The 288,358-nt window shown below is 25.3% G+C and overlaps 9 protein-coding genes across 15 annotated transcripts; 6 read left to right on the forward strand and 3 right to left on the reverse strand.

Annotated features, from left to right (window-relative positions):
- Positions 1 to 387: 387 nt before the first annotated feature.
- LOC145833822 (uncharacterized) lies at positions 388 to 11,812 on the forward strand. Of its 3 annotated transcripts, none has more exons than XM_082941013.1 (14): positions 388 to 517; positions 994 to 1,366; positions 1,994 to 2,099; positions 3,095 to 3,281; positions 3,673 to 3,805; positions 3,983 to 4,061; positions 4,252 to 4,547; positions 4,760 to 6,339; positions 9,031 to 9,264; positions 9,394 to 9,544; positions 9,716 to 9,968; positions 10,145 to 10,326; positions 10,527 to 10,838; positions 11,505 to 11,812. In XM_082941013.1, the coding sequence occupies exons 1-14, from the start codon at positions 485 to 487 to the stop codon at positions 11,585 to 11,587; spliced, it is 4,002 nt and encodes a 1,333-aa protein (XP_082797139.1). In that variant the 5' UTR covers positions 388 to 484; the 3' UTR covers positions 11,588 to 11,812. The 3 variants fall into 3 exon arrangements, with proteins under 3 accessions (XP_082797139.1, XP_082797141.1, XP_082797140.1); XM_082941015.1 differs by having other exon boundaries at positions 9,773 to 9,968; XM_082941014.1 differs by having other exon boundaries at positions 9,397 to 9,544.
- A 9,792-nt stretch (positions 11,813 to 21,604) lies between these two features.
- Positions 21,605 to 23,063, reverse strand: LOC145833903 (tRNA (cytosine(72)-C(5))-methyltransferase NSUN6-like). Its single transcript, XM_082941157.1, has one exon. The coding sequence runs from the start codon at positions 23,022 to 23,024 to the stop codon at positions 21,726 to 21,728; it is 1,299 nt and encodes a 432-aa protein (XP_082797283.1). The 5' UTR covers positions 23,025 to 23,063; the 3' UTR covers positions 21,605 to 21,725.
- A 23,525-nt stretch (positions 23,064 to 46,588) lies between these two features.
- Positions 46,589 to 62,831, forward strand: LOC145835005 (uncharacterized). Its single transcript, XM_082942535.1, has 4 exons — positions 46,589 to 46,807; positions 47,917 to 48,093; positions 57,595 to 57,730; positions 62,470 to 62,831. Exons 1-4 carry the CDS (start codon positions 46,705 to 46,707, stop codon positions 62,726 to 62,728), a joined length of 675 nt encoding a protein of 224 aa, XP_082798661.1. The 5' UTR covers positions 46,589 to 46,704; the 3' UTR covers positions 62,729 to 62,831.
- An 11,477-nt stretch (positions 62,832 to 74,308) lies between these two features.
- On the forward strand, positions 74,309 to 81,976 carry LOC145834777 (nicotinamide riboside kinase 1-like). Its single transcript, XM_082942291.1, has 6 exons — positions 74,309 to 74,386; positions 78,680 to 78,779; positions 79,296 to 79,344; positions 79,581 to 79,683; positions 80,778 to 80,849; positions 81,145 to 81,976. The coding sequence occupies exons 1-6, from the start codon at positions 74,340 to 74,342 to the stop codon at positions 81,323 to 81,325; spliced, it is 552 nt and encodes a 183-aa protein (XP_082798417.1). The 5' UTR covers positions 74,309 to 74,339; the 3' UTR covers positions 81,326 to 81,976.
- Positions 81,977 to 95,975: 13,999 nt separating this feature from the next.
- On the reverse strand, positions 95,976 to 124,934 carry LOC145834224 (1-phosphatidylinositol 4,5-bisphosphate phosphodiesterase gamma-1-like). Of its 2 annotated transcripts, none has more exons than XM_082941602.1 (33): positions 124,755 to 124,934; positions 120,860 to 120,914; positions 119,216 to 119,365; positions 119,036 to 119,129; positions 118,709 to 118,750; positions 118,402 to 118,431; positions 117,926 to 118,010; positions 117,219 to 117,340; positions 114,269 to 114,320; positions 113,874 to 113,975; positions 112,872 to 112,990; positions 112,644 to 112,729; positions 112,335 to 112,455; positions 109,636 to 109,721; positions 109,123 to 109,205; positions 108,881 to 108,935; positions 108,690 to 108,757; positions 108,382 to 108,474; positions 108,023 to 108,183; positions 106,566 to 106,778; positions 106,375 to 106,500; positions 106,100 to 106,277; positions 103,564 to 103,733; positions 103,230 to 103,335; positions 102,351 to 102,432; positions 101,939 to 102,090; positions 101,577 to 101,676; positions 100,475 to 100,599; positions 100,237 to 100,324; positions 99,692 to 99,834; positions 98,850 to 98,964; positions 96,644 to 96,808; positions 95,976 to 96,407 (listed from the first exon to the last, which is right to left on the reverse strand). In XM_082941602.1, the coding sequence occupies exons 1-33, from the start codon at positions 124,932 to 124,934 to the stop codon at positions 96,319 to 96,321; spliced, it is 3,636 nt and encodes a 1,211-aa protein (XP_082797728.1). In that variant the 3' UTR covers positions 95,976 to 96,318. The 2 variants fall into 2 exon arrangements, with proteins under 2 accessions (XP_082797728.1, XP_082797727.1); XM_082941601.1 differs by having other exon boundaries at positions 108,690 to 108,760.
- Positions 124,935 to 130,311: 5,377 nt separating this feature from the next.
- LOC145834636 (large ribosomal subunit protein bL28m-like) lies at positions 130,312 to 146,500 on the forward strand. 2 transcript variants are annotated; one of them, XM_082942116.1, is made up of 8 exons: positions 130,312 to 130,435; positions 133,937 to 134,062; positions 134,885 to 134,976; positions 136,147 to 136,286; positions 138,686 to 138,838; positions 143,438 to 143,569; positions 143,818 to 143,916; positions 146,239 to 146,500. In XM_082942116.1, the coding sequence occupies exons 1-8, from the start codon at positions 130,428 to 130,430 to the stop codon at positions 146,356 to 146,358; spliced, it is 870 nt and encodes a 289-aa protein (XP_082798242.1). In that variant the 5' UTR covers positions 130,312 to 130,427; the 3' UTR covers positions 146,359 to 146,500. The 2 variants fall into 2 exon arrangements, with proteins under 2 accessions (XP_082798242.1, XP_082798243.1); XM_082942117.1 differs by having other exon boundaries at positions 143,818 to 143,910.
- A 7,277-nt stretch (positions 146,501 to 153,777) lies between these two features.
- LOC145833433 (crystal protein-like) lies at positions 153,778 to 165,238 on the forward strand. The gene is made up of 11 exons (XM_082940610.1): positions 153,778 to 154,178; positions 154,288 to 154,393; positions 154,480 to 154,690; positions 154,847 to 154,977; positions 155,545 to 155,750; positions 158,520 to 158,778; positions 158,950 to 159,104; positions 159,338 to 159,499; positions 160,538 to 160,667; positions 160,852 to 161,041; positions 165,192 to 165,238. Exons 1-11 carry the CDS (start codon positions 153,778 to 153,780, stop codon positions 165,236 to 165,238), a joined length of 1,998 nt encoding a protein of 665 aa, XP_082796736.1.
- Positions 165,239 to 170,742: 5,504 nt separating this feature from the next.
- On the forward strand, positions 170,743 to 226,079 carry LOC145834266 (1-phosphatidylinositol 4,5-bisphosphate phosphodiesterase beta-3-like). Of its 3 annotated transcripts, none has more exons than XM_082941649.1 (35): positions 170,743 to 170,925; positions 172,378 to 172,452; positions 172,877 to 172,945; positions 175,279 to 175,314; positions 177,305 to 177,448; positions 177,513 to 177,592; positions 179,322 to 179,375; positions 179,442 to 179,517; positions 179,751 to 179,854; positions 181,383 to 181,549; positions 183,610 to 183,756; positions 189,720 to 189,951; positions 190,657 to 190,741; positions 191,305 to 191,392; positions 192,319 to 192,357; positions 195,926 to 195,988; positions 196,253 to 196,309; positions 197,206 to 197,343; positions 197,601 to 197,732; positions 199,267 to 199,426; positions 204,820 to 205,055; positions 210,977 to 211,128; positions 215,221 to 215,385; positions 216,311 to 216,417; positions 218,733 to 218,830; positions 219,357 to 219,499; positions 220,018 to 220,167; positions 222,001 to 222,064; positions 222,172 to 222,284; positions 222,590 to 222,674; positions 223,494 to 223,603; positions 223,734 to 223,810; positions 224,687 to 224,837; positions 225,181 to 225,267; positions 225,566 to 226,079. In XM_082941649.1, exons 1-35 carry the CDS (start codon positions 170,815 to 170,817, stop codon positions 225,725 to 225,727), a joined length of 3,957 nt encoding a protein of 1,318 aa, XP_082797775.1. In that variant the 5' UTR covers positions 170,743 to 170,814; the 3' UTR covers positions 225,728 to 226,079. The 3 variants fall into 3 exon arrangements, with proteins under 3 accessions (XP_082797775.1, XP_082797776.1, XP_082797777.1); XM_082941650.1 differs by having other exon boundaries at positions 197,230 to 197,343; XM_082941651.1 differs by lacking the exon at positions 175,279 to 175,314.
- A 36,500-nt stretch (positions 226,080 to 262,579) lies between these two features.
- On the reverse strand, positions 262,580 to 266,832 carry LOC145834408 (vacuolar protein sorting-associated protein 45-like). Its single transcript, XM_082941832.1, has 2 exons — positions 266,271 to 266,832; positions 262,580 to 263,860 (listed from the first exon to the last, which is right to left on the reverse strand). The coding sequence occupies exons 1-2, from the start codon at positions 266,804 to 266,806 to the stop codon at positions 262,741 to 262,743; spliced, it is 1,656 nt and encodes a 551-aa protein (XP_082797958.1). The 5' UTR covers positions 266,807 to 266,832; the 3' UTR covers positions 262,580 to 262,740.
- Positions 266,833 to 288,358: the final 21,526 nt, after the last annotated feature.

Here is a 288,358-nt window from a genome sequence, read left to right on the forward strand (position 1 = left end):
CAGCAGTTTAATTCCGTTTATTCTTTATGAACGAAATAGTTTTGAAATATTTTTGTTGTCTTTCACTTAAGTAACATAGATTTACTTGACGTCATTAAAAAAAAAACTGGTTTGTTTTTTTAAACTTAAATATATTACTGTGTTTTGTGCAATAGTTTTTTTTTAATAATATGTAGTTAGTTCATATTTTATTTATGTTTGATTTTATTGATGTTTAAGTTATTGGTATCATATCTTGACTTAGATTAGCTTGATTTAAATTTAGTATTTAACTTGAATAAATTCAAACTTGTTACATAACTTCGAATATAATAACTTTTTCTTATCTTTTTAACTAAGTTTTACCATCTGAAGAAAAATTTACAAGTTATTTTATAAATTTATTTCAGATCAAGTAATTTATTAGTTTCAACCTTCTACAGTTCTCCTTCGGCTTTTTCTTCTTTTTTGATAAAAACACTGCTTAACGATCCATTGCTTAATTATGAAACATAATACCTCAAAAAACAAAAAGCTGGTTTGTCTACCCTTTTTTTTTTAATAAATTAATATCATTAAAAATGTTATAAAAGTTTTGGGTATATTATGTTGTTATTATTTTGGTTGTATACAATTTTCAGTTTATGATAAAAGTACAGAAACTACTTATACTTCATTTTTTTACTTCTCAAAGTTTTCGAATTTAAACTTAATATTTTTTTCAACAAGTAAATTATTATTAAATAACATTGTAGTTTTAAAGTTCTTTATCGAAAATATTCGATAAATTAAAAACAGCTTAAGAGTAAGCATTTTTTCTATAATAACTGTAATAGCGACCGGTTAATAAGTGTTACGAAAAACTATCCAACATAACATATCCTTGCAATCGTTTTGTCATTAAGATTTTATAGCAATTTTATATTATATATAATTTTTTTTTTTAATTAACAATACAAAACAAGTAAAAAAAAAAGTTTTTTTTAAGATTTTGATCATATATTTTTCGTACAGGATTCGAAAAAAAATGTACGTCCGACTGAGAAAGAAAAATTTATAAAACCAGTTAGTGGAAAAATTGCAAAAGATCAGCCTGTAAGCGGTAAAATTACAAATAATCAGTCAATTAATGCGAAAAAAAACAAAAAAGAACTGATTAAAATAAAAAAAGAATCGGCTAAAATATCTTCATTAACAAAGAATCAGGTAGGAAAGGCTCCCTCCGACCAACAACCATCCGTTTCCGAAGTCGATGACATGACTAAAAATAAAGGACTGGCAAAGTACAGAGACGCCTGCACAGAAACTAAGTTCGAAGACTTGGGTCCAATTTCTCCTGGTAACCAAATAAACTTGTCTGGTGTCGTGTGGCATGAAAGCAAGGAACGTTAGTAAAGTTTCAAGTACTTAAACTATTTGAAATACAGCTTTAAATTTTTAGTAACTCTATAATAATGAGAATTATTTTTTTTAATGACAAACTGTTAAAGTATATCTTAGTATTAACAAAAGTAGTTTAAATAAATTTTGAATCCTTAAATTCGATAATTTTAAAATAAGTTTCAAGCAAGATATACTTTACGTGCTGATTTTTAATAATATACACGATACTAAGCTAAGTGTATGTAATTTCAATTATTAGTAAATGCAAACTATAATCAATAAACTTTCGTTTGAATTTATTTTTTGCTAAATTGATGTTTTTTACTTATTAGTATTTATTTAAAATTTTAAAAAAAAGTACTAATTTACGTTTTCATCGGACTACAACTCAGTCGCAATGTTAGCATTATTTCAGTTACAACTTAAGTGCATACTACTTCTACTGTTTCCAACAATTCTTTTCATTAACCAAGCGTACATGTTTTTTTTAATGTAACAGTAAATTTAAAATTTAATTTATGTTGATTTAATTTGAAGTTGATGAAACGCTCTATTAAAAGTAATTAATGTTCAATTATACTTATGTTTATAATATCTTATATTAGTTAGTCAAATAGTAGTTTTATTAAAGTTGGAATGCTTGTTGTGAATGTAACATGGAGAGGCAGAAACTACATCGGATGTTTAACAGATTCAAATAATGAATGCCAAAAAAACAGATCGGCTTCTGAAGCTAGGTGTGTTTTTTTGTGTAATAACCCAACTTATTGTTTTACAATTTTAGGAAAACTATGTTGTAAACAAAAATTTAATTTTGTGAATGGATTATTTTAATTACAGTTAAAATAGATTGCAACTTTTACAAATACAAAATGAACAAAGACATTTGGTTTAACTTAAAAAATACAACTACACTAAACAACTTTGAGCGGCGGTTGAAAGGTTAAAACGCTTGATAGATTAACCATATTAGTTTTCAGCACATTAAAAACTGCTTAAAAAAGAAGAGCGCGTATACGTGCTGGCTGTTGGCGAAAATTCAAACTTTTTCAAAAGCTAAATATGCGAGTGAAGAAGATTACGCGCAGTGTTTACACAGAGAAAAGGATAAAAATGACAAGAAAAAGAGGAGAGCAAGTTTCCTGACGGTAGATGAAATTATTTTGGGGTTGGATTGGCTCGCTCTTTTTGGGAGTAACGGCATCTTTAAATTTAGGGGGGGTGGCGGTCTACAGAAAAGGGGGTGTTTAACTATTTTTGGGGGGTAGCGGCAAGCGTGAGACAGAAATGGGTAGAAATAAATACACGCTCTTATTTCTTTTCTCTTTTTTCTCTACTCTCATTCTAAATTTTCTGACAAACTCGCTCTATTTGTCATATAACAGGAATAAATTGATTAATAAAGTCTTCGAAAACACCTTTGTTATCATAATAAACGCTTGATTTGTTTGTTATTGTCTACTTTAAAAGTTAAGTATAATTATCAAAAACAGACGATCTAAAGTTATACTTAAACTTTTTTACAAAATCATTAAAGTTATGCAAAATTAAAAATCTTAAAATAATGAATGTATTAAAATTTCTGAGATAATTTTAAACTTAAAATTAAAAGGAACAATAATAGTTTTGTTACCCTATCTAAACGAATAGCATTTAAAAGGTTTTTTTAAACCAACGACTATAATTTGTTTGCTTTTTCTTAAAGTCTGTTATACAAAAATTTCAATTGAAGGCAAATAGAAGCTCTCGAAACTGATGGAATGCGGTCGAAATTTGGAAGATCAAAACGTCACCGTAACTTTGGGACAAACAGTGAATCTACGGGAATATCATCAATTATAGGGGTAAGAGGAAAGGGGAGAACTGGTCGCTTAGATGATAAGGAAAAGTCAAGTCCTTCAAAGCGGAAACACAAACAAGTTTGTCAATTTAAAATTTGCAAAAGAATTACTATGCATATATTTAAATCTCTATTGAAGTTTATTTAAGTGATACTACTACATTTTCATATAATATCTTGTTATCGTTTTTATCTTTTTACAGATTTGTTATTATATTGTTTATTGTGCAATGTTGGACTTAAGCATCAAATTCTGAGCCACTTAAACAGGACACACTTTTTTTTATTAAATATTTGATTATATTTCAGTATTGTTAATTGTATTTGTTATAAAAAAGATAACATTTATTGCCTTTTAACAAAGCTTTCTAACACTATTAATTTTAAACAAGCTGACTAAATTATTGTTTATTTGTGTAACATTTAATATACTTTTTTTGACTATTTAATGTTGCGTTTTTACAAAACAGAACGTTGGGTCACCTTCAGGCGGAAGTAGTGAACAAATGGGAGAACAAAAATCAAAACGACTTAAACTTAATACTTCAAAGAATTTATCACCGGCAGCAAGCCGTCAAAATACTCCAACTAATGAGAGCGAAGGTTAATTGAAAATATTTTTACTTATTACTTTCACACTTTAACAAAAAAACTAATAGCTAATTGTTTTTTTAACTAATTATTCGATGTTAACATAAAGCGTATTCTTTAGAAATTCAACTATAAAAGAAAACAAAAACAAAAATTTAAATAATTACTTATGATAACTATTCTTTACAGAAAGTGAACTTGTAAGAGAAAGTATTCAGGACAAAGCTATTTTTGAATGCAATTTTAATGGATGCAGAAAAAAATATTTGTACGTTAAATAATTATTTGCTGTCTAATTTTAAAAAAAGTTAAAATAAAGTACTGCTTAAATTATTAAAGTATTTTTAATATAAAGATAACATTTCTAGATAATAAACTGTTTATGTTTATTTATTTCAGAAGATATTTTTGTCTGTTATGTCAGATAACAAAAAATAACTGAAAACTAATTTTGACAGTGATAAAAGAGGGTTGGATATCCATGAAAACTATCAGCATAGCAAAGAAATAACACAGAAAGCAATAAATAAATTAAAAAACTTGAAAAAAGTGGCAGAGGATGATTTCTATAAAGAGAGCACACAAAAAGATCTGAAAAATAAATCAACTAACTTAGTTAAAGATAGCAGTGATGAATCAAACCTGAAAGTAATTTCCAATAATCAACCAAAGATGCATGAAAAAATAAGCTCAGAAAACCAAGATATCTCGAAGACAAGTCTTCCAAGAAAGCATTTTTCAAAACAGATAACAGGTAAATTTGTTAAACTACGTAATAATTCTTTTTTAAATGAAGTTTAATAAGTAACACATATTTTTATGTATGTTTTTGTATGTTTTAAATTTTTATTGTAATAAAAACTAGTTTGTTTTCAGTTTTTATTTACACGAACTTTTTTTAAACTCTAAACACACAAAATATTTTTATTTACTATTATACTTAAACAACTATCATTATGTTTCTAGGACAACCGATTAAAAGCAAGCTCAAGCAGATGCAAGCAAATGCAGAACGAGAAAAAGCCGCCAAAGAGAAGGTAGATGAAAGCCAAGAAAATCAACAAAATGAAAGTGATCTAGCAGTAGCTCATCTGCTGCAGTCGGAGTGCAACACCCATAACGACTACCTAAATATTCTTGAAACTTCGACTATTCCTACTGTTCCGTTCACACGAAATTCTCCAAACCAAACAACTTCATCAGCCATAACCGCAACAGCAAAGGTCAAGTCTACAACAGAAAAGAACAGTTTAGTACAAAAAAGTAGTATGTATAATGAAAGCGAAGGCGTATTTCTGCAAGTAAATAAAGAAAAAAAAGATTCAAAAAAAGTGTCAAACCAACCATACTTAAATGAAACTAAAGTTACAACTAGCGAAAAAATACAAAGTTTTAACAATGACTTAAGCTCAAAAAATCAGTCAGAAAACAAAGCTGTTCAAAATGTAAAACCTTCTACTGAAAAAATTAAAAATGAATTAAAAAGTTTTAACTACAACCAAGAAGAAAGAAATCAAAACAGCGTAGCATCTATGATGAAATCGAGCTCATCAAATCGTAATTTAACAGTAACACAAACTCCAACAAACAAAAATCCAGTTGTCGTAGCTGGTACTTTTCATCCTTTTCCAGACCCAAAAAAACCAGAGATTGCTGTTTCTGCCCTGGCTCAAGACCGTTTACGCCAGCAACATTTTCAAAAACTATCTCCTTCTCGAATTATCAATCAAGTAGAACCGTTGCCAGGGCCACAGAAAGCAAGAGTGATACCAATGCAAAAAGGAATGCCCCATCCGAGTGCGACATCAAGCCAAGTGAAACTGAAAGTTGAATCATCCAGTGATAGCAACCAAAACAAGTTAGTTAAACTTGATACTTCGTCTGCTCAGGGTGAAAGCAAAGCTGAATCAGAAACCAATTTAGCTGCTCAGCAAGTTCAAAATAGTACACAAAGTGTTAAATTAGAAGAAACAAAGACTTTTTCAAATGAAGTTGAAGACAAGAGTGATTACAGAAAAAAATCAAAAGAGCGAACAAAAGTAGCATTAGAAGAAAAAAGCGTAACGCGAGAAGAACAAAAAACACTAGGTTTCAATGATGTTAATCAAGCTTCTACTTCAAACCAAACGCCAGTTAGTGACGCGATGACCGCTCAACCACAAACATTAAATCCAGACGGTCGTTACCCTCACCCAATATTTTACGGAGGATTCACTTACCCACCAGTTACTTGGGCTAACCATGAAATTTATAATCAAGCATACATTCATCAAGCACAGTTAATTGAATCAATGATAAATCAGCACCCAAACAGGGTGTTTGAAAGCAAAAACCCACCCGTCAGAAGTCAACAAGCTAAAGAAGAAAATGTAAAAAATTATGCCAACTCTCATCCTAACAAAACTCCACAGATTCAAACGACTTCAGCCAATGAAAATGCTCTCATTGTAAGAGAAAGATCAATGTCTAATCACAATTACCAAAGTTCCCCAAATTCAAAGAAAATTCAAATGCAAGATCAACAACGGCTTTCTCAAAAACCACAAGTATGTATTTATATGTTTAGTAAACTATCTTGTTTATAAATATCACAAGTATGTATTACTTTTTGTGATCCAGAAAAATATATGGCTAAGATTTTTCTAACTTTTATCATACTTTTTTGGTAGTTTTTCAGTTTAAACTACTTTAATTTAAACAAAAAAAACTAAACCAAGTATAAAGTAGTAGAAGAAAATTAAACAAAATCAAGTAAACTGTTATGTTAAAGAATAGAATAAACTAATTTACTCGTGATAGATAGAGTAAAATTCATTAGGAACAATATAAACTAATAATTCGTGTGTTGTTAATCTTTGATAAGTTGGTAAACATTTACTTTTGTTATATGTGTTTTTGAGTTTTATATCTTAGTATTGGTTTTCAAAACTTAAAAAACAAAAATATTTTTAACTCAGAACATCTGTTCTGTTTTACATTAGATAAAAAAAATTAAAATGTTAATTTATATTTGTTCACAAAAACTGCAAGCCAAGTTTAAAAGCAAAAACTTTATAAATAATAGGGTGGCAAAATGATTAGTTGGCTGTAAGACTTAAAACAAAGAAGGTGTTTTATTCATATATGTATATATGTAAGTCTAATTTATCGGTTGGGCAATGTATGACCCTTTTCGTACTTTTAGCTTGAAAAAAACTTTTGGAAAACAAACAAGCATAGACTTTTTATAACAAATATTCTTAAATGTACCTTTTTTTTTTCATCACAGCAAATTCTTATTAAATAACCACTTTTTAATGTTTTGCTTTTAAAGACTTTTTGACGTGACTTGCGAAAGAGTCTTATTAACAAACCTAGCCTGATGACTATAAAAGTTTCCCACCTTTACCTTAGTTATATAATCAAGCCTAATTTTCAAAAACTTAAAACTATATAATTCTTTATAAACATTTTAATTTAATGATAAAAACAGTTTTCAACAAAATAAAAAATCTCTGTTGTAGATTTAGCTACTTAAAATAAAAAAAATAGTTGTTCTTTGTATATAGCATAAAAAGCAAAAACTGTATTGAGTTTATTTTTATTAAAAACCTAACGTTGTGAAATTAAGTCTAAATTTGAATTTAATTGAAAAAAAAGTTTAATACTAGTACTACTTATAAAAAAACAAAATTTTCTAGTAAAAACTTTCCGTGAAAACAAATAACAAATATAAAAGTAATTAAAGGTAACTTTCAAATTAAACATACTCATTAACTTTTAAAAATTCTTTATCCTATACATATGATACTTACTAACCTAAAGTTAACTTAAATAATTTTTTTTTATACATTATAGAACTTTAACTAAACATGTAAACTAGTAAATAACAATAATCTAAAAAAATATTATTTTAACCACCTTTTATTTAACAACGATTATACTTTCTTTGTGCTCTTTGCTTTAAAGTTTTAAATATTTAAATATTTAATAAATCTGATCATAATATCTTGTTTTAACCATCATTACTTAAAAAAAAGTATTTTTCTAATTCAGCATAGTTATACATACGTTAATTAGAAAATGTACTAAAATTACATTTACATGTTTATGATTTTTAGTTTAATTATAAGTTTAAAATAAATTTTGATACTTTAAAACATAGTTTTCCAAACTGGGCCTTAATAGCAAGTCAGATTGCGATAAGCTGTAAAGGAGCTAAAGGGGACAGTAACTAGTAAAGGGGCGATAAGGGGGTACTTAGATACATTTCATGAGAAATTCGAAACCTACACTATATATTCTGGGGTTCGTAATGATTGGATGCGATATTTTTTTTAGTTTTCTAAAAAAGGGGTATTTAAAATAATGAGTTTGAGAAATCCTGCTTTTAATTAATTACTTTAATTTTATTATTAGAACAAACGCCAAAGTATAATAACTAACAATTTTAAATCAATAACAATGATAAACAAAAGCTTTTAAACATTTTTAGTTGTCCTCTCAAAATTTTAAAACTGATTCATGTTTAAAACTCAAAACAAGCTGTATCTTCATATTTCAAGTTACATCTAAAGCTAAATTATTTCTACAAATAGAAATAAAACAGTCTAAAACTATTTTCAAACTGAATTTAAAAATCGAGCCTAGTTTTAAGCTTTTCGATACTAAATTAGGTTTAGTTTTTCTTTAAATATAATCATACTAAAATTGTTTCTCTGAAGTATTACACGTTGAATAAAAATTAAAAAAGTATTGAAAATAGAATAGTTTTTCGATTTTGTTAGCCTTTTGATGAAATACTTAATTAAGCTAATAATTTTTTTTTTCTAAATTATATTCAAAGTTAGAAACAGTATTGAATAAGTGTAACCAATGAGCAGTTATGTAGAAAAAATTGTACGAATTATTCAAAATAACTTTATTTATTTTTTTACGAAAATATTTAAAATTACAATTAATTAAATACCATTTAGTTTACTTAATTCAGAATATTTAAATTAAATTAAATTTAATAACTGGGACACTAGTGCTTAAAAAAATTATAGGCTTAAAATATTAAGTATAAATTATTTATTTGTTTAACTATTTAACTGCTATTTATTTTTTTAAATTTACCATCTTGTTGCATCGCTATGTCATTTGCTGTGCACTTGGCATATTTAAAAATTTTTGAGCATAACACGCATAGCTGATTTTGGTGTTAGTGGATCTATTATGCTTGAAAGTAAACTTAATTTTTTTTTTGTATTTTTCAGTTATCTGAATTAGCTGATAGTCGAGCTCACAACCGAGGTCAGAAAGAAACTCGTACTTCAGAACAATTAATTAGTTCTACAGAAGTCGGGGCAAGTTATGGTCCTTCTTCTAATGAAGCTACAATAAGCCACAGATCTCCTAACATAAACTTTCTTCGGACAAGTTCACCACAAATCAAAACCCAACACAATGAAATAAACAAAGCACCTTTAAATCATCATTATGAACACAATGTGAGTATATGTAAAACATGTTTTGAGATTGTAAATATGTATAAACAACTAAAGCTTTACTTACAAAAGCAAGTTTTAAAAAATCTAGCTATGTGAAATTACTATTGATAAAACCAACATGAACTTCAGCAGAAAGCTCAACCTCATCCATCCTCATCGTCTGAAACTAACAGTAAGCATACATTAGGATCGCTTCCAGCTAATATTCCACATTCAATGATGGGTATTCCCCTTTTATTAGATCAAATAAGAATGCAGAAAATTTCTGGGATTCAGCAAGGTTTGTTGTTTACTTTATCTGATTAAGTTTGATGGTTGTAGTTTTTATTTTCTGAAAATTTAAGTGCAATGCAGTTTAAAGTTTTTAGGTGTTAGAACTTAAAAAAAATTTTCTAATGTTTTAAAAGTAAATTTTAAATAAGTTAAATTTTTACTACTACAATTTTTTTAGTGTACGGACAACAAGGTGTAACAGTGCCTCATATAAGTCAAACTCAAATTTCAACAGCAATGGCAGGTTCTCGTTGGCCTCCTTATTTATACCCAGCCGGATTAATGACCGCAGGTACACAGCTTTCACCTCACCACAGCAGATTTGTGCCTACCCCATCTCATCATTCAGAATCCCCGAAAGTTAACAACAATGGAAAAACCTCAGAGCCTTCTTCAGGTGTAACACTTAACAAGCAACCACCTATAAGCAGGTTAGAATTTGACAAATACGTTTATAAAATTAAGAATTTTTATTATGAAAATGTTTAATTACACAATAATGACTTGAATGGTCTAGGTGTAGGTTCTATAGTCGGCTATAGCCTAAAAAATTCTTTTTAATCCTCATTTTTTAATAAAAAATGTTTTATAAAAACATTTCTTACAGCCACAACAATCGCTACCAACTTCCATTACCCCAAAGTCAATTGAGTACACAGCTTAACGCTCATTTTACAGAACAAAAAAGATTAGAAAATAAATTTAGCAATATGAAACATCAACAACAGGGTATCAGAGGAAATGTGACTAGTAATAACAAACAAACCCCTCCAAGACTTAATACTGATGGTTTGCTTTTTATTTTTATAACAACTATTTTCTCTATTTTGCACATAATAAAAATAAATAGTTCAAAAGTCTGACGTTTTTGTGTGTTTTTTGAAAAAATATTTTTCTAATAATGCAAAAAAAAAATTATTACAGTATCTTATATTAACAACGTTTACTGTTTACTATTTATAACTTTTGTCTTTTGTTTTATTTTTCAGGTAAACCATACTCTAGTCAAATTGATACTTATAAACCAACTCACCTACAACAACCTCGTCTACTGAATTCTGTCCAACATAATCCGTCTCTCAGTAGGACTCCAAGTTTGTCATTGCAACGTAATCCACCAGACCCTCGTGTTACACCTAACTCCATTCAAAAAACTCCAAGCGATCAAACACACAGACTGCCACAGGAAATGCAAAGATTTATGTCACCTATTCCTTTCCAAAAAGGGATACCTATTTTTAATCAGAATCCTTTAGCAAGCTCTCTTCTTGCCGCCCAACAAGCTGCTTTTGCTTATCCTGGTTAGTTTTTTGTTAAACTTTTATAACTTCATTTGTTATCTTTATCGAATTTTCCAGGTTTTATTCGTATTAATACATTTTTTTGTTGTTTAAAAACTGTTTCAAAATGTGTACAAATAATAATTTAATACAAATAATCTTTAATAAATCCTAATTTAGTTTTGGTTGTTATCAACTTATTACTTTTATTTGAATGCTTTATACTGAATACTTATTCAATTCTTTTTTTCTTCTGTAATAAGAGATCCTTAATTTAATATGTAGAATTTACTTATATCAGTTTATACTTTGAAAAATTATTCATTATTGAGTTTTCAAATATGTATATAGTCTAAACCAGATGTCGTCAGCTTTTTATAAACGTTATAAATAACGAGTTATATTTACAAAAAATATTTTATGAGTCGCACTATTTGGTAAATTTTTTTTTTGACTATAATGATACAAGAAAAACTGTAATTGTATGTTAAAAAGAAAAATACTACTATACACTCAAAAGTTCATAGAAGCAAATTTATAAATGTCTACTATGTTTACGTCACTCCTATTAGTTTTGCTCATCAAGCTTGATCTTGCCCGCGGTCTGTAGCTTGCCGACACCTGGTCTAAAATTTTGTGCATTTTTATTAATAGAAATACTTTATTTGTAATACTAAAATTTTAAAGGACTTATTCGGCCAGGAATACAACCAACTCCACCATCTAGCTCAGCTGCAGGAGTTTTTAATCAGCAAAACCACAAAAGATAATTGTTTAAATTTTTGTTTTATAATCTGAATATTTTTGTTTTAATAAATCTTTATATGTAACTACCATAATTATACTTTTTTTAAACTGTAAATTGTAATAATTATAGCTCATTCAAACTTGTTTTATCATCGTTACTGTTATAATCAGATGTGTTTCATTGCTCTATGGTTTAAATAAAAGCTTATCTTGTTAACAATGTTTGTATAGTTTGTAATAAATGGGAACAATTTGTAACATTGTTTATAACTTTAAACTTGTTGTTTTACTTACAAGCTTGAGCTAAACTTGTTATAATTTACAAGTGAATATTCATTACATAAAATTCATTTAAGCAAAGATTTTTTTGCACGATTTAGGTAACCAAAAGAAAAACTTTCTATGCCGAATGAAAATAAGCTAATTGACTACTTTATGTCAAGTATATATAAAAAATAAAAAGTAACCTTGACCAGTATGTATATAAATATTTACTGTCGTTTATTATATAATTAAATAAATATGTATATAAAAAAGTGATGTTTGACAAGTTGACATGTAAAACAATAATTTTATTAATAACTACATAAAATTTTTAATTATACATTTTTTATTTTGTGCTTAACATTTTGAAAAACATAACGTTGTAAATAGAGAACATTATACATATAATAGAAGTATTAGAGATGCAGTTAAATTTAAGTTGTGAAGGTTTACAAAATATCTAAATCAACCAAACGCAAATACTAAGATTTTTATAATTGATATTTAGCTTTTTTTCCTGTAACTCTATAACTTATTTTTAGTTTGAAATATGTAAGATTTTATATATCTTATTTATTAGATTAATTTCAATTTTTCTCTTATGTTTTAATAGTCTCAGTCAGGCATAACATATTTTTTGCAACACCTGAGTTTTATCTTTTAGTCATTTTTTTTTTATTAATTTTTATTTTAAGTTTTAAAAGACTTATAACAAACTAGGTGTAGATAAAACAAAAAAAGTCTAGTTGTCTATAAACAAAAAAGGGCAAATTATAGAATGCAAAAAAATAAATGATAACACTTAGAGTGCACTAAGAGCTTATTATGTCATCTTTCCTATCAATAGTTTACCATATTGACATTTCAATTTTTCTTTTTAGCATCAAGTTTAATTTTTTAACAGCTTTTTTGTCAAAAGGTGTAAAATTAAAAAGCTGGACATCTTCAAAATTATAAATTTTAAATTGAATTTAAACTGATAAACATAGTAGAAAAAAACATTGAATTATTGTAGCACAATAAAATTGTTTGATATCAAAGGTGTAAAGCATTTATAATATTATAAACTAACGCCAAAAATGGTTATCTGCAAGAATTATATCCAGTAGCTATTGTTTTTTAGGTTTAGATGAAAATAATTATTTTACAAACATAAATGTTTTAAAAACTTTATAATTCTAAATTAACTAACGAATATAAAGTTATTTTTGTATTTTTTTTTTTTAATTATTACTTTATGCTGTCATATGCTATTAGCTAAGACAAATAAAGGACATAGAATATAGAAGATGTAGATATAAAACAACTGCAAGTGTAACAAAAAACTATAAGATAATTCAGTTATTAAGATAAGTAGTTTAAATATGCTATAAATATTTAATTATAAAGTTATAAAAAAATAATTTCGATTTGAGCCAAGAAGGTCTTGGTATTTTATACAGATTAAACATAGGTCGTTAAGGATTAAAAAACTAAACTTGGCCAGCACTTGACAACAGACTTTTTATACTTTAATTACATCATAAATTCTAGTTACTGTTACTTAAGTCAGAAAAACAAAAAGTTTAAAAATTAGAATCATACTACTGATAAAGGAAGAATAACTTTTTTTTAATTACAGTAACCTGCCAACTAGGTACGAACTTCCGGTATGGTACGCACTTTTAAGCCGAAAAACGCTGTGTACAAAATTAAATTTTTATTTTTTACTTGGTTTCAAATAAAAAAAAAATCGTTAAAGTACTTATTCAAAAGCATTATGTTCAAAAATTAGTTTTACTGTATTAAACTAAAATAATTTAAAACTAAAGGAACCAGAAAAACTGGTTATGAATTTACAAACCGTATATCAAATCCAGTATTTAAAGCAACCATGTTACAATTTATTTATTTTAAAAAATAACGAACATTGCAATTTAAATTTGCATACCCCATAATTATAAAATTTGAACAAAAATACTTAAAAAGTAATACAAAATTTAGATAAACGAAAATAATTAACAGTGAAATAATTGTTTACATACCCAATGATTGTATCTTAAATTTAAAAAGCGTATAAAAAAGCGATATTAACAAAATAAAAGAACATTGCAATTGACACTTACATAGTAAATGATTGAAGCATAATTCTAAAAATCGTATAAAAAACGGTTTTAATAAAATAAAGAACATTGCAATTGAGATTTATTTAAAACTAGATGCTTTAAAAAGAATATTTTTCTTAGTGTAGCTTGTCGTTTGGGTTTGGCCGACATTTTTTGTTGCATGTTTTAAATATTTTAGAAACCTAAACTAGCGTTTTAGAGTAAACACAATTAAATAAAAGCATTATCAATGTTTTCATAAATATTTATTCATTCGAAATTAGTAATTACACAATTATGTGTACATGTAAATTTAAACGTACAACAAAATACAGATAAAAATTTATAAGTTTGTGTCGAATATAAACTAAAAACATAAATAAATGCTTTCAAATATAAATACATAAATCAAATTATTACTAAAGACTTCTAGAAATATTTCAATAAATATGTTTTATTTTTATGATGGAAGTTTTTATTTTTTGGAATGTTGTTTTCATTTGTAAATTTTAGTGGTTTTATAATGTTTGTGTTGGGCTTAATGTAGTTAATAAAAGACCAAATTTTCCTAGGTACACATTGCCGGTTGGGTACGCAAATTTATGCTGTGTATAAAGTACTTACCTAGTTTCCAGGTTACTGTACTTTAATGATATAGTTTATTTTATACTGAGCTTAGTTGTATTCTAAAGAAAAATTGCCTCAACTTTTTAACTTACTGCTTTGGTAAAGTTTGAATATTTTAGTAAAACTTGTATAGAGTTGTTTTAAGAGAATACTTTTAAGCTTACATGTACATAAAAACTTAACCAATACACAACTCGTGGTCATTTTTTAAATTGCTATTATTTAGATAAAGTAAAGAGCTTACAACAAAAAAACTGCTTTCAATGTCTCAACGCTTTCAAATACATACATTGTTGGACATCGACGTGAAAATTTTATTATTTTCGCTTCGATAGTCCAAAAGTCGAGTTTAGAAATAATTTCATTTTATTAATAATTCTTAAAATGATAAAAACACTACTTTGGTCTTCAAAAACATCGTTTTGAACAAATAATAACAACCGCTAATTGACACATTTTTGCCATGTTTGCGATCAAGCCGGGTTTCATGCTTTAATCAGCATGTTACATCATGCAATCATGTCTTGACCAGGTGATGTTATGTAAGGAAGACGTATATAAACAGCCGAGCGAACGAGAAAGCAGAACATTTGGATTTCGAAGTCAACAAGAAGCATCACTACGCCAGTTTCCAGTTCGAAGCGTAAGCCGCCATCTTCGAAAAACTAATGATCATTTGAATAATGATATTTAAATATTCTTATTCAAGTATTTGTTTGTCTAAAATATCTACTTTGTACTTAATTTAATAACTTCCTACTTTTTTATATCTTGTTCTTTATACACTTTGTATACCTAGTTTAGCAACGTCGACGGGGCGTACAACTCGATTTGAGTTGTTAACGTGCCATACTCATAAGCTTACGCATACTGTACCAGACAAGAAGCAACAACTTCCAGTTTGGATCAATTTGAACATTAAACTCGACGCATAAGCCCACGAATTCGGTGGCATAAACTTATTACTTATATTTCTAATTTTCTTTATTTAAACATTTTATCTTTTTATCTCGCGCGCTCTACATCCGGTGTAAACGAGGAAGTATAAGTCTCTACTTTCGGAACCAGTAAACTGTACGAGCAATCATTTGTTACAGCCAACTAGAATTGTGAACTGCAAGAAGCCTTCTCAAGTAATAAACCTTTCTTATCGTGTCTTTGATTATATTGTATAATAAAACATATCGATATTTGTCAGTCTACATTTAAACTTACATTATAATTAAAATGAATAGGGTATTAGCTCTTAAACCCTTTTACTCTTGGTCGCAGACCGAGGTAGCAACTAGAGGTAAAGATGGCCCTGAAGCTACTACTAATCTGGCTCCTGTCGAAACTGCCGAACCTGTTACAGAGGCGGTTTCACATAAAGCTAGAGACCCCAGTAGCCCGGAGTACATCAACATCAGTTACAAATACCAATATTAAAAATCGTATTTTTACTTTTTTTACGCTTTCAAACTTAATTATATGAAATTAAAATCTGTTTAAATTAATATTAACAAAAGACTAAAAATGATACGGCTTTTTTTCACGTAAACTTAAACAAGTGTATACAGAAATTATTACAATTCGAACTAGCTTTTACATTTTTATAAACGGCAAAAACATGTTGAATTTGAGTATACATACAGTCTTTATTTAGGGTTTTTTCAAATATTATATAAATTATGGTCATCACTTCTTAAGTGATCTTTTTGATAATTATACAAATTAAAGTTTAATAGTATTAATAGAGATCTACTTGAATTTAAGCAAATTAACTCAAAACATGTAGACTGATATAAAATATAAAATAAATAAGTACAATAGTTTAATCAATACAATATACAAGCTTGTATGCCATTGTTTAAGTACCATTACTTTTAGAGTAGTTGATCAGTTTTCATTTGAGTTTGGTCTTTTGGTTTATGTTGTAACATACTTTAATATTATTTTAGATTTGTATCCATTTTACATAAAAAAAAGAAGAAAAACAATTAGTTTTGGTCACAATAAGTAGCTTTTCTTATTAGCCTTAAGTTATAATAACTATTTGAGACTTTTTTGTTTGGTACTATCTATGTTAGATATCTAAGAGTATAACTTTGAAGTTATAAATATATTTGGTGTTATAAACATCTAAGATTAAAACTTACTTCGTTTGTTGAAGGTCGTTAAGTAAAATGTTTGTTATTTACCACGCTGCTGGCTTAGTTTTTTTTTCAAGTTCGGCCCGCGGAAAAGTTTTTGTATTGAATAAAAGTTACCCGATCCTATCAATCAACATAGTATTAAAATGACAATATGTAGCATTTACAAAGAAATTATAGCTTAAGTTTGTTTAAGTACATAAGAGTTGATTAATTTAAAGTTGTTTTATATTTTAGGTTTGTAATTTAAAAGTTTGTGAGTAAAGAAAAATAATTTTCTCAGCACAACTGTCATAACAAGTGTTTAATATATAAAACTTTTTTATTTACTAGTCTGATAATCACAAGCTGAATTTTGAACAGTTCTTATCTCACTATTTGGACTAACCGTACAACGTTCTTTAAACAATAAAAAACTTGTTAAAGTCCTAATAGACCTTAGATAGAAAGTATGATAACACTTTTTATACTTATAAAATAAAAAAATAAAAAATGTGTTTAAGACCTGAAAGATGAATTGGACTTAATTTATTATTGTTGTTGTATCAATTATTACTGTTTAGAATGGCTATAAAAAATAGCCTAAGTTTCACAAATTTAGTTGGTCTGATATTTGCTTATACTTTGAGCTCGCTGTAGTTAGTGGAATTTGACCGCGGCAAATAGCAATCTTCTATATACAAAAAACTGAAAGAGAGTGAAAAGCAACACTAATAAACTAAAGTAGACAAAAAAAACTAAGAACTAAAATGAGTTCTACTTTGCTGCTTCACTATGTTTATACTTCTAAATATAAATAATTTGGGTAGGCATCAAAAATGCACTAAGGGACACTCTTGAACGAAGACACTTTTGCACGGCTTGAGACATTTTTTGTTTTCTTTTTTAGTTTTATAGTTTTACTTTCACTATTACTCCTAACCCATGGTCGTTTCTTTTTTTTTTTTTACTATTGTAACCTTTTTTAAACTACCACTGTTACCCTAACCCTTGGTCGGTACTTTTTATTTTTACTATCACTGTTACCCTAAACCCTTGGTCAGTAACTAATTCAACTATTTTTTTTACTTTGTGCAAAATTGTGACTCGTGCAAAACTGACCCGTCACAACATATTCTATTTTTAAGCTTGACCCGCACGGCAGGCTAAAAGTGAGCCTTTTACTATTAATAGAAATTACTTGAAGCAGCTTACCTATATTAGACGTTGATGTAAAATGTTATTTTCTTTACCTTAATCGTCCATGTGTCAAACACTACATTAAGCTTTTGTTTAAAAACTTTTTAATAAAAATTTGTAAGTTTCTGAAGCTTTTGATGTAACTTTGTTTTCCAATAAAAACAATAGTTTGCTAATTTATAATTTAAATTCTATTCGGAATTTTTGTGTGACAAAGACAAAACCACGGTTTTAAAACATTAAATAGTCGTGTGCAAAGCTGGCTGCGAAATTAAGCGATCTTTCAACGATCATATAGGAAAGACTGTTAAAAGCGCATTTACAAACAAGCAGATCAGTTGAGCTTAACTACAGCACAGAGCGAACCTTTTCGCACGAGCTAAGTCGTCATTTTCGAGTGACGATTCTCTCATTGTGAAGTAGTTGCAAAAGTTCATATGGGACTTGGAGACTTTTTTTGGGACTGCAAGGTAGCAGATATGAACGAAAGAAATAAAATCAATATTCATAGGATTTCTAAGATACTGCGTCTACTCAGTCGCAATCAACGTCCGTATTTAAACTTGTATGAATAAAGCACAAGCGTCGCGCACAATTTCGTGTTTTTAATTTGTTATTTAATAACTATGTTTGATATTTATTAAATAAATAAGATTATGTTGATATTCATATAGTTTAGAGATAGGCAACTTACGGCCCGCAGGATAAAAATGATCGGCCCCGGACCGTTTTTTAAACTTTAATGGAATCCAGCTTGAGAGAAGTGATAGGCCCGCAAACAGTCAGTATTACAAAATTTTTATCATACTTTTACAAAACAAAACTGTAAAAAATTAAATTAAAAAATATGCTAAACATGACTTTATAAATTAATGTGTACTAATAAATTCACCATTTTGTCCAAGTATTTTGTGTTGTTCTAACTTAGTTGGAATACCTTTTTGTCAAAAAACCCCAAGCAAGGTGTTTTTTTTAAGTATGTACGGTGTTTTACATACGTACCATTTTCAATTACAATGTCAATTCATTTTATAAACACTATTTTAAGACCTGACATGTCTCAATCTACATCTTAAACTGTCACACTCAAGAAAGCTTTGTGAATATAAAGGATTCAAAAAAGGGATCAACTGCATCCATAAAATTAGATTCCGGACGGATCCAAAACTTTTATTTAAATTAGAATCGGCCGTATCCGGATCCCGACTTAAAATTAGTATCCAGACGGATTCGGATCTAAAAAGTCATTATTCGGCTGTACTCGGATACTGGATCCGGTAGATCACTAATTCGAAATGCTCCGGCCCGCAAAAGACTTTTTTTTCGGATCCGGCCCGTTGATTGAAAAACGTTGCCCACCCCTTATATATTTTAAGAATAGGATAAAATTATATGCATATTTTTTTTATAAATACGGTTGGCAATACTTTAATTGTATACAAGATTAAGATAAATCTAAATGATTTTAGTATTTCATTATCATAAGCATATAAAAATTCCATTTTAGTAACTTTCTGAAACCATTTTAGTTTTTTTTGAACTTCACTTTTGTTCAACATTAAACTTAACAAAACAAGTGTTTTTAAACTGTATTATTAATTTATTTCATATATGTTAAAACTAATTCTAATATCTGAATTGTTTAAATAGATTATAACTTAAAAAAAGTAAATAACAATAATATAAGAAATTAAACATTATCCTGGACAAGACATTAAACGGTATCCGTGGTATATGACGCGTTAACCGAAAGACTTTTTCGTACACCAGGTACTTACACCAAACTTGTTGGCGCTTCTTTTTTTGTCGTCCAATAAATAATATATGTGGGTAGCTGTCTAAATTGCACGGGGACCAAATTGCACGAGTGCACAAAGATACTTATGCACGAGGGGATAAAATTACACGAGCAGACAATTTTGCACGGGTCAGTTTTTTTTAAATTTTATTATTTATTTTTACTATCACTGTTACCCCTAACCCTTGGTTGAGGGCTTTTTTTTAACTTAATTTTTATTTTTTTTACTTTCACTGTTTCCCCTAACCCTCGGTCAGTAACTTTTTTTTCTTTCTGTATTGTTAATTTTTAGTTTTTTATTTTTCTGTATTTTTTTTTTCTGCATTTTTTTATCTTTGTGCAAAAATCTAACTCGTGGAAAATTGACCCTTGGTGCAAAATCGTCTTCGTGCAATTTTGTGCCCTCATGCAAATTTGGCTTCGTGAAAATTTGTGCACTCGTGCAATTTAAACCCGTTCGTTAGTTGTTTAACTTAATAAACCAAATCTTTCACACGGAGCCCACCATAAGGGCTTTTTTAATAAAAAGGTTTATTTCAAGATGTAAAACTTGAAGGACTCGAGTTTTAATTAACACAGAATCAATTATATATATGAGAAAATCAACACACGATTATTTTTGGCATTTAATTTAAAGTTTATCCAAAAAAAAATATTTAGTATTAAAAACCCTCTATTCCTAGAATTCTAGTAATCCCGCTACAGAATTTAATTTTACACAATGATTAAGTAATTTTTTTTTTTTAATCTAAATCATAACAACTTACCCTTATACATACATATTTGTAGGTCAAATATAGCATAAGGATATAAAAAAACTATTACAAATTATTCATGAAATAAATGAAATTTAAAATAAAAAACTATTGACTTTTATTTTTAATTATTTTTAAAAATTGTTCTTTTTTAATTGTATGAAATCAAAAGTTAAGTATAAAATAATTCAAGGGGACTTATTTAGATATTTTTGTATTTGAAAAAAAAATGGACAGTGAGTAAACGAATACTTCGAAAAAATTACTAAAAAAAAAATTAACTTATATTTACTAAAAACTATCCAAATTTTACTGGGCTAACAAATTTGTTGTTTCCAATCCTAAAATTGTCCATTTAAATTGAAGAACATAAAAAATGTTCAAGTGGGTCTAATTGTTAGGATAACAATAGAAAAAAAAATGTTTTATTTCATTAAATGAAGTATTTCACAATAACTCTGAACTGCTGGAAATTGAATTATCTAGACAGGATTAGTATTGTTAAAACTTAAATTGTCGTGCACTCGAAAAAACATATCAAAAATGCTTTTTTTTATAATGGTACACTTAAAACAAAGTAGTTGTTTTGAAAAATTACTTCTTAGAAAAAAAATTTAAAAAAATGAATTTTATTCACTTTATTTACAGTTAGCTTATTAAATTTAGCTAAAAATGAGACTTGTCATAGTTATATTACAGGGTTGTCATATCACTCTTTAAGGCTAAAACGCCAGCCTGAGTGTCAAAACTAGCCTGAGTTATATCAAGAAAGCCTGATTTTGTGAGAATTTTTTTTTAATTGAGTCAAAAACTAAAAATATTGTAAACCAAGCATAAATGTCTAAAAGACCCAAATGATAACAAAATAAGTTAATAAAATAACTGCATTGAAAATAAAATTAAAAGACAAAAATAAAACATTAAAAGCCTCAGAGTTAGAAAAAAATATCAAAACTAGCCAAAATTAATCTAATGGTGTAATTTTGAGACAACCCTAATATAAGTTACGTGTAGTATTTTAAACAAACTAAAGTATCTAAACAAATAAATAAAAAGAAAACAGTTGACATAAAATACAATTTAATCATATCTTTTCTAAAAAATCATTAAAATTTATTGTAAAGTATACACTCTATAATTTAAAAACTTACCTAATTAAAACTATAAAAATCATATCTCATTTTGTTAACCTATTGGTCCCCATTAAATATTTTTTTAAACATAATAGTTAACTATTGTGGATTATGTTTTATAATAAAATTTACAAAAGTTTGGTTGGTTTAAATTTAAATTCAGTTTTAAGTACAGAATTAGATGAAATATCAATGTCTACTTTTAATAAATTTAGCAATAAAAAATGCATTAGTATCTACACAAGACTTTTCCAAAAGCATTTCATTACCGTTTGATTGGTTAATTGGTTTATAGTCTAGTTTGTTTTGTTTTATAGATGTACCCTCTACCATATGGAAATACTGCAACAACTCCAGTTGCTCACTTGATAATGTACATCCAGAGCTTCTTCCAAAGCTACCAACAAAAGGTTTTTGGGTAGCAAGTTGCATTTTAGGAAAAGTTTTAAGCAGCCAAGCAACCATATTTTCATTTTCATCCATAGTTGTAGTACAAGTACAGTAAACAAGAGTACCTTTATATTTTAATAAGCTAACAGCTGCTTTTAGTAAATTCCTTTGCAGAACTGGGTATGTCTTTACGTGGTCTGTTATCAATGTGTCAGAACATAGTCTTGGTCTCTGACCTAAAGCACTGCAAGGGGTGTCTAACAAAATTCTGTCATATTCATTCGGTATCCCTCTAGATTGGCAAACTTTAGGGCTTAGAGTTGCTGAATCTAAACTAATTATTTGAACATTTTCATTATAAGTACTTTTATATAGTTTTTCGAAATTTTTGTGAATTTTTTTCAATTTACTTTTAGAGCGGTCAATAGCTACTAATCTCCCTTTACCTTTCATCTGTGCAAACAAATGGGTTGATTTACCACCAGGTGCAGCACACATATCAAGCACAGTTTCATAAGGTTGAGCTCCAACAACTAAACCTGCTACAAGAGATGGAAGGTTCTGAAGGAAAATTTTGCTATTTAAAACATTGTTGAGTGAAGGATTGTGAAAGATTGGTTGTTTTAGTTCAACAGCTAAATTTGATACTAAATCATGCTTTTGCATAAAAATATCTTTCCTAGACATGTGGCAGTACCCATTACCTAAATATAATTTAATTCCTTCGTATGTTTTGCTACCTTTTAAACATTTCTTTGACAAATCAACATAAACTGAAACAGTATCACCTCGTTTAAGTGTAGTTGGAGCACACAAAACACCTTGATAATATATATCAGCACCTCTTATCACAGCCATGCCACACAAATAATCTACTATAATGTACTTTTCTAAAATATCTCTTTTAGGGTAAAATTTTGTCGGTACTACAAGACAATCACTAATTTTATTATGTTTTAAAACTTTTAAATGTTGTAGACTTCTTTCATCACACTGATTATTAATAAAACTTTGTAAAAGCAATTGAACTTCATCAATATTTTGAAATTGAGTGTTTACTCTTACACATGTGTAATTTGTTGGTAAAAATAATTTCATCTTCTAAACTGTAACAATTTTCCTTTTTCTTACAAACTGATTTCTAAATGAAAACTGTATATTGAATGTACATATAGTTTATTAATCGTACAATACAGTTTAAAAGTTCTACATTTACAGAAAGTATAATTGTAATAACTTAATTAGTAAAGCTAGGCATTAAAAAAAAAAAGCTACTACTTCAAAAGTAGCAAAATTAACAAAATTGTAGTAAAGCTTGTTTTTTTATTATTATTTTAAGTTGTACAAAAGCCGTTTTAAAATTTAAATAACAATGATAACTTATTGACATCTGTTTGTAAATTCAATGATGCATTTATTTTTTTGTATAAAAGTTTTTTTTTAAACACCATTTCAAACTTGATATAAATAAACAGAAACTATATATTTCTTTATAATGTTTTAATTTATTTAGATATAGCTTTTTGACAAAAACTATATACTAAGTTAAGAGATTATGAAATGTTTTATAGATATTATGACATATACAATTTAAGTTATAAAGGAAAAAATCAAAGTGTATCTAAATATAATTTAAATTACAAAATGCTATAAGGAATTATTTAATAATGTGGCTTTTCATCTGATGAAATTGAGTGTTTCTTTGATACTAATTAGCATATTCTTACTAAACTTTTGTTTACTTATTATCATAAAAAAAAAGTTGAATTTCTTCTCAATTTTATTTGTGTTTATTTACTCAAAAACAGAACCTACAATTAGATATTTAGTAATAAAGATTAGACCAGGGGTAGGCAAACACATTCAATTTTGTTTTAACTAATTCGATATGATTATGTCTTCAAAAATTTACTTCAAAATGTTAGTGTTATATTCAAAAGATAACATATCACTTAATTTTATTTTTTCAAAAAAATTAGTAAAAAATATTTCTGCAGGCACATAAAAATTGTTCTCTTTTTTGACCTGCTGATCCCTGGATTAGACTGAGAAAGTTTGAGAACAATTGCTAAAATTGAGTAGAATAAGATATATTTTTGATGAAAGAGTATTTTTTCACCTTATCAATTTGATTTTAATAAATGACATTTTAAACTCTCCAGATTTGTATTTTTACATAGTTGCCACTCTTTGAGTCCTTAGTTACCTCAAACTGTCCTGAATGATCCTGAGATTTTCAAAAATTTTAAAATGTCCTGAGTTATCTTGAGTGTGCCGCAACCCTGCTTTTTGTATCTTAAATATTAATTTGATTCAAAAATCAAATGTAATAAGCAGCTACTACTTTAGATCTTTAAAATGAGATCATATTATAAAAAAGCTCCATACCTCCAATGGCCTTGAAAATGAATAGTGAAAAAATACTTTATACAACTTTTTAAACTCTTACTTACAACTCAAGTTGTTTTTTATAAAGCATAAGCCAGAGGGTGGCCACTGGTTTTTGGCAAATTTTATCCAGGTAAAGTTTCTTCCAAGTTTTTCAGAATTTCTTCCAGGTTTTTGAAATTCCACATTTTATGGTTGTTAAGTGTTGAGATTTTAACCTTGTAAGTGTTTGCCAAATGTGTCACGAAGAGAATTTTTATCAATTAAAAAGAATAGTTTTACCTACTTTTATTTTCTGGATAGTTAGTATTAATTTTAAAGGGGGAGGTAGAATTACAGGTGATGAAAAATTGCTTGCTTGACCTTCAAAAAAAGTTTATTGTGTAGAGAAAGAGTAAGTCTGATGTTATTTTACCATAAAAAAAATAAAGTACACCTTTTATGACCACTTTTAATAGTAAACTAATCTTCACTTAATAAAGGGGCTTTTTGATAGATTTAAACTACTTGATACATTATAACTACTATTTAATTTTTGCTTGATTGTATTACAACCTTTACTACTATTTTGAATCTATTTCTTTTAAGTTCTTCTCATTCAACTGTTAAAAAGCTGTTATATTGGTATATTTTATAAATAGCCATACTGATATTAGAATACTTACTTTTAAAAAACTTGTATAGTTTATCATAGTCTAAATCCAAACTATAAACCATAATTAAATAAAAACATTAAACCTTAATGACTGATTCTTATTACAGCTACTTTTTATAAACTAGGCACAACTTATGACTTATAACTTAAATTATAAGTTATAAAGTTAAGATTTATTCTAGCTGCTATAAATACATTGGGCATAAAACATTGCATCAGACATTTTATTTTGCTCTTGTTCTTACTTCGACTTGTTTTTAGTTACTTCTTGATCTTAACTCTATTAAGGTGCATCAGTCAGAAATTAGTACTTGTTGACTGACTTTACATGACATACAAAACAATGGAAATGCAATTAAAAAAGTAGTTTTGTTAATCAAAATAATACTTTTAAAAATAATTTATCAGTTACTAATTACAGGGTTGCCACTCATTTTCTCAATTTTTTTTCCAGGTTTTCCAAATTTCTTCCAGGTTTTTAAAAGTACACATTTTTGAGTCTATTTTTAGTTTTAAGTTAATTTCTATTAAAGAAACTGTGTTAAATATAATAAAAGCATTGAAAAGATACTGTAAAGTTACTTTAATTGTGTTTTTTAATTAAAAAAATTGATGATGACAGAAAATCTTAATTACATGATAGATTTTTTGTGTCAATCAAAATTTTACAACTGAAAATGTTAAAGTTAATAAAAATTCCAAGTTTTTCTAGATTTTTGATCAAATGTCCAGGTTTTTCCAGGTAATTTTAGCCTCAATTGTCAAATTCCAGGTTTCCAGGTAAAGTGACAACCCTGTAACTAAAATTTTGTAGTATACTTCTTTTTACGTTTAAAAATTATAAAATTTACTACTTTTCTTAAACAAAATCATTAAAAAGTCCAGGTTTTTTCATTATTTTTGTACAAAGTTCCAGGTTATTTCACAGTTTTTGAACAAAATTACAGGTTTTTCATGGTTCAAAATTTTGGAAATTCCAGGTGTGTTTTGCCTAAATTGTCAAACTCTAGGTTTTTTCAGGTTTTGTGACCACCCAGGCTAATGTATTTTAGTTTTTAAAATAACAGTTCTTTTTATAAATAACTAGCACTTTGCAAAGGTGTTTTTAAATGTGATTAAAGTAGAACTTTCTGCAGTGAAGTTCTAGTTAATATTCCTTGGGTTCCTGTTGTTTAAACTTTATCTCAAATTAATATGATTTTTCTTGTTGAGAGAGAGTGATTCATTGTTTTCATCAAAAAAAAACAAATATATACCAGTAAAGTATTATAATTGCTTGAAAAAGTATCTTAGCAGACAGGTTATCATGTTTTACCATAATTGTATTAGTAATAGTATATATTTTATCATTTGTTTGAGACAGGAAAAAATCATTTGCTGAAATAGAAATAGATAAATTTATTTATAGTGAATCAAGAGATATTTTGTTTTTATTTTTTCAATTTGTTAGAAATAGTTTTCTAGTAGTGGCTGACAGAGTTTTAAGCTGGTCATAAACAATTTTCACATCCAGCAAAACCTCTCAAGCTGGTTCAAATGGTTGGATTAAGTGCCTTCAAGACTTATTTTCTTGGTACAAGTACCTGAGGAGATATCAAGTAATAGTGGACCAGAATTTTCGCCTAGTTCAACTAAGAAGTTTCTGATAACCTTGGATGTAACACATAGGTACAGCTTCTGAATGTTACTCACGAATAAAATGAATTAGCAAAGTAGCTATCAAACAGGCAAAAATACTGTAATTTTGATGTGTCAGGATGCTTGAACAGCAATAAGATTTTGATAGCAAAGATTCAGTTGGGGAATCCCCCTAAACTGACATCGATTGCCAAGTATCCCCATCTGAAATTATATATGAACGTCAGCTGAAAGATTGTTCGGTGTCGTGCGACTTGTTAGAGAAATCATGGAAACTAAAAAAAGATGCACTGTATACAGGATTCGTAAAATATACAGAAACGATAAGACAAGAGAGTTGCGAACTATGTATGTTGGCAGTAGGGGTCTACTGCAGAACCAGGGCGGCGCCGATCCGCGTAAATGGGACAAAACTAGAGTGGTGTGGTGACTGGTGATGATTATGCTACTTCATGATCAGTTTGTAGTGAGACTTGGTTACTCACAGAGATTGACTTTGAGAAACAAAATGTTTTTAAAACCATTTATCAGTTAAACTTAAAGTAAATAGAATAGTTTTTAGTGACTACGATTTTTTTACAGAGTTGATATTTTTATAACAGCCATTTAACTATCAATTTTACTAAATGTTATAATGTTTTCTTATTTGATATACGGGTGCATATAAAAATATATTATTAATATAATTGAAAATGGTTTTATAGTTAAAATATAAAAAGTAATAAGTTGTGGTATATGTAATAAAAAATGCATTGAAAAATTGTTACACTTCTTTACTTTCAAAGTAAAAAAGCATTAATAATGTTAAAAAATCCTTTCTCTAGAAATTTTTATTGTTGATTATCACCATAACTTAGTATTTTAATTTAGAATAACTTAATAATTTATTAAATACCTTATCCAAAACCATCATAAAAAATTTACACTCTCCCCGTTTATACCTATCTTTTAATATTTTTGAATTAATTTTTGAAATATTGCTAAAACAAAGATTTAGAATACATTAAACTTTTGTAATTTTTAAAGTTCTATATTAATAACAAAATAATCCGAAAACAAAAAAAAAGTCTGTATGTATTAGTTTTACCTACATACGCATTTATTTAAAGCATATACTACTTTTTAAATTGTGGCCCTTTACACCTTTTCAAGAGTTTGAGTTGTCCGAATTATTGTCCGAATTAGAATTTGTATCCGGAATTCGGATCTCTAATATCCTAATTACTTACAAAGATTGTTCAATATTTCAATAATAAAAAACTCAAAATACCAGTAACACATCAAAAATAGTTATATTTAAAATAATATATAATCCATGATTCAGTACGAAAAATGTAAAATAAATTTAACTAAGAAAACTAAGTAAACAGCTTTTACCTAGTAAAAACAATAAAACTTAAAAAAAAACGTTTAATTTTTCATTTAAATGTGTTTTATCAAGTTTACATAGAAATAATTTTGATGCGTCTGTCTACCTAATTACCTTTTTTTATATTCTGCAGTTTTAAATTATTAATAAATTAAAATTTTAACTACAGCACTTAATACTATATAGTTGTAATTTAAAATTTTAACGTGTCGAATGATTGTATTTCAAATATATTAAAAATAGTTAAAAACATTAGTAATATTTCCAACTTAATTACACAAGAAACTATTTATATTTTAAGGAAACTTGTTTTTATGTAAGCAATAAATTTTTGACTATAGTGTATCTATATTTTCGTAACCCTGATGTTTTATACGTCTTATTATTATCATTGTATTAATGTGTATTATTAATATACATTAGTCGTTTGTAAGTAAATTTAATACGTTTAAATTGTTGGTAATTCCTTATGTCTTTTATTGTTTTTTTTTTGATAACTTTTTTACTGTATAGTTTAAAAACCTTATCTCATCTTAGTTTTGTACTCTACTAATGGGAATAACTCGAAATAAATCTAGTTTATTGAATTGTTTCTTTTTTTTTTATTATACTGATGTTGAAACATAATTTTTTGTATAGATGGTACTAAAGGTTTAATTAGAAACATATTAAATTTATAGTTTGTTGTAAATTTATTATCTATATTTTAAAAATCAGCCAGTTGTCGAACAATCATTTACTATTTAGTATATCGTTTGTGTTACCGTCATTAATTACTTTTTATTAAAACATGGCTATTGTTTTTAATAACTATAACTAACCAAAATTGAATATAAAAAACACTTAAAGAGGTTTCTAGTTACGTTTAGCGCTATGAAAAAAATAGTAAAGTTTTTTAAAACAATTTTTGGAATTCTTCAAGTAAAAATTTAGATTATGAATAAAAAAATTTTGTTTTTATCTTTATTAGAAACAGGGTTGCCACTGGTTTTTAAGAAATTTCTTCCAGGTTTTTAAAAGTACACGTTTTTGGTTCTATTTTTAGTTTAAAGTTAATTTTAAGATTAAAAACTGTATTAAATAGTACAAGAACATTAAAAAGATACTGTAAAGCTACTTTAAATGTGTTTTTTAATAAAAAATTTTCTTGATGATGACAATATATTTTTATCTATATCAGGGGTCGGAAAACTGAAGCCCGCAGGCCAACTGCGGCCCGCGAGCACGTTTTTATTTTGAATAGAATGCGGCCCGCAAAAGAAGTATCTGCGGCCCGCGACCATGTAAATGTGGCCAGCCGAAAAAAAACTATTTTTAAATCGATTTTCTTTTCGGTAAATGATGTAGTTGATTATATTTTTTTTAAGTCTCTTGAAAACGTTTACAACCCATTAAAAATTTTACTGCTTAGGCTTAAAAATGTGAAAAGACAGATTGATTTTCTTGCAGGCATTTTTTCAGTTAAGATAATAACTCCTTCTTTTAACATCAACTTGTGAACTAAAAATAAGTTTTAAAAGTACTTGGACTCATTAAGTTATTTATAAAACAAATGTTAAATAAATTAATTAAATCCTAATGTTTTCTGTTTTGTACAAAATTAATCAACAGTAATGAACTAAAATTTGTTTTATTAACTTAGGTGTTTTGTGTAGCATGTAATTTATACCTAAATATTTATAATATATATTTTTTATGTATTATATTTAAATGTACACAAAAACATTTAAAACATCATAATAAAAAGACATAAGATAAAATTGTTTGTTTTTTTATTTTGAGTCGTTTTAATTTGTTTACATAAGTTTTCTGTGCACTTTAAATTAATTCTTATGCCAGTAAGGTGCTAATAAATAGGTGACCTTTCAGTTTTCTGCTAATTTTTTAAGTAGTAAATACCACAAAAATACACTTTGTAAAATTTTACATGATTTGAAGAAACTTTCATCTTGGCGGAATTCAATTTTCTAAAAACTCTAATGTCAAACCTTTAGGTTCCCATACAGTTTGCATTGGGTAGTTACACTTTTTTACATGTGGCCAATTGTCACAAAAACACATTGTGAACTATTTAAAACGATTCAGAGAAAGTTTTATGGTGGCACTTTTTGATATTTTGAAGAAAAAAATATTCAGTTGATTTTTTTTTAATTCTAAAAACTCCGACTAGGTCTTGATCATCAGGCTGACTCTTTAGCTTTAATGAGTAACAAAGAAAACTTATGATGTATGTATTTTTTATTTTACTGTTTCTGTTTTAACTTTATGTAAAACTTTAAGTCCTGAAGCTAATATAAATTAAAATAATATTTACATTCATTGTATACATATAAGTTTAAAAAACGCACACTGGTTTTAAAGGCAACTGTATTTAAGCCAGAAAACCTTATATAAGTACTTTGATAAACCCAGACTGTTTCAAGCTAGGTTTTAGTCACTAAGACTGATTATCCTTTGCCTTAAAAGAGTGTAAGCCTAGATCCTTTTAAGATGAATAGTAATTTAACCACATTATCTATATTTAAACTTCATTATATAGAACAACGCTGTACTTAAGAATGCCTTGCTTTGTAATAAAAGTATCATAAACTAATTTAATAAGATCAAGAATTTATAATAACACAGTGTTAATGGCCTGTTTTTGTGTTTGCATTTTTTTTTTTAAATATATTTTATATTTATTTCACATATGCTATGGTTACCACAGAGGAATAAAAAGATTTCACAAAATTAACCAGTAAAAAGGATCATAAAATTTAAAAAATAAGCTACTTGTTTCTATGGTTAAATCTAATATAATTTTTAGAAATTTTTTTATGTGTAATCATGCCATAAAATAAAAATAAAACACTTTTTAATTTTGAAAACTTTTATTAAGCATCATTGAGAAATACTAATTAAATTTTACATATAAAAATTGACGTTATTTGGAATTTTTTGCCTAGAATAATAAGCTAAGGCGTATTAACTTATCTTAAATTCTAATATTTAAAAACTATGTGCTTTCATAATTAAAAATAATATTATCTATTTCAAACAACTACTTTTAACTGTTAATACGTGCCGCGCATGGGTACTTGTCAAATTTGCACGAGCGTACAAAATTGCACGAGCGTACAAAATTGCACGAGTGCACAAAATTGCACAAAGATACTTTTGCACGAGGGTATAAAATTACACGAAGATAACATTGCACGTAAACACTTTTGCACGAGCTTACAGTTTTGCACAGAGACATTTTTCTATGGGTTTAATTAAAAAATATATAGTTTATAATTAATTTTTTATTAATTTAATTTTATTTTTCATATAAATTTTATTTTTATTGTTATTGTTATCCCTAACCCTTACCTTCGGCCAGTTTTTTTTATTACTTTATCTTTTAGTTCTTTTTTTGTGTTTTTATTTTTTATTTTTCTTATCTGTTTTTTTTTTACCTATCTTTTGCGCAAAAATGACCCTCCGTGCAAAATTTTAACTCGTGCAAAATTGACCCTTGGTGCAAAATTATCATCGTGCAATTTTGACCCATTCCCGCCGTGCATACACCTTAAGACTTGGCTAAAATATGGTAAACTATTCAACCAGGGTTTTCCTATACTTACCAACACTTATTTCCGTATGTCCACTTGATAGAAATTAAAAAATAATCTTACTGCTGCTAGTAGATCGCCCCTTAATCGCACTTTAACTAGTTATTTCCCACTGATAGCCAAAATATACCCAAAGAGCGATATTGCAAATTCTGGTTAAGACACAAAAGAAAATTTATATTGTTAATTATATTAAACTCTTTATCAGAAAAAATGAATACATAAATTCGCTAAAATTTTAAACTTTTTTTTTAAAGAAAACTTTAATGAATTATACAACTATTCAAATTTCTGAAAATAATTATGTCAAGAATATACTTAGTACTTACTACAATAAAAATTAACTTGTTAGATGGAAATTTTACTAATAGTCTAAGTATAACAAAAGTATAATAGTAAATAATACAGTCTAGATTAGATGAATGCAATTAGAAACTAATCAACATATTAAGTAACTTGATAATTCCTTATATATAAAAAAATAATAACTTAAAAACAATTGAAAGTAACATCCCTATTGCAAACTATCTGAACTCTATTTTAAGTAAAAAATCTCATAAAGCAAGATAGAATATTCCAAGATTGTCCTGATCTTGATTATATGCGTTTTAGCCCACAGTTAATACCCTGGTAAGCTTTACCCTCATAACACTTATATCCACGTCTATAACATAAAACAATTGAAACAATACAAAAGTAAGGTATTAAATTCTACTAAACTCATGACGAACACACTTATACCTTACAGTATCCTCATGCAGGGGCGTAGCGTGGGGAGGGACACTGGCGCATGCGTGCCACCCAAAAAAAGAAAAATGTAAAAAAAGAATGTAATATCTTTATTCTTTAAAGTTAATTTTTTCTGCTTAATTTGCCTTTTTTCAACTATGTTTATCTAGTACTCAAAAAGTTAAACGAAATTTTGAATACCAATTAGTGACAAGTTAGGAAAGTACATGCTATTACTCAATATACTGATTCGGTGCGTAATTGCAAATGCGCACCGATGTTGATGAAAAACTCCATAAGGAAAAATTTTATAAGTTCATTAACTTCATAAGAATTTAGACTCAAAAAGTACGCAATTAATATAGCGCACCGCTGTAGTATAATCTTATGGCAGATTATTTTTCTACAAAAAGTTTACAAAAATACGTCACGCTTAAAGAAAAATTAAACAATTTTACAATTTTTTTTTTATGCTACATCGTTAAGACTACTGCTAATTTTCTGAACTTTATTTTTGAAAACATACAAGATAAGCGTGTCGGCCTATAAAAACAAACTTTGTTTGTGATTTTTATTTTAAACAAATACAATCAAATGAATTAAATTTAAAAAGTATACTTTTAACTATTTTACAAAGTTGTAATAAACTGTAATAACAGTTATAAAGTTGGTCCGTTTAACTTCTGTATAACTTTATCAAAATTATGTGCAATGACGTGTTGTTATCACTGTTGTATTGTATATTAAAGAGATTGATATTTTTTTCGTAAATAAAACAGTTACTTTCGTTTTATTGAGTATATATAAATTTTTAAAGATATAGAGTTTACTATAAGTTATAAGAACTATTTTTATTTTGTAAGTTTACATTTTTGCAAGTATAAGTAATTCTAATGAAATTTATACTTTTATTTAATTGTTTAATTTTGTAATGTATAAATATTTTTTAAAACAGTTAACGAACTTATTTTACTTAATAAATTTATTTCAACTATATTACTTATAAAAAGTTTTTTGATAGCTAATTACAAAAGTTTTAATTTAGAGGATTTTTTGAGAAAAAAAAATTGCGCACCCCCTGACCACTATACCACGCTACGCCACTGTCCTCATGTAGTGTTATTTATTTTATTCTATCTTTTTTTATCTATTACGCAAAAATTATAATAGTCATTGTTTCATATCATTTACATATAGTAGTTAAATATAAAATTAATCATTCTAAAGTAGATATTCTTTATAAAAAGCTAAATTGTATGTTGCTAATTTTTTACATAAACTAAATACACAAGTTTAAGATAGTTGTTTAACAATTCAGGGAAAATTTATTTAGAAGTAATATTTTACCGTAAAACCCTTTGTAAACTATTAAGTTTTTTTTTTTCTACTATAAGAAAGACCAAATTTAAATAGTTTGGTTTAAAAACTACTAAATTATACTAAAAATTATGTTGTAATGCTGAAATTATTACTAGACAGCATAGTTGCCAGAATTTTTCTGCTATTTTTGCCCTCATTCAACTTGTATTGGAAAATTGACATATACAGATTTTTAACCGTTAAGTATCGCCCAAGAGCTAAGTTTGGCTTTTTTGAATTTCAGTAAATAAATTAGTCTACAACTAAAACACTATACTATAGTGCTATTCTTATTAACTTTCAGTTTACGGAAAATAACTTCTTTATACTAAAATACTAAAAGAATAATTCTTGCAAACTTAAAGTACAAATTCCGGTATCATTCTTTAGCTAATTTGAAAGTTGCTTGCAGTTTTTTGTTCATACTTAAAATTTTCAAATGCAGAAGTCTATCAGTTAGGTTCGTGTTTTTTGAGTTCGCACAGTCGCTTAAATTTGCAAAATTTGAGTTCGCACTGCTGTTTAAGTTTGGATTTTAAATTTAAAATATTTGCTTAGTATGTAACTTTTTCAATTTTAAGTTAAATGAATATGAGTTTAACATAAGCTTCAAAATATTATTTCTAATTGAGTAATTTTTTTCTAATGTATTTAAATAAATATATAAAAACTTTAGAAAAAAAACAAAACGTAAAACTTTTAAATGTACTTTAGGTTCTAATCAAGGAAATAAATTTAATTCAAAACTTAATTTTTATATTTCTGTAAACTCAGTCTCAAAATAACAGTAACAAACACTTTTATTTGAAAAAAAGTAAATTATATTGTTTTTATTAAGATTGTTTTTCAATTTTTACTAAAAGACGATTCTTTTAAAAATCTTTAAATGAAATTGTACTTAATGTTTAGACTATGATTTTTTTTTATAATTTACAGTAACTTCAAAATATGTAAACTTTTTGTAATAAATGTTGGTTTAAATTTTAACGATAACAATGGATAAAAGCATTTTTTATTATTAATAGATCAATTTATAAAATACAGTAATTAAGTATTGAACTCTAATATTTATATAGCTTTAGACTTTTACACTGAACACAAAGTGAAATTTAGTAAGTGTATTTAAAAAAAAGGTTATTTATCAGTTTTATAATAAATATTATAAAAAAAAACTCTTTAGTTTATTTAGTTTGCATATATTCCTACATCGAACATGATTTTTGGATAACCTTAGAAAAACAAATGATATCATTTCTAATAATTGGACGTGTACAAATTCGGTGCATTTACCTATAGGATACAGAAAACTTTTAAATGTAAAAAAATCATTAGTTTAAAGTTTAGTTTTTAAAGCTAATTTAAGTATTTTTTCCAATACTTGAAATATATTAAGTTATTTGTTGAATAAATTTGCGATAATTAGCTAAAAAGAATATATTAAAAACTAAAGCTTTATCATAGTCAACATATAAAAATTACAAACAATAAAAACAAATCAAAGCAATTGCCGAAATTATTTATTGAAGAAATTGTAAATAGTTCACTGTCTAAAATCCAGCAAAACTATTTACATAACTAAAAAACACCTTAAAAAACATCTTATAAACAGTAAAACTTATTTTACAATAACTTTACAATATAAAACACCTAGAAGAACTTATTTCAAATTTTATGCTGGTCTTTTAATCTTTTTGTTCATCATAATAATGAAAAACAAATGGATTAAAGCTATTAGAATTAAATTGCTTCTATTGGTACTTCTTAAAACTAAATTATAAAAATAATAGGTAATAATTTAAGCTTCATAATTAACTGTTTTATGTCATTATTTTAGGTATAAGCTTGAAAAATTAATAAGAAATAGGTCAAAAAACATCATATAATCTACTGTGAGATTAAAAAGACTAATCAAATAGATTTAAGATATTTTCTACACTATTTATTCTTAAAAGGTAGTTTTCACATAAAAAGTAGAGCTTACTTTTGTAATTTCAAAATTTCATTTCTATAAAAGCTTTTGTGATAAAATAATTATGAAAAACTTTAAATTTGGTATAAAGAAAATTAATAAAAAGATACAGCTTAAAGTGCATTTTAAGATCAAAAATACTGAATATCAAAATGTTCTATTAAAAACAAAACTTCCAAGGTACGAGGTAAAAATTTCACTTAGTTTTAAGCATCTGAACGAAAATATCGGTTTAATAAAAACACAAATTAAATTTAAAAATATTTTGAAATGTTACATAAGCTTGGTTAATACAACTAATTTGTTTAAGCATTTCTAAAAAAACTAGTAAATCAGTAAATCAACAAGACAAATAAGTTTTAACAAAACCAACAATTCATAAGTTGACACACTGAATAAAAAACTGTTTACTATTTCTAAAATTTTTAATAAAGTTAGTATACTAAATTAGTAAATTTTTACATTGAAGTAAAAATAGACTAAATGGCTAAAACTAAATAAACTCTTATTTAATAAAAATAATCAGAAAAAAAACATCAGTAATAATATTGTAGATTGTAAAGTTGGCTTAAAACATAAAGAAACTCTAAAGCAATTAAAACAAATTGCTTTAAACAGTAACTGTTTTTATTTTTAAGCCACGTAATTATTTATTTCTGATTGAAAAATAACACTAAAATGGAACAAAACTACACAAAGGAGGAATTTTCTAGTGAAACCATTAATTTTTAACATACATCACTTTAAAAAGTCAATTGCTACAGTATATAACTTTTAAAATGTTTGTTCTTTTAATAAACATGACTATAAATAATAACCAGAAATTTATGTTTTTGTTCAAAATTAAATAAATTTAAAAGATCTAATAAAACAAAAAATATTTTTTGAACACATTTTAATTAAAAAACAAGTAGTTTATATAATTACTAAAGTTGTTTTACAAAACAGTTAGTGATAAAACTATTAGTTCTATAACTTCAAAAAACACAAGAACAACACTTTGTGAACACATTTAACACAACTAAATTTACTTAAGTGCAAAATTTGTTACATAAAACTGTTAGTAATAAAATAATAAATATACACTGAACTAATTAAAAATTAAAAGAGTTATATATTTTTTTATTAATCTGAAAAAACATTTAGAACAAATTACTTTAAGTTGCCCTAGCAGTGAAGTATGTTATTTTTAATGTATAATAATTAAAATTGCAAACAATTAGGAAATTAAATAACAGGCATATAACAAACATTTATTTATTTATAGTTACAGAACATATACCTTTATATATATTTATTTAAAACTTTTCTTCTAGTTCAAATGTTTATCTAAATCATTTAATTTTTTATCATTGTAAATTTAAAATTTTTGAATATTTTAAAAATTATTGTGCTCTCAATTTTAAACAGTTATATTTCAAAATTTGTTTAATAAATTAAATAAACAGTAAATAAACAACATAAAATTTAGTTAAAAATCTACAAAGTAAGATCGAGCTATACATTGTTTGAAAATTCTTTAGAATCTATTAAACTTCAATTTAACTGATACAGTATTCATGAAGTAATACTTAAGTTAACCAAAAATAAAAATTACAGTTCTTTTGATCAGAAAGTTGTATTACATGACACAAAGCAAGAGCAAACTATAACAAAAATAAAGCACTTTGAGTATTTTTAATCTCTAATGTTTACTTAAACTTGGATTGGCATTCTAATAAAAATCTTTATACAAAAGTTTTAAAATTTGTTTATTTTTGAGTAAATTTATATCTAAGTTTAATTGATAATTTTATGTTTTTCTTCATTGCAAAAAAAAATAAATAATTCAAGGTTTTTTGCTTAAGAACATAAGAAAAGTTGTGTAAATTAGTTAAAACTTTTAAATATAACTACAAAAGCTTTGTTTTACATATGTTTGTATTTGAAACTTTTTATAGAGAAGTAGAATTTCAAAAACTTGTTTATCACTCAAAAATATTTTTTTAAATATTTGAAAATCCATTGTAGTTAAATATAATATTATTATACATTTTAAAACGAAGAGTTAGAAAAACAATATAGATATTATGAAGTGGAAAAATTGGAATCATACTTTTATTTAAGTTGAAAAAAAACTTTAGAAAGGTAAAAATCTTTTTTTTTAACTAACTTAAAGACCAAAGTATCTTTTTAATTAGGAAAGATGGCCTAAAAATAAATAAATAGATAAATTACAAACACTGATGAGTTATATAGAATAAATGAAATATTAAAACAAAAACTAACTTAAAGAGATGAGTGGTCCTGGGACAATAAAAATCCTACTTGTTTTACAACTTTGACAGGCACTATCAAATTGAAAAATTCTCTTGAAATCTTAACTAACTTTTTGCGGTTGGCTTTACTAAAATCAGTGCTTCAAGTGATATAAATTCCTGTTTAGTCAAAAAAAATTTCTAAAATAGGTTGAACTAGAACAAACACATTTAATACTAAACAAAAAATATAATTAAAAGTAGAAAGCTATAAAATTTATTCAAGTATAAAACATTAAAAATTGATTAATTTGTACAAATATTTCAATTAAAAAGTTAAACAAAAAATAAAAAAAAACTTTCATACAAATACACTTTATCAAACTTAATAGATTACTAGAAATAATTTTATATTTACTGATAATACTTTTATCATGTTTATAAAATGTTCGAATATAATTTAATTAGACTTAAATTGCTTTTATATGCAAAAAAATGTACGTGTAGTATATTATTCTTAATTATTTTTAATAATGAATTTTAAATTGAATTAAAAACTTAATAGTAAACATTCTTATTAAATGAAAACTGTGGACTTAAATACTTTGGAAGAAACAATATCTCAGTACAAAAAAAATATAAAAGTATTGAATATATAAATATCTCATTTGTGGCCTGTGAATAAAATTAAATTATGTAAGCTTAAATGTAGCAAATTTTTCCTTTTTAAAAAAAGAAAAATAAGTTGAAAAAACCTAAAATTTTTATCAAAATTAAGGCCAACATCAACTGCTAAAAAATACTTTAGAAGCTTTTATATAAAAACGTTTTTAGGTTTTTCGATTTCTTTAGTTTAGTGTTAAAAAATGTCAGAATTCTTTAAAAAATTGAAAAAAAAGTGTATATTTTCTCAATTTAAAACTTATAATCTTTTGAAAATTTCATTGATGATTTATGGTAATATACTTCAAAGTATTTTTAAAAGAGAATATTTCAACTGCTTGGTGCTGAAATATCTTCATTTTTTTATGTTTAAGCAAATGTGATAAAAATTATATGCACAATTTTACAAAATAAAACAATCATTAGGAAATTAACTAATATTAGGTTCATACAAGCAACATCCTGATGCCTATTTGCACTTTTTTTTTTGAAAAAATATCAAATAAAAAAAATTAAGTTAAAAATTTTAAGTTTTTAAATAACTTATTGTATTTTCCAATACTATTTCTACAAAGTTTAAGAAAAATGCTAAAAAAGTTTCTCTAAATTAGTCTTACAGAAATTTTTCTCTAACATTCTGCAAGAAAATTTTGTCAAAACTTTTAAGAATTTTGAGTAGTTTTCAAACTGTATAGGCAAAAACTAGTTGGATTTAAACTTACATAACTTCTTAAATACTTCAAGCAGAAAAACAAAAAAACCAATTTTAAAACAAAAAGAATCAAACTTTGTTAAACTATGTTTGAAACTTTGTAGAATTTTTTTTTTTAGCAAGATTATTTTATTATAACCAATGGCCGCTTTAACCCGTTTTCAGCTTACTGTGTTCCGGTAAAGTTTATACAAAATGATAATATTTTAGAAAACAAGCATGCATAATCTAGCCCATTTATGAAAAAATAATGAATAAAACCTGTTATTGAAGTTTTAATCATGAATATCTATGAAAACTACATGCTAATAGTAGAGTAGTATGAAAATTAATTTAGTTATTTTTAAAATCAAGAAATGCAAACAAATTTTAATATAAGTATCAAGGGCATAGGAGGGTTAACACTTTTTTCACATTTTGATCTTATTTTATTGAGTTTTTAAGCTACAAAATGGTTTTTACTGGTTTTAATAATGAAAAAAAAATTTGAGATATATCAGGTCAAAGTGGGAGGCAACAATAGATTCCTTTAAGGAGGGGCAAACTAAAACAGCAAAAAAAAAGACTACTTCACTAAAAATCTATATTCTCCTACGTTTTTTGAGATAAATACCTCAAACTTTCAGGATATGTTGTTTAAAGTACTACAAAACTTTGTCAGAAAGAATGTTTTAAAAACTAAAAAATAAAATTATAAAAAAATAAAAAAAAAACAAACAGCTTTTTTTTTGTTTTTTTGTCACAACTTATCTATTTTTATTTGTTTAAATTCTCTTCCGACACAATTTTTTAAAAATTGCAAGGAGCATATTCTGAAAGTTTGTGGCATTTATCTCGAAAAACGTAGAAGAACATAGATTTTTAGTGAAGTAGTCTTTTTTTGCTGTTTTACTTTGCCCCTCCCAAAAGGAACCTATTGTTGCTGTCCAATATGACCTGCTATATCTCAAAAAGTAATTTTAATTTTTTAAATTTGTAAAAAGCAACTTGGAGCTTAGTTAAAATTTAATATTATAAGACTAAATTGTAAAAATGGTGATCTACAATGGTGGTTTTTAATTGTTATTCAAAATTTTTGGTAGGATGATTAATTAAAACTAACTTTTTTCAAATGTTGGCTAGTATTAGCATGGTATTTAAGACTTAAATCTCTTCTTAAAATATATACACCATTACGTGGTATGAACTAGAAACATCAGGCATAATCCAGTCTATTAGTAAAATCATATTCTATATTTAATAGATAAGTCTTATTTATGTAAAGCAATAATCAACTACTTTACCTTTAAACTCAGGAACAGATTTCCATTTAGAAGTGTATTTTTGTTTATTCTTCCTAGTAGGTGCTTCAATTTTGACAGTCATCATTTTTAACCAGCTGTGACAAATATATGTTTTAGTGCTTTATATTAAATAGGCTGTTAAAAAGTTAACTATCATAAAATAACAAATAATATTTTTTTAGTATTTTGGATTAAATATATATTGGGAATCATAATTGTACATATGTTTTTAGTAATATTGTTACTTTTTTTAAACTAATCAATTTAAAGTTCTTGACTTAAGTGCCTATTTCAATATTTTGTTTTTAATTTTATTTTACTTCCATTTATTTGGTCAAACTTTTTTTTTTCAAATTTGTTAACAACAACTGAGGATCTCCTATATGCAAATATAGGAGTAAAACATTGTTTTGTTAGTAATAAGCTATTAAAATAAATATTATTATTTTTTCTTTACTTAATACTTAATAAAAATTCTTTAGTTAGATAGATGTTTTTCCTACTTTTTAAACAACTTACAAATGTATACTTTGCTTTTAACTATTCTAACTACTAAGTTAATGTAATTATAATTTAGCTGAGTTAATAATAATCAGAATTGCCACTCTTTGAGACAAAATAGTCAGTCTGTGTTACCTCAGACTAGTTAGAGTTTATAATTAAATAGAAACAAAACGTTTTTGTTATAAAATTTTTAATTAAAAATAATACTAATTAAGTTTAAACACAATAAGATACCTAAATAATTACAGAAGAATTAAAAAAATCAATATTTGTAAGAAATAAGAAATAATTAAGGCATAAAAACTGGTATGAGATACTTAAAGGATATCAGCACTAGCATGAGATTTCAAAAAAAGTTCATACTAGCCTAAGAGTGCCACACACAGTATGTATCTGAAACTTTTTTTTAACTGAATATATCTTAAAAGTTAATTGAAACTGTTTTTAGTTGTATAAAATATCTTAGTATAGACTTGATGGATGATACTATAAAAAAAAACTAATCTACTGATGTTAAATTTTTACATGATACAAACAAACTTTAAAACTGAAACATTAATTTTTAGCACAAACATTTTATCTGAAGTCCACCACAAAAATTAAAGTACATTTTCATTGACTATTTGAATGCTTTAAAAGCCATAACTTTACTTGTTTGCTCATATATTGTAGGATATGGGAAATGTGAGCTGAAAACTTTTTTGATGAAGCAAAGCCATCAAATTTTATAATGAATATTTTATTAAAACTGTTCTTCATGATTCTTTTTTATAACAATTAGATGATTAAGATCAATTATTTAACTATTATTTTGTTATACTTATTACACAAAACTTATTTTTAATTTTTTTAGGATTATTTTGCATAATACTTGATTAATTGTTTTTAGTGAATAAAAGACATTGTTTAGTTTTGATTTAAACACAGCTGTTTTTAGAAAAATTTGTACACTTCTAAACTTAAGCTATAAAATCATAACTTCTATAATTCTTGAAAAACATAATTTATCAAAACCAAAATTGAAACAAAAATATTTATCAAATAACAAAAGAACTTATTTTAGAAATCAAAGAAGAGCTAAAAAGAGTAAATAAAATGATAAATATTAAAAAGAAAACATTATATAACTGTTAAGTTCTAAAATAATAGGTAAAGTGTTTTTTACTAGTCTAAAGTCATTTAGATAATTCTTGAATAATTAATAAGTATACAGTTAAAATATTTAGTTGTTACAAAAGGAGAGTCTTCAAAGATATTTTTAATAAGAGTTAGCTTATAAAACTGGACTAATTTAATAACACAGGTTAACCAATTTCATCATTTCAATGGTTAATACATTTATGCACATTTGTAGGCTACTTTGTATATGGCTACTATACAAACAGTCCTAGACTTTATAATGCAAGACATAATTAAATTAAAATTTGCAGATAGATTGTTACAAGAAATCTTATTTACCAATTTTATTAAGACTCAATCTGTTGTTTTTTTTTTTGAGTAAAGAGTGACCAGCAAAAATGTGCAAAAATTAAGTCAAAGAGACATTTCTAAAAACTAAAAAAAAATGTTAAACCTTATTTTTGTTTTTGAAAAAAATGATAAACTTATGTTTGAATAAATAGTAATTTGAATATAGTAATGTTTTGGTTATAAACTATATTACTTGAATGAAATCATAAAATTTGAAATTTAAATAAGGCATTTGAAAATTCAATATACATTCAAACATATAAAATAGAATACAAAAATTTAAATAAAAAGAAAACTTTTTGATAAAAATCTTTAAGTATTCTAAGACTTTAATCACAATTTATTATTTTATTTCTAGGATATTTTAATTTTTTATGGTAGACAACCATCAGATTTACTCCACCCTCCTCTATTTTGCTTCTTAACATTAAATTGAACACTTTGTAAATTTAAAAATTTGTATTTTTAGTGTAATTAAGGATTTGGCAATGTTTCATAAACAACTTATTAAGCTTACTATTTTGCTGAAAGTCTTATTTCGTCTTATTTTCGTAAAACAATATAAAAAAGTTTAAATAAGTTTAAATTAACATTTAAATAAGTTATTTAATTTTCTATCTGAAAAAATGAAAAATATATATTACTAATTGAAATTTTAAAACATACTAAAAATTGGCTTTTTAATACTGATGATTTTTTTTATAAAAGTTATGAGCATGAGCATTTTTTAAATATTTCCAAATTTACTTTATTTGAAGAGCAGTGTTCCTTTAGAACCTTTTACAATGATTTAACTTGTCACAGTTTAAATTTATTATTTTAAACCTTACAACTTGTAGTTACAAGCATTGTTACTGCAGTTTATAAACTTTGATAAATTATTTTTCAAAATGTTTTGTATAACGAGATTCCCCTTTACGTTTACGTGACGCCCCTTAAGGCCGTTCTGCTACAAAAATAAAAATTTAGGTTAAAAGAGGTTTATGCTAAGCTAACAGCTATTGTGGAAAATAGCTCATTTTTTAACCAATTTTCCGCGTTTCAGCTACATTTGGCTTCTATGCTAGACAGTATCATTTTATATATTTTAATTAACTTAAAATTAACAGTATAACATTTCCATTATTAAGTAAAAAGTACAAACTACTTTATTTTATCAAAAAGATGAAGTCAACAACTAATTTGAATTCTATTATTTAAACGTTAGTATAGTTTTAAATATACAAAACTATACTACACAAAGCTACTTATTTTTAATTTACAGTTAGATCAAAAAGTTTACATTTTTAATTTATATTTTGTTTCTATATAAATGAACCAACATTGAACAAAAAAAAATTTTTTATTTTAAAGTTTAACTTGATTTTCTTATTAATGCAGCATTTTTTAAACTTAAAAATAAATAAAATTAAAAAAATATAACTTGCATAAGAATACTTTCATACTATTGGTGTTTTTTTAAAGAGTACAATAGAAATGCTAAAGGGCTTACTCTAAACCAGGGGCGTGTCCAGACTTTTTTTTAAAGGGGGTTCACAATTTTTTTTTTCTTAATTTCCTGTTTAAGTACGTATTTCTTAGGTATACACTACCAGTAAGTACGCAATATTTAGCCGAAAAACTCTGTGTTTAAAATATTTTTCTGCTTAGAAATAAAAAAAAACATTTAAGTAGTAATGGAAAAATATTATATATTTTATTTATTATACTGTATTAAATTTAGATAAATTAAAACTAAAAGAGCCGGAAAAAATTATATTTATAATAAAAACATTTTTTCAAGTACTTTAATCTATAAAAATTGAAATTTCACTAAAAAAATGGGTAATTATCTAGGATGATGTCGCACCAATATCAAGCTGAAGTTATATTAAATTCAATGTTGTGTTTTACCATATTTATAGGCTTTAAAAATATATTTTATAAATACATAAATAAAACTTATTTATCATAAACCAATAAAACTTATATATTTAACAGCTTATATTTTTTAAATGAAGCAAATGACACAATAACTTATATACATTATTATACTGTAAAATAAAATCATTTAACTTTTTTAGTTTATAACAAATGAATTTAATTCTAACTACGTATTTATATAGCTTGTTTAAAACGAAGAATAGTTTTAGATCAATCATATAAGGCTTGAAATTTTGATTTTAAGCCTAAAATTATGGTACAAAAAGATATTAAACACAATACAATTTCATCTTGATATTGGTGCGACATCATCCTAGGTAATTACCAAAAAATGTTTAGACTTTTACAAAAAAATTAAAATATCTCTAAATTATAATTAAATGTTTGCCTGATGGTGCAGGAATTCTAATAATGATTTTGTAATCTCTCTGAGTTAAAAATTCAATAAATCAAGAACCAAATTTGTGGCCAACAGATATACAAAAATAAAACAACTTAAATAAAAAAATATAATTTTTAAAGTACAAAAGCTTCACACAACATTATTATATACAACCAACTTGGTAAAATAAAATTCAAGTGAATATATTGAACATTTTTTAAGTAAAATTGTACTTACTAGTTCAAAAACAATACTGTATCAAAATATATTTATACTAAGTAACAAGTTATAGTGGGAACTAATAGCATCTTAGTAAAAAGTTTCCTAGAAAAAAAATGCTACTTTAAAACTTTTACCTATTATGACGTCACAATTAAAATATTATTTAAAATCTATTTCAGCTGGGCAAAAAGGAGCATTTTTTGTAAAGTAAACTTATTTATCTTTCAGTGTTATAAATTCAACATTCATTACATAAAGTTTATCAAATAACCAAAACAGAGTCAATAAACAACGTTTTTAATGATATTCTAAGAATCTTTTTTTCTTTTTTCTTTTCTTTTGTTTCATGGGGTTCACAAGAAACAGGAAACCAGTCAAAACACGCCCCTGCTCTTAACACAAAGTATTCATACTATATCTTTCAGAACTCATAACTACAAAACTTTACTTTTGTTTAGTTAATTTTGTAATAAATTTCAGTTTATTCTTTCGCAAGATGTTGTGAATACCCTTGATATAAAATAAGTCTGTGTTAAGAAAGGTTTGTGCGATTTGTAAAAGCCTTTTGTAATGCAATATATACCAATAAAACTGCGTTAAATATCAGGTAACTAGTTTATAACTAAGCACAAAATCTAGTAATTGGTTCGTATTTTACTACTAATTAAAAGGGATATAAGAAATAATTTAATTTCTTTTTTTATTTCACTAATATACTGGGAATTGAAACCAAAATAAACTTGTACTAAACGTTTAGGTTTTCCACACTTTAGTAAAATACTATTTTATTTTGTTTTTTCATAAAGAATTCCTGCATATTAACACCGCACATTATTCTAAAAAACAGCTAGTGAAAAATGTACACAATTTTTTTTTAATTGATCGTATAATTCATAAGTAAGATGCTGATTTTCGCACTAGTTAAAATTTTAAAAAGTGGTACAACCTACAAGTTAAATCGTTTTCATAAATTTTAGACAAGTATTTTACTCATTCTTTTATATATATTTTTTAATTTTTACGTGAGTAATTGTTCTCTTTGCGTGATTTTGAAATAACTTATTATAAAAAAATAAAACTGTCCTTGACTGAAAGCATTTTTTTTAATTACTCTTTAATATATTACAACATTTTTTAGGTTACAAAATTATTTAAAGATATACTACTACTTTTATAGTTTCTAACTAAAGCAAAAGCCATCATGTTAGTTATGAATCATAAGTGAACTAAAAGTAATAACTTTAAATTTTTTTTTTTACTTTTAATTTTTTTGTTAAATAATGCGCTGTCTTAATATGTATGAATTAGTAGTTAAATATAAGAGTGAAAACAATTTTATGTATAAATATTTAAAAGGTTATTTTTTATTTGACTAACAAAAGTATATATCTCAACAAAAAAGATGGCTTTTAACTAAGTAAATCTTTTGTTTTGTAATAAATGACGTTTGTTTCCTTTTGATGGTTTAGAGAATTGATGTTTTACTTAAATACACGTGATAAGTGAGTAAAACTAATTAGTTATATGTCATATTTTTACTGCGTAAACTAAGTTGTATATGTAATTAAAAAATACTTTAGTAACAAAACAGTTTAATGAATAAAGTTTAATTAAGTAATAACTGTTTTTGATAAGGTTTTACACAATAAGAAGAAAAATTCATACAATTTTAATTTATAAGTATGCCAAAATATAAACTAGTTTTAACTATTATTGGAACAGTATTTGGAATAGCAGCAATAGTTGTTGGAATTTTATTTGGAATCGGAGTGATTAGTTTTAGTGGTAATAAAATTTGTTATTTGTATTTTTTTCATGTTGAATTTATTTTTAATAAATATTAGTTTCATTTAATTAATTTCAATTAATTTTAAAATAAACCTAATTTGTTTATAAAACGATTAAAAAAAAAACTACTTAGCTTAAAATGTTAGTAAAATATACATATAAATAAGTTAAAACTTTAAGCAAAAAATTACTTTAAAATTAATTATCACTTGTAATTTCTATAAAAGAGTAAAATTAGTCTTATAAACGAACTTTCTTTGTAAAACTAAACGGTTATCTCTTAATATGCTGTATTCTGTAAACTAAGAATATAAGTTTATAAAATTAAAGATCCAAATATATTATTACACTTTATAAGAGTTGATTATCCAAATGTGACTAAAATATTAGCTATATCGTAAAAGATTGAACACTTAAATTAGTATTTTATAACCTAAATACTTTAAGGTCATTTTTTGGGTCCAATATAGTTTTACAATAGGTTTTATTTTCACTAATTAATGTTTGATATGTTTAGGTTATACCTATAACTTAGTATACATTAAAGTCCTTATAAAAATGCTACTTTTGATTTTTAAGCTAGATTCTTTTTTGGCAAGTGTCACGAAAACAACTCGTGCAAATATTTAGCTTGTTTAGCACAAAGGTGATCTTTGATTTTATGAAAAAAATCCTAATGTAAACTATATTGGACCCAAAAAAGTGACCTTGAAGTATTAAGGTGAAAATTATTCTACTTGTTACAACTATCACAAGAACAGATTTTGCAAAATTTAAGACAATTTATTAAAATTTTAGGGACGCACTTTTTGATTAGATGTAAATTTTTATCAATTTTTGTAATTTTTTTTTTGAATTATTTTTCTCAGAGAATCAAGTTGAAAACTCAAACGTCTCTATATAAATAATCAATTTTAGAAGAAATATTTCCTTGTTTTGTTAATCAATAATTAATTTGTAAACAAGTTAGTTTTCTGTTTTAAAAAATGCTTATGTGCCTGTGATTTCGTCTTTTATAAATTTTTCAAATACTGTTTTTACTTCTTCTTTCTTAATCATAAACTATAGTTCACAACTATTTATTAAAACTTTGTGTGATATAACAGTTACAGGTTGTACAGTACCATCTCTGGACGGAACAACATCAAATCCAGACTTTGGAAATATTGTTTTGAGCGGAGATCATGTAAATTTTTACTGCAAAGAAGGGTATTTTAATTTGAAGAGTAACACTACAAAATGCGTTGATGGAAGGCTCAATGTTTCCAAAATATCTTGCAAAAGTAAGCTATTTGATACATAATGTATTCTAAATTAATAATAAGCTAAAAAATTAAACATAAGTTACTCATTTAAAAAAGGTTTATTAATTAACTTCGTTTAGCTCTTCATCAGAATAAACTTGCTAAAAACTGATAATATTATAGTGTAAATTTAGTAGTAAACAGTAGTTTTGAAATACCTAGATACAAATTGTTTTGTAATAGAGCATAAAAGTCTTTTTAAAATGTTTCAATTAGAGTTTAATTATACTTGTGAATTTAAATTTGTTTTTAAAACAAAACTGTTAAAACAAAAATATTTAAGATAGTAGAAATTTTACCTGAAACAAACCTCAAACACAACACGTAGCGAAATGCTGTTAAAGGTGGATTTTACAACTAATGAAGTTTGCTTAGCCAGTCTTATTAAGTTTTCACCCATTTGAGAAAGGCGGAGGTAGACTGGGCAAGGATGTGGGCCGAAAGAGGGTAAGCAGTTCATTTTGGACTGAGTTACCTTAATTGTCTTCTTGATGACTGTTTCGGGGTAACTTAATGAGAGAAAAATTTTGTAAATGTTGTCAAGTTCTAGATCCGAACAGTCGGCCGTGCAAGTTTCAATAGCTCTGTTGCTTACATTGATATTCAATTTTTGCTTGGTGCGGCAAAACGAATTCCAGGAATTGTAAAGTGGACTAGTTTTTTTTTTTCTGTACACAGAAGTAGAAAAGGTGTTGTTGCTGTTTCTAGTAATGTTAATGTCTAAAAAGTGAATTCTGGCCCATATCCTTTCAGTCTACCTCCACCTTTCTTATTTGGTTGAAAACTCAATAACACTGTCTGTGTTGTGTACAACACCAACCGCCCGCTTAACGGAGTTGTGAAAGATGCCACACATATCCATGATTTAAATAATGTAGTATACATACTTAAATGTCATTGCGGAAATGACTACGTGGGTCGAACATCTCAATGTTTCCACGTCAGGCGAGAGCAGCATGCACGAAAAAGCTAAAAAGACCTGGCAATTAACTGACTTAACGCGTTATAACAATATCGATGACGGTTGCTTAAGCTAATTTTTAGAATTGACTTAGCTATCATTTAAACTCAGCCTAATTAAGTAGTAAGGTTGTTAGAGTGCTTAAATACTTATATATAGAAATCGAGTCTCAGAAACAAACGTGTATTTACAAATTAATAAAGTACGACAGACAAAATACAACAAATTGCACAAATAAACTACTTTAACTCCAAAGTCTATTTAAAAACAGTCGCCATCGTTACAAAGTGTAACGATAGGAAATCAACACTTTGCAAGCAATAGAAGCGTAATCGATTAAAGTCACTAAAATCTAAGCCGCCTTCGAGCGTGGCTATAGCTCTTTTAAGCTAAATAATGAGAGAAAAGAAAGAGAGAAAGCCACTTTCAACTGCTAAAACACTATCAATTGTTACACTGAGAACTACCTGGGTAGTATGTTCAAAATTCTATCTAGAGCGAGAAACACTTACCATCTCTCAGTTCTAGAATCTTTGTTTATTAGAATCGTAAGCCAAAAATTTGCAAACAAAGAGATTAATACAATTTGAAACTTTATAAATAGCGTGTTTTTAGTATTATTGTTGTCGTTTATGTTTGTATTTTTGTAATGTACTTTTTATTTAATTTTGTTTCAGGTAAAATTTCTATCTTAAATGTTTTTGTTTTAACAGTTTTGTTTTACAAACAAATTCAAATTCACAAGTATAATTCAACTCTAATTTATACATTTTAAACAGACTTTTATGCTTTATGACGTAACAACTTTTAGCTGGGTAGCTGTCTAAATTGCGCGAGCGGACAAAATTGCACGAGGGGACAAAATTGCACGAAGATAAAATTGCACTTAGACAAAATTTCACGAAGGTTCACTTTTGCATGAAGACATTTTTGCACGAGGGTATATTTTTGCACGAGCAGACAATTTTGCACGCAGACACTTTTGCACGAAGGGTCATTTTTGCACGAGTGACAATTTAGCACGTAGGGTCAATTTTGCACGGGTTTTGTTTCCTTCCCAGGGACGGGTCGAAATTGCGCGTAGATATTTTTGCACGAGGGGACAAAATTGCACGAGAATAATATTTTGCACTAAAAAATTTATATAATATTTAATAAAATAAAAAAACCAGAATTAAAAAAAATTATAACTAAATAAAAGAAAAATACGAAAAAAATATTAATATATTTAAATAAAATAAAAAAATCTGAATTGTAAAACTTATTAACTAAATAGTAAAAAAAGTTAAAAAAAAAAGATTAAGTAAAAAATTTTAAGTAAAAAGTAACAAATCAATTAAAAATTATAAAAAATTATAAATAAATATTAAGTAAAAAGTAACAAATCAAACAATGGTAAAAAATAAGATTAACTAAAAAAGATATATTATAATAAATAAATTAAATGTTAAATAGATTTAAATAAACAATAAAAAAGTCAGAATTTAAAAAATCAAATAACTAAATAATAATTAAATTTCAGAAAAATCAAAAAATAAATAAGATTGATAAAAATAAAAAACTGATAAATTGAATGATAAATACATTAAATAAAAGTCCAAAAAAAAATTAATAAAATTTATAAAAAAAGTCAAAATAAATGAAATAGATAATTAAATAAGTTTAAAAGAAGTAATAATAATTAAAATATTCAAAATGAACAAATTAAGTAATAAACAAAAATCAATCGAAAGAAAATTTTATAAATAAAATAAAAACTATATTATAAAATTTGATTCTAACCGTTATTGAAATATAATTACCAAAAAGAGTTTTGTTTAATTAATAATTTTTTTTGTTAAAAATAGAAACTAACTAATTGTAGCTGTTGTATTATTTTGTTTGCTACATTTTAGTCAAAAGCTTTTATCTCCTTTTTCTTTTAAAAAAGAAAGAAGAAAATTGCTTCTGACAGTGTTTTATCGCAAGTCTGGGTTAAATAAAGAGAAAAAATAGAGCAGGATAAATTTAAGAGCTAATTAGAGAAAAACGCGTGCAAACAGTGATGCAACTAAGATAAAGTTTAGACAAATAGAAAATAATGATATATAAATTATGCATTATTTGACATTATAATAAATTCTTTCAAACAGTATAAACAAGACTCAATATTTAGAACAAAATGTATTTTATGCTTCTTTCATCAGTTGTATACTAAGCAATAAAAATAAAGTTTTAAATCTAACTTATATAGTGGAAATGCAATCAACGTAATTAATAATAATAAAGCAAAGAGTAATTAACAACACATAAGTACTTTTAATTACAATGCAACTAAAAAATAATAAAACAGAGCAACAACTTATAAAACAGTTTAAGAAAACAACGAAACAGTATAATCAAAATCTTTATGTTTACACAACTTAGGTTTTCTTAATAAAATACAAATAGCCTCAAGTTTAATTAAATCCGAAATGTGAAAACAATTTTTAACAATTTTAAATCTTTTTATTACAAGCACAATCAAGGTTATTTACTAAGTGTTCAGAAATAGCAGATCTTTTTGAAGCATTTATTACTCTAATAGATTTAATTTTCTCATTACTCTTACAAAATTCATCAATACTTTTTGGAATATGTTCTTTTATTCTTATGCCAAATTGTCTTGAGGTCATCCCGACATAACTAGCTTCACAGAAGCAGTTAAACTGGTAAACTACCATACTTTGTTTAAGTTCTGCTATTGGATCTTTTCCTCCAGGTCTGAACATTGGTTTCGATATAAAAATAACAATCGGCTTGGCCGAATGATACGACCTACTTACTAATTTACAAATCTCTCTTTCTAACACTCCTGAGTTCTTATTGACATAAGGCAATACTAAAGGAATCAAGCATTTCTCCGGCCCTACTGGCTTTACTTTGTTCAAACTATTAAGATGTAAATTTATAGTTTTATTAACAAGTTCTTGTGGATAACCATTTTTATTTAATATCAATTTTATCTGTTTTATTTCATCATCAATTAATTCTCTTGAACAGATCTTATGTGCTCGATGGCAAAGCGTTCTTATTAAATTTGTTTTTTTCTTCATGCTACAGAAAGAATGGAAGTTTAAGTAGTTACCAGTGAAAGTTTTCTTTCTAAAAACGGTTGTCAAAAATTGATTCTTGTGTCGTTTCACCGAAACATCAAGAAAAGCTAATTCATCACTGTTTTCCTTTTCTGAAGTAAATTTTATTGAAGAATGTGTTTTGTTCAACACATTAAAAAGTTCATCTATCTCTTTCTCATCTTTTCCTAGTACAAAACAATCGTCGACATATCTATAATAAGTTACTTTGTATTTAGAGACCACCTTTCTTTCTATAAAGCCCATAAATATTTTTGACAAAGTTGGCCCTAACGGGGAGTCCATGGCTATTCCATCATGTTGGGAATACATTTGTGAATTAAATGTAAATTGTACACCACTAGTGGATAACTTTAAAAGTTCACGAAAATTGTTTTTGCTTATTCTGGGTGTCTCAAGTCTATACAAAGTGTCAACACAAATATCCAATACTTCATCTAGCGGTACATTTGTGAATAAGCTTTTGACATCTAAGGATGCCATGAAAGTGTTATTTATACTAATTTTTTTATTTGATCAGCAAAAGAAAATTCTTATTTATACTGTTTGAAAGAATTTATTTTAATGTCAAATAATGTTTAATTATCTAAAGAAGAATTATGACATGCATGTTGTTAAGCTCCGTAATAAGCTTATAATGACTCATTGCAAAATTACTAAGAAAAGTTTATGTATAGAAATGCTGAAGCAATGTAGCCTTAAGTTTGTATTACCTTAGTGGATCTTATTTAGAATAAGAAGTTCGAAATTAAAAATGTCTAGTAAAGTTGAAAAATTGTTTTTGAAATGTGAAATTGTGAAAATAGAGAAAATTGTGAAGTATTTAAACTCTGAAATTGAACTTATGACAAATAGCCTGAAAAATAAAATTAAATCTGAGGACTTTAAGAATTTTTTGGAATATATAAACTCTGTGACCACTAAAAACAAGAATAAGTTAAGCATACAAAACCAAAACAAACTACAAAAACTGATAGCTTTAAAATATGGAAAACTTGCCAAGTGTAGCGTATTTAATTTATCTAAATAAGAATTATCTAAAGAAGAAAGTTTTGCCTTGAGTTTAGGCCTTAATTTCTCCCTACCGACAGGACAACCTGACAAAGAATCAGTTTTCTTGGGTTTTGAAAAGTTCTACAAACAGCTTAGTAAACTGAAACCTCTATCAAATTTAGAAGAAATAGCAACGAAGGTTAACCTTACTGCATTAGCACATAATTATTGCAAGCTTAAGCCAGATAAAAGTGATTTATTAAATATATCTGAGATAAAAAATGTAATTAAAAACTTGAAAAAGGATGATTCTGTGATAATTTCTAAACCTGACAAAGGTAATGGTTGTGTAGTTTTGGATAAAACAGATTATATAAGTAAAATGCTTGAGATTATTGAGGACACAACCAAATTTACATTTCTCGGTCCAGCAAATAAGTTTGATAATATTAACAAAGTTGAGAATGAAATTGTTAAAATTCTTAAAAATCTACTTTTTACCAAAGAAATTAATGAAGACATCTATAATTCGATCAAATCTGTTGGTTCCATTACTCCAAGATTGTATGGCTTACCAAAGATACATAAGAAAGATGCTCCTTTAAGACCAATCCTATCCATGGTGAACTCTGCTCAACATAAGTTAGCAAGATTTCTTAATGACCAACTTTATCCGGTATTGGAACATTTCTCTTCTTATATGCTAAAAGACTCATTTTCTTTTGCTGATCAAATAAAAAAGATTAGTTCAAATAACACTTTCATGGCATCCTTTGATGTCAAAAGCTTATTCACAAATGTACCGCTAGATGAAGTATTGGATATTTGTGTTGACACTTTGTATAGACTTGAGACACCCAGAATAAGCAAAAACAATTTTCGTGAACTTTTAAAGTTATCCACTAGTGGTGTACAATTTACATTTAATTCACAAATGTATTCCCAACATGATGGAATAGCCATGGACTCCCCGTTACGGCCAACTTTGTCAAAAATATTTATGGGCTTTATAGAAAGAAAGGTGGTCTCTAAATACAAAGTAACTTATTATAGATATGTCGACGATTGTTTTGTACTAGGAAAAGATGAGAAAGAGATAGATGAACTTTTTAATGTGTTGAACAAAACACATTCTTCAATAAAATTTACTTCAGAAAAGGAAAACAGTGATGAATTAGCTTTTCTTGATGTTTCGGTGAAACGACACAAGAATCAATTTTTGACAACCGTTTTTAGAAAGAAAACTTTCACTGGTAACTACTTAAACTTCCATTCTTTCTGTAGCATGAAGAAAAAAACAAATTTAATAAGAACGCTTTGCCATCGAGCACATAAGATCTGTTCAAGAGAATTATTTGATGATGAAATAAAACAGATAAAATTGATATTAAATAAAAATGGTTATCCACAAGAACTTGTTAATAAAACTATAAATTTACATCTTAATAGTTTGAACAAAGTAAAGCCAGTAGGGCCGGAGAAATGCTTGATTCCTTTAGTATTGCCTTATGTCAATAAGAACTCAGGAGTGTTAGAAAGAGAGATTTGTAAATTAGTAAGTAGGACGTATCATTCGGCCAAGCCGATTGTTATTTTTATATCGAAACCAATGTTCAGACCTGGAGGAAAAGATCCAATAGCAGAACTTAAACAAAGTATGGTAGTTTACCAGTTTAACTGCTTCTGTGAAGCTAGTTATGTCGGGATGACCTCAAGACAATTTGGCATAAGAATAAAAGAACATATTCCAAAAAGTATTGATGAATTTTGTAAGAGTAATGAGAAAATTAAATCTATTAGAGTAATAAATGCTTCAAAAAGATCTGCTATTTCTGAACACTTAGTAAATAACCTTGATTGTGCTTGTAATAAAAAGATTTAAAATTGTTAAAAATTGTTTTCACATTTCGGATTTAATTAAACTTGAGGCTATTTGTATTTTATTAAGAAAACCTAAGTTGTGTAAACATAAAGATGTAATCGATATCTGCCCTGCGTTGTGATAATAGTTAATAAGTTTACAAAATAACTAGTTGTAAACACTGACAAGTTTAAATTTATTAAAGCACTATGACGTTTGCTTAACGACGAATTTTTAATACAAAATGCTATTCTTGTTGTAGCAACGGGCAGTTTATTGATGAACTCTGGTTGATCACATCTCATTGAATTGGAACTCTGAGTGGATTGCAGTTGAGTGTTTAAACTTTTGTAAATTTGTTGCTTTAAAAGAAGTACCAAATTATAGATTAAACTTTGTTGCTTATTAAAGAAATTATTGAATTATTCTTTAGCTTTATCAACTTTTTGTATAATTTTACTTGAGTTAATACGTATTTTTTAAATCACATTTGTTATTAAATATTGTTAATTAAACTGTGCTGTGTAATTTATAACCGGTTGTTTTTAATTTAAGCTACTATTTAAGTGATTACTATACCATTAGAATGATTAAGACTAAGAAGGGCTTAAGACAAAAAAATAAGTTAACGGGTCTTGCAGATACTGAGCCATCAGTATCTGCTGACTTCAATGGTATAGTAATCACTTAAATAGCCCTTCTTAGTCTTAATCATTCTAATGGTATAGTAATCACTTAAATAGTAGCTTAAATTAAAAACAACCGGTTATAAATTACACAGCACAGTTTAATTAACAATATTTAATAACAAATGTGATTTAAAAAATACGTATTAACTCAAGTAAAATTATACAAAAAGTTGATAAAGCTAAAGAATAATTCAATAATTTCTTTAATAAGCAACAAAGTTTAATCTATAATTTGGTACTTCTTTTAAAGCAACAAATTTACAAAAGTTTAAACACTCAACTGCAATCCACTCAGAGTTCCAATTCAATGAGATGTGATCAACCAGAGTTCATCAATAAACTGCCCGTTGCTACAACAAGAATAGCATTTTGTATTAAAAATTCGTCGTTAAGCAAACGTCATAGTGCTTTAATAAATTTAAACTTGTCAGTGTTTACAACTAGTTATTTTGTAAACTTATTAACTATTATCACAACGCAGGGCAGATATCGATTACAAAGATTTTGATTATACTGTTTCGTTGTTTTCTTAAACTGTTTTATAAGTTGTTGCTCTGTTTTATTATTTTTTAGTTGCATTGTAATTAGAAGTACTTATGTGTTGTTAATTACTCTTTGCTTTATTATTATTAATTACGTTGATTGCATTTCCACTATATAAGTTAGATTTAAAACTTTATTTTTATTGCTTAGTATACAACTGATGAAAGAAGCATAAAATATATTTTGTTCTAAATATTGAGTCTTGTTTATACTGTTTGAAATAATATAAATTATGTTTAAAAGTTTTATATAAAACAAAAAATAATAATTTTAAGTATAATTTATGGAAGTACACAGCCATAACAGAACTTTCTGTACAATGCACAATAAAAATTTCATCAGACAGAAATTCTCCTTTTTAAATTTCTTTAGTTGTCTCACTATTTTGCATGCTCGTTTTTTTCTGTGCAAAAGTATCTTCGTGCAATTCTCACTATTTAACACCTACCCATGTAAATGTTATTTATTTATTTTTTAGTTTAATTTTGTTTTAATTTAAGTTTACATCAATACATGTTTATTCTTTATGTTTTTATTAAAATAAAGTTCTTGTTTTATTGATATTAAAGACTTTTAAAATTTATATTAGTTTTAAATCACAATAATTTAGTTTCATTAAAAAAAAAAAGCTAAATAAATTTAACGAAAAAAAAATTAACATAAACCTAATTAAATAAAAATTAACTACGCTAATACATGCTTTTTTTTTAATATAAAGGTTCTAATATATTGTTTATTTAGTTATTTTAAGTTAGTATTTTTTTGTGCAAAATTGACCCTCCGTGCAAAACTGTCTGTCGTGCAAAATTGAGATTCCGTGCAAAATTGTAACTCGTGCAAAATTGAGCTTCCGTGCAAAATAGTCTTCGTGCAATTTTGTCGCCTCGTGCAATTTTGTGCCCGCGTGCAAACTAGTTTTCGTGCAAAAGTATCTTCGTGCAATTTTGTTCTCGTGCAATTTAGTCCTCACGTGCAAATTAGTAACCTCATGCAATTTTGTCTTCGCGCAATTTTGACCCGTTCCCTTTTAGCTAGGTATTTCAAAATTACTGTTTATATTAAATTTACACTATAATATTATCAGTTTTTAGCAAGTTTGATGGTGAGCTAAACGAAATTAATTAATAAACCTTTTTTAAATGAGTGACTTATGTTTAAATTTTTTAGTTAAAACCAGTACCAAAACCAAACTATTCAATAATAAACTAAAAGCAAACTTTTTTTTTAATACCTTATAAATACGAAAACCTATTGAACTTAAATCTAAAAACAAAAGGTATAAATAAAACTGTTTATTAAATGTATAAGAAACGTTTCTAGAGCCGTCATACTACAAATATCATGCATTAAATATTGGAACTAACAACTCTTATATAGCCGCACAAAACGTATGTGAAAAAACTTATCAGTTAGGAAGTCTCGCTAACCATGGTTACGAAACTAAAGAGCAGAGAAAGTAAGTTTTAATTATGAAATACTACTCAGTATTTAATTTTAAAAAGTGTACAGAAATATACTTTTTTTAAACATAAAGGTATGATCATACCAATTTCGATCATCAGACTACAAGCCTTCGGTAGACTGAGACCCGGGTTTTGATCTTATGATCAAACCTTTATGTTAACTTGAGCTTGTCCCACGGCATAAGAAAGTCTAGGCTTTGTGGAATTTTGCCGATGTTTTCTTTGAGAAATGTACTTATACACAAATTTTCATTCTAGTATAAGATGAACATGAAGTGAAAATGCATTGAGGCATTAATTGTTCCGTTTTCGAATTTAAAACATTTCGTTGCTAAAGAAAGCTTTTATTTTAACAAATAAGATGTTTACAAGTTGTATAACAGTTAAATTTGGAATCGGTTGTTATTAACGACCTATCTTCAGTTTTTGTTCTTAGTCATTGACAGGAAAGTTGAGGCCAGCTTTGGTTGCAGTAGCAGTTCTATCACAGCAAGAAAACAGTGGTAGTTGACATATTGTAGCAGTATTGCATGCTTCACTGCTTTCTTAATTATATAAGTGAAGAGATTGCAAAAAAAAAAAAAATTCTTAATGCTTAAATATGATAACTTTAAATAAACGTTGCTTTTGGTAGAATGGTGAGCCAAAGCCACCTGCTAACTCCTTTTAAGCTGGGTATTATTTAATCAACTATTATGTTTATGTATTCTTTATAGTGTGTTTTTACTTTGTATATACTAAATTGTGTAATAAATTGTAAAACTTAATTGGGCTCTTCACCTCCCATTAATTACTTGCACCATTAACAACTCATTTATTGAAGGTTCCCCTTACACCCCGGCCCAGTATGCATTTGGATGCTCTTTAAATTTAAGTGGCCGACTCCTTTTTGATGAAGTTGATGAAATTCATCAAATCACCAGACCATCTCCTTTTGAATGTGCGGTCTTTGTAAATTCCATGGCAGATATCAGCCGCAAGTTCAGAAAAACTAAAAATGATGCACCTTTTTATCAGCCAGGCCTTTTTAATTGTAGATTTATTTGGTTAAAAAAAAATAACAGAAAGAAATTAGATAAGTTGTATGAAGGACCATACAAAGTGGTAAGAAATAAATCAACAGAACATTCTTTGTACATAATAAAAAATTCCCAGGTTGTGAAAGTATCAATTAGAAATACTAAGGCTTATGTTGGTCCGTTAAATCTTACTGATGAATTGGAAGGTATTAATAGTTATAATTTAAGGCCACATGGGCCTGTTAATTATGTAGAGACCCATAGTTCAGAGGAGTAGGACATGTTCAATGGTATGGTGGATTATTTTGGGTTTGGACTGTAATAATTATTATTTTTTATTTAATATCCAATATTATTAATATTTCTTTTTGAGCTATTTTATCCTTATAATTGTTTTAAAAAATGTTAAACAAGTTATATGTAATTTGGGATAAAAAAAAATTCTGTGTTTTAAATGTGCTTTGTTTTTGAGTTGATTTGTTTATCTAAATATAAACTAACTTATATCAAGATAATAAGATTTTTTTTACTTTTATTTTATTTATTCTTACTTTTTTGTATCTAAGTTGAACTATTAAATACAATTATTGCTTGTTAAATTTATGACAATTTTTGAAACAAAATCTTAAATTTTGGCTTTAAGATTATTTTATTAACACACAAAAAAAAAAAAAACATATCAAAAATAAAGATTTATTTAACATTTTATTTTATAAAAAAACCAATTTTCTGTTTGCTTTTATTGTGTTGGGAAGTTTAAATAAATAATGAAATCTTGCTTGTGTAACTTACAGTAACCAAGCAAATTTAACAACAACTGTAAACATTGAAAAAATTTCCTAAAACACAACAAAAAATGAAAACTTTATTAATTGCTGTTCTATGGAATTTATTGATTTATGTTCAGAAGTTTGATATTTTACATGACCGTAGTGTTATGTGTAACTGTATTTGATTTTATGGGTTTTCTCGCCATGATTGTTATTTTTAGTTTATTTATTTTGTCGATAATCTTAGTATGACGTTATTTATACATATTTTGTTTTTTGTTACCTATGTATTCTTTTCTTTCCTTGAAGAGAGTGAGGAAGGAAAGCGGGATGTTACTGCACATCTTTACTAGCGTGTTTTTATATATTTTACTGTTTTGAGAACAATACTGAAAAAAAAAAAAGAGAGGAAAGGTAATGTAACGATACGTTATTTAATTACAATTTTATATTTTTTAATTGGAAACACTTTGTTGTTGGGAAAGCTAAAAACAACAACAAATGAGATGTTGACAAGTTATAGTACAAGAAATTTGAAATTGTTGCTATAACAATAGTTCAGTCAAGGAAAGGACTATTGTAAGCTTGGGGCATTGTTAGAGAGAGTAGTCTGAGTTCTGAGGAAAGAATTGGAGTGAAGTTTATTGTCTTCCAGTAGAATCACGTTTTCCTGTGTGCTAGTGACTAATTTTATTGACTTTTCTTATAAGCAAGATACTTAAATTGTTTTTAGACAAATTTAAGTATTTTCTTGAATTTTGTTAACATTGTATAAAATTTTATAACAGTTTATAAAATTTTATTGATTTTTTCATACCTGAGTTTTTTATTGTAATTTTTGTCTAATTTTAACTACTTTATTCATTTTAAGTTTTTTATATTTTGTTACAAATTGGTTTACTATTAAGTTTTTAGTATATAAATTTATCCCAACTGCTTTGTATTTTATATTATTAAATAATTTTTATTAAAGTAAATTTAAACTATGTCACGGGTCAGTCCAAATCCAGAGTGTCTTCCAGACACTAGGATTCAAACTCGGGCTAAGAGTGCTCGCATTCAGAGCCAAAGATCTCTTAGCCATGAGTCAACCATTGACTCTCCTACCCTCCTAAACAAACCCTTGGAAGTTGGCATGCCAACCTCCTCTGGTTTCACCGGCAATTTAAATTCTTTAAAAAAATTAAAACAGCCACAAATAAAAAAACAGTGTATATTTTTCAAATATAAAAAGTACATATGTAGGTTATATTAATATCTACAAGCCATTTTTTTTTCTTTACGCAAGACACTAAATGTTTTTTGAGATGTGGTTTAAACAAAGTAAAAAGTATAGTTATTTTCAGTAATTTTAAAATATTTTAAAAAATATTTTAGATTTAAAAAAAAAATTGCTTGTAGATATTAATAGGATCTACATATTTATTTTTTTTTCTTAATTTATATAACTTATTGAGATATAGTCTTTTAATTATTTTTTTAAGAATTTGAATTGTCATGTAACCGTTTAAGTGAATTGTAAAATGTTTTTACTTTTTATGAATTTTATATGGGCGTACTTTTTTTAACCTATTTATATAGCCTAATTAAAGCTTAAATAAAAATTATCATTAATGATCTGTTTGAATTTATCAAATGTTTGATTCACTGGTTTTGAGATACATGAGAACTAGGTAAAAAATGTTGTAAAATCTATGGAACAAAGTTAATTTACTTTATACACTTTGTTTTGTTTTTTTGCCTGTAAATGCTTAAGTTTGTTTTGTTGTTTTTAAGAAGCTTTTTTAAGTTCTGTGACTCAAAATTTCCACATACTGTTCCAATAGTGTCTACAATTCGTTAAAAAAATTACTTTACAGAAACTTCAGAAAATTCTATAAGTATTTTTTGATATTAACTTTGGTTTTCGTATAAATAGCTGAAATATTTTTATATAATCCTAAACTGCATTGCACATAAATCAATAGCAGTTTACACGACATACTACAACCCTTGCTTCAATCTTATTAGAACTCATCAGACAAACATAATCTTACTAAACGCTCTTATTTTTGTCTTATCTTTATATTCTTTAATTTTTATTAGCAGGTGTATAAATTTGTTGAAACTTTGACTTTGTTTAACTAAATTCTCTAAATAAATTCTTGGTTATAAAAATTGTATTTATAAAATTTATTGCACTACATTTGAGTTTAAATTTAGTATCATTAATTTTGAATAAGAAATAACTAACTACTTTTAATTTATTGTATACTTCTGTTTAATAATAAGTTTTTTTTTATAAAAATAGTTTAAATAGCAAAACTTTTGAAACAGTTTTAGTTTTACTAAATAACAGCGAAAGTCTACAGAGCTTAAGCCTAAACTTTAAAACTAAAACTTAGCATAGTTTTGATCATACCAATTCGATATCAGATCACAAGCCTTCGTTTTTATTAGGACACGTTATAAAAGTTTGCAGCCATCAATCTACAAAGGTTTACTAATATTAAAATACGAAGCTACCGTTTGCTGGTATTTATCTGTGACGTCAGCATTATCTTTTGCCGTGCAACATTTAATATTTTAATACATTGTCCACTAGGCAAGATAGCTGGTACTCTCGTATTGAATACGATCAATGAAATTATCGGCGAAAGTCTAAAGAGCATAAACCTTGACTTTCGTATGCCGTGAGAGCGCTCAAGTTAACATATTTTACTACCGAAAGCTTGTGGTCTGATGATAGAATTGGTATGATCAAACCTTATGTTAAGTTTTAGTTTTAAAATCGTTAATTTTTTTAACTTTTCTAGTTTACTTTTTTTTATATATTTTTGAAGTGTATACTTTTAGATGTTCTACTTAACATAAGCAATCGGTCTTTTTAACTTAAATAAAAATTAATTTTAATAAAATTAAGTACAATAGTAATTATTTTACTACCAGTTATTTTTTTTACAGATTAACCTTTCAGAATGTATCAACAGAAGTTGGAGTTTTTATGCTTGGTTATAAAAGAAATGATGACTTGTCATTTACTAGACCGGATGGATCACCTGTGACTGAAGATTTAGAAGGATGGTGGACCGACCATCCTTTGAAAAATGCAAATTTTGTTGGAGCATATCGAAACCCCCTGCATAAAGAGAGCAATACTTTGTTTTCCCAAAATGATTTTAAAAAAACTGAGTGGGTTGTTTGCGAGGAGCCAATTTTTTAACTAACTTACAGTTTAATTTTTGTTTTTAAAATAGATATTTTTCTAAGCTGCTTTTAAAAAACATTATTTAAAGTTATATTTAGTACAGGTTATTAGATTTTTATCGTAGAAATATAAAATAGAACTTTTTTTGTTGTTTTTAATTTGGTATTTTTTTACTTATAGGTTTAAAGTATTTAAGAAATATAGAAAAAAATCTATGTAATAACCTAGGACCTAGTGCACGAAAAAACCTTTCGGTTATCGAGTCGCACACTACGGGTACCTTTTAAAGTCTTGTCTAGGACATTAATAAAAAATTTAGTTTAAGCGCTTTTTGCTTAAAACCATATAAAACTGCATCATTTTTGTTATGAAAATAATATGAACTGAATTCTATTTCAAACCTAAGTTCAGTCAAAACAACTTACAAAAAACTTGATCGCAAAAGTTAACAAACTGTTATAAATTTTAAGTAAACTTTTTTTAAAATAAACCATATTCAATCGCTTTTTTATTACGCTTATCCAAGTTTTCCAGGGGTTGAACAGGAAACAGGAAATAAGTCAAAAAACGCCACTGATAAGAGAATATAAATTTTAAGAATCCCTTAACAAAATCAATGTATATTTAATAGTGATGTACCGGACTCACTATCCGGGTCCGGATCCGGCCGGACATTGCCATTTTTGTCTGATATCCGGATCCGGCCGGATCTTGATATATAAAAAAATCCGGATCCGGCCGGATATTGCCATTTTTGTCTGATATCCGGATCCGGCCGGATCTTGATATGAAAAAAAAATCCGGATCCGGTTCCGGCCGGACTCTAATTTGAAAAAAAAGTCCGGATCCGGGTCCGGCCGGATTCTAAATTAAAAATAAATTCCGGATCCGGGTCCGGCCGGATCCTAACAGAGATCCGGCCGATTCGGATCTAGTTAGTAAAAAAGAGCATACAGAAAAGTATTTTTTTAATAACAAACCCTGTGTAAATTAAAAAGAGGCATTTTCGTCAGAAAATACGTTCGAAAATTAAACACCTACCGTGATTGGCTCATTTTGTACACGTGACTAATCTACATTTGTTTACATTTAAACTATGAAACAAACATTTCAGAAATGCAACTCTTTACCTATGTTGTAAAAATGAAAACTATACTACCAAATTAACAACCTTATGGCTAGCTGTTCTACTGATTACTAGATTAAAGTAATTTTAGACTCAGGCTAGTTTATACTCAATCTAGCTAGTTTGTTTTTGACTTAAACAGTGTCAACCCTGCTAGTTTGAAAAATTTTGGGCGTTTTTGAAAATCTAAGGCTGCCTCAGGCTAGTTTAGTATTTTATAAAAACTCAGGCTAGTTCTTTTGAGATTTTCAATGAGTTTGAGATGATCCAGTTTTCAAAATTTTGTGATTTTCTAGTTAGTTTTGTTCAAGAACTTGATTTCAATTGATTTTAGATTGGTAAGGCTATAGGGGGGTCCACCTTGATTTTTACAAGTTAATCTTATTTGATAGATTTTAATCTTAGCTACCAGATACTTTTTACAGCTTAACAAAATTCAAAGTAGTTTTCGAGATACAAGGGGTCAAAGCCGGCCAGCTCAATAGCTTCCTTATAGAAGGTGCAAACTAAAAAGGCATATTATTAAACATATTATTAAAATCTATCTCCTCCTACAGTTTTTAAGCAATCTTATTCAAACTTTCACAGCTTACTCTTTACTAAATTTTAAATTATTTGAATGTAGGAAATTTTTTTATATTGAGAAAAAGTTCCCTTTTTCAAAAAAAGGTGTTCTTTTTTTTGAATTTTAGACCTTAAATTTGTAAAATTCAATTTTTTGAAATTCCAACACTCAAAAGCTTTTAAACTGTCTAAGGAATATTTTTTGAAAATTTGAGGTACCTAGCTTATAAAACCTAGGAGGAAATAGATTTTTAGTGAAATGGACATTTCCGCGTTTTTAGCTTGCGCCTTCCATTAGGTCGCTATGGAACTTCCGGCTTTGACCGCTTATATCTCGAAAACTACTTTGAATTTTGTAAAGCTATAAAAAGAATCTGGTATCTAAGATAGTATTTTATTAAATAAGATCAACTTGTAAAAAAAGTGTTTAACCCCCTTTAGCCTTAATTGTAAGCATTACTTAAAATGTTCAACTTGTGGCTAGCTGTTTTACTGATTATTAGCTTAAAGTAATTATTTTTTTGGTTTTCCAAAACCTCATTCTGACTCAGGAAAGCTTATAATCACTCAGGTTAGTTTTTTTTTGAATCAAAGAGTGGCAACCCAGATATTAGCTAAAATTAGGTGATATTCTGGTTGCCAAAAATCATGGAAAGTTTATAAGTTTAGCAAAAAAGGTATTTTAGTGTTTTTTATTGTTCTTTTAATTTGAATTTTTTTTTACCGTTCTTTCAATTTCAAGTTTTTCTTTTGTTCTTTCAATTTAAAAAAAATTTAAATATAAATATTGTTAAGAAAATTAGCAAACATAGCAGCTAATATTTTTAACTGTTAATATTAACTAGACTTTAATAACATATCATAAACTTTTTTATTATTTAATTGTTTTAGCAGCACATTAATATTTTTTAGTCAAAATTTTTTTAAACTATAATTTTTCAAAATTCAAAATTATATAGTTAGATATAACACATAAAAGATAAGCTTCACACAATTATACTTAGTTAGTAGATAGTTATATAAAATTGCATTATCGTACATAGTAGTTTTTATAATACTTACATTACAAATAACTTATAGTATTAAGAATCCGGTTCCGGATCAGGCCGGATTTTAAATTGAAAAAATATCCGGGTCCAGTTCGGGCCGGATCTTAATTTAAAAAAAAAATCCGAATTCGGGTCCGGTACATCACTAATATTTAAGTGTTTAACAAAAGCCCGTAAAAAATAAATTTATACACAGTACTTTATAAATGAGAAATCTTTATATATGGTTTTTAACTAGTTTTTTATCACTCATTTAAGGTATGGCTTGTTTTGTTTGGGCAGAACTTACATAAACAAATCTACTGAAGTTTAAGTACTCATAAATAATGCACTTAGTGCGTTTATTATTTAAAAATATAGTGAAAGTACAAATGGCTTAAAAATATTAAAGATTGAAAACTTGTTAAATAAGAGTTTGGTATTTTCATGTTTAAATTTTAAAATAGTTTTCTACTAGCAAATTTAAACTTTTACTCTAGAAGTACAATTAAAGTACAAAACCATTTAACAAGGGTCTAAATATTAATCTTTTTTTACCAAGATTTAATAAAAAAATTTCAATCACTAGCTTATTCAAGTAAGTTATAGATAGAGTTACTTATTAACTCAAAATCCAAAGGCATCTTAAAAGGTTCAAAGATGAAGTGGAGGGTAATTTATTAAACGATAAATTAATTAGATAAATTTTACATAAGATAAACTGGAAATATGATTTTATATGTATAACGAGTAGATTAAGAGCTACTTTATACTTGAGTCTAGATTGATTGCTAAATTTCTAAACTTTCAAAAGTGTAGATTAAAAAAAATTTTTCTTTAGCTCATAAAAAATTATAAAAGCATGTGGTGAACGACTCGATAACTAAAAGGGTTTTTCGTACTCCAGGTCCTTAGACCAAACTTTTTAAGCGCTTTTTTTATCGTTTTAAAAAATTTCTGGACAATAGCGCTCGACAAGATAAATTGGAGATAAATATTTATTAGATTATATAACAAACATATAGGTTTAGACGACCGTTTCGTATGTGAGATATAACGTCCCATATATTCTTCATTGTAAGACATTTTTTGATACAACCTTTCCAGACTTTTCAAAATGCACAAATTTTTAAACCAGTAACATTATCTAAAAACTATTTTTCGAACTTAACTTGCTGCACAAAAGACTTCTTTAGGTCATAATATTTGAAAATATTTCAAGTTCTAAACTTCTGTTAATCTTTATCAATAAACTTTAGCTTCACTAAAAAATATATGGGACTTTGTATCTCATATACAAAACTGTCGTCTAAATCTATTTTTTTGTTATACATTATAATAAATATATATATATATATTGATAGTTTTAAAAAAGTTCTGGTCGATAGCGCTCGACAAGTTAAGTTGGAGCTAAATATTTATTAGATTATATATTAAACAAATAGATTTAGACGACCGTAAAGTAGATTTAGATTGTAGAAATTGAAGCAAATGTTTTATTGTTTTTTAGATTATTGATATATGATTTTTATTTAACAAAAATTTAATTTGTGTTAATTGCTAATTGTTGTACATTTGTCATCAAAAGAAAACTTAAAATGATATGTTAAACTTACTTATAAAATGTAACATTAATAATGATTTGACTTATTTTTTACAAAGAAAGTAAAAGTATAATTCTTAGTGTTCTTTGGCCCGTTCACATTGTTATTTAACAGCTAAAACAATATTTTTAGAATAAGATATTTAAAGTTTGTAAAAACTGACAATAATAAATTTAAGAGTTATTTTAATACTAAGCATAGTTTTGAAACAATAAAAAATATTTTTAGAAATTAAAACAAATTTTTAGTAAAATTTAAGTTAAATAAAAAATTATATACAATATTTAAAAGTAGCAATAATGTCCAATTTAAAAGGATCCTGCTTTGATTATAAAGCCCGAAGTTTGTTAATTTTTTTTTTGAAAATTATTTGTTTTTTTCAAAGAACTAATTAAAATTATATATCTTTTATGAAAGAGTAAGATATAGAAATTTAAAATTAGGTTATATTAGATAATTATAAAAACTATTTTTTTCAAATAAACGAACACCATACATACGAATTTACTTTCTGCAAAAGTTCATATTTTTCAAACACTTAATATAGGGGTGGGAAACGTATGGCCCGCCGGCCGGATCCGCTAGCAGAGTGAAAATGACCGGCCCCTGACCGTTTTTTAAACTTTAATGGGATCCGGCCCGCAAATGAAAATGATCGGCCCGCGAGCGAAGTGACAGGCCCGCAAAGGGTCAATAATACAAATTTTTATAATTTTTTTTCTAATATTTTTACAAAATAAAACATTAAGATTTTGACTTTTAAAAATGTTAACAAAAGACTTGATAAATTAATTTATACTGATAAATACACAGTTTTGTTCAATATTTTGTGATGTCATAACTTAATTGGAACATCTTTTTGTCAAATTACAACAAGCAAAAGGGTTATTTTTAGGTTAATATTTTACATACGTACCTTTGTCAACTACAATGTTAATTTTACTCATAGACATTTTTTAAACATCTGACATGTCTCTATCTACATCTTAAGTTTTCAGACTTGAGAAAGTTTTGTGAATTTGAAGGATTATAAAAAGTGATTAAGTGTATCCATAAAATTAGATTCCGGTCGGGTCCGAAACTTTTATTTAAATTAGAATCCTACCGGATCCGGATCTCGACTTAAAATTAGTATCCAGTCGGATTCGGATCTAAAAAGTCATTATTTGTCTGAATCCGGATACCGGATCCGGTAAATCACTAGCTCGAAATGCTCCGGCCCACAAAAGACTAATTTTTTCCGTATCCGGCCTGTTGATTTAAAAACGTTGCCCACCCCTAACTTGATACAAACGAACGGAAAGTAAAGTAGAAGCGCAGTGGGTTTCAGGTTAGGTAAAATTCCCTTTTTATATTGTTTACAAAATTTTGATATTTATATCCATGTTTACAAACTTATATTCAAATTGTATCTTCACCAGGGCCTAAATTGAAGATGAAAATTTAATAATGTAGTTTATCAAACGATAAAAAAAACGCACAAATTTTTGGTCCTAAGACGTGTTATACGATACAAAAAACCTTTCAATTTTTAAGCCTTGCACGACGGATATCTTTTGTAAAATATAACAATTATTATATAACTGTAATTATTATAATAATTATTATTATAAATTATATAACAATATATAATTAATAATAAATAATATAAAAATTATAGAAATTATTATAATAAATAAAATATATAATAATTATTATATAACTGTAACTATTATACATTATAATAATATGCAAAATAAATTTAAAAAAATAAATTGATATATTAAACATTTAATTGCATTAATAGTTTTTAAAATATTGCATTTTAATGACTATAATAGAACGAAAATTAAATATCTCAGTTTAATTTATTTTATTAAAACTTTAGCGGCATGCAACATTAAAACGTAAAATTAAATTAAAATATTGCAATCTATATTATACAGTTTAAATTTAATTTGCTTATAATATAATATTAAAATATATAAAAGAAATATACAAATTAAAGTATCTTTAAAAAGATATATAATTTATATTTTTTTTTAATTATTAAAATTTTACCATTTTTATATATGCGAATTAAATTTATAGTTTTAGAGAAATTTATTAAAATTTTAGCTGCTTAATTCATTATTATATTAGATTAAATTAAAATATTTCACTTTATATTTAATTTACTTATAATACAATACTAATATATGTAAAAGAAATATACAAATTAAAGTAACTTTAAAATATATCTAATTGACTTCTTTTTTTAATTATTTTAATTTTACAGTTTTTTTATGATGCGATTTAAATTTATATTTTTAGAGAAATATATTAAAACTTTAGCTGCATAATACATACATTAAATATTTGATTAAATTGAATTATTTCAGTTCAAATTTAATTTACTTATATTATAATACTAATATATATAAAAAAATATACAAATTAAAGTATCTATAAAATGTATTTAATTGAATTTTTTTTTAAGTTTAAAAAAATTATACTACTTTTATGTAATGCGATTTAAATTTATAGTTTTAGAGAAATACATTAAAACTTCAGCTGCATAATACATTATATATTTGATTAAATTAAAATATTTCAGTTCAAATTTAATTTACTTACAATATAATATTAATATGTATAAAAGATAAATATTAATTTCAATTTTACCTAGGGTACACCTTAATGAACAACTTACCATAAAAATAACAAATCAAAAATTGAAACAACTTCCAATTAAAAACTCAGTACAACTTTTCTAATTTTATTAAGAAAACAAAGTTTTTCACGTTTGAACTCAATCAAACGAAATCATCAGTTAAAAAAGTTCTGTAGTTTTTTTAATATAAACATGCAAGAAGGCATTACGCTAAACTATTCATAAAAAATATAAACCGTCAACCTTTGGTACAATATACTTTTACAAAATATATTTTATTGAAGTATATTAAAGGGGATAACATATACAAAGTACAATTAATACTATCGAAAAAATAAAGCTTAAAATATGTTTTTTAAAATTAAGTTCATAAAAGTCTTCACATGTAAAAAGATTACTTGAATGAAACTTAAACAACATTATTTAATGTATGATTCAATCTGGTACATTTACGGTGAATATATATTTACGTATTATACAATTTATGTCACATAAATCTTTAACTTTAAGTACACTATGTTTTAACCAAACTATATTTTGTTCAAGTTCTTTAAACATGACCACATTTATAAAAACAGTTAATATTATCAAAATTTTTGTTGTTGATGTTTCAGATAATTTCAAATGTTTTTTAATTCGATCACTACTTATAAACTAAGTAAAACAAAAAGATTTCAAATTTTTTATAAAAATTTTATCTTTTAAAGTTTTATTTAAATTTCATGTTTTAAACCGAATTTATAATTATTAATTAAAATAAGGCATTATTGATTTTAAAAGTTGTTCACAAAAGGATAATAAATATAAACTAACTTATATTATTTGTATATTTAATAAAATATACTCATTTAAACTGCTTTATATAAACAGGGTTGCCACTCGTTTGAAAAAAAAATTTCCAGATTTTTCAAGTTTCTTCCAGGTTTTTAAAAGTACACATTGTTGGGTCTATTTTTAGCTTTAAGTCAATTTCTATATAAGAAACTGTGTTTAATAGTACAAAAATATTGAAAACATATTGTTAAGTTACTTTAAATGTGTTTTTTAATAAAATTTTTTTTTGATGACGACAAAAAATCATATTTATATGATAGATTTTTCGTGCCAAACCGAAATTTTGCTACTGAAATTATTAAAAATTCCAGGTTTTTCCAGGTTTTTTGATAAAAATTCCAGGTTTTTCTAAATTATTTTTGCCTAAATTGTCGAATTCTAGGTTTTTCCAGGTAAAGTGGCAACCCTGTATAAATATTTTTTAATTGCAATATATTATAAAACATATGCTAATATATCTAGTCAAAAAAATTAAAAAAATTGAATTAAATTTATATTTATTATAACAAGTCATTATTGATATTAAAAAATGTTTTCAAAATAACAATTTGACGTAAACTAATTTACGTTATTTGCTTATCAAATTTAAAATGTATGTTTAATATGCGTTGTATAATAATATTATATTGTTCTTTTCGTATTAACTTAAAGTGCAATATTGAGTTTTATTGCAATATGTTAATAGCAATACGATTATAAAACATTTGCAATTAAATATTTATTAGTTACATAAAATTGTATATTTATTTTGTATATAAATATTATGTTATTAGTATATTTTGTTTAAATTTTAACATTTTAGTATAATTAATTAGATAAAAAAAACTTAACTTTCGTTCTATTTAAAGTGACAGAATTGAAACATGTTGTAAAAATTACGGGCAATTTAATTTTTAATATAAGAACTTTAAATTGTATATTCTTTTACATGTATATGTAATATAAAATATATTATACTAATATGTAAACTTTAATTTTAAATTTATGATTGGTATATAAATAATTTGAATATGAATTTGAAAAATTGAATATCAATATCAAAATTTAATATGTAACTATAAATTCTCCTTTGAAAAAGTTTTGATATTTAAAAAGCGTTTTTCTCTTAAGATGGCCATAAGATAGGGGTGGGGAGAAGGCTAATTTCGGCTTAATATTGGTCAAAATCATTAATAATTCAGGAAATATTACCAATATTTTATATTTAATGTAACAAAATTGTTTAACAAAATTAATACGCTAAAATCTTAATTAATAGTGTACTTTCCACATGTGATGATGTGACAAAACAGAGTGCTTGTATTTAAAAAATATTTTACACAAAAAATAAGTTATGAACACAATGCAGCCTGAATTATCATGTAATAGTGTAACGGTAATCTAACTAAAAATTCCTTAGGATTAATTTATTTTTATACTTACAAAATATAAATTTTTATACACTTTAATTATGATTGAAAATATATCAAATATAATTTCAGCTTGATATTAGTTCAACATCATCCTAGGTAATTAATTACTAATATTATAGTTTATAATCAATATAATTAATTCTGGTTATGGTTAACTTTAGGTGAGCACCAATACAAAATTCAAAATATAATACATTCAATGTCTAATTTTGTAATAATTTTTGACTAAAATAATGATACTTTGTTTCAAACAATTTATATAAATACATAGAATGAAAACTAAAATAAAATATTATAGACTTAAATATTTGACCAATTTTATTTAACAATATCATAATCAATATAAATTATGTATTGATATAATCATTTTATATTGTAAAAAATAAGCAATTAAAAATTTAAGTTTATTACTTCATGATATATAAGTTTAATTTTATTCAAGTATTTCTAAAAGATTAGTTTATAGCCTAAAATTGTGACTAAATAAGACATCACATGTATTATACCTTCAGTTTGATATTGGTGTTCATCTAAAGTTAACCATAACCTTAACTCTTCCTATGTATTTATATAGCTTGTTTAAAACAAAGTACCTTTTAATATTAAACATCTAAGTCTAAAATTTTTAATTTTTAGCTTGAAATTATGGTAAAAAAAGATATTGATTATTATTGAATTTCAGTTTAATATTGGTGCAACATAGTACTAGGCTAGGTAAATACTGGAAAATTTCCTAAAAAATTGATCTGTAACAAAACACTTTGAAAATAGTTACTCTGACCTGCAACAGTGTTACAAAAGTTTCTGTGAAAATTATTATTGATGTGTGGTCTGATGGCATAGGGGCCGTAATGACAACTTTAAAACTCTCTGAGTTGAACTGGAAAATTGAAACCTAGTGGTTGACACATATACAATAAAAAAAATTGTAATATCTAATCTATTCAGAGAATTAAAGTGATTTTCAACTAATATCCAAAAAAATGTATATAACATTTGGTTATGCTCTTCAGGTCAGCACCAATATCAAAATGAAAATACAATCCATTTGATGTGATATTTATTAACCATAGTTTTAGGCTAAAAAAACAATTCTTTGTTTTAAACAAGCTATATAAATAAATAAAAAGAACTAGACTAATATATTATATACTAAAATATTCAATCAATTAAATTTTACAGTATCATAATCAATATGAATTATTGAATTGATATAAATTAATTGTAATAATTAATTATAATAAATTGTAAAATAAAAACAATTAAATACTTTAGTTAATTAGTTTATGATATATAGATTAATTTTATTCATATATTTACAAAAGATAAATTTTTATCCAAAAATTATGATTATATAAATAAGACATCAAGTGTATTATAATTTCAGCTTGATATTGATAGTCTACATAAATTCTTGTATTAAAATAATCATTTAATACTGTAAATTAAAAGCGATTAAACATTTAAGTTTTATTGGTTTAAGATGAATATGCTTAATTTTGTTTATTACTTTGCCTTAAATCATGCTTAAAAAACACATTGAATATAATAAAATTTCAGATTGATATTGGTGAAACATCATTCTTGGTAATTACCAAACTGCAAATTAAAACCTAGTGGTTGACACATATACAAAAAATTATTTAATTGTATCCTATTTCGAATTTGAAACAATTTTGTGTATGTAAGTGATAATTTAGAACACTTACATATGACTTATAGTAATATTACTATAATATTAGTAATAGTAAACATCACCATAACATATAAAAAATTAGTGAAAACTAAACACAATATTTAAAACTCTTGTGTATAGCTATTTGTTTCTTATTTCTGTTTTTTTGTTAATTTCTAATTATTTGAATTTTGAGCACCTTTCTCTAGCTTGCATTTTTTCAACTGAAAGCGCAGTGTATTACTGACTAAAACTAAAAACAGACTGCGGGTACCCTTTAGTTGCCCAAACGAACTTACTTTCTGCAAAAGTTCTTATTTTTCAAATACTTAATACATAAACGGTTTTTTCATGTGAGATTGCATGTAATTTCAAATACATTTGCTTTTGCACAGAAAATCTTTTTAAAGTATGTATTTTTACCATTAGAAATTTAATTTTTTATTCAATTAACATTAAATTTTATTCAGAACTATTTAAGTTAAAACTCATATTAAACAACTTAGAAAGATAGTTGTGTTTTTTACTATATTACTCATTTGAATGTGAATTATTAACTCTGTTTTGCATATGCTGCTTAATACAAACAAACTACATTAGAGTAATTATTTTGATGACATAATAAAAACATATTTTTTATATTATTTGTAACACCAAGGTTTAAGTCTGATGTTTTTTACCATTATAAAAATATTAAAACAAAATAAATGTTTACTCCATAGTAAATATGTTTTTAATAGTAATAATTTAAATGAAGTTGAGTATAAAAATGTCAAATTGGGTTATTGGAATAAGTGGGTAAGTTATTAGAATTAAAGTACTTTGTTGTAAGATATTAATTAAATATGCCAACACTTCTTCTTATTCATGGATATAAATTGTTTTTATTAATTGAATATGTAGTGTAAAGCCTCTATAGTAGTGTTAAATTTAATTAAAACAATTCTTTTTTTTTCTATTAAAGGTTTATGTAGCCTTTTTAGTAGGTGAATCTTTTTAAACAGTCTTAGGCTGAACTTTAAAAATCTGTCATAATAAAGCAGATTTTTGCATCTTTTTACTGTGATATTTGTTTTAATAAATTTTTTTATTACTTTCAACTTCTCATTCTTATATCTTAACTTAGCAAGCATTAGTTGTGGGTTGTTTAGGATAGTTGACACAACTAAATCATCACGACACAATGTCTTCTTTGATATTGTCATTTTCAATTTGAGATTATATTTGCTATCATTGGTATAACCAACATAACACTCAGGATAACTCATGAGAGTTTGGAAATTTTTAATTTCTCAGGATGACTCAGGACAACTCGGCTAGTTTGAAATATAAAAGAAATCAGATGACTCAGGCTAGTTTGTAAAAAAAAACTCAGAACAGTTTTGAGGTTTTTTGAAAATCTCAGTTGTGTTTTTTTTAGACCTCAAGTAGTATTTAGCTATTCCAGTTTCAATAACTTGATATTTTATAAACAATTTTGTACAAAAACTTGATTTATTGATTTTATAAAATATTTTAAATCACTTTTTTTTTATTGTGATTTAAAAAAGTATTAAATAAAGCTCAGGATAAGACTAGGACAGTTTAAAAACACTCAAGACAGTTTTATTTTGTAAGTATAATTTTGTGACTCAAAAAGTGGCAACCCACAGTCAAGGTTTTTTTTCCATCACTGTTAGCCAGGGTTGCCTCAAAATCAGAAAAAGTCATTTATAATGAGAAAAATGACAAAAGTCAGGAAAAAACGGGGGATTTGAAAAAATGTCAGTAAAAGTCAAACATTTTTTACTAAACAGCAAAGCTCTTAATAAGAAAGTTTATTAAAACTATAAACTCCATTTTGCTAATGTTTTTATCAAAAAAATTTTGCTTTTCCAATTGTTTTTTTTTAACTCTAATTGAATTTTTGGAATAAATGAATTCTTATATGGTCTTAACTGTGTATTTACTATATGTTAGAGATACATGTACTTTGCTTATAGAAATGTTTATTGCATATACATTGATCATACACAGATGGTTCAAATAAAGCAATGGAAGTTATATGACATTCTTCATTCCAACTAATTTTGACTTTATTAGGACTCACTAGCTAGCAGTTGCTATTTCCTGCTTTTCAAAATTAAAAGTATTTTTTGATTTATAATGATACAAAGTTTGAGAGTTTTTTAAGTTTCTTATTAAAATAACCAAATATTTTTTTTATTTAATTAGAAAAATTACTTTTCCTACAGTTTTTAAGCAACTATGTTCAAACTTTCTCTGTCTGATCTTAACTTGATACTTGATTGTGAGACTTTTGAAAAACTTCAACTGAATAAGTATATTTTTAAACTAGTATAAAAAAAATTTTTTTACATAATATATTTATTAAAAAATATTTAAGCACAATTTTTTTCCATACTATGACAAAAGTTTGAGATTAATTGCAAAGAAATGAAAGAGAAAATAGATATTTTGTGAATTATTATAAATAATTAGAAAGTGTGCGATTTCTTCATAAGTTTTTATTGTAAACTTTTCACTAAACTGACTAATGTTTTATTTGTAGTGGTATAAAAAGTACTTTTGATTATGAATTTTGGCTTTCAAATAAAGGTCAATCCTAACAGGGTTGCAACGGGTTAGGCAAAGTCAGTTTTTTGGAAAAAATATGAAAAATCAGGCTAAGTCAATCTTTTTTGGGTCATAATAACCAAAATTCATTTTTTTCAGGTGACAATAGCAAAAATTCAATTTTTTAGATAAAATTAGCAAAATGTCAGAAATTGTCAGTTCTAATTTAATACATTTCTTAATTTTCAAAGCCTTAACATGGTAAAAAAAAAAACCTTTAAAGTGAAACTTAAGTTGCAAAATATTCCTAGAAATTTACTTTCAAAATCATTAAGTTTGTAAGCCTTCAAATGGTATAATTAAATAAAAAAATCCCTTATAAAATAAAGACAGACTAAAATTGTAAAACTTTCCTTGAAACAAGTTGAACTATTACTCTGTTTGAATAAGTAGTTGTTGTTTGTAAACTCTTTAGCATTGATGATCTGTGGCAAGGAGACTTCCATAGTGATATATACACAAAAGTCTATTTTGCAAAGTTTTAGAATCAGACTGTTTTTGTTCAAGTAAGTTATTAAGATCCTCATAATTAAGCACTTAGTTTAGTCCTTTATATATCAAGTTTATATTTATGGTTTACCTCTTTATATACTTTTTTCAGAGTTATATAAATTTTAAGTATAAGTAAAAACTGATTATGTTATTTATTTTGTATTTTAAAGATATCATAGCAAGTAATATGAGAAAGTATTTTATAAAACAGATGTATGGATTACTTTATTATAATTATTATTACCTAAATGTTTATAAGTATAAGTCTCTTTCTATTGTTATAGAATGTGTCCTGCTTTAATTTCATAGCTAAATAGATGTTGAACGCTTTTGTTCTAACATGAGTCTGTTGAACAATAACATGCAATAAAAAACTATCATACCGTTAAAGACCACATGCAAAAGTTTCAGCCCAAACCATAATAGGAAAATTAAGTAAGGAGTCAAAAATATCTGTAATGTGTGCACGATAGCGCTATTATGCTTGGTTAAAAAAAAAAAGAAAACAAGAAATTTGAAAGGAAAACAAAGAAGTGAGGAGGAAGATATTAGAAAACAAGATCTACAAGATTTGAAGAAACAGAGCAAGAAAGCAAAATGCAAAATTGCTAGCTTAGACAAAAAGATTAATTTGATTTCTAAAATGAAAAAGGTATCTAAATAATTGAGTTTTTATCACGTTTTTCCACCAATGTTTACCTATATTTCTTGTTTCAAGCTTAATTTTCTTTGTAAGCTTTATGTATCTTACAGTTATTAGTTTACAGTTTACACTATTTAAATTAATTTTTAGGACATTTACAATCTAAACTGTTTCTTAGTTAGAGTTTTACTTTTTATGTATAATGTACATTAGTTGAAAATTTTTATATTTAAATAGTTAAAAAAAATCTTATGCTTGTTTCTTAATTATAGTTACTATTTCATTACATGTGTTGTTTTCTTTATTTTCGTTTGTTTTTGTATGGTTTATTTGAATATTTTATGTAAGATCATGGCTAATTGTTTTAGTATACATCATGACATATTTTCTTTTTAGTCTTAACGAAGTTATTTACAAATATTAAAATTTTAATACCATTTTTGTTTTGTAGGATCAATTATGACTTAGTTTGAGTATTTTAACTAAAAACTGTTTTGTGACACTTTAAGATTATTTGCAAAGAGGTAAACAGTGAGAAAAATGTAAACCTAATCCAGTGCAAGATTTTTTATAATTAAATTTATATTATTTATTTTTACAGGCTAATAACTTACTTATTACAGTTACCTTTTGCTGAAGTACACATTCTGAAAACAGCAGCTACTCAATAGAAAATTTATAGCTAAGAATTACTAGTCTAAATAAAAAAGAAACCTGACAGGAATTATTTAGTACCTTTTTTTAATTAAAAAATGTGTACTAAAATATGTGTGTACTTATCAAAATATGCGCACTCAGAATGTCTATTTAACTGGAAGTGGGTTTTCAAAAAGCGTACCTAATAGGAAGGTAAATGTCAGACTAAACAGGTTAAAATTTAAAAATTTAGGATACATTTAGAAAATTTTGAGTGGCAACCCTGTCTTGATTTTTGTAAAAAAAAATGTTAGCACGCCTATGGCCTTAATATGCTTTATTCATAATTTTAAACTATTTTTTTGAAAATAAATTTAGGACATATAACAATTTAAAGAAACAACAAGACTTTGCAATGGTTAAAAAAATTAAATTAAATGAACTAAATTTTAGAGAAAGGCCTGCAAGCTGCAGTTTTCTAACCCAGTAGTAGAGTTACAAATAACAAAAAAAAATTAATATTTTAGGTTTATAGCTGTTGTAGTTGTAACTGAAGTGTATAGATTTTTTTAACAAGAATGTATTGTCTAGACAATTTCAATAATAAAATTTTGTTTGAAAAGTAAGGTGTTCAAGTAATTTTACTTATAAATTATTAAAGGTGTATTTATTTAAACTGTACTGATAACTTATGTACTTTTTAGAGTAACATGTGGAGGAAAAACAACAGTAGCAAGAGTATTAAAATCAAAAATAGAAAAACAAAATTCAGTATTTCTTTATAGTCAAGATGATTACTACAAGGTGTGGTTGTTTTGAAATTAATAATTTAAAAAAGGATTTAGTGTTATACATTGCTTTATAGTCTATATTTTTTTGTTATGTAACTATAATTGAAGTTAAATTAAAATTAGTTCTTATTTGATAACTCTAAATATCGTAGTTTTTTATTTAATGAAATAATAGTTTTTGATTAAAAAAAAAATCCAGAAATATGTGTTAATTTATTTATTAACTCACAAAAAAAGAAGTATACACACTTATAAAAATTATTGACAGTAGGTTACAGTTTAAAGCTATTTTTGCAATAAAATTAGGAAACATTTTCTAACAACCCAATTAAAGAGTTTTATCTAGCTGGATAAAAAAAAGTAGCATACTAATATAGAAATCAATGAAAGCAAAATTTTAAATGATTATTAGTTCTCTTTTTTAAAATGAAAACTTTTAGATATTTTATGATTTATGAAATTAGTTTTTATCATTCATAAAAAAAACTAATAAGCTGATTTTATAACCAATGAAACAATAAAATTTTAGGATGAAAAAGAAATTAATATTGATAACAATGGTTTTGTCAAATGGGATTGTAAGTAATTTGAGTTTTATTTTTTCATTTATCTTTAGTGACATAGGTAAATTGCCCTAGTGTCTTGTTTTATAGCTTATTAGATAAATATGTTTTTTATTGTTAATTGTTAAAGGAATATTTGTAAACGAAATCTGCCTAAACAAATAAAAGCATTTAAATAATAGACTTTTTTTTTAAATTTTAAACTATTTATCTGCATTAAAAGGCTTCTAATCCAGTTATATGTTTAATAGGCGTACAAGCAGTTGATTTTAAAACACTTATAAAAGATGTAAACTGTGCACTCAAGAAGTACGAAGTTATTATTATTGAAGGTACACTTATATTTATGAACGAGTAAGTTTTTATTCAAAAAATGTGAGTGAAAGTTTATTTTTATTTTTAACTTAACCTAACGGTAGTTTTAATGAACAAAATAGTTCGATATATTTCTCTGATATATAAACAACTGTTGTTGTAAGCAAATACTTAATATAACTAAGAGCATTAGGCAGATTTCAAATATAAAAACTCAGCTCTGTGAAGTATATAAAGAATATAATAGCGTATATTAGAAAAAATATTAAAAAAAAGTTTACCATATTTACTACTTATACCTATTAGATTAGCATTCTGTAGATAATATTTACAAAAAAACTAATAAAAACTATATTTTTGCTAATGGTCAACCAGCAAACAAACATCTTTTATATATTTTTTTTTTCATATGTTTTTTTTTATTATTATTATTATCTTTGTACTAATATGTTTTTAATAATTCGCAAACAACTACCATTTAACAGTTTTCCTACAGGTCTTCTTTTAAACAACTAAAAACTATAGCCAACAATATTTCTACATTCAAAAAAAGCTAAAATATATTAGCATTTTTTCATTATTAAACTACATAAATTTACATGATGTGTTGTGTTTTACTAACCAAATTATCTTTATAAATTAGATTTAAACCTGATAATTCGTAATATATTTTTTTTAAATCCTAGGTTTAACCAAACGTAGATTGCTAAATTTAAAACGAACATAAACAGTTTTTGCGTTTATTTTTAATATAAATTGTTATGATTAGTCTTTAAACGATCGAGTATTATAATACCAACTTTTAAAACTTTATCATAGGTATATTTTTAAGTGTGTATTAGCTGTAAATTAAGAACTGTTAATCTAAAATATTAATAGTTTTTCATATGATCTTTAAGATTTTGCGTCCTTCTACGTCTTGGTTAAATTTTATCGATGTGTAATTCAATCACGAATTTTGAGAAATCATCAGCACATTTTGCTTTATTTCTCGGAGATTGAAATTAATTTTTTTTAATTTTGTAAAGTTTTGTAGTTATACAAAAATTCCCTAAGTGTTTTTGAATTAAAATAAAACCTTTAATTGTAACAAAGAATATAAGTTTTGATTTTATGAAACGAAATTTTCACAGAGACTTAAACCAGTTGTTCATGAAAAGATTTTTTCTCAACTTAGACTTTGAAGAAGCACAAAAAAGGCGAAAGTTATTTTTGAATTTATTTTAATAATTTAATTTAACTCATTAAACATTAGATACGACTTTAATAAAATGCTTATTTAAGTTTTTTTAAATAGTTTAACTATTTAGTTATAAGAATAAATTCTATTTTTACTCTTAGTTTAATTAATTCTTTAATTTGTAGAAATTGTTTGACTAATAACATCTTATGTTAAATTGTTATAATTTTTTTGTATGTTGCAAAAGTTATCTAACCTTATAAATTTTTGTTTTATAATGAAACTATTTTATTAAGTTTTCAAGTAACATTGTCCTGCAGAGAGAGAATATATGACCCGCCAGATATAGATGGTTTGTTCGAGAAGCATGTATGGCCTGAATATGTTAAATGTCATGAACATGTAAAAAAGCAAGCTAAATGCACATTCATTGATGCCTCGCTTGACAAAAAAAAAGTTATTAGCAGCATAGTCAATAGTCTTGAGTTTATTGAACAATAAAATATGACTTTTTTTTTAGCTATTCTTAAAATTTTTCGGTTACATAAATACACAAGCATAAGTAGTATTTTATAGTTGTGAATATTTGTTTGGACTTAAAAATAATTCATATTCTTTTACAAACGTATATGCATTTAACGAAATTAATACTGTTCTAATTTGGTTTTGCTATGATGACTTCTGCATGAATAATTTTTTTTTAATAATTTTAGAAATGTGTTTTAAATAACTCATTTAAATATTCTTTTATTATCTTTGATAATGTTGTAACATAGTATTTTTGTGTAAATTTTTTATCAAGTATAAATAATTTTTGATATTCAGTGTACTAATTAATCGGATCTTAAAGATTTGAATTTATTTATAATGTAAAAAGAATACAAGCTAATTTTAAGTATTATATTACTACTAATTTTCTAAAAAAAAAGTTTGAACAGTAATTTTCACGTATTATAAATTAACCCATTGGTATTGTTAAAGTACTTAATTTTACAAACAGACAAAAAGTATACGTCTAGCTAAAAGAAAAACAAGCTACACACATAAGACCTCAGTATAAATTTATTTGTATGTTTACTAGCTATTTTGCGATAAACTTGTATTTTCGTTTTTTGTATGATTTTAAAGGAAAATAAATAAAATATATTCTTATCAACTTCTTAAAGTTGAAAAAGAAGTACAATGTATCCTCGCAAATCCGGTTGCGGCCAGTTAAACTCAATATTTTCATTTTAAAACTTGACACCGATATAAATTAAGTTGTTTATGTTGTGATGTGTTCTCGTTATATAAGTTCTAAACCTTACATAAACTTGGTTTTGTGTATTATTATGTCTGTGATAACTGAGAGTTCGTTGAAAAAAAGAAAAATACTTTTAAACTGAAAATATGGAGTCCGTTTTTAAAATGCAGTGCAAAATTAAAAGACATATAGTTTTACAATAAATACGATGTTTTGTTTTATCCGGCCATAATTACGAAAAAAAGCTTTCTCAACATGGCCGAATCAGCGAGAAAACACTGTACAGATAGAGTTTTTTTACGTTAAATTTAAGAGTAAACTCTTGTTATTACAAAAAGAAATACAATATCAATTTTCGTAACTGTTTAAAACTATAAAAACGAATAAATTGCGAAAGACATCTGCACTATTAAACTAAAAATAAGCCTTCTTATTTTTCAAGTTCTGGTTGATATTTAAATACTTTTTTCTAGCTTAGAAGCATTAAATTACGTTTTTTTGTACAATTAATCAGCTTTATAAAATAGTCTTTTTGGTGGTGCAGAAATAAATACTTTTAAAACTAAGAAATATGAATCTAAATTATCAACTAATAAAGCTGCGAACCTATCGAGTATAATAGCTTAGATGTAAAAATTTAAATTTAGTGCAATTATTTACCAGATCCCTAATATTAGGATTCGGATATAGAAAAAGTTCTTGTTTTCAAATTAAGACCCGGTAAAAAGGCCAGATCCGGTAGATCGCTAATTAGATATCCTTATTTAATAATGACTGCTAGTGTTTAAAAAATAGTTTAAGTTAAACTGACGTTGATTATTGAACTTGTTGTTACGTAACCACCACTATTTTTTCTTTAGATAAGGGTTTGCTAACAAGATATATGATACCCTTGGTGGTCATATCAGAAATTTAGGGGGCTTAACTTTAAACATACACTAGATAACCTGGGGTTCATGATAAGAGCAAAAAAAAGGTCTCGGCGTAGTTATGGGTAGTTTAAAAATTTCAGGGGAAAAAGCTGTGAAAGGGAGGGTCCTAGTTTGAAAATTACATTAAATGATCTGGAGTTTATGATGATGGGAAAAAAGACGGTCTTGGGTGTATTTAAGGGTATTTTTTTGGGAAATCTTATGTACTATGTTAAACAAAGTATTAAAAGAAATTATGTTGAATACTTTTAATGGGTGCACGACTATATAAAAAAAAGTGTGTACCTCTCTTAAAAGCATCTTGAACTTTTTTTTTATGATTTTATAATTAAAACTGTTGTTAAACGAAATAAATATATTCAAATAAATTATGTTTTTAAAGCTGTAAACATAATGAAAGGGTAATAAAAGACCTAGAATCTTGAAAAAACCAGGAATTTAACAACTTACACGAAAAAACTTGGAAAAATATGGAATTTAAGAAATTTAAAAAAGCCGGTATTTTAAAATTATTTTTACATGTAAAGAAACCAAATTTTAATTGGATACAAAAAATTTATCATAAAGTTGAATACTTTTAGTTTATTGTTATTATATTTTCATAGAAAGCAAATTTATAGTAGCTTCACAGTATATTTTCAATGTTGTTATGCTATAGGAAACAGCTTTTTACACTTAAGGTTTTATTTTATACTAAAAATTAAAATGATGGAATGAAGGTAGTCTGCCTCTTTTGATTTTGAAAACTGAACAGTTTTTAAAAATTTGACTTAATAAAAATAAAAATTAGTTATGAACCATTAAAAGACCACTGTCGCTATCTTTTACAACTTTAAACTATGAGTTTGTATTGAAAGTATGGAAATTTTTATTGCAAAATTTATCAAATGCTTTTATATGAAAGTATAAAATATAAGTCGGTTTCCATGGAATACAGAAGTTTTAATCAACTTTTGTTTTAACAAATATTTTTTTTTTAATTTCGATACATCCGTATGGACTGTAGTTTTTTAGATGTCTACTAAATCTGAAACTTAATATACCTTTTCCTAAATTTTTCAAGCTATTGACCTTAATTTTAAAGTAAATGTTCCTTGAATTAAAAGAAAAATTCGTTTTGTAGCAATCAGAGAAAAATAATTTATGACAAAACAGAAAAAGTCTTTTTTTGACCTTTTTAATGTTTTTTAAAATAACTAAGATACGATTGTTTGTTAATAAGTTAAGAATATTATTATTCTATTGTTTAATGTGCCCTGTTTTTAATATGCTACTAATTTTTATTCTAAGAAACGGTAAAAAGCAACTTTTAGCTAAGTTAAGATCCTTTATAAATGAGATCAACATTAAAAAAAGTGTCCGATCTCCCTATACTTTTAACAAAGCCTGTTTTATTTTAGTCAGTAAGTTAAAAGCTATCTGATTAGTACTTGATGTTCAAATTATTACAAACATTTTAAAGCTCATTGTAAACTTAATTATGTAGTTGTAGGATATCTTTTTTACTGTTACAGGATTTTTTAGAAATTTGTTTCAGGTTTTCTGACATTCTTTGAGGTTTTTAAAAGTACTATTGTGTTTTTGATAATTTTAAGTACATACTTCAATTGTGTTAAAAAGTTGTATTGTATAGTATTTTTTAAATTCCTTGGTGCTACTATAAATAAGTTTTTGTAATAAATAAAATTCCGAGGAATATAAAAGTTTATAATTTTATATAATAGATATTTTAGTTATTCTAAAGTTTATTGTTTTACATTTTTATTTGGTTCAAAATTACAAGTGTTTTCCTAAATAAATCTATTTCCTATTTCTTATTCCTGGTTAAATAGCAATCCTGCTACTAAGGTTCTTTTTTCAACTATCAATGTATGAAAATAACACTGTTATTTTATCTTCCGAAGCTTTAATACATTTTTGAATTTTAAAAACTAGTTCAAAAACAAAACATTAATGTTTCTTTAAAATGCAACGTTAGTTTCAGTATAACAAACAGTGTATTTTAAGCTGACGTGAGTTAGAAATAGTTGGTTTAGTTTGCTCATTTCATATTAGAGACATCTAATTTAAAAAAAGGAAACAAGTTTATTTTCAAAGTAATAAAATATATTTGCGTAAGAATTAATTTTTCGGTAAACAACGAATATTTACTCTTATATGGCGCTAAATTGACTAGGAATTTTGTAAAAAACAGCGTTTGTTAAAAAATTTAACTTTTTATTTGTAAGTCCTGAAACCCAAATCTAAACGATTTTTTAGTTAAGTATCCTAGGAAAGGTATGGGGCCACAAGAAATGCGTGGCGCTAAGATTAACCCCTTGTACAAAAAAAAAGATTCTTGGCCGCCGATTTGCAGCAACTTCTTGGTTGGTAAAACACGTGTACTTTTTCTTCGACATCAAAAGAAGAAAGAGTATGTCCTAAGTTTTAGGTGGATTTAGAACGTCAGTTACAAAAGAAATGCAATAAGCATAACAACACTACATTTTAAGGAAGCTCGAAAAAGCAACTTTAGATATTTAATATAAGCACTGGAGAGTAGAAACAAATGAACGCGACAAATGGCGATCTACTATATACAGAAGACTGAAAGAAACCCAACAAATGAATGTAAAACTGAAACTTTTTTTTTTGAATCAATGTGTTCATTAATGTTTTCATTATTCTTTACACTATACATAATTACTGTATTCTATGCATTGTACGCACAGCCGATTTTATCTAAAAGCAGGCCTATTATTACATATATTAGGTTTTATTTCTATAGTGGTCACTTACATATAACTTAAAACTGCACTTCTAGTAGTTTGTTATAATAAAATATACTTTATAAAAATGTTAAGTGTTTGTCATTCAGTAACATCAAATACTGGTAAGCAAGCGCACTCAAAATTAATTAAAACTTAGTTTCCTCTAAACTAGGGCTGGGCAACGTACGGCCCGCGGGCCGGATCTGGCCCGCAGAGTGAAAATAATAATATATATAAATTTTTATAAAACTTTGTATCATATTTTTACAAAACAAAACTGTAAGAATTTGACTTTAGAAACATGCTAAAAAATGCCTTAATAATTTAATGTGTACTTATAAATATACCATTTTGTCCTTATATTTTGTGTTATTCTAACTTAGTTAGAATATCTTTTTGTCACATTACCTCAAGCAAAGTGTTTTTAAGTACGATACTTCATATACGTACCTTTGTCATTTACAATGTCAACTATATTTATAGTTATTATTTGAACATGTTACATGTCTCAATCTACATCTTAAGCTGTCAGACTTGAAAAATTTTTGTGAATTTGGAGGATTCAAAAAAGTGATAAACGGTATGAGGTATAAAAAATTAGATTCTGATCGGATCCAAAAACTTTCATTTAAACTAGAATCCGACAGGATCAGGATCTCGATTTAAAATTAGTATCTAGTCGGATTCGGATCTAAAAAGTCATTATCCGGCTAGATCCAGTAAATCACTAATTTGAGATGCTTCGGCCCGCAAACGACTAATTTTTTTCGGATCCGGCCCGTTGATTGAAAATGTTGCTCACTCCTACTCTAAATTCTTGTGCTTATAGCAGATGTTTATTAGTTGTTATTTATCGTTGTACATTTGTTGGAAAAATTTAAAAACGCTAAATTATATCACAAAATCTAGTTTTTTTAGTTCTTAATATATAGATTTTAAACTAATACAAAAAAAAAACTATTATCTGAAAAGTTTTATATATTAGTTTAAGTGCAACATCATTCAAATTGTTACCAATTGCATTTCGACATAAAAGTTAACTGTTAATACATATATGTCTACTTTTTGTATTTTATTATTATTAAATTACGAGCATTAAAAGTTGCTTGTATATCATTTTTCAACAAGTTTATTTTAACTAAAACTGTTCAGCTTTTTCATAAGTTAAACGTTTTAACTTTCAATAGATAGAATGCATTTTATTTTATTTTACAAGTTAAAAAAAACTGTTACGATGGATATTCAATTTAAAAATGATAACTTATCATACTATTTTTATTTTATCGTTTATTACAATCCTCTACTAACACGTTTATGCGTTCTGATAATACATTGTGTTAGTCAGTAATGTGTTTTACGCGGAATAACTTGTTCGAGTAGGTTTATTTGAACCTTAAAAATTTTGAGTTGTTTGCGCACGCGTGGCGTAATTAGCAACAGTCTCATAGAAGCTACTCGTTGATATAAAGACTTACGTTTCTTGTTACTGGAACACATAGTTTATACTAAGCTAAGAGTTAATCCTATTAGTAGTAGAGCTACTAAGTACGAGTTATTAAAATATTTTATTTAGACTAGAGCAGGGGTCGGCAAACTGCGGCCCGTGGACCAACTGCAGTCTGCAAAGGGTAAATCTGCGGCCCGCGAGCACGTTCCTTTTTGAATGGAGTGCGGCCCGCGAAAACATGTAAATGTGGCTCGCGGAGCAAAAATTTATTTTAAGTTAAATTTTTTCGTTAATTTGGTTACATTTGATAATTTTCGTTTTAAGTCCCTGTATACCATATTAATACAATTAAAGTAATTTACTACTTTAGCTTAAAAATGTAAAAAAGAAAAATTAGCGTTTCACAACGCTTTTTTTCAGTTATATAATAAATTTCTTCTTACAACTCCAAGTTATTATCTGTAAAAATGGTGCTTAGATTTATTAACTTAGTTATATAATACCTGTTAAGTAAATAAACTAAATTGAAATAATTTCCATTTTGTACAAAAGTATTGCACAGTAGTTAACTAAAATGTCATTTCTTTACAGTTCAAGTACTTTTTACATGTTTTTTATACCTAAGTTTATAAAACAGATTTATTATTACTAAATGTTACATTTGACTGAACAAAAAACATTTAAAATAGCATAGTAACAAGAAATAAAGTTTATCATAATTTGGTTTTGACATTTTGAGTTTTTAGAAGTTTTATTTGCACTCTAAACTAATTTCTCTGCACACCAATGTACAAAGATGCTCACATTTTAAACCATTTTTCATTTAATATTTAAGTTAGAATAAGTTTAGTTTATGCACAAGTTTCTAACATTATTGTTTATAAATTTAATATCTAAGTGTAAACAGACACATTTAAAACAATATTTATGACAAAAATAAAAATAGTTTTGGTTAGATTTTAATTTTTTAAACAACGTTTTTATGCGTTGCATACACAGTTGCAGTCACTAATATACACAGTTGCAGTTTTTTGGAACTACCAATTTAATACAAACTAGATTAAAGGATGGCAAATTTATCAAACTTGTACATTGTTAATCAAAATAGTTCAAATTTAAGCAATTAAACAACTAAACATTGCTACACACTCAGACTATGACTATTTGAAGACTTCAAGTCTCAGGCCAATTTATTCATTTTTACAGTTTTTGACTTGAATTGCTTTAAGTATACTAAAATATCAGGCTAGTTTTGGTAACTCAGGCTTTTTTCTCTAAAGAGTGGAAAATTAAACTAGTGGTGTATGTTTTGTTCAACTCAAAGTGTTGGTTTGAATTATACTAAATGATATATTTTAAGTCTTGCAGCTGATATAATTTGAAATATTATTTACAGTAACCTCTCACATCTTTACGCACTCGTGACGTTACGCACTCTCGTTTAGTTACGCATTTTAGAATTCAATAGATTTATGCAAATTTTATATTTTATTCGCGACCGGTTTCGGTGGCAAGAGATTGCGACCTTTTCAAGCAAAAATAAAATATGAAACTGCATATAACAATGTTAGTTAATTGTACTGTTGTTTAAAAACTTATTCATGCGTGAAGAATATAAACATTTTAGAATTTTTAGAATTATTTTAGAACATTTTAGAATTATAGTGCATTTTAGAATTCTAAAAAATTCAAAAAGTATTTTATTTTAAATATTGCACAAATTAGGTTTATTGTACATTTTTGTTTTAAAGTATGTTTTTAGATGCTAACTCACCTCTCTATATATTAAGACTTTGTAAACTTATGTTCCTTGACTTATTGATAAACATTTAGTTATATCTCAGTATATTAGAAATTTTGTTAAAAATAAGAGATTAAATTAAATTTCTAAAAGAATTATGACTGTGTTAAATAATGAAAGTATAATGAAAAAATGAGAGTTTAAAACACAAATAAATAATACAGCTTTCTTGATTTATATACGAATAAACATCGAAAAAAGAATTCTAATGAAACTTTTTAGCAAAAAGTAGCTGTGATACTTAATAAATATAGAGCTTACACTTAACACAAATCTCAACTGTTTTTTTTAAGTAAACATATCACTAATCATTATATATTACATAAATTTATATGTTTTTTTATAAATTTAAATCTATTTTTTTAATATATGCATAGTTTTATCTTTTGTTTTTTATATTTATAAATGAAGTAAACAAGTTGTAAAAATTGGAAAAGTTCTGAGTCTGCTTTTAGCTAGAAGCAATATCAAAAAACAGCCGTTATAGTAAGTATGTTTGGTACCTCTCGTATCTTTACGATCTCTCGTATCTTTACGCATTTTTTTCTGAGGACACAATGTACGTAAATAAGCGAGAGGTTACTGTATATAAATTGTATACATATAAGTGTTGAAAATCAGTGTTGCCAAAAAACTTGAATCACGGAAAAGTTTGGAATTGACAATTTACGGTTTATAACTAATATAAAATAATTTTTTTTGGTTCATTTGCAATTGGTTGCTTCATGTGAAAGCATGATAAGCCGTTTGTAGATTGACGACGGCAGGTTTTTCGGTTGTGACTGACTGATGAGTCCTAATAAGGACGAAACCGGTCTTGTGGTCTGACTTGTGGTCTGATGATCGAATTGGCATGATCAACCCTTTGTTAAACTTGAGCTAGTCTCACGGCAAACGAAAGTCCGGACTTCTGCTCTGCAGACTTTCGCCGATGTTTTTTGTTTATAAAAGTAAAAAAAAAAAAAATTGAAAGCATTGCTTAAATGTATGTGATGTTCTCCGAGCTACTTGCGTCTCCATCTTTATTTAAAACTGTTCCTGTATCAGGTTCGGCAGTCTCGACAGGAGCCAGATTCGCAGTAGCTTCGGGGAAATTTTGATTTTTGGTCGCAAACCGAGTGTGAGGTGTTTTAAGAGTCAAACACTTTTTCATAGTTATATACAGTTCAAGAGTCAACAATATTTTCAATCTTACTTTTAAGGACATTTTATTAATAATTTTAAACTAAATATAGACTAACAAGAACTTATATACTTTATTTGACAATAAATTTACACACATAACAAAATGGGGTTACAGTTATATACTTTAGAAGGCTTCTTGTAGTTCACAACTTCTAGTTGTGCTGTAAGAGATGGTTGCTCATACAATATTTTAATAAGGTGTTTAATATGAATTTAAATGTCTTTACAAAAAACAACACTGTAGAGCTTGAAAAAAATGATTATGTAAATGAATGGAGAAATAAAGCAGTTGAAGGCTGACCTTGGAATAGATTAGAAGGGTCTTTTTGACGAGATAAGGGAGCTGAAGGAGGAGCTCACACCTCAGAAGAAGAAAGTCATTGTTTTAAAAACGTCTGCTAGCTTTATTTGTGGTATTTTTGAAAAAGTTAAGAATGAAAATTAAAAAATGAAAAATCAAATAGAATTCTGAAAGCTGATAACATTAGATTATCGGAAACTGTTGCAAAAGTTGAAGAGGGTGGTGACTTGTATCAGAAAGTTAACCAGATGGACAATTTTTTAAGAAGGTCAAATGTTTAAATACATGCAGTACCTGTAGCAGACAATGAAAGTTTAGAAAGTTTAGTAATGAGCACTTTGAAAGTAGTTGACCCACGTATTCAAAAAAAAAAGGATATTGTTTCATTTAGAAGAATGAAACCAACTGGAACGGCTGAAAACAAGAAGAAGGTATTTATTCCTATTTTGGTTAAGTTTAGATCGTTTGAGCAGAAAGTTAAGATCACGAAAGAGAAAAAAAAGGCAAATGCGTCCAACTAATGGAGTCGTTAACTCCATAAGTAAAAATATTAAGAAGGTGCACATCAATGAGAATATGTCACTATTTAGCCGGGACCCATTACCATGGCTATCTTAAGCAAGCAAGAAACAAGCAAGGCTATCTTAGTTCGCTATGTAAAAGATTTAGAAAAGTATTCTAAATAATAACTTATAATTAACTTGCATGTTTTTATTTTAAATATATTTAGATGAGTGCGTATAATTCAGAATTAGATAGTTTAGTAAGTATTAATTTTGTATGTAGTGTATGTCAAAAATATTTTGATCCTTCAAAAACTGATTCTATTTGTTGTTATAGTTGTGAGATATAGTTACATTTAAATTTTTGTTGAATATATGAACATAAGTTTAATTTTTATGTTAATAATGAAGATCCTTTTTATTGTATAGACTGTGTAAATAACCAAGGATTAGTTAATGTTGGGATTGTGTAAATAACCAAGGAGTTGTTAATGTTGAGTTTAATTTTTATGTTAATAATGAAGATCCTTTTTATTGTATAGACTGTGTAAATAACCAAGGATTAGTTAATGTTGGGAGTGATGATTTCTGCAAATCTTGTTTTAAAAAATTTACTAATCTAGATAATTTTTTGTTTTGTCAAGAGTGCTTTAAATGGATACATCGTAAATGTTCTAAAGTATCAATTTAAAGGTTTGCAGAAATGAGCAAAAATGATTTGTGAAACCTGTGAACTAAAAATTCTGTAATTATTAAATGTAAATTATGTTGTAAAAAGTAAATAAATTTTTTAACCTGTTTTTTATGCTTCCAAAAATTTCATGTTGAGTAAGCTTCTGAAATAAAATTAAACTCAGCCGTTACAAACAAGGTGATTACAAGTTTTATTGTTCTTTATGTAAGGAGGCTGTTTTTCCCTTTCAGAATGTTAATAACTTTGATTATGATTGTTTTTATGAATCTGTTAAGCTTAGTATTTTTGAAATAAGCAATGAGAGTTACTTAGATTTGTATAGTATAAAATTTATCAAAAATTTTTTATTAGTATTGTTTTTATGAATATAAGAAGCTTGAATGCAAATACTTATAAAATTGAGGAATTTTTGAGTGTAGTTGAGTGGTTGCCTGATGTGATTTGTGTGTGTGCAAAACATGGCAAACTAATCTGAGACCTTTTGTAGGTAAGTTGTATGGATATGATTTTGTAAACAAATTGTCTTCAATCTGGTGGTATTGCATTTTTTGTTAGAGATTGTCACTCTTATGAGGTTTTAAAAGGGTATTTTTTAAACAGTGTGATGTAGATGATCTGTGGATTTCTTTTAAACTTAAAAATGGTAAGTATTTTATAGTCGGTAATGTTTATAGACACTCAAGCTCTGCTTTTGATACTTTTAAAGAAAATTTCCTTAATGTTTTAGACCTATTAAATCAAAAAAAAAAAAGTATATATTTCGTGGTGTAAAAATATAAACTTGTTTAATAGAGATCAGCGTACTTGTGACTATTTGGATTGTATTTCTAGTGCTGATGCTTTGCAATTTGCCTACTAGGAATTCTGCTGATTATTCCTCTAGTTCTTTGATTGATCATGTTTACTCTAGTTTTGATTGTGAAAAGCTAATAGTCAATCTTGTCGATTATGATATATCTGATCATATGCCTGTCATTTGTGAAACTAAATGTGATAAGTCCAAAAATGAGTATTGTGGTCTGAAGCTTTTTCAGGACTTTAGTAAGTTTCAAGTTGGAGCTTTTCTGAATGATTGGAGTGTGAAATTGAGAAAAAATAGTTTGTGTGCTGAAAATTGTGAAGATGTTAATAGATAATGGGATTAATTTGAGAGTATTTTTATTGGGACGGTATTCGATCATGTTCCAGTCAAAACTTTAAGTAAAAAGGAACAAACACTAAAACCTAAATCTCAGATAACAAAATGTATATTTATCTCAATTAACTTTTAAAACTTAATGTTTAAATTTGCCATTAGAGTTAAAACAAAAAAAAATTATGTTTCTTTTAAAAAATATTGGAATATTAAACAGAGTAATAGAATGTTTCAAGAGAATTTATTATAAAAAATAGTTAAAAAGAACAAAGAAAGTAATAAAAAATTTTGGATATTGTGAGATTTTTGATAGTGAGATTCAGAATTATATCAAAACTATGAATCCAAATAAAAGTATGCGTTCTGATGTCCCTAGTATTCTTTTTGTTAAGCTCGGTGCGAAAATAATTTCTCCGTATCTCTCTAAATTGTAGAATAAATGTGTCGAGTATGGTGTGTTTTATGAGTCACTTAAATTTGCTGCGGTTATCCCAGTTTATAAATCTGGTTAAAAAAATACATTTATAACTACCGACCTTTTTCTCTTTTACCACCATTTAAAAAAAAATTTGATTTTCTAGTGTGTGAGAGATTGAAAAAAATTCTTTTTGTTGAATGAGGTACTACATGAGAAACAACATGGGTTTAGAGAAAATGTTGTTTCAGTACGACTAAAATAACTGTGAATCATATTGTTGTTGAGTTAATTGAAGCTGGTGAGAAAAAGTTGATAAATTGCTCTATATTTTTGGATTTGGCTTAATCATTTAACACGTTTAATCATTTAATTTTAATGTCAATACTTAAATATTATAATAAAAAAGATTCAATGTTTAATTTACTAAATGACTATTTAAATAACAGAAGCCAATCAACTGTCATAAATAATGTTGTCTGAGCAGGAAATTGTGAATGTTGGAATACCACAAGGTTCTTGATTGGGTCCTTTGTTGTGTAAATTTATGATATCTTTTCTCTAATGATATAAATATAAAATTGTTTGCTGATGATGCCTGCTTAGGCTACCAACATAGTGATCCTAAGTATTTAATTGAAGTTATTAATAAGGAATTGGTTAAAGTTGATAAATGGTTGCGTGCTAATAAACTTATTATTAGTGGTTCAAAAACAAAAGTTTTGCTTTTCAATAATACTTCAAAAAATTGTGAATTTTCGTTAAGATCAGAAGTTTTCTTATTGAGCAGAGTGATAGTGTAAAATACTTCGGTGTGGTTTTGGATGATAAGCTGAACTGGAAGAAAAATTTGAGTTCTCTGAAATCAAAACTGTCTAAGAGTTGTTATGTTTTATCAAAATTGAGGTATTATTTGGACACAATTACACTTAAAATGGTATATTGTAGTTTGTTTTATCCGCACATCCAATACTGTATATCTGCTAGGGTTTGTGCTGCTGACTGTTACTAAATACTGATTGTATGCAACAAAGAGTAATGAGGTATGTTTGTCGTGTGCCTGCCTTGACCACAACAAACCCTCTCTTTAAAGAAACAGTGTGCTAAAATTAAATGATGTGTATAAATTGCAAAATTGTTAGTTGATGCGTAATATTATAACAGGGTTTGGTGTAGAACACAACAAATTTACACTTGCTCAGGGTTGCCACAGATCAAGCTGACAAAAATTTCCTGACTATTTACTAAAGTTGACCTGACTTTTTTAAATAAAAATCTTAATTTCTGACTTATTTTATTAAATAAAAAGTTACATAATGAAACACTTACAACTTATACTTAATACTTAATACAGGTCTAATACTATTATTTTCTAATTAAAAAAAACACTTTGGTTCTAAAATTCTGCATAATAGACTTTTGTTTATACATCACAGTTTTACTATGGAAGTGTCCTTGCCACAGGTCATCAATACCTAAAAGTAAACAAAAACTACTTGTTCAAGTTGGGTAGTTGTTCAATATGTTAAAAGAAAAACTTTGCAGTTTTATAAAGGATATTTTATTAATCTTTATAGATGAAGGCATTAAAAGTTAAGTAACTTTGTAAATCTCTAGGAGTTTTGCAGTTTTAGTCTGACTTTAAAATTTTTCAATTAATTTTTTACCAAAATAATAAATTATGTAAATTTTAACTGACAGAATCTGACGTTTTTCAAACTTTGTAAAATTTCCTGACATTTCTTTTTTTCAAAAATCCCAATTTTTTTAGTTTTTCCTGACCTTGTGGTAGAGTTTTTGTCTAGTATCCCTGAAACTTTTAAAAACTTAATAGGTTGTTTCAAATCTAATTGTAAAAACAATTGTTAAACAACTACAAGGAGTAGATCTGGAGTACTTCTGTTTGGTCATGCAATACATTTGTATACTTTAAATATTTACGTTAAAAATTAGGCATTGTTGCTATAACGCAACATACTAAAAAGTTTGTAAAACGTTCCTTTATTTACTAAATGATAAAAGTTAAAATTAAGTAAGAAAATTCTTTAGATTATTATTGACACAAAAATTGAATAACTTTGTTTAGATAAAGTTTATCTTCTTTTAATAAGTACATTATGAAAACATTATGTCTTTATAATATTCTGAAATTAGTTTTACCGATAAAATCCAAAGCTAAATTTATAAAAGTTTGTACATGTAATCATTTTTTTTTTAATTCTAACTTCGTATAATTACCCAAAGGTGGAAATCTTTGCATTTTATTAAACAATAAAACTCTGTTTACGTATAAAAAAAGTTTGTTTCCACTAAAATTACTTTTATTCTTCAATGTGAAAACTTTTTTGATGTGTTAAAGAAAAGTTTAAGTAGTAAAACGTCAAGATATTTATAAATTTTAGTCCGTGTTTGTTAGTAAAACTCTAATGCTTAATCATTTATAATAAACGTTTCTCAATAAACACGTGCAATCTGGCTAGATTTAAAAAAAATAGTTTGGACTGATTTTAAAGTAAAAATTACATTATTTGTTTCATACGACTTTAAATAGAACTACTGTTTTATAAATATATTTTATAAGTAAAAGTCACTTCATCATAACAAAGATCATATTTTAATTTAAATCAAGTAATATTATAAATCGATATATTAAATGTTTATTTAAGTTAATAATACTATACTTTGCAACTATCATTTAGTTTTAGTATGAATAAAACTGTTCTAAACTATTATTGAGTGTATTAGACAAAAATAAAAGCACCATAAGTCGCAACAGTCGTAGTAGATGATTTTTTACAAAAGATAAAAAGAAGATTAAATAACTGAAAAGGGAAAATGATTAGCAAAGTATTGTTTAACTTTATATAACTTTAAAAATACTTTTTTGAAAAGTTATAAATAAAATGTTTTAAAGTTTGATTTACTAAATTTTGATTTATATATTTAATGCATCTATATACTGAGCTTTTGTAAGTCTTATAAGTAATAAAATTGTCAAGCCAAACACTTTTAAACATAATTTTAAGCACAAAAATGATTATTTATGTTTTTTCAAATACAAAATAATAATAAATTAAGAAAAGATATTCTAGGAATTGCTGATGTCAATGTGCACCAACAAAGATGCAAGAGGAATTTTTTCTGAATATGAATTCAGAAGCGGAACTGATCTAATTCCTATAAATTTTATTTAGTGATTTAGTAAAAATTATTATACTTACGCTTTATATATTGAGTTAAATTGATAACTGAAATTGGTGTTACTATAAAATTTACTTAAGATAATAACAATGCTTAATAAATAATAAGACGAAAAACATTAATAGATAAAACCGCTAACTAATGAACGTTTAATCTAAATCTAAATTAAAAAAAACTTTGTAGTTCAAAGTAGACAACAAAATAATTAAAACCTGGTTTTAGAAACGTTACGGGAATGGTTGCAGCTGCGAGAAAATTAGCGTCTCCAAACATATCTTGGTCAAAAACTGTCATTCTTAGGAAGGAAGTGCCAACGCTGTTAACTTCTATTGTCCAATGACTGTCTGCGGCCCAGACTGGACACAAACCATTATCGTCTAAGGATAGTAGAAGTTTTATATCAAATTATTAAAGTTTACTAAATAATAGCGAATATCTAAGAAATAAATATAAAGTTTATTAAATTAAAATTTGAACAGCTTTTTTCCGGTGCATAACTATTTTAATTCTAACGAGTTTTATTAGTATAATAAATTTATTTTGCATAAGCACTTATTTAATTTTTAACATTTAATTATTACGTCATTTTATATCTTAAAACTTTAAACTTCAGTATGATTTTATTTCATTTTGTATACATTCCAATTCAGTAAGAAACTATTTCTGATGAACCTTACTACGAAAGTAATAAAATTAATTTAAAGAAAATGAAATGTATTCTGTTATATATCTTAAATAAATTATAAATAAAAAACATTTAACAAATGCATTTTTCAACTAACTTAAAAACCAAGTGTTAGGAAATATAAATTTATTGTTATTATTTAAACTAAAGTTTAAAAAACAATAATTTATTTCCTCGAGATCTAGAAGAATCTATTAGTAGTATAAATGACAAATGATATCTAGTGTATAAAACAGTGATTTAGCAATTTAAGTTGTTCAGTCAGTTTATGTGTTGTTGCTTAAGCTTATGTTTCATAAAGTGGGCACAGAAAAGACTGAATATATTTTTGAAAAGCATATTTCTTACCTATGTTTGTTTTTCAAAACTGCATCTTGACAACTAAAAAATCTTTGTACTTAGTGTAGTCATATATATATATATATAAATAAACCATAACTACAATAATTTAAACAACTTACTTAAACCATCTTTTTACCTTAAATCTACAAACATCATTTGAAAACTATTTTTATCTATAGAATTGTAAGATAAGTAATTTTTTCATTTTCAACATGTTAAATACTTTTCTTTCATTATTTCCTTTAAATGTTTAAAAAAAAAATATCAAAAATTAAATCAGGTCTAAGATGTCTGTTCAATTTTGAAATTTACCAAAATTTTATACATTGTTGCAAATCTTTGAAAAGATAATTATAAAATAATTGTAATTTTAGTTTCCAAGTAGAAGTTTAAAGTCAAAAACTAATTTGAATGTAAAATTAGTTCTTTAATGTAAGATTAGCTTAGTCTTATTTTAGTTATAACTTTAAAAAGTTGATCTTATTTTATAGAGCTTTTACTAAGCTTTCTTTGCATTTTACCGTTTTACAAAATTCAAATTAGTTTTTGAGATATTACCGGTAAAAGTCAGGCTGCATAATAGGTTCCCTATGGGGATATAAAAAAAAAACTGCAAAAATAGACTACTTTATTTAAAACCTATCTCCTCCTACATTTTTCAAGCAATCTTCTTTAAAATTTTACAGTTTGATTTTGATACAATAACAAAAAACATTACTTTGGACTTTAAAAACTTCAAGTAAAAATATTTTTTTTTATCAATTTTTAAAATTATTAAAATTCATAAGTAACGTTTTTTCTTACTATATAAGGAACATTTCCTGAAAATTTGAAGAAAATTGCTTGAAAAATGAAGGAGGAGATAGATTTTTAGTGATTTTTTAAATTTCTGAGAAAATTGACTACGGAAAACTTGAGGTCCATACGTTTGTATTGAAAAACTTTTACAAAAAATAAAATATCTCAAAATTTAAATGGTATTTTTGAATTCTATAAAAACTGGCTTATAGTTTGTACTTACAGCTTTAATATAAAAGCCCAACTTAATTTAAAAAAAAGTTTTGCCCCCCTTATGGCATTAAGTTAATCAGTTTCATCCAGCCGTTTTTTTGGTTATTTGAATTTTTCAAATTTTTTACAGTGCAGACTGTAGAGGGACACTGTGAATAAAATTAAACAATACTTTACAATTATTTACTTTTACAATATAGTAAAAAAACTAAACATTTATCTACTTTAAGAGCTATAATTAGCATTTATGCAAGTAAATAAACATGACACTTAAAATTAAATAATAATTTTCACAAAAAACAACATTTAAACTATAAATAGTGAATAAAGCTGCTGTTTTAAGTAAAATTCACAAACTTTTCCGTATATACAAAATAAACCTCTTTTTGAAGTTTTCTGTTTGAACTCGTCAAACTCACAACCACAAACTTCTACTTCAACCAAAGGGCAGGTGTAACCCCATCCCAACTTTGGTAGATGACGAGCCCCTAAAATCTGTTTGATATTTGCCCTTTATATTATATTTATACTCTAAAATGACTATTTTAATTTACATAATAACATTAAAATATTTCAAGACCCAAAAGATACTAATCTAAGGGGGGCACAACGTACACCCGCGGCTTTGATCCGGCCGACCAACAAAAAGCTCTGGCCTGCAACGTATTTTTTAACTACAACTAACTTAAAACATCTAGTGCAAAAAAAAATTAAAATATGCTCTGGTTTGGTTTGTAAGTATGGTTTTCAAGATCGGCGACCCGCTAATAATTAGTAGCAACTAAAAATAATTTTAAAATCTAATCCAGTTTGCAAAGATGCTATTGCCAATATACTTCTATTTCATGAATTTCGTCTATGAATAATTATTAGATGTCTCATTTGATTTAGAAAAGAAATAGTTAAAAGTAAGTTCTAAAAGCTAGTATTCTTAACTATAGCATTACAAAATAAGTATTTTAACAAAAAATTATAAATCCTTCTTTCTAAAGTTGTAGTTAACTATATAACAAGTACTACTAACATATTCGTAATAAAATGTTCAGCATCTATAACGTGAAAAAAAAGTTTTTTTTTTCAATTTATTGAACTGTAGCTTGAGTTTTTTATGTCTCTAAAATTAATTTACATGGTTTACGGAAAACTTAAAACACGACTTTCAATTCGAATTGTGACTTTAACCAAAATAAATTCACAATTAAAAATAAATGATAGCAAATACTTGTATTTTGATAAGTAATGAAGGACTGTTCAATTGTTTTTTGGTTGGGTAAAAACTGGAGTCTCTGAAATCAGCAGGTTTCAAAACGTAACCACATTTTCCGTTAGCTGAAAATTTCGCCTCATTCAACTGCATCGCCTTATCTGATGTTTTTTTTAAATTTCAACTTGTAACAAACTAACACTTTCGTATAACAAAAATTATATTCACAGTTTAAAAAATTTTACTTGAAAATAACTTGGTTCTGCTTTTGTTACTTTACTATAAAAACATTTTACAACTAGGAAAAAAATTGATTCGCAAAAAAAAAGTAAAAATTTTGAAAGTAAATATTTAATAAGTATAGTTACAATGATCAAATATATTCTTAAAGCTCAAAGTAAGTTTGAAAAAAAAATATTATATTTTATTCAACTATTTCACAAGATTATTAAAAGGTTTTTATATTGCTGAGATAAGCTAATTGTCTGAAAAAGCAAATGTACATATTTTTTACAGTTTTTAGAAATATTTTATTTTGATATTAAAGTAGAAGTCAAGCTTGCCTCCAGTTTGAAAATTTAGAGCAACCAACTGGCACCCGTTGTTCCAAAATGGGATTGGACTATAATTAGAAGACTTTTGCCTGGTTGCCTATAATTTTTTGCTATTAGTTTGTAAAAAAATAGTTTACTATATTTATTTATTTATTTAAATAGTTATTTAAGTACATTTAAGGAAAAAAAAAACGTTTAGATCTACTTTTTGAAATTAACTAAATTTATATAATATGTATTTTCTTACTTTCGGATAAATTCGTGAAAACTGACGAATATTATGTTCAAGCAAAATTCTTCCCTTCTCTCGATTTATTAACCTCTCAGCTTTAAGTTCAGAAAAAGAAGTCATTTCGTTACAGAGCCCATTCTCTATAAACCATATTCAAATTGACTTTTAATCGAAATCTTTGAATTGAGTTTTTATGTATAACTAATAGTAAAAGCTATACTTGATTCAGTTTTGTTAAACCTTGTTTGTTTCAATACTTTGTCAAAAAATAGCTTATCATACTAAAAGAGCTGCAAACTTACAAAATAAAATTCTAATTAGTGAATACAAATAATGTATATAATTACATATAAATAATATTTTTAAATAAAAGTTAAACTAATTTATGGAAGCTACATACATAGTTATAGAGCAAAAGTTTTGTTTTAGTGAAATGGATGTTTTAAATCTAGCTAACACAAAATGGCTTACAAAAAATAAGTAGATAAAAGCACATAGATAGTAGTTTGTAATTAGTTAAATAAGTAACAGATTTACTACTTAAACTTAATATTTTTAAAACTGTATATCTATTGTTTTCATATACTTAGTAGCTTTTAATCTTATTAAAGAAACATAAATAAAAGCCGAACCATCTCAAAAAATGTTTATGTTTATTGTTTATGGGTACACGACTATTCAAATTCAGACAATTCAAATTCACAAATTTTAATTCTTAAAAAAATTTGAAAGGGCCACAATTAAAAAAGTGATATACATCTGTCGAATATAAAAAATACATATGTAGTACCTATTAATATCTACAAGCCATTTTTTTCTTATTGCAAAATATTAAATATTCTTTGAGATATGGCTAAAATAAAGTAAAAAAAATAGTTATTTAAAAATAGCTTAAAAAATATTTAATATTTTGCAAAAAATAAATAGTGGCTTGTAAATTTTAATAAGATCTACATATATATTTTTATTTTTATTTATATTACTTTTTGAGAAATAGTCTTTTAAATTTTTATTTAAGAATTTGAATTGTCATGTAACCATTGTTTATACTGGTAAAATATTCATTATAATATACATTTTTATTTTTAGGTTAAAATATGTAATTAAAAATACAAACTTTTGTTTTCAACAAAAGGAACGGGTCTGAAGTAAACAACAAGATCTGAAAGTTCAACTGCAATTCTTTTTCTATGTTCAATATCTTTGCGTTTCTTTTTCTAGAAAATAAAATACAATAGTTATAATCAGTAATACTTGAGCTGCACATATGATATGAGTTTGTAATTTTTTTTTTTGCAAAAACTCAAGACTATCTAACAAGTTACCTGCTTATTTGTAATTTTTTAAAGTTTGAAGTATAACTACACGCTATCAAAAAAAAAAATTATTAACGCATTGCTTGTTATACTGTATAAGTAAATACTTTTGTAAAGGCAAGTTTTATATAAACTTGAACATAATGTTTACATAAATTAATACCTGGCTTTCGTATCGATCCTTGGAAATGTGAATGTGATTGATCCAATCAATCAGATCGTCTTTGTCGTCACATGCCAATGTTTGGTATGCAGGCGAAAAATTTGATTTAATTTTAAACACATTAGTGAACTGTGATGTTGCCTCCGCAAGTTCTAAAGTCGTTAAAAATATTTTATATTAAAATTTGGTTTGTATATTTTGAAGATTTTCTTAAGTTCTGTTTCATACTAACAAGAAAAATTAAATTGAAACTAAAATTAAGTTTCAATCATTTCAAAACTTTACACGACTTTATAACTTATATGAAAATTTATTTCTATCTTTACGATTATTTAAAAAAATTCTATCAATAAAAATATATATGTTTGATATTTTTTTAGAAACTTAATTATAATCAACATATATGATATACCAATGTTTGATCCGAGTAAGTCGATTTCTCCAAGTTGCATTTCTCCTAGAACACTAAAGTTTTGAGCAGATTTTTGAGTACCCTTAAATAAAATTTTCCATCGAAGTGTGCATTCGTTATTTTAAAAACAGTGCTTTAACAATCTTGTTAAACTACGTTAACGTTATAATTTATAAAGTAAATAAATTACATAATAATTTTACTTTACATCTCAAATATATACATATGTCATTTTGCTTCGATAACCCTAATCTTCATCGCTAACTTTAAACCTAGAACCCATAGTCATGTTTCTTAAATAGGAACGGGTCAAATATGCACGAAGACACTTTTGCACGAAGGATAATTTTTGCACGAGAGTTAAAAAAAAAAGTTATCGACCGAGGTTAAGGGGTAATGAAACAGTGATAATAAAAAAAATAAAAAAGTTTTAAATCATAAAACTAGTAAAAAACAAAAATAAAAATAAACTAATAAAAAAAGAAACAATTACCGACCGAGGGTAAGGGTTAGGGGTAACAGTGATAGAAAAAAATTAAAATTTTTAACTAATAAAAACTTTTAATTAAAAAAACAACAAAATTACTAAATTAAAAAAATTTATATAAAAAACAAAAAAAAAATACCGACCGAGGGTAAGGGTCAGGGGTAAAAGTGATAGTATAAAAAAAAATAATAATAAATTTTAAAATTTTCAACCCATGCAAAAGTGTCTTCGGTTAATATACATTATAGTTAATGATTATGTATAAATGATTAGTTTTGGTCCTTTAAATTCTTTTTTTTATGAATTTGAATTGTCCGAATTTGAATAGTCGTTATCGGTTAAAAAGTTATTTAATCGTTTAAACTACTTAATTAAAAAATATAAAATTTAACCTCATTTGTATCGCACATTTCGACTTCTTCTCCGCCATCTATTTCTTCGACATAGTTTGAAGGAAACCACATCTTCTGCTTTGCTCCAACCAGCCAGCCCATCCACCTAATATAGAATAAAAATAATAAAACTAAAGAGAAGTCAGTTAGTGTTCTTATTCTTCTTTCAGTAAAATTTACACATAATGTTTTTTAATGTACAGACTTTGTATACTTAAACTATAAGAACATTAATAGCAGTTTGGCTGAAAAATAATACAAGCATCTAGAATTTGATCAATAAAAGTATTAAAATTAAACAGGCAACGCAAGAAAAGAAATTTTGTCGACAAACCATCCTCCATCCCACTTCTCCACATTTTCAATGATTGCATGTTTACAAAAGCTCATTTCATCCTCTCTTTGCGCGTTGTAGTCATACAAAGCTCTCACTCGAAGCTTCCTCCTGTTGATCCTAACATATGATCCAACTCCACTCATGTCCACCACGCTTTGTTGCCAATGCTGTAATTTTTATTAGCTACGAATGTAATGAATACCTTTAAAAACATACAATAATACTGCTTGAAAACTCATAGAAAAAAGCTGTCTCAACTCTTTAAAAATTAAAAACAACAGTTTCAGAGATCTTTCGTTTTATTAAAACAATTTCAATTCTGCTTATTCAAATAGAATCCTGTTAAAACCAAAACACTTTTTTTTTTTTTTAATTATTATAATTAGTCTTGGAACTCATAAAAGTTTAAATTATAGTTTTTAAATTCATTAAATGTACGATATGCAGGGTTGCCACAGATCAAGCTGAGAAAAATTTCCTGACTTTTCTTGATTTTTTACTAAAATTTTCCTTACTTTTATAAATCAAACTCTTAATTTAAACTTATTTCGTATAATATTGTAAATTTCTAAGAAAAAGTTGCAATTTTAGTCTGACTTTAGAGGATTTTTAATTATTTTTTTTACCATTTGAAGGCTTTGGAAAATAAGGATTTTTTTTATACTGACAAATCTAACGTTTTTTAAAATTTTAATAAATTTACTGACTTTTCCTAACTTTTTTTCAAAAACCCCCATTTTTTCCTGATTCTTGTAATTTTTTTAGTTTTCCTGACTTTTCCTGATTTCCTGACCATGTGGCAACCCTGGATTTGCGATATATCAAACAAATATTTATCGTTGTTTTCCAAGGTAAAACTAAAATTCAAAAACCACTAGAAACTTAAAATACATACATTTTTAATTTATATAAATTTTGTACAAATCTATTAAAATGAAAAGCATAGTGGCTTTAAGTTGTAGACGGTTTTGAATACAACAAAACCTCTTCCGACAATAAAGAAAACTTGAGTTATGTTATTTTCAAGTTTGTAATAAAAAACTGGTTTAATAATTTCATATTATAAATTTTGCACAAAACTGACTTTATCTCAAAAATTATTTTAAAATATTATGTTTTATAAATAATAAATTATAAGTTAATACGTATAAGCTTGTCTTCACTATAGATGGATAACAATTTGTTAGATCTCATCCCTCTACGGCCTTATCATAATTAAAGTTGGTTTATAAACGAATTATTTAGCATATTAACACATTGAAATATTTAGTATCAATTTACAAATTATATATTTTTTTACTTTATGGGTGTTTATACTGTCTTTCGATAAAATCAATACCAATTATTATTTATGTGTTTCTACTTAAAACATAATTTTTAGTAGTAAGATTATACTTTAAAGTTAAAAAAATATTGATTGAAAACGAGGTGAAGATTTATTTTTAACAAAAAAAATTCTTTTGATAGTTTAATTTGCTACTTCCCTAACTTTCTTTTAAACCAGAAGTCGGAAAACTAAGGGCCGCCGACTAGATCTGTTCCGCGACTTAATTTTAGCTTTATAAAAAAAAAATGAGTTTTAAAAATTAAGTATTTTTAAATACACAACTAATTTTAGTTTAATTAAGCTGTAGTGCTTGTTAAATGACCGTTTGTGTTGTTTGTTAAAGCGTTGCCTTAAAAAACATTTTTAATTTATTTGTACCTTAATAAAATTACGGCGGCCCGCAAAGAATATTTTCAACAAATTCGACGAACGAAAAATTTATATATGTAGTAAATTTGGTCCCCTATAAATCAAAGTCTGCCGATACATGTAAAAAATCAAACTTTTACTCTTACAACTTATATAACGCTTTAAAAATGAAAACAATAGTAAAAAAGCTAAGACAAAATTCAACAACTTAAGATTTACTTTTTTTTAATGCTTTACTCATTTATTGTTATTTGAACACAATAATTATAAATATATTAACTTAAATAATATCTAAATAAATATTTGACGTCCTAAAGAAAATTAATATTTTTTGTAGTATAAAAAACGATTCATTTAAGTATAAGTTAATATTATTCCTTTTGCTTAATGATTTTATTATTGACATAGCGAAAAAAAAAAAAATTAATAACTTAAATAATCTAACTATTTTATGTTTTGATTTTTCGAAAACTAATAAAAATATTTCAACTTCTAGAGGAGAAATTATATTTATCTAACTATAACTTATTCAGAAATACTTAGTTTATAAAACTTTTTAGAGTTAGATCTTCAGTGGTATATATCACCTTAAAAACACAAAGTTGTTAGTATATACTTTTTTATAATAATCAAAAAAAAATTTAATAGTGTAAAAAATAAACACTTAAGAAATAATATAATAATAAATAATAACTCGACAATATTTTAACCATTATATTTTAAAAAACTCAAAAGCTTAAACTTAAAACAACTTATTATCGATTACAATTATCGTCATAAATTAAAAATGCATTTTAATATTTTTTAACGTGATGAACATTCTAAAGTTGAACTAACATTCTTAACAGCGTTCATCCGTGCTCGAGTGCAAGAGTACTTCAATTTGATCTGGCGATACAAAGGATGCTCTTTGTAGAATGTGATTATATCGCATATGGAAAGAAAAGATGCGTTGCCTATCATAAACAATCTGCCTTCAACGTTTATTTTGCAATGCTTAACTTTACCCTCTGCCCTGTAAGTTTTATAATGTGTTCATATCAAAGTATACGCCAATATGTATTGCTGAAACACCTTGCTTAACTAAACAAGTAAGCATACAAGTAAATTACCCAAAAGATATTGCATACGATGTTGTACCGACATTAAAAGAACTTCTGACTAGATAAACACCGTTTCGTTGACACTTAGACAATATTTGTTCTGCTTCTTGTCTGCTCATATTTTCGTGATACCATCTGCAAAAAGGAACATGATAGATAAACCAGTTGAAAACTTTTACTTAGTTTTTAAAGTTGCTTACTCCTTGTTTTTGTGAGCATTGCGCTGTGGAACACTTTCTGTGAGAAGAAGGTCGACTCCGAGGTTGGGGTGTCTGAGAGGATTGGTCATGTAATGAGTTATAAGACTGTGGAGGTTAGGAAAAGTAGTCTCACTTTGCAAAAAATATTTTGTCTTATCACCAGTAGAACTTTGTGGCTGCCTTACACGACAGTGGTTTACTTTTCCCTTTAACCTGTAATAAAAGTTTTAGTATTAAAAAACACTTGACTCTTATTACGCTATACTGAGTTTCTGTCTAACTCAATACAGCGTAATAACTAGCTTACCATTAATTACAACTTTTAAGCTTCAACTTATTTCTTACTTATTACTTTTTAATTAAAAAAAAATTCAACCTAAGCACGTTTAACTTTCACACTTTATGCAACTTTTCTTTTATATTGAAACTAACATATATACTTTTTAAAGTTCAATTATGTTTTAAACTTAAGTTTTATTTTAATATATTTTTTCTATAATTTTGTTTAATATTAATTTAATTGCAAGTTAGCTTTAACTTTACTCTAAACTATATAAAATAAGTCTCTGTCTATTTTGTTTTCAACTTTAAGTTAGTATCTATTTCAATTCAATTTACCGTAAATTAAATTCAAACATTTTTGTCATCTAAACTTAATTATATATTTAAACTCAGTTTTGAATAAAACAAAAACCTTAACAAACTAAAAATGAATTTAATTCTAAATCTAGAAGCGTAGAGAGTAGAAAATAAAAGATAAACTAAGTTAGAAACGTATAACTTCAAAGCGAGCAAGTAAGAAAAGTATAAATGGTGAATGATCAATTTAAAATCATAATAAGTGCAAGTTACAAACTAAAAATTACCTTTCAAATTAAATACTTCATAATCAAACTATCTTTAGAAGTGTTTCTACATATTTTTTTTTGCTTACATTTTCAACATAGTTTACTCTGCTTTATTCTTAAAGTATGAAGCATTGTAAAACCAAATTCAAACACTATTTTATATAAACCGTAACTTTTATATACTCTAATATATTCCCAGAGTTCAACACGTAAAGTTAAACGAATTATTGCAATAATTCCAAAACTCATGACTTACATTTCTTACTGCTATAAATAAAAATGTATGTATAAAGATACAAATACAACTAAATCTAATTAGACTTTTCTAAAAAGATAGGATTTTAAATCTACGCGAGCCACATTGTTAGGCAAAATTGTTAGGCATTTATAAAAAAAAATTTGAGCACATAAGTAAGGATAGTTTCCACTTTATTTTCAAATTATAGTTGGTGTGTTCAAATGAATTGTAAATGAATGACAATTAGAATTTTAGTAAATAATAATCAAGCAATAACCTCGACAACAAAGTAACTCTTCTTAACTAAGAAGCACACTAAAAATTTTATTTAAAACAAATATTGACAAAATTATACATACACTGAGACTAACATGAAACTAAGCGTGTAATTTCCAATAAACGTATTACTATCCCTTACTAAAAAGGCACCATCAACCGAAGAAAAGTTTTTAAGTTCTGATTCCGCTTCCTGCCTACTCAATGATCCATGAAACCAATTTTCACGAAAATGTTGATCTTTTATATCAATATCCTACAACATAATTACTTGAATAATATATTTTATTTTATAAAGTAAGCTTCAGAAAATAATAATTTGTTTTTTTTTTCTCATTTCTTTTAACTGTAATGTTTAATTAGATTTACTTAGTTAGGACATTTCTAATACATAAATGAACAAAGTTTTTTTTTTCTCAAAAAAGTTATTTGGTCAAAAAAAAAACATATATACCAAAGTTTCTAAGGTTTCCTTATCTGTTGGCTTTTCTTCAGTGAACACAAGTTTGTAGTCATCAGTTAAGGCAAAGTAATGACTGTTCCATTCCTGTCCAAATTAAATTCAAACAATGAGAACCTCTTTTTTTGTCACACACCAAACAAGTTATTAAGTTCACAATCTTATACCTACTTACAATTTCGATAATCACCATGTTCAAATAATTAGTAATTTAGTATGATTAGAGTGAAAGTAATATGTCAGAAAGGAAAAAGACCTGTTAAAAATTTTTTTTTTTATAATAGTTTTTATACAAAACTTACTTTGAAGGTTTTGTCTTCTAAGTACATCATTCCACTCTTGATAGCTTTTTGGTGGTCACTTCCAAAATCTACTAAATACAGAATTATTATAATTGTGATACGATGTGTTGTGAAAATACAAAAAATTAACACAGTTCTGCCTAAGGATGTTAGTCTGGATAGCAAAAAAAAACATTTTGAACATCACAAACCTCTGCTTTCTGTTAACTCTTCAGTTTGTCGATTTGCTTCGTCTAACTTCTTATGCTAAGAATTAAAAGATAATATAAAAAAAATTCTATTAGTAGGTAAACGAATAAAAACAATACGTTGAAGACAAAACAACAAATTTAAAAAAACTACTAACAATAACTAATTCATTAGTTTTAGTGCAAACTTACACTAAAAAATAGTTAAGTTAATTTTTAAGTATACTATTATATTACAAACAAACTTTTAGTATGATTTTGTTTTTAAGCTGATTTGGACTTGGAAGAACGTTGGTATCAGTAACAATTGCTTCGGTTAAAAGCATATCTGTTTACTTTGTTTTTCATTACCGAATCTCACTTGATTTAATTTTATCTTACAAACAGCTATTTTAATCAGTAAAATTTAATTATTCAATGCAGTATTAAACTTAAAGGTTACAAATGGTTTTTGTAAATATTTTTCTGATTATTTTATTTAGTTTTATTTACGTTTAAAACTTTCATTTTAAGGAAAATTCCTAACTACAAAAAAATTTCAGTTTCAACTTTAGAGAGTGTTTTGGCTAATGAATGATATAAAATAATTAGAAAATATACAATTTCTAAAACTAATAGCGTTAAAAAATACTACTATAAACACGAGTAGATCTAAATTAAGTTAAGTAATAAAAAACAGTTAAAAGGCAAAAAGTTAATAATAAATTTATTATTTAACTAGATCATGACAGAACAGTCCTAAAAATTATAAAACTAACCACCAAAAATATCTTTAAAAGCAGTGGCCATCTGTCTTTGTTGCGGAAGGTGACAATGATTTTCAATTGACAATATAACTGGAAAGCTGGTATTAATTTTTAAGTTTAATAAATTAAGTATATTTATTAGTTTTTTAACGTCAAATTAATAACACGAGATACTAGTTTATACAGTTTACACTTCTACTACATTAGCTCAAATCACAACTAATATTAAAATAAAATATAAGTCGTTTAACATATACAATCTTCAGTCAGCCGTAAAACTTATTCTTTAATTTTTTTGTATCAGACCTTTTAAACTAACAGGTATGTAAAACTTTATAACTTTTTTTAGTTTCAATTACGCAGTTCTATGTTGCTAAAAATCAAGACGTACACCAGATTTTTTTTTAATAGGTTCAGGTATTTTAAATTATAAATAAATAAAAAGATTGTTTCAATTTTGGTAACAAATTTTTTTCTTTTTTAATTTCTTTTTTACAAACTGTTTGTAATGTTCCAAAAGAAATTTGTGGAATATTAAGCAAATTATTTTTAAAATGCAGGAGTTGTAAAACTTTCAAATTTTTAAGAAAATCAGACATGCATTTTTTTCTAAAATATACTTGAATCAGAATCTTACGTTTTAAACTATATAAACATAATTGATTACATCTAAAAAGTTTATTAAGTCATTTTGATCGAAAAAACATATCTAAAATATATACTCTAAGCTTTTAAATAAGGGATATTTTCAATTTAAAAAAAAAAATTGGACTACCTTTTGCCCTTAAATAATAAAAAATATTGTTAAATTGATTCACAATCTTATTTTAATCTAAATAAAATTTATATTGGGTACGCCTGGATGGAAAAGTTGATTGAATATAATTTAAGTTAAGCTTCAAGGTATATTTATATGGGGTTAGACACTCAATTTGGATGAAATTATCAAGTTATAAAACTAGAATTTTTTATACAACAACATAGTATATACTCTGCGGCTTTTTTGATTAAAAACTATATAAATATAATAAATAAAACTTATTTGGTGCTTTATAAAGGTGTTTCTAAATCAGGATTTACCAAGCTCATTTTTATAAACGCCCCTTAGCAGAATATTTTTTTTTAATTGCCCTAAGTTATCTCCAATTTATACCATTTTCTCCTCCCTATTTATTAAGTAAACACCCCCTGATAGCCAAAGACAGGGCGATATTTCTAACTTTGGAAAATACCGTTCTAAAGCCTGTCACTGATAACGAAAAAATTACCTTTTATTGCTTTATAAGTAATTAGTCCGAGTTTTGTAAACTATAAAAAAGAACATTTAGTAGTTTGATACAAACAAAACTACTTACGCTTAAAATTACTAAAAGAGATTACAAATACATTAATAATAAAGTGTGCATAACTTTCAAATTCGGAAATTCAAATTGTTAAAAAAAAATTAAGGGCCACAACTCATATAGTAAAGTATATTTGAAAAATAAATTAAAATGTGTATGTAGGTCTAATTAATACCTACAAACGATCTTTTGTTGCAAAATTTCAAAAAAATTTTTAAGATATTGAAAAAATAAGTTAATTTTTTTTAGTAAGTAAAAGAAACAATTTAACTTTTTATATTTTTAATTTTCTTATTAGTTTGACCAACACACGCGTTTTTTCATTGTTTTTGAAATATATATATAACTTTTTAAGTTGTTGCCTTTTAATTTTTTTCTAATTTAATTGTCATGTAACCAAAATACGTCAATAAAATAAGGAATCAAATGTAAACTAAACTGTAATAAACTTATTTACTTTTCTTAGCTTTATGATGAAATTATAGTGATAGAGGACCTGATGACTCACTAAATCAAAAAATTAGTACAGTGCTTCCATACTTATCCGTCCATGTTGGGCAAGCTTTTATTGTAATTTTGGCCGGATAACTACAAACATTGTATTTTTTTCTAATAAACTACCTCTTTTGTACTATGCGTTGAACACAATAAAACAAGCATTAAATTTTCAGTAAGTCAGGACTTTTAACGAAACCAACTATTAAAACAGACAAAAAATAAAAGAAACAATATTTTCATTAAGTTTACAACTAATTTAACAAAAATAAATTATGTTATAAACAGTTTAAGTAACGTCGGAAATTTTTCTGAAAAAGGAAAGAAGTTAACTATTTTATTATACTTGACAAAGTCGTAAAGTTTATTTGCCACCAAAACCTGGTATTGAATGAAGTATTAAACTTGCACTAAAACTATTATTCAAATAAGCTCTTTACTTTCAAGTAAATTGAGCAAAATTTTTTAGTTAAAACAAATAACTATAAATTTTACTACCAAAACAATGTTTAACTCGTTTAAACAATTTAAGCGAGATCTTTAGTTATTAATATTATCTTTTCAAATAAAAACTATTGAATATAATATATTCAATAGTTTATGAAACTGATAAGTTTCAAAAACTATAAGTGAATATAATATAAAAAAAAACTTTAAAAATATATGTATAATATTCTCCTTACTTATAAGTTGGGAATTTTTATTGTAATCTTAAAAGTCAAAAGTAGACCAAAATATAGATTTCAGCTGAATTAAATAAATTTACCTCCGACCAAAACCTGCCCGGATAAGCGAGGAAACGGATAAATGAGAAAGCACTGTATCTAATAATTAGCAATTTTTATACATTTAAGACTTAACTAGAAAACTAACTCTGAGGTCACAAATGCATGATCTCTTATCGTTTTTAAGACATCGATAAATCTAATTTTTGTTGTCATGGTAAGGCCGTGTGTGATTACTGGCATCCCTTCCGGACCATCCCATGTATCAACTACAAATAAAAATTGAAGAATACTTTAATAGGGAAAAATTATGACTGTTACTGAAAAATGTATATAAAACCACATTTTAGTTGTCATATTCATAAGTTTACAAACTAGTTTTTAAAACTAAATAAAATTTAAATAAAATGCTGAACACTGCACTAGTTATTCAAGATATGAACGGTTTAAAGCTAACGTTCAACACACCGACATCCCATTCTCAACGCTCTTGCATATGCTTCACACGATGACTCTGACATTATTTGGTCACCTGTAAGGTATCTAAAAAAAGTATAGGCAGCTTATATACAAAGCATTTTTATAAGTAGATTTATAGTTAGGTAAATACTTTAACTTTTTAAACAATATTTTTGATAAATCCACAACTACTAAAAGCAATCTAGGTTTTGTTTAGTAAACAAACGTGTTATGAGATGAAGATATCCAGTAATGAGATAGCGGATGGTTATAATCTTCTTTTCGATGAACATGTACTTTTTCATTCCAAATTGAATTTTCTTGCGAAAACAGATAACCAAGCATCTTAAACATTTTTTTATTAATAAACTTACTTTAGTTAAATAGTTAAGTTACACTTACTATTTGGTTTTTACCGCATACTAAAGTTTAAAATAACATTTTAAGATATATTCATGCAATCAAAACTAGACAGTTAAATTGTTTAATCTTCTCAGTGTAATCTTTATAAAACTTAAAATCTTATTAAGAAATAATGTGGTAACAAACGGCTACTATTTTTTTTTTCTACATAACATTAATGTGTGTATTTTTCTGTATCGCAGAAAACAGAGAACTTTAGTTATTTGGTTAAAAACTGGCATCGTAATATAAAAACCTTATTTAAGTAGAATGTTAAAGATAGATTTATTCTAAATAAATTTGCTTTTTATTGATTTAATTAATTAATAAGATAATTTAGGTAAATTTGTTTTTCTATACAATTTCATGTTATAACTTCATAACTTAATTACTAAACTAGCACTACATTGCACTGCACACTGCGTGACCATCAATAAAAATTAGATATTTTTAAAAGTTCGAAAAATATCTCAGCTTTGCTAATGATAGTTAAAAACGTTACTTTTAGTTAATTATTGAGTAACCACATTATAAACTTTATATTCATGTCAAACTATGTTTAGATCTAAATTTTACGCAATCAGCATTCAGTTAAATCAAACACTCAAAATAAAAATATAGATTCAGAAGAATTTACAGAGTTAGTTAGTAGTTGTTTTATTTCCGGAGAAATTCATTATTATTCTACTTATATAATTTGTTTATTTTAAAGAAAAAACACGAATAAATGCAAAATCTTTAAAACCTAGCAGTTACAACATTGAAATTTAAAATAATTTAGTTTATTTCATTAGCAATCTTGAAAGTATACACAACAGAAACTAACTTGATGAGCGTTAAAATAAATATGTTCAATTTTACGACTTTCGTCGCCTATGTAATCGAACATTCTTTTCTTGACTTCTTCAAGATCATTAGACCACTCTTCCTGTGTTGAAAACTCTTTTATTTATTTATTTTTTAAAAGTTAAAAAATTAACATAAATGCAAGAAAACATCTCAAAAATAGTTTGTTAAGTTTAAGATAAAAACATATAGAAAAATCAAAGAAAATCAAAAACAGGCTTAACTTATTTAATTTAATTTTATTATAATAAAACTATTTTTTCAACTTACTAAACAAACAATAGTTCTTAGGTATGTACTAATAAACTATACTACAAACTTTAAGCTATGTTTAAACAATAGTGCTAAACAAGTTTAAATTATCAAGAAACATACCTTTTGCTCAATTAATAGAAACTTCTGCACATCGTATGGTGTAAACGTACTACTGTAAAGTAGTTAGGATTAACTTTAAAAAGCAATCATATCAACTTAAAAAATAACTTAAATATTATCATTAAAAATAATTATATCATTTTTTCAACATATTTTTACTTTTTTGTAAAAGTTAAAGCATCTTACTTTTTCTTATATTTATCTATGAAATTAACTTTTATTATAAAAATAAATTACTTTCACCTTAAGGTATAGTTTGGTTTGGATAAATATAACAAATAAAATACAAATTTGTAATGATATGGTTAATTAATAAAAAAAACTTTTTGGTTTGGATATTTTTTGTTCTTTTAAACTGATAAACTTATTAGTATTGTTAATTGAAAAAATTAACTTCTATTTATTTTATTTTTTAGTATCTTAAAAGTTATACTTGTGAACTAATTAGAAAAAAACGTTTAATCTAAAGTTTTAAATTTTGGTTTTAAGGTAGGTTAGGAATATGATTTTAAATGCTGTCACTGTAACTGTTTAACGATACTGTTCATAATTCAATAAAATATATCAATAAACCTACAAGCTTAGCCCAGCGTTCGGAAAACTGTGTCTTGCCAAAAAAAAAAAAGACTCGCGACGTACTTTTTAGCTATAAGTAACTAATGAAGAAAAGGTAAACTTAAGTAATTTACAGTAAATGTATGTAAGTATGCAATAATTTGCTTTTGTGTGCTGCCTATTATGTTTAGTTAATTACACATTTCTATTTTTTATACAATTTCAAAGCAAATATAATTACAAAATCTGTAACATTTACCATTATAGGCTTTTTAAGACAATCAAAATTATATGATCAATTGAAAAACTCATCATAAATCTTTTCAAATAACTGTCAGTAACTTAAAATAAGAATGTTGAGATTTCTTCGACTAAATTGAAAGAAAATTTTGATTAAAACTTATGTTGTTTTATCAAAAACAAAACATAGTTAGGAAAAGAATCTCGCATGCTGTACTTATATGTAAATGTTTTACCACAAGGCGTTTTAAAAAGATAGTGAACTAAAACTTGATATAATTTAAACAATATAAAATTTCAAACGTAAACTTGTATATTGTGCAACGAATACTTTAAAACTACAATCGGATGAAAGTAAAATATTACTCTACAATTATTATTAAAAATGTGAATTTTGTATTTGAAATGATCTTATAAAAGCGGTAATTCAATAATGGCGTTCTTAAAAATAAGAACTTTAGCATACGTTAGACCTTTTTTGTGATCAATTGTCATAAATACAAACAAATTGTAATTAAGTACTAAATCCATTTAGTTCTAAATCAAAGTTATTAAAATTATAAATAAAAATTGACGCATGAGCATCAGAAAACTAAAGTTATGAATTTTTTTTCTTTTTTTTCTGAAAACATCAAAATTTTATAAAAAAAATCCTTGAACTTTTAAAACTGTAGTTTTATTAACTTTTACATGGTTGCCACAGATCAAGCTGAGAAAAATTTCATGACTTTTCCTGACTTTTTACTAAAATTTTCCTGACTTTTCTAAATCAAACTCTTAATTTAAACTTATTCTAAAATACACAATCTAATACTTGAAACTATATAAAGCTTTCAATCTAATTTTAATACAGGTTAAAACAACAGTTTTTTGCTGAATTCAATCACCAAATTTCTATTACACCTGACTTGAACCATATATGTGTGATTGATGTATTTGCAGTAAACAGCTCTATCAACAAAATACTTGTCTTATTACCTTACAAACACAGCTTGTCTGAAAAAAGACACAATTGTTTTTAAACAAAACGTCATATAAGGAACTTTTACAACAAAAATCTTAAACTTATAACGAACTTACACAACTAAAATCTTAAAACAGCAACGAACTTTTACAATCAAAACCTTAAAACAATATAGAACTTAATCAAACACTGTTGTTTTTTATTATATGTACTAAAATTTATTTTCTCTGTTTGTTTATTAGCACTTCAACCTATTTATCTAATAAAGATATGGTTTCCTTCATCTGGTCCCCTCTCTCTCTTATAACTTATTTCAAAAATTTAAACAACTTTGAAAAAACTATATAGAGGTTAAGTATACACATCAACTTGTTACATAAAATACTAAATTAATTAATTAATTATAAAGTACTCATTTATTTATTTAAACAAAAAACAACTTGATTCCAAAATTATGCTAGATAAACTTTTGTGCATAAACCACAGTTTCACTATGGAAGTGTCCTTGCAACAGATCATCAATACTAAAAAACTTATAAAAACTGCATGTTCTAGTAGGGTAATTGTTCAATATGCTAATAGAAAAGTTTTGCAGTTTTATAAAAGATATTTTATTAATTTATACCAGATGAAGGCATAGGAAATTAAATAATTTTGTAAATTTCTAGGAAAATTTTGCAATTTTAGTCTGACTTAAAGGAATTTTTAATTAAATTTTTACCATCTGAAGGCTTTGGAATTTAAGGAACTTTGTAAATTTAAACTGACAAAATCTGACTTTTTTTAAACTTTGTCAAACTCACTGACTTTTGTCATTTTTTGAAATTTTTACTGACTTTTCCTGACCTTGTGGCAATCCTGACTTAGTATAACTTCTCACATCAGATAAATACATTTTTTTATAAAAAGCTTAAAAATTACAATTTATTAAGACTCCAAAAACATTTAAAGACTTTTATTTACTTTTAGTCTTATTCTATTTAATGATTCGCAATCCTTCTTAATTGACATTTAAAACATTCTAACTTAAAATTTATAGTTTACTTAAAGAAGTTATTGAGCTATAAATAACCAATTTGTTAAAAAATATTTTACTTACCTTTATTTTTCTAAACTATTTTTATATATAAAATCAAAACTTAAAAACGCAATTAAATATCAACTTTATAATCATAATTTGTAAAAACTTACTTATCATGTGAGTAGCTTTGAACAAGGGAATACAACGACTTTTGTGAAGCAAACAAAATATTTTGGTACAAACTTTCAAACTGATCGAATGGTATGTCACCTTTTTTTGGTGAATCAAGCTCCTATATTAAAAACAAAAAAAAAAAATATTTCATAAAATAGTCTATAACTTTGAAGGTGTTAAAAAATATAAATATATAAGTTAAAAAGATTTAAACTCGTAAATATAAAAGATCTTTAAAAAAATAATCTTATTTACAATATTAAGTTTTAAAATATAAGAAGTTATGTGAAAAACATCCAAACAAACTTTAAGTGTCAAACTTTTTGTCATTTATTTTTTTTATACTTTAAAAACCTATCAAAAATTCAGGTTTTTGACCTAATAAATTTAAACTTTCAATAAAGTTTCCTTACAGGATTATAAAAATCTTATATCAGGTTCATTACACATACAAATAAAATTTAGGTGCAGTAAAACAATAAGTTATTTAATTATGATTATTCACACTCAGCTGCATCACATAAAACCATCAATAATGTTTATTATTACATATAGAGCAGAAAAATCATAGTAAGTAAGAAAAATAAAACATAATATACGAACATTAAAAAGTGCTATTGTAAATAGTTAACATACTTTTAAAACATATTTTCTATCCTTTGACAACTTTATTTTACTAAAAACAAAAGTAAAATAAACTAACACTAAATATTTTCATCAACTCAGTAGTAGGATTGATTTTTAAGTTTGCGTTTGGTAGCCATTTTTTTATTTGACTTAAACTTATCCTTTTAAAAAAATATATATCAGTATTATTACTAAGCCACATTTATTAGAGTAGGTAACAAAACTGTAATTTAATCTATAACACATAAGTCTTTTTAAGTTTATAAAAAATTAGTAAGGTTGTATTTTCTAAAACCATTTAAAAACTACTAGATATATAAATATTCAAACTGTTAGTTAAGCTTTTTAAACTAATAAATGAAAATTTGAACTTTTTAAGTACTTAAAAAGATGTTTGCTAAACAATTGTTTGTATAAAAAAAATTTAACCGAAACAAATAATTCTGATTTTCATTTAGTAAAAGCTTTTTAATAAGTTAAATAATAGAATCATAAAATTTGTTACTGGTCATGAAAACTAAATTTCAGTTAGAAAACTAAAAATTTACCAACCTAAAATCTTCGATTTCCTCATTTTTCTTCCTATTTTAAAGTCATACACAAAATTTTCATTTGATTCATGCAATGATAAAATAAATCAAACTAGCTTATGAGTTTTTAAAAACAAATAATATTAACTTAAAGGTTCATTCTAGTTAATCTTACAAATAAAATAAATATGAATTTGGTTGCTATTAATAACTTGAAACTTACATAAAAATGTGAAAAAACATTCTTTACAAAAAATAAGTATAAAATAAAACATGAATATTAAAAAAGCCGCATGAAAATTTGAAATAAAAAATTTAAAATAACTAACGTGTTTTTTCGAGCAATTTGGCTAAATTCTTTTAAAAGCCATCTGATAAGAATAAAAGAAACTTATAAAAAAGTTGGTTATATCTAAACTGGTATACTATTTAAAATATATTTTAAAATGAACAAGAAAAACCAAATTTTAGTTTAAAAGTTTCAAGTATATACCAAATTATGAGTAAAATAATGACTTCAATTTAAGATAAATTTGATTGATTGTAATTCGTTCTAATAATTTTTTATAACATGAATTTTATTTATTAACTACTTTTAAGTTAATAATTATCATATTTTTTATGAAATTTCTCAAAAAATAATTAAATTGAATGACCTGTGTTCCTGAACTAAATATGATGATTGTAGTGATTCAACCACCAAATAAGAAAGACCTTTTACCCACACATCTCTTTCATTTGGTTTTTGTGCTGTAATTAATATTCTTAAATATTTTAATAGCTCTTAATAAAATCATAAAAATTTGCTATTTCAATTTAAAACATTAATAGGTTACCAGCTATTGAGATGACCTTTAGATTAAACTCGTTCCCATACAAAATTGAAAAGCACAAAGTTGAGTCAACTTTCCTTGTTTCGTCATGCATTTTGTCAAAGTCTTTTGAAACTTTTCCTTCTCGAATTTCTTTTATTTCACAAATGTCAACTAAAAATGTTAAAAGGTTTTGTTTCTGAAACTGTTATATAATCAGTTCACATAAGTGTTTTTCAGATTTTTCCAATGTATTTTTTAAGGTTTTAACAATCATCTAGATCACCAAAAACAAAATTAGCCTAAAATTAGGAATTAAATCGAATATCCAACACAAACATGGCAAAAGTAATCAGAGACAAAGTCTAGAATTTCATGTGGTGTGAGGAAAACTTAAAATTTGTAAAAAAAAACTTTGAACTTATCTTTTCGATCAGTTTTACAGTTGCTATGTAACGTAAAATGCATTGTTCACTAGCAAGACAGCTTGCATGCTCATTTGTGACCAGCAGAGTTGCCACTCTTTTAGTCAAAAAGCTATACTGAGTGACCAAAAACTGTCATGAGTCATCCTTTATTTTTTAATTTCTTAAAAAAGTTTTTAACGTTTCAAAAATAATAAAAATTAAGTTCTTCAACAAAATTGAGTATAAAAGACCAAAGTATTCAAATTAAATCAACTAAATCTTATTCAAAATCTAGAAAAACAGCTGTCCTTTTATTTTATAAAAATCTTGAAACTATTCTGATTTATCCTGAAAATCCAGGTGATAAGATAGAAAACAACAACTTGTTTCTGACAACAATGTCACTGTCAGAAACACTGAGTTTGTAGTAAAACATGATAACTGAGTTTAGATTGACAACTACAGCTTTATTCTATTACAACTTTTAAGTTTCATTGAGAACAAAAACCAAGTCTTAGTCCAAAGCTTTGGTCTGATGATTAAGGTGAGATGATCAGGACTTGTTATATATTTATATAAAACTAAAAAGTGATAAATTTAAATTTTAATTAAACCTTCATGTTATAAATTGGTAAAAATCTAAAAACAGAGCTTAAAGTAATAGTAAAACATCTAAATATAAACTAAATACCATTAAAATAAAAACTAGCTTGAGATTATTTTTAAAGAATCAAAGCAAACCTTATTTTGTAAAAAAAAATGTTTTATATTAGCTTAGTTTACATAAAATTACAAAGTAAAGTGAGTATCCTGAATGATTGACAATGCTGTTTTTAGGCATGAAAAAACTAGTAAAACATAATTAAAGATAAATTTACAATTCATTTTACAAAATTTCTTATAAATAGTTTAATCTTATTGTTGTATATCTGTTTATATAAAATATTAATTTTGGAATTTTGAAGAGTATTCAAGTATTTAACAAAACTAATAACTAACTTGCATTGTAGTAATAATAACTAAAATGGTTTTTAAAGATCACAACAAAACATTAAAAAGTATAATCCTTGTAACAAAACTTTAAGGTAAACTTTTGTGCAAATAATTTTTATAATAAATTAAGTTGGAATATTAAAAGACGACTTTAAACTAATTAAAAAGATTTACTTTTAGATAGCTTATATCAAAGTTCTATACAAAAAAAGAAAAATTTAAAATTTCATTTATTGGAATTAATTTGTAAATACATGTGTTTACTTACTTGAACCTTCTTGTATTTGTCTACTCCATATTAACTCTCTGGTTTCCATTTTTACCTGTAAAACAAACATTTTTATATACTTTCTATATATTAATAGCATTCTTTTAAAAAATATAGTTATAAAATAAGGATTCTTATTAATGTTTCAAAAAATGGTCAAACCAGACAAAAAATTTTATCTAAAAAAATCCAAGCTGTCTATTTTTCAATATTTTCTGAATTTAATTTCAATATATTTTGTTAATAGATTTTAAAAATTTATTCAACTAAATAAAGCTAATTAAAATATTTTTTAAGAATGAACTTAATAGTTTGGTGTGTATAAAACTTTTTAACTTACTGTACTTGATTTTCTAAGATTTTTCAGTTTAAGAGCCTGGCCGTTGACTTAAGATACAAAATATTTATTTTTATGTTTCATTTACTTTATATAACCTTTTACTTAATATTAAGATTATGGGGGGTTCAACTTGGTTTTTTACAAATTGATCTTATTTTGTAGGGTTTAATCTAAGCTATCAGACATTTTTAATTGCTTAAAAAAGTTCAAGGGGACTTTCAAGATATAAGCGATCTAATTTGGTGACTCCACGAGGTTCCTTACAGAAGGCGCAAACCAAAAACGGGAAAAAAGACTGTTTCATTAAAAATCAATCTTTTCCTTAATTTTTTAACCAATCTTCTTCAAATTTTCAAAGTCAGTTTAGTACTAATATTTAAATTGAATGAATGTAGTATTTTTATAATTTTGAAAAATAAATATAAAAAAAAATATTTTTTAGTTTTTTTATTAAAAGTTTTTTTTTTAATATTCTTTAAGTCTTAAAATTAAAAGTCTTTTAAACTTTAATAGGAATGTTTTCTAAAATTTTGAGGGTTCAAGCTTGAAAAATTAAGGAGTAGATAGATTTTTAGCAAATTCTTACATTTCCTAGAAAATTGACAATTAAAAAGTTGCCATCCATACGTTTGTATAGGAAACTCTTTACAAAAGTATTTATATCTCAAAAACTAACTACTATTATTATTATTACTATTGCAAGTTTATTATCAGTTGATGGACCTACCTAGGCATCAAAACCTAGGCCACTTAAACTGAAAAACACATATCTAAGAGATGAAGAATAAAAATAAAACAAAAAGTTCATTTTCTTTAAAACAATTTTTTTTTAACTTTTATCAAAATTCTTCAACTTTTATGCAAGAAACTAAAATCATGTGGACGTTTGTTCTGCATTTCAACTGAACGAGAAAAAAAAAGAATTATGCCAAGCATTATCATTGAAATGATGTATTATGTACTCTAAAGATTTAATATTAAGTTTTGTTAGTCTATTAAGGTAAGACATATAAGAAATATTGCAGTGGTTGAAAATTAATCTGGTATATTTTATTTAAACAGATTCTATATGGTTAATAATTTTTTTTAAGTATGGAGACCAGATTGGTGTGTTACATTCCAACTTAGAACGAATGTTTATCTTAAACAACTTGACAAGGATTTTTATATCTGTAGACTTAAAGCTCTTTAAAACATGAAAAGATATAGTAAGTGTAATTTGGTAAAGGTAATTAAAATGGTGGTTCCATTTTATATTTTAAAAATAAAAGCTCCAAGATCATTCAAATTTTTTCTTGAAGAAAAGTTTATATCCTTTATTTAAAAGTCAAAAGTAGAGATAGTAGTATTTTTAGAATATTTAGAACTTGACATTTACTATGGTTTAAGTTTAATTTTTGATCCTTTAGCCAACTGAAAATTTTGTCTAAGGAATTCTGTAAAATTGTGAAAGAATGGCTAAAAAAATTTGTGTCATCTGCAAAGAGGTTAATGTTGCTGATAACATCAACTTCCGAAGCTATTTCATCTATTTAAGTAATAAATAATAGTGGGCCAATAACTCCTTCTTGAGGGACTCAAATAATAATAGGTAAAGATTCTGAAAATGTGTTATTAATTACTACTTTTTGAGTTCTATCGTTTAAAAACTCTTTGAACCAACTAACTAGACTGTTATGAATTTTGTATTGCAATAAACCAATTATTATGGATTATAACCATTTTCAGTAATGTTATTTAGTTGAATATAGTTTTTTGGTTGATAGTTTTCACTTATATGTCCTTCTTTATGTCTGCATTTGTTATTTATGTTTATTTTAACAGCTTATCCCGTTACAAAGTTGTTATTTTGGTAATAGGGATTAGTAAAGTAGATTAGTACAATAATCAAAACAACACTTATATTTTATTTACATAAACTAAACAACACAAAGATACAATTACATCACTCTATACTACAACTAGACTTAAACACAAATGATAATAAAATTATAATAATTATCTTATAACTTAATCAAGAAAGAATCTTTAATTTAACATGTTTGAAATGCATCTTAACTTAAAGCAAACTAATAACTGTCCAATGCTCTGCCAAAACTGAAAGTAAATGCAAGTAAAATTCCGCTTTATAAGCACTAAAACAAATGTAACTCCTAACAACAAAAAATGTTTGTTTTTTCAATACTGGAAGCACGTCACAAAATCCGCTTATAAATGAATTAAAAACGCATTTCTTCTCTCAAATGAATAATATTGTTGTGGGAAAGCTTATCAAAATGCATTATTTTTACAAAATATTCCCACGCCCTAAAATCATAAAACATTTATTACTTTTGATTCCCGTTTTAAATAGATTATTTTTAAGAGTTCCCACACCATCGGTACATTTCTCTTTGAAAATTATCATTTTAATGATCTTTGTCCGCTTTTAAAATAAATTTGGAAAAGCTTGTTAAGTTTTGAGAATAATGAAAATTGCTTTTATTTTACAAAAAATTCCATATTTATTCACGAGCTTTGAAATATTAAAATGAAATGTTAATTTTGTTACAAGCTAATAAAGGCCACTTGCAAGTAATTTCTTTATTTACAACAGTACATAAAGAAGTTTTACTATCAATTTACTATGTTTTCTTGGTTTTATCACTTTTATCTATTTTTTTTAATTTTTTTTTTGTAAAAAAGAATTTTTTAGATCATTTTAGTGATATTTGGAAAAAACTCTTTTTAAGTAAAATAATCACTTTTATCTATTTTTTTTTTTTTGTAAAAAAGAATTTTTTAGATCATTTTAGTGATATTTGGAAAAAACTCTTTTTAAGTAAAATAATTAAACTATTTATATTTAAACTGTAAGCATAGAAAAAAAAAATTAAAAAACTTAAATAAAGTAAGCTATATAATATATAGTAGTTGAGTAGAAAGTTTTACTTAGACTATTAGAATAAGTTTTTTAATAAAAATGTCTACATCTTACTTTTTTATCATAAGGAAATCTCTAGCTTATACAGTGATTATCTCTACAGTAACTAGTTTGTGATATTTCAATAAGTCTAAAAATTAAGTTCAATAAACTTTTAAATAGACTGTTGGCTAACTTAATTTAGCTATGAAATCAGGGTTGTCACTGGTTTTTAAAACATTTCTTCCAGGTTTTTGAAAGAACATGTTTTTGGGTCAATTTCTAGATTAAAGTTTAGTTTAAGGGTAAAAACAGTGCTTAATAGTATAACAAAGTTGAAAAAATACTGTAAAGCTACTTTAAATATGCATATTAATTAAAAAACAATTTGATTATGACAATTTTTTTTTAATATAGAAAATTAGATTTTTTGTGTAAATTAAAAATTTTACTACTCTACTGTAAAAATTGTTTAAAACTCCAGGTTTTTTTTGCCTAAATTGTCAAATTCAAGATTTTTCCAGGTTTCCAGGTAAAGTGGCAACCCTGTGGAATTAATAAATATGATTTGAGCTAAATTTAAAAACAAAAATTGAATTAAGAAGTAATACAAAAAAATATAATTATTAAAAATTTACTATTAAAATAACTACCTGAAAAGTTCTTTGCTCAGGTTTTGTTTTTTTTGATGAAAACTTCATCATCATGTTTCCCATTTCAAGTCTTTTTAATATTCCACGCTTATTAACTTCACTCTCAAAATTTTGAATTGAAATTCCTTTGATACTGTTGCCATAACCAATTTTTGAGTATTTAACTTTTGCATAAACCATTATTATCTAAAATTGTAAATTTAATTTAAACTAACTAACTATCACCAAAATTGAAATATTTTCAAAAATACTATTTTTTTAATGGTAAAAAAACATCAGTCTAAAAGTTTACACCTTGCAACAATAAATGTTTTCTTGGGAAAAGTTAGTGTGATACATAATGTGCAATAAAATTACCTGCCCCATTAATAAATTAAAACTATTTAAACTTTATATAAATATTCAAAAAAAAAAACTGTAATGATACTTCAGTTGTGTTTTAGGGAAAAAAATATAAAAAATTTTATTAAAAAACTGTTGATAAATGTTTTGTATTTGAGCACAATTCTATTGTTTAACTCTGAGAAATTGCTCCAAGATGCTAATTTTTGTTTGAAAATATAGGTTTTTTGCAAAAAGCATCAAAAGTAAGACTTTTTTGTAAAAAATTTCAATTTCCAGAACAAATAACTCTATGCTCTTATAGAAACTATCTCATTTACTGTAGTAATTGTTAAACTAAAACTTATATAAAATCTCTTAGAAATTAAACCACAGTAGTAAATCTAAAAAGCTTCTATCCAAAAAATCACCTAGTCTACAACTTGTTTAAAAACTCAAGTAAATTCTTTAAAAAGTTATGTTTGTAATGACAAAATTCACGCCGGTTTTTAAGTTAAAAAAATTGTTAACAAAATAGAATAATCTAACTACGAAAAAACAATATTAGTTTTGTCCGAAAGGGAAATAATTAGGTTTTAAAAGAAAAAGCCTGGAGAATTTTGGTACATAAAAAGATTATTATAAACCTGGATTGGAAGAATATTTTAATTTAATTGAAATTGATTTTGATAGAAAATGATAGGATGTGCAGTAATTGAATGGAAAATGGAAATTAAAAGCAGATTGGAAACCTGAAATCTTTATTTCAGCCATAGTTGTCATTAGGATGATGAGCGTAAAGATTAAGGCCTTTAGGGGTCTGCAAACTGCTACCTGCAGCGGGTAAATAAGCGGCCGCGAGCATGTAAATCTGGCTCAATAAAGAATTTTTTTAAACTTTCGCTAAATGTTTTAGGGTTCGTAATAAAGAGTTACAAAAGTTCTTAGGTACAACTTAGAAAATTTTGAAACTCACACTAGTTATTCCGATAGCTAGAATTTTTAAAACTTACATTAGATAGTCAAGGCTTGCAATAAATACTTAAAAAATTTAAAGTTATGAGGTACATTGACGGCATATTTGAAGTTTTTTTAAGTTTTCTATGATCTTGATCTGGAGTTTATAGTTTACACTAGAATAAAGTTTCCCAAGGTTTTTCTCATGTTACTTCTACTCAATATTTACAAAAGTCAAATAAAATAAGATCCAAATGGGGAAGGGTCAAATATGCACGAAGACTTTTTTGCACGAAGGGTCACTTATCAACGAAGACATTTTTTTCACGAAGGTTCAGTTCTGCATAAGTGAAAATTTTTCACGAGAAAAAAAATAATAAAAGAACAAAGTAAATAATTAAGTAACTACCAACCACAGGTTAGGGTTTTGGGTAACAGTGATAGTAAAAAAATTAGAAAAAAGATAATAAAAACAAATGAATTTAAAACGTTAACAAAATTTTAAATTAAAAACTGACCACAGGTAAGGGTTTAAAGGTAACCATGGTAGTAGAAAAAAAAGTTATAGCCAAGGGTTCAGGGTAAGAGTGCTAGCATTAAAAATATTCAAAAATTCAAAAAAGTTTCAACCCGTGCAAATGTGTCTTTGTATAAAAATGACTCCTCGTGTAAAATTGACGCAGTGAAAAGTGTATTTTTGCAAAAATGTTTCTTCGTGCATTTTTGACACCTACCCGATTCAAATAGGTTATTCTAATTTAGACAAGAAACAGTTAGTTTAGATATAAATAAAGTTAAATTAAGCTGTTAAGTTTTAAATTTTTTAAGTAGATCAATTCTTATAAGGTATTGTAAACTATTTCAAACCTTATATATTTATTGCTACTGTTAATGAAATATCTCGGCAGTCTTGTAATAACGTGTACTTCTAATAATTAAGTATATTATATTTCTTTATACTTTAGTATCACCAAATAAACAAGAAAAAGTAAATTTTAGAATTTTAAATACTTCTAAAACTTTATATACTTCCATAAGTTTGCCTGTCCAGACAGAGTATTAGTCATTTACCTTTTTTAATCACTTTTATTTATTTCTATTCAACAAACTAATCATTTCTTTGCAATTTTTATGTTGCAACTAGAAAAACTATTTTAAAAGCAATTTTAATTTATTAAAATTTATCTAAATGAAATATGTGCAGTTCAAATTTCTTAATCGTATTAAACTGACATGTACGAAGTGCTGATGAAATTGATTAGCATTAATTTGTGTTCATTCAAGTTTTTATTTATTTAGAACACAATTTATTCAAAATAAACTTATAGATTTGTTACTAAAGATATTTTATCAAGACTAGGTGTAGTTGTAAAAAGTATTTAAGGACGTTTGATAATAGATATGCACCAGTTGAATTATAAGAAATTCTAAAATATGTCCTTATTGAGTTAGTGTTTTCCACGACTGTTAACAAAAGTGCAACGCAGTGCTTATTATTGTGCACCAATTGACAGTAATATTCAAAAAAAAAATGCAAAAGTTATATTTATGAAAAGTATAGTATGAGGTGGAGGATAGTGTCATTACATTTTAAACACCTTAGAAGGGGGAGTTTAATTAAAGGGAAACTCTGAACTACATTTTCCTTAACCTTTAAAAAAAAGCACGCATTATAACTAAATCTATACTTGCTGCCTGCGAAAATTTCTATCTTTGAAATTCACGACCACCAAATACCTGCTGACCCCTGATATAAACAACAGTTATTTATCAACACATTTTTAGCAAAAGCAAACAAACGTTTACCAAGTATTCATAATTATTTTATTTATGGCATTCTGTCAACTCTGCACTATGCCTATATTTTTATATTAAAACTACAAATGATTATAATCTTTTAAAAATTTTGAAAGTCACTTAAATTTTAACTTATGTATAAAAATAAGTCATAACACATATTTTATATTGTTGAAGTTAACATTAAATAATCACTTTTTTGATGTATCTTCTTTGATGCATCTTTCTATATTATTTCTACCTATTAGCTTATTTAAATTTGAAAACCTAAATTGAAATTTTTAAGATATTTTAAAAACGAAATCAATCTTAAAACTATCTTTAAATAACTTCTAACTAAAATACTTTATTGAGCACGAATAATAATTTGTTTAAATTTGGTTGAAGGATCTAGAGTATTATATAATTTATTAGTTATCGAGTTGTACAAAGCATGTTATTATTAGCTATTTCGGTCTAAAAAATATTTTATATTATCTTAAACTTTGTAAAAAAAAAAAAAAAAGTAAAATAAAAAAATTTATCAATAGATTGACAATGAACTCACATGAAAAATTATTTTGAATCTTAAATAAAAACTTGTTTAAGAATATTAGCTCCACAAAATTAAATTCTTTTAAAATTCTAAAATTTATACTTTAATGTTAATATTTTGTAAAATAAGATTTTTACAAATAAAAATGATGTGATACGCTTAAAAAAAATTGTAAATAACAATTTTATTATACTTTGAATGTTGTAAAAAGTTTTATTTTTTTAGCTGAGCACAGCTTTAGCGTTCCACCCCATACGAAGCTTCTGGTAAACAGTAGTCCCAGAACAAACTTTAATCTGTATACAAGTAGTGTACGACTCAATAACCGAAAGGTTTTTTTGTAATCCAGATTCTAGGTCCTAGGACTAATTATTTTGAGCGTGTTTTTTTGTTCGCTAATAAACAATATCAATCTGTATTTTAAATGGTAAATGAAAACTTGTGTGAAAATATAAGTTCTACAAAGTTAATTTCTTATGACTGTACGCATGGATATTCTATCAAAATCCACCCTTTTTTTTTTCTTTATTTATCAATTTATTTCATATATTTTTTGCAATTTTTTTTCTCATTATCACTGTTACCCCTAACCCTTACCCTCGATCGGTTAGCGGTTCTCGAACTGGAGTGTATGGATTTTGAACGTGTCCCGTATGCATGTTTTAATAACTTTAATTCCATATAAAACGTTAAAAACAGTGTTAGTTAGAAGACATAAAATAAATTAAACAATAATATTAACTTGTTTTTAGCACAAACCAATTAAGTTACCTGTGAAATTTTCGCTCAAGACTTGAATATTTAAATTTTATTTTATAAAACAAAAACAACATACTATTTGATGAACAAGTTATGTCTAAAAGTTAAAAAAGTAAACTATAAACTAAAAGAACATTTAAAAACTAGTTTAAAAAAGTATATTTTGTCTGTTTTTAATTTACATTTTTTAATTATCTAGTAAATATTTAAACCTTAAAACTTATAGAAAATAAAATCTTTAAATCTGTACATAGTATAAAAAATCTAACGTATTATGAAATAATAATAATAATAAAAGATATACTTAAGATGTAAAATGTAAATCAAGTTCTAAAAGTTAAAAAAAACAAGCACATTTATAACTAATTTCAGATTTTAGATGTAATCTGAGCTAGTAATTCAATCATTTTAATTTCATAGAGTACTATTATTTAAACAAAAAGTATAAATAGCAATCTTGATTAAAATATAAACTCTACCAACTTAAACTATTTTATTTTGTAAAATAGGTATATTGTAGCAATTTGAAACTAAGCATTTATAGAAAATAATTTTTAATTATAAAAATTGTATATAAGTCTTTAAATTTAAAAATCTGGACCTAAAATTTATCTAATGACGAAGTAAAGAGCCCCAAATAAAAATAATTACAGTGCTGTATTTAGGTTAAAAAACTCGTTAATATTTTTCAATTTGTTCAAGAGTTAACTTTTTTAAACAGAAAGAAAACGAGAAAATTATAGTTGACTGAACGAAAAAAATGAGCACTCAAACAATTTTTTTATTTAACTGGTTGTACGAAAAAACCTTTCGGTTATCAAATTGTACACCATTTGGATACTTTTGGATTTGGATAGTCCTGGACAAGATGTTAAAGGTACCCGTGGTTTGTGACTCGATGACCGAAAGGTTCTTTCTTCACCAGGTCCTAGGACCAAACATTTTGAGCGTTTTTTTTCGTTCAATAAACTTTAGTTTTAACGTCGTGTCCAGGACGTTAAAATAGCTTAAAGTTTATTTTTTAGCCTGAAATAAAATAAAATATTATAATTTAATTTATATAAATGTTTTATAACTTGTTTTGACTTTTAATTTGTTTTTTTATAGTTTTTGTTTATTTTATATGCTTTGGGTAGTTTGTTACCCGGGTTCACTAGTTTTTTGAAACTTTTCTTCTTAAGGGGGTATCAAAGTATGAATTCTATTCTATGATTAGCTTACAACTCAAAACTTAAAGAGACTTGCAGAAAGTGGAGTTGTTTTAACATTTAAAACAATAATATAAACATCTAAAGAATCTCGAAATGACCTCGTGAGTTTTATTTGGTTCTTGTTTTAAGAAAATCTTTTAAAATTTACTTAAATGTTACTGTTATTTTTTTTGTAATCTAGTTTATATTATTTGTTTTTTGAAAAAAAAAAGCTAGAGTAATTCATTATATAGCTTAGATTTCATTAAACCTATAAATAACAAGATAATTTTGTACAAACTTTGTTGTTCCAGTAAAATTGCTGATGCTTTTTAACTTAAAAAAGTAAAGAAATAAAAAACTTTAAATTACAAAATGATTTTTATAATACTTTAAATGATAAGTACATAAAAAATTGATGTTAGTATTAATATAATAATTTTATAAAATTGGTATAAAAACACAAAATCATAACTAAGGATTCTACATACCAGATCTAATGAGCAAAGTTTGTATTTAGTACATAGTACTTTACACAATGTTCTAACTAAAACTAAAAAAAAAAGTCCAGGAAAAGTCTAAGTAAAAGCAAAACAAAAATGCCAGAAGCTATTAATTTTTTGTTTAAACTTTTTTATTTAGATTAGCTTTTGCTGTTTTTATTGATAGACTATTTAATTGGTTTAACTATTTAATTGGTTTAATTGGTAAAGTTGTTTAAGGGCATAGGGGGAGTGTAAACACCTTTTTTTTTGAATTTTGATCTTATTTTATATAGATTTTACTAAGTTACAAGATGCTTTTTACAGATTTAAAAAATTCAAAATAATTTTTGAGATTTAGCGGGTCAAAATTGGAGGCAACAATAGGATCCTTATAGGAGGCGCAAACTAAAACGGCAAATAACTAGAAATCACTAAAAATCTATCTTCTACCTTTTTTGAGATAACTACTTCAAATTTTTAGGAAGTGTTCCTTGCAATATTTAAAAAAATCTGTCATAACAAAATTTAAAAAAATTAAAAAATTAAAATTTTTTAACAATAAAACAAAAAAAAACTTTTTTTTATGTTTTATTGTTATATAAAATTTTTATTTTTAATTCATTTAAAATTTTTTCCGACAAATTTTCTAAATATACCAAGGAACATTTCCTGAAAATTTGAGGTAGTTATCTCAAAAAACGCAGGAGAAGATAGATTTTTAATGAAATAGTCTATTTTTGCTGATTTAGTTTGCGCCTCCCATAAGGATCCTATTGTTGCCTTTGACTTTGACCGGCTATATCTCAAAAATTATTTTGAATTTTTAAAATCTGTAAAAAGAATTTTGTAGCTTAGTAAAATAAGATCAAATTTCAAAAAAAAATGTTTACACCCCCCCTATGCCCTTAACATACAGCATTTTCAGTGTATTTACTTAATAATCTGGTGTGCTCAATGTTTTACTGTTATTTATTTACTGTGCACAGACTTATAAGAATAGAAAACGTCTAAGTTATATTATAGATAATCTTAATGTTTTTTACTTTCAATACCAGTTTATTAGTTGTTATTATTGATTTTTTATCTTAGATTTTACATTTAGCTTTTTACCACAAACTTTGTTTTTAAGAAGTTTATGTGAACCTATAGTTTATAGTATTTGTAATATCACAATTAAAAGCGATTGCTATAAACATTGTTAAACCAAGTGCAGAAGCAGCATTTTAGTATACCATTATGTAGGTAAAGATTTTTTTGTTAAGATTAAGGTGAATCATTTTTGTTTAAAGATTTTTCAGAAAGTAATAAGCTTTTTCATTATAATTTAAATTTTTAAGCAATTTAACCAGTTAAGTCCAATAATTTTTAAACTTTTGACTATTACCACCTTTTATTCAGTTTTCTTATAAATTCAGGCTAGTTTTTTTTTTACTTTTAAAAGTGGCAAACTTGTAACAGTAAAACTATTTTAGATTACATAGTACTTATTATTTCAGTGTTTATAAAGTAAATAAATATGTTTTCAGACTTTCTTATTTATTGAACATCTACTTATTGATTTTTTATTTGTTCTATTTATTGAACATTTATTGTACAGAGCTCTTTGAGCAAAACTTTGTTTGCATAGTTAATTTTGACAAAAAAAGGAAGTATGTTTAGTCTTTTTCAATTAAGTAGAGATATCTTAATGTTTTATTATCAAGCAAAGTTATGATAGTAAATAAAAAAAATTAAATAAGAAACTTACTTAACATTAAAAACATAAGTCTACTAAAGTTTTCACCTATATAAATAACAGTCAATGTTTTTCAATAAAAGTTTTAATATACTTTCACTGCAACTTGTCAGAAACTTACTGCAGACATTTAAAGTAAAACAATAGTTTTTTAACTAAAAACAATAAATTTTAGAAAACTACTTAAGTAATTAGATTGCTGTAAAAAACCAATTAACAAAAATCAATTAATTTAAACTAGTAATTTAGGCAAAAAAATAAACATAATAACAAAACAAAAAAAAAGTTTCAAACAAACAAAGACACTTTTAAGTAAATAAAATAACCAAGGATACTTTTAAACAAATTAACCAAAGACACTTTTAAACAATTTAAGAAACGTTATAGTCAAACTCTTTCTTATTACACAGTTCAGGTTTATATAGAAATATTGAGATTGATTTTAATCTAACCAAATCAATGGAATTTGTACAATTGTTAATAACCTTAAATCTTGATAAATCACAGTTCTTTGCACAATCAACGTTGTTAATCAGATGTTCTGCTATTGAAGATCTCTTTGTTGTATATATAACAGCTTTTGTCTTATTATTAGTCTTTTCCTTTATAAAGTTTAATACTCATTTTGGTATATGTTCATTCACTCTCGTTTTAGATGCCTAGATGTTTGTCCAATATAACTTATTTTGCAGAAGCAATTAAATTTGTAAATAATACAACTTTTATCAAGGTAGGATATTAGGTCTTCCGGCTCCAATCTAAGAACTGGTTTAAAAACAAATATTACTCTAGGCTTAACTTGGTTATAAGTTGACTGTGTTATTTCTTGCACTTTCTTCTCAAATAAACTTGATATACCCAATTATGGTAGTTTTAGAACCGCAGAAAATTTATCCGGTCCAAACATTTTAGGCTTTCTACGGTTGACATTGTGCAATTTTATGACTCTTTATCAGCTCTGATGGATAACTATTTCCTGCTAGAATTTCATTAATCTTCTCTGTTTCAGTATGAAGCAGTTCAGGAAAACAAATCATACAAGCCAATAGTTTAAAGTTCTTATCAGGTTTACTTTTCTTTTCTTGATACAAAAATATTGAATGCAAATATTGCCCTGTAAAAGAAGGCTTTCTATACACACTGGTAAGAAATTTTGCTTTACTCCTTGTAATTAATATATCCAAAAAAGGAATTTGGTCATTGATTTCTACATCCTTAGTAAATGATTTTTTTTCACTGAACGTCACTTAAAGCTATTTTCATCAACTTTATAAAACTTTTTTTAAAAACTAATTAACATTAAAACAATATTTAAGATAAATCGCATTTTTTCAATTTTAATAATGCTTTTAAATTAGCTAGCTCTAAAGTTTTTAATGAATTTGAATACTTTTTGTATCAAGATTAAGGAAAGCTCTAAAAATGTTTCCTCTGGCTACCTATAAACCAACAAGAAGTACATATCTGCATAAGATTCCTCGACAACAACTTATAAGTGACCCAAAGATTAAGTATCAGATATACAACAGGTGAGTTAGTTTTGTATATGATTAGTACTGTAAAATACTAAGTTAGTATAGTTTTGTTTTAGCTGGTATGCATAAATTTGCCGCTTTAAGATTAAAACATTATGTCTAAGCTTAAAAACATTTTTCTACCAAGGTAAATATAATAACTGAGTCTATGTACTACTTATAGTTTTTAAATCTCCTATATACTTGATATACTAAATACTTTTTCATTAGATCTTTTAGTGGTATATTAAGCTAATGAATAATATTTGTTTTTACTAATATTTATTCTGTTTTTTTGTGTTTTTATTTAGTGCTATATGTATATAATCAACATCAGCTTTTTTAAGAAACGTGGCATTTAGGATTTGTGAATAACTGTAAGTTTTTTGATTAACTACAAGGTTACCAAGAAATCTGGAACCCTTGAAAAACTTGGAATAATGGAAATTTTGAAAAATTCCAGGAACTCTGAACATAATTCACTAGAAGCCTGGAAATACCTGGAATTTTAAACTATTTTTACATGTAAAGTAATTGAATTCCGACTAGATACAAAACATGTATCATGTAGATAAAATGGTTTTGTATTATTATTTTTTGTTATACCACACATTTAAATGAGCTTTAAGTTTTTTTTCAATGTTGTTATACTATGCAAGAATTTTTTTAAATTAAATTAAATTTAATACTAAAGATAGAGTAAAAACTTGTTCTTTAAAAAACCTGGAAGAAATTCAGAAAGTCTGGAAAATTTTTTCAAAAAACCTGGACATTTTTTTCAAAAAACCTGTACATACTTATAGTTTAATATTAAAGTATAAAGCTAGTCTATAACAGATTACCAGCTTTATGGCGGAAAGATTATGAAACTCCTGATCCAAATGTACATCAAGATTTAAAAACTGGATATTTAAGACCACAATTTAAAGGTGAAAGTTAATTTAGATAAATTAGTTATCAAATGAATAGTATAAATTAGTAAGTGATCTAATAACAAAAGATTTATATATTTAGTGTAAAAAATTGACAATTTTTTTATTTTTGTATCTTAAGTGAATATTTTAAAAAAGGTATGACTCACTTTTTTTTAGTTTTACTTTTGGATAATTTACCAAGCTATCAGTTACTTTTTACTATATATTAAAATTTAAAGTAACTTAAGATATAAAAGAAATCAAATTTTAAGAGTTTCTTTGCTCTTTAAATAAAGCAGAAAAAAAAGATGTTTCACTAAAAATCTATCTTCTCTTACAGTTTTTAAAAATCTTTGAAACATTGAAACAGTCTTTTCTTTGTAAAGTTGTAAAAAATTTTCCTAAAGATTTTAATTTTAATTTTATTTATTTTCTTCTGAACAAATTTTTTGTTAAAATGTGTTTGTTTATTAATTAATTTATTTTTTCTTCTAACAGGTTTTTATGAATATTTTGAAAAACCTCCTAAAATTTTAATGTGTTTAGCTCAAAATATTGAAAATAAAATAGACTTTTCTAAAAATTTGGGCACTTATGCCCTTTAAATTTGTAAATTTAAAAGTATTTTACACAAAGCTCAGCAAATTTTTCTAATCACTTTTTTTGTTTTCATAATTTTAAGGGAATGTAATGGAGGTTAATAATTTTTTTTTTCAACTTTGTCTTAATTTTTGGAGTTAAAAATAAACTATAAGTTGTTTTTTACAGGTTTTTGATATTCAAACTAACTTTTGGGATATAGCCTGTTTATTTGAGATAAATAACTCAAATTTTAAAGAAATGTTTTTAGCAATGCTTATATTCTGCAGTAACAAATTTTGAAACATTGAAAAAAAAGGTTAAAAAACAAAAAAACTGTTTTTGTCTTTTATTTTTGAAAAAAAAGAAATCGTTTAAAATTTTTAGCAGTATTTATGTCAAAGTTCAAAATCTCTCTTTTTTAACATTGGTTAAACTACATCTAAACAAAATTTGTACAAACTGCAGTTATACTTCTAGGCTTTAAAAAATATATTTGTTGCTTAAAATTGCAATAAAAAATAGAATGTGTTCAAGTAGTATAATGTTATATATGCAATGTTTTGTTTTACATAAGTTCTTATAAATTAAATTAAGTTTTTCAAGGTTTTTGGGAAGAAGTTGCAGGAAAAATAAAAAGAGTTGAAAATGTTGAAATTGAAATAAAATTTTGCAAGGAAGCCGAAAATGGACTATGGGGTGGCGAAACTATTGTACATGGCTACAAATATCCTAAAAACGGAAAGGTTTTTGGTATTGTCATACTTTTTAAACTAAATTCTAGCCTAAATAAAGCTTTCGATCGTTTTAGTTTAAATTTTATTTAGTAATTTTATTCAGAACAAGTATATACAAAAAATCAAAGTAGGAGCAAAGAAAAACTTTTTTTGCATTACTATTTCAATTAACAATTTCAAAAGAAGACATGTTAGAATTGCATCAGTGTTTAAAATTATTTAAATCAACGGTTAAAAAAGTTTCGAAAATTCTTAAATAAAGTTCTTATCTATTATTTAAAGTTACATTTTTAGTTTGGTTTTCTTCTTATTTTTGATCATATTTAGTGATGTACCGGACCCACAATTTTGGGTCCGGCCGGACTCGGATCCGGACTTTTTTTTCAAATTAGAGTCCGGCCGGAACCGGATCCGGACTTTTTTTTCAAATTAGAGTCCGGCCGGATCCGGATATCAGACAAAAATGGCAATATCCGGCCGGACCCGGACCCGGATAGTGAGTCCGGTACATCACTAGTATAAACTAGTCTGAGTCAGAATGAGGTTTTTAAAAACTAAAAAAAAAGAACTTTTATCTAATAATAAGTAGAACAGCTAACCACAAGGTTCACAAATTTAGGTGTTATTTACAATTAAAAATCTGAAATCAAGTTCTTGAACAAAATACACTAGAAAATTACAAAATATTGAAAACTGGATCAGCTCAAACTCATTCAAAATCTAAAAGAAAACTAGCTTGAGTTTTTATAAAAATCTAATCTAGCCTGAGGCAGTCCAAGATTTTCTAAAGTTCCCAAAAATTTTCAAACTAGCAGGGTTGCCACTGTTTACGTCATTAAAACTATCTAGAGTGAGTATAAACAAGCCTGAGTCAGAATGAGGTTTTTAAAAACTGAAAAAATTACTTTAATCTAATAATCAGTAGAACAGCTAGCAAAGGTTGAAAATTTGGTAGTAAAGTTGTGGACTGATTGTGGTACACTTAACTTATCAGTACTACCCATCATAACTAAATCCTGCCTTATTTAATTAATATCTAACAAATACTAAATTCTAACTGAGACTACTTTCTATAATCAGACACGACAGTTTTGAGTGATGAATCTTTTATATAAAACACAACAAGAAATACTAGCATATACAAAATAATTAATTACTTTGGTAACACATTAAAAACTGGATGCTCTTTAAATCTATATCAAAAGACTTAAAACAATAAACTAAAAATTAAATAAAACTTTTAGTAAACAGGAAACTGTAAAATTTTTAAAAACTATTAAATATAAACTATAACTATAAACCTGGCTTGAACATTTAAACAATTAAACACCAGTTGAAATATTCACTTTTAAAACAAAACACTACTTACAATAACCATTCACAAAAAAGTTCAAGATATTTTGTTGCATCAAGCTGCACACCAAACTAACTAACTGCTTACATATAAACTGCCTGTCATGTTCTGATGTTTTGTTGCATCAGTATTTAGTTTGAAACATTTCATCATATGATTCTCATTGGCTCGTACATTCAACCGTATTAACTCTAAATATTCTCTGAGCTCAACTTTAAACAATAAATAATGCAAGTTTTCATTCCAAAGTTTTCAATTTTACAACATATGTAAAAAGTTGCATTTCTGAAATGTTTATTTCATAGTTTAAATGTAAATTAGTCACGTGTACAAAATGAGCCAATCACGGTAGGTGTTTAGTTTTAACTGACGAAAATGACTCTTATCAATTTACACAGGGTTTGATTTTGAAAAAATACTTTTCAGTATGCTCATTTTTACTAACTAGATCTGGGTCCGGCCGGATCTCTGTTAGGATCCGGCCGGACCCGGATCCGGACTTTTTTTTCAAATTAGAATCCGGCCGGAACCGGATCCGGACTTTTTTTTAAATTAGAATTCGGCCGGATCCGGATATCAGACAAAAATGGCAATATCCGGCCGGACCCGGATAGTGAGTCCGGTACATCACTAATCATATTACAGAGGGTACAGCCGTGTTTTAAGTTCAATTAAAAATTTTAGTTACCCGTGTTAAAGTTTCCTTGCTGATCAAAAAGTCTACTTTTTTATCTTTTAAACCTTAAAATGGTGGTTTTTAGTTTCTCCGATGTACTAATATTTAAGAAGTGTTTTTGCCTCGTTTGTTTATTTTAAAATGATAAAACGATTATTCAACGGATCTTTTACAAAGTATTAATAGTAAAAACTGATAATGTATTTTTGAACAAAATAAGCAAATTGTAATTTTGTTAATTAGGTTAACCATTCAAAAAAAAATCGTCTTTTAAAACTTGAGATTTTCAAATTTTTATCTTTTATTGATGAGTTTAGTAAAAATTTAAACGTAGTTATTTTTATGATTTAAAAACATAGCTTTATTTTTCAAATATAGAAAAGACGCTGCAACAAGTGGTTCTGGAAACCTAGATTATTAACCAAGACAATGTACAGTGAAATCTTGAATAGAAATATAACTACAACGTTCACACCACGTACCCTTGATCTCATAGATGAGGCCTATGGCTTTGATTTTTTCATTCTTAAGGTTAGTATTATTTGGTTTATAAGTTTAATTACGTTTTGGTTATATTAATCTACTATGTTTGTTGCAAGTTTCTTCTGGTTTAAGATAAGCTTGCTCTACATTCCAAGTTCATTATTTTGCTATGCGTATATACAATCTTCGAATCATACGGGTTTATTTATAAAAACTAAACTATGGTTACGTGTAGTATTTTTGCGGCAGCTTGGTAACTTAACTATTATAATCAAATCATAAAAATATTCTAAATTAAAAAGCGGTGCTTACCCTGACTTTTTTAGAGGTAGGCAAGGATTATTTATCTAATTAATCGATAAATTGATAGTTTTATTTCAAAAACTTTATTATCTTTAAAACTTTATGTTTTATACATAAAATTTGATATAATATACTATTCAAAGCTATTTTATCAACAGTTTTCTGTTTTATATTAAATGGACTATAACTCTGATAAATATAATTATAGGAAAATTGAAAATTTTTACTGTTTAATTTTATTACCTGATTTCAGTGGAATAAATTTACCTTAAAAAAAAACTGTTGTAGTTATAATGAGCTGCTTTCTGTAAAAAGCTTTGTTTATCCCACTGAAATAACTAAAAATAAAACAGTAACAAGGTTTAGACTATTTAGTCAGCTCTATACAGTTAGTAAATTAAGCAATATTTTGTTGTCAATACAAATTAATTGTTATTGTCATAAAAACGGTAGAATAAAAATATAAGTAAAATGTTCCTTTTTAAAATGTCCAAATTGTTTATTAAAAAAAATACAAAACATTTTTCATAGTTTTTAACAACTACCAGTTTAATAAACTGATTTTTTTTTATAAAAAGCCTACTTTTAATAAATATTTTTTGGAATTATTAAAAACACCAGTTTTAAAAAAACTTAAGTTATTAAAAAACATTTTTGTATCGAAAATACAAAACGCTGTTTAAATCAAACAAACTTAAAAGTTAATCAATAGAATTTTTAAAGTCTAACCAAAAATAAATTAAATTATTTTTTAAATAACAAAAATAAATTTAATTATTTTTTAAAGAACAAAAATAAATTCACAAATTTAAAAGAATATATTCTATTACAGTGTTTAGCGATTTGTACGATTATTTCATAAGTATTTCGTTAAATTCAAAAATTATTATAACCGGGTAGGTGTCAGAAAAGCACAGCGTCACTTTAGCATGGGGTGACAGTATAGCACGGAGTGACACTTTGGCACGGCGTCACTTTAGCACGGAGTGACATTTTTGCACATAAAATTTTTTTTTTTTTTTAAATGTTCATTTAAATAATGTTTAAATATCTAAAATAATTAACTTAACAAACAAATAATAGTGAAAACTAGTTCTAATACTTTTCAAAATATTGTCTTAATAAAGTTATAAATAAAGTTTTTACTATGGGCTTAAAATGAAATAAGAAAGTTTCTAATCTTTATATATTTATTTGTTTATTTTAAACTTACGCTTTAAGTTTAGCCTTATTTAAATAAGTTGAAGCATTAAAAAAAGTATTAAAAATCCTAGAGCCTGTGTTTATTGCTAGCTTTATTAAAATAGTTTCTATGCAAAAACTTAAAAGTAAAAGTACCAAAGTATTTTCATTTAAAAATTAAATAGTAAAACAAGTTAACAAAGTTTTTAAATTTACTTTTGTTTCAGTTTTAACTAAAGCTTAAACTTGTAACTCAGTTAAAACTTGTTAACTTTTAGTTTACCTGTTGCATAGTTCGTTTTTAGATTTTTAAACAATACAGTAAGTAATGTGACTTAAGCAAAGAAAAAAAAAATCAAAATAAATTCCGTGCTAAAATGTCACTCCGTGCTAAAGTGACGCTGTGCTAAAGTGATGCTGTGCTAAAGTGACGCCGTGCTATGACACTCTGTGCTTAAGTGTCACTGCGTGCCAAAGTGTCACACCGTGCTAAATTGTCACACCGTGCTAAAGTGTTACTCCGTGCTAAAGTGTCACCCGTGCTTTTCTGACCCGTTCCCAGTATAACCAGGGTAGCTAAAAAACTTGAAATCCTGGAAAAACCTGGAATTTTACAATTTAGGCTAAAAAATCCATAAGAGAAGTTTTGAAAAAAACCTGGAATTTTAAACAATTTTTACATCTTAAGTAATGAAATTTTGATTTGACACAAAAAATCTATCATAGAGATAAAATTTTTGTTGTCATAAATTTTACTGTTATTAAAAAACACGTTTAAAGTAGCTTTACAGGATCGTTTCAATGCTGTTACACTATTTATCACAGTTTTTTACTCATAACTTAATTTTAAACTAAAAATAGACCCAAAATCGTGTACTTTCAAAAACCTGGAAGAAATTTATCAAAAATAGTTGGCAACTCTGTATAACAAGCAATAAGAAGAATCAAAGAAAATCCTAAAACTATGTTTACATTATTGAATTGTAACGGAATGCATCTTTCATATACTCTTCCATTGTTTTAGTGTTAATTGTTTATATTGAAGTTTGAGTTTTACAAAATAAGCTAAACCAATGAAGAGTGTAATTGCACAAAAACATTATAAAGACCTATACTTGAATTATCATTAGATATGGAGCTTGTATTGAGATGTTGCTAATAGTTATTATTAGACCTTTTTTACAGCTGCATGTTATTTATTTTTGTATGTTTATTATTTAAGTTAACAATACTTAACTGTTTTAGAATTCTTTAAATATTTTATTGTTCACATAATTTAAAGTTTAAGAGTATTTTTCACTTAAATTTTTATAGTTATTAAGTTTTGTTTATTACAAGTTATTTATAAAAGTAACTTATATTTTTGAAACAGTGTTGTTATAATAGCATTCTGTGGTTTTTTTCATTTATAGATACATTACTAAATTTGTGTTGTCTGATTTGTATAAAGTAGACTAAAATAGCATCTAATAATTATAATGATTAAATAAGGTAGGATTTAATTACGATGAGTAGTACCAATAAGTTAAATGTACCTACATCCATAGTTTATAGAATGTAATAACTGTATAATAATGTATTAGGTAGAAACTACCTTAACAATTAAATTATTTCTCAGTTTTATTTTATCCCTGATGTATTTTTTAATTTAAATTTGAAAAACACTTAGTACACAAAACAACTCATGTATAGGTATGTAAATTTAAAAACTTGATATATATGAGGTCTATTTTTTTATAATTCTTTATTTCTTAGAGTTATAAAAAAGTATAAATATTTGTTGAACTTCATTCAATAAAACAAACTATTACTAATTATATTGCATTTTTGGGTGATTAAAACATCTTGTGTAGGTATGCTATCTTTAATTTTTGCTTCTCAACTCCTGACCAGAGTTGGTAAAATGATAATAGTTACTATGCTGATTGAACACTGATGCGTATAAACTTTTGTTTGTTTTTAGTTTGTATTTTCACGCTCGAGTAAATAAAGCAATGCCTTTTACCAGGCTAGCTCCTGACAACTTAGAAAGTTGGTAGTTTTAGTTGAGAAACTGTATAGTTATTACTAGTAACTTTTGTGTATTCCTGTATATTCTATATGAATAAGCTTATTCTAGTCTGATGCGGGACGGGTCACTTTTGCACGAAGACATTTTTGCATGGAAACACTTTTGCACGAGTTGTCAATTTTGCACCAAGCAGTCACTTTTGCATGCTTGACTTGTTTAAAGTCGCGGTTACAATCGTTAACCGCCACTCACCAAGCCGGTAGAAGGAACCACTAACTGACCAAGATTTAGGGGTAACAGTGATAGTAAAAAAATAAAACAAAAAACGGACCAAGGGTAAAAGTTAAGAGTAACAGTAACAATAAAAAAAGGAATAGTTAACTATAAAAAATGTACATCAAACTGACGCCGTGTAAAAGTGACTGCTCTTGCAAAATAGTCCCTTCCTTGCATTTCTTCCACCTCCTACCCACTAACCACATATAAAAAGTTTAATAATATATTATAAACTTAACTTTTGTAAAACTTATCTTTGTGAAGAAATTTTTTATATGATATTATTATTATTAATTCAAGTCAAACTGCAATATATAGATGACTGGTGTGAATAAGATAAAAGTTAAATTGTTTGCTAAATTTGCAGTTTCTCGGCCAAACATACATTTACACCTACTGTTAAACTTGATTTTCTTAAGGACTGAAACTTAAAACTTTATTTTTTAAATAAATGGAGCTCTTAACTCACTTTTTTTTTTGACTTAATACGTTAATTAGATTCAACTTGTTTTGAAATTAGCACTAATTTTATGTGATTATACACTGATAAGCTTGAATTTTCGAACATGTAACATTTTAGTTTTTTGTTTAGATTTTCATTCATAAATAAGTTTTCAAATAACATTATAGATAATCAACATTGTTATGTGCAGTTTACTATTTTGTTGTACTTGTAAAGGTCGCAACTTTTTGTCACCGAGACCTGGTAGAAAATAAAATAATTAATTTGCACATCTTTATTTAAAAAGGTCTTTACATTTCAGAAAATTGAGCAATGTTTTTCAGTTAAAGACAAATAACTTTATACTTAATTTATTATAAATTTTTGTATTTTTTTGTTAAAGCAGCTAAATAAGTTGAAGTTACTCTTCTAGACTCACATCAAAGTGCTTCGAAAGTTTGGAAGTGACTTAAAGCGTGAAATGCTGATGAAATTAGCCAACTACGAACAAGAACTGTATCCAAATAATAAAGATGTGCAACAGAAAATTTTCAACAAATATAAAGTTAATTGAAGTAGTTTTACAACTAAAATTTACAGTAAAAAAAAATCAGCATTTAATTTTTTTTAGCTTCTATTGTTTTTTGAATAATTCATTGCTGTTTGACAAGTAAAATTGTGTTAAGTGAAAAACTTATAAAATTTTAAAAACTAAAACTAATTCTAAAATTAGAGTTAACTGGGATAATAAATATTTTTGTAAAATAATTACTAGTTAACTTTAACATATTAAGCTAATACATTTTTAAACAGGAGTATGCAGTCGACATAGAACAAGCGAGTTGGGTTGGATTATCACTACAAGAAGCAATGAGGAAACAATGGGAAATTGAAAAAGAAAAGAAAGTATTTGTTAGTTTGAACTAATAACCTAAGATGTAGTATTTAACTAGCGTGTATAGACTGTTTTACCCTGTAATAACTAACTATAGCAATAGTTATAAGCTTAACAATAGCACTATAAGTTTTAATAGTTTTTTTTTAATTTTACCTGTTTAACATAAAATATTTTTAAAAAGTAATAATTAAATTTATATATAGCTACACTTTTTAAAGGAGCCAATGTATAAGTATTTCTTGATTGAATTTTTAAGTTAACAAATTAACTCACTTGAAAAAAGTTTTGATTTACATATCAAAATGTTTCATACTTAACGTTCTTTCGTTTATAAATAATGTGAGCACTTAAGGCATATAATTAATCACCTTAATATAACAGAAAAATTTGAATCATTTTGTTTTTATTATGATTTTAAAGAAATATTCATTTTAAACGAGCAGTATATTTGTTAAGTTTTTGTCAAAAAATTAATAAGGCTGAATCGGGTTAGTTTTCGATCAATGAACGAATTTTTTATACTTGTTTAGAACGGCAACCGTAAACCAAATGAATGATGTGATACCGAAATTTTGCAATAATAAATGTTAATATATATAGAGGGAATGAGGGGATCCGAATTTTTTAAACAAAAAATAGCATTTGCTGTTATTTCAAACCTTATATATATTTTATATATACTTTAAGATACTTTTTATAGAACAAGAACTATTTAAATAATATTTTGAGATATAGTCAATTTTGTAAAAAAAAAATCCGATACAACCGTGTGGAGTCAAAAATTTACAAGGTCAACTTTCTCGGATTTTTGAAAATTTACTAAAATTCTATCTCCTTCTTCATTTTAAAAGCAATTTAATTAAAATTTTCAGGAAATGTTCTTTTTAATATTACAAACAACTTGTAGGAACCGTATTGAAAAAATTAAAAGAAAAGTTGTTTATGGTTTATTTGAAAAAATTAACAAAATTTAATAAATCTTTTTCTACTAATGTTTTGAATTTTTTAAAAGATTACTGAAAATGTTTTAAAACAATTACTCAAAAACTGGAGGAGAATAGAGATTTTTAGTGGAATAGTCTATTTTTACCCTTTTAGTTTTCGCCTCTTATAAATAACCTACTGTATGCTTTATTTTTAATCGCTTATAACTCAAAATTTACTTGAAATTTAAATAAGCGGTAAAAAGTAACAAGTAGCTTTTATTTTGTTAAAAAAAAAGACTTTTTGAAAAAAAAAGTTTTACTTTCTCATGTTCTTCAAAAATAAAAAGAAGTTAAGACTCGCGTAAAAGTTAATATAAAACAAAGTTTAAAGTTAAAGTGCTTTAAAATGATGATTATAAAATCTTTCACATTTTGTAAAACTGAATAATTGTCTATCAAACTAAAACATAAATTGTGAAACAAGTATTTCAAAAATATATGAAACTAAGTTAAAAAAAAAAGGTAAGTAAGACAAGCATTGTTAGTGATGTCAGAAATAAAGACTAAAAATATTTTACGGCAGTTGTTTCAATAGAATTAAGATACCAGCGACTCAATTAGTTACTGTCAAAGCTTAAAAGGTATTTGTTAAAAAAAAAGTTATATATAAGATTGTATGCATCAATTACGATGTTCTTGTTTATAAGGTTATATGATTATTATGTCTGCTAGCTTGCTGATTAAATCGGCGTTTTTAACAATTTTGTTGGTCAGTAAATTTGAATCTTGTAAACAATTTTCATGATTTCTACTATTTTAGGTAAGTCAGAATTTTTTTTTAACTACAGGTTAACATTAAGTCCGCAGTTTTAAGTTTCAGCTCAAGTCTAGTAGGAACTTTAAATGTTATCATTCAAGAATATAAGAAAAATGTAACAAATTATTTAGACTAAAAAAGAATCATTGTGAAATTATAACCTATTGACCATGTAAATTCAATGAATAATTATCTTTAAATAAGCTTTCAAGGTTAACAATTCAATATAGTAATAAATTTAATATTGTTAAATTCATATACTGTATACTTGTGGTTTTAAATTACATTTAGAGTTTTAACTTTGGTTTAAGGAAATTAATAATAATATAGTCATTTAAAGAATTCTGTTTATACAATGTTTTTTAATTAAAAATAAATTCTTATACGAATAAAACATAATATTTTCTTATACGAATAAAACATAGTAAAAGTATATTTAAATTAGTTGAATAGGACAATTTATTTTTCAATTCGGTTATAATATTTGTTAATACAATAGTTTCCTTTTGTTAAATGTTACTTAAATAACTTCGAATTATATTAGATATTTAAAGAAAACAAGTTTGTATCACAAAAATATTTTATAATTTTAGGAACCAAGACCATTGTTAGATTTATACACTGAACAATTAATTAGCGAGCTAAAAGCAGGCGAAATTTCTGAGGGAAATCCGCCTGAAACAGGAGTTGTTTTTACTGGAACTAATTCTTAAATGTTAAAAAAGTGATTAAAAAATATCAAATTCTTTTAGAAAATTTTTCAGTAGAAGTTAGCATTGTACTAGTTTGTAATAAAATGATATCATTTTTTATATTGTGTAAGTTTTTATCGTTTATAAATAAAAAAATACTTATGTCTAAAGTAATGATAAAGTTATTCTGAGTTTATCATAAACTACTTAATTTAATACTACTATAGTTTTCGTATACTATTAAAGTTTAAATGTTACTTAAGTTGTTTATATGTTGAATTTTGAATACCTAGTAAAATTATGATAGTTTTTGCATAATAATTTTTTAAAGAAACACACATTTCATAATGAATAACTTATTGCAAAGATCTTTTAGCTTATGCTTATTAGAACAATATCTTGATAGGAATAAACTGAATTCTATTTGAATAGGATTTTATATAAGCACTAACAAGGTCTTAAAACGAAACTTAGTTTGCATAAAAAAGTCTTGAAAGAATGAAGTATATTAATTCTCCTCTAGAAGTTAATATCTTTTTATGTATTTCAATAAATCAAAGCATATAATATTGATTTTGAAATTATGTATTATCAAGCTTCTAAAACTGTTAACATTATACTTTAGCTCAGTTGTATACAGTTATAGTTGTTAATTGTATACTGAAAAATGTTCAACTAATTTTTTATAATAATGTAAGAAAGTACTTGTCGTTATTTTTTATATAAAATTTGAACTCAAGAAAGCTAGTTATAATAATTTATGCGTTTTATATGCTTTTTGTTTCTTCTTAACGCATACTTATTTTTATAGAAGTAAACAAAAAAAGTCTTTATGTTTACAGTTTCAAAAAAGCTTCTAAATTTATTTTAACCACAAATTTCAAACGAAGTTTATTTAATCTTTTTCTATAAGACATTGCGACCGTCGAATATTAAACGTGTAAATTTTCCTAGTATTGTTCCAGTTTTGTAAACTTATTTTATGATATGGGCACCAAAGTGGAGTGTTTTACTCAAGCTTAGAGGGAACATTTAATAAGAATAATTTTGTCAAAGTGGTATTTGAATTCGATTTTAAGCTTTTAAATATATATTACGAAGATAATGATGCAATTTTATTTGAATAACTAATACGCCTGTTCTATTTTAAAATTTCAGAAATGTATAACACAAGTCTTTAATCACTCTTTGTAAAGGATATTTTGATGTTAAAACTTACGATATCAGTGGTTTTAGGTTGACTTCAGTTTTAGGTTGGACTTGATTTTCTTGTTTCTATTTAGTTTGAACATTATCTAGGAATTATTAAGACATAAATATATGTAACTGTGATTATAATTTATTTTATTTCTGTATTTAAAATTTTAAGTCGAGTGTATACTTTTTAAAGAAAAAATCATATTTACAAAGCATTTACAAGCTGTTTAAACACTAAAATTTAGGCTTAACTTACTCATTTTTAAGTTAAAAGGGATGGCATTAGCTGATATTTTCTTTGATCATAATACCAACGAGTACGCGTGCTGTCTTGCCAAGTGGACAATTTAGCAAACATTGCAAGATAATTAGACAAGGCTGATGATACCATAAAAAAAGTAGCTTCATCGTTATAAATGTTTCTAAATTAGGGTGTCCCAAGCTCATTTTTGGAATACTTTATTTGGTAAAAAAAACAATTATTTTAATAATTACCACTCCTAGTTAAGTATAAATTTACTTTTTCTCTCCCTTACTAGTTGTTGCCCTCAGGTAGCCAAAATCTTAAGTGGCCGATATGGCACATTTTGGGACACTCCGAGATTTGAGCTTGTGGTCTGATAATCGAAGTTGCATGATCAAAACTTGTTGTTAACAAACTTTTAACTTGTTTAACGGAATACAAAACTCCAGACGTTTACTCTGATGGCTTTCAAAGTTTTTTTTCTTAAGTTTATAAAATATTAGTTTTTTAGATAAAAAATATTGAAGGAAAACATTTCTTAAATCTACTAATGAAAGACAAACTTCTACTTAAGTAACTTATGCGAAAAAAATGTTTGATAAAGTGTTCAGCTAATTTTTTTTTAGCCAAAATAAATAAGTATATTATCCTTCTTACCAAATTGAAATTAATAAATCGTAGCACTTAACCGAACCTTTTAAAAAAATCCAAATTTTTCTTCAGTATTATTCTAGTATTATATTGGCTTTTCTAATGCCTATAAAAAATGCTAAAGTATTATAAAATAATCTAAAATGTTTTTACGAATAAGTACTTAAAAATAAAATTAAAAAGCAGATTTTTTATCAACCATTTTTAGATAATACAGCAAATAAAAAAGTTAAAAATATACTTACTGTTTAATAAAAACTTAATAAATAGCTTAATGTTTTACTTACCTATTTGTGCACTCAACATTGCAATGCAGAAATATAACGCATGTTCTTAATTCATCTTAAAAACAAATTTTAGTTGAAAACAAATTATCTATGTACATACTAAAAAATGTTTAATTTAATTTTAATAGTTTATAAAAGAAAATTAATTATGTATTAACACGTCGAAGTTCATAAACTATATATTAACGACTAACTTAATAATGTAGTTTTAATTATCAATAGCTAAACATAGGTAGATCACTTAGAAAAATGATACAACTAAAATGAGGAGAGTTTTAAAAGTTTAAACAGCTTAAAAAACTCATAAACTATTTGCGGCTAAAACCATTATATTTTTAAAGTTTATTTAATACTTCTAGCTTTTCGTATTGTATTCAGTTTTTAAAGTTGAACAAATTATAAAGCTATTTAGAAGAATATTAAAGCTTAAGCTAAGTAGTTTAACAATTCATTTAACTTTTGACAAGGAATTTAGTAGAATCTGAAAAGCTTTAAGAACTAAATATATTTACTAAAATAAAATGTATAGTGATTTAGTTGAAACCTATAAATAAATAATAATAAACTAGTAAACAAATTTAATGAAATCGAATAGAAATACTTATACGGTATAATTAATTAGAAAAACAAGTTAACGTCACAAATGAAGATATCATGACATATTTACAAACTTTTAATCTTAAAAAATAACAATAATAAAAAAAGAGATTGGAGATCTAAAAACTATAAGTTATATAAAACTAGAAAAGTAGTAAGTTTATGCTTTTGAATTCTGAAATAAAAAATAAAGAAATCTTGGACAGAACGTTAAAAGTATCCGTTGTGTGCGACGCGATAACCGAAAAGTTTTTTCGTGCACAAGGTCCTAGTACCAAATACTTTTAGCGCTTTTTTAGTCGTTCAGTAAACAATATAAATCAACACAACAATGGGAAAATGTGCTAAATATCAAAATTAATCTATATGTGTTATAAAATCTTTTGTTTTGAATAATAAAAAAAACCTTGGTTTTACTATTTTACTAAAACTTCTTAATGCCAAAAAAGTTTAATTTTAAATGGAGAATAACGAACTTAATTTTAGGATAAAGTATTTTATAATTCTACAACAAACTTCTGTTTACAATCAGAAATTGACTTCCGTTTTCGAGGGAGCTTTAAATTAAAGTTTCAGAGTATGTTTAAAAAAAAAACCACAAAAACTTTAAGTTATCTCAAAACAAAGAACTATTTTTTTCATAAATTGTGATTACATTAATAATTAAATTACTCACTCAAGAGGTAAATTTGTAAAAACACGTAAAAAAATTCCATTACATTTTATTAAAAGTGCTATTTCTGCATTTATATTTCTTTGATCAGTATTTTAAATTTTACTCTAGTATTGTCTAATTTTCTTATACACCAGAACAGAATAAAACTTTATTTGTTATTCGAGAAAAAAAAAACAAACAGTCTATGTAACTATAGTCCAGTATACCTAAATAGTGGCTTTTCTCGATCTTTTTAACAAATTCTATCTGTGTAAATATATAGTCACCTTCCTTGTTAAAATTTGCTAACTCTTAAAGCAATTTTGATTTGTTCCTGACTGCTCATCATGCATTCAGCAGTTGAACTGTTTACATTTATGGCTGATACCTTATCTTAAATAATGAATTTATCAAAGTAGTGTATACCTACAATTTAAGGTTTTAACTAAGTTTCGCATTATTGACTATTAAAAACTTTAACTCAGTATTGATTGCATAATAACTTAGTAAAATGGTTTAATGAATTTCTCAGCAGTAGATAACAAGGAGTACTTGTTAATAATGAATTATAAAAACATTTTGAATTTCTTCAGTTGAGTATCAGAAGGTGGAGTGATTAGTCTACTTTTATATAAATTAAAATTATTGATAATTTTTAGTATTAAAAACATTTCAGATAGAAACTTTACCTTTTGACGTAGAGTTCAATATATATTTCATTTGTATATAATGTTTGATATATGTATGTATAAAAACTATTTTTGATATTTAATTTTTTTAGTTTACTGTTTAATGTTGTAAAGTTTAATAGTCTCATTTTTCATACAGTTTTTCTTTTTAGAGTTTAAATTTTGACTGTAAGGTTTTTTTTTCTTTTTTTTAATTTACAGCTCATTATAATTTTGATTAAGTTGGGTATGCAACTCAATGACCGAGAGGTCTTTTTGCGTATCCAGGTCCTTGGACAATAAAGATTTTGAGCAATTTTTCGTTTTTGTTCAATAAACTATTTATTTTAGGTACAATTAGTGGTACCGCCAAAAAGCTTGATACTCACATGATATAATTTTTTTTCAGGTAATGTGAAGTCATTTAGTATATCAAAATATATTTTTCAATTATGGCTCAATGATACTTACCAATGGCTAAAAACATGAAAATTCCAACAGGGTTATAAAACACTCATGCTAGTTTAATTTTTTTTTTTAAATACTCAGGCTGACTCAGGCTAATTTTAGTTTGTAGTCAATCAGCCTATTTTTTTTATTTTGCCTCAAAGAGTGGTAAGGCAACTTTACATTATTAATGTATTAACTTTATATTAAGTTATAACTCCAATAAAGAGCTTAACTTGAAAGGAGCAAATAAACATTAATTAAACAATTTCAGATTGAGAGTTTTATTCAACACGGTGTTTCATGCAAACGCAATAATCACGATTAAAAACTCATATGAATTTACCTAAAAACTCATACAAAAAAAACGACTAAGTTTGGTTTAAAGTATCTGGAATAGAGAAGGTGGAAACTTTACTTAAATACACTTTTTATATAAAAAATGATAGAAATATGGTTTTAAATTTTTTTTTTTAATTTTGATGAAAAAATAAAAATAAAACTTACACTAAAACTGATTTAAAAAATTGCCAAAGGTAAGGTTATTTTTCAAATGGTTTTGTGAATTTAATAACATCAGGGTGTAGTGTCATGTGAAAAAGTAGACCATTTTCAAATCGAATGATTAAAGTTAAAAACAAACACTGTTTTTACAATCGTTTTAAGTCATTAATTTTTTTTTGTAATAGTTGATATAATAAAAAAAGATTATTATTTGATGGCTATTCCAGCAGAAATCGAGTTTAGTAATTATCATTTTTTCAAAATGTTAAACTATTTTTTTACTTATCTAACTCCTAAAAAGTTTCTACTTATATTTTTTCCTACTTATTTTTTTGCAAGCCTTTAAAAGTTTCTTAGTAAAAAGCCAATTTGTACACGTAACTAAAAGGTTAATAGTTAATAAAAAGTTTTTGCAAACCAACTAATGTACTTAAATCTAAATAAAAATTTGAACATTGTGCAATTCTACTAATAACTTTATTAGATTTATTTATTGTTAAAATAAATGAATGTTTCTGATGAGATGTTTGTTAAATATCAACTGAGTTATAAACAGTCTGTAAAAAAAGTTTATGTTTCTGTAAAAGTTAATATTAATATAAAGAGTATATTTTTTATGTAAATATAAATACATAATGTAGTGGGTGGGTGTCAGAATGACACAGCGACAAAATGACACGGTGCGTCACTTTGGCACGGTGCGTCACTTCGACACGGAGGGTCACTTTGGCACGGCGACAAAATGACACGGTGCGTCACTTTGGCACAGCGACAAAATGACACGGTGCGTCACTCTGGCACGGTGCGTCACTTTGGCACAGCGACAAAATGGCACGGTGTGTCACTTTGGCACGGAGGGTCACTTTGGCACGGCGACTAAATGACATGGTGCGTCACTTTGGCACAGAGGGTCATTTTGGCACAGCGACAAAGCGACACGGTGCGTCACTTTGGCACGGAGGGTCACTTTGGCACAGCGACAAAATGACATGGTGCGTCACTTAGGCACGGTGCGTCATTTTGGCACAGCGACAAAATGACACGGTGCGTCACTTTGGCACAGCGACAAAACGACACGGTGCGTCACTTTGGCACGGAGGGTCACTTTGGCACAGCGACAAAATGACATGGTGCGTCACTTTGGCACAGCGACAAAATGACATGGTGCGTCACTTTGGCACAGCGACTAAATGAGTGCTACTAAAAAGTAGGCAGTTATTGTAAGTTTAGTTATTAAAAGTTTTTTATATAAAAATTAACTTTACACCGTAACTATTTTAAGTTACAAAAATTTTTTTATCTTTATTTAACGGGCATAGAAATAAAAATATGATAGTTACCTTTTAACATAAAGTTATGTAAGTTCAACCGAAAAGTTTTAATTTACTTTTTTTTTTAATTTTCAAACATCTACCATAAACTATATGAGTATTAGGTTTAAAAATCCCAAAGTTTATTCGTATTTCAACAAACAGCACAAAAACACTTAACTAAGATGAAACTGTATATGTGTAAAAGTTAGTCAAACAAAACGGTTAGCAAAAGTAATTTGTCTTAAAAGTTATGCAAGCATTTGAAGTATTTAAATAGTTTAAATTTCGACTAATAGTCAATAATAGAAATTTTCAGCAGACAATTTTGTTCAAACTCACTACTTAATAGTTTATTCACAACAACTAAATAATAAAATTAAAAAACTTTAGAATTGATTATAATATTTTTCTACTAACTTATAGCTTTGAACTTGTTAAAGTATGTTGCAATCTTATGCAAACAAATAAACTTTAGTGTAAATGGCCTTAAGATAAATCAAACAAACGATAATTAGGGTAACTTTAGTGCTATTTGCAGGCAATCATTTACACGCCATACTTTGAAACGAATAACAACTAAAAAGAAGAAGTCCACTGTAATTAGTATTGACTTTCTTTCTTTAATTATATCTCAAGATAGTATTTTAGCTAAATACTAAATTTATAAGAGCATTAAAAAAATTAATGTTGGACTTGAAAATTTTTTATCATAGAAAACTTGAGTAAATTTTTTTATAAATTGAAAATAGCGTTATTTTTTTAATGAAGAACAAGTTGAAATTTTAGCAATTTTAACAAAACTCTTTAGTTGTACCTATTCTCAAAAAAGAAAATAAAGTTTTTCATTTAATAAAAATACAGATTAATAAATAGCACAATGTTATATAAAGAATACAAAGCAATAAGTTTTCTGTTACTTATTGGTATTGTAAATACCGTGAATGCTGAAGATAATGATATAATAAAGAACAACCCAATTGCATGGGCTTTTTATAAACTAGTCAACAAGTTTAGTCCAGAAGTCGGCAAAAAAGTAGTATCTGCTCAACAAGACGTAGTACAAACAAGTACGCAAGTTAAAGACAATGAGTTTATGTTTGGAGAAGGAGCATTTTGGATGCTTGATGATAGTGTGCAAGATTTTACAAAAAATGTTAAGGAAACAAAATCTCAGCCAAAAGTGTCCACAAAAAACGGAATATTAGTTGGAAAAACCTTAGAACACTCTCACGCTTTTTACGGAGTTCCTTATGCCCAACCACCGACGGAATATTTAAGGTTATATCTGATTAGTTTTATTAAAAAAAAACACTTTACATAAAAAAAAATTTTTGCCTTGTTTTATTGAATTTTCATCTTTAAAATAATACGGTTTGATACTTGTTAGATTTAAGGAGCCAGTTAAGCTTGTTGAAACACCGCTCGTATTAAGAGATCATTCAAAATATGACAACAGAATTTGTTGGCAGATTAATGACGACTTCGACTACAATGTAAGATAAAACAAATTAATATCAATGTACTAAAATTTTTGTAATAATAATCAATATTAAAAAGTAAGTATAAATAAATTTTTCAGATAACTGAAGATTGTTTAGTTCTTAATATCCATGTGCCTATAAAAGTTGACTTGACTTCGGATACAGATCAAACAGGACTCAAACTTCCTGTAATGGTTTGGATTCATGGTGGTTTTTATTTCAGGGGAGCAGGAACCGATCCGGGCACTGATGGAGAACAGCTTGCTAAAACAACTCAGTCTATAGTTGTTGGGATTAATTATCGTGTTGGTAAGTTAAGTAAACAGTTTAGACTTTTTAAGCTTTGAAATAATTACTACCAAAAGCAATTGTTTATAAAAAACAATAAAATTAGAAATTGTATTAGCATTTTAACTTATACAGTAAATAAAAAAACAAAACGCTAAAATATAGTAAACTTTGTAGGACCATTAGGGTTTATGGCAATAACTGACAAAGAAGGTAATCGCCATTTTAACCAAGGACATAAAGACCAACAACTAGCACTAAAATGGTTGCAAGAAAACATAGGAAAATTTGGAGGTGACAAAAACAATGTCAGTTTAGTTTTACTAACATTCTTTTTTTTGTTTAACTGACGTTTTGTTACATTTAACTTCGATTCAATATCTATATTTCAAAATCAAATGACTTAGTTAAATTAAGTTAAACTAGATTAAGCTATTTTAGTACTATGTATTTAATTTGCACATGTAAACGTAAAACTAAAAGGATAAGCACATTGATTAAATTACTGATTTAAAATTTTTCCTTTTTTTTAATGAAAAATTTCACATTTTTTGTGCTATAACTCGTTTGAATTTAAATAAAGTTTTTTTCGTTTGTTTTTCAATCTACTTGATCAACTCTGAAGCCTTTAAATAATATTTTAAATAGACTAAGATAACTATAGCTAATGTAACTTAGTATTTTCAAGTTTAACTAAGTTAAACAGTTAAGAATTTAAACTTTAAGTTTTTTAAATAGGTAATATATTAAACTTATTAGTTCATCTTTACAGCTTTAAACTTGTTTTTTATTTACATTAATTGTGCTTAAAATTATTCATGCTTTAATTTGAAATATTTATTTACATACTTATACTAGTGTTTGTGACACTTTAGGTAATGATATTTGGAGAAAGTGCCGGGGCTTCTGGAGTGATGTTTCATATGTTGTCAAATGACAGTGCTCCTCTTTTTTCTAGTGGTCTCATGGAAAGTCATCCTGCTGCTTTTCCTTACGAAAGTTTTGACCAATCTCTTGAAAGCATCACATCACGTGTGCTCAACCTCGTTGGATGTGGGGAAGAAGATTACGAGTGCTTGTGGTTAGTGAATTTTGAAATAGGAACATTTCTTAACTGTTGAATATGCAGTATTGCTTATTAATTTTCAACTATAAAAAAAACTATTAAGTAACTCAGCTTCCAATCTCAAAGTGTTGTAAAAGAAGTAGTTTTATTGTGGTTCAATTAGCAATGAGTTCTTAAACTATTAAGAAAAAACAAAAACTGTTAAGCACAATTGATGAAACTTTAAACTTATTTAGATTTAAGTAAAAAAATGTAAGCGATACCTAAATGCAGAGAAAAAAGTCTATAAGTTTTACTGACTGTAAGATTGAACATTCCACTTGAACATTTTTTTAGATTAAGTTAATTTGTTAATTTAATAAACTGTTTATTTATAGTGTGGAAAGAAACAAGTTAGTTGAGTTTAGCTTTACGTATTATAAGAGTTGTTTATATATTAGGTACAATAAGGAAAACTTAAAAGTTTAAAATTAATAATTTAGCTACTACTAGTTTTTGTTTTATATTTCTAAATAATTAAAATAAATAGTTTTGTTTACAGAAGACATTTATTTATGGCTATTTAATATAAACCTATAAAGCTAGCTATGAGAGGAATTATGGTTTTGTTCTAAACAAATTTGTATAAATATTTATTTAAAATAACTACCTTTCTGCATGTAGTAGTGAAATTTTAAAAATAAGAATTGGTTTAAGTTTAAATTTTATTAAAAAATTATTAGTATATAAAATTTATACAAATTAAATTTAAAAAACTTTTCAGCTTTAAATATCTTTTTTTTTAGTTTCATAATTAAGAATTACTAGCCTAATGCTTATAAAATATATTAGTTGTATACAAAGGACTCAAAACGTTTTTAACAACGCTCTCTTGACTATATTTTTAGTTTTTTTATTAGAATAATTTATGTTTTACACTTGCTTTATCTAAAATAAGTTTTTGACAAACTCAGGCTAGTAAGTTTTCAATTTTTAATTAAAAAAAATCTTTATATGTTGTAGTAAATTCAAATTTTTTAAGAGTATTAGATTTATTCAATTAATTAAATCATGTTTATATTTGTACTAAATTTGTTAAAACAGCTCAATATTTTAGTTTCCAATATGTTTTTAAAATTATCTTGTAAAAATAAAATTGAAACGGCACAAATTACAAAAATATTTTTATAATACACTAACTTTGTATATACTAATCAATTAAATAAACTCGGTAAAATTAATCAACATAAATGTTGTTTAAATTAACAAATTATGGATTTAAACTTAAAAAAAGTATGTTAAAGTCAAGTTCGTTCTATTTTATGCAGCTTTTAGGTTTGTTTTAATTAATTAAGATAGCTTAAAGTATGACTAAACGAAAATTAAACATAAAACTTTCATAATGATTTCAATAAAAACAAGGTTTTACACTAAGTGTACAAAAATATAAGATATAATGCATTTCGGCACATCATTTTTGATTAAATGCAACAATAAAAAAACATTTGCCAAAATTAAGTCTATCCTTAATTGATGATAAGGAGAAATATTACATAACAATTCAAATTTAGACAATTTAAACTTTAAAAAAAAGCTTAAATGACCTCATCTCAAAATACTAAATATATTGGAAGAAAATTGCTACTTTAGGTTATGATGGTTAAAAATATCAGAGATTTTGTTTATAAAAGTATAAAATATACTTAATTTAAGTTACTACATTCAAGTAAGTTTTAAAACTTATTTTAGCCGTATCTCAAAAACTGATTAAATAAGAGTTTTTCATTTAAATCTAATTAATAAGATTATTACTTTAAAGTGCTTTTGCTTTTGTTGTATTTATAGAAAGATATATTTAAGAACAACTCAGAGTTGTTAAAATTTAAGTTGTCGGAAATTGAATTGTCTAAACTTAAATATTTCTTGCCAAGAACTTAGTCAGAAATGCCATAAAAAATACCTACTGTAAAAAAGTTAGTGAACAACCCTAATTGTTAAAAATATTTTGATGGTTCGATTTTTTTACTACCCAATTCATGCTAATTTAACCTACATTTTTAGGGATTTAATTTACTGCGTTTATTTAGTTGATTGTTAATTCAAACTTTATTTAAAATTAGTTTGTTTTAATTTATGCCGTTTAAGTTGTTTTTTCCCTGAAAACGAATGAAGAAATAAATTGAAACTTAAAAAAAATTGAGTTGTTTTTTTTAATTAAAAAAACTAACATTCGAATTGTTAAAAACATTATATATTGAGTTCAACTATCATTAAAAACAAACATTGAAGTACTAAAGATTTAAAACAATAACAAATTGTAAAGCAAACAAAGGATTTAGTCTTCAAACAATTTGAGCGAATATGTTTTAATTACGCATAAACAAAATTTTAAACAAAATGTCACTTGTTTATCAAGTTAATTTAATTATGTTTGTATTGATCTTTATAACAGTCAAATTTTAGTTCTCATGAAAGGTGTAGTTAAATACAAAACGTTCATTTCGACATTTTTGAACGTTTAAAAAAAACTTTTTCATAAACAAGGTAGCATTATAATATTATTTATTATTTGTTAAATATTTTAAAGATAAGATTTTATCAAATAAGTATTGAAATAATGATGTTTATCTTGTTGACATGTTTAAAAAACTATTTGTTTGACTTTAACTATTTATAGAGTTCAAACCGTACTTCTAAAAACTTAAAACCAGTTTGTGTAACAAAAAATATAGCTTTTTCTATTCAAACTATCGTTTAATATATAAAAAAAAATTAAACTTGCCTTAAAACGTATTAAAATTATAGGATGGCAAGCCCACAAGATATAACCAATACAAGAAACAAAATTATGATAAGTTGTTTATTAAACGCTGAATTTTTTAATGGTATTGAGCCATTTCGTCCAATCGTTGACGGAATTGAGTTCACTGATCAGCCTTTTAAACTCTTTAAGCAAGGGAAGTGGAACAACGACAAACCTTTAGTGATTGGTTCGAACGAGCAAGAAATGTCTTATGTATCTGCAGTTCTTAGAAATGTACCTATACCAAGAAGTCTTTTTGAGGTAAGAAAAATATTATAGTAAACACTATATAGAAAAATGAGCAGTTATTAAAAAAACATAGAAAAAAAAAAGAAAGTTGGTTATAAATTGTTTTTAAATTATAAAGTAGTAGTGTAAGTATCTACTACACTAAAATACCTACAATTTAAACTAAAATTTTTGTTAAAACAGAAACTTAACAACTTTGTTATTGGAGAGGAAAACACACCTTTAATTTTTGAGATGTATGAAGAATTAGCAACTGGAAAAATAAAAAACTATGTTCATGCATTGGCTCAGGAAGTAACAGATATGATTTTTATCTGTCCGAACCGTGCTGTTGCTAGGTTTATTATTTATACTTTTTTTATTAAAACAGACTAATGCCTAACATTTCCTCTTACCCTTAGTTTGTGTTAAAACAATAAACAAGAGCTTAAAAAAAAAGTTTATTAATGGATGAAACAATTTACAAAAAAAATAAACTTTTTTTTTCTAGCTGAAAAGTAATTATACTAAAAAAAATGAGTTTTGTTCTTTACTATTTTTAAAAAAATCTGTTTTATACATTAATTGATAGATATGCAGCACAAACAACAGCTAACACAGTTTATTACTACATTAACGGATTTAAACTAATGGATCCTGGATGTACTGAAGGTTTTGGTTTTTCTCCAGTTTGCAATACCTCATTTCACTCCTCCGAAATTCCTCTTGTTTTCAGTAATGAAGCCGCTTACAAGTTAGTTTTTTGGAAAAAAGCAAATGACAAAATGTATATCAATCGACACGATATTACAAACTTTATTGCTAAACTTGAATATCATTTAGTCAAATGTAATACTGATAACTTTTTTTAAATTTTTGCTGAATGAAGTATAATTATGGTTTTAATGTTATTGATGACTTCGTAGCTCAGTAATTTTATTTCAAAAATCCAGAGATGATAAATTTTGTAGTCAGTATAAATATTTATGATCTGAGTATTCTATTTAATTAGGTTTGAAAAAAAAAACTGTGGTACTTGTAGGTTTGTGTAAGAAAAATGTAGATTTTTTTATTGATACAGTTGCTTAAAAAAAATATCTGAAACTTACGAAATATTTTAATTTTAATTTTTTTAATTCTTAAAGTAACACAAAGAAAATATTTTTAATCATTAAGTTAAAAAAAGTACGTAAAGTTTATAGAAAACTGAAACACGTTTCTTTTTTAAACTAGTAATACAGTTCTACGGAGTTTCTGATAATTAGAGTAATTTGTAAATTGTTATATATTCCAACCAACATGTTTTGTTTGGATCTCAATTACCAAAAGTTAATATAAACTAATAATTTTTAAACAAAATTTTGAAAGTATTAACTCTCTATTGTTAGAAAATGTTATTTAATATTGCAGTTATTTTTGAATATTTAGCAATAACATATAACTAAAACACAAAAGCGATCAAGTGAATTGTAAAACTAATGGTTATAGTTGTTAATAACATATTTTATGAGTAGTTTTAATTTAAATAGTTTTTTTTCTATTTATACTGTTAAACTGCTCAAAAATTCAACTTTTATTCAGTTATTACTAAAGTTATTTCATATGGTTTTTTTTCCATAATATGTTTGTTATATTTTTTAATGTTTTTGTGTACTCTATCTGTACTTTTCAAAAGGTATCTGAGTGGGTTGCTACTCGATAATTTAAAGGTTTTTCGTGCACCAAGTTCTAGGACCATATATTTTGAGCGCTTTTTTTTCTTGTACAATAAACAATAAGTTATGTTTTTCAGCATGACTTTTTCACAAGACGATCACAAAATGGCTCGTGTCTTTGATGACTACTGGGGAACTTTTGCTGAGACGGGAAAACCATCGCCTTCAACGAAAGAATTGGGTGACTTTATAATGTGGCCTGAATATGTTAGTTTTCTTCTCACAAAAAAAATAAACGTTTAGTTTTAAATCAAAAAGAAAAACTTAAACATTTTTGTTTTTTTTTTAAATAAAAACTTTTAGTCAGTAAAATTAAAACAACTCAACAGAGGCTACCAAAAAAATAAGTGACAAATATACTATAAATTTGTAAATAAATGTATCTTAACAGACTCAGCAACAATGGAACTTGATTAAGTTAGGAACAGATCAGAAAATTTTGCAAAATTTTAGAAAGTCATACTGCGATGTTTGGGACGAAACTGGCTTTTATAAAAATAATTCACATGATGATGAGATTAAGAGCACGATTGAACCGGCAACAGAACACGAAACCACAAAACTACCAGAAACAACAGAAAGTAAAGCTTTAACTAGCCCCTCAGAGGAATTTACAACTGATCTAAGTGAAAATAATAACACAAACATGCTTTCTTTATCTTTAAGTTTGCTTTTTGTTTGTTTATTAGCTACGTTATTTGTAAATAAGATTTCGTTTTAGATACTTCAGCATATCATTCGTTTCTTTGTAGGTTCATCAAACAATGTTTATAAAAATGGCTGGTTTTAAAAATCTTGAAAACTAAAGAAAAATGATTAAAACATCCTAATTTTCTTATCTAACTGTTAAAATATCCCCTGTAAATTAACTAAAAATTCCAAAAATTATAATAAACTAAAGTAGCGCTATTCATGGTTATGTAATAGATACTTATGTAGCTATTTAAATATAAAATCGTTCAAATACATCAAAAAATATCTATGCCTAATTTTATATCCAGGTTTATCTAGTTTATTTAAACTAAGACAGTAAATTTAGAAAATCAAAAACTGAAGTAATATTTTTTTGTAAGTTTTTTTACAATAAATTGAAAGTTATGATACTATCGTCGTTTGAATGACCGAACTGCCTCAACTGTTTTAATTATTGTTTTTGTTATTAGATAAAAACATAATGTTAAATGGTTACTTTGTTTGTTTTAAGATGTTTCAAAAATGATTAAAAAACTATTTAGATGCATTAAGATCAATAATTTTTAAAATTTTTATAGCTGATTGTTTAAACTTAAATCGAGTTTTACATATACGTAACTGAAAAATACTTTGTAGTTACTGACATCTTAATACACTTTTATTGAATTTCATGATTTATAAATTTAATTAAAATAAACTGTTGTACGACGTTTTTGGTTTATGTAAAACTTTCCTCAGCTTTATACTTATTTTTATAGCTGTTTAAATAATTAAATTAAAATTTATATTAACGCTCGCTTTTTATATTAGCTAAGCTTGTAATGATTTAGCAAATACTGCACATCAACGTCGTAATAAAGCAAATGTTCTCTGAATATATGTTTATTTAAATACCTATAGTCTCTTATGATTAAGTTTTAAAAATCTTCAAAAAAATTAAAAGACTAGTTAAGTGTTTCTTAAAGTATGCATCTTTAAGTAGTGTGTATAGATTTTTTTTAAACAGTAAGAAAAAGTACAATTAATACTTAAAAGACATTTTTCTTCTTGAAAGTTTATTTTTGATGCATCTTATTAGTTCTATAGTATATAAAAGACATTCAGTGCAAAATTCTAGATATATTTCACGATATTTTTATTAGTAGATAAAAGGCATTAAATAAAAAATAAATTTAACTTATATAGTAACAGTAGTAATCATCATAAAAAACTTTTAATTTTGAAGACCTAATTAAGTTTTAATAAGTAAATTGAAAATAAAATTGATTATATTTTTCTTTAATTGTTCTTTTTGGCAAGAAAATACTTACTACGTTGCCAAGTTTGCATAGAAATTTGTTCTGTAGTTCGCTGGGCAGTTATCAAAAAAACACATTGTACGGAACTTAAGATGATTTGAAGAAAGTTTTACGAAAACACGTCTTGGTTTTTCAAAATGACTTAAAATTGACGAAAAATGATAAAAATTACAGAAAGTCAAAAACCCTCCGTGAAAATTTCTTCAAAGCGTCTTTAATTTTGCACAATGTGTTTTTTTTTGATAAATGCCTTGTGTAAAATAAATTGTAGCTCAAAACTCGAAGGTTGTATTTTGAAGTTTTTTTCAGTTTTCATTTAGGTTGTTTTAAGAAAGTCGAGTCAAGCCTCTAAAAGTTCCTTCAAATCACCTCAAACTTTGTACGAGGTGGTTTAATGATATTTCATTGATATAAAAATTGAAGAGCTGAAAACTCGAAAATCTAATTTCTTAATCACCTTAGTGCACAGTGTGCAACGTTTATCAATAGTTTGCCAACCACTTTCAACCAAAGATATAACAGTTTTTTAGTTGAAATTATATAATTTTTAAAAACTATCTCATAGGAATAGTATATCAATAAAAACTAGAAAATAATTAATCAAAAAGTAATAAAAACTCTTAAAGAGTAAACTATATCTTCTTTATTTTTAACAACATGATCTTTATGCTGTTTGGTTAAAATAAATACTTTTTGTTCTAATTTATGTTAGAATTTGTACTATTAAGTTATATAAAAAAAAATTATAGTAAAGAAATTGATAAGGTACGTACTTTAAGATTTACGCGTCAAATATCTATTAAATTCTAACGAGGATAAACCGTATTTTTGTCAGTAATAAGTTAATATTAGTTATTATAAAGTGCTAAGTTTGTCTCAAAACTACCTTAAATCTAGATTTAAAGCACGTAAATCTAGTTTAAACTAATCTTTATAATTTTTAAACTTTTACAAATTTTTATTTGTTTATAAAATGTATTTAATAATTGACTAGCTTTTTTACAACAATATGAATAGTGTAATTACTAATATGTGATAGTGTATTTATAAAGTTTTTTGTTTTTAATTTATTTTATCTTATTTCAACAGATGAATATAAGCTTACCTTCTTGAAAAACAAGACAAGATTTAAAAATAATTCGCAAATTGGTCCAGGACACAAGTCAATTGTTTTTACTAGTGATTTTTTTCCCTGCATCAGTAGTTCCAAAAAATAAATAAACGAAGGTTTAAAAATCTACCAGTTTATTGCAACATTTTGTTCAAATTAATTTCGGACAACCGTCCTTCATCAGTGAACTTTAAAACGTCGTAATTTGAACAAATTAATTAATTAACTAATACAAAATAAAAAGGTTAGCATGGTACTATAAATCAAAACTTATTTATGTTTGTTTAATAAACACTCATCTTGTTTTACTTAATTTTTTTTAATGAAAGAAAACATTCTGCTGTTCTGAAACTTTCCAACGTGTCCCCATGGAAAGTAATTGACTTCGGTCCATAATCTATAACTTGAGTTCTCTCTAACATTTTATCCTTTGCCCGCTTAGCAACCGCCTTATAAGTACTTTTTGGTTTAGACGTTAAAGATTTCAGACAAACATGAAACTGCTTTTCTTCAATCAAACCTTTAAAAATTTATCAGTTAAAAATTTTATGGTTTTTAAATGTATAATGGACGCAATTATTTTGAAAAAATGCTGATTTAAGATTTTCGGTTTGTTTGCAAACTAAATGTTAAATAGACTTATTTTACCACAGATATTTTTGTGTTAAAACTTTATTCCGAATAACGGCGTTTCACTGTTCTCAAATAAATTTAAGAACAGATCTAAGGAGTCTATAAAAATTAATAAACATTAGAAAAAAAGCATGTATAATTATGTATAGTATTTATAATAAAAACATAAAATTATAAAATTGTCTACAAAAAATACAAATTTATTAAAATAAGCTTAGCTTATCAAGATCTCCAGGATTTAACGCCTTCTAACGTTACATCTTATAGACTTATTTTATATATCTCCTTCTATTAATTTCTATGTTTTATTGTAAATATAGTTATTTTAGTTTTGTATGTGTGTTTGTTTGTTCCTCTAAAAAATAAGCTATTAGGCAAAAGTTTTAGACAGATAATTTTACTGCAATAGCATTTTAAATTTTAGCATAGTATTTATTTTTTAGCTACAGTTTGTCAAATTATTAGCGGTATTTTGGAAAGTGATAATTTTTGAAATATTTTAAAACCTTTCTAGATAGTCTATAGCAGGGGTTGGCAGGCATTCAGTGGTCGCAGGCCAAATTTTGAAAATAAAAGTATTCGCAAGCCACAGTTTTAGTTCTTACTTTTCAAAATATTCATAGAATCCCAGAATATCCAGTATAACTTTCAAAACTATCTTTTGCGCTAAAATTTATATGCTTGCAGGACGCATTTAGCCGGCCCCTTAAAAAACACTGATGTCTTAGCAAAGGATTATTAAAAAATTAAAAACTCCTTGTAGTATAAGTATACAAAACTAAAGTGCTCCGCAAAATCTATGTCTAATATATTCAGCCCGTTGTGTACAAAAGGTTGCCATATTTTACCTACCGACTGGAGAACTTTCCTACCCCTAGGTAAAAACATTTCTAGTTTAAGAGAACTATCAAATAATAACTAACTTATTACTTCTTTGACACTTGCGTGAGTTGCTAATTTCAATTGAAAATTCATTTTGCTATATTTTTCACGCAGAGCCGCAGAAAGATCAAAAGTTTCAATTGATTTGGGACTTTGTTTAAGCGAAAAAATTTCGAAAAGTTCTGTAGGACATCTGTGTGAGTCTCTTTTAGAGTTTGCCTTATTTGCAGTTTTATTATTGTATCTTGTTAAAAGCTTTGTGCTTGAATCGATCAAAGTTTGATCCATATCTTCCATTTTACATAAAATTCAAATATTTATTCAACTTTTTAAAAAACCTTAACTACGTCATAAGACTTTAGTGACATAACTTTTATATAAAATACCCATTTTAAAAGTTCAAAAAGTTTATTTATTAATACCAAAATAATTAGATTATATTTTTCCTGTATATGAAAAACGATACAATGTTTCATTTATTGTTTACTATAAGAGATTTTAAGTTGTTAAATAAATCAGAAAAAAGTATTTGAACAAATAAATGGAATGTATAGTTAATAAAAATAAATAAAATAAACGAAAATAATATACAAAAACTGGAAAACTTATGGCTTAAAACAGGGGTTGGCAGGCTGGAGGTACTCGTAGGCCAATTTCGAATTTTAAACATCTTCGCATTCGCATTTTTAGTTTTAATCACACTTTTAAAATTATTTAGTTTTAATTTTAATCATTCTGATACATGAGTAAGTCTAAGCTAAGTTTTAAATATACATAAAAGGCTTATTATTATAAAGTATACTAGTGATTTTTGTTTTAATAAACTCACTATCTGTCTAGTAAACTGCCGGAAGCCGATCATTTCTGACCCGATCATTAACAACCCGATCATTTTTAACCTGATTATGTCTAACCCGATCATTTCTAACCCGATCGTTTTTAACCTAGTGAGTAAAAATTTGTTTATTTTTGTATTTTTTTTAATCTGGATTTAATTCGAAACAAACTAGTCTTACAAAGTTCTTAAAAAAAATTATACTTTAAAACACGGTTATTCTATTGTGTTACGTAAAATATAATTTTAATAATTTATTACTTTTGAGAATAAACAATTACTCAGTTTCACCGCAGAGCGGATTTTCAAATTTTAAATCTGTAGTAAAATAATAATGTTAAAAATGACAAATAATTAAAAATTGGTTTGTGTATAAAAACTTAACTCAAACCAATTTTTAATTATTTTTCATTTTTAACATTATTATTTTACTACAGATTTAAAATTTGAAAATCCGCTCTGCGGTGAAACTGAGTAATTGTGTATTCTCAAAAATAATAAATTATTAATTATCAATCTCCTAATAGTGGAAAGATTAATGTGTCCTATTTATTTGTTATAAACTCTATACTTAAATATAATTTTAGCATTAATTAGTATTAACTTAACACAATTTTAATTAATTATTATCATTTCAAATTTTTTGGTTTTTCAATCTACTTTAATCGACATTTTTCTTTAATTATATGTAATTCACTAAATCTTTCAACAATATTTCGAACTCTTCTTTGTAGGGTTCTTAAAGTAAACAGTTATAACTATGTTTAAGTTGGATCTTCTTGTTACTTACATAACTAGAATAACTTTAACAAAAGTAAATTAAAAAAAGAAAAATTTTACAAATGTAATATTGAGATACAAAAATCTTCATATTACAATCTATAAACTACATTGTTTTACTTTTATTACAATTTACTGTTTAATAGTCGGTTAGTTTTTAGATACACCTTAAAAACTCATACAAATTGTTCTACAACTTCCATAGGCTTATTAAGATAATGGAATTTAAACAAATATTAGGATAAATTGAATAATTTTGTTGTATAAAGTGGAAAAGCATAATTTTAAGATTTGACCTACCTAATAAAACAGTTATGTCAAGTAACAAACCGCAAAAGTTTGTTACGTCGATTGACCGTCTTTAATTTAATTAAAAATTAATAAATTTCTTCTTAATCCTAGAGCAAAAAAAAAGTCGCTGAAACTTAAACAGACTTGTTTATTTGTATAACAAATCCGAGACCCACTCTTATCTATAATTTTTTCAATTGATATAATAATAAATGAAGTTGATGTTAGTATCAAAACTAATCTCTTTGCAGACAACACAAAAGTTTTAGCCATTCTAGTTCAATTTGAAAAGTCTTTAGATACAACTTACCTTTGGCTAGAAAAAAGAATATTAAATTCAAGTCTTAGTAAATGACAGGTTCTAGATAATCGATGTATACGTTTACTTTTCTTTTGACTTTGTATTAAACAATATAAGCTTTTATTTTAAGATATTAGAATTTTAGTGATGAAAATTTAAACTGAAACCACCATACTAATTACGTTTACCAAGTTTGATCTACTGTATTATTTCAAGTTTCATATATACTGATTTTATCATTCTTTAGAAGTTGTATTTCGTCTACATTCGTCTTAAATTTGTATACAACAAGTAAATTTGGTCTGCCTCCTTAAAGATTATATATTAACCTTCTAGAACCTTTTCAAAAACAAATACTGAATAATCTCTAACCGCTGCAATATTTCTTGTATTTCTTACATTGAAGACTAATAAAACTTAAAACTTATTCTTTAGAATACAAAAGACTTAGATTTTTCTTAATAATTTTTAAAACTTATATCTACCATTATTTCATACCCGATTTTTGAACCTTATCAACATAATTAATTACTAAGAAAAAAAAATGCATGTAGCCATAATTACAATGATGTTCGGAAAATAGTAATTTTTTTATTGTTCATTTTAAATGTTGAGTTAGTTTTCAAACAAAACTAAACTTTGCAAACAAGTTGAAAAACTTTGAAACAAATTAACTTAAATAAAATAAAACTTGCTTAGTAGAAGTTATCAGTAATTTAACCAGTTTTTTACATATAAACCATTGATTTAATATTTAAGATTTTGTTCATTCTATAGTTAGCAGCGCCTTTCCTCTGTAAATAATAAAACATTCTTAATGTTTTCGTTGGATATTTATTTGACCCGTATTGTTAATGTGCTTTGGACTTTAGGTTTCAGATTTTGTAGTTAGTCAATGCATTTAAATTTTTTATTTTTTTATATATTTGTCTGTACCTTAATTCTGATAATGTTCATTTTAGTTGTATTGGTTATACTTTGGCAAAGCAATAAAAACAAATGATACAAAAAAAACAATGAAATACCAAACGGTTGCACAAATGTGCAGAATCTAACTCTAAAAGTAAGGATTTGTATATCAGGATGATGTATGAACAAGAAGAAAATTAATTATTGAATTTTCAATAAAAATTATAAAAAGTTCTACCGGGTAGGTCAAAAGTCATGAAACTATAAAATTTAACTAAGTACAAAAATCGATCAATATTACCAAAGAAACTGAGGTTTTAATAAACTTTAATTTTTCGGTAATTTAGAGATGAGAAACTATAATAAATTTATTGTTTGTGTTTTAAAATACCTACATTTACTGTAAATTATTTGATACTTAATTTAACTGCACTGCACTAATAGAGGGAAAGCTAGATTAGTTATAATTTTTTATCACAGACTTAAAAATACCAGTTTACCTAAAACTTTTTAGGGCTTGACACAGTGTAGTAAAAGAAGCACTATTAGAAAATAGATTTCCAACTATTTTGATTTAAAAAGTTTACAAAACTATAACAAAAAAAAAACAACAAGACACATTTAGGCTCAAAAAAGTGTACTTTGTTACTAATTTTTCCATAATTAGGTGTTAAAAAAACCAAAGTTGAAAGAAGTATAAAAAAAGTGACAGAAAAAGTTTATTTTGTAACTTTGATTACTACTTTTAATTTTGTTCTCAATCAAAGAAGATAAAAAACTTTATTCAACAAATACAATATTTGAGTCAAACAACTTGTGTGGTGTATATAATAAAAAAAATTTGTCAAAACAGTTGAATACATCAAAAACTGAGGCACTTAGTAACGAGAAACAAAAAACATGTTTTAAGTAGGTTTGTAATAATACTATCAGTCAGCAAAAGTCCGTATGCGTTGCAGTTCTGAATGCTACGAATAGCTGAAAATTTGATTTTTTCAAAGAAGTAAATCTTAAGTAAGTCAGTTTTAATGTTTTGAAAAAAGTACTTATGTTTGTTATCTGATAAAAATTAAAGAAATTATAATTCATAAACACTATTAAAAGTTATGCAAACAATAAATTGTTCATAAAGTTTAATATTACCAAACTCACAAACAATTTTTAAAAGCCTGAAAAGTTTAATTACAATTTTCATCGAAAGTCAAAATACTAATTTTTGACTGACCGTAGCTTGCTAATCGCTGTGGTAGATAAAATAAATAGTTTATAAATTGTTTATTTGCGACAAAAAGTGCGCTCAATGTATTTGTCCCTAGGACCTGGTGCACAAAAAACCTTTCGGTTTTCGGTTTTTCCGTAAAATGGTAAAGAAGTTCATTATTGTCTGTAAAAAAATAAATACAACCGAGATATTTGCAAATAATTTAAACTGGTGTTAAATCTTTTATTTGTTAATGTATATTTAAATTTTAATCAATACCTAACTATTGTTTTTGTAATTACCAAAACAAGCATTTTTCTAAATCTTAAATAACCAAATAAAAATTGGTTAAAAACAGTTGAAAAACAACTGTCACAATATAAATACTTCAGAATAAAAACACTGAAAAAGATATATTTCGTTTATTAAAAAATTAATAAATTCTGTTAAAAGATACTTATTTATGATAAAAGGAAAGTATATATAGAGATCAGTTGAGCTGAAAACATACTGAGTTAGAACTTTTTTTCAAACATTTTGTTTAAATTCATACCCTTGTATCGAGCCATTTTTACCCAAATATAATAAAAATACTCATAAAAATACTCATAAAATATATTTTAAATAACTAAAATAAAAATAAAATGAAAAATATTTTTTTTTGTTGACTAAGCTTTTTTTTTAACTTTTTTTAGCAAAGCTAACTGAGACTTTCCTTTAAGTTTACTAGCCAAAGAAAAATTTAATAAGATGTTAGTTTGGGTATGTTTAACCATTAAACTTTCTTTAAAGAATTATGACTGTTATTAAAAAATGTTTTTTAACATAATTTCATTTTCGATATCAAAAACTGTCCGATTTTTTATAAAAAAAATCAGACTACCTAAATACATTCCATCTAAAATAAAGGAGAGTATTTAAAAAATATCAAAAAATATTACTTTTAAATTTTTGTTTTTTTTGTATATGCTATAGACTCGACCACTGACTTTTTGTCAAGCAAGGTTTAACTTGGAGACTAGAGAGTAATATCTAGAAAAATTAACTAAAACATAAAAATCTTTAAGTAATTAGAATAACAATGTATAGTATTGTTTGAATCTCAAATAGAACGAGTAACCGCTTAATTTTTTTAATTTTATTTATTTATATAAAAATATTCAAGACTTAAATTAACATGTCTACCGAGAGTTAATTAGACTTTTCTTTACCCTGTTTTATTTTTTATATTTTCAACTTCTAAAAATCCCCAACTAAACTAAGCTAGTTTTAACTTTGGGAATTTTTGAATGACTAGTATAAACATTTTGTTGAAAGAAATAGTAAATTAAATGCTTTACACTTGAAATTTAATCCTTCTATATATTGAATTTTAGACTAACTAACCACAATTGAGCTGCCAATTAATTACTTTTAAGATATGGCTGGAGCAGAGGCTGCAGTACAACGTGTTATATGTGAGCGCCCAAAAGTTAGTCAAAGACTAATAAAAGGAAGCAAGTTTCTCAAGTGGCCTAAATCAGATGGAGATGTAAGTGTAGACCTAATTAAATTTGTTCAGTATAAGCTTCTTATATTTTATTTCATCTTTTGTAACATGTTTTATATATGAAGACTTAACTGAAAATCAAACAAATTTTATATTAATTAAAAAATTAACTAGTTGTTTTTTTGTGTAGCTTACATTACTTCAACCAAAAGTAATGTTTTATTTAAACCTAACTGCAGGAAACCTATTTAACTTTTGTAAAAGAAAATAGTTAAAGATAACTTGTTATAGTAGCAATATTAAAAAAAAATATATATTTGTTTTTTGAGAAGTACTGAATGAATTTTTACTTTTATATCATACTTATTTTAAATATAATTTAATTTTTAGTGAAATAAAAGTTTTGATTTTAAGCATATGAGGTTAAATGTGCAACAATTAAGCTCTCAGGATTACCATTTAACATAAAAAACTTAGAAAATTATCTGAAAACTTTAAAATTTACGCAAAAAGTCTGAAGAAAACTAAAGTGTGGAAAGTTTTTGTGTTTTAATATAAATCATTGAAAACCCTCTAAATTAAAATTTCATTTAAAGGTTTAAAATACTTGACTTATTAAAATATATATCTAGCATTTTTATTTATTTTTGTAAACTATTGAGTCTAGCACTTCAATAAACTCATGAGTTAACTTTATTTTTAAAATGAAACATATTTTTCTAAATAAAAGTATTCTTTCCTTTTTACTTGGAAAAGCCTGTAACCAGAAATCTATTTAAGTAAAAAGCCTTAAATTTTTAACAAATATTATGAAGAAAAGAAATAACTAACTATAATAATATATTTATTATGTTTTATTCAGAGTTTAAAATACTTTAAAACATTTTTAAAGCAGTATTACATTTTCTTTTTAGTGATTTTTTTATGATTATTATTATAATATAGGGTTGCCACTTTACCTTGAAACCTGGAATTTGAGAATTTTAAAATAAAAATCAAATAACCTGGAATTTCGGACAACAACTACTTAAAAAACCTGGAAAAGCCTGTAATTTTAACATTTCACTAGTAAAACTTCAATTTGACTTAAAAAATTTATCAAATAGATAAAAAGTTTTTGTCATCATCAAAAATTTTTTCTGTCAAAAAACACATTTGAAGTAGCTTTACAGTATCTTTTTAATGTTTTTATACTATTTAACACAGTTTCTTACCTAAAACTTAACTTTGAACTAAAAATAGACCCAAAAATGTGTACTTTTAAAAACCTGGAGGAAATTTGGAAAACATTGAAAAAATTTGGAAAAAAGAAGTGGCAACCCTGATAATATAAATTAGTTTGATAAGTATAACTAGCTAATACTTTCAAATGAAAGCCGATCACAATGTTATTGATAATTTAATTTTTTCTTTACATTAAAAAAACTGTAATTAAGTTTTCAGTAAATTTCTTCAGATACTTTTATGTAAAAGTGATTTTTATAAAATTTTTAGGATTCAAGCTTTGTCCCAGTTACTTTGCGTGTTGACCCTAATGGATATATTCTGTATTGGCAAGAACCATCTAAAGTTATTTTTTATATACTATATATATTATTATACCAAAAAAAAGTAAACATATATAGTTTGACATAAAAATTAAGTTATAAATTATTAATTAAAGCTAGATGTATAGTATGTTGATAAGTACTTAAATAATTTTCAAATGTCAATGAGTTTAGTTTATTAATAAATTAAATGCTTGTAAGTTACTGTATTGCAAATATTTAGTGTTTATTTTAAACAATATCTAAAGTTTCTTAAAACATGTCTTTTTTAACCTAATCCTGCAAACTGATGTTTGTAATAAAGTGTTTTAATAAACTTTTAAAAATCTACACTATAACAGACTTTAGATATGTTTTGTACTTTTTTGTATTTTATAAGTTTTTTTTACTTCAAGTTACCTACTAATCTAATTATATTTAAGATTAAACAAGTTTAAATTTTTAAGGATGCAGAATGTGTAGATATTGCAACTATAAGAGATACAAGAACAGGTCACTATGCTAAAACACCAAAAGTTTGTTAATTTTGAAATAAATAAATTCATTCACTAATCCAACTTTTGTATACAGTAGCTTAAATAATATTTATACAAAATAATTAGTTTTATCTCAAGATTAGCCGGAAAATCTTAAAATTAATGTAAGAAGTAATTTTTATTTTAATTTGTAAAACATGTATAACTTTATTTATAATTAATTTTATGAATTATTATATACCATTTATTAATAAAAATATTTTAAGAAAAATGATAAAAGGATAAAATAAGCTGTAATATACTTTATTGGTACACAATTTTATTAACCCTTGATTAATGAAACCAAAAAAATTCTATAAAAATAAAAAAAGTAAATCTTTGTTATAAATGTATCTAATGTTCTAAAAGTAAAGTTGTTAAGAGTGTACACTGTGTATGTATACTTTTTGTTTTCTTTAATTGATATTTTTCTTAAAACTAAAAAAATAAATTTTAGACAAAAAGATACTGCTTTTAATCTATATGCAAAATAGGAAAGAAAAATAGTTTTGTATAAATTTTCAAAAATGATTGTAATTTTATCAAAGTAGTTTAAAGTAAATCATATGGTGATGCAACAATCAACTTTATTTTTAGTAAATTTATTAAATTGTCTTTAATTTAAAAAAAATGTTATCAAATATAAAATTTGAAGTTAAGTTAAAGACATGTTCTGTATTTAGATATGTTTTAAATTATTAGTCTACAGTTTTAAGGTTTAGACTAGGGATAGGAAACATGGTCTGTTTTAGCAAATTAAATGGAATCAGACCTGTAAAAGGTAAAACTGCAGTTGGTAAGTATGTCCGGTATGCTTAAGCAAAGTTTGTAACTTGAAAAACATCAAAGCTCAAAAAACTATGGCCAACAAAAAGTAAAAAATGATGTGGTCCATGAAAGGTAGAACCTACAATCCGCAAAAGAAAATATATGAAATTTACACTAGTTAATTTAGAGTTTGAAATGAAGAGTAAAAAAAACTAAGTTATAGATAAAGTTTATAGGAAGTTTTAAACTCACATCAGATTTTCTGAGGTTTGAAGTGAAGAGCAATCAAAATGGTCTTTCAAAATGTATTGGATAATTTAAGAATTTTTGTGATTTTAATGAAATTTATATGCTCCAGCCCGCCAATGACTAATTTTTTATACCTTTGATATGCAATATTATAATCTCTATAAGTTTGAACCTTAATATATTTGAGATTCAGTTCAAATTCTTAAGTGTTAAAAGTATCCTTTTATGATGTGAAAATTTATAAAGTAAAGTTGACTAGTAAAAACATAACTTACCAGCCACTTACCTTTAAGTTTTTCAAATATTCCTTATATATATAACTAAAGGCTTACTCTTGGGTAGATCAAATAATAATTAATTATAAGAAATTTTGAATTATTTCAAAGAGTTTAAAAAGTGTGTGAACTTTTCATTGTGCTTTAAGATACTTTACCAGTAAGTTAATCCATTTTGTGATTCTTCTTGAGTATATAGATTTTAAGTATAAGTGTTAGTGTGTATAACATTTTTAATTAAGCATTTAGCATTGTAAAAAGATTTAAATATATTTTAAAACTAAAGGTATATAGATAAATATACATTTTAAATATATAAAATTAAATAAATAGAAAGTGTTATAGTATAACATGTTGATGTATTAACTAATTTCTTCTTTTTGTCTTTTTAAGTTTGAAGGTGTATTAATTTTACCATTTAAATTTGTAATAGTATATTTGTAGTTTTAAGCAAAATTTTTAGTATTTTATTTACACCTGTGTTTTTTATACCTGCCCGCACTTTAGAAAATTATATTTTAAATCTTAACATATTTTTAGTTTTAGTTTTTGCTTATTAATCTTTACCGTACTTTTATTTGTTAAATGCTATTTTTGATTTGTGTTTCAGTAAACTGTTTTTGCTATAATATATCTAAAACTATATACGACATAACAATATTTGTAAGTATAAAGAAATTTGATTATTTATGATTTTTTATCATCGTTTACTTTAACAATGATGTTAAATTAGTAAATTGTATTTTTTTAGACTTTTTTATAAATTTGGTTATATTAAATGTTTTACACTGTTTTTTGAGTTATCCATTGTCATTATTTATTTTTACTTTTCAGACCTGAAGATCCCAATTTTGGGTGAAAGGTCGTTTTTTTTTGTAAATAAATTATTATTAATATTTTATTTTATTAAATTTAGTTTCTTAATTCTTCGGTTTAAATTAAACTTTAAACTTGTCAACTTAGACTATGTAGTTAGACTTTTCTTAGAATTTATGCATATAAAAGTGTATTATTTTTTGATAATTTTTTTATGAACAACAGCAGGAAAAAACGCAGAGGGCATTGCAAAATTTCTTGGTGAGATAAGTTAAGCATGGAATAATTACTTTTCAGTGCTGAAAATGATATTTACATTATTTTTTAATACTTGATTAACAAAACCAAATTATGATAAATTGATTTATATTCAACCCCAGAATAACATTGATTATTTTCTTATTTCTTAAGTTTTCTTATTTCTTACATATACTAAACAAAAATTACTTTTTTGATTAACAATACTTCTTTTTAGCATGAATTTTATAAAACTGCACGCTTATTAATTTTTTGTGTGCTTCTCTGAGTAGAAGGTAGAATTTTTTTTGTTTAAAAAGTATACAGTGCATTTTAAAGGTATGCATATTAAACGATAAAGATGAAGCATAACTTCTTTTAACTGGTTATAGATTTAGTAATATTTTAAAATATATTAGGATTTTCTTAACATGTTTTATACTAATTATCTAAAAGCTTGAGATGTAGAATTTATATTATCGAAAATGACTTTTAAATAATACAAATTTGTGATTTAGTTATAGTCACTTATTATTTTTTTAATAAAGCTAGAATTTTTTTCACTGAATCAAGTTTTTTTAAGAATAAATTTTATCTCTAAAAATCCTAGTTGACTTAATGTGAATTTGGTATTTTTTTGCAAAATGTACATCATAGTATATAGGAATTGTGCTACTAATAAAACTATTTTACATTTATCATTTAAGCAATGGTATTTTAAGCTGTCGTTTTTGAAAGTGACTTTGTTTTATATTCCAATATAATAAAAATAGTTTATAGTATATATACCCACGAGCTTATAATGAATAACTCTTAACTGGTAGAAATTAAAAAGTCTGCTATAAAATAATATTGTATGTACTATTTTTATAGTTTTTTCAGCAAGCATTGTATTTTGAATAACTTTTTTGAAAACATAATCAAGTATTTATTTTCATTAACAAATTCCAATCCGAAAATAATATAAAGTTTTTCTAGTCAAGTGCATTACTTAAACTGTTTTATATTTTTATCATATAAAAATGAGATAATGTCGTTTTATTATTTTTAAAATATAGAAAGTTTCAGAGTATTTTTTTTTGTACTAAACATACATTTTATTTTAGTATAAGGTTAGGAAGTGTGAGCTTAGTAAACTACATACTAAGAAATAACAGGCTTGCTACACACCCAAGTCAACCAAGGCTAGTTTAGATTTTTTAAATGTTTTGAAAAATCAGGCTGTCTCAGGTTATTTTTTTATAAATTAGAGTAGTTTTAGTTATAATTTAATGATATGATTTTCAATTAATTTCAAGTTTTATGATATTTTACAATTCACGTTTTAATTTTTTTTGCATAGGAGATAATATAGTTTTTATTCTGTTATTCATTAAAGACAAAATAAATAAGGTTTAATTGTCTTTATAGTTGCATGATATATTTAAACTTTTTAATATCTATGGATTATATTACACGACTTTATTTTCATATAGATAAAATTATCTTATATCCCAATCATTGTTGTGTGCGTAATAAAACATTATTTGCACATTTAAACCAAGATAGTTTTGAAATTTTGATTAAAGTCAGACTGACTCTGGTCGGGTTATAGTTAATCAGGTTTGTTTTTTCCTTAAAAAGTAGCAACCCTTAAAAAAAGTAATGTATTTGAAAATAAATTAAGTTAAGTTATTACTACAGTATTTCTTTCACATTGGGTGATACTCAAGTATTTTAGCATGGTTATTTAATTGAAATATTTGTGCTTAATTCATTTTGTATGAAGTTTTAAGTTTGATAGTCATCATTTATTTCGAAAGGTGATAGAAATTAAAAAATAAAAGTAAATAACTTTTAGTATTTGATTTAGATATAGTGTAATTTATTTTAGTCCCTTTTATATATATTAATTGTTTTAACTGTTATTAGAAATATTAAGATTATGTTTTTTATTTGTAAAAAAAAAATTAACGCAATGTTAATTTAATTGTTTGTAAGAGTATGTGTTTAAACTTTTAACTTAATTTTTCAGGATCCGCACCAATACAAATCTCTGACTCAATCTGGAGTTCAATTACATGAGATTTGTTTTACAGTAGTTTGTGGATGTAACCTAGTGAATATAACATACTACAACTTCATAGCTGTTGAAAGCAATCCAACTTTGGTTTTATCAGTACGATTTAGAACATGTTACTTAATTAAGATAAAATTTTGTATAAGCAAAACAATATTTGCAGGAATGGGCAGATTTCCTATTGAATTTGGCTTATCATCCAACAACAAGACATATTTCTATTCAAACTGGTTATGAAAAAGCGTAAGTGAACTTATTTGAAATATCATAATTTTAAAATATAAATTTCTGATAAAGTACTTTTCTTATAGTTCTTTTTTATTTCATTATACTTCTTTTTGAAAAGTTGATTTTAGACTTAATTACTTGTATGATCTTTTTGGACAAAAGATCTTTAGGTTTTACAATTTTTACTGCTATAATTTTTTGCTAAAGTTTGTTTGTGAAAATCATAATATACTTTAAGATGTATTTTATTAAATATGATCTTGATATATACTTTCTTATTTCTAAACTAAGTTACAAAACTAAAAAGATATTAAGAACATATAAAAAATAAACTAATCTAAAGCGTTGTATGGTGATATTAGTTTTTTGATTCTAGGTCTTATATTCATTATATGTTATTTATAATTAAAAAACAAAAGTTGTGATCATTTTTTTATTGTTTTTTTCAATATTAGAAAATTGATTATATTTTTTTTTGAGCGGTGTGAAAAATAAATAACCTAATAAACAAAAATTAAAAAAAAAAGTTTTTTACACATATTTTTTTATTTTTATTTTAAAAATTCAGTTGGTAACAAATTTTTAGATTTAGAATTGTTTTATTCTATTTTTCCTACATCATTTTATAAAACTGTAATGCTCTAAAGCAGGGTTTCCCAAACTTTTTTGCAATTGGCCCCCTTTAAAGAGTTTGAAAATCAATGGCCCCCTTCAACATACAGTTACTCATAAACTACGATAAAATACAAATAAGACCTTTTTTTTCTTTTTTACTCTTCATCTGCAACTCAAGAATATCTAGTGTAAGTTTCTAAACTACCATAAAATACACATAAGACTCTTTTTTTTGCTCTTCATCTGCAATTCAAGAATATCTAGTGTAAGTTTCAAGTTATGGCCTCATGGACCCCCCTGTGGCTCCTTTACTGGATTTCCACTTGGCCCACTTTGGGAAACCCTGCTCTAAAGTAAGGTTTTCTAAAGTGGGAGCTATTACAGAAATTTAGGGGGCAATAAGCAGCAGAGGGGCCATAGCTTTTTTTACATGTTTAAAGGGGCCTTACGAAAAAAAGTTACGAAAAAGAAAACCCTGCTCTAAAGTAATTACAAATAAGAGTCAAGACAAGTGTTTTCTAACAGCTGCAGCTAAATTTATTAAAAATTGTACAAATAAATTTTGGGTACTTCATACAAGATATTTATGACTTCATTTTTTACAAGAAAATTTTCAAAGAAAAAATACTAATTTATGAAGCGATTCCCTTAGTTTTTACTATAGAAACGCTTAGAAAATATTTAAACCTACTGCTAAAAGCTCTAGTATAACTTTTGTGTTTGTTTCATAGAACTAAAATTGTAGATAATTAAGACTTAGGTAGAATTATTTAAGTAAACAGCTTAATTAGATTTTTATGAAGTTAGTATCAACATAATGTGTTTAGTTTGTATCGTTTTTAAACTTTCAATTTGATTTTATTCAACTGAAGATCTCGTTTGACTAGTTTCAAGCGAATGAAACATTGTATTGTTAATAAAATATAAAATTTATAATTGATCATTGATTATTCTTCTTGTATTTAAGTTGAGAACTTTGATTGTCATCTTTAAAGTATAAAGTACACAATTTGTAATTGTAATAAAAAGCTCTGCTTAATAATTACGTTACTTCTTTATTTTTTACAATCAATTTTAATTTTACAAATTAATTGACTGAATCTGACTGAATGAGAAACTTAAATTTTAGATACTGCAAACTAAAGCATGATACAGACCAGTTAGGAAAAATTCCAGTTTCAAAGTAAGTTAATGTAAAACAACTATTTTGTTTTATATAAACTGTCTATATGTTTTATATATATTCTAGAGTCACAAAAATGTTTCCTATTAAAAGCAAGCTCGTTGAAAATGCCCTTTTAACTATTGGAATCATAAATTCAAAGGTTTGTTGAATTTTTTGTAATTTAGATTTATATAAATTATCTATAAAGTAAATACAAGATAATAACTGATGTTTAATTTAATTAAATTTGTTAAATATCATACTAGAATACATTTTAGTTTTTTTTTTTTGCAACAGCTGAAATTTTTATAGCTTTCACAGTCATTTTTAAATATTAAATTTTATCAACACTTATTTCGAGTAATGTACTTTTATCAAGTTTAAATACTACAGAAAGACTCAACTATTGACCCAGACAATTTTAAGTTTGCTCAATTTCGAAAACTTCTGCAACTATGCTGTCCAAGAAATGAATTGGATGATGTATTTTTACAAGTGTATGTTTTTTTTAAAAAGTTTTAACAAAAACATAGTACTTAAAAAAAAATATCTTACAGTCTTATGCTTATTTGTAGATTACTGCTTAGTTTTTCTTACTATTTAAAAAATAAAAACAATACTTACATAACTAAAAACTTTATAATTTTGTCTTAAAAAGTTTTAGACTGTGTAAGGTAGTAAAAATTTTAGTAATTAAGAAAGATGCATACGTAAAAAGGAAAACAAGTATAGTTGAATTAAAAACAAGTTTGTTTCAGATAAATTTAAAACTTTTCATTTGCAATTTCAAAATGTGTATCGTACATTGTGGCCTCAGTTTTTATAAAGTTTTTATAAAAATTGTTGAACTTCTTTAAACAACAACAAATAGAAAGTTTAATCACTGTTATTCAATTTATTATTTGTAAATGTTAGTGTACTTTTTAAAAATAGATTATTGGTTTTACGATGTAACAGAATTTTAATTTTTTTGCGATTTAAAAAAAGACTGATATGTTCTAGAATTTATAAAATTGCATTTTCCTAATAAATTATATGTATATGTATATATAAGTTATAAAAATAATTTTTGTTACAAGCTCTTGTATGTGATTGTCAAAAATAGTTGAGAAAATAAATATCCTTATATAGTTTAAGTATAAGTATAATAAACACTTTTATTTATCTCGTTTATTTTGCAAATATGCTTTACCAAGTATTTTTTTACAGTTCAAGTTTAATTTATTATTATTTTTTAGTAGTTATTTCATAATTTTAAGGTCTTAAACAGTAGTCGGAAAACTGCGGCTCATGTAGGGTAAAAGTTTGGCCTGCGAGCCTGTTTTTATTTTAAATGTGATGCGGAATATGAAAGGTTGTTGCCCGCTAGCATGCAAATTTGGCCAGCACAAGAATTTTTTTAAAACTTGCTTTAGATTTTCTGAGTTTTTAAGTTAAGAGTAATAAGAAAGGTTTTAGGTTTGAAAGAGTAAAAACTTAAATTACAACTGGGGCCCACAAATATTTTTATTTTTGAAATTTGGCTCGCGACCAATTTGTCTCACATGTCTTTTGCTATAATACAAATCAAAATTTCTTAGGGAATCGAAAACCATTTAGAGTGTATTAAAATTTTAGACAAGTATTAGCAATAAGAGTATAATAAAAACCTAAAACTTGAATTTAACCTAGTTCTTTAGTTCAGGTATCAGAAGTCTTTTAGATGTTACAGATTAATAAAATAGTCTATCACGGCCTGCCATGTTATTGACAATTTTTACTAAAAACAGAGTTGTTGTATGTAATCAATGATTATTTAAAGAGCAATATTGTTTACTCAAATTCGAAAGCTCAACTGTATATATTAAAAAAAAAACTTTTAAGCTAAGAGAAATTCTGCGAGTCGTAGTTTGCCAACCCTTGTTTTAGTTGAAACTCTAATCGAAAAAAAATATTTTCATTAAATCTAAAATTCAAGTTATAAGTAAAGAAGAAAAAAGATGTTTTTAATCAACTTTCATACAACTTATTAGCATATTTGTTCAGATTTAAGGAAAGGAAGATGTACGTCAATTATCAAAAGATGAAGGACTTTGTTAACGAAAAGCAGAGAGACCCCTCGATAAATCAGCTTTTATACCCAAAAATGACCGATGAACAAGCTCAGGAGCTAGTTCAACAAAATGAGCCTAACGTTATGTTTGCAAATAAAGGTTTGTTTAGGTTTAAAGAACACCTGTTAATCAAACTGTTTTAAATTTAATTTAAATATATTGGTTTGTTTTTGTACGCAAATACTTTATTATTTTTTAGATATTTCGGTGCTTATGAACATGAACTGAACAGATATACGAAGTCTAATTTAAAGTACTAAAGCTAAATGTATTTTAAGTAAAACAAGAAGTTGTTTTCCTATTCAACGAACTTTGCTAACCCTAGATCTTTTGTGTTAAACGTCCTTCTACGTATCTCTGTCGTATTTGTTTTACTATTCCAGTTTAATATATAAAATTAAAGTAAATAGGATTATACTTAAATTTTTATTAAAAAATTTTAATACTTATTTTTAAGCTTTTTCGTTTACTTTCAAAGAGTTTAAATAAAACTTCAGATTGAATCTTTGAAATTTAGGTATACTTACAAACTTTTAAGTATTAAAATATTAAAATGTCTAAAAACTCATCATGATTTGAACAAACTAAACTTTTAAAGACACTTTATAAAACTACAAGTACGGTTTTAAATTTAAAATATTGCATCGCTACAATCTGTCAATTTGAACTTTATAAATATTAACATTAGTTGTAAAACTACTTGGAAATATAAAAAAGGACAAAAGTAAGTCAAATGTATTGGTGGTTGGAAATTTAAAAATAAATAAAGTTTGAATCTTTTTTGAGTTATCTCGTTATAGCAGGTGCTAGTTAATTTTAAAATGCTTCTTGTTATAAATTTGTATAGTTTTGAATTTGATATCTTTAAATATCTTTTGTTTATACTTATAATTACACTTTTCAAGAAAGCTTTTTTAAACTTTATTTAATAACATAAGAATATTTTTTTTTAACAAATAAAATTGTTTTCCATAAGTTGTTTAAAATTTATTAAAGATTATTCTGAGAAAGTTTTAAAACAATTGCTTAAAAACTGAAGGAGGAGATAGATTTTTAACGAAATAGTCTAGTTCAGCTATTTTATTTTGCGCTTCTTAAGATCCTATCAAAACCTCTAACTTTGATAGCTTATATTTCATAAGCTACTTTGATTTTCAACTAACGTTAAAAAGTAACTGGTAGCTTAATCAATTATGTAAAAAACAAAAATATATTTCAAAAAAAGTGTTTTACCCCCTTTGCCCTTAAATTATTTAGATTGCTTAAAATAAATACTTAAAAAACTATTTTCATTCGGATTTGTTGTATGTAACATTAGTAGAAATAACTTTACTATTTATTTCATAGTTTTTTATTATAATACCCTTTTTTTTATTAAAAACAAGTTGAAAATTACTAGTAGAATAATTCTTATAGTAATAGTATTAAATTAAATATTATGAAAATATACTGAAACATTATGTGATTAAAAAAATATATACAATTAATTTTTTTCTATATTGTTTTGATCATAACCAAAGTTTTATTACACTTTTTTTTCATTAAAACAACTTTGAATATGCTTATGCAATGAAAAGTACAAATAACATTCATAGCTTAATTAAATGAAAAAACGACTGTTATGTAATTTATTTCAAGATGTAGCACAACGGAAAGTTTGTTTGAAAACTTAAAAGAACTAAGTTTTATACCTAATAAAATTGTGAAATATCTAATTATAAATTAAAGAATAGTTGCTAGCAAAAAAGTAAATCCAGTAGTTTAAGTTTTAATTGTTTCGTTTAGCAAAAGTGATTAAACTTGACTTTATATAACATAGACTTTGCAATAAGTAATCGATTTTTTGTTTTTAAGTTATTGATAAATTGGTTTGAACTACTTGTAATTATAAATGCTCTATTAATGAACATTAAAAAAACCTAATTAACTTAAAGAATATTTTGTGAATTTAAAAGAAAAAAATCCCCTTTTTGTTATTTTTAATCGCTTGTCAGTTGTTATTTTTAACAAAAACTAGAATTTATTAAATGTTTAGTTGACCTACTTAATTTGTGCCCATTGCTTCTAACTACGTGAATGTATTGCATCAATTTTCAACAAATGCTTTATTTTTGTATTTTTTTTAAATTTTCTTTGTTTAAAATGCTATTATTACACAGGTCGACTGACAATGGATGGTTTTGACAGTTATCTTCAATCAGACGATAATCTAGTAGTTGGGATCGAGGCTTTTACTTTGGATGATGATTTAAATCAACCACTTAGTCATTACTTTGTCAATTCATCACACAATACCTACCTTACTGGTTTTGATTAGTTTATATAAAATTTTAAACTTTTAGTTTAACTAATTTTGTGATAAATAGTTATAAAATTAAAAAAAAAAAACGATAAAATAATATATAATAGTCATTGATTTTGATAGTTTATTCATATTTTAAAAGTAACTTTTAAGTCTTAATGTAAACTTTTTAAACCTATGTAAAAAACTACATATTTATGATAGTTGCTATTAGTAGTTCAATTAATAATAAATACATTTAAGTGGATTTTGTAAAGAAATTTTAATAGTTTTTAGTATGCTAATCAAGTTTTAAACTAAACAGATGACGCTTATATAGTTTTGTACTGCATACAATTTGTTTAAGCAAGTTAGTATTAAAAAACTTCAAAAATTTAGATCTTTACTTGATTTTTAAAGTTTTCAAGTAAATTTAAAATTCGTTAATAATTTGTAATATAGTGTAGGAGGTTTTTAAACACAGCGTCATGTGAAATTGAACTTCTAAAAAAGTGTTAAGTTATTTTGCCCATGTAAAATTATGTTCAGAAAGTAGTAGTTTTTAAAGGTTTTGTAAATTTAGAAAATAAATAAAAAATGACAAAATTGTTAATTATTTTGTTTAACACGTACAATAAACAGCAAGCATTACCACGCTATAATGTTTTCGAATTTTTAAATAGAAATATCAGGTAAAAGTCAATACTATAAAACTTTAAGTTTATGATTCATGAATTTTTTAAAAACAATGTTTCATTTAGTTAATCTATGAGACTAATAAGACCAACAATTACAATAAAATTTATTTATATTCTATAAATTAATTTAATGTAGGATTTATTTGGCTGATAAAATATATATAATATATAATTTCGTTTGAATCGGAAGTAGGCTAAAGAATAATAAAAGAAAAAGAAGTATGCGTTTTTAACAGTCATACTAAAAGTTTAAATTTTTTTTTGTTATGGTAACGAAATTCGAAAAGTATTTTTAAAAACTACCTTAATGTTTTAAAGCTTAGAAGTTAAAGATTTGGTTGCTAAATTTTATAACAACTTAAGCAACAATTTTTATGGTACTCCTGGTAAGTTTGAAAAGGTGTTTATGTTTTAGTATTGACAAAACTACTCTATAAATATATCAAGTATAAATTAAAAGTCTGTTGAACAAAATAATTTATGATATATATTTTTTTAATATGTTTGATTTTCTGCCTAACTCGATTACTATACTTTTGATACAAATTTAAATAAATAATATTTTTTATTTCATTTTAAAGCATTATTGAATTTATATATATATATTTTTAACCTGATACTAATGAATTAATACTAATGAACTAAATACTAATATTTACAATAGTTATTTTTTTCACAATATTTTTTATTTATGGCAAAAACCTTATCACATAAGTGAATTCAATATTTTTAATTTATTTAAAGTAAGTATGGTTTTATTTCAATACCAACATTTAAAAAATACTTTGCTAAATATCTTTACAACTTCAAGATTTAAATATATCTTATGGTTTTCATAAGTTGGAAATAATTAAAATAGTTTAGGTTTGCTTTAATTCGCTCACATCAACATTTACTTTGAAAAATTTCAAAACTGAAATTAATATGAACAGGAAATAACAAAAATGTTGTTTGTAACAAGGTGGTCATTTAGTCTTATTTCCTGGAATATGAAAATTTTGGCAAAAAAAAACTTGGAAAACCAAGAGTTTGATACTTTCTGAAAAAAAACTAGAAAAATTTAGAATTTTGAATTAAATTCATTTTAAAACTTTAAGAAAAAGTATTAAAATTTTAATTAGATAAAAATTAACAATGCTTCACGAAAAAAACTGTGAAGTTTTATGTACTAAAAAACAAAATTGAATTAGCCATACAGTATGTTTCTTTTCAGTAAATTTGTATTATTGGTTATAATTTTTGACCATAAATTAAATATTTTCCCTTAAAAAGACAGAAAAAAAAACTTTTGAAAACCTAGAGAAAAATAAAAAGCCTGGTAGAATTTTCTCTAAAACCAGTGGCCACCTTGTTGTAATGTTTAATGTAAAAAAGTTTTAAATTAGTCTTGAAATATACATTAATAACATATTGAAACAGTTTTTAATTTTTGCATGTGTATCTAACATACATTTATTTAGTATGTATATATATATATTTATAAAAATAACAACTTAAATAGTATTCTTTCTTTATTCAATAACATATGTTTCTGTGTGTTAATGGGTTAACACACCTCAACAGAGCTATGAAAGTCAAAAAAACTTATATTTATATATTATAGAACAAATATATATTAAAAAAAATAAAATAAATTGACTATAGTGAAATCAACTAATGTAAGCTCTTAATAAAATAATCATGAAAGTTACATTAAAAGTAATTTAGTCTCAAATGTTATTAAATGCATTTTACTGATTGATGTGTACTTAAACATAAAAGTTAGTTTTATACTACAGCTTCTGTTTTTTACTTGTTTCGACCTAAATTACCTACTCTTTTAGGTGAAAATGCAGTACTTTAAACTATATAAATCACAAAATTTTAAATATTTTAATAAATGTAGTTTCAAATAATCTGCATTACGTGCTACCATTTTTTTACATAATTAGAATCTAGGTTGGTACATAGTAGAACTCATAAAACAAATATTTCTTAAAAAAATTAAAAAAAAAATTACAATATAAAGCTTCGCTTTGTATAAAAACAAAGCTGTTTCAGGTTTAAAATTTTATTTAGTTAAGTTGTTATGTAATTTTTTACTGAAAATATATGGTTTTAAATGGTTATTATGTTATTGTATAAATATCTGTAGTTGTCAAATTCAGAGTTACCAAAAAACCTGGAATCCTGGAAAAACCTGGAATTTGACAATTTAGGCAAAAAAAAACCTATAATTTGAGAAATTTTGAAAAAGTTCTGAAATTTTGAACAAAATTCACTGAAAAACCAGAAATTTTAAACAACTTTTGTATGTTAAGTAGAAATTACTAAAAATGTAAAGTGTTGATAAATTATTTTTGTCAACATCAAAAATTTTTGTACTAAAAAACACATTTAAAAATGATTTATGATATCTTTTTATTGTTGTTATACTATTTAAAACATATTTTTACTTTAAACTTTATTTTAAACTAAAAATAGACCCTAAAACGTGTAATTTAAAAAACCTAGAAAAATTTGCCTAAAAATTTGGCAACCCTGTAAGTTTTATTAAAAAAGTTCAAGTAATTAACAAATTGTAATATGTTAGTGATGACAAGTTTAAAATTAAAAAATAGTATCATTAAATCAAAATAATTAAATTAAAAAAAAGTCTTGATAGTGAAAGATTTAATTTTATTTATTGTTAATGAGATGTGATATTTGAAATACTTATATGTATAAAAAGTTTTCAAGGTATAAACTGTCAAATAATAATTTAAGGTTAAAGCCTAGTTATACTATCTGTAAAAAAATAAAAGTTATGTGTATCAGATTTTTATGTATAAGTTATAATATTTAAAAATCACTATTGAGATCGAGTTGACTCTTTGAGTTTTTTTAATGATTTGGTTTAGTTGAATAAACTTGGAAAAAAAATATATTAATTAAATTATTAAAATATATTTAGAATATCATTAAGGCACACAACCAAAAAAAAATTTAAATAAAAACTCAGTAATTTTGTTTAATTATAATTAATTCAGTTATATATATATATATATATAATAAGGTTATTATTCAAACTTGAACACCTTCTACTTAGCCCACTTGAAGGGCTTTTAAATTTTTTATTGAAAATATACGATTTTAAAAATATTGGAACATATGTTTCATAAAGACAAAAAAGATTGTCATCAGCCAGTTCAAATTTAAAATAAAAAGCACTTTGGTAAACAAAGATGCAAAAGTTTACAAAAAAACAAAAACAATATGACGTAAGAATTGAACATTGTACATTACAAATATTCAGTACAAAAATCGATCTACCATCTAACTAATCAAACAACTAAAATTTACAAAAACAACAGTTAGTGACTATAAAATACTTCAAAATTTGTTGTATTTTAAGAGGAGTTTTTTCATATGTCGACAAGACGATATGAATTCACTCCTCTTATTTAATCAACCTTCCTTTTTTAACGCATGCATAACGGCTGTTGATTCTTTTAAGTACAGCCTACAAACAGGGTTGTTACTATCTGCTATTGGCTGTGCTCTTTTTATCACCTCCCAAGTTAATTTAAAATCAATGTTTTTGCGCTTAAGGCCGCAAACATACTTTTAAAGCTCAGTTTCATTTTCGTATACACCACTTTTAAAGGATTTTTTATGATTAGCATTTATGATTATTAAATAACTTTTGTATTATTTTTTAGCAAAGCGTAATTCACTTCGAACCTACAGCTGATGATTATAAACAATTTTATTGTTTTTACGAAACATATGTTCTTTTATTTATAAACTCGAATTTTCTCAACAGATTATTTAAAAGCCCTTTTAGTGGGCTCTGTGGAAAGTGATTAAGTTTATATAATCACATTAGTTTTTAAACATATGATTAGCTGTAGAGTTTAAAAAAAACAGTAACTTTAAGATTTCGTAGAGAAAAAAGCAATATAAACATATTTCCATTCAAAATATAAGTTTAAGCGTTTGTTAACAAAAGATTCTAGCGAAACAAGTTCACTGGAATATATAATAAAAATAAATTATACAGTATCCTTCTTTTATAATACTAACACATGTTTCTGTGTCTTCACTGATTAACACACTTCAACGGAGCTCTGTAAAAAAAGGTACTGTAAGGAAAGAATAGAAGCTAAAGTATATATATAATATAAACGGTGTAAGGTATATACGTGTGTCCATTAAAAATAAAAAAGTTGCTATAGATTTTTATAGGTTAATGTTTAAAAATAGATAAATTACTTAATGTTAAATCTGACTGTTATAAAACTGTATAATATTTGTAATTATTTAGTCTAAATAAAATAACTTTAAGTAAAAATACAAATTAAATACCAAATCATTAAATAAACTACTTACATGAAAATAGAGGAAGTACTATTTCTAAATTTTTACTGGTTACTAATCATTGAAAAAAAAATTATAATAATTACTTCACAGTATATATGAACATTTGGATTACCTAATTAATTTATACTACTAAGTTAGATAATTTTTTCTTTATGTTTGGAAAAAGTAGTGGAGCGCTTTAATAAAAATAAAAATATATGTAATCTATTGTGAATTAAAATTTAAACAACAATCATTAGTTATTGAATTGATAAATTAAACAATGGTAAGGCAATAAAAGCCACAAAAACTTATTATAATGTATATTTTATTATTGAATGTTTATAATGGTTAAATCTAAATTATAACAAAATTAAAGTTAGATACAATTAGAAAGCAGATTGGATTAAAAAAAAAAAAACAAAGCACAAAAATCAAACCTCTTATTAAGCTCTCAAAGCCCTGACCAATAATTAAGTTACAGCGCCATACATAAAACCACCATGACTTAAACTACATAAATATATTACACAATAAGTAAGATAATTAATTGATTATTGTTTTAGAAAGGAGCAGTCGGGTATCTAAATTAAAGATTTTATACAGATGTTTTAAGTATTTAATAATTAAGCTATGTTATAAATTACGGGTTTGTGTTTAATATGAAAGTTGAAATGTAAAAAATAAAACAACAAGGTGGTTGTATGCTAAATATAAACCTGCAGTAAAAAGACCTCTAGCCAATCTTAAAAATAAAAATAATAAAAATATTTTGAGCTACAAATTCTATTCTACGCCTATAAACCTTTTTTTAAGCTTCTAGATTTTTTCTAGGTTTTTCTCGGTAAAAGCAGTTTAGTTTATAGTTTATAAGATATACATTATAGTTTTAAGTTTTAGCACCTACATCAAAGTTTTTATCGTTTACATTAAAATTAAAGTTCTGCTTGTTTTTAGTTTTTGATTGTAGGTGGTCAACTGCGTAGCAAGTCATCCACTGAGATGTATCGTCAAGTTTTGCTCACCGGATGTCGCTGTGTTGAGTTAGACATTTGGGACAGAGAGGAGGAACCTGCAATAACCCACGGATTTACTTTTTGTACCGACGTCTTGTTTCGTGACGTCATAGAAGCAATTAATGAAAGTGCTTTCAAAACATCTTCACTTCCCGTAGTTCTTAGTTTCGAGAATCATGTAGACGTGTTGGTTGATTTGTTAAAAATATAAATTAGGTGTTTCTAATTTAATATTTTACTTGTAAACCTGTTTTAAAAGTCATTAAACAGTTTATTTAAACTCAACTTTAATGTTATCAAAGTTTAATTTTTAATATTAATAATGAAAATAATAAATCATTTATTTTTGAAAATTCTTGTTCGATATTGATAGTAATTTTTATTTCAAACAGATCGGTATATAGAACTAGTTTGTATAGTAATTAAGAAATTTTACAAATAAAATAAAACTTTTGATTTTATATAATGTTTATTTTTTCAAGATTGTTTGGCATAGATAAAACTACTTTTAAGAGTTTTAAACTTTAAACTGCAAGTTTTTGTTTTTATGTGTACTGAAGTTTTAACTATATAAAAACGTACAACATTTAGATTGAATATTTAAACATTTTTATGCTTAAGCCTATTGAAAAAAATATCTAAAATTTATTGTTAGAAACATTATGTTAGTAAATTGATTTTAAAACAAAATAAGTTTGCTAAAATTTATGACATAAAAATGTTTAGAACTTTACAAAAAAGTAGTAATTGAAAAACTTATTATGTTTTTTAATTAAATTCATTGGTTTTAGTAATTTTATTTGAAATTGTAGTCTTATTTTATTATAAAAAAATTAGTTAATTTTTATTCTTAAAACAATTTTTTTCAATAAGTGTATTTTGTTTTAACAGGCCGGAGCAGCAAGCGAAGATGGCTAAATATTGTCGTGAAATTTTTGGTGACAAACTCTTGATTGATCCATTAGATGAATATCCTGTAATATTTTCTTATACCTATAAACTGTTTTTAAGTATAATTTTAAACTTCAACATAAGAGTTCTGTAAAAATAAACTTCTACTTTAAATATTAACTGAGATATAGTAAATGATTAGCCACCTTTCAACGTTAAAAATTACTACATGTTATAAACTTTTAAGTCATATCTGTATTTATGGAAACAAATGAATAAATTATACATAAAGTTGGTAAAAAAAAAAATTGTAAAATATGAATTTATGTCATAAATTAAATATGGAATTAAAGATGATGATATGAAATAAATAAAATTTATTAAAGCAATGTGCTCGCTTCTGACATGTCTTATTGTGATAAATACATATTTGAAAACTTTTCGTCTAACAATAACTATAAGAAATTTTAAATTATTTAACAATGTACGTTTAATATAAATTAATAGTATTTATAATAAACACATATATAACAATCTACTAAATTACGCATGGTTGTAGTTAATTTAATTAACTTTTTTTATTACATATGTTGTAAAATAGTATATTCTATAAATGTATATAAAATATAATTTTTTACAATTTTACAGTTAATAGCTGGAAAACCTTTACCTTCACCAAAAGAGCTACAGTATAAAATTATCATAAAGAATAAAAAACAAAGAATACCTCCTCAAAGTTGTTTTTTGTTTATGACTATTTAAAAATTAGTTTTATAGTTTACTTCAGTTACTTAATGTTTTTCCAATTTATAGTCAAAATATTATTTTGATGAATTAAAAAAAACATTTTATATGTTTTGTTATCATTTATTTACTAGTTTACATTTTACCTACTAAATATGTTTTGCTTATTAATAATATCAAGTTATCTTAAAATTCCTCAATAATAAAATATTAAAAAAATTAACACTTTTTAATTATTAGTTTGATGTAAAACTTTACTCAATCTAGTGCTGTAAATAAAAATAAGTTTTTTTGATTAAAGTATGACGGTTAATACCAAAGTTAATGATTATAAAGTATTGTTAACGATAATTGAAGTACATTAAAAATTTAAAATATTTAGTTTCAAAGCGTCTCAAAAAGTTATTTTCGTTGTAAGAGTAAACTACCTTTTTTAATACTTTTTCAATCAAAATTAAACTATATCGACTAAAACTGCCTTTTTTCATTAAACATTTAAAAACATTAATTTTTTCTAAAATTAAAAAATTAATGTGTCATAATACCATAAGACCTATATATTAGTAATAAAACTTTGTGGAAGGTAACCTTTTGAATACACCATAAAATTTTTAAACAGAACACAAATTTTTATATTTTTACTTACTTATGTATTTTTTTATCGCAGTAAATACCCAATATTGTATTATTTTCGAAGTTATGTTTTTTATATTGTATACTATATTGCTGATATTTTGTTGTTTAAATTTAATGTATAATTTTGCATAATTTAATTACTAATCGAATTTAAATTATAATTAAGTAAAATTTTGCTTATTATAATGTTATTAAAGTAGTTATGAATAAGTTCATGAACGAAAGTTATGAGTCATTTTTGTTTGTTTTTTATATTGTATTTGAATGTTTTAAATAAAACAGAGGAACGCAGAAAACAATCGACTCAAGATAACAATGGAAGTAAGTTTTGTACAAGTTAACTAGCTCTTTTGTATATGTAAGTTACATAACGTTTTTATAAGTATTAATGTTAATTTTTAGTAATTTTTAGTAAGTTATTTAACATTTTTATAAGTATAAATGTAAGTTTTAAATTTATACTCTGTTATGTTTTTTAATAGTTTAAACCTTGTAAATTGTTTATCATACTTTTTATTAATTGGTGGCCTTGAAATTTTTTTTACTTAAACTTAAAATTAAACAAAACTGTTTATGTTGTCTTACTTAGATAATACTATTTAAAACGTTATAATCAATAAATGAACTTGTCACCTTCAGTTTTAATAGTAAATCCGGAATACTCCTTTGCTACTGATATAAGAATTGTTTTTTCAATACTACTATGTTGTCACCACTAATTAAAGATATAAAAGCATAGTTTAAACGTGTTTCATTGTCTAATTTTCTAAATAAAAACTTTTTTTTAAGTTTTTTGTACATTTAAATAAAAAAAAAGTTTATATAGTTTTGAAATTAAGATTTTGTTGTGTCTACCTTCCTCCACTGTCTGCTAGATGCGCACTGACTGTTCAAAATGTAATCAAAATGATTAAAATGGTTTTTACATAAGAGTGTTCTTTTTATGTTCTTGGTGATTTTAATATGCCAAATATAGATTGGAGGATTCCTAGCGCAGATTTCAATAAACCCCATGAGTGTTTTCTTAATTTTTGTACAGACAATTTTTTAACCCAAGTAATTGAAAATCCAACCCATAAGAATGGTAACATTCTTGATCTCATAATTTGCAATCATTTTGGTCTAGATAGAATCATATCACACTCAACTAATTTTCCATTAACAAACACTTGTGACCATAACTTGCTTTCACTAAAAATTAAAATTGAAAATAAAATAGTACCTATTGCTAAAGAAGTCTCATATGACTATAAAAAAGCAGATTTTGAAAGCATCAATGATTTCCTGTCAAAAATTAATTGGACCTCTTTATTTAAAAATTCAGAAAATCTCCAACATTTCTACGATCAATTCATTAGCTCAATCCAAATCTCAATCAAACGTTTTGTTCCAATTTTTTCTAAAAATAACAAAAGTAAAAAATATCCATCTCATATTAAAAAGTTATTAAAAGAAAAAGCGAATCTATACAAAAAAAGTAAGACAAATAAATCACTTTTGATAAAATACAAAAACAAGTCTAAAGAATATCAATTAGCTGTTAAAAAATACAACTTTGAATATGAAAACAAATTCTGCAAAAACCCAAATTTAAAAAAGTTTTATAGCTACGTGAAATCTAAACTTAAGTTAAATAATTCCATACATCTCTTATATGATAATGATAAAAACAAAACAGTAACCTCAGATTTTGAAATAGCAACACTTTTTAACATAAATTTTCAAAAAGTTTTTAAAAAAGACGAGAGTTACCAGTCTTTTAAGCTACCCCAAAAGAATTGTAGTAAGATGCAAAATTTTTTCATAACCTATGAAGACATTATAAGTTCAATTAACCACTTAAAAGATAAAATCATAAGAACGCCAGAAAACATTCCACCCTATTATATCAAGCATGTTATCCAATCAATAATATTTCCACTTTCATTAATATTTAATTGCTCTCTAGAACTATCTGATGTTCCTAAACAATGGAAAACATCTTTTATTATTCCTGTGCACAAGAAAGGTAATATACATGATGCATTAAATTACAGACCAATATCTCTAACAAGTGGCTTTTCAAGAATTTATGAACATATTGTATCTGTAAAAATTCTCAATCATCTCTTTGATAACAAATTATTAACTAACAAACAGTTTGGTTTTGTTCCAAACCGCTCATCAACCATTCAACTGTTAACATGCTTACATTCTTGGTTAGTTCCTTATCTCAAAAATGAATTTACTAAAGTAGTTTATACGGATATTCAAAAAGCCTTTGATTCAGTATCACACAAAAGATTATTAAAAATTTTAAATCAGTATGGGCTACATGAAAGCTTAATTGATTGGTTTGATAACTTTTTAAATAATAGATCACAAAGAGTACTCATCAATAATACGCTTTCTGACTCTTTAACAATCTACAGTGGAGTACCACAAGGTGGTGTAGTTGGTCCCCTTCTCTTTTTAATTTATATTAATGATATTTGTTCAAACATTGATATTAAAAGTGAGTTAAGCTTATTTGCAGATGATGCCAAAATCTTTAGTCAGTCAAATACTTCATTACAACTATCTTTAGATAATATTTACATATGGTTAAAAACAAGAAAACTAAACTTAAATCCTAGCAAATGTAAAATTCTAACCATTAACAAAAAAGAATCTTCTCCAACTGACCTCTTAATCAATAACATCAAGTTACCAGAAATTAAAGTTTTTAAAGATTTAGGAATTTATATTTCCAAAGATTTGAAATGGAATGAACATATCAACTATTTATATAAGATTGCAAAAACTACATGTTATCAAATATTGAAAAGTTTTAAAACTAATTCTGCTTCAATTCTGACAAAACTATTTAAAACATACGTTCGCCCTAAACTTGAGTTTAGTACCCAAATTTGGTCACCCCATTTAAAAAAGGATATTAAAAAAATTGAATCTGTGCAAAGGAGTTTTACCCGTCATATTTGTAATCGTTGCAACATATCTTACACGTCATATAATGATAGAATGATTAAATTTGGATTGAAATCACTGGAATATAGAAGATGGGAATTTGATTTATTAATTCTTTACAAAATTATCAATGGCAAATATAAAAGTTTTTTTAACCAGTTTTTTAGTTTTTCCCAAAATAAATATCAACTAAGAGGAAATAATTTGAAAATAAAATGTAAACATGATTTTCAAAACAGTCAGTGGCAAGGCGCATTTTTTCACAGAGCAAAAGCTATGTGGAACAGACTACCTCAGGATATAGTATCTTGTGAGAGGGTAGAACAATTTCGTTTAAAGCTAAAAAGATTTGACTTAAATACGATAAATACCAGTAAAATTAACTAATTTTCCACTGTAACAAAAGGAAAAATATTCGTTTTCCTACGCCTCCCCCCTACAAACTATTAGTTTACTTATATATTTTGTAGTTATGAATATTGTTTTATAAGCCATGATTTTAGACAAACTTCTTTACTGTGTATACTAAGTAATATATAAATTTGAATTTTTTGAACTGAATTTTCAATTTAGTTCATTTGTTTATCATATTGTGTTTAACTTTGTGTTTCCATTTAAATTATGTTTGTATATATATATATGTATAATTTATCTTAAAGTTTTGAATATAAGTTTATTTTCTTTTTCTCTTTTTGTGTGTCCTGTTTAAGTGGCTCAGGTTTTGATGCCTGAGTCCAACATTGCACAATAAACAATATAATAATAATAATAATATTTAGAAAATTAGACAATGAAACACGTTTAAACTATGCTTTTAAATACAATTAAATTTAAAAAATCAAAAGTATTATTAAAAATAATTACTTCTTTATAGCTTTAATTTATTTAATTTTCTTAACGTTTCAAGTTAGTAAAAAAATATAGTTGAGTGTAAACTTACAAGGTAAACGAAAGTCATTATATGGAGACTCGGAAGCTGATAAAAAGTCATTGCTATCTCGAGAAGGTAATATAGTTAATTACTAATATATATATAAACAATATATAATGTCTTATAAAGCAATTAACATTTTTTAATAACGTTGCTTCATTCAAATACTTGTTTCTATTTTCTTTTTTTCTTAAATATGTCGCCTCACTTTAAACAATTTTCTTTTGTCCTTAATCTATAAGTTTCATGTATATTTTAAATATTATATATTTTTTAAGTGTTTTAGTTAGTAATAACTTATCTAATAGTTCGAAACGAAATGTAGTGTTTAATTTATAGGTAGTAGAAAGCACAATGTTGACAGTTCTCAAAAGAAAAAAAGTAAAGATCCAAAAGGTTTTTGTCAATAAATATTAACACTTTTATCTCTACTAAATCGAAAACAAAACGTTGTTTTATTGACTTCAATAATTTTATCTCTGTAGTTTTAGTTTTAAATAATTTTGCTTCTTACCACAATATATATATATTTTTTAAATTTCTCAACAACGATAAGTAAGAAAAAAAATTGATACTGACTATAAAATTTTATAGTTAAAGTTTTGCAAAAGTTTCAATGTCTTTTTGGTTTGTTTAAAATATTTTAATGAAGTATTATTTGCGTACTATTTTGTGTGAAGCAATAGATAATGCTTAATTAAACATCTCAGAATTGTTTAAAACTGATCCTAATTATTGGTTACAATTGCATAATAATTTTCTAACATTTTTATTTTTTTTTGGTTAATGTATGTTAATAATATGTAATAGTTATTTATTTTCAACATAATTTTACCTTAAGTCAAAAAATCCCTGAAAATTAAATAAAATTTTTGATTTGGTATTACCCAATAAAAATATTGATAAAACAAGAAATCTCAACATGAAACTTTTTAATTTAAACAAAATTCCATTAAAAGTGTTCATTTTTTAATTTATGGCATAACTAAGTTAAAAGCTTAAAGTATATATGCATAATAAATTTCAATTGTTTCCTATGCATAAAAATACACTTGTAACATATAAGTTTTAATTCGTAGAAATATTTCGTTTAAAAATTTGTTTTTAAAGAAAGGTAAGCATATCCGAGAATTAAGTTGAATTTAAAATTAAACTCACTATTATTCTCCTTTTTGATTGCCTGAAAACTTTTATTGTATTCTTAAAAGTTAAATATACGGAATTTAAAACTAAAATAAATGAAATAGTTCGATTTGACATTTATATATAAAAGATGCATAACATAAAATCAGTTTCAACACCTAAATTACGACCAGCTGATGCGAGTGTGACGTGTTTACCTGGCGATACATCAATGTCGAATGGAGATGCTGATTCTTCAAAAATTTTAGACACCAAAAAGGACACACAATCAAATTCTATCAAAAAAGGTGAAACGGCTATTTTTGCTCATAGGAAAATAAATCCAAAAAATAGCTTTAAATTAACGTGGTAGTATATATATTTTTAACATAAAAAATAGTTTAAATTAAACATACTCAAACAGTGGATTATAAATGTAATTGATAAACTAAAATATTTTAAGATTTGTTGATAGATCTTTATGTTTCAATTTAAACAACGCTGTTTTTTAAATATTTATATACTTTATTGAAGCTCTAATATGTTTTTAAACATTTTTATTTAGATAATTTGAATTCAGAAAAAGATGAGCCTAATAAAAACACTACAAATGAAAAAAATAGTACTATCGAAGCTTCTTTGAACACTGACGAAAAAGTTAAAATTAGCAGAACTACATCTAATACTACAGAAAAAGGTAATATTTAATTGTAGTTCAAACCTATTATTCTCAAGTGGAAAACAATGTTTAGTTTTTTTACTTTTTAAAGTTTACCTTCTTGTTTAGCAAATAATGTAATAAGGTATACAAAAATATAGTTTTATTTTACCATGTAGAAATGATTTAGTTGTCTAAAACATACATGTCTTTTACACATTCTTTGTTTTTTAGCCTGTGATATTTTGTTATTAGTTTAAGGTGGCTCGGATTTCTAGGACAAATTTGTAAGACTGCTTTTATACATGCATTTTTAATACGCTTAATGAGTATGTTTATTTTCTCGTTATATTTTACACCATACTTTTAACCCCCACCCAAACCGTTACTCGAACCTTTTCCTAGCTCTAAAAGTTAAAAAAACTCACTTATGTGTCGGTTTTATTACTGTATGTATATGAAACAGTCCTACAAAATTAACCTAAAATCCAAGCCTCCCTTTTTTTCAAAACTTTCTACATAACGTTTTTATTTAGTTATATTCAGCTGTCTAACAATTTAAAAGTAAACATGCTGTTTTTTGAATTAACATATGTAAAATGTTTTATTAAAAAAAAATATTTAAGAAATTCGTAGAGAAATTAAGCCGTCTATCTTTAAAACTTCTAATTTTTATTTGATTAAAATAATCAAAATCTGGAACATAGTTTCAAACACATATAGTTTGTAGTTGTTAAACATTTATATAGTAAGTAATTTAATTTTATATAAAACAAAGAAAGTTTTATTTGCTAAGAGTAAATTCCAATAGTTTTAATACAGTGCACTGAAACAAGTTACTATTTTCAACGTATATACAATATACATTTGTCTTGACTTGTTTATATTAGAAAATGTATAAATTAAAAAAATAATTACATTCATTTGATATTCATTAATTTTGATTTTCATTGTATATTTACATACAGTTTTATCATTAATAAAAATATATAGGAATTTTTACTACTGCTTTTTTAATAAAAATTAGGAACATTTTCTTTGTCATAGAAAACAAAGTAGTCATTATAAAGTTCAACAAATAAAATATCCATTATTGATCATATACTAAACACTTAGTGATGTATTCACAAAATTCAGTTTGTTTGTATAAATACAAACTGCTTTATTTAGGGGTTAGTATTTTGTAATTAACAATTTAAGACAAAGTATTTAGCGGGTCGTAGTATTCTTTAATATTCCTTTTTACAAAGAAAAAAAAAGTTCAGCAGAAAGCTATGATGAAAAACCATTTTAGGAACACTCTTTGCTAAAAATTAAAACAAAAACATATTTGTAAACTATGATTGAAAAGTTTTTTAAATTCATATAAAAATTAAAATAAAGTTTCAAGTCAAGGACCGGATATTTTTACATTGCGGGCTGGATCTTGCGCATGCAACCTATTTTTCAGACTCTGGCTTAGAAATATACAAATTTTATTAATCTAAACACTAATTTTATTACTCAACTCATTTTGCAATAAAACCATGTTTTCAACTTTATGTAAAACTGTTTTTATACAAAATATGTGAAGGTGAAGGCGATATGTTTGATGAAGAGGAGGAAGAGGACGAAGAAGGAGAACTGACTACAGCTGATTACGAGGTTCATGCAAAGGATTCAGGTACAGCTTCCAAAGAAAGTAAAGCTTCTGAGTATATGAGCCAACTCGTCAACTATATACAACCTGTTAGGTAGTCTGCTAAACTTTTTTTTCTAGTTTTATAGTTTTTAAAAATATAACAGAATACAATTTATTTTTCTTAAATTTATTTTAGTTCTTTCGTAGTAAGGCTCATCAGAAATTGTATCTTACTAAGTTAGAATGAATACAAATTGAAATAAATACATACTGTAGTTTAAAGTTTTAAAATAAAAAATGACGTAAAAATCGAATGTTAAAAATTAATTAAGTGCTTATGCTATATATATTTGGTATACTAATAAAACTCGTTAGAATTAAAACAATCTAAAATAAACAAGCGATAAAAATTGAAGTTAAAACTATACTTTAAAATAAAATTTAACAAGAAACTAATTATTTTAAAATTACTTAATATAAGGATTTTAAAAGTCTAGTTTGGTATACGAACTTTTTCTGCTTACATAAACTGGCCCTTAAAGATTGAATACATAAGGCTTCCAAAATATGCAGTTGAAAAGAGTTCTCAGCTCTCACTAAGACTGAAAAATTCTCCTTTTATAATTTTTAGCACAATCAGGATTGTCCAACAAATGTTGCCCAATCGCCGAGAAGTAGCTATATGATTTCATATGATATCAAAAGCTTGTTAACTAATATTCCAGTAGTGGAGGTTATTAAAATTTGCTTATAAGTATTGTATCATTTAGATTTAAACCACCCTCAGATGCCGGAATTCGTGTGCAAAGAAATGTTACACAATGCTGTTTTAGGTGTTGAGTTTAGTTTTGATGGTAAAATGTACAAACAGATAGATGGGGTTGCAATGGAATCACATTAGGTCCTATCTTGGCTAATATTTTTGTTAGTTACCTATAAAGTAAGTTGTTCCTGAACTGTAAAAGTCCTCTTATGTATCTTCGATACGTAGATGACACTTTTGTCATGTTTGAAAATAGACAAGAAAGTTCCGGTTTTCTAAATTACCTAAATAATCTTCACAAATACCTCAGTTTTACAAAAGAAAAAAAAACACAACAATTTATTAAACTTTTTAGATGTTTGTGTCCAACGATCAGTTGATGGGGAACTTTTAACTAAAACTTTTCGTAAATTGAATTCAGAAGCATTATATGTACCGTGGGTATCTTTTGGTCCAGTCAAGCAGAAGTTAGGTGTTTTAACAGGTATGGTGAAGCGTTTCACCGGACTTTGTTCTCCTTGCTTTCTTGAAGGCGAGTTGAAAACACTTCAAAACACTTTCCTTTCGCTTGGTTATCCAGGTAACTTAGTTTCGAAAGTTATAACAAGAGCTAGAAGTTCAACAGCTTTAAAAATGATTGGCCCTCAGAAGTGTCCAGTATACTTAAAAATTCCTTATCTTGGAAATATTTCTGAGAGGTTTTCTAAGAAAATTTCAAAGGAAATAAGCCAAGTTTTCAGCTCTGTTCATTTAAGAACAGTTTTGTATACTGATCGACCTCTAAGTGGAATTTACAAAGATGTTTCTCCCACCCATGAAAAAAATAACATCATCTATAAATTTAGTTGTCACTGTGATAGTGACTACGTGGTAAAAACATCTCAAGGGTTTCATGTAAGAATCGATCAGCATGTTCCGAAAGTATTGAAAAGCTTGTTTGATGGCCGTTCGGAGAAACCAACGAAAAAATACTTTTAGCGATTGGGCAACATCTGTTGGACAATCCTGATTGTGCTAAAAATTATAAAAAGGAGAATTTTTCAGTCTTAGTGAGAGCTGAGAACTCTTTTCAACTGCATATTTTGGAAGCCTTATGTATTCAATCTTTAAAGCCCAGTTTATGTAAGCAGAAAAAGTTCGTATACCAAACTAGACTTTTAAAATCCTTATATTAAGTAATTTTAAAATAATTAGTTTCTTGTTAAATTTTATTTTAAAGTATAGTTTTAACTTCAATTTTTATCGCTTGTTTATTTTAGATTGTTTTAATTCTAACGAGTTTTATTAGTATACCAAATATATATAGCATAAGCACTTAGTTAATTTTTAACATTCGATTATTACGTCATTTTTTATTTTAAAACTTTAAACTACAGTATGTATTTATTTCAATTTGTATCCATTCTAACTTAGTAAGATACAATTTCTGATGAGCCTTACTACGAAAGTACTAAAATAAATTTAAAACAAATAAAATGTATTCTGTTATATTTTTTAAGTAAGTTATGCACCGGAAAAAAGCTGTTCAAATATTATAGTTTTATAATTAATGTTTGTTTTGTAAATAGGAAAAATAGAGTTTAAAAATTTTTTCACGACCGGTTTCGGTGGCAAAAAAGTTGCGACCTTTTCAAGCAAATTAAAATATTAAATTGCACATAACAATGTTAGTTATTTATATTGTTATTTTAAAAATTATTCATGCGTGAAAAATATAAACAAAAACTAGAATGTTACATATTCGAAAATTAAAGCATGTTAGAGTATAATTAGGTAAAACTGGTACTAGTTTTTTTTTTTTAACGAATTGAATTTAATTAATACTAATATAATGAACCAAAATAAAAGGAATTAAGACCTTTTTTTAATTTAGAGATGTTTATACCTTGAAATTTATCTAAATGGAATTAAAAACTATTTAAAATTGTGATGTTAAGCCAAGAGTCAACAAAACATTAATAAAACTCAAAGTTGCTGAAAATTTTAAAATCTAATTTGTCTTAAGTTAATGTAACAGTCAAGATTTAAACGGATCTAAGAACTATCTAAACAATTCTAAAAATTTATCTAAGTTGAATTAAGAACTATTTAACCGTTTTTTTTTTTTTTAACCAAATATCAACAAAAACTCAATGGAAAAGTTAAAAAAACCTATTTTGTACTGTTATTATATTCTGGTTTAAGTTTGTCTGCTTTCCTGTTTATTGATAACAATTTGTTTTTGTGTCTACATGAGTTCATAATTTCCGTTCTTTTGTTGATGCAATTTGTACCAGATTCAAATATTAATAAAGCTTCTTTTAAGCACAATCTGCATGTCATAATTCCTGGTTTAGATTTTTTTACCTTTGTAGTATTTTTCAACTTATTTTGTAGTTTTTATTTTATTTTTTTTTTAATTTATGGGTTAATTTTGAAAGTTCAGTTGCTTGTTTATACTGGAAGTAGTTTTTGTCATTTGGATTGCTTTTTATTGTTGTATTGTGTGTTGTTATACGTTTTTTTAGCTGATTGGCACTTAGTCCAATGTATATTTTTGATGAATTATCTGTTTCTATTATTGCCTGGTAAATTACATTTTCTGCCCTACATTCTCTTCCTTCCACGGGGCAAGTTTCTTTTTTTCTGCAGTTGCATGATTCATCTATGTTTACTTTATTGTTGTTTATTACTTTTTTTGTTGTGGTTTTTTATTATTGTTTCAATGTTTGTCATGCAGCTGTAGCTTAATTTTATATTGTTTTTGTTTAAATATTTTTTCAACTTACTATTTTCTCTAAAGTGTTTGTTTTTTGTTTTTACAAAAATATATAAATAAACGATGGTTTTAAAATCCACAAGTTTATTGCATACGTGTTCAAATCGATTTCGGACAACAGTCCTTCATCAGTGAATTTTAAATTAGCAGAACTAATACACATTCATGCAACTAAGTAAATAAAATTAAAAATATATATTATGACGTAGTAGTTCAAAACTGTGTATAAAATCAAATTTTTAAAAGCGTATGCAATAAACTTGTAGATTTTTAAATCATCCTTTATTTATTTTTTTGTAACTATTGATGCAGAGAAAAATTCACAAGTAAAAACAATTGACTGTGTCCTGGACCGTCTTGAGAATCATTTATAAATCTTCTATTTATTATTTTTAGAAACTTGTTACCTATGTTTGTTTTTACAGATTTGCAATATGGGGGATTGTACCATATAATTTTTCTTTTACTGCTTCTTTTTTATTTTTGCATTCTTCTGTATAGTTAATTTCATAATTGTATCCGTTTACCTTTAAAGCATCATTATAGTCTTTTTTATGTTGTTGAACAAGTTTTTGTTACTTGTATTATTAGAAAGTCTGGTGTCTACCATTTTTCGGATTTGTTTCAGAATGGTTGGCGGGTGGTTTGATTTTGAATTTATGTAACTTATTTTGTTGTTGTTGTCTTTTCTATATGGGTAGAATGTATGGTTCAGTAGGTTTAAGTAGTCAATCTTTAAAGAGGGGTTTTCTATAATTATATTTATGCCTATGCTTTTAGTGAATTTGTGCAATTTTTTCTTATTTTTTTCTATTTCTACATTGCTTAATTTTTTTAGTCCATCGTCTCTATATAATCCAATTATTAAGTTTGGTAAGATATCTTTTAATCCCTGTAAAATGTATAGCCCAATTAATTCACATACTTCTGCCCCTTGCTTTCCACCCATTGTAATGTCAAAAAGTTTGTTTTCATCTTTGTTATTTTTTTATTTTTATCCATACTTCTTCTTGGTTATATAAAACAGATTTTGGTGCATAAGGATTATCTTTTTTTCTTGTGTTGTAATTTGTGTGGTTTTGTTATCAAAATTTAGAGCATCTTTTAATAATTTTTCTGTTATTGATGGATAAAAGTTTTCTATGTCAAATTTCATGAATTTGTATTTGTGCATTTCTAGGTATTTGTACCATTTGATAACTTCTTGTGTTTTTTTCCATTGGTTTTATTGGTTTGTTTTTTTTAAGCTCTTGTTAATTTTGTCAAGTATAGTTGTTGTATAGTAAAATATCTATAGTTTTTGTTGATATTTGGTTTAATTTGAAAAAATGTTTAGATAGTTCTTAATTCAACTTAGATAAATTTTTAGATTTTTTTTTAGATAGTTCTTAAATCCGTTTAAATCTTGACTGTTACATTAACTTAAGACAAATTAGATTTTAAAATTTTCAGCGACTTTGAGTTTTATCAATGTTTTGTTGACTCTTGACTTAACATCAAAAGTTTAGGTCTTAATTCCTTTTTTTTTTGACTCAATATATTAATATTAATTAATTTCAATTCGTTTAAAAAAAAAAACTAGTACCAGTTTTACCTAATTATACTCTAACATGCTTAAATTTTCGAATATGTAACATTTTAGTTTTTGTTTATATTTTTTACGCATGAATAAGTTTTTAAATAACAATATAACTAACTAACATTGTTATGTGCAGTTTAATATTTTAATTTGCTTGAAAAGGTCGCAACTTTTTTGCCACCGAAACCGGTCGTGAATAAGATATTTAATTTGCAAAACTCTATTTAAATAAGCTCTTTACATTCCAGTAAATTGAGCATTCTTTTTTAGTTAAGGCAAATAACTTTGGAAATAAAAAAACTAGCAAAGAATGGAAGTCACTATATTGTCATACAGACTACATCTGTAACTTTCTCTGAAAAATTTAATGGTAGCTAAGTCTAAACTCAGTTATATTAAAAACAGGTTCAAATCCTTTGATGTATCACAGCGCCGTAATCACAGTTACGAAATATCAAGCTTTACTGAAACTTCAGCATTGAAACTACTAACTGACGATCCTGTTGGATTTGTCAAGTACAACCAGCGTCAGATGAGTAGAATTTACCCGAAAGGAGCGAGGGTTGAGAGTTCAAACTATATGCCTCAGGGTTTCTGGAATGCAGGATCCCAATTCGTCGCTTTAAATTTTCAAGTGTTAGGTTTGAGTAAAGTTTAATTTTAAAATCAAGTTTTGTTAGTTGTACTATATAAAAATTAACGTAACACATAAGTACATGTATGCCAAAAAACCTGCAGGGTTCGTGCGCATCAGGCCAATCAGGCTAAACCAGTTTTTTGTTAAATTGCCAAACATCATTTTTTTTTCGGTTTGTTTTTGCTTGAAAAATATAGAATTTCAGTTTATGTCATTTCAAGTTATAAAAAATATTGAAACTTCTGAGTTAAAAGAAATTGAGATAGATTTTTATTTTTCTAGAGTAAATCTTATTAAGGTGTGAATTTATTTCTAAATATAAGTTTAGTTATTAAAGGCAAAATCAGTCAATATTGATGAAAACAAATACTTAAAACCTTCTGGTTGAATCTCTAAAATAATTTTAAGATTCTTTATTGTTTAGTTTTGAGTATATTATTTACGTCATAAATATAATTATTCATTAAAAAAAATACAGTTGAACTTACAGTTGAACAACTTAGCTATTTATTTATTTTTTTTACATCAGCTATGTTTTTCAGAGCTTAGTTGGTTTAACTGTTTCAATTTCTAATTTAGAAGCTTTATACCAAATATTTTTTAGATTAAAACTCTTAGCAGTTTATTCATATACTTTACTTTTTGTTTATTTAAAGTTATAAGAGATATTCTCATAACTAAAACTTAGCTTTAATATATAAGTTACTGTCCATATATTCATAGTACAATCATACTTTACAAGTTATTGAGTTAATAGTAATTTTTGTTTTACATTTTTTAACTACTTTAGTTTATTATAACACTTAGAAAACTTAATTAGCAAAATGAAGCTTACTTTAGTTTTTAATTCTTTATTTAAGAAGCTCTTTACATTTCAGTAAATTAGGCAATCTTTTTTTAGTTAAGGCAAATAACTATATCAAAGAAGTTCAAAATGAGTTATAAAAGCATGTATTTTAAATAACAGTTATGTAATAAACTTCTTTTTAACAGTTAATATTTTTCAGATTTCGTTTATTTATATAACTAATTAAGTAATAGGGATTTTTCTTACTTTGAAAAATATCAGGCTAAAACAGTCCAAAGTAGGCTAAATTGAAAAAAAAATTGCGACGAACACTGAACCTGGAATCCTGGAAATACCTAAAATTTGAGAAACTTTGATAAGTACTTGGAATTTTGAACAAAATCACTAAAAAACTAGGAATTTTAAACAATTTTTACATAAATTTTCATTTGACACAAAAAATATGTCATACAGATATTTTTTTAGTAGTTATTAATTTGTTTTCAAACATCTAAACAAGCTTTAAAATAGTGATCTACCGGATCCGTTCGGATCCTAGATGAGATTTTGCCGGATTCGGATACAGTTAGTTTGGACTTTGTTTTCCGGGATCAGCTTCTTTCAGTTTTAAATACTAAAATTATTGTGCTTAGAATATTTAACATATATAAAATAAGTCAAGCGAAACAGATTAATTAAAGTTTAGTTAATTCAATCATTTGTTGTAAACACACGGTTACATACATCCATAAGAGTAGAAATAATGAATTGTTGATTTAAAGTTTATTGCTAAAAGTTTATTTATTTAAAGATTAGATTCTTCTACTGACTCTATAATTTAGTTCTATTTATAAACTTAAAATATTTTCTTTTTTTAATATAAAACATATATTTAAATTATAATGTATTTCAACTTATTAAAAGTCTTTACAACTTTAATTTAACTATTTTATGATCATTTTAGTATATTAGATAATGTAAAAACTCTACAAATACAGCTCGTTTAATATTTGGATACTATAATTTTAAGAGGCAGCAATTGTGCAAAAAATTGTTTTATTTTTAGATTTTTCAATTTACAAAATACATTTTTTTCGTTCTTTTCTACATTTAAATCGGAAACAAGTGCAAACACTCACGAAATTGAGCAACAAGATTAAGTTGATCAAGAGATTGAGACAGAAATTAAGTTTTATTTAGGCTGAAGAAAATTTATCTGCTGAAGAAATTAAAGAATCTTCTTGCAGGGTTGCCACTTTACCTGGAATCCTGGAAAAACCTGAAAAAACCTGGAATTTGACAATTTAGGCAAAAAAAACCTGGAAAAATCTGGAATTTAAATTTTTTTTAACATGTTCAGTAGTAAAATTTCGGTTTGACTCAAAAAATTTTTTGTCATCACTAAAATTTTTTTATTAAAAAACACATTTTAAGTAGCTTTACAGTATCTTTTCAATCTTTTTATACTATTTAAACAGTTTCTTACCTTAAACTTGAATTTAAACTAAAAATAGACCCAAAAATTTGTACTTTTAACAACCTGGAAGAAATTTGAAAAACCTGGAAAAAAAATTGAAAAAACGAGTGGCAACCCTGTTCTTGGCAAACTCATGTCTGGTGGAACTCAAACAAGAAAAAATGCACAAATCTTGCCAGGTTTGCAAAAAAGTATCTTTTGGCACCACCATCTTCTGTTTATTCTAAAAGGTTATTTTCAGAAGCTGGTTACTTGTAAGAACAAAAGCGAAAACGATTGCTTCCAAAAACCGGCGAAATACTTTTATTTCTTCATCACAACTTAAAAAAACAAGAATAGGTTTTTTTGTAGCTTAATGGCGTAGATATGAGTGAATGTTATTTACTAAATTACTTACTATTATATATGTAAACAGTTAATAAAGAAGTTATTCTTCATCTTGTAGTTCGAACTTTTATAAATGAAAGTATAATGTAAAGCTTAACATAAAAAAATTAATTAAAGTTTATTATTTTTTAAAGCATTGTAATATTTAATTTCTTATTCTTCTACGCCATACAAGGTACAAAACTCAAGTTTAGTCGTATAAGTAGCTTGAAATTTAATATTTAAACTGATATTTCGTATGTTAGGTTTTTTTACAACGTTCTTTTTCTTACTGTTAAAATAAAATATTTAGACAATAACTTTGTGTTTTTTTAAACAAAATATTTTTAAATAGTCGTTTTCACTAACAAATTGTGTTATAGTAATTAAGTTTTATAAGTTTGTTCTCTATTGGAAATACATAAAACTTAAAACATTTAGGATCCTGTAGATTACTACACTACAATATTTTTTTTTACATAGTTAATACACTTTTTATCTTAAAATAAATTTTATACTAAAACTAGACCTAAAAACTTTTACTTTCGAAAACCTAGTAGACATTCAAAAAAACCCGGAAGATATTTTTCAAAAACCTTTGGCAACCCTGTATGTAGTACATTATATATTGTATGTAAAGTTTAATAGTATTTAGTTAAGTAAAAAAAGTTTAACTGTGACCGCTTTAAAGGCTTTTAATTTTTTTTGTTTCAAAATGCAAAATTCAAAAAAAAAGTAGTACATATGTTTCATGCAGACTTAATAGTCATCAGCTATGGATTTTGAGTTAAAAATTACACTCAAAAGTACAGTAAAAATATAAACAAATTAGTCAAAAACTAAAAACATTGTGACGTAATTTTGAGTTGATCCTATTTATGCAAAACTAGTTTTGTAAATATTGTCCAATTCTAAATCCAAGCAGTCGGCCGTGCAAATTTCAATGGCTCTATTGGTTATGCATTGTATGATCTTTAGTTTTTGTTTAGTAGGGCAAAACGAATTCTAGGAAGTGTAATGAAGATTAGACTTTTCTTTTCTGTACACGAAAGTAGAAAAGGTGTTGTTGCTTTTTCTAATAACATTTATGTCTAAGAAGTTATTTTTCCGGAAATTTATTTTTCAACGGTAAAAACTATGCACAAAACTCAACTAGGTTGGCTAAGTAAGCTTCATTAGCTCTAAAAGCCACATTTAATTCTAAGCGTTTCGCTACGTGTTGTGTACAACACCTACCGCCCGCTTAACGAAATTGTGAAAGATGTCACACCTACCCATGATTTAAGTAATGTAGTATACATATTTAAATGGTATTGCAGTCATTTAAATGACTGCGTAGGTCAAACATCTGAACGTTACCACGTTAGGCGAAAGCAGCATGTCACGAAAAAGCTAAAAAGCTTTATTTTCAATGGCGACGTTAAGCCAAAAGGTGAACAATCTTCCATCAATGAACATCTCCTCAACAATCCTAGTTGTGCTGAGAGCCACCTAGATAGTAAATTTGAGGTTCTATCCAGAGCGAAAAACTCTTACCACCTCTCAGTTGTAAAATCTATGTTCACTAGAACTCGCGAGCCAAAAATTTGTAAACAAGGAGATTTCTACATCTTAAAACTATATAAATAGTGTGTTTTTAGTATTATTATTGTCGTTTTTTGTAATGTAGTTTTTGATTTAGTTCAAGTAAAATTTGTACAGTCTGAAATGTTTTCATTCTAACAATTTTATCTTAAAAGTAACTTCAAATCAGTTAAACATAACTTAGTTCTAGTTTAAAGCATTACAAAGAATTTTACTCTTTATGGCGTAACTATTTTAGCTAAATATTTAAAAAATCTATATACATGACTAAAATTTATACCATATATTTATTAATTTCTAGCAACCTTATTCTGACGATGTACTAAATGAAATTAATCAATAAACTTCCGAGCATTCTAAAAATAAGTGATTAATGTATAAACTTTTTAAGAAAAATATATTTCAAAATGCACTTAAAGTAAGCTAAAACTGTTAAGCATTACATCATTAGATTAATCAGTTCAAAAATAGATGCACTGAATTTGTATAAATGTTCAGAGTTATTTAAACAAGCAGTTAGGAAAGTGTTTACAAATACGAAAATGTTTTTTTTCTTTTATTTAAAGCTAAATTTGGGTTAAATTTTTAAATCTCATGTTTTTCTATATTACATAGAATAAAGCCGTGCTGTCAATACATTTGCATCAAAAACTTTTTACAAAAGTTCAAGTATTTCAAAAGTTAAATACTTTTAAAAATCTATAGAAACTGGCTTTTAGTTTATACTCAAAGCTTTCACAAAAGAGTGAATGTTAATTTTTTTAAAGGTTTTTGACCCCCTATTAAAAAGATTTTTTTATAGTATGTCTTACTGCTGTACCATTTTTCTAATGTTTATCACTATCAAATCAAATATTATCAGTTTTTACACCTTTTTAAAAATGTTGGTAGTTTTAATTTAAACGTTTCGATTGAACTTTTTCGGTAAGAATTCGATGAAATATAAAGGAAATAAGTTGTTTTGATTTTTATTAGTATAAAGTTTTGTTTGTAAAATAATTTCTTTTTTAAGACAATTGTATTTAGAAACAATGATAAAATAAACCTGATAGCTTTTATACACTAACATACAGTTGGCAAGAAAAATAAAACAACAAATTAAGTATTACTCAGATTCTTACAATTTATTTTTTCAAAGAAAAATAAGTTAGCATTTTATTGTTACTTGCTTCTTGAATTTTATTTATTTTACTATTATTGTGTATACTATTAATTTTTTTTGGTTTAAAATATGCTTTGTAAATCTAAACTTTTTAATTCCTTTAAATCTAAATAGTTAAAGCTTATTAGGATATAACGCATTTAGTATTTGAAATACATAACAAATTAAAGTTGTATCCAGTTTAATCAATTTTAAGTTCTGTATGTTTAATTTTGTTTGTAAATTTCTGTAAAAAATCTGTTAAGTAAAAATAATTTACTAAATTTATAAAGTAGTTTAAAATATCTCTCACATATTTGTATAAGGTTAAATTCAAGTATCACTTGATGTTTATTATTTATTTAACTCTAAATAGTTTGTTGGCTCAGTTTACCTAGTTAAGTTTTAGTTTATGTTCAAAGTTTATCTAATATTATCATAAATTTATGATGCTGAAAAAAGTACGAATTTAATTTAGAATTTATGTTTAAAATAATTATAGATGGACAAATATTTGCTTATTTAAAGTTAAATTCAAAAAATTGGTTTTTTAAACTAACTATTATTTAGATCTTCCTATGCAATTAAACATGGCGAAGTTTGAACTAAATGGTGGATGCGGTTATCTGACTAAACCATCACTTATGCGATACAAAGATAAACATTTTGATCCTTTTGCTGAGAAAATTGATGGGGTCGTCGCCAAGCAATTGCAAATAAAAGTAAATTAGCTAATTTGTAAATTTTTATAGCTGTTTTAGATATGTAAAAAAAAAATCAAGTTTTAAGATAAATGATCTAAAGGTGTAAATTTCAAGCTCTTGATTATTTTTGTTGGTTTTATGCTTAAATAAATCTGAGTACACTATATCGTTAAGTTTATATTTTTCTGTACAAAAGCTACTTTTATTTTAATTACTTTGTTTTTAAAATGTTTGCAGTGTCAACTTATTATAATCTAAAATAAAACAAATAGTAATTTCCTTATAAAAATCATGTTGTTAAATGACAACAAATATTTAAGTTTCGAATATGGAAATTTCATTGCTAAGTGAGAAACTGACAAAAAAGTAGTTCTTTTCTTAACTTTAAATAACTTTGTAAGTTATGTTATTGTTATAAATAATCAAAATATTTATTATAAAAAGTATTTTTAAAAAATAAAATTTTAAATATTTATGATTTTTTTGTTGCAATAACAAAAAACATCCTTCTTATTTAAATTCAGTTTTCAAATAACTTTTTATGATACTTATTTTTTACTTTTAATTTTATGGTAGTAGTTTAATTAGTCCTTGAAACTTTTATATTGTAATTTTTTTAAATCAAACAATTTAAAGATCTCGACTTAATTAGTTTTAAGGAGGTTTTTATCAATTTTTTATTTTTACAGTTTATTATCAAAAAAACATTGTTTCATAGTATTAGCATATAGGAGATCATCAAACTTTAAGAACAACTTTAAGACTAAAACTTTATTAAAATTAATTAACAATGTAGTGAATATACGACGGTATAGCTACGGAGTAAGTTAAGGTCATAGCGTACATTATAAAAATTCATGCAAAAAAAAATTATTTGCAATACCTTTATATGAGTTTCACAACAATTTAAATCTAAATATTCAAGTTACGAAATTTGAAGCTCTTACAATTTTGACATGTTGTGAATCTTGTTTTTTGTAAAATATAGTTAAAGTTTCAAACATTATTTTCTTTAATTAGATACATAACAAGTATATATTCAATGCTAACTTAGTAGCGATTGCTCTCAACTGTATTAATACAGTACCGGACAAAAATCAGTTCATCATTAAAAAAGAAATAGTAAACACAATTAATACTATGAAAAAGAATGGGAAATCGTTATAGCCAAACCTGATAAAGGTTCAAGTATTGTTTTATTCAATAAAATAGAATACTTGGGCAAAATTAATGAAATTTTAAATGATACAACAAAATTTGTAAAATTAGGACAGACCGGTAAATTTGATAACTTAAATAAAACAGAAAAATCAATTTCTCATTTTCTAAAGAAGCTAGTTTATTAAAAGGAGATCCAACAATATGTTTTAATGGATTAAAAATCAATTGGTTCGATTAGGCTTATGTATGGTCTTCCAAAACTGCATAAACAACAAATTCCTTTAAGACCTATAATGTCGATGATCAAGTCACCACAGCACACATTAGCTATATTTATAGACTTTTTACTAGATCGGTTTTATTTTGTTACTCACAGTTAGTTGTCAAAGACTTTTTTGAGGTAATTTAAAGGATCAGAAACATTAAATCAACCAATACAGTTTTAACATCATTTGAGGTGAAGCAATTATTCACCAATGTACCATTGAAAGATTCAATTAAGGTAAGTGTTGATAAGCTATATGAAATAAAAAAACCAAACGTAGAGAAAAATTGTTTTATAAAGCTGATAAAAATGGCAACAAGTGAAGTACAGTTTAGTTTCAATAATGAAAATTACAATCAGATAAGCGGCGTGGCCATAGGATCATCGTTGGGCCCAACACTTGCAAACATTTTTGTCAGATTTAGAATTTAAAATGATTAAAGATTTCTCGTCACAGGTTGTCTACATTAGATATGTTGATGATTGTTACTTATATCGGAAATAGAAAACTAAAACAAAAATTAAATTTTGTGCATAAAAAAATATCTATCACTAAAGAAGTAGAAGAGAACAACCAACGGCAATTTTTAGATACATTGTTAACAAAAGATGAAACGAAATTCCTAACGAATGTCTGTAGGAAAACAACTTTCATTGGGCAGTATTTACACTACCAATCTTTTTGCAGTAAGAAGCGAAAAGTAAACTTAATAAACACTATACCATAGAGCCTACAATATCTCTTCTAAAGAACTCCTTCATTCTGAGTCGGAGAAATTAAAATATATTTTAATAAAAAATAAATACCCACCAGATTTGATTAAGAGGGTTATAAAATCACATGATAACAACCTAAACAAACCTAAGATTTACAAACGGAGAAGTTCCCATCAGTTTTAAATCTACCATATTTTTGAGAAACATCACGTGTGTTTGAGAATAGAGTAATAAACTTAACAAAAACAACTTACAATCAAATTAATCTAAGAATTGTATTTGTCTCAAAACCAATATTAAAATTGTAGTTGAAGGATCCTATACCAGACTTAAACAAAAATTGTATAGTGTACAAACTCAATTGCTTCTTTGTAAGAAACTATATCGGATAAACTTCAAGGCATTTCAAAACCAGGATCAAGGAACATTTACCTGCTTGCGTGTTAAAGTTTATAAAATAAGAACCTGAAATTAAGACTACAGCAACCAAAAACACAGCTAGAGATATTCATCAATTGCAGAACAATTAATAAATAATAGAGATTGAGCTAGGAAATATAAGATATCTAGATTTAAACTAATTAATCGTTGTAATATATTTTTTAACTTTTTTAAGTTAGAGGCTATCTCTAAATTTTTAAACAAACCAGAATTTTGCAAACAAAAAGAGTTTGATTACTAAGTTTCTTTATTTAATTTACCAACTTTTTCCTTTAATAGTATTTATGTTTAATTAATGATTCCTTTACAGTGATTATTTATTACGCTTAATAATTGCTTTGTTAGTTTTAACTTTTTTTTTGTTTTTAGTGATAGACTATTTATAGTTTTATGTTCTGTTATACTGTGAATTTTTGACAAAAAGTAAAGAAATATATATTAAACTATTACAAAAAAACTTTAGAGAGTGCTATATACTTGTTATTTAATCAAATATATTAAAAAAAAATTCTTCATAGTCTTGTAATTTGAACCTTCTGGTAATTTTATTATCGTATTTAATTTTTAAGAAATGCTTCTTTCATTTAAGACATGCCTAAACGCAGTTAAATTATTATTTAAAACATGCATAAAATTTTTTTAACTTTCTAAAATATGCCTATTATTAGTAATTATGAGTTTTCACTTTTATTATGTTTTACTATCACTTTTTTTTTAATAAATTTTCTAGTATATTTTTTACTTTTAAAATTTAAAGTTATTTTTAAGGTATGGACTTTAAAATTTGTTTGATAAGAATTTTAATTGACGGAATTTCAATTGTCATGGAACCCTTTGTATATATGATGTTAGTATGTCTATTGGCAAACAGAATTGAATAGATAAACTGTTCACATACGTATTGAATTTTTTTTTCATGGTATTTCTATTATACATTATTGTATATACAAACTTCGTGAATATGCTCATATTTTATAGTCAGCGAAACGTCATTAGTTTGAAGTATTTGCGTACAAAAACAGTTGTCTTGACTTTTCGACGGGTCTTGCTTTTCAGGATATTTAGAACTTTAAGGCTTTAATACGTTTATCGATAGATATACTTAAAAAAAAATTATCTTAAAAATCCTTGAATATACATTAACTTAGTATCAATTTTTATACTTGACACATTTTAAGTGTTCATTAATCGTATATGTTGTGTATTGACAAGTTTTTGTGTTAAACCCTATAATGCTCATAACTAAATAGTTAAATAAATGATTTTTTGTTTTATATACACTGTTTTTATAAATTGTTTTATGAATATTTCGTTTTTTCTAATTTATTGCTTTTTTATTTAAGAGTATTTGTTCTTAAACTATTCAAATCAAGTCATAATGATTAAATGTATATGATTTGTAATGTCAAGATAAAATACTATTGTAGTGTTTGTTTTTTATAAGAAAATTTTACGATTAAATTTTTGACTTTTATGATTCAAAGTAGATCTTACTTACTAGTTATGCATTAAAAATCTTCTCACAGATTATTTCAGGACAATTTTTGTCTTCATCAAAGCTGTCAACATACGTGGAAGTTGATATGTTTGGTATTCCAGTAGACACTTATAGAAAAAAGTTTAGAACAAAGATTGTTGAATCAAACTCGTTAAATCCATTTTACAACTCACCTATGTACTTATTCAAAAAAGTATGTAATGAAAAATAAACTAGTAATTTATAACAGGTAATGTTAATATTTTACTGCCTCTTGGAACATTAAACAAACATTATACATGATAAGGTATTTTTTAACCTGAGCTTAGTTCTTGACATCTAGTCGTATTCTAAGTGATGCTAGTAATACTTAATTGAGTTCTACTCATATTTTACGTGGCAAAATTATAATTTTGTTCCAGTGAATTTATGTTTTTGATTAAACTATTTAAAAAAACATTGGCAGAAGTCTATCAGAACCTAGACTTACGTGTGCCGTGAAACAAGATAAAGTTAAAATAAAGTTTTGACAACATGATCAAAACTTTTTATAAAAACTATTAAGATATAATTATTAAGTTAGTTTGTAAGCATCACTTTAATTGTGTATTAATGAACCGTATTGTAGTCATCATTTTAAATTTCTTAGTATTATCAAATTAAATTTGTTCTACTTAAATGAATTTCACTTTAATTTGATAACTAAAATCTTGCATAAAAGTAAATGTAGACAAAATTTTAAGAAACAGATAAAATGTTGTTATATAAATAAAATTAAAATTATTTTGAAAAACGCACATAAAAATTATTACAATTGTTTTATGATTTTATATAATTAGTATAATATATTAAAAATTTTAAGAAAATAACTTTAAAAATAACTAATAGTGATATTAGTAGTTATTTTTTTCTCGTATCATAGTTATTTATTATCAACTTATAATGGTGTCTTTATTCTTTGTTAAATTAGTTTTGCCTATAATTTTTGATTTTTTTCTTGCTTTTCTGTATTTTTTATTGTATATTAAAGCATACGAAAAAAAATAACCAGTTGTAAAATGAACTCGTATATACTTCAAACATGTTAATGTCATAAAAGTTATACATTTAAAAGAAATACATAGATATCTTGTCAACAGATTATTCTTCCTGACTTAGCCATGCTTCGTATCGCTGTGATGGACTCAAGTGGCAATCTGATTGGTCAAAGATTTTTTCCATTTCTTTACATCAAACCCGGTTACAGGTTCGATTTATCAATATCAATGTACTGAATTCACATAGTAGTAATTTATAAATGGTTTATTCCAATTATGTTTTTAGAAAGTGGTATATGTAATCAAAGAATATTAAAAATAAAATTAGAAGTAATTGTAGTTTAAAATTTGAAGGAGTTTCATCATACTATATATGCTAATATAATGAGTGTAAAGTTTTTATCAATTTTAGTAATTTAACTGTAAAAAAAGATTGTAACTTGTTATAGTTAAAGAATACCTCTTTATTTATGTTCATCTAGATTTATTTTACAAATAATGAACGGTCTGTTAAAATAATAAATAGTAAATAAAGATACAATGAGCTGACAATTTTTCTAACAGCTAGTTAAACTCTATAAATATTAAGCAGAATTCTAGCATAGTTAAAATTGAAAAAAACTTTAAACAATAAATATTCATCAAAAATCTACAAGAACTTATTATAAAAACATTTTAAATTTTTCAAAATCATTTTGTGGCTAATTAGGAATGCTTATTATCTGTTTCTCTGGTCCATTTACTTCATTTTTTAAACTCTTCTGGTGAATTGTTTTCCTTCAATCCACCTTCAAGGCAAGTGACTTATTAGGGAGTCGTCAAAACAGGAACGCGCTCGATCCTACTTGACTCGAAATTTGTTTATCGGTAGCGGTATAACTTGAATTTTCACCAACATCGTTCAGAAAATCACAAAATTCCTGACTGGTTAGTTTCCCACAGCTATCATTGAAAGCCTTTAAATAAATACTATTTGACATAGGGTTCTACAACCTTAGAAACTTGCAGTTATCTGTTAACAATACAATAGATTTAATTATCACGTGATCGTGTGGTAGCGCCTCCTTTATCTTATCACATCAATCCTGTCCCATTTTCGTGGAGGATAGTTGCTTTAATTCTGCAGTAGACATTTATTAATAAAATAGAGGGGCTGCAACTCCCCGATTTTAAAATAAAGCATCGCACTTAAAAACTTATTGTTGTCCAGGCTTCCAACAACATTTGATATTTGCAACCTTTTTACCTGTTTGACAGCTACTTCTACCTTTCTGTTTGATTTTGGTTAGTAAGCGGAAGCGAATCGATGCGTAACATTTCAGGTTTTATGGAATACCTCTGTTACACTAGACGTAAGTTCTGGTCCATTGTTCAATTCTAGGGAATATTACAACAAGTCTAGAGAATAAATCTCAGAGGCACTTATTCAACTCACGCGAACCTTGCTGAACGAACCTGAAAGATTCCGCTGAAGTTGCAGAATATAGAAAATAAGAATGTAGTTGTAGAGAATAAGTATTTCTTGCCAGCTTTACAACTTCACGCCCGCTACTAACAAGTTTATTCCGGGAAATTGGTATAAATTTGCAAATAATTTCTCAAAAGGACTTATACGAGAATCAGTTAATTTGTATAGTAATGGTGGCTGAGAAGGTGGATTGCAGTTTTAGCTTTGACACTTGGCCTGAATAGAGTCAATGTCTTGTGTGATATAAAGCCAGAAGACAATACTTTGGGCATTATTTTTTATTGGTGTCACTCCTTGGTAAACCGAATGTAGTTCGTTGAAGACATTATATCTTAAACTGACGGGTACCATTCTCTATCTTTGTAAAGTTTAACTCTTACCTAAATTATAATGCTACATCATATCTAAAGTACGCTGACATAAATTCATTTTGTTTCAAGCGTCGATCGTTTTTTTGCTCCATGAAGCATTTAAAAATGATTCGTCTATTGCACTATCATGCTAGAGCACATAGTGATTCAATTTTCGAAAATCGTTTATGAAGATAGCTACTTATTTAATTTTGTTTAGTTTTTTTATATTAACAGGGTTGCCACTTTACCTGGAAACCTTGAAAAACCTGAAATTCGACAATTTAGGCAAAAACAACCTGGAAAAACCTGGAATTTTTAATAACTTTAAAATTTTCAGTAGTAAAATTTCGATTTGACACAAAAGATTTATCATATAAGTAAGATTTTTTGTCATCATCAAATTTTTTTTTATTAAAAACACTTTTAGAGTAACTTAACAGTATCTTTTCAATGTTTTTATACTATTTAACACAGTTTCTTATGTAGAAATTAACTTAAAACTAAAAAGAGACCCAGAAATGTGTACTTTTAAAAACCTGGAAGAAATTTGGAAAACCTGGAAAAAATTTTGAAAAAATGAGTGGCAACCCTGTATTAAATCCGGTATGTAAATGTAACAACAATTAAATACGATACAATGAGCTACATAAATCTACAACAGAATATAATAAATTTCACTATGTCCTTAAAATTGTCTTTGTAGGTATATAACGTTGCACAATGAAGGTAATCAGCCAATGACAACGCAATCTGTTTTTGTTTACATTGAAGTTGGTGACTATGTTAGCAATGATGACCTGAGTTTGTTATTTATTTTATTTGAAAAGTTAATTCAATACTTTTATAACTAAGCTGTAATCTGCTTTGAATTATGGTTTTTTTTTTTATATATAACTTAGTTCATAAAAAAAAGTTTTATTAAACTGTAAAAAATAATAAAAAGTTCTTAAAATAATGTACTTTAGTATTTTTGTTTTAAAACAACTAAAAATATCGTTGCTTTCTAATTATATTGATAGTATATGTCAATTAAATCAAGTTAGTTAAAATTATTTTATTAAGTAGTTGTTAGAATGTTTAAACATTTTAACAGTTTATATAAATAAACTTACTTTATATAAAACTAACCCGTTCAGTGGTAAAACTGAATAACAATCTGGTTTGTAATTAATGTATTTTTTACTATATACAAACTAATAACTTGTAATGTTTTTGGCCATCTTCGGTAAAACCGAGATATTTTTCAACCATCACAATTAGATGGTCATCACAAGATGCGGCTTGGTTTAGTGCTGTATAAATAAGTGCATGAATTAAATTTAAACAGAAATGATTAATGATCTTTGCAACCCGATACAAGCAGTTGCAGAAAAAGAGAGGCAAGAACAATTAAAACAAGACAGACTTAAGGCACTAAAAAAGTTGATGACACAAGAAGAAAAAGAAGAAGAAGGTTTAATAGAGGCTAAAGTAAGTTTTGTTGTAAATTTAGAAGTAGTTGTCAATTGTGACAATAAAATTTTTAAAGTTGACTCAAAAGTAAATTTTGAAAACTATAGACTTATTCAGGGTTGCCAAAATGAAACAACCTGGAAAGACCTGGAATTTGAGAAATTTTGAAAAAAAAAATCCTGAAAAACCTAGAATTTAAAACAATTTTTACATGTAAATTAATGAAATTTTAATTTGACACAAAAAATTTGTCATATAGTTAATTTTTTTTGTAACTTTTTTTTTTCATTCAAAATACATTTAAAGTAGCATTAAAATGTCTTTGCAATGTTGTTATACTAGTTAAGACAGTGTTTTACCTTGAACCTCACTTTATACTAGAACTTGTATCAAACTTGTACTTTTGAAAACCTGAAGATATTTTTCAAAAACCTGTGGCAACTCTGCTTAATGTTGTAGTAAAAAAAAAGTTTAAATTTCAGCAAATATTTTCTTTTTACACACACAGTCGAATTAAATAAAGTTTAATTTGCTAGGAACCAGAATCAGGTGGTGATCCGCCTGCTAGACATATATTAGACCGGAAGCCTAATCCTAAAACCAGACCCTTCCAAAGTAATGACAAAAGCATAATTAATTATAATACAAGTAACATTCAAAATGGAAACAACAAGCCTAGTGATAAGGTGGTTAAAGTACTTTATACTAAATACATACACAGTATTATAAAATAATTTAATTTAACTTATTAGTTCCGTTTTAGTACATTGTAGAACATTTTTTTATAAACACTTATATATATATATAATAGAGAGTAAATTTTTTACCTTAGCCGTCATTGAAAGCCAATCACGGTCGTAGGATTGTCTCGGATGCTGTTGTTGTTGATCTTGCGGTAAAGTTCATTGTTTATTATCGATGGCATAAAACATCTCAACTTCGTTGATGATGGCCGAAATAAATACTGGCTAATTAGAAACATGTCAGCTAGAAAAAATAGTTTTAAGACTTTTCGCAAAAAAATATAGTGATACTGACTACTCATTATTCAATAGTGATATTAAATAAATATTTCAACATGTTATTAAATATTGAATAATGAGTAGTCAGTATCACTATATTTTTTGCGAGAAGTTTTTAACATGTTGTTTTTTAACTTTAGAAACTTTTTGCATAATAAAGTTCGGGTACTTTTTGTGATCATCAATTCATTTGCAAAGAGTTTACTGAATAGTTTTAGAAAATGTTTATGAACTTGATGAGTAAGTATTACTGTAAACACAAGGGTCTGTTTAAGGGGTAAGTAGATAATGTGGTCTAAATTCTTAAACTGATTTGCGTGCTTTACTTACGAGTGACATACAATACTAAAATTACAAATAATGTTTTTTCTTACTTACATGTAACTTATATTTTCAAGTTATAAATGATAGACAATTAGTATAGCTGTCATATACTTTGTTAATAAAATTACTGTTTAGAATACAAGCAAACTCAAAAGAACTGTTATATATATATATCACTTATCAAGTGAAATCTATAAAAAATTTAACATGAATAAAGATAAAAGAATCGGCTAACAGTTTTCACGATTTTATTGTTACACAATAGTAGATCACAGCGGTTTCTTTAGTTAGAGTCTGCCCCTAAACGGAAATTGAGAAGCTATTTTATTTTGACCACGTTGATATAATGTTGCACTGGTCACACTTGAAATCGACTTGAGTAGCTTAGGTCGTTATGAGATCAAAAAATAAAAAACACCACAGCGGGTTTTTTCAACTAACGCGTATTTGAAAGACAAAAGCCAATTATATACTCATTAAAAAGAATGCTAACACCTTACAATAAAGCTTTATTTGTTGGGCAGCTCATGTACAGAAAATTCAATAAAAATTTATTATTTTAGTGTCTTTAGTTTATTTGCGTATATAACTTTTAAATTTATAAAAACTAGTTAATGATAACAACAATTTTTACAGTACTTTTCTTTATTTAAATAACATATGTTTTCTGTCTTAAACAATTAAGACAGTTCCACGGAATTGTTAAACGTTCCAAAAAGAGATATGTCAGTCAAATAAAGAGTAGTACTGTGCAAATTGTGGTTGTTGTTATATTTTTAATCGAACTTGTTTCGTTAGGATGTGTATTAACAAACTATTAACCGGTATTTTTAGGGTCGGTTGCAGTAGTAAAGTTCAGGAATATTTTTGTCAAAAATATTACGCAAATGGGGTAAAGAAATAATACAACAGTATATTAATAACGTCTAAACCCCCATCTCTTACCAATTTTACCCAAAACGTTTGATTTATACCCTTTTGCCCCTAGTTCACCTTACCCAAGCATATATCAAATTAATCGAAAAAAGAAAGCTTTATTAACCCAATCTTAATATAAAGAAAGTATAACATTAGCCAATCAGAAGCGCCTAAAATTTGCAGCTGGCAGTAATTTTGAAGATTAAAATATGCATTATCAGCACAATATAATATTAAAAAGTATTTTTGTTTTAGAAACCAGTTATAAAAGATTTGGGAAAATCAATTGACAAAAAACAAAAGAAAAAAGAAAACGATCGTGAGTTTTGAAACACTAGCGGACAAAATAAATTATACGTATTTTGAATTAGATTAGTTAGTTACTTTAAGATTAAAAAAAAACTTCAGTAATTGTTTAAAATACAGTTGAGGAATACCATCCTAATACTCTTAATGATATCAAGCTAGGAAAGGAGTACAATAATCTTATGAATAAGCAAGACAGAAATAAAAAGAATTACAAGGACAAACAAAAAGAAGTAAAACGTTTTCTAAGCAAATTACATTGTGTTTATTTTATCATTAAAATCTTACTTAAGATCAAAATCACAGCTAACTTTTTTGTAAGTTATTGCTTATCTTAAGCATATATGTATATGGATTTGTATAATATTTATAAACGAACAATAACAAACTTAAAACATAGGTTATAATGTTATACTTAGTAGTTTCTACAGACTACTTTTTGAAGTCTGTCTATAATTTAAAGCTAAACATATTTACAAAAAAATTGTACTGAAGTTTTTAAGTTTAGTATATCTTTATACTTTAATAATAATTGCAGGCTTTTGCAAAATACTATTTCACTATATACCCTGGAGATAGACCTAAATCTGCATTTTCTAAGTTGTTTGGAAAAAAAAAGACTAGTAAGTTACAAATTTTTTTAAATTTAAACAAGCTAACAATGTAGTTAACTTATAATTCATTAATTTTTCTTATAGTTAAATTAGAAAACTGTTATTGGTTACGTATAATAAATAAATGTAATAATGAAGTTTTACCATTAAAATATACAGTTCAAAAACTCAGAAAAGGATTGATACATTCAAATCTTACTGTTATTGTTTTAATATTAAGAATTCAACATCAATATATAGCAAGAAAATAGTTTTATAATTTTAACATTAGTCGTTTTTATGTTTCAAAAAACAATGAATAATTGAGAGTCTACCTTGATTATAGTATATTTTGTAAAGTTTTATCAAACTATTATTAGACTTTTATTTTACTGTTTAAAATAACTCAAAGTGTTTTTTAAGAAATAAAAGATTAAAGTTTGCAATTTCAATAGGTTCCTCACAAAATAAAAAATATTTTCGTTTTTAATATTCTTCTATTGTATTTTTACCAATCCTTTTCAAATGTTTACAGTATAAACTTTTTTTCAACTGTATGCAGGAAATAATGTAACTATTTATTTCGTGTACTTTATTAAAAAAAAAGTTTTGTATTTTTTTTCTGCTTCTGACCACCATTTAAATAACATAATCATCTCTTGAGTTTATAAGTTTGTTTCCTAGAAAAAATGCCTTTTAACTAAAGTTTGTTTTAAGATAAAAAAAAGAAAACTATAATTATTTGCGAAGTGTAAAGCATTTTTACTTAAATTTATGTAGAACAGTAGTTTGTATGCAATCATATGTTTCTTAAAGTTTAAACTTTTATCATTAAATATTTCAATTTAGTTAGTGAAGATACTGAATTTTGTACTTCTGAAAAGCAAGATAATCTTGAAGCTTTTGTTAGAAATCAGCTTTTTGAAGACAAGGAATGGCAAATAAAACAAGTTGATACTGTAAGCTAATATTGAAATATGTTTTACACATTTCTTTACAAGTTCTTACTTTTATTTTTTCTCAATTTTAGTAGTTTATATGAAAATTTTTATGTAAGACAGTTTTTTATGTTTGTAAAATTTCTGACAGATAATAAACAAGTTTGAACAAATAGTCATCGATCATCAAAAATGGGAGATTGAAAATTTAAACAAAATTTGTAAAAAGTTAGTTACCTGCTAAACTTATTTTTATTTATTATATACATTAAGCTTTTTTAGCTTAATTTTGAGCTCTTCAACAGTAACAACCAAAGTTCTCAACTTGAAATTAAGGAGATAAATACAAGTATATTTATTCATAAATTAGTAGTTTACTCGGTTAATCAATGATATTATGATCCTCTGTAACAATTAAATTCTGAAAATTAAAACAAACATGTATAGAGACACTTAGGCTTAGCTTTAACTCAAAAACTACCTTTCAATACATAATAAAAAAAGTTCACCTTTAGTTTATTAGATTTTTTACCAGTTTTCATTAGTTTTTTGTTATGTGTTTAAATATAGTGAGTAAACTTAAGCTAAGTCTCAATGTTTCTATAAATAAATATTTTAATTTTGTCTTGGACAAGACGTTAAAAGGTATCCATATTCGTGCACCTAGGACCAAATATTTTGAGCGTGACTTTATCGTTCAATAAACTAATTAATTTCAACTGAAGATATTATTAATTGAGTAAAATATTGTTTTGTGAATAAATTTGTTAGTAAATAAATTTGAATAAACAACATTTAAAAACTCCGATATTTTGTTTATTAGCTTACAAAATAATACTATTTAATTTAAATATGCTTAATTTAATAACTATTTACAAATAAAATAAATAATGAAGTTAAATAATGTTATAAAATGTTTATAAAATTTAAAATATAAAGTTCACCGGTTACTTTAGTTTTTTTCTAGAACTATAGATTATTACAATTAGTTAAAAGTATTTGACTTTTATGATCATTAGTAGTGTTAGTACAATTACTGTTTAAGTTTTTACATCTAAATGCAAGCAAATAAAATACCTAACGCGAAATTGCTTCTCTTGAAAGGGAGAAAGATGACGTGACTAATCGGAAAGACAGGGAGAAAGGCAACCTTCTCAGTAACATTCCAGTGAACTTGGACAAGCAAGAGGTACAGCGTCAAAGAGACGAAATTACTGAAAATCATATTGACTCAAGTGTCAAAGAACTCATGAAGGTCTTTTTATATATTTTAATATAATACTAGTTAGTTATAGAAAAATTTTAGTCTAAATTGAGTGTTTCTTATTTAAATATAACAAAATATTAAGCAATGTTTTAATAGGTGATGTTGTATGTCGTGTCAAAGTAATTTTTTGATAACGTAAAGTTTTACTCCAAAATACCTAGTTATTTGTATCTTTTTAAAATTTTAAAATTATGTGTTAACGAGATTTAGACATATTTTATTTGATTTTTCATAATATTAAGGTGATTCAAAATAATTTAAGGTAGTAAATAAAATTTATCATTAAGAAAACTTCTCTTTTTTTGTCATTTATTAACAAAATTTATAATAGCTAACATTGAAACAACAAGCGAGAAAATCCCAAGTTGAAGATAAACAAAAAGAAATAAAAAATACGCTCGAAGATGAGTCTGAAGCCGTGAGTTGAATATTATAGAGCCATGTTGTGCGGCTTTTATATAATTTTCCAATATCTGTTTTAGTAAAATGTTTTTTGTACAGGTAAAATTATGTATGGTCATCAAACAAGTAATTCGATAAACCTTTGACATTTCTTTAACATATATTGTTTTTATTTTTACTAATAACGACTTACAATCAATACTAATTTAAAATATATAACAGTGTATATTTCTTAACACTATAATTTGTTCTTCTGTTTTGTCATTTGTTAAAAATGTTTAGTGTATCAACAACATAGAATAAATATTCAACAGAGAATAAACCAAATTGAGAGTCAGTATGAGGAGGATTTAAAGGGCTTGACAAGTGTCGTGGAATCAAAAATTAACGAACTCCGCGTTAAGAAAGGAATTTCCACAACTGGTAACTGTTCTAATGTAGATACCCAATCTACTAAATCAATACTTTATAACTAACTGACGCAGCTAAGTATAGTTTAATAAAAAATATAAAAATATTAAATAATTTTAGTTAAAAAAAACAGTGAAAATAGTTGACTGTTTGTTTGAAAATATTCTTTTGTTTTTCTTATTGTCCGATTAGCTCTTTAAAACGCTTTGTATTCTTATAATTATAGTTATGACAATTTTTAAAAGATTGTGGTTAAGTTATGAATTGTTAAAAACTGTAATAAATATTGATTACAATGAGTTTTGACTTAATAATAACTTAAAGTATACTTACACTAATATGTCTTATTAGTTTTTTATGTTCTACGATTTAATTTTAATATTGATTTTCAAATATAAAAAATATACAATGCTTTTTTTAATAGCCTATAGTTTACATCAGTTTTTTCAATCAAGTTTTATAATTTTAAATTACCATTTAAAAATTATGTCTTCAACAAGATTATCTAAAAATAAAAGTAAGAATCAAAAGATTAATTACATGACAATTCAAATTCGGACAACTCAAATTCCGATAATTCAAATTCTTAAATAAGTATTTAAAAGACTTTATTTAAAAAAGTGTTATAAATTTGAAAAAATTAAAAACACATATGTAGATCTTATTTTAATTTACAAGCCATTTTTTGTTTTTTTGCAAAATCATAAATATTTTTTAAAGATATTTAAAATTAATTAAAATAACTATGTTTTTTACTTTATTTAAGACATATCTCATAAAATGTTTAATGTTTTGCAAAAAAAAAGAGCTTTTAGATATTAATAGGACCTACATATGCATTTTTTATTTTAAGAATTTGAGTTGTTGGAATTTGAATTGTCCGAATTTGAATAGTTCTGCACCCCAAAAGATTTTACTAAGATGCTGATGTTTATACAATTTCATTTATTAAACCAGTTTTTGAAAATTTATTTTAGTCAAATACTTTTTTTCTGGTGTTATTTTAATAATGCTTCTGATGACATTTAATTTGGTTTTTACTTCATTGATGCCTTTAAAAATCATCTTGTGTAAATATGTTTAAATGTTTTGCTTTCGCTGCTATTTTTCCTACAACAATATTTCAATACTTTTTTTATTAATCTTCAAGTCGTTTTTTTTGTATATGTAAAGCTGTTTTTAAAATTTTTTTCAGTCTAGTAAACAAGTTAAAGTCCAAGAAAAGTTCAAACATTTTTAAAATTTTAAGTTGAATTAAATACGCAACTTTTTCAAAAGTTATATTTAAGTATAATAATGTACTCAAACTAAAATTAATCTAACTTATGTCATTTATTGTTTATTTCTTTATATGATATATCATTTTATCTCTTCATTCCATTTTTTATACCTTTATTTTAATTTTCTGAGAAAATTTATTGATAATCTATACGTATTTATTTTTTTCTATTATAGAAATAAAATAAACAAGTAATTAACTTAAATTTATAAAATTTAATTTTATCATGTAGTTTTTCACATAACTTTGCCTTACTAGCTTCAACTGCTACTATTATTTCTAGTCTGTACTGGAAGTTTGTATCTGTGTTAGTTATGGTTTCTTTATACATCTAACAGGGTTACCACTTTACCTGGAATCCTGGAAAAACCTGGAATTTGACAATTTAGGCAAAAAAAACTGGAAAAACCTGGAATTTTGAATAAAATACCTGGAATTTTTAGGAATTTTAACATGTTTAGTAGTAAAATTTAGGTTTGACTCAAAAGATTTATCATATAAATAAATAAAAATTTTCATCACCAAAAATTTTTAATTAAAAGACACATTTTAAGTAGCTTTACAGTATCTTTTCAATCTTTTTTTACTATTTAACACAGTTTCATACCTTAAATATAACTTTAAACTAAAAATAGACCTAAAACGTGTACTTTTAAAAACCTGGAAGAAATTTGAAAAACCTGGAAAAAATTTTGAAAAAACGAGTGGCAACCCTGATCTAAATATGTCTAAATATTAAATGGGTCTAAAGTATTTGCAAAAAACGTCATTACAAAATTTTTGCATTCAAATTTGAATATAATTAAAAAATTGATGTTTTTTTTTCCTTATCAAAACAAAAAAGCATACAAGTTTACGAGCAAATTATCTTAGCACCAACAAATACAACTACTTTTAACAGTTACATAATAATTAATATAGAAGTTTTTCATTAAATGTGTTTTTATATAGTAAAATAGTAAGTTTTGATTGCTATTGCAAGAGTTGCTGTACCTTAAACTGCTTGTTGTTACTAACAAATAAAATATTTTATTAACATACTACTGAGACTTATCTAATAGTAAGAAACTAAATTACAAATTAAATATTTCAGAAAATACTTTTATAAAACAATGTTTCGCCGCTTAGGTTAGGTCTCTTCAGATAAAATTAGATTTTTATTTATATAACTGTTTTTTTTAATGTTGTATAGAAAATTGTTTTATAAAAAGAAATTTTGAAAAGTTGAATTTGTATTCATCTCCTTAAATTCAATTTGAACTCTAATTTTCGTCTTTAAATAAACCAAAACTATACTGTTTCAATGTTACCTCAAAGAAAATTGAACAACTTTATTTGATCTTATTAAGTATATAATAAATATAGTTTGGGAATTGAAATTGTACGTTTTACATTTTTTTAAGTTGGGTACTCTTTTAAAAAAGTACTTTTTCTGATAAATTTATTAGTTTTAAATTTATCCTTTTTTTTTCTTTATATTTATTCAAAAGGACTGTCTCATTTCAGCTGAATTTTAAATAGACATGATAAGTTTAATTTAGTTTAAAAAAAATCTCACTTTATAAAATTTTAAAAATATACCGAAGTACTGTGTGTTTAATTAAGAATTATTGTGTTTTGAATAAGCATAACACTTAAATTTAAAACAATTTTTAAAGTAAGAAATAATTAATGCATCAGTAACAAATCTTTCACTTTTTTAACAAAAAAAAATAAGGCAGTAATTAGGTCCTTAATCTTCACGAAACTAAAAATGTATACAATAAGTTATATAAAAATACTAATATTAGATATTTTTCTTCTGTCACTAGGCATGCATGAAGCTAGTTTTGGACTTTACGAGTATGAGGCATTAAATTTCACTTAAATGAATATATAGAGTTTTACTAGTCGGCTGTTGCTCTTTTCCTTTAGTTGTTATTTCAGTTGATTTATCAAGTTTGAAACTAATGGTTTTATTTTTGTGCGGTTTAGCTTATACTTAATTTTTTAGTATTTACATTGCACGTCTGTTAAATAACAAAATAGTTTACTTCTATCATGTAATTGTAGCTCAGGGGTCGGCAAAAGGCATCTGCGAGCATTTAAAGCTTATTTTCTTAATTATTTTTACCCGTTAACTGTTTTTATTGATCATAGGATTTTTATCGTTGAAACTCTGTAGTTTGGGGAATTTCTTTATATAAAATTTATTATAAAATATATATTATTTTGACCTTAAAATGTGAAAAAATACAATTTGGCTTTCTATATGTATTTCTTGTAAATTAAGTATTTTATATCTTTGAAAGTCATTTTGTAAGACTAATTTGTCTTAATTAAAAAACTTGCTCAATCTAGTGACATGTAAAGAGCTTATTTAGATAAATTTTGTTATACTTGAAAAGGTCGCAATTTTTTTCAACCGAAACCTGGTTGTAAATAAAATATTTAATTTGCACATCTTTATTTAAAACTATATAAAAAACAATAACAAGTTGTTTCAAATGTATACAATTTGACGTGCAAAGTAAAAAACTAAAAAAGTAAGTTTTTGGCATACTAGGTACCAGGGGGTCGTTTAGGGTGAAGCAAATATTATAAAATAGTTAAAACTAGTATTTATTTAAAACTTTAGTTTAAAAAGGACTTTTTAACTGTAGTATTTTCATCTTACTAAACTTTTTTTTAATGTAAAAGTTAGAGTTAGTTTAATGTAAAAGATTTGTTTTACGTACCCCCTAACAAAAGTAACACGCGTCACAAATGTTATGTACATGTTTAAAATATAATTTATTCATAAAAAGATACTATTAGTTTTGTATCTGCACTAAATTTAGCATTTACGTTTGTAAAGATACATCTTTAATCAATTTAGCAATATAAAAAGTAATAAAATATTTCACTAACTACAACCTATCTTTCTTTTATTTTTCTGTGCACAGTTAATTAGTTTATATGCAGACTACTTAACACAAATGTGCACATACAAAAAAAAATTAACGTGTATATAAAAGCTTATCCATTTTTAGTAAAATTAGTTTTTACTTATTGCACATTATTACTTCTAGTTATTAAAAATTCTTAATCTTGACTTAATTTCAGTTGTAAAATTTTACTTTAATAAAAACTTTAATATGTTTTTTATTTTCATTATCATAAGTGCTTATTAAGAGGAATAAGATTTTGGTTCAACTGAGCATTTAGTTTTAGTTAATCAAGCAAGTTGCTGGAAAACAAAAAACATTTAACACAATTCTTGCAGATGTTAAACCAAGGTTGGTGGTAGTTTTTCAAAGACTATAACTTAGTTTTTAATTTTTAAAGGAAAGTATAGTACCAAAAAAACTAAGTCTGTAATAAAATAATATTTTGGACCTGACTGCGGCAGCCCATAGCAGTTTGAATTCAATGATAACACTTAATAATTTTAACATAAAATTTCAACCGTAGATGTAAAATATATTTGTACAATATTTAAACCCTTTTATTTTTTAAATACTATTTTTTTATGTCGATAGTTTAAAGATTATAAATGTAATCAGTTTTACAATGTAATTAAAATAAGATATAAGATTATAATAAGTAAGTTTAATAAACCTTCTTGCTTACAATAAGTAACTATATTTTCTTAAATACTCGATTTGTATTCTATTTTATACTAGTTTAAACTCTTTTTCTGTAGTAACCAATAGTTTTAAGGGTATTTTACGTCAACAAAGAAAAAATGATATTTTCTAATATGCATAAGAGCAACTTAGTAAATTATATTTTTCATTTGTCTATAAGATTTGTTTAATAATTAAGTTTTTTCTAAGAATAGTTATCTTTTAATACATTGATTAGGCTCTAACAGGGTTGGTTTAGTCTAGATTGTAGCATTTTGGAAGTATATATTTATTAATCAATTTATATAATGATAACTAATCTTTTTTTCTTTTGAAGAGACTAATTTAATATTTTAATTTTTTTTTGTATTTGAATGGTTTTCTTATGTTGTTACAATTAATTTTTTAGACTTAGATATTAATCTTCAGTTGTAAAAGCTGATATTTTTACAAAAGAAGTTTTTTTTTTGTGTTAAGCGCATAGTTTTATGATAACACGATATCTTTTTTTTAATTAAAACAGCGTTGTAGATGGTTTAAAGTAAAAAAAAGCTTTATTTATCTTTGAAGTGTTATTTTCATTCATGTAAAGTCATTATTAAATATTCATGAAATAAGGAAATTAAAAGAAATTGTCATAATTAAATAGTTAAGTTATATATCTAATATAATTTATGGTTGGAAACATTAAAGCTTTTATTTTTTATTTACAATTTAATACACAATTTGTATAAATTTAATGTCTGTGAAAGTTGTTAGTTTGTTGTTCGGGATTTTTTTTGTTCTAAATATACTCATTTAAGTTTTACCTAAATTCTGAGCATTTTATCACGAAATCTCTCACATTACGTAAAAAAAAAATTAAAACTCGTACGGGTCATATATCTAAAAAATAATAATAAGTTAGGAAAAAATATAATAACGATATAAAACTTAACTATGTAAGTCTGTTAATAATAAAACTTATTAAAAAACGATTTACTTTTGCTATAAAACCATGTAAAAACAAAACCAAAACCGTGCAAGTTTAAAACTTTTCTGAGAAACTTATTTAAGCATATGTTATAAAAAAATGCTTGAAAAAAAAAATAATAACGTCTTAAAACTTAATTTAGTAAGTATATTAATAGTAAAAATAATTGAAAAAAAAATTTTTGAAGAAAAACGTTGCAAAGTGAAAAAATGCAAAAAAATATTAAATTTTCAAAGGGGCCCCACTACAAAAGTAAAACCCCAAATCCATTAAAACTATTGTGAAAAGCTAAGCAAAAGAACGTTCTTTAGAATAAATAAAAAAGTTCCAAGTTAGCATTAAATAAATTGAAAGTAGTTGGTTTTAAAGTTTGGTTTAAATAAAATTTCAAAAAAAGCCATTCAAGCCAAGTTCACGCTCGTTTACTATTATTTAAAAAAAAAAATGTTAAAGTATTCATTTAAAATTGTAAAAAAAAGACGAACAAAATTATATATTTTTCAAAGACAATGTTTTAAAAGACAAGTATTATATTTCCTATTAAAACAATATAACATAGTTAAAACTTTATTTGCTGACGATTTTTACCAATTAAATATCCAGTAAAACTTGCTAAAAAGATGAATACCTGAATCAAAAACTGAAAGTACAGATAAAAGTTAAAGTTTTAAATTATTTTGGGTTTTTTTTATTGTTTATAATTTAAACAAAAACTACACTTTTAAAGTTTCTAATATCGATAACGACTTAATAAGTCATATGTTTATACTTTTTATATCACTATAAGTTAAAAATTTTGTTTTATACATACTAACAGTTGCAAAAACTAACAGATTGAAAAAATTGAGGGTTTTTTTATCAAAGCATATAATTTTGAGTTGTTAGTTTTTTTTTACGTCTTTAAAGAAAATAGTAATAGATTTAATTGACTGAATGTTTAATTTGAAAAAAAAAATATATTGCTAACTTTATTTATATAAAATTGTTTCTAGAATTGTTGTCGTATATTGTTAAGTTTTTTGTTATTATTGTGTGTTTTTCTTTGATTAAAATCTAAGTTGTTTAGTTTAAAAAATAAATGGTTTTTAGTTCAATACATTTTTTAGATAGATACTGTAAGCATGTCTTATATGAATCGATGACCGAAAGGTTTTTTATACACCAGTTCCCTAGACTACATTTCCAAGCATTTATTTTTTTCATTTTAAAAAATCTAGTTAAGTAGTTTATACTGAAAACACTATTGTAATATTGAAACTTTGAAAAAGTTTAAAAAATTAGTTACTCTTTAAAATCTTAACTTTATTACTGTCCAAATCTATTTTTAACAATTTATTTAAAAAATAATTTTCATAGTCAACTACTTTTTCCAGTTTTTCTTTGGCATAGTTAGCTACATATATTATAGTAGCATGTCTACCACAACGAAAACATACAGAAGCTGGGAGCATTTTTAACCTTTTTCTAGGAAGCTATTAGTTTTCATTATCTATGTTGTAAAGTTTAAAAACATCTTTTGAAGCAAGAACTTGTACCTCTATTTAACAACTGCTATTACTCTTAATTTACATGGCTGTTTCTAGCTTGTTAAATACTGATCAAAAGAAATTAAACGTACCTCAATATTTGTCCTCTAAATTTAAACAAATATCTTGGAGTAATGATTATAAGCACCTGAACTCGGTAACAAGTTCTTTAGGCGTTCCTCAGGATTTAAAACACCATTTAATAGAAAAACATATTTCAAAAAAAAGAAGATATTTTGGAATCTGCAACACTTGCAGCTTACTTAGAACGATTTTTTTAATCAAAAGACAAAGCATGCTAACTTGTTTGGCTTCCTATTTTATATTAATTGAGTTTGTGACAGTCAGTGTAATTCGCACAAACCATTACGTTCATTTTACTTTTGTAGGTAAAACCAAGACATATTTCAACAGAGTTCTGTAAAATAGACAAGATTAATACGATACTTAGAGAAAGTAATAACTATTTATGTTTAACAACCACTCCTACTAAATTATTTTTTCTACTTAACAATATATTAAAACTATAAAAGAAATATAAAAAACTGGAAGTATTAAACATAACTTAATATATCAAATATAGTAGAATATACATGCATCTTTAAAAACGCACCTTTGTCAAAAAGTTTTTGTGATAAAAAGACTAATTTATTTCACTTCAGTGTACAGATGTACAAGTTTTAAAAATTGATTTGTTATATAGTAAAAAGGTTGTTTCTGTAATTCTAATTTAGAAAGTTGTTTAACAAAATTAGTGTTACTTTAAAAAGTATTTTGATAACATAAAAAGTTAATAACTACTAACAATTAGTAACAAATAACAAATTAGAATCATGCAAAATGGAGCCGTTCTTAAAAGAACTTGAGTGCTAAAGTATTGTTCCATGCTTAAGTGACACTAATGTGCCAAATTGACGCTCAGTGCAAAAGTGATCCTCCGTGCTAAAGTGTCATTCCGTGTTGAAATAACGCTTCGTGCTAAAGTTACGTCGTGATATTCTGACCTGTTCCCGTACCAAAATTTATGTGTCTTAACTCGCTCAGGGTATAAAGATCTTTTGAAATAATTTTTGAATTTACTTATAAAAACAAAACAAAACTGTTAAGCCGTTACCTAACTTCAAAATTGTATGTGACAAACTTCAAATTTTAAATTTTCATGGATCTCTTGTTTTAAGTTTTCTTTAGCTTTTATCTTTTTGAAAATTAAGATATTTAAATTTTTCAAGTAAGAAGAAAGCCATAAATTTGCAAAGTGGTTCAACAATTTTACTTATAAAAAGCATCTCTTCTTTACAAATTTATAAATGAACTATTATACATCAAAATCCATTTTTGTCAAATAGAAAATTCTCGTAAACATAGAATAATAATAAAAAAACATTGATTAGCGAGTTCATCTATATATAATCTATTTCGGTAAATTAATCACTTCAGTTAAAAAAAAATCTCTTAATATTTAATTTGGTCGATCCAAATCAAGTCTTTATAAGTTTATACTAAAAAGTTCATAAAAAAAGTCAAAACATGTATTGTTAATCTTTACATTAATTATAAATTAGTTAAAATTGTTTAAGGGTGTGAACTAAAGATTTGGATTAAAGCTGTGATACTTATTTAAGTTTAATTCTTACATGTAAAAAAATGGTAAAGTACTATTAGTAAATTTATGTAAACTTAAAAATAATTAATATACACAATATTCTAAACTAGAAAATCCAAGAACTATAAAATAAACTTAACGCCATAACTATTACCTGTTGTGCCAAAAGTCAATAACGCCTAAAAAACTGTGTATCCATTTTGTATAGGAAGAAGTTTTAAAGCGATAATTTGACACTTAAATAAAATTGTCAAACCAGCTAAGACTCTTGACAAAACTGTTGTATAACTGAACTTATGTTTATTTTTACTTAATATGATAAAGTTACATGAAAACTCAAGTTTTTATTACTTAACTCTCATAAAGTTTCTTAACCGACCAACCCCAAACAAAATTACTTGAAATTAACATTAATAAAAATTTATTTTAAAACAAATAATCAAGATTAAGGTAGTAACAAAAGTTAAAAAATATTTTAATAAGACAAAACTCATAACTGCTAAGTGTAGCAACAACTTATCCAACTAAAACATTTTTTAGCAATAATTCAAATTTCCATATCAAAAAAACAAAAATGTTTCAAAAAGTACAATTGTTAAAAAATTGCGAAAAATCATTTTGAAGTAGATAGTGTACAATAACTCAGAACTATCAGAATTTGAACAGTTAAAAATATAACTGTCAGAATTCGAATCGTCGTGCTCACTAAAAAAGAGTAAGGTTTTTTTTTAACATTTACTTAAAATTTTGAAGCCTGTGGTATTGTAAATTATTTTTTTCTATTATAATTTCATTTAAAGTGTTTAGATCCTTTTTAAGCTTTATTAGTTTTCAGTTCATGCTGTAAAACTAATTTGTTTTTTGAATCAACTTATGCTTCATAAGGTTGAGAAAAAATGTTATGAGAATAAGAACATTATGATTATACATTGAAATTAAGTAGTCCTTCTTTAGCTAAAAACAATTTGTATAAGTACGAAAAATTTCAAAGTTTTTATAGCACTGAAAAATTATAAAAAAAAAGATACTTTAGATTAATATTTTTTATTGATTGTATAGTAAAGATTTTCCAAGCTTGCACAGACTTGGTTTTTTATTCAAAAAGCTTTACAAATTAGTTTTTTTTCAATAAGCTTCACAAAAAGTGTTTTTTTTTTAACAAATTTGCATGCATATAATGCATATATACCATCTTTTTATTAAAAAGTTTTTTTAAATTGATGATTTTAATTGTTAAACATCTATAATTACTACAATTTTCCCTTAATTTACTTCGTATTTAAAGCAAATTTTTATGTGAGAGCGTGTTTTACGTTGAATTAAAAAAAACAATAATAGTTTTTATAAAATGTTAGAAAAAATTAAGGGTAACCAATTTCTCTCATAAAAAATATAAATTTTTCCTAAGTGAACTTTTATTACGATAAGTAAGAAAACAACTTACAGAAATACTTTTTGATTTTATTTATAAGGTGATTCAGGCTGATAACTAAGTTATTTTCAGGTTTGTAAGTGTATAAGTAGCGTAGTTTTAACTTATTTGCAAAAACTATTTTTAAAATATTTATATATTAAGCAAAGTATTCTTTTTTTAACTTGATTGATTATTTTTCGATAAAATAATTATTTGTTGTGTATAAAGAAGAGATAATTTATATTGCTTTGTGTTTTTTATTTAGTTATTATAAAATTTAGAACTGTGTCGACAACAGATTGTTTGAATTTTTGAACCGTGGTGTAAACAAAAAGCGAAAACCTTGACTTTCTTTAATTTCTTTAATTTTCTTTCTGATTCTTAACTTTTTAATTAAGCATAAGTTTTGTTAAACTTTTGTTGTTAAATTTTAAAATAATGTTCTTTTTTTTTAACTTTATGCTTGAAAATAATAGTTATACGCTTATCAAAAAAGCTTTTTGAACAAACATTAAAAAAAAACGAAGTTGAAAATAATACTTGTATTCGATAAATACTAATTGAAAAAGACCACACAGGTAACAGATTCGAAATATATTAGGTTCCTTCTTATACGGTGTTGTAGATATCATCCCCTAATAAATCGCTATGTTTCAGTTAAGCTAAAAGGTAAAAATTATTTTTTACTTGTCAGTAAGATTAATGGTTGCCCTGCTTATAACCTTTACAACTATCTATAACTACTATTTCAATAACCTTAGGTTAACTCAAAACTTTACAAAATTCTATTTAAGTACTTTAGTTTTCGTAGTTTCTAATTGCCGATATTTTTGTTATAAATTTTTTTATGCTTTTTGTAATATTTAGTAATAAACATATTGTTCAGTCTTTAAATTTCATACTATTGTTTTTATTATATAATCATAATGAAAAGTACTATAAATATCAAAATATTTTTTTTCGTACATAAAAAAGTTATGAAAGCTTTAATTTTAACAACTTGACTTACTGTTAGAATGTTTTTTTGATTATCACTTTTAATTCTTATTTTTGTATATTAATTTAGTTTGTTTCTAAGTTTCTTAAATGAGTTACTTTTTTCGTATAGTTTTAGCAATTCCTTGTTTTAACTGAACAATGAAAAGATTCGCGAAAGTCATCAGACTTCCATGTTCTGTAAGACAAGCTCAAGTTAATCAAAAGTTTAAGTCGTACCGCTGATGTTAAAATTGTTTTAGTTTTAACTAATAAGTAAAATTATGTTGATACAATACCATTTATTTAGTATTTACAATTAAGATATTATCTGAATTCTATACTTAACATAAGCTTTGAAAAAAAAAAGCATTTTAAACAAAAAAATAGTTGCGTTTTAACGCATTTAAAAAAAAAGGCTTTTAAGTTTATCTTTATTTTACATTAAGTTCTTGTTTGAATATTAAAACACATAAATAAATGAAAACTTAACAACATGTTTTGCGAAAGTTTTTAGCTTTCGTAGTTTTTTCCTTTTATTTCACATATACACTAAAGTTTTTTAAGTTTTTTATTTTCGTTTTTCAATAACTGCTTAGAAAAATTTTTATACAGACTTTAAGAACGTTTAAGGACAAAACGGTGAAACAATAAAAGCTATCTGTTTTCAAAGACGAGATATTAAAAAGCTTTTTTAATAATTGCTATTCAGTAGAAATATTTTTTTACAATTTACCAAATTTATTCATTGGTTTACTGTTATTTTCATTACCATTATATTTAGGTTTACTGTTATTACCGAATTACTGCTATTCTGTTAGTTTTATTTTTATCACCTAAACTAATTTAACTTTACTTTTCAATTAAACATTTGTTAAGCCAAATGTAAGATAAATATTTTGTAGTGAACTGGCGACATAATTGAGCTTTAAGAATTATCTCAATTGTTTTTTACACGGTAATAAATTAAGATTTAATGCACAAACATTAAAACTAATAATACCGCATCGACCAATGTTGTTTTAGTAAGGATAAACAGTGCAAGATTCCCATCTATAGAAGGCGCCAGTTTTTATGGGGTTAAGTCTTTAAAATAGGTAGAATATGAATAATTATATATAAAATAGATGTTTCTTTAATTTAAAGCTTATTTTTTCCTTTAAAATTAATACTTTATCAATACATCTTTTCTATACTCATTTATATATTTTTTTAACTTAAGTTATAACACATCTCAATATAGTTTTTGATGCTAAGTAAATTATTAATAATTCTTGCTTAAATTATTTCTAAAATATTTAACTTTTAAAAATCGCTGAAATTTTTTTGATTAAACTTTAGTTGAACATTAATCTTGAAAAGTTTTTAAAATTTTCATTAAAAGTAAGATACAAATAAATAATAACGACAGTTTTTTTTAACGTGGTTTTTATAATATTGTTTTTAAAAAACGTCATTCATAAGTAGTTTTAAAAGCTAACTCAAAATACTTTTAAAGTTATTTTGACAGTGAAAAAATGCTATAATTAATAAAAACTTGAACATTTAATCTTTTAAGATTCAGTACTGAAAACTATAGATGAAAAATTGTTTTTCATTCAAGTATGTAGTAAGTTTATGTTTGTTTTAACTAGTTAATATTATTTTATTGTTAACTTTCTTCTAAAGTTATGTAACTAAAGTTTAGTATGAGACGTTATAAAACTGTTTTGTTGTATTAACAACAAAATTTATAAGCATATTATTACTATCCGTAAAGAGAAAATTACTGTGCTTTGACTTGATAGTTTATGTAATCTGTTAAAGTTAGTCTCATATTTAGATTTGTACAGTATACATTTCGATATAAGTAGAAAAACAGCTTGTGCTTTATTTATATTATAGTAAACCGTTAAAGTAATCACCTTTTAAAAATAGTAATACTGATCAATGACCATCGACTATACTCATAAAAATGAAGAATTCCAAAAAAATTCACAAATAACATTAACTAAAGTTTAAGTCATTACTCTCGGCGGCTTAAGTTATAAATGTTTAATAGCTTTATCATAAAATTAGTTAATTGTTTTTATATTGTTAAGTATTACACTAGCTTAATAAAAATTTGAGGTAACAGTTTTCTTGCTTTTCTACTATTAAACTCAACATTTAATAATCAAAAAACTCTATATGAAAATATATTTTTTAATTACGGTTAAATTTTTTAACAATTAAATGTCATTTAAATGCAGAAAATAACTATTATGACTGTTTTTCATTAAAAATTCATGACTATATAATTATTTAAACTTCTTAATTCATTAAAGTAATCTTAAAATGTAAATTGAAATAAGCTTAAGTTTTTAATATTTTTTTTTTTAACATGAGACAACATACAAACAGCTGCGTTTATATTTAAAAGACCAACTCGATAACTTAAATGATAAACGAGAGGTGATGTTTTGACTAAACACAATTATTTCCTACTAAAATAGACTTTTACCTACAGCGAAGTCAACGAAGCTAAATTTTTTTTCTTTAACTATTGCATTCATATGAAAAAACTACTATCAGATCAAGAGTCTAAAACTTCAGTGTGGGCTTAATAAAAGATAAGAATCGGTCAAAACTCATTTAAGAAAGTACAAGCTTTCACAGGTGCGAACCACATTTCGCACTAACGACAGCACTTAGGTCACAAGTTCACTCGAGTACTACTTTTTACTTGTGTGATTAACGTTGGATAAGTTTTCTACAATAAATCAACTTGTGCTCACTTTTGCTGTACGTTTGTTTGTCATTATCTACTTAACGTGAGTATTTAATCATTTAAACCTTTTTTTTACGTTCTAAACGTTTGTAAGATATAAAAAACTATAGAAAAGTCTTTATTCATGTTTTTCTACTTAAAAATATCTCATTAAGTAATCAAAAACTTTTAAACTGTTATTCTAAGTTACTTTTTTATCTTTTATAACTAAATTTTGAATTTAATCATTAGTTATTTGTTTGTTTATAGTAGAGTAATTTAATTTATAGTAGCTTAAAACTATTTAAGTAAGTTTTCTTCTCAATTTACTCTTTATTAACATTTAAACTTATTGAATTTGTATTTTAAAAAGCAAGTTACTCATGTATTAACAAGTCAATCGAAATTATAAACGTATAAGCAAATGATATATACTTTAAAAAAATTACAAATTGATAAAATTTTACTTACTTGAAAACTATTTAACTCATGATAGCTATGCTTAAGCTTTTAAATGCATTAAAAAAAATTACTTTATTTGCTTTTTCAATAAAATTTTTCTAAACTATTAAAAACAAATACATTTATAGCAAAAATTTTATTTTGGTAAAAAATAATATTCTTTCTATAGGTTGGACTTTTTTAATCAATTTGTATACCAAATTTAATCAAAATAAGCCTACTATATTTACATAGCTTATAAACTTGTGGTTCATATGGTTATGATTTTGAATACATTTCAAATATTTATAAAAACCTGTACAAAAATCATTAAAACTCGATAACTTATAGATTGTAATGTAAGATTTTATCAACATAAAGTTGCTTACTTGTGTGAAACTTTAAATAAAAATAGTCTATAGGTAGAACAATAAAATTTAAATGCAATGCATATAATAAGACATTTTAGTGTTTATAGACAAAAACTTTGTTGTTATATGGCTTTTTGTATGTTACCGTATTCAATACTAGTGGAAGAATTTTTTTATCTGTTGTTTTTAAATATACGGCATTACTGAGAATACCCGACCTACTTTTATATAAAAAAATAAGATCGTAGTAAAATTAAGAATTTCGATAAATCAATTTTTGCGTAAAATTTCAGACCGGCTTTTAAAATGCCAACAAAACTGTTTTTTAGTTTTTAACAAATCTATCATTTCATGCAGGCAACAGTATTGCGTTTTGTTGCTTAGAATTTTGGGTGCTTTTAGTGCTTTCAGGATCGGCTATGCTTGGAACTTGAGAATAATTTCCTAGCTCCATTTGCTGCTGCTTTTGATATTTCGCTATTTCCTTCTCACGCTTTTTCTGTTTCATTCGACGGTTTTGAAACCATATCTTTACCTGTAAAAAAAAATGCCTTTAAAAATTCTATATGTGTTACAAATTTGGCATTTTACTGTTTATAGAACTCAACAAGTGTAAAGTATTATTAAAGTTTGCTGCATTATACGTGATTACGCATTATAGACTTAAGCTATTTAAGTTCAAAAAGTATGTACAGTTTAATTTAAAGTTTCAGTTTTTGCTATCGCAAAATTTTATCTTTAACCTTATTTTTTTTATTTGAAAAAATCTTATTATGCCTTTCGGTCACGACCAAAATAAATTACGCATTGAATTATACAAAAATGTTTTGGTTTTTAAATCATGATTAAAACTTTTTGTAGTCTTTTATGTAAATGTAGTTTAAAAAACAACCTTTATATTATTTTTTAACTAAACATTACCAACTTCAAGAATAAATATTTTAGTACAGTGTATGCAAACTTGTTATTGTGTAAAATACTTTTTTTTATTGTTCAAAAGTTGTTATAAAAAACTTACTTTAAAAACAAACTAACTTGTGTTTCATTCAGACACAATGTGGATGCAATCTCAACTCTTCTAGCCCTTGTAAGGTACTTGTTGAAGTAAAACTCTTTCTCAAGCTCCGTTAGTTGTTTAGTGCTGAAGTTAGTTCTTGTTGTTCCAACCTGAGGCTGTATACCGTATGGAAGACTACTATTGGCATACCCTGAAAATTTAAAAAGTAGCATAAAAAATAGAATCATAAAACAATTTTAAAACAAAAACTTTTTTTTTAATAATCAAACTCATTATACAGGAGAGTTACTTTTGCAGTTAGTTATAATTTATTAACGCTAAAAATTTTCTTTGTTGTCCATATAAATAAATTAATTTTTTTGCATTTGTTAAAACTTAAAAAAAAATTCTACATAAGTCCTGATAGATTAGTGTTCACCACTGGGCAAAAAATAAATTTTTACACTACAATTTTTTTACAATATCAACTACTTTAACTTTAAGTAAAACAAACGGTCTGTTGTGTTTTTTGATATCTTTTAAATAGTTCTTAAAATGTTCTTGAGAGTTAAAACTAAAAAAAAAAATTAATAAACATCAATTAAACGTTTTTAGCAATTTTATTGAAGACGATGAGTTTTAAATATGCAAAGTAACATTCGAAATACTATTCACTTTAAACGTTATTCTAAATGTATTAATTATTGACATAAATTAATTGGTAAAAAATGCTTTAAAAGAATTGAAGGATTAAAATAGAGTAATTTTAGAGGTTTAAAACTTTAGATAAGATAATAAACGTTTAAGTTAAATTATCGACGTAAACTTGTTTATTAATAGTTGCTTTGGAACAATTAATTTAATTTTTTTTGTTATACTAAGAATTATAATTAAACAATAAGACTTTTATACAACTTATGTACACTCTTTTTTGCAAGTTATAGCGAATATAAATCAATTTTAGTTTTACACAGTTTATATTAATGTTGAGGTTTTAGTAGGTAAGTATTTTATCTTTATATACAATACTGTAGTTCTTTAAATATCAACAAAGCATTTTTACATACTTTTTGTAAAAAACATATTATTTGATTTTTGTATTATAAGAAAAACAATAATGCCCGTAATTTTTAAATATAAAGTTTATAAAAGCAACTGACTGTTTTTAATTGATCATCTTTGAAAAATTTAGCTACTGAAAGCTTAGCATTAAAAATAATTGTCAGCGTTAAATTTTTCGCTCGCTGTTATTTGTCTAAAACTAAATGTACATTATAGTGCATTTTTAAATGTTTGTCTTGCTTGTCAAAATACTAAAAACGATTTTTTATATAAGATATATTATTTTTACTGGGAACTTTAATATTAAATAACATTTGGAATTAGTCTTTAGGCTAAAAAAAAAATTACAATTTATTTTAAAGATTTTTAAAGCTTTTGTTTTAGTTTGTAATTTTTCAGTTTATAACTCTTTTAAAATGAATGTATATGCAGTCCAAATATGCAAGGAAACTTTAGAAAGAGTAAACATAGGGCTAATGACTATAACAAAAGAAAAAACTGTGAACTTGTTTAAAGAGCAAACACGTCTGCTTGTGTGTTTAAAAAGTTTATAAAAAATAAATTTGACTACTGTATAAAGTGTGAGAATGTATAAAAACTACTTTTAGATTTGTACTTTTTAATACTTTACCAAATGTTTTTAAACAGTGCGTCAGAAACTTTTAAATGCATTGGATTATAAATAACAAGTTTCTAACTTTGATAAAACATTCTTTGTACTTTTACATTGAAAATACAACAAATATTAGTTGTAATGTATATTTAGAAAACGTTTTCGTTTTATAAAAAAATGTCTACAGGTATTTACTTTAATCAAAAACCTCTTTACACATGTGTTCTATTTTAGAATCAGTTATATAAACAGGTTTTTACTTAATATTAAAATAAGTTTTTGTTAACTAACATTTTCTGCAACTTTTATTTACTTTTTTTGCTTATTTCTTAATAAAATTCTAACAGTTTACTTTAAAACATCAAACTTGTAAATTTTTAAGAATATTAAAAAAACGATAAGTATACACGGTATATTTGATCTTTTAACAAAATAATTTATAGAGTAATACGAAACTCTCAAAGATAAGTTTAAGTTTGGATAAAAGACATTTCACCAAACGAAAAAATTATAAATAGTTCAGCCTAAGTACAGCTAAAAAGCAAACGTATTTAAAATAAGCTTTTTTAAAAAGAACCATAGAGCTTTTGCAACAACACTTTTTTTTGTGAAAGCAATCGCTAACTTGAACTTATACTAAAAAGTTACATTTTATATTAAAATTATATTTGTTTAGCAGTAAATAAAAGACCATTTTTTATAAAAAAAATTTTATGTTTAACTGTATGTTTCCTATAAAATATATTCATTGAGATAAATATAGTTTAAGCGATTTGTCATCAATTACATGCTTACAAAATACGATTATCTAGTATAAACTGAGATTAAGTGGACAAAGGTAATTGAGCATGTGTTAAGTAGCCATTTAGTTGTGCTAGTCGCCATTTTATTATAACGCCATTTTGTGTCAAAAAATTGTTTACATTTCTAAATAACTTAAAATATCATTTTTAATTTACATCTGTACGGTTTATTATAACCACACATAACTTAGAATAAAGTACTTAAATAACGAAACCCGTATAACTCAGTTCTTTAAACAAACTTGTAAGCGGTTGTACAAGTTAATCTCTTACCATTACTAAAAGTGCGTTCAGAAAAATTCTTAAGTAGAAGTTTTGTTACAATTTGACATAAAACTTTCAAATCAGAACAATTTTAAATATAAAATATTGTTTTAAAATGCTTTCTTTTAAACTCTCTAAAATGTATGTATTTAGAAAAAAAATAAAAATATATTATTGACTTGCAGTAAGCCTACTTTTTTTTAACGTTATCATAATTTTTAGTTTTTATGTATCATAGCTAAATACTTTAATGTTTCAAAATACTTGTAGCCATATTAATTACATATATTAACAGTAATTAAAATTAAATGTATTAGTGGTCATTGGTTATATCCCTGAGTAGATACGCAGTAGTTTATATACTTAAGTAGTTTTATTATACTTTTTATACAAAAGTTACTAAACCAATGGTTTTTGTTTCGATAATTCGTAAACATATATCTCTTCTTTTAGTTAACAACTTTTATAATGTTTCACTAATGTAACTTAATATTCCTATTATTTATATGCTTAACCTATACATTACTTATAAATAACATTTACAATTCTAAGTTGTTAATTTCACATAAGAAATTTTACGTAAATCAAAAATTAAGTAGTATTTATGTTTTTTCTTAATTGTAGAGGGTGTGTTGTAAAAATTAGAAAGTTTTTATAGACTAACCGTTCCTTGGTGGGTTTCTCTTCACCCTCATCCAATCATATTGCTTGCCTCCGTCACTTGAAGATGCGCTTCTCTTGCTCATCTTAGTCGACTTTGGTTGTTTTTTGACTTGCGGCGGCTCGGTGACGTCAAATGCATGCCTCTGGTACATCAGCTGCAAATCTTGATCATGGTTGGATTGGATTGCACCGGAAGGCTGGTTGAAACCTTGTTCTATACTGTGTCCCATTGAAAACTGGTTTGAACCCTGTATCTGCTTGTGAAAAAAGTTAGTTCCAGCACGAAAATCAGGAAAACTCTGGCCGTACAAACCACCGTGGCCAGATGGAAAACTCTCGTTAGAAATAGCTCCGTGCTGCCCGCCCGAAAGTTGATTAGTATGGTAGTAAGAGTTAGCCATACTTTGGTACTGTCCGTAATTTTGATGGTAGTTTGCCATGGCGTTAAGTTCAGTTGAAACCGTCGTTGGAGACTTGTTCGCAGAATCACACTGATTCGCTGATACGGATGAAGATGGCATGTAGCTATCACTAGTTATGCAGTGGTTGTATAAATCAGCAAGTGGTGGTGATTGTCCGGGAACGTGTGATGATAAAGATGACACCGACGTTCCACTACTCATGTAACAATGATTGCCGTGACTAACTGAAACCGGTTGTTCCACAAAAGACTGCATTCTTGTTTACTTTACAACTAAGCTAAATATTATGTCTCATTGTTTTATGCAACGGAATTAATGAAAATATACTATTGATGGTTTTGTATAAAAGTTAAGTTGTCTGAATTTTACACATTTGTTTTAATAGCTTACGCTTTTTAACAAACCGTGATGCTTAAACAATTTTCTAAATAACCCTTAAGTTTAGAAACTTTATACTTGATTTTTTCAAGGTATAGTTGAAATGTATGAAAATTTAAATAACTAAAAAGCAACTCAAGAAAATAATTGTTTAATAATTTCTATGCCTAGTTTTGGAAAATAAGTAAAACGTGAAATAGTATATCTAAAGTGTACAAATGCAAACTCTTATTAATTTCTATAAACTTTAAAAACCATTTATCTTTTTCAAGCTAACGAAATTAACCTTAATATAACTTTTTTTACATTTGTGATCTATTTGCATTAAAAATAAAAAGCAAATCGGCTTTAAAAACATCAAAAAGTTTACAGTTTTTATGGTAAACTATCAGGGTTTAGATAACGGAAATACTTTTTATTAATTTAAATCAAAATAGTATATTTTTCTTCGTAAACCAAGCATTTGAAACATAAATTTCTAAATCTATAACTTTCGTGTGTACTAAAAAATAGGTAGGCATTTAACTTCAGTCACAGAGCTAAATATTTAATTTTTTTTAAGCAGAGTGTTAAATAATAAGATATTTATAAATGTAACGACTCTAAAATTTGTATATTCTGCACTTTTCTTATTAGGATTAGACACGTGACAACTCAAAAGTAAGAAACCATGCCTTTTGAAACTGTCTACGTTCACAAAGTCTTAAGTCACGGTAGTTGTAAAGAGGACTAACAACTTCGTAAAAAACAAAATAAAAAACATTTACTGTTCTGAAGTAGTTTTTCAAAATCTAGATATTTCTTGTTTTATTTTTACTAATATATTGCGTAAAAAAAATACTGTACTAAAATAGTTATATAAAATCTAGATCTTTCAGGATTTAATCTTACTAATGCATTCAAAAAATCATTGTTAAGAACTAAACTTAAAAATATACTAAATATAATAAACATTTTATTACTAAATATTATAAAAAACTTAGATAAATAAAAATTACTGATATAATTAGAAAATAAAGCGATTTTAGAACAAAAAGTGTCTAAAATTTAAGTTCAAGAAACTAAAGGCTGAAAGGTAAGTATTTCTAAAGTAAATAATTCTAAAGTAGTTTTAAAAGTGCAATAAGTGATATTTAAGAGAAATTTAAATTTCAATACTCGCATCCATCACAAAACAAAGCCCTTTTAGACATATCGCTATTCTTTCTGACTTTGGTACTGTTGTCGTGAAGGCGTTAAACTAAACAAGCAAACTTTTTAGTTTTAAATTTACAAATATATGGTTTTTATGGGTTAGAATTTTGTTAAAACAGCTAAAGATTTTTCTATTTCATTTATAACTTAAACTTGTTTTTTTTTCAACATTTTTGAAATATTTACTCTAGACTTTACTCTAAAAGTTTTACTAAGGTTTTTACTCTAAAACCTAATAAGACTTTTTTAGTAAGCAAACACACTCTAGCTATTCTAAATAAAAAGTTTTTATACTAGTTAACGGATGTCATACTTTATTTTTGTTAGATGTTTTTAAATTTATTTTCATCAAAATTACACACTTTAGTGAAAGTGAAAAATAATCCATTTTCATAACAGTTTTAAAAATTTAACTTATGACGTTTATAATAAATCAGAAGAAATAAAATTAGCACTGTTCAATAAAGAACAGAAAGAATGTAATATTAAAATAAGGTTTTACGAAAGTTTAAAATGAACAATCAAAAACATTAAAACCTCAGAGTAACAAATTTAATAAATTATTATATTAATTTCGGAGAAAGTGCGAAAAACCCTTATAGTAGTAAAAATAATATAATTTTTTTAAATGATGCTTTGTTTCCTTAAAACTAAAATCGTTCATAGAATTATCGTTCACTGTACTCAAAAATTTGTATAGATATTTATTTTTAAATAAGTGTACCTTATAGCATACTTTAACTTCTTCAACCTATTTTAGACATCTTTTTTGACATACTTTTCAATAGTTATTAATATAAATTTTAACCGATATTCAAAACTTTATAATAGAAACTTTTATAATAAAAAGTATTTGCTTAATCTTATAGTCGTAGTGTTTCCAAAAACCTAGAGTGCACACTCCACATTGAAATACCTAGCTTGCACTGTATTTTTCTACAGTGATCTACCGTGTAAAGTTGTTTAAAACTTGAAAACCACTGGTTTGTAGTTTGTCTTACTTGTAAAACAATCGATTTTGTTTTAAATACCAAATTTCAAGTATATTCGTGAATTATTTTATAACTTTATATTAGAATTTTTTCATATAACCTATTTAAATTTAAACAATTAAACGAAGCTTGTAAACATTTTCAATTAGAATATTGTTAGCGTTAAACAATAAAAACAAATTCAAAACTAACATTAATAACAAAATTTTTAGTATACTTTTACTATATTCACACTAATCTTTTTTTTTTTTAATGTTGGACTAACTTTTTATACAAAGATAAATAAAACTTATAAAACTGGTTGTTAGGTTAAGGAATAATACAAGCTTAAAGTAAGTTTCATTTACTGTTTTCAATCTCAGTATCTAATATCTATCTTCTCAAACATTAATTTTTTAATGAATGACTGCAGTTAATTTTTATTAATTTTGTAAATTACTTTTTAGTTAAGATTAAAACTAGTAAAAAACTAAAATAATATAACGTCTTTAAACTTGGTCTTTCTACTATACAAGATAAAAGATTTAGACAGTTTTACTTTACTTCTAATTCAAACGCGCAATTGTTATGCAGATACGACTATTAGATTAATCTATTTTCATTGAACTTTAACTATAACTTAACAACAAAGCTAAGAAAACTCATTGATAATCTAATAAAACTAATTAAATTTTTTTTAAAAACCTGATAGTTATGTATAATATATATAACAAGAAATATATAACTAACACTGGACTCCAACTAGTATTGCTAACAAAACAAAAAACGAAACTTAAAACATTACTTGAACTGATTATTCAGTTTTTTTTAAACAAAATTCGTTTTGAGCTATTTTTATTACTAACAACGTTGTATCTCTTTATTAAAGTGAGATATTAAGTTTAGTAAAAGTTTCTCATATTTCATTTTATTATTTAAGTTTAATATGTAAACGTTTTGAATACATCAGTTATATTACGAAAATTGTATAAAATAGTATACTTTACTAGTTAGATTTTAATTCTATCATTTAAGAAGTGTTTTATTTTAAAATACTCTTTAATCAATCTAGTGAAAAACTATCCTTAAATTGCTAACTTTGTTTAAACAGTTTGAATTTAAATAAACTTAACTACAAAAACACAACTCAAACTATTCATTGGTAATAATTTATTATTTTTAGTGGTTGAAAAAAACTTTATGTTATACTTTATACAAAAAAATTTCATACTAATAATACTAAAATAAAGGAATTTCTAAGATTATTTTTATTTAGAAAATTTTTATTTTATCCTTCCTTACAGTAAACAAACATTTGTTTATATGAACACACATTAGTTTTTATTGTATAATTGTTAAATATGAGATTAATTTAATATTTTTCAATATACCTAAACATTTTTTAGCTTAGTTTCGATAAAATATAAAGTCATTGATTAACATATATAACAATATTTAATTTTAAAACTAATCTCAAATGCACACAAAAAAAAATTCTTAAAACATAAGCAACTGTTTTATTTAGTGAGAAAAGCAAGTTATTTATAGAACTCAGTGCTTTTTTTGTAATTCGAACCACGATACAACTGTATGTCCTTCTGACCTTACTTCTAGTGCGCTGGACAAGTACCCCTTCACCCCTTTATTTACCGCGGAAACGTGATACTAAGGAAAAATATCGCACGTTTTCAATCGAGTGGAAAGTTCAATTTTGTCTGGCCACCCAAGTTTCTATTTTCCGTAAAAATATAAACTTTCGACCTCAAGCTAACTTTAGTTTGAGTTTTTTTTTGACGTATAACTAAAACGTAGATTTTTTACTGTATTCATTAAAATTTTTATTTTAAGATTTCAAGTAAATTGATATCAATAAACATGAACAATATAACTTAAAGTAAACTAAAAATTATACAAAAACATTTACTCTTAAACGTATAGCTTGTTTTTCGGGTCTATACTTTACTTCAAAAATTTGTTTTGCTTATATATTTAAATTGTAAAGAAATTTTGTTAGTCTTTATCGAAATTTCAAAATTATAGGAAATTAATTTAACAAACAAAGTTATATTTAGCAAAAGAATATATTTAGATTTGTAAAAAATGTAGAACTTCTTCATCATCTTTTTTTGTATTTACACTAGAAGAATCTCACAAACACTTTAACTAGTTATGTTATTATGTATTTGTAGATTGTAGTTGATATTATCATTATAAACTACATTTTAGGACTAGATAATTACCACTTATTATACAGTTTGAAATATTCTAAATTAATTTTGAATAAAAACTTAATTGATTAAGCTGCAAAAATTTTTTATAAGAGTAATAGTTTATAACTTTAGAGGACCACCTATTGTGAACTGTATGTTTAATTATAAAGCACTTTTAAGTAATTCATCTTTTTTTTCTTGCTAAAATGGCGTTCTCCGCTATTTCCCTAACTTTTAAAGATGTTTTATTACCTGCATGTTACTAAAAATTTTTAAATTTTTATATCATTTATTTATACTAATGGTATTGTTTTATTTTCATTTAACTTCCTACTTTTAGGTTCATATTTAGAAGTATGATGCCATTACTAAAATATAATTTTCAAAATCTGTCAAAGAATTGTTATCCTTGTAACTTATCAAACTTTAGTTTTATTTCTTGAACTACTTTTAGTTTTTTTTTTTAGGTTTATTATCATATTTATAAAAACTATAAACAATCTCTTGCCTTTTAGATGTTTTTATTGCTTTGAGTTTTTATAATTGAAAAAAAAAAATGTTCGGTTAGTTTGAAAGATAATGATTTTTAGTTACAAACATTTTAAATTGCTATTAAAAAAATTAAATTGTTATAAAATCTTAAAGTTTCTAAAAACGTAATTTACTAAATATATCGCTTTAATTTACCTCTTCCAATCTAAACTACAAAACAATTTCAGTTTAAGCGTAAACAAAACATTAATATCTACGCAAATAAATTGTTTTATTTGCTTTACTACCGACTTATCATGCAGATAATAATAAAAAAAACTTTTTTTTGATCTTTTTTTTATTACAGCTAACGTATAATATCTTGGTTCTGAAAATCCTTTGACTATTCATGCTTAATTATTTTTTCGTCATTTTCTCTCGTTAAAAGTACTAATGAAAAAGGCCATTTATATCACCTACAGTGTGACCGTGTTTTTATTTAGTGAAGATATAATTTCTCTGTAAGGGTATAAAGTCGCAGATAAATTACCTTTGCCCCTCATCCCTGGTCGAAAGTTCACGTCAGTTGCTGCATGCGGGGGTCGAAAGTTCAAAACTGCGTTGATGAATTTCTTCAATTCTTATCTTTTCGCTACATTAACAATACTTATGAATTACAAATAAATTTTAAGAGTTGGTATTTAAGTAAAAAAAACTTTAAATTATACTTTTTATTTTTGCATGTTTATTAGTTCTGTTGTATTTTGCTCACTATCAAAATAAAATTTTTAAGTATGTTTTATACAAAGATGGTAAGGCTTCATGGTATTTCAACGTTTTACCACGGAAAATTAAATTACTTAAATAGTTTATTTAGTGTATTAGATTAATTTGAACATTATCATAGTTTAAAGTCTTAACTTAGTTTGTTCCTGGACTAAAGCTTTTTTTCGGAAAAAATAATTGCAAAAGGTTAACCCTTAAAACAACTTGAATACAAAAGAGCATTCTAGATAGTATGTAAAGAAAAATGTTGTCTTTTTGAGTATAAGTCTATAATAAATAACTTCATTTGTAGATTTTGTAGTTAGTTTTACTCAATCACACAAACTCTTTTATGCATTTTAGTCTACAAAATATACAAACATTTTTAGCAATTTAAACTTTTGAACAGTTTATAGTTTAAATTTATTCAAATAGCAATTGTAGTTAAATAATAAGTTGATTTAAATCGAAAAATTAATCATCAAATTAAGCGGTATAAAGTTTAAAAGTTCATGAAAATCTACTAACTTATAAAATGTAGCTCTAATTTCTAATTAACAACTACTACGTTTAAGTTCTTACTTGATTTTTTTTTGGTATTATTCAAAGTTTTTTTAATTCGTATTGAATTGAGAAATAAAGCTTTACAAACATAAACATTTAGGTTAAATTATGATATTGCTACTAAATACAAAAAAGTGCAGAAAATCAATACGTTTTAAATTTTTCAATTTATTTTTTCATAGTTGTTTTTAAAATTAACTTTATTTTAAATCATACCTATATACTTTTATTTCAAGTTTGTATAAGTATTAATTACTTTTTTAAACTCAGGTCTGTTTTTAAAGCATATGCTCTACCAATAAAATATATTACATTACTGTTCTAATAGTTAATGCTAAATAACTAAATAAGGTACTTAACAATCTTCAATTTTTTATTTTAAATTGATAAATTTAGTTTTTAGTAAACATGTTGTCCTTGTATGTACATTAAGGTGCATCTGATCGTCGACCTTGGAGTTTAGCTTAATTTAACTTTTTGTGAGTGGCAGATAAAGTTTTTCGGGGGAGTTTTTTGATTTTCTGTCTTTTTTATTATGTTTTCTTAATTTCATGTTTTTTTTGAGAAAATCAAGAAGTGCCCCCACAAAACTTTCATGAAATCGTCTGAAAACGCGTAGAACGTGTTTTGTGATAATTGGTACATTTACAAAAATTTTCAGCCAAAAACTTAACGGTTGAATTTTTAAGGTCCCATACAAATTACATAGGGGTTGGTTTCAAAAAAATCTAAAATGCGCGACGGTGGTTAAGTGCTAGGAAGTTAGTTTTTTTGTGCAGTCTTTTTATGTGATTTTTCACACACACAAAGTTAAACTAAGCTTTACTGCAAAAATTGTTTGAGGAACAACATATGTACCCGTACATGAAGGACATATGAAAAGTGAAAGTTAATAAGGTTTCTTTTCGTTTTGCACTTGTAGATTTAAAATTATACTCTACCTGCCAATAAAAAAAATATATACAGTGTTAACTAAAATATTTTGTATAAGGTAATTAATTTACAGTCGACAAAAGTTGCTATGAGTACTGTAAATGTTTATAAAATATGCACTATTTTTACCTGATTTATTATCAAAAAACCGTTTTAGATGGTTTTTACAACTTCTACTTAGTTTAAACAAATTTGTACAGTTAAGCATTACTTATTTTTAATGCGTGCTAAATAGTTTCAGTATAGTGTGCCCAGTTCACGTTTTTTTTTTTACTTATGTACAAAATAAAGTTTAGAGTCACTGATTTATTTAGTACTTAATTATAAACTAGTCAGTTTACAACAGTGAACATTGTTTTCTTTAGAAATTTTTCATATCTTTAAAAAACAAACTTTTATATTATATTTTTAAGTTAAGTAAGTTGTATTTTACTAAACTTACATTAGTTTTAAAAGTTTAAGTAGAATTCTTCAACTGTTTTTTTGTTATAACATATTACTTTTTAAAGTTAATTACAAAATAAAAACATTTAAATATATTGATTTTAACAATTATTTTTCCATGAAAAATTTTTAATTTAATAGTCATAAAATGTTGTATCTATAAATTTCATTTCAAATTCCATTAAGTTACTCTTCTGCAAATTTATACTGTGTATTAGGCCCTAAACTAATTTTTGAGTATATGTATATATTAATAATAAGCTAAATATAATTTAGTAAAATTTGCTCTAAAAATTTTATAAAGTGATTTAAAGAATATATAAGATTGTTTTTCAAATCTGTCATCATATATTTAACAGAAACTATTTATTTTTATAGTTTTTTAATAATGTCAAAAATTTTCACAATACGGATAAACTTTGAGTACTATTTAGATGAGAAGCAAAAATAAAGTACGAAGTATTTTTGTAGTTCCAAAGTTATTGCACTAAACTAAAATAAATAAGTTTTATGTTGTTTTATTTCATTTGTATTATATAAAGTTTAATTAAAAAACTCAAATTTTCATATATCAAAAGTTATTTTTAAATGTAAAGTTTTTGAACATCTTTTTTACAGGTAAAATGGAAAGCATACTTTTTTTAGTTCATAAAAATACTAAAATACCACAATCCCACATTGCAACGATTAATCAAACGGTATTAGATAACATTTTTGTGTAATTTTTTCAAAATTTAATTAAACTGTTTTTAAGTCGTTTTAGATTAAATTAAATTTTTAAAGAATCAAATATATTAGGTAAAGGTTTTTAGTTTTTTCAAGCTACTTTATATGTTGTTTTGTTTTTCAATTTTTATTTAAACACTTTGCAAACAAAAAACATTACGAAGCTTTTAGCTACGTGGAAAAGGTTATATATAGGGTAGCAATTAATCTTACTGACAGGTAAAAGAAAATATCTTTTATATTTACTGAAGTATGGCGATTTATTACGAGGATAATATCTAAAATAACATTTTTAACTGAGTCTAATATACTCTGAGTCCGCCATTTGTGTGGTCTATTTAAAATGATATACTTCAAAATGTAGTTAGAAAGCTATTTAGAGTGGTTTTTGAAATTATCATTTTAATTTTTTAGTTTGTTTTAACTTTGCTAAGTAACATAGTTTGTATAATAAATGAAAACTGTCATACTACTAGATTTCAAAAACTATCAATAACTAGATACTATTTTTTTTTCTTTTTTTTGGAACAAGTTATTTAAAATCAAAATAATATACAATATCATTTTGAAATCTATTACAGTTATTGTGGTATAAAATTTAAAACTATATCAATTACTATATGATCAAACTGAACATTAAAAACAAAAACAGAAGTGTTTATTTATAGTTTTAGTTTTCTTTCTTTCCTAGTTTTTTACTCCAATTTTTTGTTAGTATTTATTTTGTGATTTTAATTTTATTTTAAGTTTAAACTCTTTTTTGTATTAAACTTTTCTTTAATTATTGACTTGTTTTAGTTCTACAAAAAACTTATATAATAACTTAAAAGATCAGGTTCATCTTAAATGGTACCAGGTCGATCAAAGAGTATTTTTACGAAGGAATAAATAAATAAATAAATAAAATATAGATTAATTGCAATGGGGACATAATTTTGATATTTTTCAGGAGCATACTAATAATTACTGTAGATAATTCATTCCATTGTATGTTAACTTGTTTTTGATGGCATAGATTCAGTCTAGGTTGTAACACGTTGTTAATTTATTTTTTTGTATATAGACTATAACCTAGAATATTAGTTATAGAGAACTATATAGAGTTATATAGAACTATAACCTAAATATTTAATATATTAAGACTATAGAGTTTTACTTAAAGTCCTGCTACATTTAAATCTATAGGTATAGATTTGCATTTATAGTTATAGAATTAAGTAATTCAAAATGGACAAAAAGAACATTCTGTTTTCGAATATCCCTAATTTTTAACTATTTTGCAATTTAAAACAAGTTAGTGGGCCTAAGATTGTTATTCCAGGCAGAAATTTATTCAAAAATTTAACTACTATTTGTTTTTCCATTAAAAGATATTTTTAACTAGTTTTCATACTTTCTTATATTGTTATTTAAATGTATGTTTTTCTTCTAATTTATTTGTTTTTTGACAAATTACAAAAATATAAGTAGTTAGTTATAAATCTAAACAAGTAGTTTTCAATTTGTACTTAACATAAAATTGTGTATCGAAACTACTTAAAATTTTGAGATATGTAATTATACTATGCTCAACTTTAAAAACCTTATTCTAGTACTGAAGATATATATTTTTGTTTATTGGACGGTATAAAAAAAACGCTCAAAAGTTTGGTTTTAGGATCTGGTGCACGAAAATTTTTTCGGTTATCGAGTCGCACACCACTCGGATATCTTTAAACGTCTTGTCCAGGACTTGTTTCACAAATAAAACAAACGATAAAAAAAAACACAAAAAATTTAAATTTGAAATTTTAATCATAAAATATTGTTATAGTGTTTTAATAACCTTTAAACTACAAAACAAAGCATAAAAGTATTACAATTAGTTGTTTTTGAAAATGAGTACATATGTAAAAAGTATTTGAGCTAATTTGACACGTATACTACAAGATTAAAAAAGTATTCCGGAAATTATTTTAAATTTTTAGTTATTTATTTAAGGCTCTTGTTTCTAAATTTATTTATAAGTCTCTAACTATATTTCTAAACTTTGTTCAAAGACAGCTTTATTTTATAAATTCATCACTGTTTGTTTCTTAAATGACTAAGCGCCATCATCAAATGTTTTTGCGCTCAGACGCTCATATCAAAGATAATAGAGCAACTAAAAGAACCATAATCTAAAATTTATTTTTAGGGTACAGAGAGCTCGTACACCAAATATTGTCCCGTCAACAAACGCCTTCGCTCATATCGAACGGTAAGCAACATCAAAATCGTTTGAAAGATGGTATAGAGAATTTTAAAAAAAAACTTAATGTGTTTTAAAATACTTTATTAACAATCAAAAACCTGAATCGATAACAATTGTAAATATAAACATAAATATCTAATACAATCATTTATAATAATAAAATGAGCGACAGTTCGATTATTCTACATACCCTCCAGCTCATTCGTATTTCCACAAAAACACTAACTGACTGTTGAGAAATTATTAGTGTCTGCTTTTCTGCGAGCAAAAGTTGCGAATGTTCTAAATGCTTCATCGTGCTCTTAAGGCAAGCCCATAAGTTCTGCTTTTTGGACCCCAATTGCGACTTATATTGCCACTAATGGCTTCATTAAGTTTAGCTATACATTCTTCTGAAAAAGCCATTAGCCTAGGATCATTTGCCAATACAAGATCGCCAAGTTTGTCAGGCACTTAACGAAAAAGCTGTATGCTTGCATTTTGGCTGCTTATGTTTGACACAGTTTTGAATGCCTCCACCTGCGTATGAAAGCAAGTCATTTTTCTTGGCTGACCCCCAGATCAACTCTTGGTCGAATCAGTTGTGGTGCATTTGCCATCTTTACAGTATTTGATGACTCGAAATTCTTCTCATGATCCACTATTTGCTGATCAAGAAGTCTGAAAACTAAATCACACGGTTGATCTAGTGCCTTGTAGTCGCATCCATGAATCAAGCATTTTGTTACAATCATTTTCAGTTTCAAGATTTTTCATGAAGAAAAACTCCTTGTGTTTAAATGCTTTGATAACAACGTAAAATCTGAAACGATAACTAGTATAAATATAAACATAAATATCTAATATAAACATTTTTAATTATTCTACAGAAAGACCCAAACCGATCTATAAGAAAAATTTCTATAAAAAAATGAGTGGTAATTTTAAAACAAATCAAAAGTTACTGAGGACGATTTTAAACGATAATCTCAAGCTTACTCTATCAAAATTAAATAAATGTCAGCATCTTACTGTCCTTTAACAACAAAAGAAAGCTGAGAGAGCTAGTCTTTTTTCAATCTAACAAGCAGAAGTATGAAATCGTTTTTTACGACAAACAAATTTCATTGTAGAGGCAAAGTTAAAATTCGAAAATGACTGAGTGGTGACCCGACACTCATCCTAGACTTTCTTGGCGTTAATCCTTTTTGCCACCACAAGTAAGCATCTGTCTTGGTTTGGGCTACAGTGGTAAAATTTTGAAAGTCAGTCTGAATTTTGTGAATCAGGGTGTCAAATCCAAGACAAATTCGTCCATCGATGATATTTTTATCTCAGCCTTGCTTGATATAAAAGAGCACTTTAAAATAAAGACTTTCTACAGTCTCTCTCTCACTCCTCCGACACAACATAAACTTGTTGCTGGGACAATTTCCGCGACTTTAAAGCAAGAAACTGTGACTACTAAACTGACTGATATGAGTCAAATAAACTTCAGTGTTTGATCCATATTTGAAACTGAGGCCTGTTGCTCACGACACACAACTGTAGAGTAAATCTGAGGACAAAGTACAGCAGAAGAAGTTGCGAGTAGCATTTGAGAGTTTTAGAAAACAAATTGATCAATTAATTGCTGCTGATGTGTTAATGTTTTGTAAGGTTTTGAAATGAAATATGAATCATGGAAATTCCGTTATCCTTCATTACTTTAAGTTTTTTATATTGTGACATGTATATTTTTGGGCTACTTTCCTAACCCTGTTACTCACCTGAACCCATTTAGTTTTTTATATTTAGAAAAGCAGCTATATAAGAATAGCTATAAAAAGTAAAAATGCTAAACGAATCTAAGTAATAATACTTTGTTTTGAGACTTTGTTCAATGGATTTTTTTAGTTTGAAAATGAAATCACTTACTAATAAAAAGGTAAAATTTTTGCACAAAACATTTACTTTCAAATATTTTATGAATCATTTTATTTTGAGAACAAAATTTTATCTTTGGAATTTAATAGTTATAATAATATCGAAAAAAAACTAAGATTAGAACTTTATTAATACACAAAATATTTTATATATTTTTATTTTTTTATCATGTTTAAATAAAAGTATCTAAAGTTTATAATAAAGCTAGGCTTTTTGATTTTTTATGAGTCTTGTTTTTTATTTCTTTTAAATTTCGTTTTACACCTTCATTACATAAAAAAAATCTTACGTTTAAAAACGTATTTCAATTTTATATGTTAATTTTTGTCGCTTTAAACGCCAACAAAAATAGTTTCTTTACATTAAAGTTCTAAAATTGTAAAAATTTCTAACTAGTTATTTTAAAACTACTGTCATAAACTTTTACGACTTAAATTTTCAGTAAAAGTTACTGTGATTAAATAACAAGAACTTTTATTAAATCCATTAGTATTGTCTTAGTATGAGGCTTAGGACATTTATTGTTTTGAGAACGAGTTAAAATTGCACGAAGACAAAATTGCACAAAGACAAAATTGCACGAGTGCACAAAATTGCACGAAGATACTTTTGCACGAAGACAAATTTGAATGCGGGAACAGATTGCACGAACATAATTTTGCACCAAGGGTCAATTTTTCCCGAGTTACATTTTTGCACGAGAGTAAAAAACATTATATAAATATAAACATATATAAAAAACTAAAAGATAAATCAATAAAAAAACAAAAAGGAAAAATACTGACCGAGGGTAAGGATTAGGAGAGATGATAATAAAAATTGAAGTAAAAAATAACTAAAAGAAATTATTATAAAAAAAATTAAATAATAGAAATTAACCAATTAAAAGTAAAAAAAAGTTACCGACAGAGGGTAAGGGGTAACAGTGATATTAAAAAAATTAATAAAACTAAAAAAAATATTAAAATTAGACAAAAAATACAACACTCGTGCAAAAATACCTCCGTGCAAAGTTTTCTGCTCGTGCGAAAGTGTCTTCGTGCTAAAGCATATTCATGCAATTTTGTCCCCTCGTGCAAATTTGACAGCTACCCATTGTTTTAATATATATTAATGTTTTACAGAACAATACTAGCTTAAAAGTTCTAAACTCTGCAATGATACCTTACTATGTAGAATAGGGGTGGGCAACGTACGTCAAAATTACCGGCCCCAAAACCTTTTTTTAATTTAAATGGAATCCGGCCCGCGGACAAAATTTATCCGGCTCGCGACTGGATGATCCGGCCCGCTAGGCATTTTCAAATTTTATATGAAATCCTACAAGCCAATGTAAATATTATAAAATTTGTACAAAACCTTTTTTTAATTATTTTCACAAATTAAACTGTAAGACTTTAAACTTAAAACGTTTTTTAAAATGGCTTTTAATTTTTGTAGTAATAAAAACACTCTTTTGTTATAGTACCTTGTTCTGTTTCAAGTCAGTTGAATTAATTTTTTCTCAAATTATCCAAAAAAAATTGTTTGCTGAACTAACTTTGATGATCTTACCTATCATAATGATTTTCATAAAAAATGACATGTAAAAAATTGATGTCTTTCCCAGATGTGTAGTGAGTTGTTCTATAAGAAAAGTAGTTTTTAATAACATTGACACCTACTTTAAGTAAAACTGCTCAACTTTACATTTTAGTAGAATATTCCAAGTTGAGACTACAGTTTGCACTCTTTTCTGCTATTGATATTTTAATTAAAGAATTTTTGATTAATTAAATTATTAAGTTTAATGATGACTAACTGATGACAATATTTCAAAACAATATCTCATTAACTTTAAGTATGATTTGTTTAGGAAATTTATTTGTGCATGTTGTAATAACAGTTTACAATCTAACAAAATTTTGAATGAATCTTTATAAGTTTTTTAAATTAAAATATGGTAGTTTAATATTGTAGTGTTAGTCAACTTCTGAATAATATTATTAATGTAACCTCGAGCCAAGGATTACCAAAATTAGATAATTTCGAACAGTTAAAAGTTTTTGATGTTTTAGTTTGAAATCTTAGGCTCAAGTAACTTATAATAAGTAAATTATTGTTTTTATAAAACTAACTAGTATCAATTCGGTCCATAGTTGTAATAAATAGAGAATTATGAGTACTTAATAAAAATTAACTTAAAATTGCACACTTGAGAACCTTGGTAATTGATTCAATCTTTTAAAACACTAGATCAATTAGCATCCAGCCGGATCCAAGTCTTTTGAAATTAGTTTTATTCGGACACGAAACCTTGTCTAAAATTAGTATTTAGCCGAATCCGGACAACATTTTTAATAAAGATCCAGATCTAAAAAACGATCCAACTGAATCCGGTAGATCACTTACTCGAAATGCTCCGGCCCGCTGAGGAATAATTTTTTTGGATCCGGCCCTTCAATTATTTACGTTGCCCACCCCTAATGTAGAACAATTAAAAAAAACATACTTACAAGACTGTGAAAACCTTAACTTGGAATTTTGAAAAGTATAAAGTTGGCTAAAAGAAAATAAACTTATATTAAACATAGATAAAACTAGAAGTATACTATTCCATCCTAAATAACTTTAAGAAAAATAAAGTGAAAATAGTTTTTAGAGAAAAATAACAGTTTTAAAAAAGGTAAAAAGCTACATGTATTTTGGTGTAATAATATTTAGTAGTTAAAACTGAACAGAACACATAGGAAAGGTAAAAACTAAATTGTTAAAGGCAATTGGTGCTCTTTTTAAGACAAGGGACTTTTTAGGTGAGAAATCTTTGTACTTTATTTTAAATTCACTTTTCATAACTCGAATAATTTACGGTCTGTTTTGTTGGGTAGAACTAATACAATTAAAGTAAATAAAGTCAACGTTCTCATAAATAAAGCTTTTAGGTACATTCATTACAAAAAATACAACGAAATTATAAATAGCTACAAAATAACAAAAAAAAAGTTTTATCATATTTAAATAAGAATTGTGCGTTTTCATGTTTCAATAAAAGAAATTACTACTTAAATGGATAGGCAAACTGCAGCCCGTGGGCCAAATGCGGCCATCAAAGTCAAAATTTGCGGTCCGTGAGGTACTTTTTTAAGACCATACAAATAAAAGATTTTGTAATGAAAACTTAGAATTAGGCTAATAATTAAAAAAATACTCTTTACTTGTGCGTTGTTATTGATAACTTTGTCAAATTTTTTTGATTAAAACAGTATTTTATACTGATTATTGCAATTGTTTTAAAACAACTGCAGCCCTCGAAAACTTTTTTTCTAAATTGTGCAGCCCGCGAGCAACTTTGTCTAGCAAAAATGACCCGCGAGCAACAAAAGGCTGCAGACTTCTGCAAAATAGGTTTATAAAATTTTAGTACTAATACTAGTAAATTCTAAGTCTATTCGATGTTTAGTTATTTCCTAAAACTATCTATCATTAGCAAAAACTAGATATAAACTAATGAATAAACCCTATAATATAAACACAAACAAAATTTCAAACTAAAATGTATTGATTTTATTATTTACAGGGTTGCCACTTGTTTTTTCCAAATTTCTTCCAGGTTTTTAAAAATACACATTTTTGGGTATATTTTTAGTTTAAAGTTAAGTCTAAGGTAAGAAACTGTATTAAATAGTATAAAAACATTAAAAGGATAATGTAAAGCTAATTTAAATATGTTTTTTAATAAAAAAAAATTTTTGATGATGACAAAAAATTTTTATTCATATGATAGATTTTTTGAGTCAAATTGAATTTTTACTACTGAACATGTGAAAATTGTTAAAATTCCAGGTCTTTCCAGGTTTTTTTAGTGATTTTTAATCAAAATTCCAGGTTTTTCCAGGATTTTTTCAAAATTTCTCAAATTCCAGGTTTTTCCAGGTTATTTTTTCCTAAATTGTCAAATTCAAGGTTTTTCAAGGTTTTTCCAGGTTTCCAGGTTAAGTGGCAACCCTGTATTTATATTTAAAATTAATTACAAAATACTTTTTTTAATTAGGTTTTATTAAAAGTTCTTGATTATAAAGCAAGAAGTATTTGTTATACTTACTTATACAATTAAGTAGTTTATATTTAAAACTTTGACTTTTATAACTGTAATTAAAATATAGAAACAACCATAATTGAGCAAGAAAAACTAATCACAGTTTAGAATTGGCATTAAAATGAAGACTTAACTAAATATATTCGCTTTTATTTTACTTATATCAACACAACTTTAGAAAATTATTTTATCAAGTAATAAAGCATCAAACTTAAGGTTTTAAACTTTTCATTTATAAATGACATTGTTATATCTATACAAAAACTATCAACACATGTAATAAAACATTTTAAAATATTTCAAATATTAAAATATGTATAAATGCACAAAATAGTTGTTTTTAACTTTAAGATTATTTTTAGTAAGATTACCAATTTTTAAAATACAGATACTTAGATTTGTAAAAAGCCATACTATTAAATGAATTAAAAAACTTATTGCACCTATATGAAAATAACAATAATAAAAATACCAGTATATATAAAAAGTTACCTATTAAAACAAGCATGCAATACTTCCTCAATAAAAGTTTTGCTGTTGTGAACACAGGTCCCTCCTAAAACAAAGGTAATATGAGAGTTACAGGAATTAAATTGGTCAACATAAGCTATTTCTTCGTAAGTTGACCCACCTACAATGAAAATAATGTAATCTTTTATACAGCTTGAATTTACAGCATTTTTTCCCTTGACTAAAGGATATTGCTCTTCTTTTAGTCTTCCCGTACTAATTTGATCTATCAAATCTTTTAGCATATTTGGTTTATGCTGTGTATAGACGTTTTGAATATCTTGGACACCCTGCAAATCTTTAATGAAGCGTTTAGTGAGCGATTTTAAATTAGTTGAATCTGCTGTGGACATTGTAGCAAGATTGTAGTTTTTTAAAGCTTCAATAATTTCTTTTCCATCTTTTGGGTTAGTCCTATCAACTAAGCTGTTAATTGCATTACTTGTTTTGTACCTAAGCGAGTACAAAGCTGTTAATCGGAGTGCTTCTTTTGAGCTTACAGTTTTACTATTTACTAAGTTTTTTATTCTTTGCAAAACGTCAGACTGGTTATTCCCACAAACAATATCTTGTTCTAGTTCAGATATTTCCAACAAATTTTGTTCGGCTTGAACTCTGGAAAGCTCACTGACAAGAGTCACATGTTTTGACACAGTTCCTGACATTTTTTTAAACTGGGGATAATTTTCAACAAATCTCTTCATGTCATCTAATGACTGAACTTGCTGTTGGCTCTTGCTTTTTGCTTGAAACTCTTCCATCAGCATCTTGATGCTCACCCCTATCTCACCAAAAGTTTTTGAAAGATTATCCCTGTAGAAATGATCTTGCAATGGTGAGAGAACGATTTCACTGAGTTCTTTTGAAACATTTGGGTTCATCTTTCCGAGATTAACTCTCTGATTGTGAATACCAAATAACTCATGGGTCATTGCCTCATAAGTCCATTGGTTTAACAATGGAGTAATTGGATCGCTTCTTCTGTCAACAATAAAAAGCTGAAGAGATGAATTGAAGTCAAACAAATTTGTCTCCCTATTAATTTGATGGCTCAAACCTTCAGCTAACCTCTTGCACATTGGAGACACTGAACTATACCTAAATAAAAATAACAAATATTAAAATTATCATATAAAGATATCAAGTATAAACAAATTTTATAAAAGTGTGAATTTTAAAATTTACTTCAAGTTTTTCTAAAGTTCTAGGAATAGGTAGAAGAAAAATATATAAACTTTCTACAGGATCATAGTAACTTTTTAGAAACAAGTGACAAATTTTATTTTATTCAACAGTTTTTATAACTATTTGGCTAGTTTAAACTTCTACTATTGCAAAAAATTAGTTTATTAGAAATTTATCAGTTCATACAACTTTTAAGAAAATCAATAACAGTTATAATTTCTTTTCTATTAGATATATTAAAGGGCATAGGGGGGTCTGCCATTTTTTTTTTACTAAAATAACATTGGATCTTATATGAAAGCTTAAAGAACAAACAACAAGTTATTTTTAATAGAATCTAAATCTTATTTAACTTTTGAGATTTTGTAGTATTTATAAAAAGTTCCCAATACAAACATATGGACCGCAAATTTTTAGGGGTCAATTTTCTTGGAAACTGAAAAAATCACTAAAAATCTATCTTCTCCTTCATTTTTTTAGCTAGAGACCTCAAACTTTCAGGAAACGTTCCTTTTATAGTTTAAAAGACTTTGAATGTTGGAATAATTTTAAAATATTAAAAAATCACAATTTTAGATTAATAAAACAAAGGTTTGTAGTGATTTTTGTTCAAAATTTCAGGTTTTTTTAGCCAAAATTATCAAATTTGAGATTTTTCTAGGATTCCAGGTATTTTTGCAACCCTGTTAATTTGATGAGAATGTTTATAAGCAAACAAGGTATGAGATTAAATATCAAATAGCACTTCTTCTCAGACATAACTAAATTATTAACATAGTTTATTTAATAAATACAATACTGTTATTGTGTAACTTTAATCTAATTAGAGTAAATTTGGCTAATAGTTTCTCTGAAATTTTCGAGACAAAATAATTTTAAAATACTGTGCTTTATTATCAAGGATTTTATTTTTTTTATTGTAATAACTATCTGTTAGAAAACCCTGCTAGTTGCTGTAATTTTTTTTAATTTACTTGAGTCTTATCAGGGTGCCCATTTTTTTTTTACAAACTTCTTCCTGGTTTTTGACAGTACAAGTTTTCTTGGCAATTTTTAGATTAAATGTTATTTTAAGGTAAAAAAAAGTTCAAAATTATACAAAAATATTAAATATATAATGCATTACTACTTCAAATGTGGTTTTAATAATAATGTTGTAATGTTTAAAAAAATAATGTATACAATAAATATTTATATAACAATGCTTGACAATGCATAACAATGCTTAAAATTTTATTTAATGTATACTTTGACTTAGGCTACATTTCATTATTTTAATATGCTTAAAAAACTGACTGAGGATCTGTTCTGACAATATAGTGAAACTAATGTTTTACAAATAACCATAGTGTTGTATTAATTTTAATATATACAATGAAAATTTTTAAATTCCAGGTTAATCCAGGACTCAAGGTCAAATGGCCATACTTGTATTGTGGCTTAAGTCAAGTGTTATACAAAGTATACATAAAATTTCAACAAAAAGTGAAAATATTTTTTCAAGTGCATATTTTGTATCTAATTTTATACCACAATATTTTAGACAGTTTGTAAAAATTCTTTACTACACCAAATAAAAACAAATTTCATTCATATAAATTTCATGCTTTAAATAAAAATCACTAAAAAATCTGGAAAAAACTGGGATTTTAAACAACTTTTACATGTTAAGTAGTTAAATTTTAATTAAAAGAAAATTGATACAAGGCTGCCATAAATTTTTTGAATTTTTTTCCAGATTTTCTAAATTCTTCAAGGTTTTAGAAAAAAAAAAAGTTATTTTGTTTTATTTAGGTAAAACATTTATTTAGGGTAAAAAAATGTCTTAAATAGTATATAGATAAAAATATTGAAAAAATACTATAATGTTACTTTTTAAGTTTTTAAAATAAATAAAATTTCAAACACTTTCAAAAAGACGCTTTTTATTCTAAAAAAATTTTTTTGGACTAAATGATATTCCTATATATATTTAATAAATATAAAACTTAAAATGTATTTTTAATCAAAATCATAAAATTATATATGTTATTTTTACCAATATTAAATATCATTTTCAACTTTAAATTTCAGTAATAGTAGTTAAGATAAGTCTTTTTTTTACAGTAATATAGTTTTACTGTATCTTATAAAATATACAATACAAAAAATAGATAGAATTTTTTTTAAATTATAAAATAAGTTATGTTTTTCTACATAAATTAATCTTAGTTTAAATAAATGTACAAATCTAAGATTAGTTTTATATATTTTTGATGTATTAGTAAACTTTTGAGAAAAAGTATTATAAATAATTTATTTTTTGTAAATTAAAAAAATATACCTAATCACTGGGTGTTTCTTAACTGAAAGACAAACAGCCATAAGACCCTGGATACATCTTTGCAGGTGAGTGGAGTTCCATTTAAGATTTATTGCACAATTCCATATGTTTTGTGTAAAATGGTGGCAATCAAAAGGATAGAAGTCAGCAAAAAGTTCCTGTATATCACATACACATTCTTGCTGGTCTGATTCAGCTAAAAGCTTAATGTCACTTTTACCAATAGTGTTGCTAAAGTACAAGTAGTACTTACCAAACCTAGGAAACTTGAGTTCATTACTTATTATTCTTATGTTGGCTGCAGTCGGTCTGACAAACACTAATGCTTTTACTTGTTTCACAGCATCCTTATTCAGAGACTCGATATTTTCAAACAAATAAACTTCCTTTTGCAGTATTTCAGACTGAGAAAACACCAAACTAACAATGCTAATTGTTTCTGAGTCCATTATAAATGCTTTCATACCAGGTCCACTTTCATCAATCATTTTTGTTACATAGTTTTTTGCAGCAAGAACAACATTCATTGTTGTCATTTTCAACTTAAAATTATCAATTTGAATTAATCTATTTAATTTAAACATTTGAATAAAATTGTTTGTCAATAAATTTAAAAATTAACTTTACTAAAGTTATATAAATATATTTTAATTATGATTAAGTTGATGAGTTTTGAAAACTGTTTAGTACTATTTATAGAAATATGTACCAATAACAAAACATGAGTCTAAGGAAACCCACTTTTTTTTAAAACTAGTATAACATAGTTTTGTTGGGGTAGCTGTCAAAGTTGCACAAGGGGACAAAATTGCACGAGGGCACAGAATTGCACTAAGATACTTTTGCACGAAGACACTTTTGCACAGGTTGAATTATTTTTTTTTTAGTTTATTATCACTGTTTCCCCTAACCTTTACTCTTAGTTGGTAACTTTTTTTGATTTATTTATTTATTATTATTTATCTTTTTTACATTTTTTTATTTTTTATTTTTTTTTTACTATCACTGTTATCTCTAACCCTTACCCTTGGTTAGTAACTTTTAATTTTCTTTTTGTTTTTTTTTATATTTTTGTTTCTGTTTTTTTTACTCTCGTGCAAATTTGTCTTTGTGCAAAAGTATATTTGTGAAACTTTGTGCACTTGTGCAATTTAGTCTTTGTGTAGTTTAGTTCCCTTGTGCAACTTAATAACCTCGTGCAATTTTGACCCGTTCCTGTTTTGTTGATAATGCATAACTTTTTATTAGTGACCAGAGAAAAAACAAAAACGATCAAAAATTTGATTGTTGTTAAGATTTTGTATGGGCATGTCTTAAAAAATTTTTAGATTGAAAACAAGTTTCTTAGGTATTTAGAGAGCTTATTAATGTGTATATTTTAAAAAAATACTTTATTTTTACACTAAAATTGAGCAGAGTAAAACTATGCAAAATAAATTATATTAAAAAGAGGTCCTGCTTTACAAGTTAAACTCCAATTCAGTGGAAAAAAAAAACATATTTTGGAACCAAAAATACTTCTAAGATAGCTTTAACAAAAAGTAAATTAATAGATATTAAAGTCAAGTTTTTTTAAGACAACAATGGTCAATTGCTTTCTTGTTGATAAAGCTAATTTGCGTTGCTTCAAAACTGTAATTTAGTTTAAAGCAGGGTAATGTTTAAACTTGCTTTCTTGAGCTTGTGCCATCCCTAAAAAATATAAAGAAAGCTTAGATTGTATAATTAAAATTTTTAACCAGAAACTTAACATAAGTTATTTAGACTTGCTTGTTGTTTTTTACTATTTTTCAAAGTATTGAATGTTGAATTCCAACTTTATAAATAATTTTATAGCATTACAAATATACATAAGTTTTATATACTATTTCATAAATTAGTAACCACCTCACTGTGGGCTGGCAAGTGGCCATTGACTATTTTCGCAACTAAACAGTTAAAGCAAAATTTTTATTTAATTGTTTAGAGCGGGGTTTTGTCTTTTAAAAACTGGGTTTTTTTCTGTTCTGCTTAAAGTATACTATTTTATTAAAATTAATGTACACAAACTTAATATTAAAGTTTTAAAACAATACAGTTTCAAAAAGTGTTGTAAAATTTTAAATTATTGTGTTTCATGTAAATATTTCATAGCAAATTGATTTTCTTTTTGCTTTAAAAATTGGCAATCAATGGTTAGACAAATAGGCTATTAACTTTAATTGAAAACTTCAACTTCATCTTTTAATAAACATATAACTTTTTTAAGTTAAATAACTGCTGTTTTTATAATTTATTCTATAAACTGTGATCTCTGTGATGTGTAAAATTGAGATAGGTTTACATAATTTTCTTTTAGTTTAACTTTTTTTGTTTTAAAAGATTTATTTTTCAACAATTTTTTTTTATTTAAAAGCTAAGGCAGCTAGAATTAAAAATGATGAATTATACTTGCTTGACCGTCAAAAAACGTGTATTGTTGCAGAGGGTTAGTAAGTCTAATGTTTTTCTTCCTTAGAAGAAAAAAAATAGATGAATCAACTTAAAATTGATTATTAGCTTTTATTATCTTTTACTCATAATTACTTTTTGTTTTTACTATAACGCTTTTCTAATTTATTATGCATCGCATAATAAACAGCAATTTTACTATTTTATGAAAAAAATAATTTTTTGTACTTATCTGCATGTTTACAGAAAAATCTTGCCTAACATGTCCAGTTAAGTGAACAAGCATTATACTACAAAATAAAACTTTAATTTTAAAATCCCCTATTTTAAATTAGAGTTCTTATAAACTATCTATCAGGGTCGAGCCAAACTCTGTTTTAAAAATAAAAAAAATATTAATTTTAAAAAGGAATAAAAAAAAATTAGTTTGAATATGTTCTGATTAATGTATAAATTTTAACAAAATTTACCACACACAAAGTAAAAAAAACTTGCTATTAATTAAAAATTTTAAAAAAGTACACAATATCAAAGAACTTAAAAACTTTTCTTTTTTACTAAGAAAATAACTGTTTTTAAAATAAGGTTATATAAATTGAAAAGTGATTTAGATAAATATTTAACTATATTCTTTTTTTTTTTTTCTTTTTCTAACATTCTAAATATATTTCATTTAGTAGTATTTTATTAATGGCTGTTTAAAGATCAACTGTTCTATTATTCATAATCATAAGTATACTATACTTATACTTTTTAACAATTTTTTTTAATATTCTAGAAATTCTAAAATGATGATTACATAACACCCAAACTATAACATGTGATGATTTAATTTTTATTTAAGAAAAAATTTACATGAAAACTAAAAAAATATTTTTTATCTAGTTTGCACAGTTAATTAGTTTTTATTAATTACAACTATTTTTAAAATAAAACTGTCATTAAAATCAGATACAAACCATATTTAAAAGTATATTAAACTATTTAGAAGTATTATCTAGACTTTGACATACTTCAGCTTATGCTTTTCAAAAATTTCTAGTTTAAAATCAAAAAGTGTTTGATAGCTTTTAAAAACATACACAATAATAACAACATCTTGTACAGTACTTTTCTTTAATTAATCGACGTACGTTCTTTCTTGTGTTAAACAATTAACACAGCTCCACAGAGTTGTTAAAGGCTCAAAAAATTAATAAAGTAAAAAATAGGTTTTAAAACCTTTAACAACTCCGTAAAATAGTGTTAAAATTTTGATATAGAGAAACGTAAGTCAAATAAATAAATGCTTATTTTAAACTATCCGTAGTCCGTACCGTACTGTAACCCTACCCTGGGTGCCCGTTTATTAAATTTATTTCAAGAGTTTAGTAAAGTTTCTTAGCATATTAACTATTATAAAAAGCAGCATGAATAAAATTAGTTTTATAATAACAAATTGTACAGTATCCTTCTTTTATTACATTACACTGACATATGTTTCTGTCGGTTAAACGATTTAACACACTTCAACGAAGCTATGTAAAAAAATAAATACTGTAAGAAAAAAGTAGAAGCTAAAGTAGGTATATACATATGTCCATAAAAAATTAAAAATAATTCCTGTAGATTTTTATAGGTTAATGGTTAATAATAGATAATATACTTAATGTAAAATCCGACTATAATATAGTAATAGAATATTGTAATTATTAAGTCTAAATTAAATAAAATAAAGTAAAAATACAAAATTAAATAACAAATCATAATATTACCTACTTACATAAAAAAGAAGGAAGTACTAAAATTAAAAATATTTACTGGTTACTAATCATTGAAAAAAATATATTTAATAATTTTGTCACAATTTATATGAACATGAGGACTAGGTAGTTAATTTATACTACAAAGTTAGATAATTTATTCTTTATGTTTGGAAAAAAATAGTAGAGCGCATTATTTTAAAAAAGTAATATGTAATCTAACGTGATTAAAAAGTAAAACAACAAGCATTAATTATTGAATTTATAAATTAAACAATAGTAAAGGCAATAAAATCCACAGAAACTTATTAATCAGCTTTCAAAGCCCTGACCAATAATTAAGTCATAAAATTGGTTTCCTTTTTTAAAACTTGACACTCTAAAAAAATTAAATAGGTTGATTCAATATCAGGCAACAATCACCTGAACGATAATTTTTTTCAACAATGAAGTAAAATTATTTTAGTAAACTTATGTTTAACTTAATACTTAAATTGCATAGGTTTTTTATGCTTTTTAAATAGTTTTTTTTAAGATATAATAGTTTATGTAGGTAAGCTTTTTTTTTTTCTGTCTTAAAGTTTATTGTTAATATTTTTTGAACTTTTTGTGAAAAAGTATAAGTATACTTAGAAAAAATTGAACATTTGATCTTTAAACAGCCATGAATAAAATATTATTAACTGTAATATATTTAGAATGTTAGAAAAACGGAGAAAAAAAATAGCTAGGTATGTAAATCACTTTTTAATTTATATAACCTTATTTCATAAACAGTTATTTTCTTAGTAAAAAAATTAAGTTTTTAAGTTCTTTGATATAAAGTTTTCTTTTAAGTGTTAAATTACTAGCAAGCTTTATTTACTTCATGGGTTGTAAAACTTATTAAAATTTATACTTTAACCAGAACATATTTAAACAACTTTACTGTTTACAGTTGGAATTTTTTTTTTCATTTTATATGACAAATATAAGCATAATTATTTCAATATAAATTTTAAAATTAGATTACCTAATTGTTAGTATGTTTATTCAAAGTAGTTCATTGCAATAGTCAAACAACTTTTTTTTCGACTTAAAATATTTCAATTTTTTATCTATTTTTAAAACAGAGTTTGGTCCGACCCTGATAAGTAGTTTATAAGAACTCCAACTAAAGTTAGGGGATTTTTAAATTAAAGTTTTATTTTGTAGTAAAATGCTAATCTCTTAACTGGACATGTTAGGCAAGATTTTTCTGTAAACATGCAGATAAGTACAAAAAATTAATTTTTCATAAAATAGTAAAATTGCTGTTTATTATGCAATGCATAATAGTAAAAACAAAAAATTATTATCAGTAAAAGATAATAAAATTATAAATAATAAAAGCTAAATTTTAAGTTGATTTATTTAGTTTTTTCATCTAAGGAAGAAAAACATTAGACTTTCTAACCCTCTGCAACGATATACGTTTTGTGAGGGTCAAGCAAGTAAATTTCATCATTTGTAATTCCACCTACCCTTACTTTTAATTGAAAACAATTTGTTGAAAAAAAAATCTTTAAAACAAAAAAAGTTAAACTAAATGAAAAATTTGTAAAACTATCTCCAGTTTTGAACAAAGTATGAATGTAAGCTTAAGTAGCATTATAACGTCATATAAATGAACTAAATTTTACAAATTAAAAATGTGAACGCTCACAACTTAGGTCAATGGATTGGTGCAGAGAAAGACCTTTTGGCAATTGAACTGCACACCATTTACTTGTAAGTAATATTTTGAGCTAACATTTTAACAATTATAAAAAAATAAAAACAAAAAACTTATAAAGTAATTATATATACATTAAAAGTTTTCTTTATTATTATTTTTCTTTTTTAAGTTTAAAAATGCTAAGCACCCATTTTTAACCCATTACTGCCAATGGCCATAGAAACCAAAGTTTCTACACCGTCTTCTCCCCTAGATTTTGATTTTTATGATCATTTACATTCACTTTTTTTTTTGTTGCCCTCTCTACAAGAGCAAATACAAAAATGCAACAAATATCTCAAAATTAAATAAGAGGGGAGAATTAGTAATGTCAGTATAAATAAAATATTTAGTATAGTCATACAACTGTAAGAGCACCATGTATTTTTAAGTAATGTCTATAAATTTCTAGTAGGTAGGTAAAAATTTAGAGCTATTAGATTTTTCAAGTGTTTTATAGATTTGTAAACAATTCAGTTTTAATCAATAAAATCCAGCACTAGTAATTGATGGAATTTGTTTAAACTACTTAAATAATAATAAAACTAATAATAATAATAATGTTCCTAATACTGAACAGCCAAACTTAAAAAATAAATAATAAACTTAACACATATTCTAGAACAATAAAATAATAACAAACTAAATTTTAACAAATAAAATTAAATAACCAGAATATCTAAAAAATATGAAGTTTATACACATAAATTTAGAATCTCTATCTTCTGAAACAGATTAACACTTAATATCTAGTAAGACAAAAAAGAAAAACATGAAAAATACACCTACTTGTTTAATCACACCATCAATGAGGATGAAACAACACTATTAAATTTTTTATACAAGATACATATTAAAAAGAAATAATAATAATAAAACCAATTTATTCCAATTCAGCTCTACTTACACCCAGTTTGTGAGACCAACAGCAATCAGCCCAAAATAAGTATAAACACCAATACAAAGATGCAAGTTTAACTAATGTTATGTAAAGATTAAGCTTGTTATTTTCTGTTTGTCTTTTAAATAAATTATCTCTCATTCTGTATTTAAATGCTCCAAGATAGCTCTGATCTTTTAAGTTTCTAGGCTATTCTTCCCATAGTTTACAACCAAGGGAGGATATTTTCTTAAGACCATAAAGACTATTTACTTTGGGGAAAAAAAATTTGTTTATGAAAATCTTATTAGATGATTTTATTAACGCTTGTAAAGTAAGGCTAAAAGTTAACTGGCAAAGTGTTTCTTTTAAACTTGTGCATAAAAACTCCTAACTCATATTTAAACACATTTTCAACATCTAAAATTTTCTTTTCTATTTTTGTACTGTTAACACTTTCATTCCAACCTTTAAAACAAATGCACCTTATTGCTCATTTATAAGTTTATCAATCTCAGTAGTATTAGTTTTACTTGCCCTACCCAAACACAACAAAACATATTTTACATGACTCAGCAGAAATGAATTAAATATATAGTACAAGGAATCTTGATTTAAAAAGTACCTCGTTTTGTATAAAATACCTATTGACTTCAATAATTTAGTTTTTACTGCTTCAATATGGTCAGACCAATTGAGGTTACTATCAATTTTAACACCAAGATACTTATAATTTTCTACCTTTAATGTAGATGAATTACCTATTTTTATATCTAAATTTGTGTTTTTCCATACTTCTATTTTACTAGAGTGAATGAGCATGTACCTTGTTTATCAGTATTTAGTTTAAGCATATCATCCTTTAACCATTTTGATATATTGTCTAGTTCTCAATAAAGGTATGTAGTGTCTGTTTTGTAATTGTCTTTTTAAAATGTGGTATATAATAATGTATTGTCTGCGAAATTTAATACGTTTAGACTGGTGTTGTTTTGTAAATCAGTTATATATACCAAAAACAATAGTGGTCCCAACACAGAACCCTGTGGCACTCCTACTTCTACACCCTCCCAATCTGATTCATGCCCTCCAAAATTAACAAATTGCTTTCTTTCAGTTAAACATAATTTTATTAACTTATGCATTTTTCTATTTATTCCAATATATTCTAATTTGTCTAACTAAATATTTCTATCCACACAGTCGAAGGCCATACTCAGATCTAATAAGACAGCACAAACTGCATTTCCATTATCAAAGGAGGACAATGTGTTTTCCACAAACTCTGACAGAGCTAAGGTAGTAAGAGTGTCCCTCCCTAAATCCAAACTAAGGAGAATTCAATATATTGAATTTAGTAAAAAACTTGTATAAACGACTATACATGGTTTTTTCTATAATTTTGTTAATTACTGATAAAAGTTAAATTAGTCGATAGTTTCTTGGAAATTTTTGTGAACCTGCTTTAAATATAGGTATAACCTTAGCTAATTTTAAACAATTTGGGTAATTACCTTCTTAAAATGCTTGATTAGTTAGTTCACTAATAAGTGGAGCTATATGATAGTTTATTTTCTTTAAGATTTTAATAGAAATATAATCTACACCACTAGATTTATCTGAATCTAAACTTTTTATGATACTAGTTATTTCATTTTCATGTACATTAAACCAGACAAAACTGTTTTAGCAGTTTTTTGGGCTACGAGTTTAGATAAATTTCTTTTTTTATATATGTTTGTTTTCCAATATTGGCAAAATAAAGGTTCAAGTTATTTATAATTTCATCTGGATCAACAAAAGGTTTTTTTATTTATTTCAAGTTTATGAGGAAAAATGTGTTTTTTTTCTGTTTGTTTGTAGTATCAATAATTACTTCCCAAGTCTCTGCTGAATTTAAAAAAAAACAATAATAGAGCATTAGTAAAAAGTAGTCATTAAAGTAAGAGCCTATTTGTAAATTTTTACCACAAAAACTTTTTATCTTTAGTCTAATATTTTACTTGAATATAATATGAGCGCAACTAATTAGCTAAACAAAGATATGAATGATCAAATTGATTGTTTAGTTAATTAGTTGCTCTCATGTTGTACTTAATTATGTATGTTTAGGTTTTTAAATATTTTTTGTTTTGTTTTTTGCCTGATTATCTAATTTCTGATGTAATTATAAGGCTATATAAATTTTAAATTTTGTTTATTTTGTTACAATTGTATCATACTAAATAAAATTTGTTGAAATATATTTGTGTTGAATAAAAGACTTTTTTGTGTTTAAACAATATTTTTAGCTGAAAAGTATCTGTGGGCTGGAGATTTTGGCTTTAAAGACTGCAGTTTGTTGATTCCTACTTTAAAGTCTAAATAAGTTACCACCATCTTGATTTCAATTTAATTAAAAGTAGTAGGTTACTTAAAATGTCAAATTGAGATAAGATATGCTGCAAACCATCTGATGACAAAAGTACAGTAACATCAACAAATAAATTGATATTAAAATTGGTCACAAATATATTTCAATGATTTTCTTCAGTGTGTTACAATTGTAAAAATAAAGAAAATATTTAACTTATATAGCCTTATAATTGCATCAGAAATTAGTTATCAAGCAAAACAAAAAAATAATCAAAAATCTAGATAAACAATTAAACATAAGAGCTCTAATTAACTAAACAAGGATAACAAATAATCAAATTCTCTCTGTTTACACAATTTTGTTTTATTTAGAAGAATGTATATGGCTTCAATTTTGATGAGGTCATAAATATTATTACAACTTCTTAGTACTCTAAATTTTATTTCATTGTAATTTTTTTCACAATTAGGATTTTTAATAAAATTTTCTGATTTTGAGGATCTTTTCATTGCATTTGAAGTTGCTGTACTAGTTGTCTTTGGTTGGTTGCTAATATGATCAATTGCACACTTTGGAATATGCTCTTTAATTCTAGTTTCGAAGTGCCTAGAGATTTGACCGATATAGCTGTTTGAACAACAGCATTCAAACGTGTAAACCACACAATTTTTAAACAGCTATATCGGTCAAACCTCTAGGTACCTTGAAACTAGAATTAAAGAGCACATTCCTAAGTGTGTAAGTGATCATATTAGCAACCAACCAAAGACAATTAGTACAGCACTTCAAATGCAATGAAAAGATCCTCAATATTAGAACATTTAATTAAAAATGTCTGAACTTCACATGAGTTCTGATACTATATTTATGTAATCACTACTTGCTTGAAAAATCAGAAGTGCATCTAATATTTTGTTTTCTTCAAAAGCCTACATGTGTTTATACTTCGATTTTATATAACTAGAACTTTCCAAATTAGGTTGAAATCTGTGTTTTTTTTGTAATTTTTGCCTTAGTTTGTGTATTAATTTTGAGAGCCCTGTTGAATTGACAAATTGATTGTAAATATATTTATGATATGACAAACTTTCTTATTTTAAAACTCAAAGATACAATATTCTAAAATGATTTGTTGTCAACTTATAAAGTGCTTAAGAGCTGTATAAAAACTTTTACTCTGTAATATTTTTTTTGAATAGTATATTAATAGCTTAGGTATAAAATCTGAAAAGAGATGAAACGAGTTAAGTATATTCAGTTAAATACCATGCCCATAAAATTATGATTTAGTAGATCAATACATTATATGCTAATATGAAGTTTCCTAAAATTTGACAAATAAGATTGAGCAATATTTTTAGTAAAGATAATTGACTTTTTAAAATTTGGTATAAAATATTTTTATAAACTTTATGCAACTTTTTCAGTGATAGTAATCAACTTTAAACTCTTAAAGCTAAGTTATGCAAAATGGAGATCTTGTTAATATTTTATTATTTTTTATTAAAACAATGTTTTAATTTAAAATGAATTTAAATTAAAACCTTAAATCAAAATATTAAATTTTGCAGGTAAAAAAAGCTTTTAATTTGTATTACTGATTTTCTCTCTTTTTACAGATTTTAAAAAGCAAAGATATATGTATATATAAGTGTTTTACATATATTACTATAAATGTCTTCAAAAACTGTATTTATAGATACATGTTGGAACTGTAATTTATTAAAGAAGTTCAGATCAATGAGGGATGAAAAAATTAGTTTTAATTCTAAAGTGAAGAACCATAATGTATTTTATCCAGCTCATAAAGAAGTTTTAGTACGAAACATTTATTTCAGCCACATTTTAGCTAGAAATAAAGAAGCCAAAATAATTGATGCCGGAGACATTGTAAGCAACATTATGCTAGAAAAATTTATCAATTATTTATACAATGGAAGCATTGTAATTGATGAAGACTCAGTTGTAGAAGTTGCCTTAACTGCAAACTACTTTTCAGATATTCCTCTATTAACTCACTGCAGTACTTACATTAAAAAGTATTTACATTTGTTTAATAAATCTGACTTATTAAGTTTTTCAATTCAAATTGGAGACTTGAGTCTTAAGAACATTGTAGATTCGTTTATAAACAAAGATTTTGATATGCTCTTTAGGTGTAAAGATTTAAACATCTCTCTTGAAAGTTTAATAGATTTACTATCATGTTCTGATCTTAATGTGACTAACGAGGAAACAATTCTAAACTTTGTTATTTCTTGGTATAAATTTAATACTGAGTCTTCTAACTTGGTGCCTGAAAGTTCATTACACAATCTTTTAAAAATAATTAGGTTAGTTTTTTAATCTACTATAGTTTTTACAATTTTGTTTGTTATAAGTATTTTTCACATCAATGTAAAAAATACTTAAAGTTATACTTTAATTTACTGTTATTAGATTAAAATATTAAAGTTTTCAAAAATAAACAACAGATTTATGAATTATAGAAGATTGCCATAGTAGTTTTGACAGTTTTCGTACTTAATTTAGTTTAATATAATCTTAATATTCAAAAAAACTTTTAGTGAGCCTTCAGAATTTTTATATAAAACAATAGTATTAAAGCTTGTGTTTACATTTTGTAATTTGGAGAATACAATAAGTTTTTAGTTCTATTGCTGGAAAGAATTTAATTGTATTTAAATACCATTTGCAGTTTAATATGAATATATTTTTCATTTATCAAAATTTAATAAACTTTAAGCTTTTTTAATCTACTTGATTTTTTTTTCAAAAGTTAAATGAAATATAAAACAGATTTATAGATTAAAAGAATTTTTAGAATAATTTATGACGCAGTTATACAAAATCATTAAAAGAAGCTATTCAAACTAAAATTAAGAAATAAAATTGAGTTAGTATATTGTTAGTACGACTATCTTTCCATTTCTATATATTTGTATATTTAGGTTTTTCTTTTTCAATGGGCATTGATTCCAAACTATAAAGCTCACCCTGAGTACACCTTTAAAGCACTTTGAAATTGTTATCTATATTGTAGTTTTGACAGTTTTCTTACTTAATTTAGTTTAAATAACCTAACTTATAGTTTGATACAACTTTGTCACAGTTAGTTTAGAAAAAAAATCTTTAAAATTGTTTTACATTACATTTAAAAAGAAAAAGAATCGAGTAGATTCGAAAAGCTTAAAGCTGATAAATTTTGTAAATGAAATATATATTCATACAAATTGCAAATGGGTTTAAATCGTTTTTTTACCAGTACCAGTAAATATACCATTTTATTTGTATTATTTGGTTTTATTATTTTTAATTTTTCACTAAGTATTTTTTTCTAAAGGTGAGAATTATTTTTTACAGAAATTTAAAATATGAATTTATAAAACTTTAGTTATAATAGATTATAAGTTTACAACAAACTATTGAATTTGCTTATTACGAAATTTGTTGGGAGGGAGCATTTTCTTATAATCTTTTAAGTTTTTAAAATTAATTTATTCGTATTCGTTTTCCTCAATTTTATTACCTCAAAATTTGTTATAATATAATATTCCTCTTACACTAAATAAATAAAAAACAAACAGCATAAGCAATACTTTGTTTATTTTGTTGCAAATATGTTTTTTACTCTAGTTCTATAATTTTAAAAATATATAATAATTTTACAATTAAATTTTGTTTTTCTCATATATATGGTAATTAGCCTGAAGAAATTAATAAAAACTCTTTAAAAGCTGTATGATAGTACATTTTTTCAATAAGAATATTTTTTGAAATGCACTTATTTTAAAGAAAACAATGAGCTCTTTAACTTAAACCGCTTTATCACTAAAATACTAATTGAAATATTCTATTTTTATATTTCATTGTTTTAATTGTCTCTTTACTACTTTAGTACTTAATAAGTATTCTAATGTAAAAAACCTGGCTATAAAAAATGTAAGAACAGAAGTAACATAGTTAGTAGTATTTATGTGTTCTTTGTTTAATAAATATATTTTGTTACAATAAGTATTTCGAGGTAATTAAATATAATTTATTTCTAGATACAGCCTTATCATGCCAGATTCATTAAGACATTCAATAAAAGACCTTCCTAAAAGTTTGATAGTTAGTTTTCTCAATTTATATTTACAAGCAATCATAGAGCCAAATGAAAAACAAAATTCGCGAAACTACAAAGAAAATTTGCAGGAAATTCCGAATAAAGCTAAAGATATGTTATTAAGTTCTATCAGTTCCGAAACACTGCAATATTACAGGAGATCGACAAAAAACGATAAACTGTTATACGTTATCTGTTTAAAAAACTTTTTTGACATCCATTCTTGGCGGCCTAATGTAGACTGATATATACTAAATTGAAATTTGATTACTTAGAATAGTTAATAGAACCTAAATTATCTTTAGTTTTTGTACGATATGAAAATTGAATTGATTTAAAAATTGACTTTTTCATATATGCATATTTCTTCAAATTTTAAAACTTTTTATAAAGCTTTTTTAATTTTAAGTTTAATTTTAATTAAGCCAACCAAAGTGAATAAATGAATAATAATTAATATTATTTAGTTCTTAGACTAAGAGTTACTAAAATTCTAATGATACTTTATAATAGTTATTCATTTACCATGATTGAAAGTTGTTCTTTGACAAGCATAGTTATAACCATTTGTTGGTGTTTATTAAGATTATTTTAAACGTTGATTACTTCTACCAAGTTTTTAGATTAGACTTTTAATGTTTTTTTATTCGTGTTAATTTTTGTTTTGCTCTAAAATATTTTATTAGTCAAAATGTTTAATAACTACTTAATTTTTTTTTAATTGTATCTTTCAAAATTTGTTTTTTAAATGCTTTATGCTGTTTAATATTTTTAATTGAAAATTTTGCTGTTATGTTTTTGTGTAACACTTAATTTGAGCCTGTTCTTTTTTACGTAAATAGTTCAGCATAGTAGTTAGAATTTTTACAAATTTTTACTTAAAATCTATTTACATTACTTTCACATTTATATGAGACTTTTTTTTAAATCTATTCGACAACTTAATACCTTTTTGGTATGAACAGAGCAACATGTTATGTATGTGAACAAAAAGCATAATTTTTTTAAGGAAATAAATTTTATAAAAAATATCATTTTACAAATGTTTATTTTGTTAAACTTGGAATTACATAACTAAACATGTTCCTGCAAAATTTATTTTCTACTGGAAGAGTAATTGAGCTGCAGTACACTGACAGTCAAGCAAAATCCATTGTAATTGTAGAAGTTATATCTGAGATTTTGTTGGCTAATAAAAATGATGCTAGCGTTAGTAAAGTGCTCTTTTTTGACTTACGTGGTCATTTTGACATTTTACATTTAGTATCTCATTTAGATTCTAAAACCGAAGGTAAGCTAGGTGAAGATGAAATAAAAAGGTTATTGTCGTGTCTCATGGTGGTCCGTGTAACTTCTTATGAAAACATGCTGGTTACTTTACATTCGTTGGAGTCTCTAATAGCAAACAGCAAAGACTTTGGAAATTTGATTTTGGATTCTATGTCTGCTTTTTATTGGTTAGATGTAAAAGAAGGTTTTGGAGACATGTATCTTTCAAAAATAGTTGACATACTAGACACTTTTCGATCAAAATATGGGCTAAGCGTGATTTCAACGGTAGAAAAATTGATTTCAGCTAAAAGTCCTGACCAAAACTTTGAGCCCTACTTGTGTCAGAAATGGCAAGATTCTATCGATTTAAAAGTTTCTTTGAGTATTGAGGGTAAAACCGAAAGTAGTTATTTTATTTTGAAAAAAAAGTTATCTGATGAACCTGTCGTTAAATTTACTTATATTGACAATATAGTCAAGTATAACTAAGAAGCTAGCACGTAGTATTGAATATATTCTAATTTAATAGTTTTTTTAACTTAAACCAAGTCTTGTATTTTATATTTGGTAAACATAACACTTAAAAATAAAATTTGACTTTAAATAAAAGCAAACAATGCATGAACTTAAATCCTGTCTATACCTTCATTTCACTAAAAAAAAAGGTTTTGTATTCAAATTATTGTTAAATGAGCTTTCTTGTTTAGTATCTAAATTTTATTGTGTATTTAAGTTAATAAAAAACGAATGTTAAGTAATTTTTTGAATTTGTTTATGTCTATTTTTCGTGAAAAAGAACAGACGTTGTTTGTAATTATTCAAAAAAAATAAATATTACCTTATTTAAATGTTACAGTAGTTAGCTTTATAGTTTTTGTTGAGAGTTTGTCTAACCATTATGGTCGGTAAAAGTATATATGTATATTATATGCCGGAATTCAAAATGAAATTACGTTGAATAACAATCATGGCGTCCGCTTCAAATCTAAGGCGCTTCTGATCGGTTTATATTTTGCTTAGCTTAGTTTCTAATAAACAAAACTTTTTTTATCTATTAATTTTATATATTTTGGTAATTAGGGATAAGAGTATATTTAATAAAATTTGTTTAAAAATAGTTAAGGACAATGCAGGGTTCGTGCGCGTCAGGCTAAATCAGTTTTTTTGAAAAAAGTTGAAAAACTTCAGGCTAAATCAGTTTTTTTATTTAAAAATTTGAGAATCCCAGTTTTTCTCAGTTCAAATGCTTGAAAATTTTAATTAGAAAAATTGAAAAATCTTTTTAAGATCAAATTGGGATGTGAATTTATTTCTAAATAAAGATTTAGTTGCTAAAGACAAAATCATTCAGTGTTTGTAAAAATAAATGTTTAAAACCTTTTGTTAAATCTTATTTTTTTTTAAGAATCTTCATTATTTTATTTTGAGTAGATTATTTACGTCATAATTATGAAAATTCATTATAGAAATACAGTTTAAACATTACAGTTTAGTTCAACAACTTAGCTATTTGTTTAAATTTGTTTACATCAGCTATGTTTTTCAGATCTTGATTGGTTGAGCTGTTTTAATTTCTAATTTAAAGGCTTTATACCAAATATTTTTTAGAATAAAACTTTTAACAGTTTATTCATATATTTTACTGTTTTTTTAAAGTTATTAGAGATAATCACAACACTAAAACTTAGATTTAGGATATAAGTACTAAGTTTTGTGGGAGTACAATTTTTAGGTACAATTCATTTTTCTTTACAACAACAAAATATTAAAGGTTTTTTTTAATTTAAGTGTAAGGTTTTTAAATCTGATATGACATCAACAATCACTGTATTTATTTAGAGTTTAGAATTTATAATTATGTATCAAGTTTAAGTATTAGTCAAAATACTATAATAAATATTTTTTACTTATTTTAATACTCGTGTTTAAGCATTTCATTTTTAATTTTAATAAAACACGACAATGTACGTCGTTTTATTATAAATCTTCTGGTTATAATGTTTTTAATTAGTGCTTAATTAAATTAAACAATTGTGTTTAGTAATGTATATTAAATTTTTACACTAGTAATAAATTAGATATATCACTTATTTTAAAACTTATCACTGAATTTGTTATGTTAAGAGCATAGGGTAGAAAATCACCTTTTTCACAATTTAGTCTTATTTTATTGTTGTAACTAAACTATGAGTTGCTTTTTACAGATTTTTAAAGCTTAAAATATTTTTGAGATAAAAAGTCGGATACTACAATAGTACTAATCAAGGCCCCCCAATACTTACAATGACTTCTAAAGGGTATTTTCCTTACTTTGAAAAAATGTCAGGCTAAATTGGTCTCAGTCAGGCTAAATGAAAAAAAATTCGCGCACGAACCCTGACAATGGCATAGATTTTATTGATATACTGCTTTTATTATCAATTTACCTCGTTTGCATAATTTTATGAATAAAAAATTTCCGAAAACATGGAACTGCAGCCTACCTAAATTCATGACAAACTATATGAAGATGAGGGAATTAATATAAAACTAAGCATTTACTTAAAACAATTGTGTAGTAAAATCTATGTTTATACACTTCATAAAAAATCAACAAAACTAAAAAGAAATATTTTTTAAAGCTCGTAAGTTTAGATGTAAATTAGTTAAATCTGATGGTAACAGAAAGGTTTTTATTGTTAATTGGAGAACAAAAAATGCGGTCTAAAAATTTTGTATAAGGACTTCGTGTACGAAAGAACCTTTCGGTTATCGAGTTGTACACCACTTGTTCTTAAATTTATTGTGAGCTAATACAAATTAATTTTAAGTTTTCAACTTCAACAAATAAATAAAAATACATAAACTTAACAAAAATTACTTCGAAAAGTTTTATTCAAAATGTACACTAAAACTTTCTAGTAACATACAAACGAAAATAGAGTCGAAGCTAAAACTTTAAAAAAATATAACACCTAACATTTTTAGACCTTAAACGACAAATTATATATAACAAAATAAATTTAGGGAAAAGCTACTTAGTCTGGAAAGGAATATTGGTTTTTATAATTTTAATAAGAAAATTTTTCAATTACTAAGCGATTTACGTTTTGTATGCATAAATTAAAAAGTTATTATCAAACCATTATGTTTTTAAGTATAAAACCAGGTGTTTAAATAGAAGCTTATTCTTTTTTTTTTCTATCACTAGTTGTTTTTATTTTTCAACTACTATTTGAAATAGTGATAGACCGGATTTTAATTTAGACAAATATCCGGATCTAAGTTTAGAAATACTATTCGGTTCAGAAATTTTTGGATCCGGTCGATGACTAACTAAAACATGAAATCAAAATAACTTATTTCAATGACTACTGAAAAAAACTTCAAAATTATGATTGACACTAACTTATCGTGTTAAAACACTTCAAGCTTGTAAAAATTAAAATATGACAGCAGACTTAAAGTTTAATAGAAAACTTCATAACTTAAAAACACCGTACAAAATAATTTCACATTAATGACGAAATTTTGATACTAAAAAACAAGTAATTTTAATATGTTTAATGAGTTTATTCAGAGATGACATCAATTATTATTGCAGAGATTTTCAGAGTTAACAAGTTTTTTAATTTTATTGTTAGCCTTGGTTTTTAGTAAAACTAGAAGAAAATAGAAGTTTTTTCTTTAATACTTGTTTAATGACGATTGCTACCTTTAAAAATATAGTCGAATTTAACCTCCAGGCCGTTTGCTGCTAATCCACATTCTATTACAAAATTGATAGAACTGAAAATTAATAAAGCATAATGTGTTTATCTAGCTTAGTAACGTACGGCCAACAGGCTTGACCTAACCTTTGACGCGATGTGTAGTTTTCAACTTGAGAACGAACTTGTGCAAATAAACTAAGATTGAGCTTTCTTAAAATAAATGGGCTTTTCAAATGTGGTTTTAATTTTTTTTATTTGATATTTTGTACACTATAGTACTTAGTGAAAAGTCTGGTGTGGCTCTAAATGGCTTAAGTGTTCAGCATTTAAATATGACTTGGATAAGTTATTAGAGCATAATAAGTCATTGAGAGAGGTAAAAAAATATACATAGTATTCATATATTGGCTTAGCAAGGTTTATGAAGTGAGTCAGATGACTCCCTTTGGGGCCAATTCAGAAATTTGGGGGCCATAAGCTACAAAAGGTACTATAGGGGAGCCATTTAGCCTAAGTTAAAATTTACACTATGTATTCTGGAGTTGATGATGAACAGCAATAAAAAAGCTCTTAAGCATATTTAAAGGTAGTTTTGTAACTTACACTAGATAAGTCTACGAAAACTTTTAAAGTCGCCATACACTAGATATTCTTGATTTGATAAAGAAGATAAAAAAAGCCGTAAGTGTATTTAAGGATTGTGTTCGAACTTACACTAGACCAAGGCTTCCAAAGTGGGTATTTTATATACTATAAAGTTTATATTAAGATTTGTTATTGTATTTTTACTTTAATTTATTTAATTTAGACTTAATGATTACAAATATTATATAATTTTATAACAGTCGGATTTAATATTAAGTATTTTATCTATTATTAACAATTAACCTATAAAAATCTATAGCAATTGTTTTTAATAAACACATGTATATACCTACTTTAGCTTCTATTCTTTCGCTACAGTTTTTAATTTTATGACAGAGCTCCGCCGAAGTGTGTTAATCCGTTAATTAGCTTAGTAAAAAGATTAAATAGTTGATTTGAATAAGTTTAAAAAGCAGTTAGAAGCAAGTATTTTTATAACTTCTCTTTTAAGGCTTGATACTTCACACAAAGACGGGTCAAATATGCACGAGGACACTTTTGCACAAAAAAATTTTTGTGTAAAAACACTTTTGTACGAAGGGCAGTTTTTGCACGAGAGTATTTAAAAAAATAAACAAGTTAAACAAATAACAAAATAAAAATACCGACCAAGGGTTTGATTTAGAGGTAATATCAATAGTAATAAAAACAGACTTACCGACTAAGGGTAAAGATTAGGGGTAACAGTGACAGTTAATAAAAAAATAGAAAGAAAAAAAAAATTACCGACTAAGGGTAAACGTTAGGGGTAACATTTATAGTATAAAATAAAATAAAAAAATTTCAACCCGTTAAAAAGTGACTCCTCATTAAAAATGAACTCCATGCAAAAGTGTTCCTTCGTGCATATTTGATGCCTACTCGCTTAAAATATGATGACTGGTCAAATATGTCAATTGGAAGGTCCATTTTTGCAGAAAAAAAAATTAAAAAAGTAAAAAAATATTTTTATTACTGACCAAGGGTAAGGTTGGGTAGGGGTAACACTGTAGTAAAGGAAAAAAAAAAGTTAAAACCCGTGCAAAAGTGACACTTGTACAAAAGTTTCTTCGTAAAAAAGTATCCTTTCGTGCATATTTGACATCTACCCTTACACATAGTACCAGGCTGATTTAAGACTACTGTTATACGACTCTGAACAGAAAGTTTAATTTATGTTTGACAAAGGGGATTTTATAAATTCCTGACAAAAATTAAAATCTTTTAGTTGTCAAATTAAAATTTGGATTTTAAGAATTATCTGTTGCACCCACATATGAGTTGAAGGCAGGAGTCCTAAAAAACCTTTGGGCTTTATGCAAATTAGCTAAAAAAATTAAAACTCTAGAAATGGGTTCATCGTTCTTATTTGAATTGATATTTATCCTTATTTGATAGCACAAATTAATTATTATTAAATACTTTCAAAGAGTATATTGACTGTCCTGGGCAAGACGTTCAAAGGTATTTGTGGTGTGCAACTCTATAACCAAAAAGTTTTTTTCTGCACGAGGACTTAAGACAGAATATTTTTGAGGCTTTTTTTGTTGTTCAATAATTAATATATATATGAGATAATCAGTTTATTTCCTGTAGTCTTTATTAAATAAAGTGAGATAAAATATAAATCATAATAAAATTTAGGTTTTACACACAAATCGGGGCACACGCTTTTTAGCATTATCTGCAAATTTATCTTATAAAAATAGCTTGGTTAAATCTGTATAAAACACAAAATTTTTGAAAATTTGCTTTTGAAAATAAGTTGTCTTTCCACCAGACAAAGTCAGATTTGGCATAATGTGGCAAATGTAGGTGTTATAGCAAATTGAAATTCACACAGTTGTTAAGTTTTATACTCCAGTTAGAACAGTAAAAAACAAACAGGTACATGACTTTACATATTAAAACATGTCTGAAAAATTTAGACTCTTTTTTTAAATAACTTTTTGTGTTAGAGTCCTTTGTTAGTAGCCTATACTTTTCAAAACACCATTAAGTTTAAAAAAAATAATTAACCTGAAATATATAATATTAAATAATAGGTATAACAAAATTATTGTAAAAAATACAATATTGCTTCTACTGTCTTAAAAATTGAACAAATAACACACTTTCAATTCACTAGTACTTTCGTTTATTAAAACATTATCAAGCAATAAATGGCTTTCTTATATTAAAAACTTTTTACAATAATTTTGTTATACCTATAAATTATTATCTACTGTCTGAACAAAGGAGTTCTCATTTTCTTGGACACTGGAAAAAATAAAAACGATTTTAAATCTATCAATATTAAATAATGGAATCTCTAGTAAGTAAGAATAATATATGCAATGTTTTTATAATAGTATTTTATCATAAAACACAATTAAAGTGGTATATTAGTATCTTGTCAATAATTTTATATTTTTTAACATGTTTAAAAAGTTTAACTTGGTTAAAGATTTAGTTTAATATTATATTGAAGATAAATAAAAAATTGTACTTATAAAACCAAAAAAGAATAGAAAACATGGAAGAAATTAAAAATAAAAAACGTAGAAATTCTGACTCAGGCTAATTTAAATTGTTTGAAGACTCTGGCAACTCAAGGCAAATTTGAATTTGTTTGAAAATTTTAATTTTTTCAAACTTTGTTGTTGCAAATAAATATTTTTCCTAATCCTCAGGCTAATTTTATACATTAATATTTTGTTTCTCTGAAGAAATTTATTGAAACCAGAGGTAGCCACTTTCTTGTTAGAAAACGTAAACATACCTTATTAGTTTTTACAAATAATTAAACTGAATTTTTTTCAATGTAATTTAATGTGAACTTTTAGGTAATTTATGGTGATTTTTTGAATCTAAAAGCCAGACATATTTGTCTGAACAATTAAAAAAAACCTGTACTAAATAAAAACAATTAATAACTGAACTTTTATTAATGCAATCAGGTTAGTCACTAGACCTGAAAACCTGCAGGGTTGCTATCCACTTAGTCTACTTTAAATTTTTTAGGAAACTCAGGCCAACTAAGGCTAGCTTGAAGTTTTTAAAAAAGCTCAGATTAGTGTTGATATTTTTATAAGTGAAACAATAGTTCTTATAACTTTAAACTAGTGTTCCACCAGATTAAAACATGGAATAGAGCCAGATCTAACTAAAACTTGTTAAGATCCAGAAAATAGGCTATTTGTTTTTGTAAATCTCAAACAACATTTAAAGTTTTTAGAAAAACTCTGGTTATATTTTGTAGAATTCTAA

The sequence above is a fragment of the Thalia democratica genome, chromosome 4, assembly GCF_965202585.1.
Source record: "Thalia democratica chromosome 4, ktThaDemo2.hap1.1, whole genome shotgun sequence".
NCBI lineage: Eukaryota > Metazoa > Chordata > Thaliacea > Salpida > Salpidae > Thalia > Thalia democratica.

Coding starts and splice junctions, on each gene's coding strand:
- LOC145833822 (XM_082941013.1), top strand. CDS start 485: ATGAAACATAATACCTCAAAAAACAAAAAGCTG. Junction 6,340..9,030: donor GGCTTTCTCAAAAACCACAA/GTATGTATTTAT, acceptor TGTATTTTTCAG/TTATCTGAATTAGCTGATAG. Junction 10,327..10,526: donor TCCAAGACTTAATACTGATG/GTTTGCTTTTTA, acceptor TTTATTTTTCAG/GTAAACCATACTCTAGTCAA.
- LOC145833903 (XM_082941157.1), bottom strand. CDS start 23,024: ATGAAATTATTTTTACCAACAAATTACACATGTGTAAGAGTAAACACT.
- LOC145835005 (XM_082942535.1), top strand. CDS start 46,705: ATGCCAAAATATAAACTAGTTTTAACTATTATTGGAACAGTATTTGGA. Junction 48,094..57,594: donor TTCCAAAATATCTTGCAAAA/GTAAGCTATTTG, acceptor AAACGTTTCTAG/AGCCGTCATACTACAAATAT. Junction 57,731..62,469: donor GAAACTAAAGAGCAGAGAAA/GTAAGTTTTAAT, acceptor TTTTTTTTACAG/ATTAACCTTTCAGAATGTAT.
- LOC145834777 (XM_082942291.1), top strand. CDS start 74,340: ATGAAGTTGAGTATAAAAATGTCAAATTGGGTTATTGGAATAAGTGG. Junction 78,780..79,295: donor GTCAAGATGATTACTACAAG/GTGTGGTTGTTT, acceptor ATAAAATTTTAG/GATGAAAAAGAAATTAATAT. Junction 80,850..81,144: donor GAAGCACAAAAAAGGCGAAA/GTTATTTTTGAA, acceptor ATTGTCCTGCAG/AGAGAGAATATATGACCCGC.
- LOC145834224 (XM_082941601.1), bottom strand. CDS start 124,934: ATGGTTTATGCAAAAGTTAAATACTCAAAAATTGGTTATGGCAACAGT. Junction 106,278..106,374: donor TCGTATGCAATATCTTTTGG/GTAATTTACTTG, acceptor TAAAACTTACAG/GGCAGAGGGTAAAGTTAAGC. Junction 103,734..106,099: donor GGATGAACGCTGTTAAGAAT/GTTAGTTCAACT, acceptor TAAAAATTACAG/CATTGGCAACAAAGCGTGGT.
- LOC145834636 (XM_082942116.1), top strand. Junction 134,063..134,884: donor AAGTATCAGATATACAACAG/GTGAGTTAGTTT, acceptor AGTCTATAACAG/ATTACCAGCTTTATGGCGGA. Junction 138,839..143,437: donor TTGATTTTTTCATTCTTAAG/GTTAGTATTATT, acceptor TTACTCTTCTAG/ACTCACATCAAAGTGCTTCG.
- LOC145833433 (XM_082940610.1), top strand. CDS start 153,778: ATGTTATATAAAGAATACAAAGCAATAAGTTTTCTGTTACTTATTGGT. Junction 154,179..154,287: donor CCACCGACGGAATATTTAAG/GTTATATCTGAT, acceptor GATACTTGTTAG/ATTTAAGGAGCCAGTTAAGC. Junction 161,042..165,191: donor ACTACCAGAAACAACAGAAA/GTAAAGCTTTAA, acceptor TTTTTCACGCAG/AGCCGCAGAAAGATCAAAAG.
- LOC145834266 (XM_082941649.1), top strand. CDS start 170,815: ATGGCTGGAGCAGAGGCTGCAGTACAACGTGTTATATGTGAGCGCCCA. Junction 196,310..197,205: donor AAAAAGTAAAGATCCAAAAG/GTTTTTGTCAAT, acceptor ACATAAAATCAG/TTTCAACACCTAAATTACGA. Junction 197,733..199,266: donor ATCTAATACTACAGAAAAAG/GTAATATTTAAT, acceptor AAATATGTGAAG/GTGAAGGCGATATGTTTGAT.
- LOC145834408 (XM_082941832.1), bottom strand. CDS start 266,806: ATGACAACAATGAATGTTGTTCTTGCTGCAAAAAACTATGTAACAAAA. Junction 263,861..266,270: donor AAGAAACACCCAGTGATTAG/GTATATTTTTTT, acceptor ATTTTTATTTAG/GTATAGTTCAGTGTCTCCAA.